The sequence below is a fragment of the Eubalaena glacialis genome, chromosome 15, assembly GCF_028564815.1.
Source record: "Eubalaena glacialis isolate mEubGla1 chromosome 15, mEubGla1.1.hap2.+ XY, whole genome shotgun sequence".
NCBI classification, from domain to species: Eukaryota; Metazoa; Chordata; class Mammalia; order Artiodactyla; family Balaenidae; genus Eubalaena; species Eubalaena glacialis.
Window position 1 is genome coordinate 76,054,053 of NC_083730.1, and position 286,404 is coordinate 76,340,456.

At 49.5% G+C, this 286,404-nt stretch overlaps 3 protein-coding genes across 6 annotated transcripts; all 3 read left to right on the forward strand.

The window, feature by feature from the left end:
* Positions 1 to 9,420: 9,420 nt before the first annotated feature.
* KIAA1671 (KIAA1671 ortholog) lies at positions 9,421 to 195,485 on the forward strand. 3 transcript variants are annotated; one of them, XM_061170488.1, is made up of 13 exons: positions 9,421 to 9,498; positions 62,208 to 62,358; positions 64,106 to 65,719; positions 67,845 to 67,932; positions 72,440 to 75,214; positions 83,721 to 83,846; positions 177,306 to 177,424; positions 180,431 to 180,686; positions 183,579 to 183,753; positions 184,515 to 184,639; positions 186,683 to 186,825; positions 189,033 to 189,115; positions 190,359 to 195,485. In XM_061170488.1, exons 3-12 carry the CDS (start codon positions 64,161 to 64,163, stop codon positions 189,109 to 189,111), a joined length of 5,445 nt encoding a protein of 1,814 aa, XP_061026471.1. In that variant the 5' UTR covers positions 9,421 to 9,498; positions 62,208 to 62,358; positions 64,106 to 64,160; the 3' UTR covers positions 189,112 to 189,115; positions 190,359 to 195,485. The 3 variants fall into 3 exon arrangements, with proteins under 3 accessions (XP_061026471.1, XP_061026472.1, XP_061026473.1); XM_061170489.1 differs by lacking the exon at positions 9,421 to 9,498 and adding an exon at positions 29,998 to 30,088; XM_061170490.1 differs by lacking the exons at positions 9,421 to 9,498; positions 62,208 to 62,358; positions 64,106 to 65,719; ... (1 more) ...; positions 72,440 to 75,214; positions 83,721 to 83,846 and adding an exon at positions 102,419 to 102,653.
* Positions 195,486 to 197,869: 2,384 nt separating this feature from the next.
* Positions 197,870 to 204,527, forward strand: CRYBB3 (crystallin beta B3). 2 transcript variants are annotated; one of them, XM_061169922.1, is made up of 6 exons: positions 197,870 to 197,912; positions 199,269 to 199,363; positions 200,921 to 201,039; positions 202,416 to 202,548; positions 202,879 to 203,021; positions 204,217 to 204,527. In XM_061169922.1, exons 2-6 carry the CDS (start codon positions 199,289 to 199,291, stop codon positions 204,380 to 204,382), a joined length of 636 nt encoding a protein of 211 aa, XP_061025905.1. In that variant the 5' UTR covers positions 197,870 to 197,912; positions 199,269 to 199,288; the 3' UTR covers positions 204,383 to 204,527. The 2 variants fall into 2 exon arrangements, with proteins under 2 accessions (XP_061025905.1, XP_061025904.1); XM_061169921.1 differs by lacking the exons at positions 197,870 to 197,912; positions 199,269 to 199,363 and having other exon boundaries at positions 200,744 to 201,039.
* Positions 204,528 to 216,400: 11,873 nt separating this feature from the next.
* CRYBB2 (crystallin beta B2) lies at positions 216,401 to 225,108 on the forward strand. Its single transcript, XM_061170045.1, has 5 exons — positions 216,401 to 216,454; positions 219,183 to 219,301; positions 221,865 to 221,997; positions 223,131 to 223,273; positions 224,940 to 225,108. Exons 1-5 carry the CDS (start codon positions 216,401 to 216,403, stop codon positions 225,106 to 225,108), a joined length of 618 nt encoding a protein of 205 aa, XP_061026028.1.
* The last annotated feature ends 61,296 nt before the right edge of the window (positions 225,109 to 286,404 follow it).

Genomic DNA, 286,404 nt, shown 5'->3' on the forward strand with positions numbered 1-286,404 from the left:
GAGCACCTTTTCCGAAATCCCACACAGATGCTGTGTTTCTAGCAACCACCCTGCCCATCAGCTATCTCCTCCCAATCCCTGACCATTATTTAATGTGTATCTTTTTGTATGGAGGTATTTTTGCAAAATCAATATTGTTCAGTATATGTGTATTTTTCATGTATGTAAATGGCATTGTTTTATATATTGCTGTTCCACGTGGTGCCACATATGACCCTTGAGGGCTAGTCAGGTGGCACCTGAACCCAGCCTTAAGTGCCAAGAGTTATTTAGTTTTCAATTCTCCTTCAATCCTTCTCTTTGCACCAAGGAGAAAATTTCTGTTGGAGCTAAAGGGTCTTAAACATCTCCCAAGCATCTGTCAATCTCCTCTTTTTAAAAGACAGGGAGCCTTGAGCAAGCAATGGAGTCTAGTGAGATTTTGGGGATGTAGTTGAATTTTCCTTGTATTTGTTGTGGTGTTTTTGTTCTATTTTTTGGCATGATACTGGTTATCCATTTTAAATTAAAATCTATTTTAAGGAGAAAGAGAGTTGATTTCAAGTCCGGTCTTACCAAAATAATAATAGAGGTTGGATGAGGAGGCTGAGGCAGGATGGTGGTTTGCTAATAGCCAACATTGTCACTGATGGTCAGAAGTGAGGCCCAGAAGGGCTGAGGCAGCCTAAGGGTGCCCAGGGTCAAAAGCAGCTGAGCCAGCCAAGGGCACCTACACAGACTTTCCAGGACTTCAACCTTGGGTTTCACTTTGGGACTCTAAGCCCAGCCAGCACTTTAAACGTGGCCGGAATCCTGGGCTTGGCGGCCAGCCAGTCCTTCTACCATTTCCCAGCTGTGTGACCTGGAGCAAGTTACCCCATTGCTCTGGGCCTCAGTTTCTCCATCTGTAAAAGCAGATTCTAAATCCCAGGGGGCATGTAGTGTTGGGTTCAATCACTGAGCAGGATGATGTGGTAGAAAGAAGCACACAAACCATGTTTCCCCCATATGACCTTGGGGAGGTCACCTCGTCTCTCTGGAAATGGGGGTAGGGGTGTTGTGAAGGTTCTAGGGGGTCAGATGCAGGTGTGTTGCAGGGAGAGGAGCTGAGCTAAGCCTGGGAAGGTAGGTCAGGGTAAGGTGGCACAGACATTTTATTCCCAGGATTAGAAAAACCTCATGGCAGCTAGCCAGCAAATGAGACACGGCCCCTTGAGGAAGGGAGGATGGATTTTTGTCCTACGCCAAAATCAGCCTCAACTTTGGGGTTGGCAGGATCCCGAGGGGTGTAATTCCAGCCAGGAAGCTGGGGAGCCCAGAGCTGACTGAGGCCCATGATTTTGCCTCTCTCTGGCTGCCCCAGTGCCTCTCCGGGCATTTCTGACCTTGAAAGAAGTTTTGTTCTCCAGATAATGTGCTCAGTGTCACCTGGGAAAATCACACCAACCGTCCAGGTGCCCAGAAACTTAAATGAGGCATTATAACCCGAAACCACATCCGGCCAGGCTTCAGTTACCTGGAATCCACCTAAGGGAAACTTGAAAGGGATTGAATATTTTCTCCTCCAGCTCAGTGCGTAGCTGTTAATGGCAGTTGGCAATTCCTGAGCACTCATCAAGCCCCATTCTAAACTCTTTCAGTGCCTCATTCAATTTAAGCCTGTGGCCCCTCTATGATAGGGTGGGTAGTACTGTTATCTGAGTTCCCATTTTACAGATGACAAAACGAAGCCTCAGGAAATGAGTGGTGGACTAGGGACTCAAACTCAGGGAATCAGGCTCCTGACTCTGGGACCTAAACCCAAAGTGATATTAAGGAATTAGTTTAAAAGTCAAATACCCCAGCGTTTTTTAGGAGCTACCCAGGGTTAGAATTTGGTCAACCCTCCCACCTGCTCCAGCCAGTGAGCATGGATGGCCAGGGTAGCCATAGTCAGCCATGGCAGGAGGGGAAGAGGGATTTGGGTATTTAGAGGTGGCTGCTAGAGCCTTGGTATGTCCCCACAGCCAAGTGCCTTCCTCATCCTGGTGTCCATGTCCTCATCTGTGAACTGGAAGGAATTGGTCATTCATTCATTCAACTTTTATGTGCCCAGCCCTATGTGACCTTCACAGATACAGTGGTGAACAGAACATAGTGCCTGCCCTCAAGGAGCTTAGGGTTTCGTGGGCAAGGCAGACAAACAGGATGGAAGAATATGGTCCATCATCCATCCATCCAGTCAACAAATATTTATTGAGCATCTACTATGTTCCAAGAACTGTTCTAGGTGCTGGGGATTTAGTAGTGAGGAAAACAGACAAAACCACTGTCCTCATGGAGCTTGCACTCTAGTGGGAGAGAGAGACAATAAGGAAATAATATATAAGATGCTTGATGTAAATAAGTGCCACAGAGGAAAATGAAGCTGGGAAGGGAGATGGTGAGTGACTGGGGGATGGTCAGGAAAGCCCCATGAAAAGGTGACCTTTGAGTAAGAGCTGAGGGAGGAAGCCATGTGGATTTATGGGGGAGGAAATTCCAGGCAGAGGGAGGTGCAGGTGCAAAGGCCCTGTGGTAAGCGTGTACTTGGCATGTTGGCAGAAGCAAAGAGGACCTGGTAACTGGAAGGAATGAGGAAAGGGGGAGAGTGGTGGGCCTTGTAGGCAATGACAGATCTTTGGCTTTTACTTTCTGAGTGAGATGGGGAGTCTGTGGGTGGTCTCGAGCAGAGATGTGACATCACCTGTCCCAGTGTTTTAAAAAGATCACTCTGGCTTCTGCATGGAGGAGAGGCAGAAGGAAGGGCGAGGGAGAAGCAACCAGAGGCAACTTCAGTCGGTCAGGTGAGAGACATCAGTGGATCCGAGAGAGAGGAGAGAGGGTGGGTGGGGGCAGATTCTGGATCTTTGTTGAAGGAAAAAGGCAGGTCCGGCCAACCGGCTTTGCTTATGGATTGGACTTGGAGTGTGAGGGACCAAGAGGAGGCAAGGATGCCTCCAGGGCTTTTGACCTTGGCACCTGGAATGGAGGAGCTGCCCTTACTTGAGATAAGGAAGCTGCAGGAGGGACCGGTTTGTTAGGAGAGGTGGAGATATCTGAGTGTGGTGTAGCCTAAATGAAGTCTGAGATGTGTATTTCGCCAACCCATCGATCAACAGATGCAAACAGACACAGTGTCACACCAAGAGAAAGCCCAGGGCGATGTTGGGGCAGGCACAGAGGAGGGGCACCTGATCCAGCCTGGGTGCCAGGTGACATCCAGGCTGAGATCTGAAGATGGGCAAGTCGGGTTTAGGGGAGGACTTTGACCCGCATCCCTTGTCTCATTCTCCTAGCTGCACAGCCAGGTCAGCCCAACTTCTGGTGCTTTTCCAGCTCCATTACAAGTTGGCTGTGTGAGCTGGTCAAATTATGATGTAATGTAATGGCTCCAAGCCTCTGTTTCCCCATTGCAGTGGACTGAGTGTTCGTGTGCCCCCCAAAATCACATGTTGAAATTCTAACCCCAGTGGTGATGGTATTGAGAGATGGGCATTTGGGAAGTGATGAGGTCATGAGGGTGGACTTATGAATGGCATTCGTGCCCTTATAAAGAGACCCCAGGGAGCACCCTTGCCCCTTCTGCCATGTGAAGACATAGCAAGAAGACAGCCATCTATATACCAGGAAGTGTGCTCTCACTAGACACCAAATCTACCTGATCTTGGAATTCCTAGCCTCCAGAACTGAGAGAAATAAATTTCTGTTGGTTATAAGCCACTTAGTGGCACTAAGTGTGTGGCACTTTGTTATAGCAGCCTGAGTAGACTAAAACACCCACCTGCAGAAGGATGGCCATGTCCTAGACCAGTGGGACTTAACCTTTTGGAGGTGATGAATTCCTTTGAAAATAGGATTTAAAAGCATGGATGCATTCTTCATGCAGACTTACTTGTACACACACACCCACACACACACACACACACACAGTATTGTAATTTCAGGGGCTCATGGACCCTTAAAGCCCATTATGGCTCCTGGACAATACTTTCCTCTCTCCCCATCCTGACCTCACATCCTTCTTCCCTCCAGACTCACCACACTTCAGGTCAAGACCCTCCAACGTGGCCACTTCTTCTCAGGCTCCAGCTTTGACCGTACGTCTGCGACCTCATAACAGGTGTCCTTCCGTTTGAAGGAAACATTCAGGCTGCTGAACAAAGCCCAAGTGTGTGATAAGCTGGCCTGAGGGGTGTGTGTGTGTGTGTGTGTGTGTGTGTATTTTCCTTCCCAGTTCCTTAAATCGACAGGCTTTCACTGGGCTGCTGGGTGGGCTGGGCAAAGAGGGAAAAGCCAGCCCCAAATCAGGATATGGTGAGGGTATGGGGGTTCCTGGGTAGAAGACATGAATAGGGATTAACCGATCTACGATTAAACACCAGGTGTTGAAGTTCTTGCCACTGTGCTCTCTACCTTTCTGCCTTGGTAATTCTAGTTGAGGGATATTTCTCTGGGATCTGGATATCTACCCTGCAGACTGTGAACTTGCGGAGAGTAGGCACTGGATCTGAAAAATCTTTGTCCCCCATATTCAGCATAAAACTTGGCACAGAATAGGCGCTTGTCTTGTCTTTGCGGTAAGTGATGGAAGTACAACTCCAACTGGCTCAATTAGAAACGAGAAATGCATTGGCTTACATAACTGAAAATTCTGTGGGACAGCTTCAGGCACAGCTGGCGCCAGGTGAACAAGCAATGGACCTCTCTTTCTCTCTCCATCTCTCAGCTCCATTTTCCGCTGAGTTAGGTTCGCTCTCAGGCAGATTCTCTCTCACAGTGTTGGCTTCTGGTGCCTCCAGGCTTAGCAACCCCAGAGAAAAGAAAGCTCCTCTTTGCACATAGTTGCTGCCATTGCTGTGATTAACGCTCACTGGACAAGCTTGGGTCCCATCATTGTGGCCAGGGAAATGGGATGCTCTGATTGGCCAGACCTAGGACCTGGGCTCAAGGATTAGGGATTGAGGGCTGGAGAATGGGGATTAGAGTAAGCATGTCATGAGGCTCACCGCACTAGAACTACATGGACTAAAGGTGGGGGATGGGGTGGTTTCTAGGAGGAAAACCAAGGTGCTGCTAGCAGAGGATGGGCCGTGGATGCTGGGAAGGTGAGAACAAGAGGCGTCACTCTGATGCTATAAATGCTGACACGACAAATAAGACACATCAGTTGGTGCTGTCAGAAGCAGGAAGGTTCAGTGACGCCTGAGACCGAGGCTCAAGTCCCAGCTCTGCCACCCACACTCAGTGTGGCCTTGGTCAGGGCATCTCTGCTTTACTGGGCCTCAGTCTTTCCACTGTAAAATGAGAGCCTCTGGAATACACCAGGGTTTTGAAGAGATGATTGCCAGGGTTTTTTTCCCACTCATTCGGTCATGTATTCTTTTTTTTTCTTTCAATCAGTATTTGTGGAAGGGCTTTGGAGTTAGTCTGAACTGGATCTGAATCCCAGTGTGATATCTCTCAGGCTTGATCAATGCACCTTCTCAGGTGTGCTTAGCTGTGTCCTTCCCGGCCACCCAGCGGCACTGGATGCCATCAGCCTCCGCTCACCTGCCCCTGCAGGCGGCCTAGGTCAGTTGCTGCAGCCACTTGGCCAGCTCAGCCTGCGGTGATGAGGCCTGAGTCATGGCTTGGTCTCCCAACGACCCCAGCTGTGGTCCAGTCCGACCTGATTGGATCCTTGGCTGGGGGTTGGGAATAGGGTTCTGCTGCCTCCTCTTCTAGACTCAGGTGAAGCTCTGGGTGTAGAACTGGCTTCCCTCATGGCTGCCTGGAGGTGTAGGCAACACAGCCCAGACATGAGGAGCAGTTGGGCCCAATGGTCACTAATGGCAGACAGGAAAGGGGACGGGCCAGCAGATGAAGTTCTTGCCCTTCATCCCTGCATGTTTCACGTGGCTTCTCCAGAGATGCCCTGAGTGGTGGAACTCCCGGCCGTATTTTCTTGGAAAGCTGTGGCCAACTTAGTAAGACACGTCTTATATTTGCTGTCCCTCCTTCTCAGTCTCACAGTCCCTTTTCCTTAACTCTTGTAAAGCTGGGATTTCATCCCTAATAAGGCATTAGCTTATAAATCTTGCCTCAGGCTCTCTTTTCTAGGGAACCCAGGCTGTGATCCTAGCTGTGTGACCTTGAATGATTTGCTTAACCTCTCTGAGCTTCAGATCACTTACCTGTGAAAAGGAGATAATATAGCATCTCTTATAGGATTGTTGTGGCATTTAATGAGACAGCTCAATAAATTACAGCTTTCATTAGTATCACTACTGTGAATGAGGCATTGGATTGTATCATGTGAAAACATTTATTCAACGTTGAACTCCATGAATATTTATTGGGGGTCAGCTCTGATTCAGGTATTATGCTAGTCTCTGCTCCCAAGGAGCTCACAGTCTAGAAAGTGAGACAGAGAAGTAATTTACAGTGTCATCAGTGTCTAGTTGGGGCTAGAAGACTCAGAAGCTTCGGCATGGGGGTCAGGGATGGTAGTCAGGGATGGCTTCTTGGAGGAGTTGACTTTAAAACTAGGATCTGAAGGACACATAGTTGTTACAGATGATGGAGGGCAAAGTGTTCCAGACAGAGGGCACGGCATGGGCAAAGGCCTGGTGTTGAGAGGGAAACATTTCCAAGAACGTACTGGCTCTCCCCCTCAAGGAGCAGGTAAATTACAGGAGAAACAAAATGAATAAATATACATCGATGAAAATGTGTGAATATGGTCTTTGCCAAGGAGTGTGTGAGTTCTAGAGCTGTCCTGTTCGATACAGTAGCTGTAGCCACGTGTGGTTATTTAAGTTAATTAAAATGAAATAAAATAAAAAATTCAGCTCCTCGGACACAATGGCCAGATTTCAAGTGCTCAGTAGTCATCTGCGGCTGATGTTGGACAGTGCAGATACAGAACATCTCTGTCATTGCGGAAAGTGCTATTGGACAGAGCTGCCAGATCAGGACAAACTTTCTGGAGGAGGGGGCAAACAATGGCAGAGAAGGGGTTCTGGGAAAGTCCCTGGGCGGCACTGTCCTCTCTCCTCAGGAGGAGAAAAGCCAGGGCTGGGAGTGGTGGGTGGGGTGTTGGCTCTGAAAACAATGTACAACCTGACACCTCTTTGGTCAGGGTGTAATCGCTGGGTGTGTGCTGGCTGGCAGCCTCTCACCTGGGAGGGAAGACACAGGAATGCAGACAGAATCAGCTAAGGTGGGGCTGAGCCAGGAAGTCCCGCCCCTTCTGGGGCCAGGAGGACTCTGGGAGTTGTAGTTTGGCACGTCTGGGATTTCCCCTCAAAGCTTGATGTGGGTAGAACTGACACTGGGCATGGGATGGGCATTTCTTGGGGTGTAGAGTTGGGGGTGAGCTGGCTAGGGCTGGGGACACATCTGAGTTTGCGGTTTCTGTGATAGGTGGCAGAAGAAGGACTGTCTTCTCCCTTCCCCTGCTTAAGTTCTGGGATAGAGAGGAGAGGCCAAGATGGAGGACTAAGCTGGATGGGGAGCTGAGAGACATCCAGTTCAACAGAATCCTCAGCCCACACGTTCTGGTTCATTGAGATTTGCCTGGGAGAGACAGGAAGTTCTGATAAGGTTAGGGAGGAGAGATAGCAGAGGGTATCCTATCAGCTGTTGGTCATTCATGCATTTAACCCAATATTTATTAAGCACAGTATTTATTGAGCACTTACTATGTACCAAGCCCTGCTCTAGGCACTAAGAATAAGGAGTGAACTAAAGAGATAAAAGCCCCTGCCTCCAGAAGTTCTAGAGAGGGCAGCAGACGATAAACAGTGATTTGCCTTTGCTCATACAATGTACATGTAATGCAAAAGTCCTGCTTAAAGGTTGATTTTGAGGCATTTTAACTTTCAATCCAACCATTCTCTGTCCCCCACCACGAAGACTCCGCCCTGGGAGTGGTAGACGTATTTAAAAGCCACTCAGTTGGGTCCTACTGATGGCTGTTCTCAAGACATTCAGATACAGGAGATTATTCTAAGATGTAAGACGTTGGGACTTCCCTGGTGGCACAGTGGTTAAGAGTCCACCTGCCAATGCAAGGGACACGGGTTCGATCCCTGGTCCGGGAAGATCCCACATACCGCAGAGCAACTAAGCCTGTGTGCCACAACTACTGAAGCCTGTGCACCTAGAGCCCGTGCTCCGCAACAAGAGAAGCCACCACAATGAGATGCCTGCGCGCAGCAACGAAGACCCAACGCAGCCATGGGCGTCATGGGGCCACTGCCTCACCACTTCTGGGTTCCATCACTGTGGGCAAGTCTCAGGCTGCTGCTTGATAAAATGGTGATACTTACTCCAAAAGTGCAGATTAAAAGAAACAAGAGATATGATGTGTGTATCTCCTGTAACAGGGGTGCCTTCTTACACACACACACAAATTGAGAGAAAGACAGGTAAGAGAGATCCCTGCCAATTCTCCTGAAGTCACACAGCGTGATGTTCTTTTTCCTCTCTTTGACTTTATTGAGGTCTAACTGACATACAATAAATTCATGTATGATTTTAGGTCCTTCAGTTATTAACTCTCCGTACATTTCCTTCCTAAGGAAGGAAGCACGAGTCACAAATACAATTCAATTTATTCGTGCAAATATTGTTTACAATGTCTGTAAGCTCCACGAGAGCCTGTATATTGCCAGATGCTTCACCACTGGGTCCCTGACATCCAGCATACTGCAGGTGCTTAATAAAGACCTATGGAATGAAATGAGTAAAGGAGAGCAAAACAGGCATTTTCCCATTCAGGAGCAGCTTCCTTCGATTCTCTCAACTTGTCCAAAAAGTCTCTATATGCCTCACACCTCAACCCCCACCTCAACACAATGGCAGCAGGCGTGGCATACAGTAGGCACCCCAGCGGAGTGAACAACCTCCTGCCAGGCCCCTGGTCCTGCGGTCCCGGGTGCAATTCCCCTGATTGCCGCGAGGCGGCGCGAGCGCTTCGCGCAGACATCCCCCAGCCCCCACCCCCACAAGCCGGCGCCCGCAGCCCAAGAGATTCAATGGGCGAGGCTCTACCGTGCGCCTCCTGAGTTCCCGGGCTGCATTAGACTCTCGGGGGCGCAGACCCGGCGGCCGGTCGGTGTCCATTGCGGGGGATCCCAGGCAGAGCCGGGAGCTGACCCCGGGAATGCGGGCGGGGATCATGAACAACGTTCTGAGTCCGGCGCGGCGGGGTCGGGGCTCGAGGGCCGGGACCGCTTCCGGGAGGAGTGTCGGGGCAAACTCGCGACCTCTGACCTGTCTGACAGTCCCCCGGCCCTGGCGCCGGCCGAGAGCACGGGTCCGCTGGCAGCGCTCCGCCCCGGGGCCCTCCGCGCAGGCGCCGCCGGCCACGGTTCCCATGGCGACGGGGGGCGCTTCCCCGCCCGAGGCCCCGCCCCCAGCAGGCTAGGCTGCGCTGGGCCGCGGGCGGCGCGGGCAGGTGCCACGGGCTGCGGGCAGGTGGAGGCGCGGCGGGCCGGCGGCGGCGGCTCTAGGGTAGGTTGAGCGGCGGCCGCGGTAGATGGGGGCAGGCCATCCTCCCCCTGTCCCCGGCCTGCGAGGGGGCTGGGGAGGCGGCGGCCGGCGATGGCCGCCAAGTTTCTGCTCGGCTGAGGCCCCGGGAGAAAAGTTGGCAAAGTTGTCCGGGGAAGAGGTGGGGACCCGGTGGATCTCCCGGGGCTTTGGGTCTGCGGGGAGGGGGCATCTCGATTTGGGAGCCGGGAGGTCTGTCTCTCGAGACTTGGGAGTGGATCCCGCGGGAAGATCCCTCACTGGGCAGCCAATGGATCCCACGCCACCCAGTTGAAGACTTGGGAGTCGATCCCAGGAGTGGATTGGGCGCTGGTGGCCTGGGGTCCCATTCGATCCCCAGCCTGGGGGTGACTGTGGACGGTGATTGGAAACTGGGAGCTAGTTGATCCCTCTCCTCTGACCCCCACTGGTCCGAGCCTTGGGAGTGATTCCGAGAGGAGATCTGGTGGCCGGGAGCTGGGGTATCGCTGGAGATCCGTACCCAGCCTGGAACTGCTAAGATCCGGACGTCCGTGCAGGTTGGAGGCCCAGGAGGTGGACACTGGGAAGCGGGGGTGCTGATCGAGGCGGAGCCCGGGGCGAAGGGATCCTGCGGGCACCTGGGGCGGTGGAGAGAACAGCGCGCGGGGCCCCACGGGCTCCGGGGCTCCGGACGCGCCCTCCACGCAGGGCCTGCGCACCCCTCCGCGCGCCTTCTCAGGGCAGAGGCGCCCTGATGGGATTAAGGCTCAATCCCCCTGCTCCCGGTAGGCTCGGGTGGCCCCCACCCCGCTGGCGGCGCTGCCTAGGGCTACAGGCGGGACCCAGGGGAAGGGAAGCGGCCCGTTGACCCCCGAGCCGGGCCCGACCTTTCCACACCCTCCTAGCACACACTCGGCACGGAGCCGCGGCGCCGCGCCCTGAAACCCTGCTTCTCCGCTGGTCGGTAGCCGGTCGGTAGTGGGGCTACCGTGTGACCTCCGCGCGCCGCCTAGGTGGCCAGGGCTTCCTGCCCGCGGGACTGAACTTTCTCCAGACAGGAGCTGCCATTACCTTTCGGAAAGGAAAGGGCTATACCTGTTGCACAAAGAAAGTGCTTTTTCTTTGCAGCTTCTTTGTGACCTTGGACAAAACACTTAACCTCTCTGAGCCCAGGTCTCCCTTTCGGGCAAAATGGAGTGGGGGTGGGGGTCACAGTCCTCCCTCGTCTGGGTGACTGGCAGGATTAATAGGTATAAAAGGTATGAAACAGGTACAGGCTCTGTAAATATTAGTGGGCCCTCGTTCTGTGGTCTCTCCTTTCCCTTGTCTCATCCCCGGCCGCTTCCCCTCGGGTATCTGAAGGAAGGCTCCAGAAACCCAACTTGCTGTCTTTTTAAACTGCAGGATTAGGCAGATATTTAACTTAGTCTTTCTTCCAAAGGGGTTTAATTGCCCCTCTGATCCCCCTTGCAGAGAGAAGCTCTAGGGTTTGGCTAATCAGTAACCAGGGCATTTGGACAAGACTTCTCCCTTGGCCCAGCTTTCCCTTTGCTAATCCATCGAAGCTCCTGGACAAACATGCATTCACCCCCAGACACCGGTGTCTCATCCTTGGGACAGTTCCAGAGGGAGTTGTGCATCCACTAGCCACGGTCCTGGTGGTTTTATGGGGAATCCTTTTTAAAGGATTTGCATGCTTGACAAGGGTGCAATTATCCTAGAGAAGTACAGGGTTTCATTCAGTACAGTGTCTGGACATGTGAGAAGCTCATTCGGTCAACCAGTGTGTGTACTGAGCACCTACTATGTGGCAGACACTAGAAATGGTGGACCCAGGGCAATATAGGATCTGTCCTCCTGGCTTGCGATCTAGCTGTGAGCAATCAGCTTGCCCTGCAGTCCAGTGAGGCAGCTGTACTGATTCTTGATGTTGGGGGTATAACCCTCACCCCAGATTCTGAGTCTGGAGGTGCCCCACCCCCCCTTGGAGGTCCTGGGGGCTGTTTTTTTTTTTTTTTTTAATAAATTTATTTATTTTATTTATTCATTTTTGGCTGCGTTGGGTCTTCGTTGCTGCACGCGGGCTTTCTTCAGTTGCGGCGAGCGGGGGCTACTCTTTGTTGCGGTGTGCGGGCTTCTCGTCACGGTGGCTTCTCTTGTTGTGGAGCACGGGCTCTAGGCGCACGGGCTTCAGTAGTTGTGGCTCGCGGGCTCTAGAGCGCAGGCTCAGTAGTTGTGGCGCATGGACTTAGTTGCTCCGCGGCATGTGGGATCTTCCCGGACCAGGGCTCGAACCCGTGTCCCCTGCATTGGCAGGCGGATTCTTAACCACTGCACCACCAGGAAAGCCCTGGGGGCTGGTTTTTATTCAGAGCTGACCTTGGCAGGAGAATGGAACAGCCCACTATCTGGCCATGAGCCTTTCTCCCCTCTCAGCATCACCAGAATACATCTCTGACCATCTCAGAAAAAGAGCCCCAGAGGAATGTTTTAAATGTGCATTCATTAATTAATTCATTCAACAAATATTTCAAGACACCACGTCAAAGAGGAGGCACACCCTTAAGGGGTAAATTCTTTGTGAAAAGAGGCAGTTGTCCAGAAGGAGAGAGCTGTGATAATGGGAAGAGGGGCTGATGACTTCTGACCTGGAGTGGGGGATGGTGGGCAGGGGGTTTGTTTCTTGGAGATCGTGCCCATGGGGAGAGGATGGCGTTATGCGCTGGAAAGAGGGAACAGAAAGGCCTGGGCACCTGGACGGAGGAGGGAGCATAGGGTGTTGGCTGGAGATCCTGACAGGGACCAGGTCAACCATTCCCAGGGGTTTGGACTTTATACCGGGGCAGTGGGGCACTGTGGGAGTTTCTCTGGGGGAGAGGGATGGAGTCAGATGTGTGTTTTGGGAAGCTTGCCCATCTCTTGGGGAGGCTGGATGGGAGATGGTGTGCCAGGAGGCTGGAGACTGCTCGAAAAATCCAGGTGAGAGGTGATGACGGAACTGCACTTAGATAGAGACAGTGGTCAGTGTTGTGTTTCAAGAGCCACGCAGTTGAAGACCCCTTCCTGGAGGCATGGCAGTCAGTCTGGAGAAGGAAATCCCCAGTGAAGGTGGCCTGAATATTTTAAGTGTCAGTATTTCATTCAATTCAGCAAACCTTCCTGAGCATCTGTTGTCACCTGCCCTGGGAGGGTCATAAACATCTTAGGGGACTTTACCTTGGAACCCTCACCACCTTCCTGTGTGAGGGGGTGGGGCTCATCATTCCCATTTTACAGATTCAGGACTCAGTGTTGTGGCGGTGAGGTCTTTGTCAGCCGCCAGTGGCAGAGCAGGGATTTGAACTTGCTTCCAGTTTGCAAATCGTGGATGTTTGGAGTTAGGGAAGTTGAGTAGAGAAGCCACAAATGTTGGTGAGGTTGGGTCAGGGTGCAGCAGGGGTAAACCCAGGGAGGCTTCCAGGAGGAGGCAGGGATAGAAAGGAGGGAGTCGGCCGGGGAGACTTGGGGGCAAACCCTGGCACTGCCCCTTCCTGGCTGTGGTCTGAGGCCATGGTATTTGGTTTGAGACTCAGTGTCCTCATCTGTAAAATGGGCTCATGATAGGATACGCCCCTCCCTCAAAGGGCTGTTATACAAGTTGAGAGAAGCAGTGCATGGACATTACCAGGCGTAGTGTCTGCACTGGTCTGTGCCCACTAAGTAGTGGGTATGATTATTATAATAGATGTCATCACGGCGTGTCATTTTATATATATATATATATGTATATATACACACACACTATATATATATATACACTATATATATATACACACTATATATATGTATGTATGTGTATATATATATATATATATATACACACACACAATAGTGTTTCAGGCAGGTGGTGCCTGCCTCTCCCAACCTGGTCTGTTTGGTGGGGGGGCGGTGGGGATGTTGGATGACCATGCGTGACACTTGAGCTGAGTCTTAAAGGAGGAGAGGGCAAGGATGAGGACATTGCCGGCAGCAGGAGCAGCACAGGCAAAGGCAGGGCCATTAGGAGAACTGCGTGCTCATTAGTATACCCAGAGTACAGGGTGTGTTGAAGAAATAAAAGTTAGACCATTGGCAACAAAAATTCTCTTTACACCCCCTGCCACTCCCTAAATACCCAAACAGGAAGGCTTTGGCAGGTTTGGGATTGAGAGGAGGGCAGGGGGAAATCTCTGTCCAGGAGTTTCACATTTCTTCCCCCACTCACCCATCCAGATTACAGGAGTGTGACCCCAGACAAGCCATTCCCCTCCTGGGACCTCAGTTTCTTCCTCTGTAAAATGGGAGGATTGGAGAGAATGTAGAGAAAGCACATAACACGTCAGAACAACTGCTTTTCACTGAACCCTTTACATGTGCTGGGTTCTGGGCGAAGCTCTTTTGTTCTTTTTTTATTCTTCACAACAAACACAGGCGATGCCTGCTTTGGGGACCCTTGATTCTGCAGTTTATAAAACTGAGGCTTTGAGGGGTCCTTCTGCCCAAGACCACTACTGAAACTCCTGTCATTTACAAAGAAGCTAACAAACTTTGAATTGAGAGATACACACACATGCACACACAAATTTTTTTTTCCTTCAGTGTGATGGATATTTTATTGAGCATCTTCTGTGGGCAATTCAAAAGAGCCTCTGCCCTTAGGAATTCACTCCACAGAAATCTGGTCAATTGGATGGGAGGAAGGGAGGGGGAAGGCAAAGTGAGACAAATATGGAAATGATTATGGATTGACTTCTGGGAAGCAGTTATCACTGCCACGTTTGCTAATTGCTCAGTTGAATGACCTTTGAAATGTTGTATAGCCTTGTCTCCACTGAGAATATAAAATACATCCCCAAAGGCTGATCTTTGGATATTTACATCACTGAGTCAGAAGAGATACACACACACACACACACTCACACACACACTCACACACACACAGTATAATAATAACATATGTATATTATTGTGAAAATAACATGTAACACACCAAACACTTCAAAGACGGCAAAATGATTTTATGTTAAGTGAAAAGTAAAATCCCACCCAAGACCCCCAATCCCACTCTTCAGATATAATGCAGTCAGCAGTTTCCCTCGACCCTCCAGAAACTTTCCACATACATATGCTCTGTTTACTTCTTTCCAAGCCCTTATCACACTCTGCTATCTTAAGTTGTTGTTGTTGTTGTTGTTTTGTCCACTCTGGAACCAGATGGAAAGAGTTGCATCTTGGTTCTGCCACTTACTGGCTGTGTGACCTTGGGCAGGTGACTTAACCTCTCTGAGCCGCAGTTTCCTCATCGGTAAATGGAGATAATAACAGGTCTTACCTCTGAGGGTTGCTGTGAGGAGGAAATGAAAAGGGACTGGCACATGGTCAGTGCTCGGTGTGTGTTGATTGTTATTATTATTCTTGTGCCTTGTGGTGGTTGTAGTGGAGGTGGTATTGCTTCCTCCCCCTCTAGATGATGCTCCAAGAAGGCAGAAACCCTATTTGTCTTCACTGCTGTTTCCTTAGTAAACAGTTGTGGAATAAAGAAATGAATCAGTATATGTGGACATACGCTTTGAACAACAACAATCATAAGACAAAGAATTTCAAGCAGAAATTAAAAATAGATGTGGACCCATTTTAGACTGTGTTGACTTACTGCACTCTTTTAGAAAACTGAACAATACTTCAATGCATGAAGGTGCTATTAGTTATTGAGCACATGCCCTGTCTAGACAAGCTAGACAATCCTAGGGCATTGAGTGGTTTGTTTTCTTGCTATGACACACAGTGTCACGGTGACATCCCTGCTCGTGTGTCTTTGCATACTTGTTGAAGTTGATGGGAGGACACATTCCAAATGGGGAACAGTTGGGATAAAGGGTGTTTAGAATGTTGATCTCACCTGCTCAGTTTCCCTCCAGAGTGGCTGTACCTCCCTCCAAGGCTGGAAACACGTAGTCCTTTGTGTCAGTCAGGTTTCTCCATGATAATACTGTGTAACAAACATCTCCCAAATCGCAGTGAATTTTTTTTTTGTCTGCATTGGGTATTTGTTGCTGTGCACGGGCTTTCTCTAGTTGCGGCGAGCGGGAGCTACTCTTCGTTGTGGTGCGCGGGCTTCTCGTCATGGTTGCGGAGCACGGGCTCTAGGCGTGTGGGCTTCAGTAATTGTGGCACATGGGCTCAGTAGTTGTGGCTCACGGGCTCTAAAGTGCAGGCTCAGTAGTTGTGGCTCTCGGGCTTAGTTGCTCCACGGTATGTGGGATCTTCCCGGACCAGGGCTCGAACCCGTGTCCACTGTATTGGCAGGCGGATTCTTAACCACTGCGCCACCAGGGAAGTCCCTACATGTGTCATTTTTACAATAATACTATTGTCATTATTACTAGTATCATTATTGTCTATGAAGGTCTGGTGAGGTTGCTTCTGGTCCTTGGAGCACCAGGGCCCTGGGGAAAGGAGTGACTTAGGACCCCTGCTTCCCAGCAAGTGTTTTTCCCCTTCTGCTGTAGCTGGAGGGCTGTCAGTTAATGGATCACTGTTTACATGACTTTCTGTCCCCAAGGCGAGCCTTGACTATCCACTCAGCCCCATTCCAGCCAGGGAGGGGTCTTGGATGCTCTGCGTTTAAGGAATATTCACACCGCCCCATTGTGGAAGCGATCAGCAGGTTTCAGGGAGCCCATGGTTATGAGTATCGGCTAGAGGCCACCTGAGCTAGGTGCAGGGTTAGAAGTCACACTTACTCCTTCATTCTGTGAAAATTTATCCTGTATCTATCACTTGGCAAATCCCGTGCTGGCCATGGGGAAAATGGGATCTGCTTGATGTCAGGGCTGGATTTTTGGAGAAAAGTCGGGTGGCGCCGGCATGGGATACCTGTGTGACCCTGTGTAGGTCGCTTCACCTCTCTGAGCATTTCCCCATCGGTGAAGTGAATCTCAGATGGGCCAAGGTGTCAGTGAAGGTGGGAGAGGACAGCCTTTGACCTGTGTGTACCTGATGGTCTCTGCCCTGGCTCCTGTGCCTTCAGAAGTTTGGGGAGATGACTGAGTCTGCTGTTCCTCCATCTGCTGAGACCTGGCTTTTGAGAACACTAAATGTTATTTAGAGTAAAATAAAATAATAAGTGGGGAGTTTTCATTCTGTCCCAGGCACTGTGCTCATCATTGTTTTATTTGATTCTTATGTCCCCATTTTACAGATGAGAAAACTGAGGCTCAGAGAGGGAGTCCCATGCCCAGGGCCTCTACTAGGAAGGGGGAATGCTGATCCTTGCAGCCTGACTCAGCCCCTGTGCCCTGAATCCCTCCTTTGCTGCCTCCCTGGCAGTAAAGCAGGCCAAGCTAGACAATCCTAGTGTTCCGTCCCATCTGTACTGTCATTTCTGTGTGACTCTGGGCAAGTGACTTGGCCTCTCTGAGCCTCAGTCCTCATCTGCAGAAAGAAGACGCTAGGATTTTCCCTGTGGGGTGGTTGTGGGGTTAGGTGAGGTAACCGTGCACATAGTAGGCACTTTAAAAATGGGAGCCCTGCCCCATAAAAAGATCAGTTTAGTATTCTTAAAAACTGTCTGTAAGTTATGCCAAGGAATGACTTTATGAATCACTATATAAATCTTCCTTGTTTGTAGTAGCAGAAGTAGTCATAGTAGCAGTAATTCAAAATAATAATTAGCGTTGATGGACTGCTTCTTATACTCTAGTTCCTTGTGCATTATTATATCCAATCTTTTCTCGGTGCTAGTGTTGTTCCCATTTTACAGATGAGGAAACTGAGTCCCGGTGTGGTGAACCTCCTTGCCCAGAGCTACCAGCTAGCGGCAGCCCTTCTGTGTGTGAATCTCCTTGGCGGAGACACAGCTGCACTTTCAAAGGCTCCAGGTCAGGGCTGTGGCTCTGTGTTGACGTTTCTTTTTGTTTTGCTTCCTCAGTGAAGAAAGCCCTTTCTGGGTGCCATCCTGTTTACCTGAGACGTGGTGAGGCACCGCTGTGGGAAGGAAGCCCAGGGTGTGCGGGGCCCACCGGCAGTGGGAGGCCAGCGGGCACGTTGGGTACACCGAGGTCACTCCGTGAATTCCCGCCACCCCGCCTGCCCAGACATGGAGCCTGGGCCTTAGTGGGCACAGTGCCTGCCAAGCCCTGCCCAGTGCCCTGGGCTGGGCTGGGGAGTGACTCGTTGGGGAACTCCCAGGGCCCTTTGGCCTGGGAAGCTGCCCAAGTTTGTCTCTCCCTTTCATTTTAGGCCCCAGCCCTGGAAAGCTCATGTCTTTGTTTCTAGAATGGATTACCTGCCTGCCAGGGACTTGCTTGGCACGAGAAGGGGTCCGAGGCCATGGGAGAGAATGCAGAGTATATTAGAATGAGTTCTGGGCCACTAGTCAGGACCCCTGAGTACCCACTTCTCTGCTGTGTGTCCTTGGGTAAGCCCCTTCCCCTCTCTGGGCCTTTTTCACAGGGGGAGGGGCAACTGGATGAGTAGATCCCAGAGCTTCTTATTCCTGCTGCGCTTCTGGGAAGAATCAAAACCAGACCTTTGAAAGGTAGGGCCCAGGAAAAAAACCAAAAAAAAAAACAAAAAAATCCCACCATTTGTTGAAGACCTACTGTGTACCAACTGCCTTGTTAGGGAGGTATTACATCTACGTCTTCTGTCAGTCCTCAGAATGACTTGGACCGGTGGTATTACTAACCCGTTTTACAGATGAGAAAACTGAGCCTCAGAGACCTGAAGCCTTCCTCAAGGTCTCTTAGCTTGAGGCAAGAAGTGGCAGAGGCTGGATCTGAACTCAGGTCTGCCACCTGGAAAACTGCCAACCCCTATGGTAATAACTCAACGCAGTGGGTCCTCCCACCTCCCCATGACCACGTTGAAAATACCATCTCTCCCCTCAGAACTTCCCGGGCAGTGTATCCCTGTCCTCTTTTGGGATAGTTGGTCATTTTCATCTTTGTTATTAATTAAGCACCTATTGTGTACCAGGGCCTGCGCTGGGCCCTGGGTCTCAGAGCTGCCTGGGATATAGCTCCTGCCCTCCCAGAGGGGTCAGATGAGGGGTTACAGGGCAGCGTGCCCAGGGCTGTGATGGCGGGTGTGGGGCCCATGGGGGCACCGGGGTGGGGACCCTGTTCTCCTGGCCCCGCCTCCTGGCAGCCTTGAAGCGAAACCGTTTCCCTTGCCACGCTCAGACTTGGATGAGATGGGAAGCTGTGGCAACCAGCATTCCAGCTCCTTCTTGGAGAGGTGAGGTGTGCCGGGTTACTGTCGGATTTAACTACAGGGAGGAGATGATAAGACGTCCAAGTGTCGCCTTTATCCAGATGCCTTCATCACAGCCCCTCTGCCCTCCTCCTTTTCCTTCATTAAAGGGGGGGATGGGGTGGAGGGGGGCAGCAAAAAGCTCTGGAGGAATTTTTGGAATGCCCAGAATGCTGGCTGACCCAGCAGAGCAAGTGTGAGCCATCTGCCCTGGCTTTAGTGGGCTCGGCTGGGCGACCGCAGGGGCTTTCTGGGTGTCGCCCAGTTCCTGTGCCAAGGCCCGGGTCACCCCCGGGAAGGTGGCTCTTCTGTGGACCGTGGCAGCGGCCCACCGTGATGACACTGCTCGATTGGGAGCCATGCAGCCCTGGGGTCACCTCATGCCTCTGTTTTGTCCCCAGCCACGGGCGTGGCTTCTTCTCTCTGCATGGGTGTCCGTGCCATGGAGCGCGGGTGCTGATGCCCATCTTTCAGCCCGGCCGGGAGCTCCCGGCGAGGTCACGTAGGTGAATGTTGGGGTGAATGGCCAGTTGATGTTCGTGCTGGTCTACTGGGGTGGGTGGTGATGTTAAGTAAAGCCCCCACTGTGCGCATGTATCCTTCTGCAGTACCACAGGGTTTCTATAACCTTTACTATTTACACCTGGCCAGCCCTCCTGCCTTAAGGTGGTGGCAGGAGATAACTGTTCAGTGCTCTAACGGTTGATTCTCAGTTCATTTTCCAAATTAATAATTTTTATTCTCTTTTTATCCTTAGTACAATATGTTTACATCATGCTACAGTACATGTTCATTGTCAAACATTTACAAATACAGATAAACAAAAAGTAGGAGGTAAAACTCATACAATCCCACAATCAAAAGATAACCAGGGCTCATGTTTTGCAGTGTGAGTTTTAGACTTGTGCACAGTACATGTGATGGAGAGATGTCAGCACTGCATTCTGCGGTTTAGAGTGTGGGCTTTATTCTCAGGTGGCTTGAATCCAAATCCTGGCTCTGGAATGTCCTAGCTGTGTGACCTTGGGCAGGTCACTTTCCCTCTCTGAGCCTCAGTTTCTCCTCCGTGAAATAAGGTGGCTGTGAGGATTAAATGAGTCGATGTCTGTGAAGTGCTTAGAGAGATGTCTGGGATACAGCAAATGCTTCATGTTTACGAGCTACCGTTTTACACGTATGCATATTTTTTCTTGTTTTGAGTGCTGCGCCCCTTTCTAGCAGTGCTGTAATCTACAACTGGCAGGTTTGGACATTAGGCTGGGGGACACCCTGACCACCTCCTGGCAGGGCCAGGGCCAGCAGTGGGGGCTGCTGAGAACGGGGGTTGGGCCAGCTGGTTTGGCTGACACAAAGCACTCCGGGCATGCTCACAGGCCGGTCCTGATCTTTATCGCTCAGGGATGCTTCCTGTCCCCAATGAGTCCTGGGCGTTTGTCCAAATTAAAGCCGCTGGCTGGTCCCAGCAGCTGGAGGTGGCCCCTGTAAATGAGCTCACCGAGAACCCTTCTTCTTCCTCCCTTGGCGGCCGCAGTGGCTTCAGAAGGATGGGCTCAGCCACAGCTGGGAAGAGGGACAGGGTCGGCTGGCCACCTCTAAGCAGGTCTGAAAGTAGGAAGTCACCTGGCACCAATGGGGACCCTCAGAGAGAGGGAAGGGGTTTGGGGAGCCATCGGGCAGGACAGTTAATGGAGCCTGGCTTTCAGAAGTGAATTTGGGGTTGGCGACATCCATGGGGGGCAAGCGATGGCGTGCTTTACCAGCTCAGTGACCACGGGCGAGTTAAACAACCTCATCCGCCCTCAGTCTTCTTCTCTGTAAAATGGGGCTAATAGTAGGTCTCACCTTATAGGGTTGTTGTACTATGATATGTAAAGGTCCTAGCACAACTGGACCCATAGTCAGCACCTCCTCCTCCTCCTCATCATCATTTGCACATTTAAAACAACACGGACTGAGCCAGACACTATGCTAAGTGCTTGCTATGCATTATTTCCTAGTCATGAATTGTCGTTGCTGTTATTAACACTGTTGTCCTGCTGTCTGATTCCACACTGCTTGGGAGTATGTTTAACCATGGCTTCACACCTTTGAGCGTGTGATGAAACACTCAGCACACAGTCAGTGATCAATAAAAGGCAACCACAGCGGTTATTATTATTAGGTTTGCTGGCACTACACACAGCTGTTGGACAAGAGGCAGCTCCCTCACCAACCCAACGTCTGTAATTTGGAGCACCTGCCCCGTGAGTGTTCTTCTGGGGCTGACCTTGAAATCCAGGTTTGGGACTTCCCTGGCAGTCCAGTGGTTAAGATTCCGCGCTTCCAATGCAGGGGACTTGGGTTCAATCCCTGGTTGGGGGACCAAGATCCCGCATGCCGCATGGCACAGCCAAAAAAAAAAAGAAAACCAGGTTTTCCTTGTCCATTTCAGTGCCATGCCCCTGCCCCCATCGGCAGTCCTCCTGGCTGTTTATCCACTTCAACTGCTCTGAAGGATGGTCGCCGCATCCTGGGGGTACCCCCGGGATCCTCCAGAGTGAATGTTGTACCCACGACACGGTACATCCCAAACGTCTCTCCCAAATTTGGGCGTGATTAATCTGGCTGTTGTTGTGGAGGATGGTACAAAATTTGCCCCCGGAAACTGTATTTTTAGGGGGTGGATCGTGGACGCAGGGTGTTGGGAGGATAGCTGCTCTTGCGGGCTACTGGCTTGGGCTCTGGCTGCAGTCTTCATCTTCTGCTGGCTTGGAGTATGGGTTGGGGGTTTCCCTCTAACTGTGCTTCCAGAGGCCGACCGATGCTGGGAAATCTTCAGTTCCAGCGTGTGTCTACTGTGAGGGGGCGGGGTAGGCGGCTGGAACAGGCCGGGACCCCAGCTGGGTTTCCCTTCTATCTGAAATCTAAGATCATACTAGAGAAAGATGCTAAGTACTAAATATAATTCTTTGGGTAGTTCTTAGTACCGAAACAAGACAGAATCATTATAGAACACAAGCAAAAAATAAAAATACAAAATAAAAATCAACCAAAATGTTACCACCCAGGCAGATATCACAGTGATAACAACGAAAATAATAAGTTAATGTCTATTGAGCACTTGCTAAATGCTTTACATGCTTTATCTCACTTCACCTACTCAGAAAAAGGTATTTCTGAGAGATTTGAATTCGGGACCCTGTGCTCATGAACGCATGGTAAGAACCACCCAAAAGATCTGATCCCCCATTGATCCTTCCATCGACCCCCTAGGATGTGCCAGACACATGCTAACTCACTTCATTCTTATGGTGACTCAGAGAGGCAGGAACTCTTCTTGTTCCCATTTTCCAGATGAGGAAACTGAGGTCCAGAGAGGTGAAGTCGCTAGCCCATGGTCACTCAGGAGGTGGGATCTGAACCCACGTAGAGCCTCTGTTTTGAGGATTTAATGCATCAACTCTGTGTTTCCCAAACTCCAGTCATTCTTGTATCACCTTGAAAATTTTTCATATTTATGTACCACCTGGGACTGTTCCTCAGTTAACGTTTTTCTTGAACTTGACTCACTTTTTAAAGTAACAGCTTTATTGAAATACAATTCACTTACCATATGATTCATTCATTTAAAGCGTACAATTCAAATTACAGTTAAAAATAGAACTACCATATGATCCAGCAATTCCAGTTCTGGGTATTTATCCAAAGAAAATGAAAACACTATCTTGAAAAGACATCTGCACCCCCGTGTTCATTGCAGCATTATTCATAATTGCTAAGATATGAAAGCAACCTAAGTGTCCATCGATGAATGAATGGATAAAGAAGGTGTGGCATATATATACAATGGAATATTATTCAGCCATAAAAAGGAGTGAAATCTTGCCATTTGTGGCAACATGGGTGGACCTCAAGAGGATTAAGCTAAGTGAAATAAGTCAGATAGAGGAAGACAAATACCAGATGATCTCATTTATATGTGTAATCTAAAAAAAAACCAAACAAACCCAAAACAAAAACAAGACCTCCAGTAGATAGATACAAAGAACAGATTGGTGGTTGCCAAGGGGGGGGGCGGTGGGCCTGGGGGTTGAAATGGGTGATCAAAAGGTACAAACTTGCAGTTATGCAATAAGTCCTGGGGATGTAATGTACAGCATGGTGACTCTAAGTTAATAATATTGTATTGCATATTTGAAAGCTGCTAAGAGAGTAGATCTTAAAAGTTTCATCACAAGAAAAAAACTTTTTGTAATTATGTGTGGAGATGGATGTTAACTAGACTTATTGTGGTGATCATTTTGCAACATATACACTTGAAACTAATATAATGTATGTCAATTATACCTTAATAAAAATTTTTTTAATAAAAAGAATTAAGAAAGTATATAGTTCAGTGGTTTTTAGTATATCCACAATTTTAGGACATTTTTATGACCACAAAAAGAAATTTTGTATTCATTAGCAGTCATTCCCCACTTCCTTCCAATTCCCCCAGCCCCTGGTAACCATTAATCTACTTTCTGTCTCTCGGATTTGCCTATTTTGGATATTTCATATAAGTGGAATCATACTGTATGTAGTTTTTATTCTGGCTTCTTTCACTCAGCATAATGTTTTCAGGGTTCAGCCGTGTTGTCAAGTGTATCAGGACTCCATTCCTTTTTATGGCCGAATAATACTCCATTGTATGGCTCGATGACATTTTGACTCATTTTTTAAAAACTTAAAAATATTAAAAAAGATGTTCAACATGCTGGTTATATTTGATCTAAAGCATGGGGAAATACATCACTTAAAGCCTTTTTTTTTTTACTATAACTGGAGATTTATTATATTCTAATACAGATCATTTATAAATGCAATTTCTTTATTCAAAAGTTCCCTCTCTTTTTATCTGTGTACAATTTGCAAAACTATTCTGAAAGCGGAATATATGTGCACAAGTCTGCAAAGACTGCAAATTCAGAATACGGTAAATGCTTTACAAGTTACTTTCAAAAAACTATCTGCTGTATAACTGATTCACTTTGTTATGAAGCAGAAACTGACACACCATTGTAAAGCAATTATACTCTAATAAAGATGTTAAAAAAATTAAAAAAAAAAACTATCTGCCACAACTGGGCCTTTACAGTGCCTTTTTCTTTTCTTTTCTTTTGATAAAAATATTTCAATGCCAGCCTTCCTTCCGCTGCGTTATCACCGTGGTACATACACACTCCATGCCCTGATGTACTTGGGACCGTACATTGTAAACTCTTAACAGGCCACCCACAAAGTGAGCTGTTTTATCGTGTCGTGTCATTGTTATATTTGGGGGAGGGGGGTGTGATGAGATATTTTCCATTTTGTCCCATGAATGAGAAAAACACAGTCTTCTGCTAGCACAGAGGAGAGATTTAAATTTCAGCGTTGATTGCTCGCATGCTGTACGCTGCCCCCATCCACATATTGGGTTGAACGTATGAAAGTGCCATTTTTGTAGCCCAACAATGGTGGAATATTGTAATTTCATGTGGTACAACCTGAGGATGACCCCACCAGGTCAGCAATATTGGTCCCTGTTTGCAGATGAGAAAACTGAGCCTCAAAAGGGAGGTGACTCAGCAAACACAGCCAGGATGGGCAGAACTGGGAGCCGAAGTCCCTACTCATTTCATATGGCCTCCCTTGGCTATTGCAATGACACTGCTGACTCACCGGCGGTGGATGGGAGCTTTGGCTTATTTTTTCAGCAGCAGGGATGGGTTTCCCTGCACCATCCACGCTCCCCTCCGTTCCGCGTGGGCTGGCCACGTGCCTACTGCATACCCTGCGGGAGGCCGCTGGCTGGGAACCGAACAAGTCTACCCATCTCTGGTCTCCAAGGCCCCTGACAACCTGGTCCTTCCTCTCCCCATCCTGAGCCAGCGACTCGGGGCTCTTGGCCCCGCTGCAGCCGGGAACGCTGAGCCCTGCGCATCCCTCCCTGGAGGACTGGTCCATATTTGGCAACTCCCTGTCTACAGAGCAGGATGGCAGAATCCCCAGGGGCGGGCATTGGATCCGGGCCCTAACCAGGCTGTCTGGATTTTTGTGCCTTTCCTTTGGAAGCCTTCCTTTCTAGGGGAGGGAACAAAAGGGCTCGAGTGCGTGTTTCTCTCAAGGTCACAGAGCCAGCTGGGAGCTGCTGCGCAGGGACAAGGTGTCAGGATTCCTGCCACCTAATTCCTGCTTCTTCCCCCCGACACCCTCCCGGCCCCCTTGAGCCCCCCTGTTGTTGGAGGCACCCGTCCTTGCTGCCCCCCACAGCAGGTGTGAGCTGGCTGGGGGTGCCACACAGCCCTCGAGCTGTCTGGGTGGAGCTCCAGCACCCACTGGCCACCCGCCAGGTGACTTGGGGAGCCCACCGGGCCGGTCACGGCTTGAAGATAGTCCAGCACCCAGCACCCCAGCAGGTGGAGGAATGGGTTTGGCCCTTTCCTCACCCATCCCCCGCATGCTGGGGCCCACCCCCGGCTCAGCCCATGGGCCACCTGCCTCTGGCTGCGCCTGAGTGTGCCGGGCTTTGCAGGAGAAATGCTGCCTCGGTCCTCCCCGCCCCAGGAGGACAAAGCCTTCCAGGGACCCTGCCAGTGGGGAGGGGAAGGGGGAGACAGAGGCCGGGTAACTGGACCAGCAGAGTCACAGCCCAGTGTGGATGACCACGGTTCCACAAAGAGACAGACCCCAGTTCCAGTCTTGCCTCTGGACAAGTCACATCACCTGCCTCTACTTCCGTTTCCTCATCTGCCAAATGGGTGTGATAGGCCTGCTTCAAAGGACTGATAAGGGTTGGGCCTCAGTAAATGGCCATGTAATGGGGGAGGGGGTAGATGGAGCTGAGCAGGCAGGCTCTTGTGTCCAGGAAGCCTGGGCTCAAGTCTTTGGCTTCACCACTTGCTGCTTGTGTGACTCCGGGCAAGTTGAGTCCCCAGCCTCAGTTTCCCTGTCTGTACAATGGGAATGACAGGAGAACCAATTTGAATGTGCTGTTATGAGGATTGATTGAGATGCTACCTGTGAAGTTCTTATTAGCTGGGCATGTCTTTGGAAGCTGTTATTATTATTATTAATATAATAATAATGTTTCCACAGTATCAGCATCGGATGCATCTGAGTGTGTTTATTGGATGACCTTGCAACCTTGGGGCTGTGTTTCTTTGAGAAGGGGGAAACCAAAGGGTGATGGAGGCAGGGGGATGGATGATGTGAACCCTCAGGGGCCCTTCCTGTCCAGAGATTCTGGATAAAATGTTGGTCCAAGGCCAGGGACTCTGTGTTCTGCTGTCTGGGCCCTTGACAAATGGGGTCATTGGCCTTGGTGAGGCGAATCGGTGGATGGTAGGCAGGATCCACCCCCAACTTCCTGCTGGGGTGTGAGTCAGAAACAGAAAGGCCTGAGTGTGTCCGAGTCCCTCTAACCCTGTGGTCACTTGGGGGCACCCACCTTCCCCCCCTTCCCTCCCCCGGGGTTCTGGTGGGGCCCAGGGGTCTGATGTGCTCACAGGTTGTTCTATGGACTGGTTTCTCACCCTTAGATTCGCAGCGGGGTGGGGTGGGAGAGCTGGGGCTGCTGAAGCCCAGAGAGGGCAGGGTCTTTGACCTGTGTCACCCAGCAAGCCGAGGGCAGAGGGCTCTTGACTCTGGGCTCCGGGCAGGGACATTTTATTGCTGAATTGGCCTCTGTCCTCACTGAGTTTAATTTCTCCACTTTCTCACCTGCAGTACATAGTCTTTATTCCTTACTCATAAGTGGCACCTGGTATTAACCAAACCACAAGGCCAAAAATACACTCCCCTGGACCTACATATTTTTCATGTGGGTGTCCTCCAAAAGCTCAGAGGGGGGATGGTAATAACAGCCACCACCATCATATAGCTGTTAACACACTGAACACATGCTGTGAACCAGGCACACTGCTCTGCACTTTATAACGATTAATTCATTTCATCCTCCCAGTGGCCCCATGAGGCAGGGATTGTTATTTTTATACTCATTTTACAGATGTGGTAACTAACGTACAGAAAGGCAAAATAACTTGCCTAAGGCCACCATGGTAGAACTGGGATTTGAACCCAGGCAGCAAAATCTGGCACCAGATTTTAAAAATAAAAATTATATTAAAATCGTGATGAAGTACACATGATGTAAATTTAGCATCTTAACCATTTTTAGGTGTACCGTTCAGCGGCATTAAATATACTACCGTCATCACCATCCATCTCCAGAATTCTTTTCATTTTGCAAAACTGAAACTCTGCACCCATTAAACACTAGCTCCCCATTCCCAGCTTCCCGCATCCCCTGATATCTGTTACTCCACTTTCTGTCTCTGTGAATTTGACTAGTCTAGATACCTTCTGTAAGTGGGCTCATGCAATATTTGTCCTTTTGTGTCTGGCTTATTTCACTGAGCATAATGTCCTCAAGGTTCACCCATGTTGTAGCCTGTGTCGGAATTTCCTTCCTTTTTAAGCCTGAATAATATTCCATTGTGCATAAACACCACACCTTGTTTATCCATTCCTCAGTCGTGTACCTGGACACTTGGGTTACTTCCACATTTTAGCTATTGTGAAGAATGCTGCTATTAACATGGGTGTACAAATATCTCTTTGAGATCCTCCTTTCAATTATTTTAGGTAGTTACCCAGAACTAGGATTGATGGATGGTATGATAATTCTATTTTTAATTATTTGGGGAACCACCACACTGTTTTCCACAGCAGCTGCACCATTTTACATTCCCACCAGCAACGTACAACTGCATCCCACCAACACCTGTTATTTTCTGTTTGTTTTTTTTTAAACACCAGCCATCCTAATAGGTGTGGCTGGCACCTGATTTTTGTGGGAGATTCTTAGAAGCTGTATTTGTGAGGCCTCAGTTCCTGTTAGAATGTCTGCTGCATCATGGGATGCGTTTTCTGGAAATATTTCGGCCTCTCCCACCCGACTGGGAACTTTCTCAGGATGAGCCCCAGGGCTGCCACAGGGGTGCTGGCCTGGGTTAGATGCTGAGGAAACGCTAAAGAACTCAATTCTCACTGACCCAGGGCACACCCTGGCATGTGTCTTTTTTGGGGAGAAACGCTTAAGGCCCGGATCTTATTCTTCCAGGATGTTCTCTGGGCACCGTAGTCCCAGCTTCTGGGTCACTGGGGAGGAAGCAGCGGCTGAATACCTGGCACTTGGCTGTTCAGAAGAAATACCCTCCCACCCCTGGCAGCTTTCGGAAAGTACAGGTGCTGGGACCACCATTTGGAGGCTCATACTCCGTGGGTCTGGGGTGGGGCCCGAGCATCTGTTTTTTTTTTGTTTTTTTTTTAAATTTATTTATTTATTTTATTTTTATTTTTGGCTGTGTTGGGTCTTCGCCTCTGTGCGAGGGCCCTCTCTAGTTGCGGCGAGCGGGGGCCACTCTTCATCGCGGTGCGCGGGCCTCTCACTATCACGGCCTCTCTTGTTGTGGAGCACAGGCTCCAGACGCGCAGGCTCAGCAGTTGTGGCTCATGGGCCCAGTTGCTCCGCGGCATGTGGGATCCTCCCAGACCAGGGCTCGAACCCGTGTCCCCTGCACCGGCAGGCGGACCCTCAACCACTGCACCACCAGGGAAGCCCTCGAGCATCTGTTTTAAAAAAGAAATCTCCCCAGGTGATTCTTACGGGCACCTGGCCCAAGAGGCACGCCCAGATAACATGTCACTCGACTCTGGCTAAAGCTGCGGAATTTACCACAAAAATATCCAAGGGACATGTGTGTGTCTGCGTCTTCGCTAGAGTGAGTGAGTTAATGAAAGAATGATGAATGAATGAGTGCTGAGTTCCCCAAGCTCTGTCATCCCCACACCATCTTCATAATTTTTGCCCCGTCTCTACAGGCATACCTCGGAGATATTGCGAGTTCGGTTCCAGACCACCACAAGAAAGCCAATACGATAAAAAAGCGAGTCACATGAATTTTTGGATTCCCAATGCACACAAAAGTTATGTTTACACTATACTGTAGTCTGTTAAGGGTGCAATAGCATGATGTCGAAAAAGACAATGTACATACCTTAATTAAAAAATACTTTATTGCTCAGAAATGCTGATCATCATCTGAGCCTTCAGCTAATCGTAACCTTTTTGCTGGTGGAGGGTTTGAAATATCGCGAGAGTTACCAAAATATGACACAGACAGGAAGTTAGCAAAGGCTGTTGGGAAATGGCACCTATAGACTTGCGCAACGCAGGGTAGCCACAGACCTTCAATTTGTGAAAAACGTAGTATCTTCGAAGGGCCAAAAAACGAGGTATGCCTGTATACTTTCTATGTTATTAGTCACCTAATACTTTAGAGCCACCCACCTAGGTGTACTTAAAAAATCCATGTAAAAATTGGAAAAGCCAGTATCTCTGGCCATAAACAGAAGTTTACTTTCAAGGTTCAAAGGCAATCAAACCGTGTCAGCAGATTTCAACTAAATTCAGTCATCCCTCGGTATCTGCGGGGGATTGGTCCTAAGAGCCACCCGGGTACCCAAATCCGCGGATGCTTAAGTCCAGTCTAGGACAGGCGGCCTTCCGTATCCGTGGCTTCCTCATCCTCGGATGCAACCAACTGCGGGGGGTAAACACAGTACACGGTGCGCGGTCTGTTGAATCAGTGGATGCGGAAACCGCGGATGCAGAAAGTGCGTAGGCGGAGGCCAGACTGTAAATGCTGCAACCCCCAAGGGTTTTGAGCCAGAGGCCTTGCTCTCTTTAGTAAAAAGTGTAATTAGCTAGTGTTACATAAGTGTTAAGGACAGGCTAGCACCCAGTGGAGATGTTCTCCTGCCTGGAACTACTTTTCCTTCATGAGTCAGTGCTATTTATTGTCCAGCCCTTGGACTATGTGGCCTCCCATGCTTCATAGCTGCAGAGTCAGGCAATGAGGGCATGAGGGAGGAGCCGGGGTGATAGGGAGAGTGGATTCCCGTGGGCGAGGCCCGTGGGCGAGGCCCACGGTCTTGAGTGGCCATCGCCCCGAACTGCCCTGTGGGCGTGGGATTAACCCAGAGCCCAGGGCATCCCTTGCCCCACGGCTGTCCCAGGACTGAAGAGGCTTTTATCTACAGGTTCATTGAGTTGAGACGGGTCCCTGCCAAGGAGGTCAGGTCCTGGGTCGGGCACAGAGCCCAGAGGGCACGGACCTCGTAGCTGGGAGTCAGGAGGGAGAAGAGGCCTGTCCTGCAGGGCTGGAGTCCCTGTGGGGTGGACGTAGGCATCCCGGCTCCTCGGATCACCGGTGTGGAGGCCAGCGGTCTGCCTCTTCCTGGAGTGTGACCTTGGGTGAGTCCCTTGACCTCTCTGAGCTTCCCTTGGTCTCTCTGAGCTTCCCTTGGTGCATCTGGCAAATTAATTCATTTGGAAACTACTATTGGATGCCTGCCGGGGCCAGGCTCTGAGCTGGTTGCCGCAGGAAACCCGGCAGCTGAGACCCCTTCTCCCTGAGAGTTTATGGGCTGGCGGGGAGGCGGACATGGCAGGGAGAGGAAGAGGAGCAGGAGGCTTTGAAGATAGTCTGGGGGAGGTGCTTTAGCTGAGGGGTCGGCTCACATTTTTCTGAGGCTGGTGTAACAAGTAACCACAATCTGTGTTACTGAGAACAACAGAAATGTATTCTCTTACAGTCTGGAGGCTAGAAGTCCAAAATCAAGGTGTCAGCAGGGCCACACTCCCTCAAAGGCTCTAAGGGGAACCCTTTCTTTCTTCTTCCAGTTTCTGGTGGCTTCCGGCAGTCCTTAGTGTTTCTTGGCTTGTGTCTGTATATCTGCATTTTCTTTTCTTATGAGGACACCAGTCATTGGATCAGGGCCCACCCTAATGCAATATGACTTCACTGAGACATCATTATGTCTGCAAAGACCAAATAAAGTCACATTCCAAGATTCCAGATGGACATGAATTTTAGGAGGACACTATTCAACCCACTATGCTGAGGAAGAGCCATTAAAGCTGAGACCTAAACATGTGTGTGTGGTCAGGGAGGGTGGGGAGTTGGGGGGAGGGGGTCATTCAGGCAGAGGGAACAGCATGTGCGAAGGCTTTCCGGTGGGAGGGCAGCTGAGGCGAGTGTGACGGGGGAAGGATAAACAAGGGGAGCTGTCGGGGCTGAGGGCAGAGAGACTGGGGGGCTGCAGCACGGAGCCCCGGAAAAGGGATGGACTTCATCCCAAGTGCCTCTGACGAGTTTAAACGGGGGCATAACGTGATTGGATTCCCTTTTTGGAAAACGGTTATCTTTTTTTTTTCTAATTGAAGTACAGTTGACTTACAACGTTGTGTTAATTTCTGTCGTGCAGCAGAGTGACTCAGTTATGCATATACATACATTCTTTTTTATATTCTTTTTCATTCATGGTTTATCACAGGATATTGAATATAGTTCCCTATTTTGTTTTTTTTTAAAACAAGGTCATTCTAACTGTAGACGGGGAAGGGGCATGGCAGTGACTAACAGTATACATGCTTTAAGGTTTACCCCAGCACATTTGCTTCCCACGAGTGCTTTAATCTTCAGAGCCCTGGCAGGGAGGTAGGGCAGTGCTAATATCCCTTGAGGAAGTGAAGGCCCAGAGAGGGTAAGCAGTTTTCCTAGGATCACACAGCTAGGATGAAGAGCACTCAGGACATTCACCAATGTCTTCTGTCTTGTGAATGCTCAGGCACCTGGAGGTGAAGGTCCTTGGACCTTGAAGGTCCATTTTCAGAGACAGCTGGGATTCCGGGGCAGGGGAAATGCATTGATTTTACACCTGTTGCTGCCTGTGCTGTGTCATTTGCTCAGCCCATGGAAGGTTTAGCTATGCAATGGGGATAAGGTAGCTTTGGCAACTTAGTGTGGCGTTAATTCCCTTATATCTGTGAGCTGCTAGGATCCTCCCCTTCAGAGCAGAGCTCCAGAGGAGAAAAAGCAGGCCAAGGGCAATAAACACTGCCCTGTTCACCAAAGAGCATTTTGGAGGGTTGTGATAAAATCTTGGGCCAAGGCCCAAAGGAAATGGCAGGATAGTTAAGACTGTCCCAGAACCTTTGAGCTGATGTTTCTGTGACATTTGGGGTGTCTATTCACATGGAAAAGAACTCTCTTCTTCTTGAGAAGTAAAAATTCGTATCTATTCAGATGAAACATTCCAAAGTGTGAACATGTTCATTTCACCCATCCTGGGATTGAAAACATAAATTAAGTGCCATCTCCCAGGTATTGAGGATGTTAATATCCTCCTAAGAGACAGGCTTATTTGCTGGATCTGAAATTCCCAGTGTGGTGCAAGGTCATTATTTCCTGCTCCGGTCTCTTGTTTCTTTAGTTCTCTCCTTGTCTTGGTGCTGGGGTCGGGGTGGGGTGGGGTGGGGAGACAGAGGGATTGCTCTGGAATGCCCCCCTTCTGGTGAGGATTTTTCTCCAACTGTGTTTGGAGAGAGCTGTGGGCTGCTCCCTGGGGAGAAAGCTGAGCCAGACACCGCTGACTCCCTCCCCAAGCCTCGCTGCTGGGATGGACTCCTTACCCAGCAAGGTTGAGAGATGCTGTGTGTGTGTGTGTGTGTGTACGTGTTTTATATGTGTGTGTGTGTGTGTGTGGCGGAGAGGAGTTAAACTTGGTTCGGGATCTGAGGGCTGGTTTCCTTCCTCTCCTGGTGAAAGGCCCTGTCGAATGAATCACATCCTCTCTTTAGCGTTCTGGGCCCACGGAATGTCAAGGCCAGCCTGGTGTTGTCAGAGGGACGCCCACCCAGGGGATGTCAGACTCTGGTTTGGGACTCCGTGGAGGGACTTTGGGCCACCCCAAGGGATGATGCCTATAGCTTCCCTTTGAGGCATGTATATTTCATTCATTCATCCATCCATCCATGTGTCCATCCATCCATCTGTCCTTCCACCCATCCACTCATTGCAAATCTGGGTGATGCTCAACCCCTTGCTGGAGACAGGTCCTTGGGTTAATCATCCACCCTTTGTTATTCCAACACCTGCCTCGGCCTGGCCCTATGCAGCCGCCAGGGACTCACCTATGGAAGAGACAGACAAGCTCCCGCACCCTGGTCTGCCAGCTTCTCCTGTAAAGGACTAGATAGTAACTATTTTCAGCTCTTCAGACCATAAGACCCCCATCACAACTGCTGACCGCCAGAGACAATATGTAGCCAAGTGCATGCCGCTGTGCTCCAATCAGATTTTATTCAGGGACACCGAAACGTGGTTTTCCTATAATTTCCATGTGTCACGAAATATTGTTTTTTTGATTTTTTTCCCCAATGGTTTAAAAATGTGAAAACCATCCTTAGCTCACAGGCCCTACAAAAACAGATTTGGCCCATGGGTTTCTAGACAGAATCAAAGTGAGTAAACCAACAGGAAGATCATTTTGGTCGGTGAGAAGGGTGGTACAGAGGATACAGCACTGAGACGGGGGCGCTCCTGTCTGGTGTTCAGGGAAAGCCCCTTTGAAGAAATGACATTTAAGTGGAGAACTGAGTGGAGGGAGAGACAGCCCCTCTTCCAGGCAGTGGGAAGAGCGGGAGCAAAGGTCTGAGGTGTAGGGAGGAGTTGGTGGAGGGGAGGGTGGCACAAGGACAAGGAACAGAAAAGTGTGCATGGCCCAAGCCAAAGGGTGAAGGGGAGAGATGGGTAGTGAGGTCCCAGAGATGAGAGCTCAGCCATCTTAGATTTTGATGAGGACGTTGCACCTTAGGTGTTTCCCCGAGGGATGGGAGAGCTGGGGTATTTATACTCCAGCTCCTGGGGCGTCAACTCCTGGCTACTTCCGGCCGTCTTGCACCCAGGCCCCCAGAGCAGGGGAAAGCCCTTAGGCAGAGACTGCAGGGCTTTTGAAAATTGTGGGAGTGTTCAGGGTTGCAGATAGGACACTGACAGCATCCACTGCACTGGGATTTAGTGCCTTTTTCAAGACCTAGCTCAGGTGTCTCCCCTGCAGGAAGTCTTCTCCACTCCCTCCCCCCACTCCTCCCCCGGCAGCCCCTGGTCCTCCTTCCTCTGATCCCCCTCAGCCCCCAGGTCAACCCCCATCCTAGTGCTTCAGGGCTTGATGCTGTGATTCCTCCTTGGTCTGGGTTGGGGCCACACCTTGTTCCCAGATACAGGGTTTGGAAATACCTGGTGATGATGAGTTCAGGGCAATAAGGCGGGACCCCTGCCCTGGAGCGCTCACAGCCCTGGGGGGAGGCGGACAAGTGACAGGTGGCTATGTTTCAGGGGACGAGGGCTGGGGAGGCTGTGTCTGAAAAGTGGCTGTTTTTTGAGCTCCTCCTGCTCCCAGACCCTGTGCTTCTCACCCCTGGACGATCCCTGGCGTCCCTCTGGGAGTTCCATAAAAATAGCCGTGCCCAGGCTCCACCTGCGGAAATTCTAACTTGGCCCAGGACTGCATCTGGCTATAAGTCTTGATCCAGTCCTTTGGGCTTGGAGTGCCAAACGCCTCTGTATTTGTTTCTTGTGGCTGCTCTAACAAATTATTACAAACCTTAAAGGCTTAAAACAACAGACGTTTATTCTCTTCTGGTTCTGGAATCAGTTTCACTGAGCAGGAGCCGAGGTGTCGGCTCCCTCCAGGGGCTGTTGGGGAGAATCCTTGCCTTTTCCAGCTTCTATAGCCTGCCGCATTCCGAGTTCCCTTCCTGAATCTTCAGAGCCACAGCTGAGCATCGATCGTCAAGTGTTTCTCTGCTGAGACTGTCACATGGCCTTTTCTCTTCCCTAGGCAAATTCTCCCTCTGCCTCCCTTTTTTAAGGACACATGTGATTGCATTTAGGGCCCACCCAGGTGATCTAGGCTGATCCTCCCATCTCAAGATCCTGAACGAAAGTACATCTGCAAAGACCCTTTTTCTATGTACGGTAACAGGGATCCTGCTTCCAGGGCTTAGGACCTGGATATTTTTTGGAGCCATTAATTCAGCATCGTGCTCTTGGTCCTGAGAACGCACCTCCTGAGCCCCCAGCCCGGGCAGGCGCCTCCCCCGACAGCTAATCTTATGGACTCCTGCAAGGTTGGGCTCCTTATTTCTGCTTTCCAAGTGGGGAACCCGAGGCTTGCGGTGGGGAGAGTGATTTTCTGATACCAAGCTTGCATTTGAGTCTGACCTCGCATCCTTTGAGCCCTGAATCGTGTTAGCCTTCATTCCTCGTGCTCCAGGGAGGGGGCAACGACCGAAGTGCTGTAGCTAGAAGGGGTCCTGCTGAGCTCCCTCTGCGGGTCGCAGGATTCCAGAGACTACCGCCTTGGGGCTGGGAGCCTGCTTGTTATGTTTAGGGTGTCTCTGTTCCGACCCCCCTCAGTGGGAAGAATTCCCATTTCTTCTTCACATGATCCTTTGGGGAGAAAGTAACTATTGATGTTAGTTCTTTAAAAATGGGCTTTGGGGTGATTTAACTCACCTGAGGATTGCAGTGGGCGTCAGCCCCAAAGACAGGGGAGGAAAGGGAACTGCTCTGTCCCAGTTGCTGCCCTGGGGCCCTCCGTGCCCATTCGGGCTCTGCATCACTATCCCCATTTCATGGGTGAGGAAACCCAGGCTTGGGCAGGGGGATTGCCGTGTCCAAGGTCATGCAACCAGTAAGTGGTGGAGTCAGGATTTGAACCCAGGTCTCTCTGACTCTGCCCTTTGCACTAGTGGTGAATTACCAGGCCCGGCACGCTCCCTGCTTCTGAGTGGTGGGAGGTTTTTTTTTGCTTTTTTTTTTTTTAAATTTATTGAAGTATAGCTGGTTTACAATGTTGTGCTAATTTCTGTTGTACAGCAAAGTGATTCCATTATACATATATACTTTTTCATATTCTTTTCCATTATGGTTTATCACAGGATATTGAATCTAGTTCCCTGTGCTGTACAGTAGGACCTTGTTGTTTCTCCATCCTATATGTAATAGTTTACACCTGCTAATCCCAAACTCCCAATCCTTCCCTCCCCCACACTTGGCAACCACAAGTCTGTTCTCTGTCTGTGAGTCTGTTTCGTAGATATGTTCATACGTGTCGTATTTTAGATGCCACATACAAGTGATGTCCTATGATATTTGTCTTTCTCTGTCTGACTTACTTCGCTTAGTATGATAATCCCTAGGTCCATCCATGTTACTGCAAATGGCATTATTTCGTTCTTTATTATGGCTGAGTAGTATTCCATCGTATATATATACCACATCTTCTTTATCCATTCATCTGTTGATGGACATTTAGGTTGTTTCCATGTCTTGGCTATTGTAAATAGTGCTGCTGTGAACGTTGGGGTGTATGTATCTTTTTGAATTATAGTTTTGTCTGGGTATATGCCCAGGAGTGGGATTGCTAGATCATATGGCAACTCTATTTTTAGTTTTTTGAGGACCCTCCATACTGTTTTCCATAGTGGCTGCACCAGTTTACATTCATGGTGGGAGTTCTGAATTGAACTTTTTCGGTCCCTTCTGGTTTCCCTGCTTCATGTCGGGAGGGGGTTCACGCTCTTCCTCTCACCCTCACATTCAGTCCTTCAGCCAGTCCCGTCATCTGTTTTTAAAGCCACAGTGTCTCTTCTCTCCGTCCCACTGTCACTGAACCCGCCCAGGCCGCCCTCCTCTCACACCTGGGAGGCAGCAGGGGCCTCCACTCTTGTCCTCGGCAGTTTATTCTCCTCTGGGTGCCCGGAGTGAGCTTCCAGATGCTTCACAGCCCTGCTAAAGCCCACGTCGGAGTGGATTCCCACTCCTTCCCACAGAGGCTCTGCCTGACCCCCCCATCCATCCTGCCCCTCCAGACGACCTCATCCTCCCCCTTCCCACCTGCCTGCCTCTGGCCTTCCTTTTGGAGGCTCTTTCCTGAGCTGTTTGCATGGCAGGCCCCTCCCCTTCCCTTGGGTCTCAGCTCAGATGCCAGTCACCTCCTCAGAGTCCTCCCCATCCCCCCAGGGTAGAGTTGCTCCTCGCCACCTGGACTCTCATCACATAACCCTGCTTTATTGCCTTCGCAGCCCTGGTCGGCTCCTAAACGATTTCATCCTTTCCTTTTGTCTACTGAAAGCTCTACCTTCTAGAGCAGAGCCCTTGACAGTTTGCTTTGAGGCTGCATCCCCCATGCACATAGTCGGTGCTTAGTTAATGGATATTTGTTGAGTGAATTAATGGATATTTGTTGAGTGAACGGTCCTGGTGAGGAGTTCCAGTTTCCAGTGTGGACCTTGCCCGGGCTTTTTGGATGTCCTTGGGCAACTTTCTTCCCCCTCGGGCTCTCCTTGCCGGTGTAACCAAGAAGCTTGGGCTGCGTAGTCTCGAAGATGGAAGACTCTGGCCTTCCAGGCCCCAGGAATTCAGGGCTGGTCAGGGCTCTGGGGGGATGGGCTGGCCCGAGGGAAGATGTGGGAGGAAGGCAGACCCTGAGCCACAGGAAAGGGAGAGTCCCTGGGTGGGGAAGAAACTATTTGGGACGAGTTCATGAGGTTTAACCAGAGCTCACGAGCCCCCCTCTCCACGGCCCCCCAAGAAAACACTGGCTGTTGTCTTAGCTGCTGTGTTGGTGCCGGGAGGGTGTGCGGGGCGAGTGTCCCCCCCGCCGGGACCTCTGCCCAGCAGGCTTTGTTTGAGATTTGAACAGAAAAGAAGGCTATCATCTTTAAAACGCAGCTCCAGAAACCTCTCTGGGCTTTGGGGATCTGGGCAGAAGATGGCAGGGAGCTTTTTTCTCACTCTTTGTTAAACATTAAAAATTTTTTTCTAATGGAACATTATACATGCCAAACACCAGGAAGAAAAAATATCCTCTGGAAGTAAGCCCACCACCATTGGATAATCACCGTGAACTTTTGGCATGGGGATATTTGTATTTTTGAGGGTGCCTTTGTTTTTCCCATAGATTATGCTGCTTACAGTTTTTTTTTCAAAACCCCAGATGTATACAGCTTTGAAGCTTCCTTTTTTTCCACTTAAATCATGCTATTAACTAGTTTCTCCCATTACCCATCTTGGTAAACTTCATTTCGGACAAGTGCATAAAATTTCCAAAGAATACCATAGTCTGTTTAACCAAACCCCAGTCATTGGACATTTAGATTGATTCACATTCCTTGGTCCATCTCTCCAGCCTTGAGTACCTGGTGTTCTCTGGCCCTGGAAAACCCTGTGCTTTTGGTTCCCTGAAAGGATCTCCTGCCTCAGGACCTTTGCACAGGCTGTTCTGCTGCCTCTCCCTCTGTTGTACCTTCCTGGTGTGCCCCCTTTACTTTCCTCACAGTTTGTATGGAAACCTTTCTTGGGTTTCTCTTTGAGTTCTGCTCGGCTCCCCTAACCCCTGACTGTGAGCTGCCTGAGAGCAGGGATGTTGCTGACTCTGGAGGGGTTATGGGGATTGTTAGTTTCATGCCCCCTAGATGTTTATTCTTGAGATGTAAAAATGGGGCCTTGGCTTCCTTTGTGTCTTAACTAGTTGAGTGGCTGGCAGGGTGGGGGGGCGGTGAATAAGTTTTATGATGGAGGTAGGGGATACATTTTTTTAAAATTTTATTTTATTGTTTGGCCGCTCTGCTTGGCATGCAGGACCTTAGTTCCCCGACCAGGGACCGAACCTGCACCCCCTGCAGTGGAAGCGTGGAGTCTTAACCACTGGACCGCCAGGGAGGTCCTAATACATTTTTACTTTAGCCCCCAAAGCATGAGGCAAAGATGAAAATGACCCCCACAGATGCATGACACCCCATCTAGTTCCTCCACTGACATACTCCACGTATGTGGACCCACATGACAATGGCGGTTACCATGGAGATCCACAGGTGTCATTGTCACCACGATAAATAGTAAGAGCTGCTCTTTCTTGAACACTTAGTTTAATTAATTAGTTTAATTCAGTTACTTCTCACAGCCAGCCCCCGAGAGAGGCTCTCATCATCCCCATATTACAGATGAGGAAACTGAGGCTTGGAGAGGTGTTGTAATTTGCCCAGGATCACACAGACTAGAAGTGGCTGAGGCAGTATATAAACCCAGGTGGGGTGGTTCCAGAGTCTGAGCTTCTAACGACAGCCCTGGCCCACCACACACACACACACACACACACACGTGCCAGACGTGAGCACACGCCAGCAGCTGCCCTGGGTGCTGGTATTGGCTTTGGGCTACAGAACCACTGCCTCCAGCCCGGCCCCAGTGTGAACAGGTCACCTCTGGGTGTCAACAGGATGGCCCAGCAGGCGCTGGCTCACACCCTGGCCTTGCCCGTCCTTGAGGGGTGGAGTCATGGTGGCCCCATGGTGACCTGGACTTGCAGGTGGGCAGCTTCAAGGATGCTGGCCTTGGACTCCTGCCGTAGCCTGGACGGCTGGTCTTCCCGCCGCACCTGTGGGAAGGGCCTGGGGCTTGATGGGTGTGCCAGGCCCTTTTGCCCAGCAGGGGAACTGAGGCTCAGGACACACAGCCAAAGTCACAAGCCCCAACCAAAGGCCTCCCCTTGACCGCTCAGCCCCTCTGTCCTGCTGAGGGCCTGGCCCAGGCAGTGCCTGTCACTCAGGCCAGCTTTGGGGACCCACCCTTCCGTATTTTTAAGATTGTCCCCTGTCTTCATTCCTGCCAATCCAGGAGAGGGGTTCAGCCTTTTGGCTCTGAAGTTTGACAAGATGAGTGACCTTGGACTAGGCTTTTAATTTCCTTAAGCTTTAGTTTCCTCCTTTCTTAAGTGGGAAAAATAATGAAACCTGTAGTCATGGGGTAATGGGAGGAATCAAGGAGATAATCTCTATCCAGAGTTTATTTTAGAGCTGGGGACATGCCCAGCAAGCATGGGGTGAATGCTTGTTCTGTGGTTGGGCTTGTTATTTCCACCAGTATGGGGAGGTCCGGGACCTGGGCTTGCCCTGTCCATGCTTGTCCCCTCGCGTCCCCTCCTTCCTCGGCGTGGCCACACCATATCAGCGTTTGCAGACATGGGTCTGGGGACCCCTCCCCCTCCTCTACAGAGCAGGACATGACTCATGCCTGTGCTGGCGGACACCGCCCTTGGCATAACTGACCACGCCCGCAGCTGATCTCCTGAGAGGTTGTCTCTGGGGTTTAGGGATGTAGCCAGCGGGTGGGGGTAGGGGCCAGGGCTTGGACCCTGCCAGAGCTGAGACTGACCCCTAAAGAGCTGGATTCTTTAAGGATGCCCATACCAGGGTCTCTGCCAGGAAACCAGAGTCTTAACTTGCCATGTCGTGGCTGTAGGCTCTGGGCTTTTAGTGGAGGACATGGTCTCAGATGGAGGGAACACACCTACTATGTGCTTGTAAAATCCTGTCTTTGTAATTACCGACTTGTGTGAACATTACATGTGTCCCCTGCCACCCCCAAGCTGGCCCTGTCTTGTTCACAGGTGCATCCCAGCTCCTGGTACGGTGCCTGGCACATAGTAGGAGACCAGTAAAAATGGAGTCAATAAATAAGCAGTGCCAAGCACTTTTACGTCCTTAGCAAACCTCTCAGCTACTTTTGGAACTGGATAGGATCATAAACCCATTCAACAGGTGAGGAGGCTGAGGCTAAGGAAGATAAGGAGCCCAAGTGCACAAAGGCAGGATTTGAGTTCGATTCTGCATGCTGTGAGCTGCTACCTGAAGCTCTCTTCTGACTCAGACCCCCACTTGCCAGGTGCCGATCTCAAAGCAGCTCTCTCTGCCTCTCCCTCTACCTGCCTTGAAGCCAGCAGTTCTCACCTGGAGGATGCTGACATGTGAGACACCCTCCCCTGGGAGTGGGGGACTCAGCGAGGCTCCTGGCAGGCAGGCGGTAACTCCACCCTCTCCCACTCAGGAAAGCAGATCAGGATGCAGGGGAGGCAGGGAGAGGAAGGTGTTTCTGGGAGAACCCCAAGTGCACTCTCATAGGTGGCCTCAGATCTGCTCATTGTCCCTTGTCCAGATTCAGCCCTTGCCACTTTTTGCCACTTCAACCCAGCCAGGTTAGCAGAAATTGCCTTTCCCTCAATGCCCTGAGCTCTTTTCCAACTCTAGACCTCATGGTTTTCCCTTGGCTGGCTCCCTCTGATCCTTTAGGTTATGCAGCTGAAATGTCACCTCCTCCAAGAAGTCTTCCTTGATCACCCAATCCATGGGGCTCAACCATGATTCACTTCACAGACCTCATTCCCTTCACCTCCCTTGTCACATGCTGCCATCCTTGTCCTGGCATGTTGGCTTATCCATTCCCCGTCTTTCCCACTTCCCAACTCTAAACTCTGTGTAAACAGGGACCTCGAGTTTTGAGTTCATCAGTATCTCCCCATCCCTGAACATGGGGCCTGGCACATAGTGGGTCAATAAATCTTTTAAATGATTGGTAAAAGAGCAACTTGAAAACATTTGGCCAGCGCATACGTTGGCACCTCCCACCGTCTTGGTCATCGGTGGGTTGTGGACCATTTCACAACGGGGTATGCCTCACCATCACATCACGAGACCCTAGGGGAGAATGGGTGTTCTGAGCAAGTCCATCTCTTGTGAGTCAGTGATTTTGGGAACAGACGGGTATCTTAGGTTGGGCTCCCCCAGAAGCAGAGCCTGAGTCAGGGGTGCCAGGGCAAGTGATTTATTTGGGTGGTGGGACACCATTAGGCTTTGCTAACAATCAGGATACCTCTGGGGGCAGCTGGGGCATGAAGTGTGCTGGGAACCTCAGGGAGACTATGAAACATGCCTCTAAATTGTCCCACCGGCAGTAGAAAGTTGTCTACCAGTGCCAAGGAGGTTTGGGTGGGGCTCTGACAGCATCTGCTACAGCAGGCAGGCTCTTACTCGGTGGCTGGCATGCACGGCCTGGCAAGCTCTGGCGGGGACCTGCCGGCTCCAGCAGACAGAGGGGGATGGTGGCTCTGGTGAACCCAAGCATGAGCCCAGAGGCTGTGACCAGGGAGAGGTTGGTTACTTGTTCCTGTTTCTGCCCGAGATCTGGGGCTATTTGCACATAGTTGCCACTTTGGGCGTAAAAGGATCTCCGAGCCCAGGGAGGTCGTTTTCTTGGGTTCATCTTCTGAGGAGGAGTTTTATCATAAGCAGAACTCCTGCATACTGAGCGCCTGCTGTATACACTTCCCAAGCCTCTTTGGTTCCTTGTGTTGTTGGAGATGCCGGACGAAGTCTGTCTGTCCCTCCCCCCAGCTCTCCACATCTTTCCTGCGCTTGTACAGAAGGCAACAGGTCTAGCCCCGCAGGCCCCCTCCTCGTCCCAGTCTCTCTAAATGGTTAATAATAGTACTATTGATGAGGACAATCATCGATGTGTGTGGTGCCCACAGGCGTTGTCCGAAGCACTTCGCATGTGTGATCTCCTTTAATCCTCACAAAAGCACATGCAATACCTACCCATGATTCCATTTTATACTTGAGGAAGCCAAGGCTCAAAGAGGTGGAGTTACTTGCCCAAGGTCACACAGCTGGTGAGGTCAAGACAGGACTGGACGCCCAGCTGGTTGACTCTGGAAGTCCACGCTCTGCTCCGTGCTACAGAGGGACACGAACAGGGCGAGGAGGACGGGGGGCTCCTGGCTGCCAATCCTGCATGTTGTCCCCCAAGCATGTCGTCCTCTGTGCTCTTAGTAACTGCTGATTACCCTGGGCAAAATTAAGGTCTGGAAGAACTGAGCGCAGGTGGTTTTTAATCCGAATTTAGGAGATTGTAGTGTTTTCTGTCACCAGATCAGGTAGATTGCCTTTAGGGGAGGGGCTTGAAATGACTCATCAGGGAACAGACCCCTTCTGCCCAGGTGGCTCTTCTCAGAGCCCGTGGTTGGGAGGGGTGGCTCAGGGGAGGGCCCTCTCTGTGCTCGGAGGGATGTTTCTTAGCTTCATTGCTGGTGGCTGAAAGCAAGAAGGTTTTGATGGGGGTCCTTCTGTATATCTTTTAGAGATAAAAGTGAAAGGACTCGGGAGCAGAGGGTAGACCCTCCCCAACACACATGCATGCATGCGCGCGCGCAGACACACACACACACACACACACACATACACACATACACACACACACACACACACACACACACTGTGGACATTGCCTCCCCTTACAGCTGGGCTCCTGGTCCATCCTCAGTCTGTCATTGTCATTCACTTTAGGCTTACCAGTGGGAGGCAGTGCATCGTCCCGGCGTCCAGGCCTGTGGAGACCCTGGAGTCTGTCTTAGGTAGGGTTTGGTTCCCGAGAACGAAGCTTGAGACGGAAAACATTGATTGGATGGGGGAGGGGTGCTCTCAGGAGTGGGGAAGTGAGGGAAAGAGGAGCGGGCAGGGGAAGTGATGTGGTCTCACCCAAGTTTAGCTTCAGCCTGAACCCCTAGGGGGCTCTGGAGCCACAGAATGAATCCTGCCTTGATGCAAGGGTAAGTGGCCTTTTGTATCCCATATATGTTAGTCACTGGCTATGGATGCCCTGGTTGGTAGGGGGTTTGCAGGGAGGGTTGGAGGTCTTGGCCTGTTGGAGGACAGCTCTCCTGGAAAAGTATGTGTCTGTGAACAGACAACCCTCATAGCAGCTGTGGGGAGGGTGCAGCACCAGGGAAGGGGATCTGGTGGAAGGAGAAGGCAACAGTGTCTTCTGGTGGTTCTAGGCTACATTTGTCCCTAATTGGCTGTGTGACCTTAGGCAAGTCACTTACCCTCTCTGGGCCCAGATTTCACCTTCTGTACCTGGAGGGAGTTGCGTAGAATCATCTTGGCCCCATCCCATTTTTAACCTCCATCAAACGACTCATTTTCTCCTTCAAACATTCATTTGTTTCAGCAAATGTTTATTGTGTACCTACTATGTGCCAGGTGACTTGCTAGGCTCTGATGATGAGACAGGGGAGGGAACAGGACAGAGAGGGTCTCAGCCCTCAGGGGGTAAGACAATCAATTCAACAGACTTAAAACAGTAGGATCAGTGTCACAAAGAAGCAGAGAGCTGTGGGGATGAAAGCCTCCCTGGGGTGGGGGCAGAGGTCTGGGAAGGCTTCCTGGAGGAGAAGCATTTCATCAGAGAGCTGTTGCTGCATGAACGCACATGGGTACTGACATCACTCGGGAGAAACAGAAATGACCGGCATTTCCTTGCAGGTCTCTTTCCCATCTGAGGGTGGAATTCTTACAGATCCTGACTCCCTCCAGGTCAAAGCAAACTGAGATCTCCAGGCTGGGTGGAGCTGGGGGAAAGGGAGGGGGCACTTAGTAGGAGATGAGGTCCTGGGGTGGGTGGGAGGCACATCAGGCAGGGCTATGGTGAGGGGCATGGCTTCATTTCATAAGCACCTGGAGGCCACTGGAAGTTTGAGGGCTTGTTTTCTCAGGCATAACTTACAGTAAAGTACACGAATCTTACGTGTAAACTGGACACACGTTTGCGTATGAACACAGCACGTAACCACCACTCATATCAAGATATAGAACATTTCTAGTCCCCTAGAAAGCTTCATTATACCCATCCCAGTCAATACTCCCCAAATTGACCTGCCTTCTATCACCATTGACTAGTTTTGCCTATTTCCTGAACTTCATGTTAGTGCAGTTTTACTGTACGAGTGCTTTTGGGTCCTGCTTGTTTGCTCATCGTAATGTCTATGAATTTATCCACGTGTTTGCATGTTGCAATAGTTTGGTTTTTTTCATTGCTGTATTATATCCCATCATATGAATATGCTGCAATTTATCCAGGCTACCGTGGATGGACACTTAGGTGGTTTCTAGGTTTTGGCTATGACCAATGAAGCTGCTGTGGACATTCGTGTACACGTCTCTTGTGGACCTGAGCACTCATTTCTTTCGGGTAAATACTCAGGAGAGGAATTGCTGGGTCGTAAGTTTGATGCAGGTCAGCTTGAGTAGGTTCTGCCCAACAGTTTTCTAAAGTGTGCCAGTGTAAAAATGGTTCCACTTCCCCCCGGTCAACACGTCAGTCTCTGTTGTTTTGGCCATTGTGGTAGATGTCGGGTAGTATCTCATTGTGATTTTAATTTGTGTTTTCCACATGACCAGTGAAGTTGAGCATCTTTTCATGTGCTTATTGCTCATTGGGAGATTTTTTTCTGTGTGTGTGCAGTGCCCATTCAAGTCTCTTGTCCTTAAAAAAAAAAGCAAACAATAAGCCAGATTGTCTTTTTCGTATTGGTTTAGAGTTCTTTATGTATTCTGGATAGAGTCCTTTGTGAAGTATATATGTCTGTGTGTATACACATGTGCAGATGTATAAATATGATATAATATTTTAAATTATATTTATAAACATAATATAGATGAAATACTATATATCATACCATTTGTATACATAATATTTTATCCCAGTCCATGTCTTGCCTTTTCATTCCTCCATGGTGTCTTCTTTTTATTTATTTATTTATTTATTTATTTTTGGTTGCATTGGGTCTTCATTGCTGCGCACCAGCTTTCTCCAGTTGCCGCCTGCGGGGGCTACTCTTACTTGCGGTGCGCAGGCTTCTCACTGCAGTGGCTTCTCTTGTTGCAGAGCACGGGCTCTAGGCGCGCGGGCTTCAGTAGTTGTGGCACGCAGCCTCAGTAGTTGTGGATCGCCGGCTTTGGAGTTCAGGCTCAGTAGTTGTGGCACTCGGGCTTAGTTGCTCTGCACATGTGGGATCTTCCTGGACCAGGGCTCGAACCCGTGTGTCCTTCATTGGCAGGCAGATTCTTAACCACTGCGCCACCAGGGAAGCCCACCATGGTGTCTTCTGATGAACAGAAGTTTTCCTTCATTTTATTTAAGATCAGTTTTTCCCATGTTTCCTTCTAGAAGCTGTATTGTTTTACCTCACAGGAAGCACTGTGAGGCGAGTGTGAAGATGAGACAGGGAAGGCAAGGAGCTAATATAGGGTGTGTCATGGAGACAGGGCATAATGTGCACCTCAGAGTTTTCCCCCAGAGAGGGAAGGAGCTGGGGTATTGATACACTAGTTGCCATCTGTCTATGGTGGAGGGCTGCGCATGGGGCACTGCCTGACTGGCACTTCTGGCCTGTGCTCCCATGGCCAGAAACCAAGCCAGAGAGTCACAGGCATCTTCAGTAGGCAGCCTTCTGCCTCCCGGGGTGGGTGCTGAGAGTGTAAGGCAGGACACCTGAGGTGTCTGATGCACCCTTCTCGAGAAAGGCTTGGGCTCTCTGACATTCGTACTATATTCAGAAATTTAGTCTGTTTCACTTCGTGCTTTCACGTACCTAGCATTTCTCTTTTAATTTGTTTATTTTATTTATTAATTTTTGGCGGCGTTGGGTCTTCCTTGCTGCGCGCGGGCTTTCTCTAGTTGCGGCGAGCGGGGGCTACTCTTCCTTGCGGTGCGCGGGCTTCTCGTTGTGGTGGCTTCTCTTGTTGCGGAGCACGGGCTCTAGGCGCGTGGGCTTCAGTAGTTGTGGCATGAGGGCTCAGTAGTTGTGGTTTGCGGGCTCTAGAGTGCAGGCTCAGTAGTTGTAGCGCACGGGCTTAGTTGCCCCACGGCATGTGGGATCTTCCCAGACCACGGCTCGAACCCGTGTCCCCTGCATTGGCAGACGGATTCTTAACCACTGTGCCACCAGGGAAGTCCACGTACCTAGCATTTTTAAAACGTTTCTTTTTTTTCTATCATGAGCACATTTATTTGATCAGAAGTCAGCACAGCAAAGGAGTCCAGACGGTGGGCTTCGTGGTCTTGGTGTCTCTGAGCCTCAGTTTCCTCATCTATAAAATGGGAGTAAAATACTACTACCTGCCTCAGAGGTTGCCGGGAGAAGTGAGGCTTTGCCTATAAAGTGTTTCACCTGGAAACTGGCTACACATTCAATAAATAGAAACTGTTTTTGTTGTGATTAATATTGTATAAAATTAAGAAATTATAAATAAGCAAAAAAAAAAAAAAAAGATGAAAATCCCCTGTAGTCTCATCTCCCTCCCACTTAGAGTCACCCTCTCTGAACATTTCTTATATATTCTTCTAACACTTTCTGTAAGCATCCTTGTATTCATATTTATATACCCATCCATATGCATCTATATAAAACAAGAAATGGGATCTTCATGGTCCATATCTTACCTAAACGTTTTACAGTTTAACTTTTACTTATTTATTTGGCCAGGTAATACATTCACGAGGCTCAAAATGCAAAGTTACCGGAGTGCAGACAGTGAGAAATCTCCCTCCCATTTCTGGCCCTCAATTCACCCATTTCCCTGCCTGCCACCGCCAGGGAATGAATTTAAAATTTATTTTTAATTGTATTCCCCCCTGCCACCCCGAAACTCTTTGTAACTGCCTCTATTGGGCAAGGAGCCCCTTATATCCTTGTAAGTGGCAAAGGTTACCCTAGAAATTGAACCATGTTAGCCTCGTGTGTTGATGGTGTAATTCTGGCCCTGTAGATAGAGGTTTTCCTAGCGTTGTATGCCAGTTGATAAAGATGATGGATTTGGGGGTCAAAGGGACACTGGCTGATCTCTCAAACACGTGACACTCCTCAGTTTAAACCACAAGTGCTCTGTGCCCGTAATGAGTGGCTGGAACCTCTGTTAACCAGAACCTTTCATTAACCGAGGCCTCTCCTCTGCCTCCCTCGCCTCTCACCCTGCGTTTAAGGCAGAGAGAGAAAGAGGTCAAAATAAACAGTTCTCGGTGATGCTAAAGGTCATGACTCCGGACAGTGGGTGGATAATTCATGGTTCAGTTAAATAAGGTTGGGCCTGGGGTTGAGGCAGCCAGCCCTGTGGCCCAGGCCTCCTCTGTGTTAAGAAGGCTGAGGTTGAAATTAGAAGATCCAGGGACTGAGTGCCAGCTTGTCCCTTCCCGCCCCTGTGACTCTGAGCCTCAGTTTCACATCTGTATATTGGGAATGTACAGCGCGGTCCAATAGAACTTTCTGCACTGCCCAGTAAGGCACCCAGCCTCCCGTGCCTATTGAGCCCTTCAAATGGGGCTGGTGTGACCAAGGCACTGAATTTAAAATTGTATTTAATTTTAATCAGTTGACATTTAAATTTTAGTAGCTACATGGAAAAGTGTAGTGCCAGGACCTACCTTGTAGGATTTGATACTGTCAAGGTCCAAACAAGCAGGAATGGGGGGGTTAAGAATTTTGGTGGCTCTGGGGGGGCTAACCCAAAGGACTTCACAAAGGCTTGAGCTTTGGGGTTATTTAGGTAGCCATTCAGCTCCGTGCCGCCTCCTCCAGACAGTCCTCCCTTTCCTTTCTCCCCAGCCAACTTAAGCTCTGTATGAGTTTCCTATTGCTGCTGTAACAAATTACCACAGTTTACTGGCTTCAACAATGCAAGTTTATTACCTTATAGTTCTGGAGGTCAGAAGTCTAATGAAGGTTGGCTGGGGTGTGTTCCTTCCAGAGGCTCTAGGGGAGCATCCATTTCCCTGCCTTTTCCAGCTTCCAGAGGCTGCTGCATCCCTTGGCTTGTGGCCCCGCATGGCTCTAATCCCTGTTTCCTTCATCACATTTTCTCTCTCTGACTCTGACCCACTTGCCTCTCTTCCATAAGGAACCTTGTGATGACATCGGGCCCATGCAGCTAATCCAGGATAATTTTCCTATCTCAAGAGACTTCGCTTGGTCACATCTGCAAAGATAACAGAGTCACAAGTTTTGGGGATCAGGACGTGGACATCGTTGGGGGGCATTATTCTGTCTACTCTAAGCTCTTCCTCCCGAGGGCCTCAGTCTCACCTCCCTGCTGTGGTCACTGTCTGTGGCCATGTCTGCAGCCGTGTCTGCCTCCCAGCTAGACTGTGCTTTGAGCACAAGGACGTTCTGCCCCAAAACTTGCCTGAATACCCAGTCTGAGCTGGACAGGTCCCGTGAAGGATAAAATGGCAAAGTGCATACACTGTGGAGTCAAACAGCCTGAATGGAATCCCAGATCTGCTAACTTACTAAGCAGTTGACCTCAGCCAATCACTTTGTCTTTTGAAACCTCAGTTTACCTATCTGTAGAATGGGGATAATAATAGCATCAGCCCCAGAAGGTCATTGAAGAGATTAACAGGGCCCAGCACAGGGGTAGAGGTGGAGGTGGGGGGGGGTTGGCATGGGGAGGGGAGGGGATGCCAGCACTTAACCCAGCAACTGTTGGCTGCTGCGAGGATGAACTGGGTGGGATTGAACTGGGTGGGACTGGGAGGGAGGCTGCCTGAGTTCAAATCCCAGCTCCACCCCGTGGGCAAATTGCTAAACCTCCCTTGGCATCGTTGTCCTCATCCATCAAGTGGGCCTAATCATGTGACCCACCCCAGAAGGTGGATTAAGTGGGGAAATTCATTTAATGTGCCGTCTGGCACAAAATGAGTGCCCAATTAGTGTTAGTGATCTGATGATGGTAATTATTAACACCAAGCTTTCCCAGGGCCCAGCACTTAATAGGTTGGAGGACAAAGTAATTGAATAAACTTGGGATTGTTCATTGGGTTCTCTTTTTGGCAGCCGGGCCAGGTATATTTCTTCAGCTCCACTGAGGCCTGGGTTCTGTGCCAGGAGAGCCTGTCTGTCGTGCCCCGAGGCTGGCAACGCCAGGCCCTGACAGGTTTACAGGGGTGCTGGGAAGCTGGTCCCAGAGGACGAGGAGGAAGAGTCAGTTGGTTGCCTGAAGGGTATCGGAGGCACAGTTACCCTCCTGGGAAAACCAGGAGAGGACATGTCAGCCGTCACTGCAGGTTCATTGCCATGGGCGTAGCCCCGATGAGAACGGCTGGTGGAGGTGGGGTGGGGTGGGGTGGGTGCAGCAGCCGGGGATGGACCTGGGACTGTTTACATCCCTGGGACGCCAGTTCGGTCTTGACCGTCCTTTCAGGCTTTTCTTGCACCTGGCTTTGGGAGGGATGCTCTTTGGTGCCTACATTCTTCGGTGCTTCCCCCTGATTTTAATCAAGGCTTGTGTAGATGACAGGCTGGTATTGGATCGTAGGCCAGCCTTGAGAAAAGTATCCACTTACCCAGTCCCTGAATCACTATCTCTCCCAAATTCCTTCATCAGAGAGCTATTCCTTTAAATCTAGCTAAAAAACTCCCACCAACCCACACATCCCTCCATCAGGCTTGATGTTCTGTTTGTTTATTTGCTCATTTATTTATCATGCATTTGCAGAAACCTACTATGTATGTGCCAAGTATACTGATGGTGTTTTACATGCACCATCTCCTTTAATCCTCGGAATCCTTGAGGTAGGTATCATTGAACTTAATTTACCCATGAAGAAACTGAGCTTTCAGGGGTGAAGTGGCTTGTCAAAAGCACTACTACATTCACTGTGTTTACTTACAAGACATTTGTCCACTTAACCAATTTGTACCCAAACTCCCTGTGTCCGTTAAGAATGCTTTTGCCTTCATGTAACAGAAACCTTAACAATGGCTTAAATAGTACATTGTTATTTTTCACATAACAATAACAACAGCAAAAATCCAGAGGAGAACGGTTCAGTTAGTTTAGTAACTCAGCTATGTCATCAAGGTCTTTTCCATGTCACTATCCTTAAAGTATCACTTGTGATCCCATGGTCCCAAAATGGTTGCCTTGGTTCCAGGCATCACATCTTTGTTCCAGGCAGGAAGATGGGGAGGGAGCACCACAAGATGCATCTGCCTGTTTTTGACTCCAATGCCATGATCTTTCCACTTTACTGGTGAATTCCAGTCACATGGGCTTTTTAAAAAAAAAAAAAATTAAATAATTGATTTATTTTTGGCTGTGTTGGGTCTTCGTTGCTACGTGGAGGCTTTCTTTAGTTGTGGCGAGTGGGGGCTACTCTTCATTGCGGTGCGTGGGCTTCTCATTGCAGTTGCTTCTCTTGTTGCGGAGCACGGGCTCTAGGCGCGTGGACTTCAGTAGTTGTGGCTCACGGGCTTAGTTGCTCCATGGCATGTGGGATCTTCCTGGACCAGGGCTCGAACCCGTGTCCCCTGCCTTGGCAGGCGATTCTTAACCACTGTGCTACCAGGGAAGCCCCTGTCACATGGGCTTTTGCCATTTCTACATAACCCCTGTATCATCATTTTATTTTTAAACTTTCACTTTTCCGAAAGTTAAATAAAATTTTAAAGGAACCGTTACAAACATCTCTACTGTAAATAGCAAACCAGTGTCACTTGTCTTAAATTGAAAACAACAGTAAAATTAAATACAATGAAAATAAAATTATATTTTAAAATCTGCTGCTGCAGCTGATGGTCTGAGCTTGGAGCTGTGTCTTCTTTCTTAAACCTGGGAGATTAGCAGATAGTGTAGGTGTTAAAGTCATGGTGGCACCAAGCAGAGATGGGCTCAGGAACTTCATGAGAAGGCACCCATGAGGATCAGAAAGGAAACAGTTTGCACAGAATGTCATTCACAGAAGCTTCATGCTGTGCCTGGATGTCAAAGCATCCTAAGTGTTACCAAAGACCATCTTGTGTCCCGCATGGGCTGCCTCCCACTGCTGGGGAACCCAGCACTCTCCTATTCTGCCTTCCCCGTGCCAGGCATTGGGTAGGTTCTGGGAAGGGGAACCCAGAGCTGGAGGGGTCTGTGTCCTGGGTGGGCTCAGGAGGGATCTGTAAATCTTGCAGGGGGGAGACTGTCAGGCTTATCTCTGATACAAGGCATGATGATCAGGTAAACAGCCAAAGAAGGTTGGAAGACACTTTGGCTTAGGAAGTCAGCACAGGCTTCCTGGAAGAGGTGTCCCTTAGTCTGCTATAAAAGCATGAGTGGGATTTGGGCAAATGGAAATTGTGCTGTGGGTAAAGGGCTCTCCACGGAGAAGAAATAAGTGAAAAAGATACTCAGGTCGTGAGGTACCTTTGGGAATCTGGGAGTGGAGGCAGGACCTGTAGTACAGATCAGGTTGCTTAGTTTTGGCCTGTGGGTGGGTTGGTGGGGGGGGTCTTGAATACCTTGTCCAAGGCAATGGACAGTGGGAGACATTTATTTTGGAGCTGGGGAGCACATGATCAGACCTTCCCAGGGTTTGAGTTTGAACATAAGGCAGCTCTTGGGCCAAAATAAGCTAATTCCTCCAGAAACCTATCTGTGCTCGGAGGGAATTATTTATTTATTTTTCTGAAATGCAATATGCACCTCTCAGGCTCCCTAAAGAGAGAGCATGTTATACTCAGATTTTTCTGAGTCCAGCATTGATCTGTGTGTCGTGTTGAACTGAGCTCTGATGTTGAATTTCCTCTGCCGTGAACGTCATTTCTGGGGTGGGGCTTCCTTCCTGCCCACCCTTGCAACGCCAGGCTGGACACAGCTTCTGGGCTGGGCCCAGACTCACCTCTCCCTGTGAGCCGTTCTAATTGCCTTTGCAAATCTTACAGTCAAGTGCGTGATGGTCCGGCCATAAATGAGACCCAGTAAAGCTGCCAGTGATGGCACAGTCAGCCCTGGGGCCCTGGTTTATTTCTCATCTTTATTGGGTCTGCCCCAGGGCAGAGGTTAAGAACCCTGGCCTCCTAAGCTTTGACTCAAGTCAGCATGGGATGTGTTTCCCTTAGGTGTGAAGCTCCATTCTGCATATATCCAAAGCTCTGAAAAAAGTGTACACCCTTGGAACCAGCCAGCCCACTTCTAGGCAACATTTACCTTGGGAAAGTCATTGCACGTGGGTGTTCACTGCAGTGTTGGTTTTAATAGTCAGAGATTGGAAACAACCTAAGGATACAATAGTGGAGGATGGATTCGATATAATGATGAGATATCCATGTAACGGGATACTGCAAAGCATGAGAAACAGCTGTAGAGGTTGTGTAGCTATTGATGTGAAAGGTATTTATGACGTATTTTGAAATTAAACAAAACAAAGCAAGTTCCTAAACAGCACGCATGACCTGATTCCATTTTATTTATTTATTTATTTATTTATTTATTTTTGGCTGTGTTGGGTCTTCGTTTCTGTGCGAGGGCTTTCTCTAGTTGTGGCAAGCGGGGGCCACTCTTCATCGCGGTGCGCAGGCCTCTCACTGTTGCGGCCTCTCCTGTTGCGGAGCACAGGCTGCAGACGCGCAGGCTCAGTAATTGTGGCTCACGGGCCCAGCCGCTCCGCGGCATGTGGGATCCTCCCAGACCAGGGCTCGAACCCGTGTCCCCTGCATTGGCAGGCAGATTCTCAACCACTGCGCCACCAGGGAAGCCCTCCATTTTAGTTTTGACAAAAAGTTCCCACTTATATTGGAAATGGCCAGATGGATGGACATCAGAATGCTAGTAATGGCTGTTGGCTCTGGGTGGTGGGATATAGGATTATTAAAAACATTTTGCTCATTTATATTTTTGAATTTTTCTGCAATTACTATGTGGAGAACCTGAAGAGACCTCGTGAAGAGGTAGGTCTCTGCCAGAATAGCGTGAGAGCTTTGGATAATTTAAAGGGGGGATGTCATATCCTTGGGGGAGTCCAGTCTCTCAGGGGACTGAGTTCTCTACAATCTACAGCAGGGGTCACAAACTCTTTCTGTAAAGGGCCAGAGAGTAAATATTTTAGGCTTTCTGGGCCATACGGCCTCTGTGGCAACCACTCCGGTCTGTCTTCATACCTTGGAAGAAGCCATCAATAACATGTAAATTAATGGGTGTGTCTGTCTTCCAATAAAACTTTATTTACAAGAACAGGCAGTGGGCCAGATGTGGCCTACAGAGTGTAGTTTGCCCATCCTTGATCCGGAGAAAAACAAACAAACCCAAAAAAGCTGCTTGATTAATGGTTTTGGTGAGTGCTGTAGCCAGTCCAGAAATAGCACAAATAGTAGGAAGGAACAGGCCAATGAAAGTTGAAAAGGCGGATGTTTAAATAAAGGCATAAAGGCAACTTGTAACATTCTTTCTCCAAATCAGCAGTTGCACCTGGACAAGGGGTATTGGGGTGAGGTAGTTTGGATTATGCTTTGGAGTGTCTAAAATGCCAATTAGCTCACCCGAGGCTCTGAAAAGTCCTGTGGGAAGGACAATAGTTTACACACTGTTGAGCTCGCATTTCCCAAACTCTTTCTATTGATATAAACCACAGGACCCTTTGTGTGGGTGTGAATGTGTACCACCCACATCTTGTGGTATGGGGCCAGTTGGGGAAAAGCCCCCTCAAACTGTTCCTCTGTATTCCAGAGTCTGAAGGGTCAGATGCCCCGAATTCTAATTCATTACAACTTGAAATTGACACAGAAGTCAAGGCTGTACTAATTAAGGCAGTTCTTACAAAATAACACACATTGAGTAGGAAACTTAGCTCTCACTACTTCTGTCAACACTGAATGAGAATTTTATTGAGTCCCCTAACAATCCTTTATTGAGCACCAGTTGTTCAGAAGGAATCCTGGGGGACCAGGGGATGTAGAACATGGATCTCAGAATCTCAGAGAGCTGGGCTCCACAGGGGATGAGCCAGGGGCAGAGAAAAGTTACATAATGTAAACCTGATAAGTCCTGGGGTTGAGCCAAACCACAGTCACAGAATCTGGCAGGGACTTGTCCAAGCTCTCATTGCAAGTTTGTGGAGGAACTGAGACCAAAACTAGGGTGAGAGACATATTGGGTGATTCTATTTCTTTGAAATATCCAGAAATGGCAACTCCTTATAGACAGAAAGCAGAGTAGTGGTTGCCAGAGGCTGGGGGAGGGGAGAAGGGGGAGTGGCTGCTTCTTGGGTATGGGATTTCCTTTGGGGTGATGAAAATGTTTTGGAACTAGATAGTGGCGACGGTTGTACAATACCTTGAATTTACAAAATGACACTGCTTTCACGCTTTGAAATGGTTGAAATTATGAATTTCATGTTATGTGGTTTCTACCACAGTTTAAAAAAAAAAAAAGTAGGATGATGGAATAATTTATTGTCCAAACCCGGGCACTTTTGAGAATGAAAGGGTTCTGTCCCAGGTACACCAGGATCTGTGATCACCTTGACTAAAATCACCCAGTTCTGACTCTCGGACCAGCGTTTTGTACCTTCCAATGTGACTCTGACTCAACAAAAGTGCATGGTTTTTCTAAAGTTGTGCCACTCAGACTTTTCACCAAGATAGCCCCACGTTGCCCCAAGGAGAATAAGTGAACAGGCTCACGCTATATGACTGTGTTTCTCCTGTACCTTTGGGCCTTTTCACATGCTGTTCCCTCTCCTGGCTCCAACCTCCTCCTCTGCTTGGCTGTCTCCTACCAGTCTCAGTTGAGATGTCACCTCTTCCAGGAAGGCATCCCTGACTACTCCTCCTTTGGGCTTTTACAGCCTCATCTTCTGCCCCTATTAGAGCACCCCCCGATTGTAATCAGGAATGGGGTCTCCTTTGCTTCCCATTGCGTTCCTGGTGGGGATGGGGGCAGAGCCCAGAGTGTACCATGAGGGCTTTTTTTTTTTTTTTTTTTTATGAGGGCTTCTAATGGAGATTTGCCTAAAGGACATGGGTCCCCATGAGCTGAGTCACATGGTAATTAGAGCTTAAGCATTAGGTTTCCTTTATATTTGTCTTTAGTTTCTTGTTTTTTTTTTATTGTGGTAAAATATACATAGCATAAAATTTATCATCTTAACTATTTTTAAGTGTGTAGTTCAGCAGCGTTAAGTACATTCACATTGTTACTCAACCATCACCACCATCCATCTCCAGAATTATTTTTATCATTTCATACTAAAACTCTGTACTCATTAAACAATAAAGCCCCATTCCCTCCACCCTCCACCCCCTGGCAACCACCATTCTACTTTCTGTCTCTATGAATTTGACTACTCTAGGTGCCCCATATAAGTGGAATCATCCAGTATTTGTCCTTTTGCGAATGTCTTATTGCACTTAGCATAATGTCCTCCAGGTTCATGCACGTTGTATGTGTCAGAATTTCCTTCCTTTGTAAGGCTGAATAATATTCCATTGTATGGATAGACCACATTTTGTTTATCCATCGATAGACGTTTGAGTGGTGTCCACCTTTTGACTATTGCGAATAATTTTGCTTTGAACACTGAAATTCAAATAAATTTGAAATTTATTAGGATTTTTTTCTCCATTAAGGAAACTACATGCAAAATATACAACATACAAAATATATATACAACATACAGAATATCTTTAAATAACACAACTCCCAGACAGGGACAGGGTGATCTTTGGGGGAGGGGCATTCTGTCTTTGCTTCACTATGTTCTATTTTAAATTAAAAAATTTTTTTTTGCTCCTCTGGATGGAACTCTGAGATGGCAGTGGATGGGGGATGTAGTGGTGCTGAGAGGATGGGAGAAAAGCAGAAAGCAGTACAAATACGAGACTTCAAGCAGATTCTCAGAGCGACTGGGAGGTAAAGACACAGAGAGGGTTTGGTGGAGGTGTGCAAGTATCTGTTTGAGTCCCTACTCTCAGCTCTTTTGGACATACACCTAGGGGTGGTCATATGGTAATTCATTCTTTCTTTCTTTGGTTGCGCCGGGTCTTAGTTGCAGCAGGTGGGCTCCTTAGTTGCAGCTCACGGGCTCCTTAGTTGTGGCATGTGAACTCTTAGTTGCAGCACGCATGTGGGATCTAGTTCCGGGACCAGGGATCAAATCCAGGCCCCCTGCATTGGGAGCGCGGAGTCTTAACCACTGCACCACCAGGGAAGTCCCCGTATGATAATTCTATGTTTAGTTTTTGAGGATCTGCCATACTGCTTTCCTGGGCAGTGCACAAGGGTTCCAAATTTTCTACATCCTCACCAACACTTGTTGTTTCTGGTTTTTTTGATGATAGACACCATAATGGGTGTGAAGTGTCCTTTACATTTGAACATCATAAAAAAGCACTTGTTCTAGTTAAGCCCATGTGGACTTTGGAAGGAATCCTACGGAGGGGAGGGTGGATCGGCATACGTCCTGCTGCCCACGGCAGATCCATTCACTCCTCCAGCTTCAGTTTCCTCACCTGTAAGATGGGCTTCATAATAGGACCTGCTTCTTTTTTTTTTTTTGGCCACGCTGCGCAGCATGAGAGATCTTAGTTCCCCAACCAGGGATTGAACCCTCATGTCCTGCAGTGGAAGCGCAGTCTTAACCACTGGACTGCCTGAGAAGTCCCAGGACCTGCTTCTTTGTATTGTTAAGGGGACGAAATGAGTCATCTTTGTAAGGCACTTAGTACAGTTCCTGGCACACGCTTAGTGCTTAATAAATAATAGTTATCTTTATCCTCAGCTTCTTTTAAAAAAAATTTTATTTATTTATTTATTTGGTTGTGTTGGGTCTTAGGTGCGGCAGGCGGGCTCCTTAGTTGCAGCTTTCAGGCTCCTTAGTTGTGGCTCACTGGCTCCTTAGTTGTGGCATGCATGTGGGATCTAGTTCCCGGACCAGGGATCGAAACTGGGCCCCCTGCATTGGGAGCACGGAGTCTTAACCACTGCACCACCAGGGAAGTCCCTATCCTCAGCTTTTGAAAGCTCTGAAAGTGGGCAGGAAGGGAGCCTTGGTACCTCTACATTTTGAATTGATGGGGAGAACACAGCTCAGAGGGAGACTTCCGGTATTGAGGCCTAAAAAGAAATCTGCACAAACAACATTAATGGAAATAAAAAGGAATCTCAAAGTGAAAGGGAATTTAAAAATATAACAATTCCACCCTTGTCCCTGACACTTTTTCTTTTCACCTGTCCCTTTCCCCTTCCAGACCTTGACCATTTGTGTAAACAATCTTTGCCGTTGTCACAGCCTGGAATACAGAAAATTACCCACCTGCCACCCTCTCTCCAACAGCATTCTCATGAGCTCTTCTCACTTTCCTGCACAGGTCCCCCAGTCCTCACTTTCAAGAGATGCAGAACAGCCCCTTACATGTGGCTGAGAGGCTTTCGCCTTTTGTGGAGAATGTGGATTATTTCTAGGTTTTTGCCATGATAGCCATGGCAGCCATCCTTTTTTAAAATAAATTTATTTATTTATTTTTATTTTTGGCTGCGCTGGGTCTTTGTTGCTGCGCGCAGGTTTTCTCTAGTTGCGGCGTGCGGGGGCTACTCTTCGTTGCGGTGTGTGGGCTTCTCATTGCAGTGGCTTCTCTTGTTGAGGAGCACGGGCTCTAGGCACGCGGGCTTCAGTAGTTGTGGCGCGCGGGCTCAGTAGTTGTGGCTCGTGGGCTCAGTAGTTGTGGCTCGCGGGCTCTAGAGCGCAGGCTCAGTAGTTGTGGCACACAGGCTTAGTGCTCTGCAGCATGTGGGATCTTCCTGGACCAGGGCTCGAACCCGTGTCCCCTGCATTGGCAGGCAGATTCTTAACCACTGTGCCACCAGGGAAGTCCTGCAACCATCTTTTCTGATCACAAACTCAGGCCGTGTGGTGTGAAGGGATTTTTGTGCCACTTGTGGGCAGACTGGGAACTGGAGATCTGGTCTACCCACTGACGTTGCAACTTTTGTGGCATTTCAAATGGCTTCTGAGTCCTGGATTTTTTCAAATAAGAGTTATCACCCTAAGTTCAGGGTGCGTTATTGCTGCACTTGGATGGGGAACACTGCAGGGGGCATCTTCGTGTGTATGGTTTTCTCTTCCTTTAGATTCCTTCCATAGGACACGTTTTTAGACGTGGGATTACTGAGTCAAAAATAAATGAATGTTTTTGGGGTGAGGTATATGGGGGGAAACACTTGATTCATAGAAGATTTCAACTGTAACACTACCCCTCGCTAGCTTGAGATCTGACTCATTCTCCTCATCTGTAGAATGGTGGTAATAAACTGAAAAGCACAAGATTGCTGAGAATATTACATGGGAGAAGGCAGAAGGTGCAGAGTCACTTAGTGTGGTCCCTGAGTCTTGATGGGGTCTCCAAAATTATTAGTGGAAAGTGAATATTGCCAAATTGCTTTTGTAACTTACATTGTCCCTGGGAGCAAATGAGCGTGTCAGTTTTCCCACACCCACGCCTGCATTGGATACTATTATTTTCTTCTCTCAGGGATGCTCTCCCTTGAGGTATTTTTTGCACACTGACTTTATGTCCGGTGCAGCATCAGACCCTGGGGGTACAGCTGCGAACCAGACCCAGGACCCTCCTGGCCTGGAGCTCCCACTCTAGAGGCAGTCACCACATATGGGATCAGTGCTGGGCTAAGGAGAAGCTCTGGAAGTTAGATACCAGAGCAGAGAAGAGGCACCTGAACCCACCCTGGGGCATCAGGGAAGGCTTCCTGGAGGAGGTGGCTGCTTGGAGCTGAGATTAGCCAGGCAGTAGGAAATGGCAGTGTAGAGGTGGGAAGGTGAGGAAAAGCATGATGTGTCTTGTGACCTGTCTGGGGTTCATGTGCTGCAGTAAGTATGTGAGTGAGTGTGAGAGACAGACAGACGATGGAGGGGGAGGTGTCAATCATGAGACTGAAGCTGGAGAGATGAAGAGGATCCAGATCCTGCCAGGCCCCAGGGAAGGAGTTTGATCTTCATTCAGAGGGCAGTGGGGAGGTGTGGGGAGTGACATGGTGGCCCCTGCGTATCAGAGAAACACTCTGGCTGCTGCTAGAACAGATTGGAGAAGACGCCAGCAGAGAAAGTTACTTACCTAACAACATTCTATGCCTCTTGCTTATTTATTTCGTTTATTGTCTTTTCCTATCTTCATGATTGTCAGCTCCGTGGGAACAGGGGTTTCTATATGTTTTGTTCACTGCTGTGTCCCCAGAGCCTGGTACATGGTAGGTGCTCAGTAACTGTGTATTGGAATGAATGAATGAATGAATGAATGAGCTGGGGCCACAGCCATGGGGATGGAGAGGAGAGGATGCATGCACTCCATCGACATTAGACATTGGTCCCCCTCCATCTGGGGCCTGTGGATGGACAATGCACATGCGTTTACCACAGCTCTGCTTTCCTGGGGAGACCTGGGCATGCACTTGGCCCTTCACACGGGGCACCACACAGGGTGGATTTGCAGATTTGGGAGCCCAGGTCACATTCCGGAAGAGGCTGGAAGGTGTCAGGACTGGCTCACGGCCCTCACCAGATTGTGGCATTCCCAGGAAGCGGCACCCAGAGATGGCTGAGTGAATGACTGTGAGCTCCCAGATCGGATTTAGGGGTGTCATTATGAAAGATGGGCAACAGCTGTTCGAATGAATCAACGCCTCTGAATCTGAGAGAGAAGCTACCAAACGGTTGGGTTGTGAATGGAAGGGCTTCTCTTGCCTTGTCCCTGTGAGGTTCTCTCGGATTCCCCGGGAGCCTGTGCGCTCCACGGCTGCACCCCCCAGCACCCGGCACAGAGCCTGGCTTGTAGAAGGAAGGTCAGAGGGATGGGAGGAACGAATGCTCGTGAACGACGCCTGTCTAATTTCAGCGATGATCGGTCTCGGTGACTCAACCCTCAGGAACATGGTTTTCTCTGCATGAAATCGCAGGAAATGGGAATTTCAGACCTTGCAGATCAATTCAGGGAGTTCGAGCCTGTGGACCTGGCAGGTTCAGCAACCGCAGAGGTACACTCACCACTACCCCCACTGCTGCCCCGCATCCTCCGTGTCCTGGTCCACTGCAGCCTCCTGACCTCCCAGATCAGCCTGGCTCCCCGTCTGTCCCCCCATGCCGACCTCCACGGTTATTTGTAGATAAAACCAGACACAGCTCATACCTGGTGTCCCTGCTTTCTCCAGGGAGCTCTTGTTTACCTGGCTCTGGCCATCGTGCTAATATATTTAAAAAGAGCGAGCGAGGCCACCCCAGGAATAAACAGCATCTGTCTTCTGTGTGAGTGGGCTTCTGAAATGTTTTGGAAGAGACTACCATCTCTTAAATTAAGCATAACATATGTGATGCATTTAAAGCAAGAGTTTAAAGCGAAATTTCAGTCGGTTTCCTTGTATTTTACAACAGGTTAAAGGAAAACCTGAGAATCATGGGTTTCTAGGTTTGGGAAAGAGTTCAGAATATTATTTAACCGTCCACTATGGTGGTTTAAAAACTCTTTTTTTTCCCCCCTTTGTTCATTGATTGATTGATTCATTCATTGATTCGTTCATGCAACCATATTTATAGACCAGGCATCTGCCTGACATTTTAAATGGAAACTTGAGAGGGAGCCCAATATAGAAAGGAGATTACAGATAACAGAGACACCGTTCTGGTTAAGAGGGGTGCGGACCAAGAGCCTTTCTCTTGTTTTCCCTTTTTCCTTCCCTGCAATCTGGCTACTGAGATGGGTTCAGAGATCCCAAAGTGGGGGCAACATTTGTGAGCCGTCAGCCCTGATTCAGCAACAGTGCTCTTGGTGGTTCTTCCCAGGAAAAGCTGTATAGAGAAGCTTTCATTCATTCCACCTTTGGGCAGATGAGCCGGTGTGACAGCCTGGGGTTAATGTGGTCACAGCAGGTGTCTGACGGTGGCCTGTCCCAGGCAGTGCAGCAGGTGAAACTGGTGGGGCCTCTCGGCGGGGTCAGCAGGTTGAGCTCCCAGCTGAGCTCTTCGCAGCTGCTTGGTTCTGTCATTCAGTAGCAATTGACCTATGGCCACACCAGAACTTGCCAGAGCCAGAGGAACTAGTTCACCTTGACTGCTTAGTGTCATGAAACTCAGGACTCTGGCACTTATTTAGAATCTTAGAAGGGTGGGGAGCAGGGCCAGGAGAATAGTTCTTCATTCATTTATTTATTCACTCAATAATTATGTGTTCAGTGCTATTATCTGCTAGGCCACTGTGCTAGCTCTTGGGGATTCAGGGTGACTCCTGGGGGCTTCCCATTGATGTGAAATGAAGGATCATGAACTATTAAATGTAGCTGTGTAGCTATGAGGAGTCTGGCCGAGTGTCTGTGGGTCTCTCTGGACATGTAAGAGGGAGATGATACTAGGTTGGAGGGGGGCAGCTGTGTCTGGACTGCAATCTTAGGGGAGGGCCTGCATCTGTGTGTAGCGACAGGGGTATCTCAGAGAACAGGCACAGCACGTGCAAAGGCCCTGAGGAGGCGTGTGAGGACCTCCAAGAGATGCAGTGTCCAAGTACTGCTGAGCAGGAGAACCAGGGGAAATAGCTCCCAAATTAGCCAGCTCTTTGAGTCTTCAGGAGTTACCTCCTCTAAACCGGGGGAGTCTTCCGGGACCACCACTCCCAATTTTAGGCAGTTAATCCTCCTTTTCCTGTGCTCCCATGTCCCCCTTTATAAACCATGATGTTTATTGCCCAGTGTTGTAATCGCGTGTGTGTGTGTATGTGTGTGTGTGTTTCTCACACAAGACTCTGAGTTTCCTGAGTGCAGGGGATATTTCTTATTCATCCTTGTGAACGTGGTAGGTGCTCAATAAACATGTATCAGAGGAACAGGGGAGATTTTTATTGAGCACCTACGGTTTGTACTCAGCACCCTTGATGCCCACGTGTATAGATAAGGCGACAGTACTGAAAAGCTGCTAGGAGCGTGAGTTTTACAAGCTGGCGGAGATGCCAGCAGATGCAGTTGGAGCTCGAAAGCCTTTGCGCCGTCTGTGCACATATCGCCAGAACCCCGGAACTGAGGCTCTCGCCCTATGTCTCCCCAGACCTGCTCGAAACTCAGCCTGCTGGGAAAGCCTCCCCTCCCCCGCCGGCTTCTGCCATGGGAGTGTGCGGACAGCCCCATTGGAGATGAGACACGATACCACTGGCTTTCTCCGGCAGTCACGCGTCCCCAGCCAGGACCTGCTAGCTCGGGTAAGTGGGGCTGGAGTGTCCGGGGCTGGGCAGGGCTCCTGTGGGTTCTGCTAGGGAATTTTCTCTCCATCCTTTGAATCCTGTTCTTGTCCTGTGTCTCATGTCCGGGCTATGTCTGTGTCTCAGAGGTCACGGGAGCTGGCTCTAACGATGAGCAGTCCTGATTTGGGGCAGGACCCTGTGCACCTTAGAACTCCACCCCGAGTCACTGCAGACGGGTTCCTCCCAAGTCTCCGATTTTCCCATTCTCCATTTCTGTGCCTCTCTTCTGCTTCTAACCCCGTCTAGACAGTGTTCCCCGCTTCAGGGAGAAGGAATCTTTTTAGCACCATCGAGTGTGTAAGGAAGAGAAAATATCAAAATCTGTCTGCCTTTCTTTCCTGCAGGCTGCTGAGTGAGTCAGAGCCGGGGGCAGCAGTGTAGCGCCCCAGGAAGGGAAGTGGAGGCTTGCGTTGGACTAAAATGCCTTCTACTTTTAGCCCATCTAGACGGGGGCAGGCTGGGGACAATTTTGTAGGGAAAGAGAGCACTGGAGTGAAGGTGGGGTTAGGGTGGGGGACGAATCAAGAACAGCAACTTGTCTGGCACTTTTTAAGACCAGAAAGGAAGAGGACGTAATTGTTAAAAAGGCAGAGTTGAATGGGTCCAGGACTTGAGATCACGTTTCAGCTGTGTGATGGTTGGCAAGTCAGGCCACCTCTCTGAGCCCTTTCCCTTCATCTTTATAAGGGAGATAAGGATAATCCCTGCTTCTCGGGGTCATTGGAGGATGGATGAGAGAGGAGGGCTCCTGCCTTGAGAGAGCAGAGCTCATGACTGGATGAACAAGGGGTTTGTGCCTGAGCTGCTGCAAAACTGGGGCTGATGATCACACACCCGCCTTTTAGGGTTCTAAAGAGGATGTGATTTGTAAAACAGAGGAAGCACTTGGCTTCCCTGAGGCCTCACTCATGGTAAACTCTCGTCCTTAGCTGTTACTCTTCTTACTGAGACTGTGAAGGCAGCCAGCATAAAATAGGCGTTCAACTGAAAAGAACCCAAAGGCAAAGCAATCACAACAGCAGGTGGAGTGGAAAATGAGGATGGCTTTTTTTTAAGGCTTCTGGAAGGATTGGGGAGGGGAGAGATACGGGACTGTCTGGACGGTTAGAGTTCCAAGGCCAGTGACCAACTTTGTGACCGTTGGGTAGTTGTGTGAGGTGGGGCTTGTCACCTACCCTCTCTGTGCTTGGTTGTGATGAGGCTCAGGATCAGCCTGACGTGGGCAGGCTCTGAAATGGGAAAATACTGCGGGGTGACAGGACTCTCACCAGGGTTTATGCTGGGAGCGTGTGGTGTGAATTTGGAGTCTGACCTGGGTTCGAATCCCAGCTTTGCCTCTTTACTCTCTGAGTGACCTCAGGTCGGTTACTTGGCCTCTCTGAGCTGGTTTCCATACCTGTACAGCAGAGATCAATCCCTTTTCACCCTGAAAGCTGGCCTTGAGATTAGCTGAGTCAGGGAAGTCCAAGAGAATGTTGGCGCCTTTTCTGTATCCTTTGAGCCGGACTGAACTTCAGAGTCGGGCCATTTAGTCCACTGCCCTCTGCCCACAGCTGAGAGGTGAAGGCACTGGCCCAGGCTGGCCCAGTGGTCAGTGGAGAGCTGTCGTCCAGACCCGGGACTCTGGTCTCTTGATCCCCGTCCCCCAAATCCCTCTGCTTCAACCCAGACACTGACTGAATCTTAAATTTCCTATTTTTTTTAGTGGTTGCCTCTCCGTTTCTGATGTTCGTCTTCCCCATGGATCCACAGCCGTAACCATGGTGACGCGGGTGGAGGTCGGCTCCATAAATTCTCTGACAGGAGTGCCAGGCCTGGGCGAGCTCTCCAAGGAGGAGGCTCTGACTCGGACCTACTTCCGCCAGGCTGGCAAGGCCCCCGGGGCCCCCTCAGCGCGGCTCTCGGAAGGAAGAAGCCCCCTCAGGAGCCCAGTCCGCTTGCTCCCTCTGCCGAGACTCGCCCCCAAGCCCTTCTCCAAGGAGAAGGCCGGGGACGTGACCTCCTCGTGGCCCAGCCTGAGCAGGCCGTCTCCTACCGGGGGGCTCTCCCGGGACGTGGCGGCAGAGGGGCTGGGCGAGAAGATGCCCGGCTTGGTGGGGCGGGAGGCGGGGAGTGGGGACGGCCCGAGCAGCTCGTCTCTGGTCTCCAAGGCCGCGCTTCTGCGGCCTAGCTCCAGCACCATGATCCTCTTTGAAACCACCAAAGCCGGGCCTACCCTGGGGAAGGGGGTCGGCCGGGGGGCTCCGGAGGCCGACGCAGGCGTGTCTCAGGGGCCCCCTGCTGCCTCCCGGCCTGAGGTGGCCACCAAGCCCGCCTTGCCGGCCCGAAAGCCTGCGGGGACTCTTCCCCGACCGGCCTCCCTGTCTCAGGACACCAGGCCGGCGGCCACCCAAGAGGAGACAGGCCTAAAGGAGCCTCTGTCAAAGGCCAGCAGCGTGGAGGACGCGGGTAGCCCTGCTCTGGAGCCCAGGCCTCGCCTGAAGAGAAGGCCCATGTCGGCCATTTTCATCGAGTCCATTCAGCCTCAGAAGCCAGCAGGCCCTGGCGGGGCAGCCATGGCGGGGAAGGCGCCCCCCACCCCTCCTGAGAAGACGTGGGTAAGGAGGCCTAGGCCTCTGTCCGTGGACCTCACGGCCAGGTTCGAGAGTAGAGAGGCTTTGGCGAGGAAGGTGGCGGACGAGGCCATAGCAGGATCCACGGCCCAGTGGCGGGGGCCCGAGAGGCCTGACCTGGACCCCAAAGTGGATGGGGAGTGTCTGGTCAAAGCAGAGGCTCCCCTTCACGACCCGGATTCCGACTTCCTGCAGGTGGCCAGGAAGATCCAGGAACGGAAGGAGAAGCTGCTCTGCAAGCAGGCGGAGATGGGCAACCTCAGAACCATGGGGGGCTCGGCCAGGGTCACCCCCACCAATGACCAGAATCTTGGGGAAGAGAAAGCCAAGCTGGATGGGGAGCCGGAGAAGGCACCCAGGGCCCCGCAGTCCCCTTCGCCCAGGCCTGGAAAAGGCCAAGAAGTCGCTGAGGTCAAGAGCAGAGCGGCTGATGGGGAAACCCAGGCAGGGGGAGAGCGGACCCCGAGGGGGGGCGTGAAGAAGCACGTCAGCCTCTTTGGCGAGGAGAGTGCCTCGGCCTTGTCATTGGGATCTTCACCCCCATTAGCCCCCCCTGAGTCCCCACCGGCTGCACCGGAGCAGGGGAAAGCCGGTGTGAGCGTCCAGGAGCGGATCAAAGGCTGGGTCACTGAGAGCTCGGAAGCAAAGCCAGAGATCAGGAAGAAGGTGGTCCAGGCACGGCCGCTGTCAGCGGATTTGACCAAACTGTAAGTGGGAATATCCCACTGGCTTCCCCCAGCCTCCAAGGTCCTCAACCCCTTACCAGAGACCCCTCGGGAAAGGAAACAGCAGGGCGCCAGGCTCCGTGCTGCACGCCTTACGCCCCCTCTCAGTTTACCCACAGCCCCCAGAGGAAGTGGCATTGGCTCCCATTTCTCAGATGAGGAAGCTGAGGTGTGGAGAGGCAGGGCAGCTCCCCTGTGTGTGCTGGCAGCAGGGCTAGGAGCTCCATTTCCTCGTACACTTTTCAGGGGGAAATATTGTGCCCATTTCACAGATGTGGACAGGAAAGGTGAAATACCATGAGGAAGTCGGGAGCCTGGTGCAATTCCAGCTCAGCCTGTCTCCATAGCTAAGCTTTCCTTTCCTAAAGTCCGAGGACACCTAATATATGGCCTAAACCTCTGTGGATGGCCCAAAAAACAAAATCAGATGAGTCACGATAACTTGGGCGGGTAGCTTCGCCCCTTGAGCCTCAGTTTCTTCATCTCCAAAACAGAAATGATGTTAAGACCTGCCTTTAAGGATTAAGGCAAAGACTCAGAGAGATAATGCTGAGAGTCACTCAGCCCAAGGGAGCCCTCAACACGTAGCTCCAAATGATATGATTAATCCTAATGGTTAATGATGATTTTCTAAGCTTGGCCTGGCCTCTGACATCTCTTGCTCCTTTGTTTTTCCACAAGTGGCTTCTCGGCTAGGACAGGGAGATGCCACCGGGTGTTTCTGCCAGCTTGTTAATGACATGCATGCTGCTGACATACTTTGTCAGGGATGGAGCTTCCAGGGGGAGCTCTGGGCAGACTGCCCTTCAGGCCCTGGGAACCCGGGCAGCCAGCTCGGCCAGAGTTAGACCAGTGGCTCTCAGCATTTAGAATAACCTGGAAAAAAAAATACCGATGCCTGGCCCCCACCCCACCCCCTAGAGAATCTGATTCAGCTGGTCTGGGGAGGGGCCCATGTCTTGGTGGCTTTTAAAAGTTTCCCAAGTGATTTTCATGTGCAGTCAGGCTTGTGAACCCCTGAATTCAGAAAACAGAGAAAGGGGGGAATTCCCTGGCTGTCCAGTGGTTAGGACTTGGCGCTTTCACTGCCATGGGCCGGGTTCAATCCCTGGTCTGGGAACTAAGATCCCGCAAGCTGCACAGCATGGCAAAATAATAATAATAAAAATTTTAAAAAACCCAGAAAACAGAGAAAGGGGCATCCATGTCGGGGACCTCACACACCTCCCCTCTCTGCGTCCCCCGCAGTGTCTCAGGTTGTTCCCATCTGACAGGAGGGGAAACCAGGGCTCTGGGCTTAGAAACAACTCATGCACAGCCTCACGCCTCCCAGGAGGCAGACCTTGGACTGCTGCGTGTGGGTCAAGTTTAAGCGGTTTGATTTCTTTCACCTCCCTCTTCTCTGCAGCCCCCAGCCCTGAGCTAATCTTTCAGCGTCCGCTCCAGAGAACTCTTCAGAGATGGAAAAAGTGTAGCTCCAGAACTCCCCTTTCTCCCTCTTCCCCTTTACGGTGGGGAAACAGGCCCAGAGAGGGATAATGACTGGGCCCAGGTCACCCGGAGAGGCAGAGGCAGGCCCGTGCTCCGACACATTCCCTGACTGCCCACTGCCCCCAGTCCCGTGGTCGGTCTGCGGTGGGGCTGCTATTGTGGGGTTACAGCCATTAATTATCCCTCCTGGGGCATCTTCACTCTTCTCTAAACACCCTCATGTAGCTATTAGGGCCTTGGGTAGCCTCTTATCCGCCCTACAAAAGACGATGGGGAGGTGTTAATTATCCCCGTTTTATAGGTGAGGTCACAAGCCTGGCCCAAGCTCCCTCAGTGGGGAGGCAGGAGAGCTGGGACTAGCACCCAGGTCTCTTCACCCAAGCCTGGGGCTCCTGCTGCCCCGATGATGCTGTGTTTAAGGTAGGCTGTCCCCACCGGGCCAGAGAGGTTTGGCAACTGCAAAAGACATGTCCCTTCTCGGAGGAAATTGGGCAGTGTTGCTTTGATAGTCTCAGTGCTGATTTCACCCCTGGGTTCCTGAGCTAGTTACGGGGTGTGGGCTGGAGGGAGCCACAGCTGCCGGCCCCTGTACAAGTAACTTGGATCTCTGTGCCAGGTTTTCAAGTGCAGCTTCAAACAACGAAGTCACATGTGAGAAGTGTTCTGAGCTGAGCAGTGAGCCTCCTAAAGAACCAAGAGAAAAGGTAAGGAGCCACTTGGCGCATCCTTTTTTCCCAGCAGGTAGTTATACTTATTGGAAAAAGGGCTTTTATGATCTCCAGGACCCAGGAAAGAATCAGAAACCTCTCATGAACCGTTAAGACATTTTATTCCCTTAATGTTGGGACTTTTAAAGTCCCTTCTGATATGATGGGCTGTGTGATTCCCCGTTGCAAATATAATCGTCAGGCATTTCTTTTTGTCTGTGCAAATGGGAGGAGGGACATGGCTTTCCTGTGTAAGAATGTCTGCTTTATTAAGAAATTAATAAAGATGTAAAAATGTTAATAGAAACCCCCCTCAATTTTCCCCCATTATGGTCCCTGCTTCTTTCCCCACCCTGATGTGTCACCTAGGAGAAGAAGAAGGAGGAGAATTACCATCAATTAAATTGCTTAAAAAATATTTTCATTTAGTCTGTTTTCTTAAATATTTATTTATTTATTTATGTTGCCTGTGCTGGGTCTTAGCTGTGGCACACGGGATCTTCGTTGCGGCATGCAGACTCTTAGTTGCAGCATGCATGCGGGATCTAGTTCCCCGACCAGGGATCGAACCTGGGTCCCCTGCATTGGGAGCATGGAGTCTTACCCAGTGGACCACCAGGGAAGTCCCTATTTAGTCTGTTTAATAAAAAAAAGCTCATAAAATAACTGCTAGGTATAATGGGTTTGTGGTTGATGCTTTCTGCAGTTTCAATTTTTCTTAAACAGCTTTATTGAGGTATAATTGACATACAGTAAACTGGACATGTTTAAAGCGTATAAGCAGGTGAGCTTTGACATCTTTGTACACCTGTTGAAACTTTCATCGCAATAAAGACAATGGACATTTCCAGCACATGCAAGTTTCTTCTTTGTAATCCCCCAAAGCAACCGCTGATCTGCTTTCAGTTACTATAGATTCATTTGCATCTTCTAGATTTTTATATAAATGGAACCAGTGCTCTTTTTTTGGTCTGGCTTCTTTCACTCAGAATCATTATTTTGAGCTTCATCATGTCGTCATGTGTTTCAAGAGCCCATCCTTTTTTATCGCCGAGTAGTACTCCGTTGTACAGGTAGCCCACAGTTGGCTTATCCATTCACCCCTTGATGGGCATTTGGGTTGTTTCCAGTTTGGGACCATTGCAAATAAAGCTTCTGTGAACATCTGTGGGCAAGGCTCTGTAGGGACATCTATTTTCTTTTCTCTTGGATAAATACCTAGGCGTGGAATGGCTGGATCACATAGTTTTACTTTTTAAGAAAATTATGCAGAGTTTTAAACACCAGAGCTTGGTTCCAAGCCCATTTGAACCCCTCCCATCATAAACCCCTAACAAAGGTGAGCTGGCTCTGAATGACAGTGCCCACCACTCCTGGGGTGGGCTGTTTGCCCTGTTTTTATCCTTGGATCTTGTGAGTCATTTCTTTAAAAATGGTAGAGAGGGACTTCCCTGGCAGTCCAGTGGTTGAGACTCCACACTTCCACTGCGGGGGACACGGGTTCGATCCCTGGTCAGGGAACTAAGATCCCACGTGCCATGTGGCATGGCAAAAAAAAAAAAAAGGTAGAAGGAGGCTCTAATGTAGGTGAAGCCCCCATATTCACATTAAAATATTATAGTGACAATAGCAGCAAGAACAGAAAGGGCTACATGAAGCCAGTGGGGCAAAATGTTGATTGTCATTGAATCCAGGGGATGGGCTGTGGCGAACTGATTATTTTATTCATTTATTTATTATTTTTTTCACTTTTAATGACATTTATTGTTTTTATTCAAGTGAATTTTTTATTTTAATCTGTCATTTCATACGTTTGAAAATTTTCAAAAAAAATGAAGAGTTAATAAAGAAACGCTTGCTTTAAATATCATGAGATTTCATCTCTATAAATGGACTTTTCTTTTGGTGATTTTTTTTATTGGGTAAAATACACATAACATAAAATATACCTTTTAAACTAATTTTTAAGAACAATAAATATATTTTTTAAATTAAAAAAACTTGTGTGTACACACACACACAAGTGCAAGGAGAAAGTTCTGGACAGTTCTTCCAGGATCCACTCCCCACTGATAACACTTGTTATCCAGGAAGGGGCCTGGGATTTGAATATTTGAATGAGGGAACTGAAGGACTTGAGCTTTGTCCATATTGTTTAGATTCCTGTACAACGAAAATGAATTCATATATTACTTCTGCAAAATTTATGAAATGAAACATAAAAATTTAAAATCAATATATTTTTTAAAGTCTTTAACAGCATTCCATCATCTAGAGTAGAGATTAGCAAGCTATGGCCGTGTCTGCACTATAGCTATTTTGTAATAAACAATTCAGTGGCATTAAGTATATTCTCAAGGTTGCACAACTGTCATCACTGTCCCGTTCCAGGATTTTTCATCCCCCCCAAAATGGAAACCCCTTACCCAGTCACTCCTCATCCCCCACCTCCAGCCCCTGGCAACCATGAATCTACTTTCTGTCTCTATAGACTTGCCTATTCTGGATATTCCATGTAAGTGGAATCATATATGTGGCCTTTTGTGTCTGACTTCTTTCACTGTGCATTATGTTTTCAAGGTTCATCCACGTTATAGCGTGTATCAATACTGCATTCTTTTTTATGGATGAATAATATTCCATTGCATGGATATACCACTTTCTGTTTATCCATTCATCCATTGATGGACATTTGAGTTTCCAGCTTTTGGCGATTGTGAATAATGCTGCTGCGGACATTGGTGTACAAGTTTTTGTCTGAACACCTGTTTTCAGTTCTTTTGGGTATATACTCAGGAATGGAATTGGTGGGTCGTATGGTTAAATCTTTGTGTAACTTCTTGAAGTAGACTTTTTTCTAACAGAAAAGAAAAATTTTAAATATGACTAAGCAATAATACATGCATATTATAAAAACCCAACAGAACTAAAATGTGTAGGATTAAAAGATGACGTTCTCATCCTCATTTCTTCTTCCTACCCTCACTCCTTCACTCACAGTTGTTTTTTTTTAATTAATTTATTTTATTTATTTATTTTTGGCTGCGTTGGCTCTTTGTTGCTGTACGCAGGCTTTCTCTAGTTGTGGCGAGCGGGGGCTACTCTTCGTTGCGGTGCACTGGGCTCTCATTGTGGTGGCTTCTCTTGTTGCAGAGCATGGGCTCCAGGCATGCGGGCTTCAGTAGTTGTGGTACGTGGGTTCAGTAGTTGTGGCTCGTGGGCTCAGTAGTTGTGGTGCATGGGCTTTGTTGCTCCACGGCATGTGGGATCTTCCCTGACCAGGGTTTGAACCCGTGTCCCCTGCATTGGCAGGTGGATTCTTCACCACTGCACCACCAGGGAAGCCCTTCACTCCCAGTTTGATTGATATCTTTTCTCCATTGTTTATGTACACACGTACATGTTTATACACATGTACACATGTAGTTTTTTTAAATGATATTTTATTATAAATATATAGTTCCTCATCCTGCTTTTCTTCCACCAGCATGACATTTTGTGTGTTCTTAGACGTTAGGACATTGGGACCCACACCCCCTTCTGTGGATCCAAGTGCCTGTGTGGTATTCAGTTGTTTGAATATTTCAGAATTTATTTAGCCAGTGCCCTTCAGATGGGCATTTAGGTTGTTTCTGTGTTCTTTTGTTTCACAAACAGTGCTGTATGAACTTTCTCGTTCACATAGACTAGTGCACGTGGGCAAAGCAAGAATCCTGGGAGGAAATCGGCCAGATAAAAGGAAATGAGTGTCTTAAAATCATGACCGATATACTGAGTTGCCCAAGAATCATGCCCATTTGTCTTCTCACCAAGTGTCTGAGAGTGGCTGTGTCTGAGAGTGGCCGTTTCACCACATCCTCACCCACACTGGCTATGCTCAGTCTGTAAGATTTTATGGTGTCTCACTGCTGTGATTTTAAAAGCAGCTATTTCAGGGCTTCCCTGGTGGCACAGTGGTTAAGAATCCGCCTGACAATGCAGGGGACACGGGTTCGAGCCTTGGTCAGGGAAGATCCCACATGCCGCGGAGCAACAAGCCCGTGCGCCACAACTATTGAGCCTGCGCTCTAGAGCCCGCGAGCCACAACTACTGAACCCATGTGCCACAACTACTGAAGCCCGCGCGCCTAGAGCCCTGGCTCCGCAACAAGAGAAGCCACCGAAATGAGAAGCCTGCTCACCGCAACGAAGAGTAGCCCCTGCTCGCCGCAACTAGAGACAGCCCGCGCGCAGCGACAAAAAACCCAAGGCAGGCAAAAATAAATAAATAAATAAATAAAAGCAGCTATTTCAATCACCTCATCTCTTTCTTTCCATTTCAAACTGCCCCCCCCAGGTTTTTTTTTGGCTGCACTGCACGGCTTGTGGGATGTTAGTTCCCCGACCAGGGATCGAACCCCAGGCCCTGGCAATGGAAGCCCGGAGTCCTAACCACTGAACCACCAGGGAATTCCCTCCATTTCAAACCCTTTAACTTAAATTGGATTTTTTTTTTTTCCCACAGCAAAAGGAAGGGCATGGTGTGGATGGAGCATCTGTCCCAAGAAGCCCCTGGAAGCCTGCGACGACCTGGGAGAAATCCAGGCAGACAGAGCGGAAAGACAGTTCTGACCAAGTCCCTGGCAGTGGTTGGAGCGAAAGTGTGGTGGGGCCTCTGAGCCCTTCTGCCAGCACCCCGTATGATGACGGAAGCTTCCAGACCGTGTGGGCCACAGTGTTCGAACATCACGTGGAGAAGCACACCGTGGCTGACCCGTCAGGACACTGTCCCGCAGCCATGACCCCCAGGGACACGGCCGATGTCTTGGAGCTCAGATCCATGTTCCTTGGGCCGAGAAGCTCTTTCCCGCAAACCACATACCTGAAGAAAGAGTGGTTGGAAAATCCCGACCCAAAGAAATCTGGGCGAACCGCCTTCTCCAATGGTGAGCCCAAACAGCATCATACGTCTTCCCTCCTGGGAAGATACCCTGTGGGCGAAAAGTGCAGTAATAACCCCTGCCTCAAGCTCTTGGAAAGCCCTCCCGCATCCGAGAGGGTCGAGCCCAGGTATGACATCATGCACGCGGTCGGGGAGCGTGCGCACAGCGAGGCCATCCCCACGGCGCCCGAGGAGAAGGCTGTGACGCTCCGGAGCAGCCAGTCTCGGCCCTTGCTGTCCCAGGAGGTCACCCCTGCCGTGACCCCTGCTGACCCCAAGCGCAGGCTGGAAGGCCAGGTGGGGTCCGTCCAAAGGGCCAGTTTGATCTGGGAAGCTCGAGGGACGCGTGAGGTCAGTGGGCCAAAGCCTGAGTTCCACCGAGAGCTAAAGGACACGTCTGGAGGCAATTGCCTGTCACCCAGATGGACAGGTGGGGTGGCCATGAGCTGGCAGAAAGCCGCCGTGGGGGTCAGTGAAGAGAGAGGCTTGGAACCAAGCCCCGAGGTCACCTCTGCGAGGACCATCCAGGCTGCCATCCAGGAGACCCAGCACCAGGGGATCGAAGGGGCCGGAATAAAGCCAGGGGAAAGGGGTCCCCCCCAGGGGGGCCCTCTGGAGCCTCCTTCCAGGGCTAAGGGCGAGGCCTCTGACTTCCGAGCCCGGCCACAGGCAGACGTGCTGCTGCAGAAGGGGCCCCTCGCCGTGGCTGGCGGCCAGGGTGGAGGGAGGCCGGCCCGGGTGCCGGAGCCCGAAGCCAGGACGCGGAAGGTGAGCCCTAGCGACCAGAGGATGGAGAGGTGGAGGCGGCGGACGTTACCCCACGACGCGAAGTTCGATGAGTTCAGCTTGCTGGCCCCAGAGCACTCTTCCAAGGCAGAGCAGAGACGGACGGGTTATTTGACCTGCACCGCAGGTGCCTTAGGAAAACCCCAACTAGCCCACGGTTGGGAGGAGCCCCAGCAGGGGAACCCGGGCGCGTCACAGGTTCTTTCAGCGGCAAAGCAAGGGTCATCTGTGGAACCCAAGGCGACCTTTTTTGCAGTGACATATCAGATTCCCGACCCTCAAAAAGCAAAGAGTGTTGTTAAGCCTGGGCTCGAAAACTTGATGGAACATTCTAGAAAAATAGCCCCACCTCCATCGCCTCATCTTTTAACATCTACGTTGGTTTCTCTGAACCGTGAAGAGCTGCTGGAGACCATGGGCAGTAAAAACCAGGGTCCAGGCAGAGAGCATGACAGCGCAAACTTTCCAAAGACTCCGAGGCTGGCGTCTCTTGGGGACAGGATTCTGGGTCCTCCCAGCGAGAGAATCTCCGATGCCGACGCTTTATGGGTTCATCGGGGACCGGAAGACAGCATTGGTTTTCACAGCGACTGGAAGGACGGTGGGAACAAGACGTCCCCCCCTGGTGCTCCCAAAACACCTCCGGCTCTCAAAAGTCACCCGAAAGCCACCCATCTCCTGGTCAGAAGGAAGACAGAGGTGGTCAGCGAGACGTTCCCAGGTAAAATCAAGGATGGCTACAGGTCCAGCGTCCTCGACATTGACGCCCTGATGGCCGAGTACCAGAGACAGCTGGCCGCAGGCCCCAGGGAGGCTCAGGAGCTGATGGGGGGTCTGCCTGCAGAGCCCAGGGCCTCAAATCCTGAGAGGCCCGGCCAGCAAGGCGAGGTGGATCGGAGACGGAGGAGCCTGAAGGAGGGCCCTGAAATTGAGGGTCCCCGGAAACAAGCCAGTTTTGCCGAAACAAACCCCAGTTCTACCCCCGGCTCGGGCAAACAACTGGCAGAGACCCCGGGGGCAGCCACGAACACCAAGGTCAGCCCTCCTCTGTGGGCTCTGCCGCACTCAGCTCCTCCTGAGAAATATCCAGGGGCCTCTTCTGGCCCTGCAGGTCCCAGGAAAAAAGGCGTGGGGGTCACTGAGGATGAAAAAAAGGCCTTTATCAGTAAACATCACAGTGCAAAGTGCCAGCATCCCCTGGCTGAGTCAAAGCCCACCACCTCCTGGGAGGATCTGGGCAGTGGGGCCATCATGCCACCCAGGTCGTCCCCCACTGACCAGAAGAAAGGGCCCCCAAGGAAATCCCTCAGGAGGGGAGAGGAGGACAGTGTGACCCAACGGGGCAACCACCCATTGGACTGTGGAAGGTCACTGCTGGATGTCAAGAGGGCCCATTCGGAGAAAGGCCCCCCTCTCAAAATCCGAGAGGGCCTGTCCATCATGCAGGAAGCCAGAGAGAGGAGGCAAGAGCAGCCCAAAGGGAGGCCCAGCCTCCCCAGGGAGAGTTCAGAGGCCAAAGACATCAAGACAGGGCTCTGTCGGCAGGAGTCGGGGAATCGAGACAGTCTAAAGGTGAGTACAAACCATGTTGCAGTTTTGTCAAACGTTGTTAAACATGCAGGCCAGGGGTCTCAAACTCAGAACCCACGTGGGTAGGCCAGGTGAGTATGGAAATGAGTGGAGTCAGGCTGGGTGTGAGATGCTAGGGAGTGGTGGGGCTTGTGGCAAATGGAGAGCCCATGCCTTATCGGAAGGGGGCAACCGCTGTGCAGCCCCGGCTGGTTCTTGACAAGTGAGGAAGGTGGTGTTGAGATGGCAGATCTGATTTATCAAGAGAACTGGAAAGATCCAGATTTTTATCCGTAATCCCCTCCCCCATTATGAAATGAGGACAGAGTACTAAAAAAATGCTGCTTAGTCCAAACAAAACTTGTCTGCTGGCACTATACAGCCCGTGGGCTACCAGTTTTAAACCTCTGGCCTAGAATGATCACGATAGGTATCATTTATTGAGCACCTGCTGTATTCCAGTATGCTGCATCACGTTCATCATTGTATCCCCAGAGTCCAGCATCCTGCTTGATGTTTCGTGAACATTCAAGAAGGGTTTGTTGAATGAGCGAGCTCACATGAGCCTCAGGACAATCCACACGAGAGGGATTGTCATGGTTTGTGTTCCTATAGAAGCAGCCCCCTGCAAGTTGTTTTAGGAGGTGATCCCCAGAGGAGCTGGTGTGGGGAGGAGAAGTGAGTCAGGAAGGGAAGCAGGTGATGAAGGTGTGGGCACCTGAGGCTCGTTCTCACTGGAGACCCCTGGGGAGCAGCACAGGTCACCTCTGGGTGGTCCTGTCCAAGGGGCAGGGGACCTGGAGTATTTGTTTCCTAGTTCCCCTCTGTCCTTGCCTGAGGCTGTGTCTGGGGTTTTTACCATTCAGACTCCTCTAACCTGGCTGGGGCCATGCTCAGTGGTGGAGAGGAAAATCCTCACGCAGCATTGGCATGTACTTGAGTGGTGGGCAGGGCACCCACAACATCCGCTGCAGGTATGCTCACCTTGTTCAGATGGAAAAAACTGAGGCTCAGAGAGCTTCAGTAACTTATCCCAAGTCACAAAGCACCAAGTGGCGTAGCCAGTGTTTGCACCCAGGTCTAGCCTGATACCCGAGCTTTCAGTGGAATGAGAGATCATGAAGGTGGGGAAGAAATCTGAGGCATGGAGTCAGCCCTCGGGAAACTTTTGATCTCTGTGCGGAGGCGGGACATGGTGATTGACGGCCAGGAAAGGATGTGGTGCAGAGTGAGGCGCTGGAGAAGAGGCCCAGGGAGACGTCCCGGAGGAGGCCCTGGCCTGAGCCCACCCTTGAGGGATGGATATGAATTCGGATGGGCTGATTAAGGGAGGTGAGGGCATTCTTGGTAGGAGCACAGCATGGGCAAAGGTTCAGAGGTGGGAAAAAAAACGGCATGCCCTGGGGCCAGTGTGGAAACTGACTATGGGCCCCTCCCTGTCACCCCCCATCCAACCTAGAAAGGGATGTTGTGGAAATTAAGCGATAGGAGAATTCACCTAAGGTTCAGGGCGCGTAAGTGGTGGAAGCAGACTTTGAACCCACGTCTCTTCCAATGACCATATTCAGGCTTGCGTTGGAATCTGCGCTCTGCCGCTCACCGGCTCAGCTGTGTGCAGAGCAGGCACTTGGCCTCCCCGAGCCTCAGTTTCCCCCTCTCCGGAGTTAGGAGTTAACGGGGATTCCTTCCTTGAGGCGCTGCGACCAGGCGGAGAGGAGATAAAGTGCCCAGCATGGGCCGGGCAGGCAGCGGGCTCCGCAGATGCGCCTCCGGGAAGGGTTTCGCCTCCCCCCCGCCCCCCCACCCAGCTCCAGGCTGTTGTTATGGGGAAGCGAGAGAGGGAAGAGGCCGTGGAAATGTGACACTGCATCTGTGTGCCAGCGCCTGGCTGAGGGGCCCGCCGGCAGCAGGAGACTCGGGGCCTCGTGGAGGGGCCACCCCAGCCCAGCCTTGGACGCCCGCCCGGGGTGCCGGGGCCCCAGGAGCGCTCATTGTCAGGGGATCTGTTTTCTCACAAAGGGGACTGGGAAGCCTTGGAACAGCTCCCGTTTCTCTTCTCTGCTGCCCAAAGATCTTTGGTTCTTGACCTTTAAAAAATAAATAAGAGCAAAACAGAAGTAAAAAATGTTGGTTGTTGAAAATTCAAACCTTACAAGAGTGTATAACTTGTATAGAAAAATGTCCCCCCGGACCCCTTTCCTTTCCTGTCCCCCAGATGCAGCCACTGTTACGGTTTTTGATCTCCTTGGAGACTTGCCCACACTCCAGAGTGGCTTACCCATCGTATATGTATTGATTTATAATTGTTGTATTTTTCTTATTGCAAAAGTAGTGAATGCTTGGGCACAATTTAAAATATTATTGAAACATATGGTTTAGGATGGAAAGCTCCCCCAAATGAGGACCCTCTGGTGCACTGGGACCCTCCCCTCCAGGCCTGTTGGTGGTTCTCGGCCATGGGCAGCTTTGCTCCCAGGGCGCATTTGGCCAAGTTTGAGACATTTTTTGTTGTCGTAACCAGGGAAGAGTTTGCTCCTGGCATCTACTGGGTGGAGACCGGGGGTGCTCCACAACATCCTACAGCACAGCCCCCAATACAGAGAATCATGGAGCCCCAAATGTATGTAGATCTGAGGCTGGGGCACCCTGGCCCAGACACAGATAGGTAAATGCATACTGTTCTGTGGAAACATGGCAGCATTCTTCAGAAAATCTCACAACTTGCTTTGTTTTTTCTGTTGTGTATTTAAAATTTTTTTAAATTTTTTTGTAAAATTTTTAAAGATTACTTTCCATTTACAGTTATTACAAAATATTGGCTACATTCCCCATGTTATACAATACATCCTTGAGCCTATTTACACCCAATAGTTTGTACCTCCCCCCCGCCTCACGCTTACGTTGCCCCTTCCCCCAATGCCCCACTGGTAACCATTAGTTTGTTCTCTATATCTGTGAGTCTCCTTCTTTTTTATTATATTCACTAGTTTGTTGTATTTTTTAGATTCCACATATAAGTGATACCATACAGTATGTGTCTTTCTCTCTCTGACTTATTTCACTTAGCATAATGCCCTCCAAATCCATCCATGCTGCTGCAAATGGCAAAATTTCGTTCTTTTTAATGGCCGAGTAATATTCCAGTGTGTGTGTGGTACACACACACACATATACACACACACGCACACCCCATCTTCCTTACCCATTCATCTGTTGATGGACATTTACATTCCATACCTTGGCAATTATAAATAATGCTGCTGTGATCATTGGGGTGCATGGATCTTTCTGAGTTAATGTTTTTGTTTTTTTCAGATATATACCCAGATAACTTGCTTTTAAAACTTTAACAGTAAAAAAAAAGTGCATGTATAATCACCTTATTATTTTTAATGATTGCAAAGTATTTCATTATGTGACTGAGCCCAAGCTTTTCTTATCCAGACTTTTGTGGATGGACATTTGGGTTGATTTGAGTTCTAGGGCTTCATTGAGCATCTTGAGGTGCATCTCTGCTTCCTTGGGTGAAGATTTCTTGATTGACAGCCAATTCTGCTCATGTGCCCCACATGGGGTGTGATTGCAATTAAAGTTATTCCTCCCTCCCTCCCTCCTCTCTTCCCTTCGTTCTCACTCTTTCTTTCTTTTTCACTTAACATTTATCAGAACTTTGTCCCAGGCCCAATTATAGTATTTCATTTCATCAAATGATTTATTTTCGTTTCAGGAGAGAATATTTTCACATGGCTCCAAAAATACTTATAAAGTAAAAATTCCCCCAGACCTCTCATTCTCCATCCTCCCGTTCCTCCTCATCCCGTAATCATATTCTTTTCTGCCCAAATTCTTTTAGAGTTTCTTTCCGAAAATACAAGCAAATGTGAATACGTAAGTCTTGTTTTTCCTTCCCTTTTCCGTAAAAGAGAGCGTTCTCTAAGAGTGGTTGAAACTTTGGTTGCCTATGGGTAAGTCCTAAAAGACAGCAGTCCAGGGGCTTCCCCCCAGACCAATTTGGCTGAAGTCTCTGGGGTGGGGCCTGACTTTGTCAGTTTTAGAAGCTCCCCTGGGGATTCTTGGGTGGAGGGTCAATGCTGAACCCACAGATCTGCTACCTGCCGTTTTTTTGTTTTTTGTTTTTTGTTTTTGTATAAAGCCTCTTCGAGGACTTTTGCATTCAGCCCGCAGACAGCGAGCGTCCTCATTGTTTTTAACTGCTGCATAGTAGAGGTGGATGATATTTCCCACCTTTTACTATTTACAAACCACGTACGTGCAGGTGTATCTGTGGGTTCAGAATGGCGATTGCCCTTCCACGGGGGAAGGGGGCTGTGGTTTTGCAGGACTGCCAGCGTGCCATGCAGTGGAGCTGTACCAGTTCACATCCTCCCCAGTGATGACAGGGCCCCGTCTCCCCTCAGCCTTGCCAGCCGGCTGGGTTATCAAACTTTTGGAGCTCATGCTCCCAATGAGTGCCCTCCATCCTGTCACTTGTGCGTGAGGCCATTTGTATTTCCTTCGTATAACCTGCTGGCTTAAGTTCCGCCACTTTTCTTTTGGAAAAAGAATTCTTCATTAGGAAGATGAACACTTTGTACTTTCATGATTTGACTTCTTCCTGGAAACAGCCCTGGACTGCAAATGGGGCAGACCTGGCATTGGGCAGACCTAGCTTTGTGACTTACCAGCTGTGTGGCTCTGGGCACCTTGCCAGACCTCTCTGAGCCTCAGTTTCCTCACCTGTAGAATGGGAATCCTGCTTGCCTCATGGACTTGCTGGAGATTTATCACAAAGTAACATATAGTCAAGTGCCTGGCCCAGGGCCTGATGTGGAGAAGGTTTGTGGAAGTCAGAGGGATGCACTTAGGGTCAACCTTCATCTCTTCACACATTGCATAAGTGTACGAATCTGGTGTCAGGCCCTGTTCTGGGCACCAGGGTTGCTGGGAGGGCCCAGTCCACTGTATCAGGCTGTGCCGTCCAATACGGCAGCCACTAGCCACGTGTGGTTCTTTCAATTTAAATTAGTTAAAATTAAGTAAGATCCAAAATTCAGTTTCTTCGTCACACTGGACACATCCAAATGCTCAAAAGCCACAAGTGGCCCATGGCCATGGTATTGCTCAGCCCAGATGGAGAACCTCGCCATAATCACAGAGTGTTCTAGCAGACAGCGCTGGTCCAGATGGGCAAGCAGAGTGAGTGAGTGGGATCATTCAGAGAGTGGTAAGTCCTGGGGAGATAGAGTAACCTCCCTGTCTCCCCCTTTCTCTAAGGGGCGGTCTCATGGGAAGGAACTTGACAGATGCCATGTGAGTGATGGGAGCACCCCAGGCAGGCCGGGATCTGCGGGGAAGAGGCAGAAGCAGTGAGTGAAGATGCCCCAGCATGGGGATGAGCTGGTCCTGGGGATGCTGGAGGGACCCCAGTGGGCCCTGGGATGCTGGCCAGAGCTGAGCTGGAGAGGTGAGGAGGGGCCAGAGCGTAAGGGAGCTAGCAAAGGGTTCTGAGCTGCTGCCACCATCTGTGTCTCAGAGAGACCCCTGGCTGCCCTCTGGGTGAGGGTGGAAGCAGGGAGGCCCGTAAGGAGGCTGCCGTGGTCCTCAGACAGGTGACAGGGCTTGCACCAGGGTGGTGGCAGTGGAGGGGTTAGCAGCATTTTTTGAGGAGGTGGTAACAGCTTTACTGAGATATAAATTCATGGCCCATGCAATTCACCCATTTAAAGTGTACAGTTAATTCAGTGGCTTTTAGTATATTCACAGAGTTCTGCAACCATCATCACATTCAATTTTAAAATATCTTCTTCATCCCCCAGAAAGCCCTGTACCCACTGACCAGTCACTTCCTGTTCTCCTAATACCCTCCAGGCCCAGGCAACCATTCATCTACTTTCTGTCTCTATAGATTTGCCTATTCTGGACATTTCATATAAATGAAATCACACGAAGTGGTCCTTTGTGACTGACCTCTTTCACTTAGCATAATGTTTTCAAGGTCCGTCCGTATTGTAGCATATATTAGTAGTTCATTCCTTTTTATGGCCGAATAATATTCTGCAGTATAGATGCACCCCATTTTATTTATCCATTCATTGGTGATGGGCGTTTGGGTTGTTTCCACTCTTCAGCTATTATGGAGGAAGGTGCTTTGAACATTCATGCACAAGTTTTTGTATGCTTTCATTTCTTTGGCTATATACCTGGGAGTGGCATTGCTGGGTTATATGGTAATAACTCCAGGTTTCACCTTCGAGGGGCTGTCAGACTGTTTTCCAAAGCAGCTGCACCATTTTGCATTCCCACCAGCAGTGTATGAGGGTTCTAATTTTTCTGCATCCTAGCCAACATTTGCTATCATCTGTCTTTCTGATTCTAGCCATCCCAGTGAGTGTGAAGTGATATCTCATGGTGTTTTTTTTTTAATTGAGATATAATTGACATGTAATGTTATATCAGTTTCTGATGTACAACATGATGATTCAGTATTTGTATATATTGCAAAATGATCATTGTGGTTTTGATTTGCATTTCCTGTTGAGCATCTTTTAACGTGCTTATTGGCCATTTGTGTACCTTTCTGGAGTAATGTCTATTCAGATCCTTTGTCCATTTTTAAATTCGTTTGTTATTTTATTATTGAGCTGTAATTATTCTTTGTACATTCTGGATACAAGTGCCTTATGAGACATAATGATTTGCAGGAATGTTCTCCCATTCTGTGGGTTGTCTTTTCACTTTTTTAAAATTAATTAATTAATTAATTAACTTCTGGCTGCGTTGGGTCTTGTTGCTGCGCATGGGCTTTCTCTAGTGTGGCGAGCAGGGGCTACCCTTCTTTGCGGTGTGCGGGCTTCTCATTTCGATGGCTTCTCTTCTTGCGGAGCACAGGCTCTTGGCGTGCGGGCTTCAGTAGTTGTGGCACGCGGGCTCAGTAGTTGTGGTGCACAGGCTTTGTTGCTCCGCGGCACGTGGGATCTTCCCGGACCAGGGATCGAACCTGTGTCGGCTGCATTGGCAGGCGGATTCCCAACCACTGCGCCACCAGGGAAGTCCCACTTTTCACTTTCTTAATGGTGCCCTTTGAAGCATCAAAGTCTTTCATTTTGATGTAGTCTAGTTTTCTTTTGTTGCTTGAGCTTCTGGTGTCCTATCTAAGAAACTCTTGCCTAATCCATGAAGGTCATGAAGATATAAGCCTATATTTTCTTCTAAGAGTTTTCTTCTTTTGGCTCTGACGTTTAGGTCTTTGATCTATTTTGAGTCGATTTTCGTATATGATGTGAGGTTTGCAGCATGTTTTCAAGGCAGTGTCAGCTTTGTTGATGGGATGGAGAGAAAGAGGAGACAGAGGGTGACCCGAGGGTCTTGGCCTACCCAGCTGGTGACGGGGACAAGGTGGGGAGGAGCGATTGGAGGGGAGGAATGGAGAGGCCTGTTTTGGGCACATGAGGTCTCAGACCAGCGTGAGCAGTGACTATAGATGGTAAGTGGGCAATGGGATCTGCAAGTCTGGAGTCCCAACACAGAGAGACAGAATCCGGACTCGTCCGTGTGTACACGGGATTTATTTAAGCCATGGGGTGTGATAAGAAACCCCAAGGGAGTGATGTAGAAGAGGAGGCTGCGTGGCTGGCCTGGGTCACACTTTCACATGTCCCTCTGAGATGCAGGGAGCCTGAGAAGGAATAGCCAGGGAGGTCAGAGGAGAACCAGAGAGCCTCATAAGGCATCAAAAAAGAGACTGTGAGGCAAGGGATCAGAAATCCAGCCATGCTCTTCACTCACGCTGTGTGTTCTTAAGCAGATGCCTTCCCTCTCTGGGCAGGGACAGTGTGAGGTATGTAAAATCCACATTCTAGAGTCCCGTGTTTACTGGCTTGTGACTATCCCCTTATATATAAAAATAACAGGATTCATACCAGCACACCTACTCCATTGTATTCATGTACCATTTCTCTGTATATGTGCACATGTGTTTGGATGCATGGAAGGATGTCTAAAATGAGGTCACCAAAAGTTGCCAGTGGCAGTGATGAGGCAGGCTAACATTTACGGAGCGCTCCCCACCTGCCAGGCATGGGGGAGACTAAGATGAAGCCAACCAGGCACCCAGGTCTCACGCACGTCTGCCCCCTGGTGGCAGCACTGAGTCACACGCTTTCCACGGGCTGGTCCATCCCTGAACTGAGGACGATTATTAGGGGTCTTTCCCCACATGGTCAAGGCTCAGAGAGGTTAAGGCACACAGCTGAGGTAACACAGTTACTAAGTGGCTGAGGCTGGGCTGAACCCAGACCTGCTGATCCTACATATTACCCCCGTTCATTGAGGTGGACCACCTGCCATGGGATGGTGCGGGGGGGGGGGGGGGGGGGGGGGGATGGAGCATCTGGCACTTTAATTTTCTTCTTTGCCCTTTTAGGTCAGAATGGCCTCTCTCGGTGTGACATATTCTTCCTGCAAATAGGGAAGCCCCAGTAAAGTCCTTTTCTTGTGTCCTGTGCCTCAGGTGCCACCGGGGAGGGAGGATGCCCTTCAGGACAATGAGCCGCTGCTCCAGCAGGTGATCCCTGTGGCCGCGGGCCCCCGGAGAAGCCACAGCTTCTGCAAGGACAAGAGGAGCGGGCCCTTCGTGGTGAGTGGTGCTGGCGTGGCCAGAGTGGACGTAGTTGGGAATGTCCCAGGCTGGCCCCAGGGCCTGAGGGGGGCAGGGACGGGCAGGTGACTGTCTGGGAGCCTGGTGCTGTCTGGCTGTGCCATGGTTCATGACGTGGAGGATGTTTGGTGGCTCTGCTGGGGAAGCCTTCTCCTCTCGTGGGTTTTTGGCCCCTTGTGGAGGGGTAGCCCCTGCTGCTTGGCGTGGAGCGGTTAGGAGAACACGTGCTGAGGTCTGAGAGCCCTGGGTTCGAATCCCAGCACTGTCTCCTCCTCTCAGCCTCTTTGAGCAATTTTTATTAATTTCTCTGCACCTCAGTTTGTTCACCGGGAGAACAGGGCTGTGATTCCTGCTTCTTTTGCGCCGCTGGGAGGATGGAGTAGGATTGCGTGGGGCCCAGCACATGGTAATTCAGACAGTGATCGATAGTGTGGTGACGACAGGAGGAAGGCGGGGTTAAGCTGCTTCTGGAGCCGGATCGCCTGGGTTCACATCCTAGCTCTGCATGCAGATGGGCGTCCGGCCTCAGTTTCCTCATCTGTAAAATGGGGGTAGTAATAGCATCTACTTCACAGGGCTGATGTGGGGTTCAGATAAGATAATTCGAGAAGTGTTTAGCTTGGTCCCGGGTACACGGTAAACACTTTAATAAGTGTTACATTACCATTATTATTATCGTTGTTGTTGTTGTTATTATTCTTGTTTTCGAGTGTCCTTTTGGCTGTCACTGAGCTCTGTCTTCTCAGCCAGCACTTCCTCCCTCTCAGCCTGTTTCCTCACTTGTGGAAGCAAGTAGGTAAATGAGGTGGCGGGACCCCAGGGGAGCCCCCTTCCCTGGAGCCTCAGTGTCCCCAGCTGGGCTCCAGGGCTTCACCACGTCTGAATTTCCGTGATTTTCTTTTCTGGTTTTTTTTTTTTTTTTCACTTTTGCTCCATGATCCTTGGAGATCTGCTGAGCTCTGCATTTCCTCCTGAAGTCCCTCCCGGGCCCTGGGCCTTGCGTGGGGACATCTGAGATAAGCCTTTTTTAATGAGGCAACACCAGCTCTGTGCCTGAGGTCATTCTGAGTGCAAGGCTGCATGCATTTCAGTGGTTATCTGTGCCCGGTCTCACGTCTCTGAGACGTGGGCTCCTGCAGCATTGAAGCCAGAGGTCCATTCCTTCTAGCTTTATGGCCACGGGCAAGAGACTTCACTTCCCTGAACCTTGGTCTCCTCCTCTGTAAAATGGGTGAAGACGCCGCCCCTGGCAGGCTTCTTGCCGAGACATGATGGGAGAGTTAAAAGGCCTGACTGTGGGGCTGGGGGTGACAGCTCCCATGCAGGGACTCAGACGTCGGCTGAGAAGCCCTGGAAAATTCCTCAAGTGTCCAGATCTCAGCCACCGATTTCTTTCTCACCCTTGTCTCCACTCCCTCTCAGGCACTGACCCAGCTTATCTGATTGTGTGTGTGTGTGTGTATGTTTGTGAGAGAGAGAGAGAGAGAAGACAAAGGCCATGGAGCGAAGAGCATTCAAACCCTGTCTTTTTACAGTCTCTGCTTGCCGGCCCCTCCCCTTTCTCCCTCTGTCACTGAGGAGCCTTTGTCCATGGAGTCGTCAGGTGGCTCCCTCCTTCTGGCCCCCAAGGCCCCTGCCCCATTGCTGCCTGCTTGATCACCTCTACCCCGGAGGTGGACGGGTTGGGGTACTGAGCCTGAGCAAGACAGAGCTGGGGCCCCAGACCTCGGTTCCCTGCTTTCAGGACTGACACCTGCAATTCCAGGTAGTGGCCACCAGGGGGTGGTGGTGTTCAGCTCACTTTCTGATGGCTCCAAAAGCCTGTCTGGGGGGACCTCAGCATTGGGGCTCTGGAGACTGAAAGAAGTAGGTTCAAGTTCTGGCTCTGGCACTCTGTGACCTCAGGCAAGTGGCTTGATGGACCCCACTGAGCCTCAGTTTTTGCTTCTGTAAAATGAGGCTGGTCCCAAGTGGCCTCCAGAGTATTTTTGTGAGCAGTAAATGAGGTCACTCAGCCGTCAGGAAAGTAAATTCCCAGTTAATGCCTTGGCTGCGGGGATCACTGTTCCCGCTTTCCTTTTCCTCTCCTTCTCTTCCACCTCCCTTGCCCCCTCCTCCTCCTCCTCCTCCTCCTAACTCCCCGTCCTCCTGTCGTCTCCCTTTTTCTCTCCTAGTCCAACTCTCTCATTATGAATGGGGAAACTGAGGCCCCGAGAGAGGGCCTGACGTAGGCAGGGCAACCCTGCAGGTGAGGCCTGGGGTCCTGAGCCCTTGGCCCTGCCAGCTGCCCCTACCCCTCTGGAGGTAGGAGGTGGTCAGTCCTGCATTTTATACTCTGTGGTACGTTTGGGGATTCATTCACTAGTGGATAAACGCCATCTACCGTTACTCGTGTCACTGTTTTGATTGATGACTTTGTACTGTTGACTTCCGATTGAGATTCAGGTTCATCTCCCTTTTTTGAGTCTGTGCTCCAGGCCTTGTCAGTCCCCACTCCCCACTCATGTTAGGGAATATGAATCCCATTTTGCAGAGGAGGAAACCAAGTCTCAGAGAGGTTAAGCCACTTGCCCAAGGCCACACAGTCAGCAAGCGGGGAGCTGGAATGCATACTGGGCCTGTTTCACCTCCAGCCTTGGCCCTGGGCCCCTTCTGCCTCAGGCCTGTGCTTTTGGCCTGGGACCACCCTGCCAGCCCCTCTCTCCCCTTGGGCCTGCAGTGCTTGGTGCATCTCTCACAAGGAAACAAGACAGCCAACCAAGCCCCAGGGCTGAGAATATGATATTTGTCCAGCACAGGGTTGGCCACCCTCCGAAGGGTGCCTGGGACCCACTGGGGCTGATGCCCTGCTGATCTGCAGAGCCCCACCCACCTCCAGCTGGTCAGACCCTGAGCATGAGGTCAGACCGGTCCCACCCGGCCGCTTCATAGAGGCGGCAAACGAGTGAGTTTAGCACTCGGGGCCTCTCTTTTTTTCCTCTGTAAAGTGGTGGATTGCAGGAATAACAGTGCCCACCACAGTGCCCACCACAGTGCCCACCACAGTGCTTACTGGGTGTCGTAGATACTAGTTTATCCCCATTTTACAGGTGGGAAAACTGAGGCTCAGAGCCAGTAAGTGCCTCTCTCAAGGTCTGAGTCTACCTCATCGTGTGGTAGGAGGATGGGGCTGAAATGAGATGATGCTTATAAAGCACTGATGGAGAGTAACTGCCTGATAAATGTTACTGTGTTTTGGTTTTGGCTTTTTTAAAATAAATTTATTTATTTATTTTTGGCTGCGTTGGGTCTTTGTTGCTGCACGCGGGCTTTCTCTAGTTGCGGGGAGCGGGGGCTACTCTTCGTTGCGGTGCGCGGGCTTCTCATTGCGGTGGCTTCTCTTGTGGAGCACGGGCTCTAGGGCGCGCAGGCTTCAGTAGTTGTGGCACACAGGCTCAGTAGTTGTGGCTCGTGGGCTCTAGAGTGCAGGCTCAGTAGTTGCGGCGCACGGGCTTAGTTGCTCCGTGGCATGTGGGATCTTCCCGGACCAGGGCTCGAACCCGTGTCCCCCGCTTTGGCAGGCGGATTCTTAACCACTGCGCCACCAGGGAAGTCCCACTGTGTTGTTAATTATGATTTGCTGTCAGCTGTTTTTTTCCTCTACATTCTCTCGAAGAGCTGCTCATGGAACGGGAAGTTGTCCCCTCTCTTAGGAGTTTTTTTTGCCGTTGAGGAAACGGAGGGCAGGGGAGGGGCCGTGTTCTGTCCGGGGTCCCACGGCAGCCGGGCTGGGCTGGGACTGGAGTTCTGAGTCCCTGGCCGGTGCTCTCTGCTCTCCCTGCTCCCCTGCTCCTTTCAGGGCCATCCTTAGGACCTCCGGTCTGTGTGGCAGGTCCTAGTCCTGCGCCCAGCCTCCTCCCTCCCCCATCCAGGGGTGGTGGTGGATGGGCACACCCTCTTTTCCTCGTAAAGTGAGCCTTTGGCTTGCACTCGTGCTGGGATTGTAAAACACGGTGACTCAGTCGTGGACCACGACCTTGGGTCATAGTTCACCCCAGAGGCCCCTCCCGTGACCGTGAAGGCACAGATTCACTGGCTCTGGGGGTTCCCTGCGATGTGGCAGATGGGCCTCTGGTAACCTCAAGAATGTTCTCCCAAATCCCCAAACCCGTCAGTCAGCATTTGGTGGCTCATCTAGTGATGAGTTCACCCCCTCGTGGGCCTACTTTGTGCCAGGCCCTGAGTGAGGGGGCCCTGGAGAGTCTCTCACTCAGTTTCCTGGGGTCCACAGTCCAGGCGGGCCTGGAGGTGGCCCGGGAGGGCGTAGTTAGGTGAAGGCGGGCACTCAGGAAGTAGGGACAACGCATGCAAAGGCATGGAGGTGAGGTGAAGAGAGAGGCGTGTCTGGGGATCAGTGACCAGCCCAGTTGGGCTAAGATGGAACATTTCGGGGGTTCAGTCTTTATTTTGACAAATATTTATCTGCATGTTATGAATAAGACACAGGCAGATAAGAAGGTAAGTAAATAACTGCCATGGGTTCTAACAGCTCCGGTTCACTGAGCCCTTACTGTGTGTGCCAGGCGCCCTGTTGCGTGCTTCACCTGCATTCCCTCATTCAATTTGCTCATGGTTCCAAGTTTCCCCCAAGATTAGGGAGTATATCTCTCCATCTGGGGAGGTCTCACAGAGGAGGGACAATTGTTTTAAGTCTTCAAAGATGAACAAGCGTTTGCCAGATGGGTGTGGTCTGGGAAGAAGTGGTTTGCCCCTGGTGGAGGGAGCAGCTTGGGCCAGGGTTGGAGGGTGTGAAACTGTTCTATTCCTGAGTGTCATGCAGGGTCCAGGAGATGGCCTGGAAGTCATTCCTGGACACCCCTCCAGTGTGTGTTTTAATCCTGAGTTCAGACTTTTCCCACACCTCCTGCTGATGAACCAGTGGTTCTTACTTTTGAGCAGTGGCACACCTCCTGGCAACTCTGTCATCATGCCGTCATCTTTGGACAAGGATCGGCCAGGGCAATCCCTGAAGCTTTGAAAGCATTTGAACCTGATAACTTTATTTTTTTCCTTTTTATGATTTCTCTCTTCTTTTAAAAAAATTTTTATTGGAGTATAGTTGATTTACAATGTTGTGTTAGTTTCAGGTGTACAGAATAGTGAATCAGTTATACATATACATATATCCACTCTGAGCCTGATAACTTTATTATAACGACTGGAGAATGGGAGCACATTGTTTTGAATTCTAATGACAAGAATAGTAATTCTTGTGAATGCGATCAACTTGAGATAAGAGGGAACTCTTGATGTGGCCCCAAAATGGAGACATCAGTGGTCCTGGTTAGAGGTTCTCTTTGAATTTCAGTTGGTTGACTGGGCTGTCAAAAGAGAAGGAAATAAAAGCAAAATGGAAAACCATATATGAACTGCTAGAAAGAACTCATCAAAGATTGTGCTTAAAAAACAAGTTGTACGTAAAGATATGATGGCTTTTTATTTGCTGGGGATGTGAATTCTCCTCCCCATACTGTGTTGCTTGGTGTTCCCACATATGAGGTTGGGCCTGTGTCCACGTCTTGCTGAACTGTACCAGGAACGTGGCTCACTGGCTTAATTGAAAGGCCTAATTTGCCTCACGCAGCAAGATATCTGGAGGTGGGCAGCGGCTGACTTAAGTCAGCACCTCTGAGAGTCTCTTGGGCTTTCCCTCCTGCTTCGTACCTCATGGTCCCAAGGTGGCTGCCACTTTTCCAGCCACTCAGTCCACTTTCAGGTGGGAAGAAGTGGGAAGCCAGAGGTGCCATGTCAGCTGAGTTTGCAAGAAAGCAACAGCTCTCCCTGGAGCACCCTCCCAGAGGGCAGTAATGGGTCACACGGCCACTGCTAGCAGCAAGAGGATCTGGAAAAGTCAGTGTTCCACGCTGGAAGTTGGCCACATTGGAAATGGCCATTGGTCATTCAGATAGCATTGTCGGGAATTCCATGGTGGTCCAGTGGTCGGGACTCCGCACTTCCACTGCAGGGGGCATGGGTTCAATCTCTGGTTGGGGAACTAGGATCCTGCAAGCCGCGTGGTGCAGCCAAAACAACAACGACAACAAAAACCAAATAGCATGGTTTAGTACAGTCTGGCTTCCTTATCAAGGAAGCCTTGGGCCTCCAAACCAGGATACAGGACAAGAGAGAAAATCTACCCAGCATCTGTGTGCTGTGATGTGAGATGTGTGCTGGGCACTGGGCTTCAGGGATTGGAGGACACAATCCCCGCCCTCCATGGCCCCCAGTCTGCTGGGGAGCAGGCCTCAGGGAAGGGAAGGAAGGCTGAGGTGGAAGGAACAGGCCGAGTGGGAGCCGGCCCAGCGGCCAGAGTGAGTCCTTCTGCCTGGGTGAGTCCGGATGATGGGCCAGCTCTAGGAGCGTGATGTGGAGCTGAGTGGTGAGGATCTGGACAGCAAGCTGGGCTCTTAGGAGGCCCAGGAATCCTCTGACAGGTGGCTAATTTCATTTGTTAATTGCTTCTTGTCTTTCACTGTTGAGTCCAAAGGGCTGGAGAAGAATGGAGTAATTTATATCTCAGCTGATTAAAGTTCCTTTCTGGATTAAAACCAGCCAGACCAGAAAGCTTTTGTTTCCTAGGTCTTAAAATGCAAATGACCAGTTGTGCCTGAGATTTTGTATTGGGAGGATTTTGTATTTATTCATTTACCCAGTTCTCTCTCCACCCACTCACTCATCTACCCTCCCAGCCATCTACCTACCCATCCATCCATCCTCTACCCAGTTATTAATTCATGCAAAGCTCTACAGATATAAAGATGAACAAGTTAACTTGTCTTCAAATTGCTCACATTCCTAGACTGTAAACCCAGGATGGTACAAACTAGTTATTTGTTGATTTAGTCACTCACTCATTCATTCAACAGAAATGTATGAGTACCTGCTATGTGTCATGTGCTGTTTTGGGCCCATCAGGTACAGCAGTGAACAAGACGTGTGGTTCCTGCTCCCTGGAACTAATACTCTGGTGTTGGGTGGGACAATGTGGGGTTTTCCAGGAGCTTCGAGGGGGTTAGCTGGGGAGTGGTGGGGATGAGCCCGTTGACTAGACCCAGCTGAGAAGGACCCTCAGGGTTAGAGTAAGGGGCGTGGTGTTCGCCGGCCAGAGGCTTGGAAGAGCCAAGGGAAGTTAGGACCGGGGTTAGAGAAGGTCAGAGGAGCGCCTTGGAGCTTGGGGCGCCCTCTAGTGGCCTTTGCAGAGAAGGGTTGGAGAGGGTAAACTGGAAGCTCGGAGACCGGTTAGGAGGCTGTTGGAACAATTTGGGCAAGACGATTAAAAAAAAAAAAAAATTACTGTGGTTAAATACACATAACGTAAAATTTACCATTTTAACCATTTTAAGCTTACTATACATCTATAATAATGTATGTCATTAGATACATTCTCAGTGTTGTGTAACCATCACCACCATCCATCTTCAGAGCTTTTCTCATCATCCTGAACAGAAAGTCTGTCTGTGCCGTGAAACACTAACTCCCCCCTCCCCGTCTCCCACAGCCCCCGGTAACCTCTACTCTACTTTCTGTCTCTATGAATTTGCCCTTTCTGGGTACTTCATATAAATGGAATCACACAATGTGTATCCTTTTGTGTTTGGCTTGTTTTATTTATTTATTTGTCCATGGTGTAGCACGTGTCAGCACTCCACTCCTTTTTATGGCTGAATAATATTCCCTCGTATGTACAGAACACATTTTGTTTGTCCGTTCTTCTGTGGATGGACACTTGGGTTGTGTCCACCTTTTGACTATTGTGAATAATGCTACTAGGAACATTGGTGTGCAAGTATCTGTCTGAGTCCCTGCTATCCGTTATTTTGAGTCTATACCGGAGAGTGGAATTGCTCAAAAAACTATGGTAATTCTACGTTTAACTTTTTGAGGGTTCACCACAGTGGCTTCACCAATTTACATTGTCACCAGCAATAATGCACAAGGGTTCTAATTTCTCCACATCTTCACCAACACTTGTTATTTTCTGTGTTTTTTAAAAAAATACTGTCCATCCTAATGGGTGTGAAGTGGTATCTCCTTGTGGATTTGATTTGCATTCCCCTAACAACTAATGATATTGAATATCTTTTCTTGTGCTTCTTGGCTAGTTGTGTATCTTCTTTGCCCATTTTTGAATCGGATTGATATGTGTGTATATATATATATATACACACACACACACACACATTTGTATATTCTGGATATTCATCTCTTATCAGATACATGATCTGCAAATACTTTCTCCCAGTCTGTGGATTGTTTTTTCATTCTCTTAGTAGTGTTCTTTGATGCATGAAGGTTTTCAATTTTGATTACATCTAATTTATCTACTACTTTTTCTTTTGTTGCGTAGAAAATAATTTTTAAAATTTGTGTTATAATATGCATACCAAAAACAATTTTGTAGTTGAAGTGTAATATGTATCTTAAGCCAGAGAGCCTGGGTTTGAATCTTAACTCTGCTACTTCTCAGCCATGTGACCTTGTGTGGGTTAATATCTCTGTGCCTCTGTTTCCCCATCTGTAAAAGAGGGATAATAATAGAGCCAACTTGTTAGAAATGAACTGAGTTTAGATGAATTAATGTCAGGAGGCACTGTGAACAGTGGTTGACACCTAGTAGGTGTTTTTTAAGTGTTTGCTGTTATTACCATGACTGTATATCATATATTGAGTTTCTACATGGCAGTCCCTGCGCTGAGTGCTGTACAAACGTTATTCCACTATCCCATTGAATCCTCTCAAACCCCAAGAGGTTGTCCCCATGTTGTAGATGAGGAACCTGAGGCCTGGACCCTTACACTTTGTTGAGTGCCATATCCTGGCCTTTTTCCCCTGAGTGACCCCACTGTATCCTGAGGTGCTAGGAAGATGCCCATTTTAGAGATGCTGAACTTGAGGCTCAGAGAGGGGAGGTGACTGGCCCAAGGGCACACAGCAAAGGAATCGCAACACCTGGATTGATTCTTGGGCTGTGGACTCACCCCTTGCGGCCGGGGAGGGGTGAGGGCGTTTTGCGGGGACAGGGGAGTCCTGTTGGGCTGAATTCTGTTTCAGTTGTGCCACTGGAACTCCCGGGGTTCTGTGGGTTCCCGGGCACCTGCTTCGCTTGCGCAGCCTCCCTACTGGGGCCGGGCGGGCAGCTTGCGGGCGCTGGGAGGAGATCCTGGGACCTGTTCACCTTGTCCACGTGTTAACCCATTCCGTGCCACGGCACACTGCCGCCATTGCATAGGTGAGGAAGCAGAGGCCCAGAGTGCAGAGGATGATCTCGTCCTTTTGTTTCACCTCCTTGAGAAAGTATGTGCCCTTGCGTGAGAATGATGCTAATACTAGAATAATCTTGACTCTCATTTCTTTTTTTTTTTTTTTGTAAGAAAGTAAATCATTAACGAACATACACTTTCAACTGCTAACAGTCACAATTACTTGCTTCAGCTGTACAGGCGATTGAGACACAGCACCCTGGCAGGGTTGCTGGGGCCACACGATTTCTGCTTCCAGGGTGCACACAAGTGCTCTTGTGTATATGTACACACACACACACACACACACACACACACACACCCCTGCGGGAACCCCGAATAAGCCCCACTTGACCCGGATTCTCATCTAACCTTGTTCAGCTGCCACTCTCTGGCTTCGGACACCTCGCTGAGCTTTATTTCCCTCATCTGTGAAATGGGGTGAAGCCCACTCCGTGCCCCTCACAGGCTGTCATGAGTGGATGAGAAAGACATTGGTAAATTGCCAAGTTGGACTTAGTGGTCCAGGGCCCAGGCAGAGTTCAGAGTTCATTCCAGAAACGTTTGCTGAGCACCAACCCCACGCTGGAGAAAAGCCAGGTTCACATCGGTTCCTGGAGGATAAAATCCCATCGCACTCAGGCTCCAGTTCGTGGGCACAAAGGGCCTAAAGGACTGTGTGTGGTTTGGCCCCTGGCCACCCACGTGACCTCTGCTCCCATCACTCAATCTCCACTCACCCCACTCAAGCCACACTGGCCTCCAGAATGTTCCCTTCACACGCGGGCGTGTTTCCACCCAGGGCCTTAGCACACAGGCTGTTTGCTGTCCTCCAGATTCCCTCCTGACTTCCCTCCTCTCAGGGCATCTCCCAGCTCAGTGTCACTGCTCAGCGGGGCCTTCCCTGATGCCACGTCTCTAGAAGGACCCCAGACACCTGTGTCACATGCAGTGTCCCCCCGTCACCCCGTGTCTTCCTCCCCCATCAGAGTGGAGGCTCTGAGAGGCAGGGAACACCCAGCACGGTCCCTGGCACATAGTAGGCATGCAGCGCGAGGGTTTACTCCACTTCTGGTATACTCACAAACTTGTGCATCCATCAAGCAATCAATTTTAGAAGATTTTCATTACCCCCCAAAGAAACCAAGCACCCCTTAGCAGTCAATCCCCGGGCCCCTCCTTGATACAATTTATCGACCTCCTAGGATGTGCCAGGCACCGTGTTCGGTTCATTCTCACGGTGACCCTATGAGGTGGGAACTATTCTTGTTCCCATTTTCCAGTTGGCAAAGCTGGGGCCCAGAGAGGTGAGGTCACTTGCCCACATCATGAAGCCAGGAGGTGGCAGAGCTGGGATTTGAACCCACACGGAGCTTGTGCTTGGAGGATCTAACACACGAATTTGATGTTTCCCAAACCCTAGTCATTCTCATGTATCACTCCGAACATTTTTCATTTTCATGAACCACCTGGACTAATACGTAGTTAATGTTTTTCTTGAACTTGGCTCACTTTTCAAAATGTAACAGCTTTATCAAGATGTAATTCACATGACATACAATTCACTCATTTAAAGGGTAGAATTCAGTGGTTTTTAATATGTGCAGCCATCACCACAGTCACCTCTAGAATGTGTTCCTCACCCAAAAAGAAAGCCGTACCCATTAGCTGCCATCCCCAGTCGGTCCCCAGCCCTAGGCAAACCCTTTCCTGTTTTCTGTCTCTAAGAATTGCCTGTTCTAGGTACCTTGTATAAATGGAATCACACAATATCTGTCCTTTTGGGTCAGTCTTATTTTACTCAGCGTAGTGTTTTCTAGGTCCATCCGGGCCATGGATGGATACGGCGTTCCTTTTTACGGCTAGATAGTACTCTGTCATGTCAACATACCACACTTTGATTATCTGTACTTCGATTGATGGACATTTGGTGTGTTTCCACTTTTTGGCACTCCCCTCATTTTTACAGTCCCCTTGTACCGGTTTCATTTCTTCACTATTCTAACCTCTGTCTGCACTTACTATTTATTTGGTTTCTGATCTCCTGTCTCCCTACCGCAAACAAGAATTGCAGGATTTCCGGGCTCTTGACTCCTTTGTTCAGCGCCATGTTGAATGAATGAGTGAGCAAGTGAGCCAGAGGGTGAGTCAGCAGCTGAGCAGGGAGGACAGATAGGCATGTGCACAGCTAACCGGCCCGGTGAGAGAAACAATGCTCGGACGCCCTTGACTTGGTTGTGGGGAAGCCAGAAGGGCTCGAGGTACAGTGAAACTGGGTCTTGGCAGTGTGTAGAAGTCAGCCAGGTAGAGAGAGGCAGGAAGGGCGACCCAGGCAGAGGGCTGAGCCTGAGCAGTGGCCGGGGGGCTTGACCTCTTTTGCCTGTAAAACAGATTTGTTGTCCTTGCCACACTCCTGGGAGGGGACCCCTGTGCTCGCAGGGTGGCCTTGTCACCGAGCAGAGAGGAGGGCTTGGAGCAACGCGGAGAATTTAGTCAGGGGGGTGGGACAGCGCTCCGAGGACCCCATTCCTTCCATCTCAGAAACCCCCTGACTGGTGATCCCTAAGTGCCGGCCTCAGATAGATGCATTCAGGGCTTCTGAATCCAGATTTGTGGGCGGTGTTCCTCGAGATCCTGTATCAGGGGCTACCCTCAGAAGCCAGGCCAGGCAGGGATGGGAATTTAATGACAAACAGGGTAGAGGGCGGGGGCCCTCCCAGGGTGGTCCTGCCCAGAGTGGCTGGACCGCCCAATGTTCCAGGCAAAACTGATGACGGGGATTTGATCTCATTGTGAAATCTCACTGTCTTTATACATTGGAGAAAAAAAATTTTTTTAACCACACCCAGCCACCTTCAGTTAACACAGACGGTATTGGCAGTCTCGATTCACATATGATCTTGCTGAATCTTTGCCACAGTTCATGGGGAAACAGAGGCTTGGGAAAGTGAGCAGGTGCCACTGGCGGGCTCGGTCCAGGGATGTCAGACTCTTTTGGAAGCCTCCACCTTCAAGGGGCATCAGAAATGCCCTGAGTGTACTCCAGGGGGGGTCTTGCTACAGTTTCTGTCCTCTCCCCCACCCATCCTCCTCCCAGATTAAAAGAAAGCACCAGCTTCCTGATGCAGTGTTCACAAGTGACCACCAGAGGGCAGGATGGGGGCGATCTAAATGCTTTCAACATTTTGCTTTATTAGTAGTTTTTAACCCCTTTTGCACTAGGGCCTTCATTCTAAAACCGAAAAAGCCAAGTCTTCCACGGCCATTTAGATTTTTATTTTAACGCTTGTCACTGATTTTGGAGCATGTGTCACTCAGCTTGAGTCCCCATCAGGTCTCTTGTCAGTTTTGATTTTGCAAGCCAGTCAGGGCTGCTGGGCTGAAGTTGGGACATTCATCTGCAGCCCTCACAGCCCTGGCCACCCCAGTTTGTTTTCACTGCTGTTGTTTCTCTTTTGAATAAATTATTTTTTGGGGAAAAAAAGTTTCCCCGAAGTTTTATTTCTAAAAGAGGTGTGTGTGTGTGTGGGGGGGGGGTTGTATGTGTCCAGGGGGTGGGTAGCCCATAATGAGAGCCCTATGAATATAGAAATGGCATTTCTGACCTAAGAAGATGTATTTCCAGAGATGCTAAATCCTCTACTTGAAGACAGCGTCTCCTGAGAAGAGGAACGTTCGGTCGTATCTCAAGCCTCGGCTCCATGCCACTTCCTCTAAGAAGCCCTCCTGGGTTGCACCCTTTCCTGTGCACTCCAGGCCCTTCAGCCTCCAGTGCCATAATTTATTCCCAGGTGCTTCCCTCCTGTAGACCCTGAGCTCCTAGAGGGCAAGAACCTGGCCTCCCTCAGTCTCACGCGATGTCCCTACCACCTCACACTTCATCCTCAAGGCTTTCAGTGAGCGAGCACTTGAAATCTGCTAGGCACTCTTCTGACCCCACCTCACCTCATCCCCCAGCTTCCCTGTGAGGGAAGAAATTATTATTGTTGCCGTTGTGGTCGTTGTTATCTTTTTCACCGACCTCGTTTTACATCAGAAGGAACCAAGGCACAGAGAGGAGAAGCAGGTTGTCCAGGATGACACCATTTGGCAGGATCAGAGCTGGGATTCGAACCCAGGCCCATCTGAGTGCAAATCCCTGCTCCTGGCAGCTTTGTGCCCCAGCATAGTAGCATCACTGCAGGTACTCAAGCAGGGCTCACTAAGTTAGCAGGGAGGGCTCTCTGGCTGGGGTCTAGGTGCATATGCAGCCCCGCACACGCCTGCCTGGGGCTCTTCCTGCTGCTGCCCCCCACCTCCCTCGGTCCTTTGCAAGCTGCCTCCTCTTCCTCCTGCTCTGGCTTCTCCTCCTCTTTCTTCTTTCTTCTCCTCCTTCTCCAAAAGCTTATTAAGGTAGAATCTACATTCTATAAAATTCACTCGTTTTTTAAGCGTACAATGTAATCATTTTCAGTAAATTTACAAAGTTGCACAACCATCACCACTGCCTAATACCAGAACCTTCTCGTCACCCCATTAAGAAACCCCGTACCCGTTAGGCCCTGGCAGCCACCGACCTACTTCTGTGTCCATCATTTCGCCGTTTCTGGACATTTCCCACCATGAGGTCTTCCCCCCTGGTTTCTCTCCCTGAGCACGGTGGTTTTGGTGCAGCCAGAGTGCTTCCGCCCTTTATGTTGGCCTGGCTCCCTCTCAGTGCTGGTGTCTTCCCTGTCCCTCCCTTCCCTGTCTGCCCCTCCTCACAGTAGAGAGAACCCAGGGGTCAGGCTGGGTGAAAGCGGATGAAAAATGTTCTGGTTTGGTTTTTTTTTCGGGGGTGTGTTTTAAGTGATTTCCAACGTCCTGCAGTTGATAACGCCCTGTGGGTTGGCCGTGCCTTGGTGGGATGGGCTCAGAGTGCCTTGTTTGGGGTAGATAACCCCCTATCCTGCAGGGCTGACCCCAGCTTGGACCCCTCCTTGTTGCCCTGCCATCCAGGGCGGCTGAACTTGATATACCACTAGTCGGTTATGGCCAAGGTGATTTGAGCCCTGACTGAGAGCTCCAGGCTCTGAGCAGTTTATTACACATATTTCTTAATTTCCTCCTCCCAGCGACCCCGTGGGACAGGCACTGTCGTCATCCCTATTTTACATAGAGCTGGGGCACAGAGAGGTTAAACAACCAGCCCGATATCACAAAGCTGTCTAGTGCTGGGACGAAGATTCGAACCCAGGCAGTCTGCCTCCAGCATCCACACCCTTGTCTTGCACCCCGGCTGCCTCTGTGAGACTAGCCATCCCCTCCCTGGGTCTCAATTTCCCCTCCGGACAGTCTTCTGCTCTGTCTGTGCCCTGACCCTTCAGGGGATTGTCAACTCCTGGAAGATGGGGACATGTGTATGGCTTCTGTGGGTCCCTTTTGGTGGCTGAGGAGCCGCCATGCACACAGTAGGTCTGCCTTCTGTGTGTCATGGATTCCCAGATCTAGCTGTGATCTCCTTGTCAGCAGGAGAATTGGGAACCCTCTGCCTTTCAGGAAGCGGTTACAGAGCACCTGAGTGCTGGGCTGTGTGCCAGGCCCTGGGACCTCCTTGCCTGTGGGGAGCTCACAGCCCTGCGGGGAGGACGGGCTCTCATCACGAGAAGCACCTTCATATACTCTAAGAGGAGGCCCAGTGACTCAGGCTTGCTTGCTCAGAGGGCTTCCTGTGGACGTGCTGCTTGCACTGGCCTTGAGCGATGGTTGCATTTCCACAAATAGAAAGGGCATTCCCGGTGGAGGGCCCTGCCTGAGCAAAGGCTGGGAGGCTGAGGGTCCATACACGGTTGAGGAATGGGTGTCACTGTGATGGTACGTGGAGGCTGTACAGCTAAGGGCACTGAAAGACCAGCCAAGGCTGTGGGGTGCAGGGAATGTGGCAGGACCAGTGGCCCATGTCCTCATGCAGGAATGCAGACTCTTGGGCCAGGCCAGCCTGCTTTTCTAGGGACGACGACGGAAATCTGCATTGCTACCCACCGTTCTTCTGATGCTTTTAAGTGTTAGCAACTCGTTCAAATAAAACAAAATAGTGTGCCTACCTCTCCCTGCCCTCCGCCCCCCAAAAAAACCTGACAGAAACAGAGTCACTCCTGGGGGCTACCCGTTTTCATCCCTGTTTTCCTTCGTGAACGCAGATGTTGATTTTTAACAGCCTCCCATCTTTTTTATAGGTGAGAGATTTCTGCTCAAGACTAAGCCCTCTCAGTAGGTCGACATGGTTGCTTGTACGTTCAGTCTTTTCTGGAATGAATGAAGGACCTTAATAAGGATTGCCCGAGGACCTACTGTGGCCGGGTGTCATCTTGGGACGTGGGGAGCCAGGCTGACCAAGGTGGGGGCCCCTGGGGAACTGACCTTTGAGGAGGGATGGAAGGAGGAATCACCGGGATGCAGAGTGTTCCTCCAGAAGAGGCGTCGTGGGGCCCTGTGTCTGGGGGCCACCCTGAGCCTGGGATGGAGGCTGCTGGAGGGGGCAGGTTGGTTAGCTCTTAAGCCAGAGACCCTGGCATGAATAGGAGCGAACTAGGTGGAGAGGAAGGGGAGTGTGTTTGTTTTCCGGGGCTGCCGTAATGAATCACCACGCGCTTTGTGGCTCAGAAACAGTAGATACTTATTCTCTCTCCGTTCTGGAGGCCAGAGCCTGAGGTTAAGGTGTCGGCAGGGCCACGCTCCCTCCAGGGATTCTAGGGGAGGATCCTTCCTTGCCTCTTCCTGCTTTGGGGGCCCGAGGTGTTCTTTAGCTTGTGGCCATACCCCTCCAGTCTCTGCCTCCGTCCTCATGTGGCGTCCTCCCCGGAGGTTGCGTTTTCTCTTCTGGACACTTGCTGGATTTAGGGCCATCCAGGGTAATCCAGAATAATCTCATCTCAAGATCCTTAATTTATTAATAATTACATCTGCAAAGACCTTTTTCCAGATAAAGTCACATTTACAGGTTCTGGGCGGACATACCTTTTGGGGGGGCCACCATCCCACCCACTACAGGGAGGAAGACTTTTTCCGACTGAGGAATAGCATGAGCAAAGGCCCTGCGGTCGCCTGGCGCACCCGATTGGGGTGGGGCAGGTGTGGGGTCAAATGGTAAAAGGTGAGCAGGGGTCTGGGGTGGGAGGGATGGGGAGCCAGGGGAGGCATCCACGGTGTGTGTGGGGTGCCTTTGTCACCACTGTGCATGCAGGTGGTTCCCCTGGCCAGGTGAGAAGGATTCTACAGGGCAGGGTGGGACCAGCCCAGCTGACCAGAAGGCGATAGCCCTGACTAGGTAGGGGTCGCTTTGGGCCTGGAGTGGAGGTGCGGCAGGGGGCCCCCTGCTCCTGGGAGTGTGACCTGGTGACTGTGGCCACCTCCAGGCTGAGAAAGCGGGACTCTGAGGTGGGGGGGGGGGGCGTCTCCATCACTGGTGCCTGGTGTCGGGGCTCAGCTCTGTCTCCACCTGGGACTTGGCAGGTCTGACTTTTTCACTTTTCTTTTTATCCTTAGCACCCCTGCCCTGTCTCCTGTCTTTCTGCCTCCACCCCACCCCCTTCCCTGCTCCCAACCCACTGCCCTGCTCTCTTTGTCTCCTCGCGGTCTCTGACTTTCTTCGGGTTCATCTCTTTTCCTGCCTGTGTGTGTGTCTCCATCCCCCTCAGCGACCAAGCCCCTTCCCCCCATCTCTGTCATCCCCTCTGCCCTTTCCAGCCCATTTCCCTCTTGGTCCATCCCCGTCAGGCCTATGCGAGGCTGAGCAGCTGGCCATCGGCAGCCTCCACGTTCCTGGTGGTGGACGGTTATCCCCTAGGACAGTCAGAGCCAGCTAGGGCCACCTCCCGCTGTTCTGTTAGCCCCCCAGCGAGCAGGACCCCACTTTCCAACTGGACCATCAGCCGGTCAGCCAGAGAGCAGGGGCCAGGCTGTACCTCCACCTGCGCCATCAGCTGGGGCCAGCCCCCAACTGGCTGTCCATTGGGCAGTGAGCGGCGGGGACGCCTCGCCTGCCAGATGTCGGGCGCCGAGTCGGAGGAGCCATGGGCCTGCTTCTGAAGAGCTCTGAAGTTCACGCCGTGGTCTCCTCAGCCGCTGAGCTCAGCTCCCCGCTGGTGTCCTCGGGGGCTTCCTGTCAGCTGCTCTGCCCCGAGTCGGGTTGTGGGCCTGATGTGTACGGTGCACGTGGTCCCTGGGGCCGGGGGTACCTCTGCACCACCCCCTGCCTGGGCTCTCGTGCAGGGCGCTCGCTGTGCGCCAGTCCGGTTCCGGTTCAGACGTGGGCTGACCTGACGTAGGTGGTGTGGAGCTGGGGCTCGGGGGCTGCCCCGCCGCTCACCTCAGCAGCTCCCTTCGCTCTCGAGCCCCAACTTCCTCGTGTGGCCCGTGGAGATGGTAATGTTTCCCCCAGGGAAGCACCGTGAGGACTAAACGAGATGCTCTGGTATTATTCTGCCTCATCCGATGCACAAAACCCTGAAACGCAGGGATACTCCATCCCATTTTACAGAAGAGGTAACTGAGGCTCAGGAAGGTGGGGTGACTTGCCGAGATCACACTCTTTCGAAGGAAGTTCCCAAGAAAGGCCACCTTGGGTCAGCCTTAGGTGTGCTATAATTAGCATTTTTAATTTCTGAAAAGGATGCTCCCCCCGCTGCCACCACCTTCCCCCCACCCCCAGCTGGCAGATGATGACTCTGGGAGCCGGTCTCTCCCTTCCTCAGCATCCCCCGCTCGCACCCTGGGCCTCCCGCCCTCAGGAGTGGACAGAACCCAGGACTGGTTGGCAGGCCTGGGTTCCAGCCTTGGCTCAGTTTCCACCTCTCTGTGTGACCTCGACCAAGTCCCTATCCCTCTCTGGGCCTCCCTTTTCCCCCTCTGTAAAATCGGGACAACCAGGGCCTCCTTCCAGGGCTGCTCAGAAGCTTAACTGAGTCAGAAGGAACTTGACTGAGCTGGGAGGGGCTGTGTGAGCCGATGGGATCCTGAGTTGATTTATTTCCTTTATATGGAAGGATTTGGGATGGGGGGGGCTCCCCCTCAGTGTGTGGTTTTGGGGAGGAACTTGTCCTCACATGACACACTCACACACACGCACACACTCAGTTCTGGGGCTTCATCCTTGCTCTTCCCACCACTCAGCGGAAAACCCCCAGGCCCAGAGCACCCCCAGGAGGGTGCAGGGTCCAGACCACTCAGCTAGATTAGGGAGGGGCCACCCCTGGGCCCGCCCCCCCCGGAAGAGCCACTAGAGATGCTCCAGGCGGGGCTCCGGGACCTGAGCAGCAGCTTCCCCGTGCCCTTGGCAGGGCCATCCTGCCAGTCCCCTGGCCACAAGCCGGCCCCTGAATGATTCATGCCACCTTGAACTTGACTCCTGGCGTGACAAGCCGAGCGGGAAGAGCCGCCCCCTCCAGAGGGCGACTGGAAGCGTGCACAATGCAGGCTGCATAACCCCCAGGCGCCAGAAATGGAGTATTATTACTGCCCCAGCTTGTTGAAGCTCTTGCGGTACCTGTGGGTGAGTGCAGCCGTCCGGACCCGTATCTCCTTTTTCTTCTCCTCCCGAATCCGGCCAGCTTTGCTTCCTGGCTCTGTCTGGTCGGCAGTGTCTCTGTTTTCTTTAAGAAATGGTGGTTTTTTCAAGGAGGAGGGGGTGTTGGGAAAGGGATGGGGTTTGATCTGGGAGGCAGAGGGGGCTCATAGAAGAGGACGGGGTCCTGCCCAGGGTGGGTCAGTGGGCACGGCGGCCACCCCTCCAGTCCTCGGAAAAACAGGAAAAACAAGGGGAGCGTTAGTGATCTTTCCAGAAATCGATATTTCTTTGATTTACAGGACTGTTCTTTATTCTGAAATTACATCCTACTTGCCTTTGCGTGCATGTAAAAATGTCTCATCTTTTATGAGTTGGAAAGAATAGATTTTGTTTTTCTTTCAGTGAACTTACTAAGCAAAAGTAGAAAGTTGGAACCCTCCCATTGCGGCCTCTCCTCTATATAACAGAGAAAAAAAAAAAAACTCCAAACTTTTTTTGGCGAAATGCCAAAAACAGGGAACCCACGTGGAAGTGCTTTGTGGGGTATAAAGTGCTTTTCAAATCTTGTTTTGACTCTGAGATTGACCTGCTGTGTGTCCGCAGGCAAGTTGCTTCCCCTCTCTGGGCCTCTGTTTCCTCATCTGTGAAACTAAGGGGTGGGCAGTAGATGATGGTGGGTTATGTGACATTCATCAGGGCTCCATGAACAGAGGGGCTTAGTGGGGAATCGTCACAGGTGGGTCTCAGAGTTTTCCAGAACATTTGCCACCCGGCTGAGAACGCCCAAGAAAGTAAGACTTGGGAAATATTGTTTTTCCCCCTGCTGAATGTTTGCAAATACTTCAAATGCCGAGTCACCCAGGGAATTTTCCGGAGCTCCTAAAAATACAACTTTAGGAAACATTGTCCTTCAGCCGTTCCCCACCCCAGCCCAAGTCCCCTGCAGCAGTTGAAAAACAGGAGACACCCCCCCAACCCCCGCCGAGTCCTTCTCCTTTGATCACTGACTTTGGATTATTGTTGTCCTGTAAATGTAAGGGAACATTAACTGGTTTATTTTTTGTTAATTACAAAAATAATTTATGGGCATGGTAGAAAACTTGGAAGATATTGAAGAACATGAGAAAGAAAATAAGCAGTCCACAATCATTTGTATTTGGGGATTCTGCTGCCCACTGGAGCCTCATGACCTTGATGTGCTGGACACACAGGCGCTGGGCTTCAGTGTTAGGGAGGCTGTGATATTGTGATTTATAGTAAGAAATACATACTTGGTCTTTGTTCCTGTCTCTGGCACAGGGCTCCTAAAACCCTTGGAGTTTCCAAAGTGATAAAAGTGATAAAAGTGTCTAGATATTCACACATGAGTTTATGTTAATGAGATGACTTTTGGCCTGCACCTAAGTAAGGGTGGGGGCTGGTTGCCAGGGAAACCAACTACATGAGCTCTTCCTCTTTCCCAGGAAGCCACGTCAGATGGAGAGTGACCAGCTAAGCGTCTATTATTGTAAGGGTCCTGATGGGCGGAGGGTAGCCCTCCCCATCCCTGCTGTAGACTCACGTAGCACAGACTATACATTCACCCATCACTCCATCAGCCTGGGCCACTAACTGCTCTCAGTTTTCTGCTCCATGTCACCTCTTCATAATGTTTCAAAATTTTGGGATACTTTTAGATGTACAGAAAAGTGGCAGAGATGGTTGGGGGAGTCCCTGTATATCCTTCACCTAGCTTCCCCTCGTGTTAGCATCTTACTGTAACAACCATAGTATATTGTCCAACGTAAGAAATTAACATTGGTGCAGTACTATTAACTAAACTCTAGGCTTTATTCCAGTGGTTCTCATCCAGGGACGACCTTCAGGGGACACTTGGCAATGTCTGGTGACATTCTTTGATTGTTGCAGCTGGGGCGGGGGGGTGCTGGTGGCATCTTGCAGGTGGAGGCCAGGGATGCTACTAAAGATGGTCCAATGCACAGGGCAGTCTCCCACCCCCCAAACAACCACCACCAACAGTGACCCATTCCCAACAGCAGTCGCACCAAGGCTGAGAAAGCCTGCTTGATTTGGATTTCACCAGATTATCCACCCATGTCCTTTCTCTGTTCCAGGATCCAATATGGGGTCCCACGGCATATTTTGCCTCTAAATTTCATCCATCGCAGTGAACGAATGAGTGTAGAATGTGCACGTCTCACTTCATGTGCCCACTGATAAGGGGAACATCTGCCCACATCTGGAAGCCCTCTGTAAACGTGTTGCTTCGTGACCGCTAACTACCTGCACTTGTCGTCAGCCTTGATTTATCAGCCGTTCTCCCACGGTTGGACACCTGGGTTACTCCCAGGCATTCACTACACGCACAACTTAGTGATCGTCATTCTCAGCCTTAAATCTCTATTCACTTTTCAGGTTCTTTCCTAAGTCAGCTTCTTAGAATTGGGGCCAAGCGTGGGCTGCAGCAGGTTTCTGCAGAGTTGGTCATTTGTCGGTGGGATGTCGGTGGTCTCCTGTTGGTGACCCGAGTCCCCCACGTAGCTGCAGTTCTGTTCTGGGGGCGAGGGGCGCTGCCCCCACCACCAAGCCCAGTCACTGCCCAGCATCAGCTGGGAAGTGGGGGAGGGAGATTAAGTTTCTGCTTTAAATCATTAGTAACTGTAGCTGGTGGCTACCCCTGCCATGGCTGTTTTGAGTTACTTAATCTCCTTTGTTGCCGAGATAACCCAGCCAGATGGTCCCAAGGCTGGTGGCCTTGCTGGGGCACTAGCACCAAGTTGGTTGCTTGTGGTTGTCAATTGCAACAATAATAATAACAACAATGGCCACCGTCACCACCACCATTCCTACTGAGCGCTCCCAGCGTCCGGGGCCCGCGCCTTTCATGGTTATCTCATCCTCACGAGAAACCAGAACCTTATGTGTGGGTCTCATTATTATCCCCATTTTGCAGTTAGGGAACCTGAGGCTCAGAGAGGTTAAGCTGCTCACTGAAGGCCTCCCCAGCTAGGAGGTGTCAGAGCCTGTATCTGAGTACGGGTCTCCCTCTATGACATTTTAGCTACTTCATTGACTCTGATCTTCCTGTTTCTCAGATGGGGAAACTGAGGCCCACGGGTTGAGGCGACTTGCCAGCCTACAGGAAATCCTTCGACCTGAATCAACTTTTGCAAAGTGGGGGATTATAGTGGGATGTTGCACTGGGCCAAGCTGGGCTCTGGAGGGGAGAGCCCTGGCTTAGAATCCCAGCTCCACCAACAGCAAGTCACATTGCCTCGCTGAGCCTCCGTTTCCCCATCTGCACGTGGATTGTGCTGAGGATTAGCTAAGACAAGCGGCATTAGTATCCTTGGCACAGGGCTGGACTCGGAGGAGGCGCTCACCATCTAGATGTTCTTGTTTGGGGGTGGCGGGAGGGCTCTGAGAGAATGGGAGACACCCCCGCCCCCAGACTTTCCCAGGCTCCCCAGAGGCTGCCTGTTCAGCCAGCCCAGAGAGCCTGAGCACTGACTCCTGGCTGGCCACCTTCCTTGACTCCATGTCACCCACGGCCAAGAGGGTTGCCAGAGTGTCACTTCTGACAGCTTCTTCAGGAAGAGGCTGTGTGACGCGGAGACCAAGCCCAGGGGCGGACCCCTGTGCTGTTGGTGGCGGGTCCCTTTCCTGCCCCTTTCAGATGCCTCCTTGCCAGGGTCTGTGGTCCGATGGCTCCGTCTCCGTGCAGTGACAGGGAAACCACTTTGTTTTCCATGGTGGTTGCTGAGCTTCATCTCCCTGCCTTCGACTCCATGGCCAGATTTTTTTTTTTTTTTTTTGGTGGAAAAATGTCCAAATGTCTAAATGTGGTTAGACTGGCCGTTCTCTCCCCAGGGCCTCCTTGTTGCCTGGTTACTCAGCTTCGTCCCTCACTCAGCCTGTCATCACCTCCAGGAATAATAATACCAGTCATGAGACAGTGACGTGCATTCCTCTCTCACCCTCCAAACACTTGCACGTGTGGCATCGCAGTTAATCCTCCCGACAGCCCCGAGAGCTGGGTAGTATTATTTTACAGATGGGAAGCCTGGAGCTCCAGGGGGTTGGGTGCCCACCTGATACGGACCAGCTGGCAAGGGGCAGGGCTGGGGTTTGAACTCGGGAAGTCTGGCACCAAAGCTAATGTGCTTGGTTATGGCATGTGGCTTCCCTCGGGCAGGAAGGATGCCCATCTTCACCCAGCCCCGGGCACGGTGCCCAGCACATAGTAGGTGCTCAGCAGACAGCGTGTGGAAGGCGTGGTGAGGACTGGATGGCTGTGGGCTTTCTTGGGGCGCCCGGCACTCCACACACACCTGTCCACTATTACCATTGCTACTGCTGTTATTTTTACTACCAGCTCCTGCGTCTCAGATCTTGGCGGTCTCACTCTGTGCTAAGGGTCCGGTTTGGCTTTGCAATGTCTGTGGCTGAAATAGGAGAACTGGCTATTTTTGTGCTGTTGGAGCCAGGGCTGAGGCTTGGGCCGCAGGCAGCTTGTGTCATGAGACTCGAGCCCTGGGTGCCTTGTAAACCCAGTTGCAGGGCGGAGAACTGGGGTCTTGGTGTCATAGCCTCCTGGCTTCCAGTCTCCACCGAGCAGCTTGCTAATGGAGTGGAGAGCTTCAGGCAAATCTCCTAACCTCTCAGAAAGTCAGTTTTGCCATCTGTAGAGTGGGAATGATAATAACATCTCCCTCGTGGGAGGTCCTGAGGACTCAGTGAGGCAATGCCAACAAGCCCAGGGCACAGTCGGTCCTGGATAAGTGTTAGCAGCTGATGCCGGTGTAGACAGCTCATGGGTCCTCAATTCAATTCAATTAAACGCCTGTGGCAGGGCCTGCTCTCAGTGTTTGAGATAATCCGTGAACCAGACGGTCAAAGATTCCTGCCTCGGGGACTAACGTTCCAGTGAGGGGTTCAGGCAGTAAACAATGGGCGTGTTACACAGGAACACTGTATAGTATGTCAGGAGTCGGGGTGGCCGGGAAAAGAAGGAAGTAAGGGGGTGAGAAGCTCAGGAGGGCTTGGATGGGTGGGCATGCCCCAAGAAGGTGACACTGGAACCGAGACTTTGGAAGAGGGGAGGGAGTAGGCCCAGGGAGGTTGCGGGAAGAGGCAGCAGCCAGTGCAAAGGCCCTGAGGTCCATGTGTGCACAGGCAGTTCTGTGGAACCAGAAGGAGGCCAGTGTGGCTGCAGCAGAGAGTGAGTGAGGCGATGGGAGTTGTCAAGGTCATGCAGGGCCTGGCAGCCACTCGGAAAACTATGCCTTGTGCTCTGAAGGGGATGGAGCAGTGGAGGGTGTTCGCTTGGAGTGGGAGGGACACAGTCTGACTTGGGTTTTGAACAGACAAAGGCAGAATCAGGGAGACCAGCGAGGAGTCTCTGCAGTTGTCCAGGTGGGAGATGACGGTGCCTCAGACCAGGGAGGTGGTGAGAAGTGGACAGATTCTGGATCTGCTCTGAAGGTCAGGCCACGGGATTCGCTGACGGATTGGGTGTGGGTGAGAGAGTCATACAGACACTAAGGATTTGGGGGCTGACGAAGGGAAGGATGGAGGTGCCGCTGGCGTCCGTTAGGAGAACTGCAGAGGAAGAGGGTCCTGGGGGCAGATCAGGATTTGGCTTTGACTTGTCGAGTTTGAAATGTCTGTTAGACATTCCCCATCCTTTCCCCAGCCTCTCTCTCCCTGTCCGTATAACCGAAGGTAATTCCTGCCCTGCCCGTGTCTGAAGGTTGTTGAGATGCTTTGGTGGGAATTTGAAAGGACCTCCGAGGAGAATGAAAATGCCAAGCCCATGCCGGGAGATTCTTTAGCCCCTGAGATATTTCACGCTGATGGGCTGAAGTGAACAGCGTTCCCTACTCTCAGACAGAGTTGTCTCAGGCTGGCAGCCCTTGCTGTCCCAAAGGAGCTGTTGCTGGGTTTCAGACATTCCAGGGATTAGAGCCATTAGAAGGGACATGCCAGTCCTATGACTGCCAAAAGGAATGATAAATGCAAGGTAGAAGCTCTGGAGGGGTGGGAATGTGGGCAAAACACTTCCGGGAACCAGGAGTCTGGGGTGTAATTGCTGTGTGACCCCGAGGCAATTGCCTGCCCTCTCTGGACCCCAATTTCTCTGTTGGTATAGTGAAGTATTGGGCTGGATTCTCCTTAAGGTTTTTGACTGTGCACAATCTCCTAATTCTAGGGATCCAGTAAAGAATAGAACTTTGGCGTCAGACAGACCTGGGTTCGAATCCAGGCTTCCCTGCAGTGTGACCTTGAGCAGGTGGCTTCCTGTCTCTGAGCCTCAGTTTTCTCACCTGGGGATGAGTAATCCCCCTTTCTCAAATGGGGATTATGTCAGCATCTCATGGTGGAGACCAGTGGGGGGAACACCTGGCACATAATAGGCACTAAATAAACGGGGGCCGTTATCTTTTTACATTCCTTCCCAAGGGAATTATCCAAACTGACTTGATACAAGAAGTGGGCTGGGGGACTCCCTGGAAGAATGATTTCCAGATGGAGACGCTAGAGGGCACTCCTGTTCTAACAAATCACTTGAGCGGCTGCCTTTTTAAAGACGGTACAGGGCTACCCCATTTCCACACCTGAGCGTGTGTAACCCTCTCCAGAGAGGCAGGCGCTCTGATTATCTCCATTTTACAGATGGGGACACCAGGGAAACCTAACTTGTCCTAAGTCGCACAGAGGGGAGGCCTCAGAACTGGGTTTCTAGGGCAGGGTTTTTCCCCGCTGCAGCCCGTGGTCTCTCTCTGCCCCTCAGGTCTCCTGCCGCCTGAGTCCTAAGGCCAGTGAAGGCTAGGGAGTCACAGAAACGGCCTTGCCACCAAGATCAGTCTCGGTGGGATAAGCCAGGCCAAGGCCAGCCCCTGACCTCCAGTTATTTCAGCTGGAAAATCCAATATGAAGAGGGTGGGGTATAGTATGGAGTGTAAACGATGGAGCAGATTTTGCCAAGTTTTGCTAAATCCTAGGATGTTGGTCCTTGCAGAGAATCTGCATCTATTTTTTTGGTAGCAAATCTGGCCTCAGTCCATCAGCAATGGAGGGATGAAAAGCTTGATGCAGACCGGTGCTGCTCTGCCACCCACTCTTGTCCCTGGTGGGCAAACGGATTTTCCAGAGCTGAAAAGGCACGTGGATTTGGGAGTTTCAAACTGAATGAACACATGGTTTCCATCCTCGAGGCAGAACGGGTGAGGGAGGAGGCAGCCTGGGCTAGCGGGACAGCGTCACTGAATCGGGAGCCAGGACGCTGGGCTGCTGGGCTGTGGTCCTGGCCGTGAGACCTTGCTTGTGCTGGTCACTGCCCCTTTCCCGGCCCAGCGTCTTCACCTGTGGGATGCAGTCATCGGCTCGTCTCAAAGTTGGCTTGCTGTGCTGTGCGTGTGTATTGAGTGCCTTTTCTGGGCTGGGCCCCGAGCTGGCTCTTAAAGCTTGAGTAGGACGGGGGGTGGGGGGTGGGGGGGAAGGACATTTAGGTGGCAGGACCAGCATGTGTGGAGGCCTGCAGGTTCTGGAAGCGGTGGGAGGTTTGAGGTGTCTTTGTTTGGAGCCAGAAGAAGACAATGTAAGTGCTTCCTCAAGGGTGGAGTAGTGCATGGATGAGAAGGCTGTCAAGGAATTTGGTCCAAATTAAGAAAACTCTTTGCTTTCTTTTTAAGAAAACCTGATGGGGTTTGTTGTTTGTTTTTTTTTTTTTTTTTATTAAGTTTTACTGGAGTATAGTTGCTTTACAACGTTGTGTTAGTTTCTGCTGTACAGCAAAGTGAGTCATCTGTACATGTATGTATATTTCCTTGTTTTTGGATTTCCTTCCCATTTAGGTCACCACAGAGCACTGAGTAGAGTTCCCTGTGCTATACAGTAGGTTCTCATCAAGGAAAACACAGTGCTTTATGTAGAAATTCTGAGGTAGGGAGGGACAGCTGTTTGCAGATGTATTCTGTTTAATGTCATATTAATATTTTGCATTAAGCCTACTGTATTAATAAAATATAAGCACATTCATGTTAACATCATATTATTTCACAGTTACAATATAAATATGATAATATAGTAATAGGAGATCTTCATGTACCTCTTCCTTTGTGTCAGTGTATGTATTTGCTAGGGCTGCCCTATCAAAATACCAGTCTGGGTGGCTTAAACAACAGAAATTTATTTTCCCACAGTTCTGGAGGCTAGCTGTCCGAGATCAAGGTGTTGGCTGGTTTGGTTTCTCTTGAGGCCTCTCTTCTTGGCTGCAGGAGGGCTGCCTCCTGGTTTGTCCTCACATGGCCTTGCCTCTGTGCACCCCAGGTGTCTGTGTCCAAATTTCCTCCCTGTAAGGACACCAGTCTCATTTTTACTTAATTATCTCTTTAAAGGCCCCATTTCCAAGCCCAGTCTCGTTCTGAGGTACTGGGATTAGGGCTTCAACATATAAATTTTGGGGAAACACAATTCAGCCTATAGCAGCCAGGCAGTAGGCAAAGCACTTCATATTACTTCGTTTTATCCCTCACAACAGTCCTGGGAGAGAGACACTAATATCATCCCCATTTTACAGATGATGAAACCGAGGCTCAGAGAGGTTATGTCACTTGCAGAAGATCACACAGCTGGTTGGCAGAGGAGCTGGGATTTGATCCCATGCTGTCTTGCCTTGGAGCCTGCACTATGTTAGTATATGTTTATAATTTGACTTGAATTCTAGGGAGGCCTTTTGTTTTTAACCTCTCACATTCTATTGAATGTACCCAATATTTCCTCATTGCCTCTCTGTACTCTGCCCTGTCCTTGTTTTAGGCGTAATTGGAAAAGACCCAGAGGGGGAGCGAAGGCCCCTGCCAGACCCCAGTGCTGCCCCAGCTTGCCTGGGCCCTCGCTGGCCTGTTGGCCACCTTCCCAGGAGGGGCGTGCCAGGGGCTGCCTGCTCCCCGCTCTGCCCCCAACCACCCGTGTTTGCCGAGAGCAGCCTGGGGCCCAGTGAAAGCAGCCTTTGTCCTCCAGCCGTTCCTCCCAGAGGGATGACCCTAAGTCCCACCTTGGGAACAAACCAGCAACCTGCCATGTGAGTTCAGGTCAGCACCAGTATCCTGTGGCGTCTCCCAGGCTAAACACGGTGTGGGGAGGGGGCGGCCTTGGCTACGGGGTTGCAAAGTTAGGTGGGATCCAGAAGGCGGCAAAGCACTCCTGTGTCCTGAGCGATGATGCCAGGGGCTCCTGTGTGCACAGAACTTTACAGTTTATAAAGTTGTTCCATGCTTTTCCGGGTTGGTGGAGCCTCCCCGATTGTGCACATCATAAAGTGCAGGGACTCGGAGAGACAGGTAGTAGTTTTTACAAGGAACCACTTCAAAACATTGGGGTGTAAGCCAACCACTATTTACTCTGCTCATAACATTCGGTGGGTCAGGAAATCGGGTAAGGCTCCATGGGGATAGCAGCTCTGTGATATTTGGGGTGTCAGCTGGGATCCCCAAACAGCTGGGGGCTGGAATCATCCAGAGGCCTCTTCACCCACCTATCTGGTGCCTGTGATGACTTGGAGGCCGGACTTTCTGGGATTGTTGTCCAGGCATCTGCTGTAGCTTGGGCTTCCTCACAACATGGAGGCTCAGGGCTCCCAGAGCAAGTGTTGTGGCCAAGAGGGCAGACCTGCATTGCCCTTTATGATGGACGCAGCCTCAGAAGTCACATAGCGTCACTTCTGCTGCTCTCTGTTGAGCGAAGCAGTCACAAGCCCCCCAAGATTCAGGAGGAGAGGACATGGATCCCCACCTGTCAATGGGAGGACAGTCAAGGAATGTGCAGCCATGTTTCAAAGCCGCCACAGCCAGAAATGAAAGTAAAATTACTAGGTAATGTTTATTGAGCACTTACTATATGCCAGGCACTGTGCCAAGGGCTTCCCATGGATGAACCTACGTAAGCCTCCCCACAGCCCCAGGGGTCAGGGGATTCGGAGCCTGATGTTTTCCTGTCAAGCTTTCAACCTGGCCAGACGGAGGAACCCAGGGAGATCGACAAGGCTGCCATTTGTTTGGTGTTGAACATGTCACAGTGGGAAGTTGTGGGCCGGTTTGTTTTTTTTCCCCTTCCTCCTCTAAACTTAGAATATTCCTTGAGTTCTTGAAAATTCTCACTTAGCTGTCTGATTCATCTCCTCCTCACTCACCAATTCTTCACTTTAGTGTTTATTTCAAGCAGTTTCTCTCTCCCTCCCCTATCACCCCTTCTCCACCCTGCGGCTCGTGGGAAGGGGCATAGCAAACTTCCCCGCTGCCGCCTCTCCCCGGGCTTTTGAGGAACCAGGGGGTGGGGCCTCGCGGTCCTGCCTGAGGAACCGAGCCATCACTCGGCCTCCTGTGTGCGCCGGCTTTGCTCTTCCTCCGCGGCCAAGTCTGGGGCTCACTCATCTGCCTCCCAAAGGTCTGATGTACAATAGGTGCCCAATATATGTTTGGTGAACTGAACATGTAGATGATGGAGGAAGGAAGAACGGCTGGCTCTTCAAGGGTGGAGGTTCTCTCCTGTGCACCTCTGCATCCCTGGCACGCAGTAGGCACTCAATAAATGTTCATTGTACCAAATGAAGGAAAGAAGGAATGGGTGGATGAGACTGGGAGCAGCGACTGGGCCTTACGTTTGTATCCTTGTCACGTAATGCAGTGCTGGACGCCCATTCATTCCCTCGGTGAATGAATGAATGATTGACTCCAATGAACTCTCCACCAGGAGGGGATGTGTCTATTCCACATCTGTATCCACAGCCGGGCACACAGCAGGTGCTCAGTAGTGCCTATGGAGCTGAATGAAAGAAAGAGGGAATGAAAAGAATGACTAAGTGAAACTTCCCATTATCAGGGACCTTGCCTTGTTCATCTCTGTCTCTCCAGTTCTCAGCACAGAGTCTTGTATACAGTAGGTGCTCATTCAATGTTGAATTCAGTGAATGAATGAAAAGAGAAACTTCTTGAGGGTAGGGACATGTCTTATTTGTTTCCCCACTTCCTAGAATGGGGCTTGGCACATAGTAGGTGCTCAATAAATGTCTGTTGAACTGAACGCATGGATGAATGAGCGAGTAAGTACGTAAGTGAGACTTTTGGAGCGTAGGGCCTGTGTCTTGTTCATTTCTTTCCTCAAGTCCTAATACCGGGTCAGGCATACAGCAGGTGCTTAGCAAATGCTTCCGCGCTGCCCCGACCTTTGTGGGAGTGTCCGTCCATCCCTGAGAATGGACTGAAAGGGGAAGGCCGACTGGGGGGACCTCGCCCGTCTCGATTAGCCCGCACCCTGCCCGCCGGGCCCCACGGCCGGGACTTCCTGTTGTTCCCGTCTGCACAGGTGAACAGGAAGTCCCCGAAGGCCTGCCCGAGAGCTGCTTCCCATATTTCCTTCATGCCGGGCTGCCCTCGGTGGGACCCAGGCGCCACACCGGGCCCCAGCGCCCGCTGGCCGAGGAACAGCACCCCCCAGGGACCCCACTTCCTGACCACATTAGCGCTTCTATTTTAGGGCCTGCTGAGTTTTTGCACAAGGCAAGTGAAGCCTGGGAGAATGTTCCACTCGGAGCCAGCCCCTAAAATCACCTTGTTCTCATTCTGGCCTGTTAACCCCCTCACAGCTGAGCAGCAGGAACAGAGCAGAGAGTCAAGGCTTTGGGGTCTGAGAGAGCAGGGTTGAAATCTACCTCTGTGGCTTTAAAGTTGAGCCTCAGTTTTCTCATCCGTGAAATGGACTTTATAAATACCCACACCACCACCCCCTCCTGTTTTCCCATCTTGGCCACATGTCGGTTGCTCTTTCAAACTCCCCGTGCTGAGGCTGCCCACTCCCGGAGTTATGATTTCAGTAGATTCCCAGCACTGTGTTTAAAAAACTGTCTGCCCCGCTTGATTCTGAGAGGCAGTGGCTCAGGCTAGGTTCCCTAGAAACAGAGCTTGAGATGGGGATTCATGTGTCCACGATTTAGTGACGGAGAACTAGAGTCGGCCTGATCCCTGGAGGAGTTCTGGAGGGGTGACAGCACCACAAAGTCAGTCCCTGCCTTGGAGAAGCAGGGTGGCTCTTCCTCCACCAGCTGAGGTCCGCTGTTGGAGAAGATAGGGCAGTGAGCAGTGGCAGCCAGCACCCCAGAACCTGGGGGAAGGGGGCCCCAGCCAGTACCGGGGGTCTGGGCGGGACACTAACAGCATCTACTGCTGTCAGGCAGCCTGGAGAGTTATGGACCCAGTGCAGTGAGATGCTGGGTGTGGATTGGCTGGCATGGAGAAGTCGATGCCTACCTAATAAGTAGTAACTTGGTAAAAATGAAGAGCTCTGAAGAAGATAGAAGTGGGTATATGGGTGTAATGATGCCGTTTGTTCCTCCAGCACGTACTGGTTGAGCGTGAGAGGCCAGGCTCTCAGTGGGCGCACAGGTGTGGACCCCACATTCCGTGCCTCCAAGGAGGGGTGACACCCACATAAATGGATACATGGGTAATGGTGCTGTACCTGTGATGTCTCCACACATTGGTGGGGAGGTTAGGCCCATTTTTAGGGGGAGGAAATTTAACACAGATGATGGATGTCTAAACATTCAAAATAGTTTATTTTTCTTTGATTTGAGAAAGTAATACAAAGACACAGTGAACATTTCCAATAGTGCAAAATAGCATAGCGTTCTACAGAAAAATGTGTCTCCCTGCTACCGCCAACCTGCAGTCCCACCCTGCTAGAAATTGGTGACAGTTTCATGCATCTCCTTGCAGAAATACTCTCTGCATACATAAGACTCTCTGTGCATGTATCTGTATTTCCTGTGTATATACACATATTTTTTAACACCATTCAGACCTTGCCATACATAGTGTTCTATGCCCTGATTTTTCTTTTTTTCATAATGATGAGACCTTTCCCTCTCAGCACAGTAGGTCTATCTCATTCATTCTGATGGCTTTATATTTTTCCTCTCACCGTATTTATTGAACCAGTCCCCTCCCGATGGATATGTAGGTTATTTCCAGTTTTGTGCACCGTAAACAACACTGCAGCGAACATCCTTGTGCAAACATCTTGGTGCCCTTGTGTGTTGCATCTGCAGGGGAAATGCCTAGCCATGGACTTGCCAGGTCATTTGAAGGTTGAATAGGGTTTTCCAGGTGGGCTGGGGCTGGCAGGAGTGGGAGTGAGGGGGAAGGGGAAGTGTTCAGGTATGAAGAACAGCATGAGGACATACAGGAGCTGACAGCTGAGAGCAGGGTGGCCTGCCTCCATCACAAATGTGGTCTGGGTTCCAGCCTGATGTTCAGATGCCACATCATCTGCCAGAGTTTCACTCCAGCTCTGAGAATGTGGGGTTATAGGTGGCTCTTATGAGGGGTCTGACACCATGTAAGGCACTGTTTCTGTCTTCTCCTTGGGTTCACATGGCACATCATCAAATAATATTGTTATCACAGTTTTATCACGGGCTCAGAGAGGTGCAGTGACTTGCCCAGGGTCACACAGCTAATGAATGACAGATCTACATGATCCCATAGGTCAGTCCTTCCACATATACCATGTTGCTCCCTGCTCTTCCTTGCTAGGAATTCCTTGCCAGGAATGCTCTTTCATTGGATGTCTATCCTGTTGGACCACAGCCTCCATGAGGGCAGGGATCTTCATCTGTCTCATCCCCTGCTGTGTCCCCACAGTCCAGCACAGGGCCTGGCACACAGCAGGCATGCAATGAATGTTTGTTGAATGACCAAGTGAACTAGTGAAGTTCCGGTCCATTCCATTACAAGCAAAACTTTTATTTGCTTGTAACAGTATTTATGATGATGATGATCTGGTTCCTCTTCTCAGAAATAGACTCACATTTTTTAAAGAAATGAAACATCTTTCTTTGCAAACCAGTTTATCTCGTAGGAATCTGACATTTTGCATTTTTTTCTTCTGGGAGCCAAACAAGGATGTCTATTCTGTAGAATGTCACGAGAGAAAAGAATCTGAACATTTCCTTTTGGAAATTACTGCATAAAAAGTTAAAGCGAGATGGAACTGTACTTGAAGATTTCAGTTGCCAAGGCTACCTGATAACACAGCGAATAGTGTTCTTACATATGGTCTCCACTAGACCTTCAACCGCTGTATCTCAGTTACAGAATTTTGGCTTTTAAGTGCGTTTAATGCAGTGAGGCTTTGAGAGGAGAGTCTTGCTGCTGGGTGTCCGCTGGCTGAAGTGCTTTAACCAGCAAGTATTTTTTTGAGCCTCTCCTGGGCCCCATCCTTCGGGGCTTGTCTTCATCACCATCCTGCGGGTGCTGGAACTACCACCTCCACTTCAGAGATGAGTACACTGAGCCCCATAGAGTTTTGTATGGTGTATATGTGTGTCCATTCACTATTTATTTGTTCGTTCATTTATTCATTTGTTTATTCTCTCAACGACTATTTATTGAACCCCTTCTCTGTGTCAGACACTGGTGTAGGCACTGAGCATCCCTGCCCCAGCAGAGTGTGTGTTCCAGTGGGAGAGACAGATAATATATACGAAAAGTAAATACTGATAAATGTATGAAACAGTAGAACAGGATGATGTGGCAGATAGAGGCTGGGAGGAGGTGTGGCTGTAAAGGCCCCAAAAGGGATGTGGCTTTTGAGCAGAGATCTGAAAGAAGGAGCCCACCATGTGGGGATCTGGGGGAAGAGTGTTTCAGGCGGTGGGAACAGCACATGCAAAGGCCCTGAGGCCGGAACCAGCTTGGAGGGGTTGAGGCCAATAGTGGGGTCAATATGGCCGGCCTGGTATTGAGCAGGGGGGTAGGGGGAGGCAGGTGGGGGCCTGGAGGGCCAGGGCAGAGCGTTTGGAGTTTGCTCTGGTCTTAGTGGAGAGCTGAGGGCATGCTTTTGGTGGCGGCTGATGGGATAGGTTGGAGATGGGGGCTGGGATCTGGTGCTGAGGAGGGATGTCGGGGTCAGGGTGGGGATGGGGATGGAGAAATGATCTGGTTCTGGCTGTAGTTTGGGGAGGGAAGAGGGTGGGGAGGAAAGGGACCGTGGAAGGTTTCCAGTTTTCAGGCCAGGACAGCGAGGTGAGTGGAGGAACTTGTGTGGAGAAGGCAGATTTGGGGCCAGGCATCAAGAGTTTCCTCCTGGTGTCTTTGAGGCACATTTGAGGCACCATTAGATTTCCAAGCAGGGAGAGAAGTGGGATTGAAGGAGGTTTCCCTTTGGCTTTTGAAGATGAGTGATGTCGAGGCTTTCCTGATGGGCCTGGTCCAGCGGAGGGGGAGACTCGGGTGCTGCTGGGGACAGAGGGGTGGTCAGCTGCAGGGGTGATGCCCTAGAGTTGGTGAGTGGGGTAAGAGCAGGGGCTGGCCTGGCAGCTGGAGGGAGGCAAGGTGGGCTCCCAGATGCGGGGGCCAGAGGGGGTGGGCTCACTCTCCTCTGATTGCTTTGATTTCTTTCAGTGAAGGGAGAGGGACTTACCAATTGGTGGAAAGAGAGAACTGATTGTGCTTTGGACGCAGGCTCCTGGGTTGAAATCCAGCCATTCGTCCCCCAGTAAGTTGCTGAGCACGAACATTCACTGAGCACTTCCTACGTGCTAAGTGATCCCTCCACAGAGGTCACTATTATTATCCCCATTTACAGATGGACGAGGAAACAGAGGCTCAGAGAGGTGCAGCAGCTTGCCCAAAGTCACACAGCTCTTTGGCAGACAGGCCAGGTTTTGATGCTGTACAACCTGGGAACCAGGTCTAAGGCTCAGGTTTCTCATATTTCAAGTGGAGACAAGACCACAAGGGGCTGTTGGCAGAGCATCAGTGACCTAAAAGATACGATGGCACCTGCCCCGCACCGAACGCCGTGCTCAGCCCACGGCAGGTGCGTGAGTGATGACCACCCCGTCCTGGCCTGTTTGTGTTCACTGGGTCTCCAGTAAGTGCCACTTGCTGCTGGCATCTCGAGGCTGCACAGCATTTTCATTGCTTCCAGGAGTCCTTCTGCCAAGGGATCTCATTAAGTCCATTTTGAAATGAGAACACTTGGCAGGGGAAGAGAAGGTAGTTAGCATATTTATTATTCAAATCTGAAATAACTTGTCTGGTAAGAATGGAGAGGCACTGGGATCTGGCCTGAAACCCCGCCCTCTTCTCCCCCTGCCCTCGGAGGGTGCAGGGCCTGAGGGAGGAAGGCCGGGTTTCTGCCAGCCTGCTGGCAATTAGCCTGTCCCCGGGATCCAGTCTGATGCGGGAGGAGGCTCCGAAGCTGCAGAGCCAGACCTGTTCCCGGCCTGCTGCAGATGGTGGTTGGAGAGCCGAGCTGGGAATGCTTCCTGTTCTTTCTGGGATGCGTGAAAAAACAAAGTCTAGGGCTTCCAGGGAATTCCGTCTCGTGTGTGCCCTGGGTCTCATTAGATGGGAAGAGACCTGGCACCCCAGACAGCAGCTCTGGCACCTGGGAAGTCCCAGAAGAGCTGTGGGTGCTCAGCACAGCCCACAGGGTCCTTGAGGCTGGACGAATTAAGGCCACTTGTCCCCGAGCTGTCCCCAAGGGCTGCCTCTGGGGCCTTGTTTGCCAAGTTAGGAACGTTTCAGAGACCTGGTTTCTTGTCCTCGGCTGTATTATGGAGCAGGCAGAGCTGAACATCACCTTCACCCAAGACACATGAGGTCTGGTGTGGGGCCTCTGGCTTCTCAGGCTCCCACCTTCCCTCTTCCCCTGCTTTTCTGCTGGTCCCATTCGGCCAAGACTCACCCACCCGTCCCTTACCCTCAGGGCTCCACTTATTGTAAGAGCCACCACTGTTATTTTGTATGTGTGACAGCTTTGTTGAGATATAATTGACGTACAATACAACATACATATTTAAAGTGTGTAATTTGATGAGTTTTGACATACGTGTATTCCCAAGGAACCACCATTACGATGAAAAGAATGAACACATCCTTCACCCCTAAGAATTTCCTCGTGCCCCTCTGTGATCCATCCCTTCCTCCCTGCCCTCATGCAACCACTGATCTACTCTCTATCACTATAGATTAGTTTGCATTTTCTAGACTTTTATGTAAATGGAATTGGACACCACACGCTCTTCTTCATCTGGTTTCTTTCACTCTGCGTAATTGTTTGAGATTCGTCCGTGGCGTAGTGGGTGTCGGCGGCTCATTCCTTTTTATCACTCGGGACCGTTCCACTGCACGGATGTACCGGTGTGTGTATCCATTCATCTGTTGACAGACATTTGGGTTGATTCCACTTTTTGGCTCACGTGAGTAAAGCTTCTCTGAACATTCTTGGTCAAGGCTCTGTGTGGACACGTGATTTCATTTCTCTCGGGTAAACACCTAGGAGTGGAGTGGCTGGATCATGTGGTAGGTGGATGTTAAACTTTTTAAGAAGCTGCCAAACTGTTTTCCAGTGTGGCTGTACCATTTTGCATCTCATCCCCCGAGAGTTTCAGTTGCCCTGCATCCTCACCAGCACTTGGTACACCGCTATCATTTTATCAGTGAAGATGCTTTTGAAGATGCTGAAAGTAGCAAAAGAACCCCCCCACCCCCAATAAAGATGGGTCAAACCATAAGGATGTGTATTACTTCACATAATTCACCTGATGGTAGAGGGGATGTAGTGCAGAGTTCATCACACTGTGGCCTGTGAGCTAAGAATGAGTTTTACATTTTTAAAAGATTATTTTAAAAAAAATCCCCCAAACCAAAAAATATGTGACAGAGACCACACGTGGCTGGCAAAACCTAAAATATTTACTATCTGGCCCTTTAAAAAAGTTTGCCACATCCTGGATTAGTGGATCAACCCAGATTCTTTCCATTTTTCTACGCTCTCTTCAGCATCTTGTCCCCTCGTGGTCCCAAAATGACTGCCACAGTTCCAGCCATTCCTGGGAGACTTGACAATATCCAGCTAAGGAAGAGGGGGTGTATTGGGAGGAAGACTTCTCCCTGAGTATACCCAGCAGACTTCCCCACAAAATCTCATTGGCCAGGATTTGGTCCCATCCCCATGCTATTGCTGCAAGAGAGTGTGGGAAGTTAGTAGCCAGCATTTTCAAGGCTTGGCCAGGAAAGAAGAATGCTGTTCATGGCTGTATTTTTCTGTGCCAGTTCTTTGATTAGTTTCCTGGTGCCCGATTGTCTTGAGTGAGTTTGAGCTGGTTATGAGGACCCTGTATGTCCCTGGCCTTGGTTCCTTCATCTGAGATTTGATGTCTCCTTTAAGGGCTGATGAGAACTGAATGAGATTTATGTAAAGTGCCTAAAGCGTTGCACATAGTCGGTGCTGGAGGACAGTGTGGTATAATGGTCGCCCAGGGTCCTTGCTGTGTGACCTTGGCCAAGTAGCTTGCCTTCTCTAAGCCTTACTTCTCTTGTCTGTAAAATGGGTATAAGATGGTCCCCCTCCTTACAGGGTGATGCTGAAGAGTCTATGAATTATCTGATTCAAAGTGCTCAGCCTGGGCCTGGCATGTGGTTAGGCCTTGATAAACATTAGCTGTGCACCAGGCCTCAGGATGGGCCCTGGAGATACAGAAGGGAATTGAAACAGCACTGACCTTCCAGTATCTGCAGCCAGTGGGCAGAGGGGTGTGGAAATTAGCCCTTTTATTTATGGTTAAGAGAACGCTGTGATGGGGAAGTTCAGGGGTTGGGGAGCCCAGAGGAGACACTGAGCTGAGTGGGAAGGGTAGCAGGGAAGGCTTCCTGGAGGTGGGGGCATCAGTGTGAAGTCTTTAAGGGTGGGTAGGAAGAGGAGGAGAGGAGAGGAGAGGAGAGGATGGGACTGCAGTACAAATGTTATAGTGTTTCTCCCCTCCCCTCCCCTCCCCTCCCTCTTATATGCATCCCCTGCCACTTCTCCTCCCCTCCTCGCCCCTTCTTTCTCTTCTTCACTTCATTCATTCATTCAGCAAACACTTACTGAGAGCCTCCAGTGTGCTAGGCACAGGGACAATAGCAGATATTAAGACATCCAAGGTTTCTGCTCTCACGAGCCTTGGTTAGAGAGATCACATTACATAAACGATCAGGAAAACACCCGGTAGTATAACAGAATGTGTGAAGGAAAGGGTGCTAAGATAGAGAGGGTCTGGCAGCTCCTTTGTGTTGGGTGGTTGGGAGGGAGAGTCTCTGAGGAGCTAAGATTCAGAAATGAGAAGCATCATGGTGTGCGGGCTACAGTCAGTTTGGGGCTGCTGGGCGGTACCTTTCCCGGCAGGAGGCAGCTGGGTGGAGGGAGCTGGGGGTCTCACCTTCATTGCCCTGGCGACGGGAGGGTTCCAGACAGCGGTGAGTCCAGGTTGGCCAAGGTCCAGGACTCTGCCAGAATATGCCTCGTGCCTACCAGGTGGGTACTGTGGGGGCCTATGGGGCGACACACTTTTGTCAAAATGCCAAGGCTGCCTGGCCGGCCCCCTTCCTGCCCTCCTGCCCAGCACAGCGTGGCTCCTGGAACAGTGTGGGCAGTGCAGAGGAGGGGCTCTCTACAAGCCGAGAAACAATGCACAAGATAATAGACCTCTAGCCGGGTCGGGAGAAAGCCGTGCCTGTGTGGAGGCCTCAGCCAGCAGGGACCGAGTGGGGACCATTACTCACAGCAGCTCTGAGATGAGAGGAGGGTGGCCGAGGGCTGGCGAGCTGGGCAATGGGAATGATAGAGGTGGGCCTGGGAGGCCAGAGGCGCCGGCTCCCCAGTGCCCACTGTCCCCTTGCCCACCAAGCCACAGCTCAGAGCACAGGCCTCCAAGCCAGACTTCACCACTAAGTGACTGTGCAGCCTTCAGCCTCTGCTCTCGCTGCCTCAGCGTCCTCATCTGTATAATGGGGATAGTTGTTCTGCTCTCACGAGATAGAACACACATCACATAACCTTCAGCACCACCTGGGAAGGAGGGGACCATTTTTATCCCATTTTAAAGACAAGGAAGGAGGGGCTCAGAGAAGGCAAGCCACTTGCCCAGGGTCACAAGTGAGGAGTCAGTCATGGGAGACCTGCCCTTAACCATGTGTGTGTGGGGATGACATGAGATGGCGTAGGGCCTGGCCCGTCGTTGGTGCTTACGAAATATTAACCGCGTCCTAGCAGTGTTTGAATAGATGTTGATTTGGCGTTTGGGAGAACATTTTTCTTCAAAAGTTTGTTCTCAAAATGTGAGCACTCCAGCAGCAGACAGCCCCATGGGAATCTGACGCCATCCCACCTACCTTTGCCAGGGGCCTACTTTGTGCACCTTTACCTGGGAGGCAGGTGTCACGATTTCCATTTGTGAGATGAGGCACCACAGGCAAAAGGAGGCCACGTGAGTGCCCCAGGCCACACGGTGTTTGAGTCTGCCTGGGACAGGTGGCCTTTGAGAGGAGGCAGCTGGGGTTTTGAGTTGGGCTCCCCGGCCTCCCAGAGAGGAGGGGAGCGCTGCCTGGGGACCCCCAGTAATTGGGGGCAGAGCCTGGTGGCCTCAAGCCTGGGTCAGTGGGCCCAGGGCCCACCCTCTCCTCTCCGTTCAGCCGGGGCAGGTGGGATACAGGGGGCTCTCCAAGGCCACCCAGACCTGGGGGTCCTTGGAGCTGCCGAGGCGGCTAAGGCCATCTCGGAAAACCTTGTGCCCATCACAGTCAGGCTTCACTTGGGGTTCACGGCCACCCGAGTCTGAGGAAGTGAAGCAGAGAGGAAGAAAGAGGAGCAGGGGTAAGGCCCTTTATCCTGCCACCACCTCTTCTGCACCCCAAATCCAGCCCTGTTCTGCCATGAACCGGGGTGCTCACAGAGGCAGGGTAGCCCGGTGTTTAGGAGCCCCGGCTTTGAGCTCAGCCTGACCTGGGCTTAAGCCATGCTCTGCACGCAGCAGCCATGTGACTCGGGCTAGGGTCTTCCTCATTCGGTGTCTCGGTGTCCTCATCTGTACAGCGGGGATTACAACCCTTCTGGCTTATGCAGGTCAGGGAGGTGATGGCGCGCACAGTAGGCCCTCGGCGACTAAGAGCTACTCCAGTTTGTTATCATCCTTACTGCAAAGCCCAAATAAAACCACTCTGGGGGCCAGAGATGGGGTCCCCAGCACCTGGCACAGCGCTTGGCACATGGTAGGTCCTCATTCAAATGCTTGTTGAAGTCAGAAGGGAGGAGGGAGGGAGCAGGGAAAGGAAGCCTTCTCATTCCTCCAGCCTTTTATTATCCTCGCGGAGAGCCTTCAAATCTTAGGGTGTTGCTTAGGGGGCACTTAGCCCAGGATAGCAGGCTCACTGCTCAGGGATAAATTTCCTAGGGGACATCATGAATCCCTTGTCCCAGTTCTAATTCTTGTTCCCCAAGAACATCTTGCTCTCTTTCACTAACTGATCCAAAAATGTGGAATTTCAGCTGCTCTGGTGGAAAGAGACGTGTTGTCCAACCCCAGGCAACGCGACCAGACAAAGACCCCATTAGGGTCCCCTTCTCCTTCCCAGAAAGCCCGAGGAGCGGGTGGCAGCGGTCCAGAAACCACTGCCCCAGAGCCACTGGGCAGCCAGCAGCGTGAATCAGGCGGGGCCCTCAGCCCAGCCTGCTTCCATTTTTGAGAAGGCCAGGGCCTGCAGCTTTATTAGACGCCTAGGTCTTCAAAGAGGGGCTGTAATTACAGACTGGTCTTGCCACGCCAGGCGTGGCCACACAGCGGGCTCTCCCCAGTGTGGAAAATGCTACTTTCCACTTGAGCTCAGGGTGGGGCCTGATAAAGCAGGGAGATGAGTTCCTGGCTGTTTCTAGAAAGATTTCCTTTCCAGATGGTTTTTTTTTCCCCCCTCCCCTTCCAAGGTTAATTAAGGGCATCTTAGGTCATTAAAATGACTGTTTGAATAAGAGTGTGATAAATGAACACAAGGAAATAGTCTTGGGCTTGGTTTATAAATAATCTGGGATTGACTTGTCAGATCAAGTTATTTCTGTTTTTTTTGTTGTTGTTGTTCTCATATCAGAATTCTTTTCCCTGTTGCCTTGGAAACAAGCCTAGGGAGAGGGATGCTGGGAGTTGTATGACTGGGATTCAAACCTCAGTGATTCCCTCATTTCACACGGTGGGCACGTCGACTGCCTGCTGAGTGCCGGATGCTGAGATTCAAGGGTGAACAGGACACATACCTGCTGCCCCTGGGCTCAGAGTCCAGTGGGGAGACTGATGGGTAAATTGAGCTACAGTTCAGATTGTTAATGATGCTTGGGGGTCATACGGCAAAGTGGGAGCCCAGAGGTGACCACCCCTCGCCGGGGGGCATGAAGAATCAGGGGAGGCTTCTTGGAAGAGGGAGTACCCTAAGCTGAGCTGTGAAGGACAATAGATGCTGACCAGATGAGGAACGGGTAGAATGGTGTCCTAGCCAGAGGGAACAGCATGTGCAAAGGGCTGAACAAAAGGCAGCAGAGCACATCCCAGAGACCTTGTCAAAGTCCAGCTCGTGAGTGACTCCTATGGAAGATCATGGCGCCTGACATAGATTTATTGTGGGTCTGGGACAGCCATCTGCCTGGGCCTGGTTCTTCAATGAAATGAGAAGTTTGGCTGTTGGTCAGCTCTCCAAAACCTTTGCTGGGAGAGAAAACAGGTTTAAGCTGGGTCGACAAGTCAGCCCTTCCCACATATGGTCCCTGGAATTAGTCTCTAGGCCAGTTGTCAAGAAAGGAAACTGATTTACAACCAGACAAGTCCTTCTGCAGGCATTTCCTGACCCAAGGAGGTCTGAAGACAACCAGAGAAGTGTGTGGTATAGTTACTGCCCTCGTGCATGGGGCTTGGGACAGAGTTGGCTATTTTAAGGGGTCTTAGAGGTGTGGATAGAGTCTGGCTTCTGCCCTAGAAGGAGGAGGGCTTTGGAATCAGACAGGTCTGGGTTCAAGTCCCAGAACCCCACTTGCCAGCTCAGTGACCTTGAGCAAATACCTTCAGCTCTTTAAAACCTCACTGCCCTTCTCTGCAAAATGGGGATAATTAATAACAGGACTCACCCTGTAGGGTTGTTGTGAGGGTTATGTGAGGTGAGGTGTATGGGTGACCAGTTCCCGGCACACAGCAAATCCTCAATTAATGGTTATTATTATTTCTACCACACCACCTCCTTATTAATATAACATTAGTATATTTCGAGGCCCAGGATGCCTACTTCTGGAATGTCCAATCTTTTGGGAAGCAGGATGTGCAGAGAGTCATGTAATTGAGACCTCCTGGGGGAGATTTGGAAAAGACTGAAGTTGCTGAAGGTGGTCTTGGGGTGCGGGGACGTCCAATAGAGGTGGAGAACAGGGGAAGGCAGCTCTAGGCAGGGATACGGGGGATACAGCATGTGAAAAAGCCCAGAGGCAAGACTGAATACGGCCATGCCCAGTGGCCTTTGCACATGCCATTCAGCCTTCTTGGAATACTCCTATTCATCTTTTAAGACCCTACCCAGATTTCCTTCTTCCAGTTACAGCAAATGATCCTCAATAAATGATCATCTTCCCTTTGCTCTTCTTTCCTCAACTTCCTACTTTCTTGGTTGGGTTTCACCTCCCCCACTTACATTCCCATCATAGTGTGTTATTCACTAGTCTGTTATAGCCCTTGGTACTTGTACTGCAAGTGTTCGTTTTTTTTCTGGCTTTTTTTTCCACCTGAGGGATTCTCTAGAGTGTTCATGTTTGTATCAGATTTGGGGGAGAAAATGCTACAGCCTCAGATTTGAGGTGGCCTGTTGGGACACCCTCTCCCCTTAATGGCTGAGATCAGATAGCTATCCCGAGCTCTTCAGGGACTATAGGTCCCTTCAGGGTCAGCACGGAGCTCACACAAAGTAACGGCATAGGGAACATTTGTTGAATGAATGAATGACCGCATTCTGATTTCTGTGACGGCACACACTTGTCTGGAAATGGTGACCTCTGGGCCCCACCTCATACTGTGGATAAAATTCCCCTTTATTTCCTGGATCACAGCAGCTTCTCCAGAGTATTTTGGATTAATTATGTAAGGAGATGGCTTTCTTTCCTTTTTGATGCCCAGCAACATCCCAAGAGTTTCCTGGAGAGAACAGAAGAGTTTGCAAAAAAAGTCCTCTGGCAGGGAAAGCGCTCAGGCTGCCCCAGTTTTCAGAGAGTGACGCTTTTTATAGTCACACTTTCAGACCACATTGTACCTAAGGGGAGCCGGGAGCGGGGAGCAGGCAAGCAATCTGGCTTTCCAGCTCCCTTCTGCACCCATCTCCCCCGTTGTGGAAGGAGGTGGGGCCTTGTGATCCCGCCTGCTGCTTGGTCTCCTCTGCTTTTCCCGACACTTGTCTTCCATCCAGGCTGATTTGCCAAAGGCCAGTCCTCCTCTACCTTGTCCAAGGTGCGAGGCTGGGGGTTGCACACTCTACCACTTAATAGCTGTGTGACCTTAGGCTGCTCATTGAATCCCTCTGCCTCAGTTTTTCCATCTGCAAAATGGGAGTAATAATCCTAGTACAAACCTCATTTCATTGTTGGGAGGAGCAGACAATGTAATACAATGCCTGGCACACACAGTAAGTGGTTCCAACAGCATCAGTGACAATGATGACTTTGATGATTTCATCTCTGAAAATCAGAGAGGTTCAGTAACTTTCTCAAGGCCACACAGCTGATAAGAGCCAGAGGCAGGTCTACAAACCCTTAACCATGAAGCTATATTGATTTAGCATATCCTGGGCTGGAGCTAGGGTGAGGTGACTGAGGCACACATCTAGGGCCCAAAATTTAAGAGAGCACCAAAATAATGGGTTATCAAAATAAATAACTTTTAATGCAGTAGTTTTTAAAAATCAAAATTAATTCAGAAATCCATGGTGAACAAACTGTTGACATTATACATAAAGACAGGATCAGTGTCACTGATTTTTTCTTTTGCCTCTGACTTCAGTATGGGTCGGCACAGCACTGAACGAGTCTCTTTCTGTTGGACGATAAGGTTTTTACGAATTTTTCACAGATATAACTGTGATGAACACCCCTGTATAGCAAAATGTTTGTATAGATCATTCTCATTTCCAGACAGATTGCTGGGTGTGGAATTGGATCATGAAATGCAGGATCAAAAGGCAGGCGCATCCTCCCATCCCAACCTTTTATTATGAAAAATTTCAAATATACAGAAAAATTGTACAGGACATACACATATACCTACCAGATAGATTCTATAATTGCTCACATTTTGCTATATTTGCCTTAGAAAAATCGAGCCATCCATCCATTCCTTAGTGTATACTTTCTTTTTTTTTTTTTGCTGCATTTCAAAATAAGTTATAGATATCAGTACACTTCAGCATGTGTGTCATTAACTGGCCATTGTTTTTAAGAATTTTGATCTTCAATGTTAAATTCCCTTCAGGAAATAATATACCAATCTCCATTTCCATCTGTGGGTAAATGTATCTCTTTTACCACAGCCTGACCAACACTGGGTATTATCACTTTAAAGGTGTTGTAGGTGCTGCTTTGATGTAACGTTTTTCCTCCGGAAGGTTCTCAGTAAATTTTTCCCACCTCTGTGTCCAGATGGTCTGTTAAAAAGTTGCGTCCCTTTCCAGATCTTTAGGTATTTCTGGTGTGGCTTTTCTGGGGTTAGATGGGGAGGACTCAGCTCTTTCTCATGACTGCTCCCACCCTGGAAGTTCCTGGCCCTCTGGGCAAGTGGCCCGCCCACTGCAGGAGGCTGGCTACGGACCAGGTGAGGAAAGTGGGCAAACCTTGGTGGCCAGAAGCCCTGGGACCCTGAAGGCTGTATGGGGTGGTGGGTGGGGCCAGACACATGTATGGAGGTAGGATCTGGGGCCCTGTGCACATTTTTCTCATTTGCATCATGGGGTGCAGGCTGCTACAAGAGCCCCTTGTCCCCCGCCCCTCTCTCCTCATTCTGCTCCAGCCCTTGGTTTCCCAATGGCCCAGGCACTATCCTGCCTCTGGGCATTTGAATCTCTTGTGATTTCTGTGGGTCAGGAATTTGGGAGCAGCTTGGCTGGATGGCTCGGGCTCAGGGTCTCCCATGAGGCTGCAGGTGAGGGCCACAGTCATCCAAGGGTTTGCCTGGCGATGTGGGATCTGCTTCCAAAATGGCTCACTCACACGGCTGGAAGTGGGTGCTGCCTGTTGGCTGGGGGCCTCAGACTCTCTCCACGTGGGTCTCTCCACAGGGCTGCTTGAGTGCCTTCACAACATGGCGGCTGGTAGGACCCAGCTTTGGAAATCACACACTGTCACTCCTGCCTTATCTCTTGGGCACACAGACCAACTCGGACTCATTGTGAGAGGGGACCACTCTGGGGTGTGAATAACAGGGGTCAGGGATCCCTGGAGACCATCTTGGGGGCCGCCTACCACCCTGGAAGAACTTGGCAGGTGACGTCACCTCCCTGGGCCTCAGTCTCCTCCTGTCAAATGGGTTCATGTGAGGATTCATGAGTTAATTCCTATGAACACTTAGAATGGCATTGGACACTCAGTCACACTCTCAGTAAATATTAGCCACCGTTATAGTGTCCTACTGGACTGGGAGCCCTCAAGGGCAGGGACGTCCTCAGTCTCTGTATCCAGTGCCTGGCCCGGGGAGGGCAGTCTCTGAATGTTTACGTGAATGAGTGAAAGAATGAATGAGCAAACGAACATCTGTAAGGACTGGGAATCCAGAGAAGAAGGAGATCTGCGTCAGCTGCATTGTCAGAGACACCTCCGTGAAAAACTTTCTCACGTAAAGCCCTTTGATCGGTGTCTAGGGATCAAATATTTGTTCAAAACTGAGATGACGTGGGTGGGGGAAAGCGCTGGGGATGCAGTCAGACTGATCAAAGTTTCACTCTTGGACTCGGCGTTTGAACGATAAATATTTACTGAGCTCCAACTCTGCACCATGTGCCGTGTCAGACCCGGAAAATGGGGCAGGGGCGGGGATGAAACAGCCCAGACCCATGCTCTGGTGGTACCCTTGCTGTGTGACCTTGGGCAAGTGAATCTACGTTTCTGAGTCTGCATCTCCTCATCTGTAACACAGAGGGTGGATCCCTGCTGGAAGGAGAAAGCTCCTTCCACAAGTGTGCCTCCCCTTAGGATCTGGCTGCTGCTCACCCTTCCAGACAAGCACCCCCTCCAGTCTCAGATGCTGCTGCCTCCCATTTCGCACCTCGCCCCCCAGCCACTACAGCTCCACAAGGGTTAAAGCCCAGGAGCTCATGTGACCCAGTATAAACCATGAATCATTCCTGTTCATCCCTGTGCCGCGCCTGCCCACCCAGGATGGGGCAGATGCTGTGCCCCAGGGTTGCCATGGCAACTCTGCCTGTACTGAAATACAGCCTGGCCCAGTTCCTTCCTTGGGGGACCTCGGGGGCTGTTTCACCTGGCTGGGTGCTGCCTTTTAGGGAGGAGGGAGAGAAGGCTGGAAAGGTGAGAGAGAGAGAGGATGAGAGGATGAGAGAGAGACAGGAGCTTAGGGAGGAACAAGTGGAAAATAAGACACAGGGGGAGGAAGGAGAGGCTGAGAAACTGACAGAGAAATGGACCGCCAGAGGGAGACAGACTGACTGCCGGCCAGAGGTCCCCAGACGCTCGCTGCCTGTCACCCTAGAGGCAGTTTCCCAACTGTTCAGCCTTCGCCGGGCCGCCTGATCTCCGACATACGTGCACACAGGCGCCCGCGTGCACGCACGTGCAGCCGCATCTCCCCGTGCGCCCGCGGTCAGGGCACAGGGCGGATAGGCTGCCGGACACGTGCAGTCACCGTCAGCCCCGCGGGACGGTGAGCGAGTTGGGGCTTGGAGAGGAAGAACAAATGGGGGCGGACGTCAGCTCCCTGGGTGGCCGCCTCCCCGAGGCCCCTCCGGCATTCCTGGGCAGCGAAGCCCCTCGCTGAGAACGGGGGCTGATGTCATCCTGGGCTGCCGAGCCAGGGGACCCGGGGCCCTGGTGGCTGCCTCCGGAAATGAGCTAGCTGCCCGCCGGCCCACAGGTTTGGAACCCCCGGCCGGAGGACAGGAAACCTGCGTGGGCCAGGTGAGCAGGGCCCCGCCGCCGCCGCGGGTGCCCGGGGGGTGCCGCCTACCTGGGGGAAAGTGAGGACCCAGGTGCCTGAGGGTGCCCGGAGGCCACCGCCTTTTCCTCCCCCACCTCGCGGGGACCGTCACGCCCTGGAGCCGGCGCGGCAGCCCAGTTCCTCAAAGCTCCTCGTCACCCAAGCCAGCCGGCCAGCCGGTGAACGCTGGGAACTGGATCTTGGAGCTGCCAGCGTGTTTACTCACAACTCCGGGGGGCGGACTCGCAGCCTGACCCTGAACTGCCTCCGATTCGGAGCGAGCCCCGCGGATGCCGCCGGCTGCTGGCTCAGCGATGTTTATCTGCTCTCGGGCCGGCTGAAGAGGGCTGCTGGCTTTCCTCTCCAGGCAGCCCAGGACTCCCGGCGGCGCACAGCAGGGAGAGGGGAGAGGACCCCGGCGTTTCACCGCTTTCCTGCCTCCCCACCTCCCGGCCCCATGGATTACCTGGGAGACAAACTCACGGTGGCCCAAACCCACATGACCCAGTGGATGGGGACCGTCCGGAGGTCCTTCCAGGAGGCCCTCAACTTAGTGACCAGCACGGTGGGCCCCGAGCGGGCGAGTGGGGAGCCCTCCGGCCGGACCCCCTTCAAGCGCACCTCGTCCTTCCGACACCTCGCCTCCCGCAGCCGGGAATCTTTACGCCGCTTCTCTGCGCGAAGCCAACAGAGATTTTCTTCCCTGAGGAAAAGGCAGCCGGACTCGGAGCCCCCAGATCTTGTAAGCTTATTATGTTTTTTAAAATATTAAAACAACAGTGAGAACTCCTCCCCTCCAGTGCTGCCCCTCCCCCACTCCAGGGAGGTGGTGGGGTTCCCATAGATCCAACCGGGGAGGTTGCCTCTTCCAGAATAATTGTCCGTCTAGCCCGACCCTGTCCTGCTCCCGCGCCTGGGAAAGAGGCGTGTGGTGGCAGTCCCCCTGACAGTGGACTTGCTCGCTCCCCCAAAGCGGTCAGGACATTTATACCTGATTCAACGTCTATGTGGACGGGGCTGGCACATGAGTCCGGCAGGCTTTGCCGGTTGATTTATCTGCAAGTGCCGACACTCCAGCCCGACGCAAATGCTTCCTATTTTGGGGGAGGATTAGTTGGCACCTGCTTCATCTCCTCACACCCTCCAGGGTGACCAAGTGTCCATGTCATATTTGTGAGGAGTTGTGACTTCTGTGGTCTTATAGTCGAGCAAAATTGCGAGGTCTCATCTGATTACCCGAGGTGGTGGGCAGATTTGCCCACTGACAAGTGAACCTTGGTGTGAATGAGCCAGGACAGGGGACCTTAATCTGGGTCCTGAGATTCCACCATCTCTCACTCAGGCAAGCTTGATGGGGCTTGGGGACCAGGGTGGAATGACATCTAATGATTGAAAACGCGACTTGCATCCAGGTTTTTTCTCAAGGACCTTACTAATGATTTGAAGAGGTGGAACTGAGCCCAGACAGGGAAAGGTACCTGCCTGGGGTAGCACAGTGAGTGAGTGGCAAAGCAAGTGCCGGAATCCCCAGCTTTGAACCCCACTCAGGGCTCTTTCCAGCCAAGCTTCCAGTAAAAAGATTTCTCCAGACCTTCCTGATAACTTCAGGGAAGCCCATATCACTGACCCTCAAAGAGAGGGCCTGGTGTTTTCACATAGGAGACATCTGCCACCTGACTATGTGACCCAGTTCGCAGGAGACTAAAGATGGGTGAAGGGCTAAGCCAGCTCCTTCCCTGGGTTCAGCCTTGTGATGAGTCCCGATGGTCATTTTGGGACCCAGCATTTAGGTATGGAGCCGAGGGGTGCACCAGGCTCTGAGCCAGCCCTCTGTGCACGCGAGGTCGCTGAGATCTCACACCTGCCCTCAAGGTGCAGGATCCCGGCATCCCCTCGGCTGGCCCAGAGAGGTGTGGTGATTCTCCCAGGGTCACACGGCAACCAGAGCAGTCAGGTGCTAACATGTGCCTCATTAATATGACATCTCCTTCCCTTCTGGGTCTGTGCTGCTCTGTGGCCCTGGACGAATCAGTGGGGCCTGAATTTATGAGACAGATCCCCCACCCCAACCTTTGGAAGGGGTGACTTAGCCCAGGGAGAGAAAGCCTCTCGTTCATTCTTTCTGTCCCTCTGTCTCTGTCTCTGTGTGTGCCTCTCTCTGTCTCTCTTCTCTTTCACTCTTGTTCCCTCTCTGGAAATTCATTTAAGAGTGTGGGGCTTGGTAACATTCAGTTCTCCTGCCCTGTGACCCTAGGCATCGGCCCGAGTCCCCGCAGGCCTCATTGCCCTGCTCCCCCGCTTGGTGAATGAATGAATGAATGGAGATGGACCTTGCAGGGTCTTTGTCTCCTCTGTTCACTGTTGCCTTGCAGTGCCTCCATCAATGCTAATGCGTGCTGGATGAATCTGGGCTGAATTAATCTGGTACCTTCCCATTTAGCATTTGGCATCTACCAGCTGGCATTGGGGTTGAAAGCTTGAATCAAACTCGGCCACATCCTGGCGAAGGGACCTTGACCCGTTCTCAAGCCTCAGTTTCCTCCTCTGTCAACTGGGGAGAACTCAGGATCATCAGGAGGTTGAAATGGGTACCCATCACAGGACTGGGCACATAATAGGTGTGCATTTGTAGCTGCTTTCTGTCTGTCAGGTGCCATGATGTCCTGACTCCTCGGGATGAGGGCAGAGTTGGGATGGAGACACAAGCTGTTTTGCAGAGGGCCTGGGTTTGACTCCTGGCTCTGCCACTTCCCAGCTGTGCAACCTTGGGTGGACTGTTCCCCTCTCTGTGCCTCAGTTTCCTCATCTGTGAAATGGGGGATTATCCTCATTTCCCATTTACATTTCCCATCGTTATCACTTAAGGGCAGTGACCTGCCACCAGTAGACGCATGATGCCCATGGCCATGGTACGTGGGCCTTAAAAGTTAGCTACTGCAACAACCAAAACCTTTTCTCCCAAACCATCCCTTCAAAGATCCCCAGCGAACTGGAAAATGCACACATTCCCCTTTCACTCAGGGACTTCGCTTAAATATTTGTTCTATGGGAGGAGGAAACTTTTTAAAGCCACCGACAATTAAGAGTTCAGGGCCACCTGCAGGAGCCATAGCTGGGGCTGGGAAGGGGACGGGGGGGGGGGGGGATTTCACTCTTTGGGACTTGAACTCTTACTCGATTTACCTAAAGAATCCGTTCTGTTCCAAATCCTGCCTCAGGCTCCTATTTACTCAGAGCTGAGTAGAAGAATCTCTGGCAGGCAGAAAGTGACCCTCAAAGGCGTGCCCCAAAACATTTTTCTAAAGGCAGCCTTGAAATAATTTGCTAATGGCTTGCCTGGGCGTCTGCCGAATAAAAGGGGGAAGAAGGGAAATAATCGCATTGTCTCTGAGCGACAAAGGCAGGAAGAGGCATGTCTGTGCTGCAGCCCAGAGTGAGCCTGAGAACAAGCCCAGCAAGCGAGGTGGACTGCAAGTAGAGGCCAGGCAGAAAATTCCAGAACCCAGGCACAATGGCAGTGCCACAGAGGCCAACGGCTGGAGTGAAAGTGGGAAGCGGGGTTCTCCAGGGCCGAGGGCTGTTCTGCAGAGAGGGCTTTGGAATTGGACCGACTCGGGGTCAAGGCTCAGCTCCTCCATGTGCTGGCCGAGTGACCTTGGGCAAGTGGACCCACCTCTTTCAGCCTCAGCATCCTCATCTGTAAAGTGGGGGTTCGCCTGGGGCTTGTCAGGTGGGTGGTCCAGTGGGACGGACTAAAAACCAGCACAGCCCTGGCGCCTGTTAAGCACCCGCATACAGGAAGGGCTTAACGAGTGTGGGTGCAGGTGCCGTGATGTGAGTCCCACCTCACCAAATGGCCAGACTGGTGCCTTTTGCAAAGCAAAATAAGAACCTGGCCAACCTTTTGTGGGCATTGACTGTGTGCCAGGCCCCCGTAAGCATGAGGTGTGTATTATTTGTGTCCCTTCATTCACTCACTCACATTTTCGTCCCACCAGTGTTTATCGAGCACCTACTAGGGTGCCAACACTGAATGAAACAGACACAGCTCTCGCCTTTATAGAGTTGCCTTCAAGGGGACAGAACATAAAACACGTCAGCACGTAAATATGTCAAGTAGGGGCTGAAAACGAGGGAACCGTCTTAAAAGATCAAGGGCTTGTATGTAACACCAAACTCTTTTGTTGTTGTTGTTGTTAATATTTGTTTATTTGGCTGCGCCGGGTCTTAGTTGCGACACACGGGATCTTCGTTGCCACGTGCGGGATCTTTGTTGCGGCATGCATACTCTTAGTTGCGGCATGCAAACTCTTAGTTGCGGCATGCGAACTCTTAGTTACGGCGTGCGGGAATCTTTTAGTTGCGTCATGCAGGCTCTTAGTTGCGGCATGCATGCGGGATCTAGTTCCCTGACCAAGGGTCGAACCCGGGCCCCGTGCATTGGGTGCGCGGAGTCTTAACCACTGTGCCACCAGGGAAGTCCTGACACCAAACTCTTGCCTATGTCAGTTTTCCAGTCTCACCACCGTTGGTACCGAGGGCCCAGTCATTCTTTGGGGGGCAGAGAGCTGTCCCCATGTATGTATATAGGATCATCCCTGGCCTCTCCCAACTTGATGCCAGTAGCGCCCCCAAGCATGATGACCAAAAATGTCCCCAGACATTGCCAGGTGTCTCCAGGGGGCAAAACCACCACCCCCTCCCCCTCCTCCGGTTGAGAAGACTGCTGTACGTAATTTGGTTGGGGGACTATAATTGTATTTGGAGTATCCTCCCACTGACCTGAGCTGGGGAGGAAGGGCAGGCACCTCCTGCTTGCCAGGAGTTTGTCGCATCGAATCCGCACAGCTGCCCCTGAGGGACATGGAGTGTAGCCCCCATATTTCATGGATGAGAAATCAGAAACACAGAGAGGTGAAGTCACAGGCCTGGGGCCACACAGCTGGGATCGGTGAGGCTGGAACCCCAACACCCCAACATGGGTCGGCTGCGCTGGGCCCAAGGCGGCCCCTGGCCCCGGGGATTCACTGCTTAAGCACCAGTGCCCTGTGCTGGGTGGGTTCAATCCTGAGTGGGAGTATTTGGTTCTGCGTCAGTTATGGCGAAATGGATGCATAAATATTCAGCAGGGCTCAGCGTCTTCCCCCTGCCGTGAGCATACACACACACACACACACACACACACACACACACACACACACCCCTTTTTTTAGCAAGTAGGAGAGAATTAGAAAGGAAAAGGATGCCTGTGACTCTCACCATCAGAAGCCCCGATTTCTGTCAATACCTCCTCCACGTTGACTGCCTCTTTAGGCTGCCACGATAAATGACCACACACACTGGCGGCCAAAAACAACGGAAATTTGGAGTCCGAAAGTTCAAAATCAAGGTGTTGTCAGGCCACACTCCCCTTCTAGGGCTCTAGGGGAGGATCCTTCCTGCCTTTTCCGGCTTCTGATGGCTCCAGGCATTCCTTGGCTTGTGGCCACATTGCTCCAATCTCTGCCTCTGTCTCCACGCGGCTTCTCTTCTGTCTCTTATAAGGACACTTGTCATTGGATTTAGGACCCTCCAGGTCATCCATCCTGAGCTCATCTGGAGATCCTTAACTTCTTTAACATCTGCAAAGACCTTTTTTCCAAGTCAAGTCCCATTCACAGGTGCCAGGGGTTAGGATGTGGACATATCTCTTTGGAGGCCACAATTCAGCTCACTCACTGCTTCTACTCTGGCCTCTTGCCCTCCAGGCCATTCTTCACCCAGCAACCCAAGGGGTCAAGTTGTTGCCCTGCCTCACCCAGACTTAGGAAGCCTCAGCTTCTTACCATGGCCCGCAAGGCCCTGTGGGATCTGGCCCTGCTTCCCTCCTGACCGCAGCTCTCACCGCTCTCCTCCGAGCTCATTCACTCCTGCCACTCTGACCTCCTGCTCTTCTTCAGTCACGGCATGCTCCTTCCGACCCTGGGCCTTTGCTCTCACAGTTCCCTGTGTTTGGAATGCTCTTCCCTCTCTCTTCACCTCTACAGAGTGGCTTCCTGACAGCTGAGGCTGGGGCGAATCCCCACCGTGTTTCCCTCCACCCTGTGCCCTGTAAATGTCCTCCTGATACTTATCTCAGTCTGAACTTGCTTCATTTCACTTGTTTATTCTGTCTCCTCCACTAGAATGAAAGGCCTGCGAGGGCTGGGGTTTGGGTCGGCCTGGCTCACCTCGGTATCGCCCATGCCTAGAAGAGCGTCCTGCACATCTAGCCGCTGACGTCATGTCTGCCTTCCTGAAATCCACTCTCCTTTATCCCTGTGTCTGCCTTGTGGCACCATCTCCATATCACAGATGGGTAAACTGAGGCCCAGAGAGGATCAGTGATCTAGCCTTGGTACCCACCTTCTCGGAGTTGACACCAAGATTCCAGCCCAGGGTGGTCGGGGGGTTCTTTCCTTATAGAGGTCCAGGTGGGAAAATCTGAGATATAATGGGGATAGAAACTATTATTCATTCATTAAGAATTTTTTGTCCATTATCTCTTCTTTGCCAGATGGAGGACAAGATAGACAGGGTCTCTGCCCTCTCAGGGCTCACAGGAACAGGGAGACACAGTAAACAAATAAGTCAGCTAATAAGTGAACAAGATACTCTCTGGTATGTGTCAGGGCTCTGAGGAAAAATGTCACAGGGTATGGGGACTGGTGGGAGTGTGATTTAGGAAGAGAGGTCAGAGAAGTTTTCTCAGGAGGTGATGTTTTAAGCAGAGACATGACTGAAGGGAATGGGCCTTAAGTTTTGGAGGAGGAACATCCTGGCAGAGGGAAAGGCAGGTGCAAAGGCCCTGAGGCATGTTTGAGGAGCAGCAGGGAGGCCAGGGTGGCTGTATCAGAGCAAGTAAGTTGGGAGAAGGTAGAAGATGAGCAGTTGGGGGCCAGGTCGTGCAGGGCCTGGGGGCTCTGGTAAGGATGCGAGATTTTAGAACCATAAGGTTACGAGCAAGGGAGCAGTAACGAGAGCAGAGTAACCATTGCCGCTGTTAATTATTGAGTGTCTACTCTGTGCCAGGCACAGGTTGTCACGTTTCTCCCGGAGACCTGGGCTTCAGGGGAGTAGGGTCCAGCTGCTACCACCCCCTCCTCCATCTCCTGGCACCTGTGCCGATGCTGCCCACCACTGCTGGTCCAGAGTCCTGCCAGGTGCCCTGGCCTCAGGCCCCGCCCCTTAGGGCATGGAACTGGGGTGCTGGACTTCAGCGCAGCCCCCGAGCCCAGCGCCCAGTGACTGCACCTCTGCTCCGGTGTGGATGGGCAGGCAGGATGGGCCGACCGCAGCCAACTCCAGGTCTGCTCTTCACCCTGCAGGCAGCAGAATGATGTCACCCAGAGAACAATGGCCCCTTCACAGGTCCAGACGGGGCGAAAGGCTGGGCCCAGAACCGGTGCTTCTGGGAGAGACCTGGAGTGACGCGCAGAGCAGGACAAAGGCTTGGCTGCTCCACCGGGCTCTGTTTGTGTGAAATTATGTTGAGCTCCCCGCCCCTCCCCCCACACTAAAAAAAGGGGGATGCGCTCACAATACATGGAGAGTACAGAAAACCCGAACAAGAGCAGAATCCACCCATGATTTTAAGGTCCATGGAAACCACTCTTGGCATTCGAATGCATTTCCTTCCTGTCTTTTTTCCTCCCTTTCTCAAGCAAAATCGCCCACCTTCTGTCTCTATCCTTGGAAAACATGTGCCGGTTTTATGTGTCTTTAGTAAAGACTGTTGTGAATGCCCAGGCCACACTCCACAGTGCACACACTCCTTTGTTTATTCACCCCTCTGCCTGGGTATTCGGGTCGCTCCCCATTTGGGGCAATCAGGAAGGACTCTGCAGGGGTGGCCCTAGGTGGGCACGTCCTTATTCGGATTTCTGAGAGGTCAGCGAGGTTAAAAGAAGCTCCTCTTCATCTCTGTGACCCCACGGCCCCTCTGTTACTCTCACTTTCTCTCCCTCTTTCAGCGTTTTCAAATCTCAGATGTTTTGTTCAGACAAAATGCCTCTGGCTTTCCTCATCAGGAAGTCAGAAATTTCAGGAAGGAAATCTGGGTCGGTACATATCACAGGGAATGTTATATTTTTGGATTTCATGAAGAATGGGGTCTCTGCAAGGAGTCACCGAGATAATTCCTTACGAGTGGGAAGGATGTATTGGGTCAGTTACAGTGGGCCACTGGTGAATGTTTAACATGAGCCAGGTCTTTAGGGGTAAAGCCCTGATTTGTATGCAGCATTTGCCTATTCCTCTGGTGTAAATACTCCCACCAGGGCCCACTGCAAGCTACCAACTAGCCGTCAGTGAGCATGGAGCTGGGAAAAGATGTGCGGTACACCATTAGTATACACAGTAGTCCCCCATTATGTGCGGGGGATACGTTCCAAACCCCCAGTGGATGCCTGAAACCCCGAATAGTACAATACCCTATATACACTATGCTTTTCTATACATACGTTCCTATGATTAAGTTTAATTTATAAATTAAATTAAACTTTTAGGTACTGTAAGAGATTAACAATAACTAATAACAAAGTAGAACAATGATAACAACGTACTCTAATAACAGTTATGTGAATGTGGTTTCTCTCTCTCTTTCTCAAAATATCTAATTGTACTGTACTCACCTTTCTTCTTCCGGTGATGATGTGAGATGGTAAAATGCCTACATGATGAGATGAAGTGAGCAGGATGACGTAGGCAGTGTCACGGACAGTTGGGCTGCCATTGATCTGACGATACGTCAGAAGGAGGGTCGTCCGCTTTGGGTTATCCTGGATCATTGAGCCATGACGATGGTAATGGATGGATGTCGGGAGCAGATGAATCCAGTGGTTGGGGGTCCAGGAGGGACAGCGTGAGATTTCATCACACTACTCAGAAAGGCGTGCAATTTAAAACTTATGAATTGCTTATTTCTGGAATTTTCCATTTAATGTTTTTGGGCTGAGGTTGACCGTGGGTAACTGAAACCATGGAACGTGAAACGGCAGATAAGGGGGGGGGAACTAGGGTATAGTATGTTCATTGTACAGATTCAATGTACATAAGTGACCTCAAGACCATAGATAATAGTAAACCATAGTAATTAGGAAGTGATAAGGTTTGACTACTCCTTACCTTTGCTTTTAATAGGGTTTATTCAATCGTTAGTTTGTATCATTAATTTTTCGTAATGGCTGTGTTTAGCAACTGGCTCAGAACTGACTCCTGAAAATTTCACAGTTGTGTCTATACCACTGTTGGTAAAGAGAGTAAGTCATGGAGTCTCAGAGCTGTGGGTTTGAATCCTGGTTCTGCCTCTCACTTGCTGTGGGACTTTGGGGAGGCAACTGAGTCTCTTTACGCCTCCGTTCCCTCTTCTGTAAAATGAGGCCCACAATATTAGTCGACTCCGCAGCTGTGCTGGAGATTACACTGAGGTAACGCACACAGAACACTGAGCACAGTGCCCAGTGCACAGGCACGTAGTAGGGTCTCAGTGAATGTTTTCTGTCCTCCTCCTCCTTATCATCGTTTAGTGTTTAACAGTTGGCAAAGCACATTCAGACACTGGCAGGCAGCCTCCAAGTTGGCCCCCAGAGCTTCTTGCCCTTCAGTATTCACACAAAGCCTGCTCGCACCCCACGTCGGGGTGGTCTGTGTGACCAGGAGAATGCAGCAGAAGTGGTGGTGTCACACCTGAGATCCGGTTATACTGAAGGTGGCTGTCACTTCCCTCCTGGTCACTCTTTCCCTTTCTCGGAGCTTTCCCTCTGGGGGAGCCAGCTGCCTTGTCTCGAGGACACTTGGGCAGCCCTGTGGAGAGGCCCACGTGGCACAGACTGAAACCCGCCAGCAGCTGCGTGAGTGAGCTTGGCAGTGTTTCCTACAACCTGCAGAGGAGACTGCACCCCCAGCTGGGAGCTTGACTCCAACCTCATGGCATCCTCAGCCAGAACCATTCGGCCAAGCCCCTGCTGGACCCTGACTACCAGAAACTGGGAGAGGCAGTGTTTGTTGTTTCAGCTACGAAGGCTTGGGGCTATTTGTTATGCAGCAGTAGATAACCAGTATACGTTCCTTCTCATTCATACCTACCACAACAGACAGTCTGATGGTGGCCAAGGAGTGTTACTTAATCCCTCATCTCACAGATGAGTAAACTGAGGTGGGAAGAGCTCAAGGGACCTGCCCGAGATCTGTGATGCAGTAGCCCTTGGTGTTCCCCATGGATACTTTTCTCGTCTTGGGGGCTCTTGCTCGTAAGGGAGGCTGCTTGGCCAGTGTGGGCTCAGGGTCCCGGGGGCTTTTGAGCAACACATCCTTTCAGGAGTTGGCCAGACTCTCCCGGCGTGGGAGGGAATCCATTTCTTGGATCCTAAGTGCTCATCACTCCGTTTAACTCATCAAACATTCATCATAAAGGTTGGGCCATAAACAGCCGCGAATTCTCCACATGGATTTGAGAGCAGGGAATACAAGAGTGGTTTTTCTCCTGCATCAATTTCTAGACCCGAGGAGCCCTCTCCAACTGTCCTGCTCCCTCAAAAGGCAGATCCTAAAACATAAATTATCACCAAGAGTTAAAAAACTGCAAAGTGTGTGGATGTTTACTTTTGTTTTTTAAACATAGATTTGGCATCCTTGTCTGTCCTTTCTTGATTAAGGGGAAAAAAAGTGGGGAGATGCAGGTAGAATTAGGTCAGTCCAGTTAAGAGCTTGGCTCTCCCTTTGGACAGATCTGAGTTTGAATCCCAGCCTTGCCACTAATTAGCTGTGGGACCTTGGGCAGGAGACTTTACTTTCGTGAGACTCAGTTTCCCTGTGAAGTTCTTAGCACAGTGCCCGGAGCCTAAAAAGTGCATAATAAAACTTAGCTGCTATTATTCTTCTTATAACATTGATATATTAGTCAGCTTAGGGTATGTCATATTGCAGTAACAAACTGCCAACTCTCAACTCTTTTTTAAAATTAATTAATTTTTTATTGAAGTATAGTTGATTTACAATGTTGTGTTAGTATCAGGTGTACAGCAAAGTGATTCAGTTATACATGTATGTGTGTGTGTATATATATATATATACACATATACATATATATATATAAATTCTTTTTTTTAAGATTCTTTTCCGTATAGGTTATTACAAGATATTGAATAGAGTTCCCTGTGCTGTACGGTAGGTCCCAACTCTCAACTCCTAACACAAAACTTTTCTTTATTTTTCAATCTGAATTTTTTTGAAGTATTGCTTTTTTCCCCAGTTTTACCGAGATGTAATTGACATATAACATTGTGTTAGTTTAAAGTGTACATGATGATTTGACATGTGTAGAAACTGCGAAATGATCACCACAATGAGTTTAATTAACACCCATCACCTCACATAGTTACGCATTGTTTTTCTCATGATGAAAACTTCTAAGATCTGTTCTCTTAGCAACTTTCAAATACACAGCACAGTATGGTTAACTATGGTCGCCTTGCTGTACATTACGTCCCCAGGATTTATTTATCTTATACCTGGAAGCTTGTATCTTTTCACCCCCTTTATCCATCCCCCTCAATTCCACCCCCCAAATGTTTATTTCTTGCTCACACAAAGTCCACTGCCGGCCCCTTGGCTTTCTGCAGCTGCCGTCTCTCCAGGCTGTTTGAATCTTGTAGCGAGGCCATCTGGGAAAATGTGACTTCTGTTTAGCAGCATCAGAGGGAAAAAGCTTGAGAGTCACACCAAGGCAGAGGCTGTCTTGTCCCATTTCCCAGGTGGGGAAATGAAGGCATAAAGGGTGACACGTCTTGAGCACTTACCCCGTGCCAGCCACTGAGCAAAACAAATGCCTTATCACATCCTTGCAGAAACCCCACGGGGGGTCGTATTATTTTTGGTATCCCTGATTCACAAAGGATAAAACCTAGACCCAGGGGTAGGACGTGACCTCGCTCACAGCCTGGACCCCAGCCCAGGTCTGCCGATGCCTCATTTCTTGTCCCTCAGTGGACTTCGAGACCCGCGTACCTGTGCTGAGAGACGCCCCGGTACTGAGCCGGGTTTAACACCACAGCGACACTGACACTTGGGGCTGGATCCTTCTTTGTGATGGGGGGCTGTCCCGCGCTTCGTAGGAGATTGAGCAGCATCCGTGGCCTCCAGCCAGTCCTTCCAGACTTTGCCAAATGCCCCTTGGGGGCAAAATCGCCCGCGGTTGAGAACCACTAATGTGTATGGTGAGAGTCACGAGCTATGAGCTGAGGTCCCTGCGAGGCCCTGCGTAACCAAGTGGCCTTAACTCTGAGTGAAGCCAAAACATTAGTAGTCGGGCTTTGGAATTTCCTAACTTTTAGGTAAAATACCCTTTGACTCCTGGTGTCATTTGGGGCAAGTCTTTCCACAGTGATAAGCACTTTTCTTCAGCTGCGAAGTGGAGCAGATGAAGTCTGCTGGCGGAGTTGTTGGGAGAGTGAGTCGAGATGCTGGTTGGGTGCCCTGGCACGGCACTAGCACACAGTCAGTGCTTTATGGTCCTTCTAGTTATGACCTGTCACATGGGGTTGGGGGCTGGTGCACATTTCCTAGCAACCGAAGATACTTCTCCCGGTCTGTTGAATTTCCAATCCTGTGTCTTCAGGCTCTACATCCAAATATTTGCCTTCTGCCAAAGCCAGACATTATCCGGCAGCCCACACTCCTGTCACTCACCAGCTTGATTTCTAGAAACGGCCCTTCCCCGGGCACACCTATAATTTAACATCTGTAATCCCTCGATTAGTAGTTAGCAGTCCGTTCTATTCTTCTCGGTAATTGCCTTCTGCCCTGGGGAGGGTGAGGGATGGATGTGGGGGCCGTGTTGAGGCAGCTGCCGCCCTCACCCACTGCAGACATCTCAGCAGGAAGTGCCTGGAAGGTTCTGGAACCCCTGGCGCTGGGTTTGAAGAGTGTACCAAGGTAGCCGCCCTGGTGGATGATGGGAAACCGAGCTTCAGTATCCGTAAAAAGTTTTTCATGAGCCCTGGGAGCAAGTGTAAACAGGCCGCTGAGGGGCAGGGCGCTGATGTGGAGTTCCTCTTCCTGGAGAGGCTCCTGGGCCTTGATTGCCAGAGCATCTAGATTGTTCCGGTCCACTCCTTCCATGTTACAGCTGGGGAAGCCAAGGCCCAGAGAGGGAAAGAGACCTACACAAAGTCACACGGCAAGTCGGTGACAGACCCAATATGGGAGCTTGGGGTTTCTAAATTCAAAGTTGGGGCAGTCAGAGGTCGTGCAGTTCTCAACCCTGATAGCCTTCAGAGTGGAGCAGCAGATGTTTATTGAGCTCCTGCTGTTTGCAAAGCTCTGCAGTCCGCTGTGCGAGGCGCTGAGGATAACGAGATGCAGTTCCCACCTGGGAGAAGTGCATATAGCAGCTGCACAGCCTCGAACCAGCCTCTTGTCTGCAGCCCTGGCGGTGGGCCTCACTTTCCCTCTCTGTACATGGAGGCTCCGGTGTGACCTTTTCAGGCCTCCCCGGTGGAATCAGCCTGGATTCAAATCCCTGCTCCTCTGTGTGCTGGCGTGTGACTTTCAGCCAGACTTTGAGGAAGCCTCACTTTCCACATCCGCAAGAAGGGGATGGGAATTCCACGCGGTGATGAGGGTAAAGCGCTCAGCAGAGTGCCTGGCCCGTGGTGAGCCCTCGGTAGCTAGTAGCTGGTAATCGTGATGGCTTCACTCTACCTGGCCTCGCTCTCCAACCACCCGGGGCTGCTCCCGGCTCTGCGAGAACCTTCCCTCCTCCCCATCTGTGCGCCAGCAAGGATGGAGCAGGGGCACGGACTCCGCTCTCTGCTGGCGGTTTGAAAAGGTTAAGCCTCTCCTTCAAACTGCGCCGTTTTCTGTCCAGAACGACCCTCCACCCGCAGGTGTTCTGGTTGTCAGGAGAAGGACAGAGCAGAGCAGGTGGGCCTGGCCTGCAGTGACAGAGCCAGCGGCTCCCAGCCTCCTTTGCTTCCACTCAGCTTCCGCCCCCTCCTCGCAGGACACACCCCACGAGCCCTCCCCACCTCCGCCCCCGAGTTGCTCCCTGGTGATGAAAGCATATCAGGGTCATTAACAGCCACAGCTAATTAGGAAAGAAGAGACAACACAGAGTTAAATAAGGGACCTTCTGAGATGTGGCTGAGGGCAGAACAGTTGGAGATCCTTCATATATATTTTTCCCTTTCTCATGAATAAATACAAGCCCTTTTGGGGGAGGGACTGAAAATAAGAATGGAGGCCGGCAGACCTCTGCTTAATGAGCTTCCTAATCTTTTCATGTAATGGGGAGCCCTGTGGATTTTCAACAACTCGGTGCCATCGGTGGAAACGTAAGCCTTCCAGGTTTCTGAGCTGCACTGTGCCCTTCAGTGACATCTGAGCCCCGAGGCAGGGGAGTGGAGGAAGCAGCACGGGTGGTTCGAATCCTTGTGCTGCCAGTTCCCATATCTGGGACCTTGGCCAAGGGCCTTGACCTCTTTGAGCAGTGGTGTCCTTGAGTGCAAAAGGGAGCTAACACTGTGAGAACTGAACTCAAACTTCGGTGGGCGCCTTGGATACTGGTTCAGTAAGTAGAATCCCAGGTGGAGGTCTTCTGGGTCTTAGGTAGGCCTCAGAATCTGCCTGCATTTCAAGAGCCCCAGGTAGAGACGGTCACGCGGGCACCACCCTTGGAGAAACAGTTCCTTAAAGCAGTTCCCTCAGTCCGCAAATATTTATCGAGCACCTACTGTGTGCCAGGCATAGTCGGAGGCCCTAGGGATCCATCAGGGAACAGTATGTTGTTACTGAAGGGCCGGCTGTGTATTTGCTCTAGTGAACCTCTTGTGGTTGGATGAATGAATGAATGAACGAAAGAATGAATGGCTGCCTGAGTTGTTAATATTGTTCTGATCATAGATGTGTCTTTGCAGCTTCTTCCAAATTCTTTCTAGCCATTCTTGCTAGATCACAAAGCAATACTGAGATGTATTTGCCCTTTCACGTCCTCAGAGCCCAGCAGTACACCTGGCACATTTGTGACACTCAGTGAGTATCTGATGGATGGGTGAATGAATGAATGAATGAATGGACACATGCATGAATGAACTCTAAGCTCCTGGGTACCCACCAGCCAGATTAGTTGGGTGGATGACTAGGGCTCAGTGGAGCTATGTTTTCTTGCTAAGAGCAATGGTCTGGAGAGGCTCCAGGTTGTAAATCGGAGTTCCACATTCAAGGTGTATCCATGGGGTCATGGCCGTTCTCTCCGAGGACCACAGAAGCCCCGGGGCCTATGGCGGTCAAGTCTCAAGAACTTGAGGGTCAGTCCATGTCTTGACCAGCCAGAGAAAGTCCAGCTTTGTTCTCACTACTACAGTTTGTACCCTGCTTTTCTGCGCCCACTCCCTAAGCCGTCTTTCTGGACCCCAAGGTTCTCACTGCTACGCTGTGCTCACAGGTCTCGGTTTACTCGGCTCTGCGGAGCTGGAGTCGGGCAGCCTTCCAGAGAGCTAAACCGGAGTCCTTTCTGAATTCCTAGGGCGTGTTGCCAAAGGAAGGCTCCTGAAGCCTCCTCGGGAGTTAGTTGGGACTCCATCCTCTGCTCATTTATTGAGCCAACTTGTATTAAGGACCTGCTGTGTGCCAGGCACGGTGCTGGGTTCACGGACCTGACTTGACTTCACCCTCAGGGTCACCCAAGGGTGTAAGCCAGAAGGGAGGGCACACTTAGTGCCCCGGGCCCTTGCATGCTGAGGCTGGAGCTTCTCCCTACTACTTCTGTGCACTTTTCGTCCCACGAGCTGAGCTGCCGAGGTGCTTTATTATGTCTCTCCCCCGAGAACAGAAGTGCTGTGAGGACAGGGGGCTCTCTCTGTTTTGCTGAGTCAGAAAGAGCTAGTTAGTGACAAAAAGCAGACTCTGGAGCCTGACACATCTGTTCGAATCCCAGCTTTGCAGCCTACTAGCAGTGTGTATAGGCAGGTTACTCTGTGCCTCGGTTTCCTTATCTCTAAAATGGGGATAGGGACTTCCGTGGTGGCTCAGTGGTTAAGAGTCCGCCTGCCAGTGCAGGGGACATTGGTTCGTGCCCTGGTCTGGGAAGATCCCACATGCCGCGGGACAACTAAGCCCATGCATCACAACTGAGCCTGCGCTCTAGAGCCCGCGAGCCACAACTACTGAGCCCGCGTGCCACAACTACTGAAGCCTGCGCGCCTAGAGCCCGTGCTCCACAACAAGAGAAGCCACCGCAGTGAGGAGCCCGTGCACCGCAACGAAGAGTAGCCCCCGCTCGCCGCAACTAGAGAAAGCCCGCGCACAGCAACAAAGACCCAATGCAGCCAAAAATAAATAAATAAATAAATACATTAAAAAAAAAATGGGGATAATGATAGTACTTCATAGGGTTGTTGTGAAGAATACATCAGTTGACATATGTAAAGCACCTAGGACAGTGCCTGGCATGTAGTTGGCTCTAAAAAGTTCTTAGTATGGATATTAACATTATTATATTTGCAGCTATAAGAATATTATAAATAAATACACAGAATATCATAAATATTTTGAGGGATGATTTACATACAGCAAAATGCATATATCTTAAGCACAAAACTTGATGAGTTTTGACAAATGCACACACCCATGTAACCCACAACTCTATCAAGATCTAGAACATTCTCACTCCCCCTCAGAAATTCCTTCATGCCCCTTCCTGTCAGTCCTCCTTACCTGGAACTTAATAACACTTCTTGAATGAATGAATCAATGAATGGAGATCCATTGGGTTTGATCCCAAACCTCTTATGCCGATCGTACTTGTAACCATAGCTGCATAACTTGATTAGCTGTTAGGTAAATGTAGAAATAGGAGTGCAAAAAGGAAGTGAGTTGTCATACTATGAAAACTTAAACTCATTGAAAAGATTCCATAAAGGTGAACTGCTAAAAAAAGAATGACTGTCCTGTCGGGGCGGAGGAGACTGTGAAAAACTGGGGTGAGAAATCCAGGCGTCTAAGTGGATTCTCCATCCCAGGATGCCCAAGTGTCTGGGCCTCCACTCAGAGCCCAGGCACCTCCCTGGCCCTGCAGCACCGGGGACCCATCCCCCTGGGCTCAGAGCCCCTCTCCCCACTGCCCTCCAAACCTGTCCCTCCCGGGGAAACCGAGAAGCTTAGCACCCCAGACCTGCGAATATGGGAGGGGGAGGAGCTTCCAGAGCATATTCTGCTAGGGGTTTTCACGGGGGTGGAGGGACCAGAAGGAGAGAGGTGGATTCCAGGGCCCCAGCCCTCACACCTTACCCACCACATCCCAAACCCGCTTGCTCCCCTATCTTTGTAATATACTGGGCTTCTGTGATTTGGCTTCTAGAGATTTTTCTAAAGCTAACAAAGGAAAAGGAAAGTGGAAAGCGGGTGCTGCGGTGCCAGCCACTGCCCTCAATCAGAGACGAGGGGACATTCAAACAGGGCTAGTGCCTTGCCAGTGACATACAGCGACCCCATGACAGGGGCTGTTCCAAGTCTGGCTTCCGACTCCCAGTCCTGAGTCTTTCCCCGTGGTCCCGGCTGGGTGTTGTCCAGCCCTGGAAAGCTGAGTCCAGGGGGCACCTGCCTACAGCCCATGTGATGCCCTTTTTGGGATCTTAGATACACAGGTGCCCAGCAGGTAAGGGTACCTGGAACCTTGTCAGCCCGCAGGGAGTGCCTGGTCCCCTGGCCTGCTTCTAAGGGGAGCTGCTGTGGTTCGGGTCTTTGGTTCGGCTTTCCTCCCTCCAGGGCCTGGCAAGCAGCACAGGGGCTGCTCCTTCCCTCCAGGGAGAGGTGGCGATGAGGTCACCTCCACGCCCCTGTGCTGCGTGGCTGGTCAGGTGAAGGGGCCGTTGGCACCTGCTCGGGCTGATGTCACCCTGGGAAGCCATTCAGTGCCGAGGGCCGTCTCCAGCCTTGGCCGCCTGCCCGCCCTGTTGCCTGTGTCCTGTTTTGTTTGTTATGTGGGGCGGGCTCAGGGAGGGCCCGGGGTTCTGGGAGACACAGTCTTCTCCCTGCTCTCTGAGGCCAGGGTGGCGCCATCCCTTTTCTTTTGGAGGCACCCCAGGCTGTGGGGCAGACTGGTTTCAGGTTCAAATCCCAGCTCTGCCACCTCCAGGCTGGGTGGCGGTGGGCAGGTTGCTTTGCCCCTGTGCCTCTGAGCCTTCCCCTCTGAAAAGGGGTGATGGGGCATCACCTCACCGGGGTTGATCTAAGGATGACCGAGGATGCGTGTGGATCTGCTCTGCGCGGTGCCTGCCCTCGGGAGCGCCTGTGAGCTGGTGTTCCAATGGTGGGGATGGTGACGGCTGTCCCTCTTGTGTGGGACGTGGTTACGAACGCCGTTCGCGTTATTCCCAGAGCTGATTTAAGTCAAGCTTTTCAAAACAAAGCAAAACAAAACCCAAGACACACTTGCTCCCTTTTGGACCCCCACTTGTTTTAAATCAATGTACTTAACAAGACACAAATCATCTGTAAGCAGGATTTGGGTCGTTTCCAAAACCTTCCTTCACTCTGGCAAAGCTCTCAGCCTCCCAATTTGCAAACCATTGTTAGAGAACCACAGTTCTCAAAAAATGCAGGTACCCAGGGCCCTGCCTCTTGAGAGTCTGACATAATTGGTCTGGGATGCTGTCCAGGATACTGGAGTTTCCACAGCTCCCCAGGTGATCCCAAGGTGCCACCAGGGCTGGGACCCACTGGGTCAGGCAGCATAACAGAAAGAACACAGGCTTCAGAGTAAGAATGACCCAGGATCAAACCCCAGACCTGCCACTTAGCTTCTGGGCAACTGTGGGCAACTGCCTACATGTCCCGGAGCCTCAGTTTCCTTATTTGTTAATGTTTCTAGAGGCTGCTGGGAGGGACCTGAGGTGGATATGAATGGTACCTCTCATGAGGTTGACGAGTCAAAGGATGGACATTCCACAGACGTGTTTCCTGGAAATCAGGGCAGGGCAGGGACCCTAGACCCTTGTCCAGCCAGCCATCCCCACCTTGTCAACACCGGGGACCCCCATTACTGGCTTCCCCCCTTCAGTTTTATGGTCTGGGAGTTTCCCAGAATTCTTTGTTGCTACACTGGACTTGATTCGTGTTCCATGCATAAAGATTACCAGAGACAATTCATTTAAGAATCACTTGGTTGAATAATGTTTCTAATGCAGGACTTTTCAGAGCCTTTAATTATGCAAATATGCATTAGGAACCTCCAGAGATGGTCGTTGGCTTCCCGTACGTCTGAGCTCTCTCCATCGAGAGAAGCGCTGTAGATCTGTTCCCTGACTCGAGTGGGAGAAGGTCACGGCAGGGAATGGACACACCAATTGTCGGAAGTCCGCTTTCAGAAATGCTAAATCGGGTTAGGGAAACGTGCCTCCAATTGGGAGAATTGGGTAGCATGCGTTGAGTACAGAATTCACAAAGAGTTTCTCTGGGTTGGTATCTTGCATAACATACTTTGGGAAACACGCCCAGTCCTTTTTTCCCCCCCTCTGGAATTACATACATAGGCTTCCATTAAAAGACTCTGTTCTCCAAACTGCCTTTATAGAGTCAACATTAATTCATTCCCTCCTCGATTTTTATTGGGCAGAGAGGAAGGTACATGCATCGATGTGTCCATCACTGCCATCTGGGCATTGATGGGACAGTCCTAAGAGGCCCTGAGATTCCAGAAGAGGATCTCTGTCCGGCCAGGGCCCTTTGTTCAGAGAAGGGGGCTGAGAGGCCCAGAGGTAGAAATGACGTGGCCAAGGTCAATCCAGAACTGCGCCCAGACCCGGGTTTCTTTTTGTTTGTTTGTTTGTTTGTTTTTTAACATCTTTATTGGAATATAATTGCTTTACAATGTTGTGTTAGTTTCTGCTGTATAACAAAGTGAATCAGCTATGTGTATACATATATCCTCATATCCCCTCCCTCTTGCGTCTCCCTTCCACCCTCCCTATCCCACCCCTCTAGGTGGTCACAAAGCACCAGCTGATCTCCCTGTGCTATGCAGCTGCTTCCCACTAGAGAATGGACTTCAGACCCAGGTTTCTTGCTGTGCTCTGTCGTGGCTGAGTACCTCGCATGCTGTTTTTACAGCCTGAGCCTGGTTGGCCTCCAATTATTATTGAAATGAGTGGAGGTTTCCGGGAACAGAGCAAATCCATAGAGTTTAATTAATGAATATGCCAGAGGGCTTGGCATCTGGATTCCTGTGTTTACCACAAGTTCGGCTGGCAGGCATTTCCTACTGCGAGGGGCAGGGTGGAGCCCATCTCCCTGCCCACCCCTGCCCTCCTGGTGGAGATTGAGAGAAGAGAGAGAGAGAGAGAGAGAGGGAGAGAGAAGCTGAAATCTGATTCCCCCACCCCCTTCACAGCCCAGTTCCTGCAGAAGCTTTTCCGTATTGTTTTCAGAAGCACCGGCATTTTGTTTTTAGCATTCTTTATCAGTTTGTCGAAACGAAATCGTCCCTCAGAGACCCTGGAAATAGAACGAAGTGTCTGTGACGCCGGCAGACCTAAGCAGAAGTTGTGCTGTCAGTTCTGCCAACCAGCACCTTAAACCAGACCCGGGTCCTATGGTGACCAGTAAAGCCGAGATAACCTCGGTGTCCTGAGCTCAGAGGGGGAGGCCCCTGAGGATTGCAGCTGAGCCAGCCAGGATCTCATATCCAATGGTCACGGGGCTCAGAGTCCGACAGCCCTGAGTCTAAATCCCAGATCTGCCACTTGTCAGTTCTGTGTCCTGGGGCAAACTCCCTAATGTCTCTGAATCTCAATGTCTTCTTAGCTAAGATGGGAATAATAATTGTATACACACACACACACACACACACACACGCACATATACACAGATGTACTGTAAAGACTAAAGGAGCCAATACAGGCGGAGCACTCAGCACAATGTCTCATAGTAAACACTCTATAAATGTTAGCAATTATCTTAATCATCGTTATATACATTCCATTTTAGAGGTGTGACAGCCGGGTCCTGGAGAGATCCATCGACTTGCCAAAGGGTTGGCCTCACATCACGATTAGATGTATGTCTGTGACAGTGCCCGCAGGCCCTGCCACATCCTTTATACTCACAAAGATTTGAGGGATCTCAGGCACTTGGGGCTGTTCTTTCGAATGTCTTTCATCGCTTGGACCCCGTGCGCCGCTTCTAGTAGCAGGAGCTGCTTGTTTTTCCCTCTGCCTTCACACTTTCGAAATTGCCTTCCCACTCTTGCAGTCTAGAGAATTGAAGCCAGACGTATGACTAATCAACGCCTCTTAAGTGGGGACATAGGACCTTTTAGATGTCATTAAAATGGCAGCCACCAAAAGACGAAGGTGCTTCTGCCCCTCACTTGGCCGCCTGATGGGCGGCAGCTCCAGAGATGGACGAGGAGGGCATTTCCTTCTGGGCCATCCTCCTGGGCCCTGCCTCTTCCAGCTCCTGGGAGAGCTACAAACAGCCACGCTGATGGCAGCTGACTTTCCCTGAGCGCTGTGTGCCAGGCACTGTTCCAAGGGCTTCACGTGCTTTGATGCTTTTAATCGTCACAAACATCCTGCGAGGTAGGTGGTGTTATCCCACTTTACAGTTTTGGGAACTGAGGCTCAGGGAGCTGAAATGACCTGCTCAAGGTCACACAGCTGGGAGGACACAGTCGGCATTGGACATAGGCCTTTGGACTGGAGCCTGTGAGCATAACCTTGATGCTATCCCAGAACTGTAACCTCTGCAGTTAACTTGAGCTCTGAGTTGGAAACCGCCCTTGTCCTATTTCGAGGAGGATGAGGGGAGGGAGCTGATATTCCTTATGTAGCTACTCTGGACTTTATGTGCCAGATGGTATGAGCCCTATACATATATCTCTCATTTCATTCTTTTTTTATATACTCCCTCCTCTCTCTTCTCTCTCTGCCTCTCTCTGCCTCTCTCTCACACACACACACAAACATGCACACAATTAGCATTATGGTCCCTCCTTTTTCAGTGAAGAAATCAAGCCTCAGAGACCTCATGGGGCTTCCCCAGATCACACAGCCAGTGAACATCAAGCTTCGAACCCAGGTCTGGGTGCTTCTGAGCCCATACTTTTTTCCACATTGAGCCAGATTGTGGCGTTCCTGATCCTGTCCCCACAGAGGAGCAGGAATAATGTGAATCCGGAGCTTGGCATCATAGAAATAGCCCAAGACCAGAAGTCAGGAAGCCAGGAACTTAGTCCTGGTTCTAGCAGGACCCTGCTGTGGGGCTGCAGAAAAATCCTGCCCCTGCTTTTGCCTCCATTATGCCATTTATACCACAAGGGGTTGGTCTCGCTGGTTTTTAAGCCTCCTTCACGTGCCAACATTTCATGTGTATTCTGATTATAGCAAAAGGTGCCTGGATGTGTATCGTGGAGAAGACGAAGCTCAGGGCAGACCTTTGAGAGTGTCCCTGAAGTGGGGGAATGAAGCACCTCTGTTCTGCATGGGTCTCAAGGTTTTTACTTAACAACAAAAGAGAAACTTTTCCCCAGTAGCCGAATAGACAGGTCCCATCACTGGGATATACTTCATGAAGCTGTAGACATTAGGGAATCTGAAGTGGTGAGCCTCCTGTCTCTGGAGGAAATCAAGCAAAGGCTGGGTGCTCTAGACATGAGGTAGAACTAGAATGACCTCTCAAATACTTTTCAGCTCTGTAATCTGGTGATTCTGATAAAAGATAACCAGCTGGTGAGCCTAGAGCAGGGTACCAAATAGGTCTCTGCCCACTAACTAACTCTAAACGATGCAGTGGCTGCCTGGGGTGCTGTGTTGGAGATTCTCAGGGCTTGTCCGGGCTCAGTTCTATAATTGATTATTAATGTCTGCCATGGGCAAGTAAGGGAGTGTTACTGACTTTCTCCTTTTCACTCTTTTCTAAAGAGTAATGCTTTCTGTTTCCAACACGAACTTTTTACTGTATTTTTGAAAATCTGGGGACAGGAGGGCATGGTTGTCAGCAGCCATCCACTCCCACACCCAGAGTTCTCTGTTCTACGTTACCAGGCCCGTGGGGTCTGTCTGTAAAGGTCAGAGGCTTTAGGAAAACGTCATGGACTCATGGAATGGTTGCTATTCACCTTGGTTTCCTTCAGGCTGGGAGAATTTGGCAGTAGCCAGTAATTGAGGTTAACAGAAACCGATAATAAACAAGAACACTTGAGATTAATCTCTTCTGTTTCTTGGGACGGCACCATCGTATACCTGCCTAATTTTCAAAGCTTATTACTGAGTAATCGGTGAATCGGACCTGTGCTGGGGAATCAAGACAGGCAAAGCCCGTTTTCCTGTAAGTCTCTTTTTCTCTTTCTGCTCAATTACTGTTGTTAGCCATTATGTCCTCATCAAGTGATTTCTTTTCAAAGCAAAATAAAAGTTGCGCATCCCTTCCTGGGAGAATTTTTCCTCCTGCCAGGACCTGCGTATAGCTGGGAAAGTTTCCAGCAAGCAAACAATTCACAGTGCGGGGGGTCGGGGGGGACCCACAGAGATTAAGCCACTTATGCCTAAGGTCACACAGCCAAAAAGCAGTAGAGCTGGGCCTGTCTGCCTTAAAGGCACCTGCTCTTAAATATGTCAAGTGAATGTCTATCCTGCAGTAGATGTTCAGTACACGATGGTTTAGTTTTCTTGTCCTTGTCTCAAAAGTTGTTCGTCTCTGTATCTGTCAGGATAGGTTAGGTTATTCTGCAGTAACAAACAAACCCCCCAAAGTTCAACAGCGTAAAACAGAAAAATAGGTTTCTTTCTTGAGTGCTCCACATGTCCACTGACACTGGCTATGTCTCTGTTTCACGTCATTGTCGCTCCGAGGCCCAGGTTGATGGAGCAGCTTGCCAGGGACATGACCAACCACAGGGAAAGAGGTAGGGCCATCATTGAGGGAAAGAGAATGTGGCAGTCATCACTGGCTCTTAAAGGTTCTGCCTGGAAATAAATGACATCACTTCTGCTCACACTTCATTGGCTAGGGCAAATAACATGATCACACCTGTACTCAAGAGGGAGTATAATTTTTCTGCAGGGAGAGGCAGTAGATATGTATGCCTCATAATACAGTCTGCCTGCCACAGTCTCTGCATGATCTCTGTGGGTTCGTTTGTAGAAATGAGTTTGCGCAGTCTCATATTTTTCCTTTCCTATAGCACGAGCCACCCTTTTGGATCAATTCTGTCCGTGTTGCTTGGATTTATTAAGAAGCCCCAAGTTGAACATATACCCATTTTCCAGTACAGCACAATTCCTGATTCTGACATCTCCATTTATTTATTCATCTGTTGGTTTCATCCTAGAGGTGGACTGCCAACCTGCAATGGTGAAAGAAACCTTCAAATATAAGTCTTTCAAGGGAATTCAGAGTTCTTTAAAGAAATGCAGGACTGTGTCCCTCCAACCCACAGAAGTATTGCCAAGCGGGTTACTACACATGGGCAGCACTTAAATCGAGTGCCTACTGTGTGCCAGACACTTCTGTGCCTACATCAGAGTGGTCTGTGGTTACAAGCTGCCTCAGGAGGGTTCCAGAGAACTCAGGGAGGTGGCCTGTCTTTGGGGGCTTGGGAATTCCACCCCCTGCCTGTTCTTCACTTTGAAGGAAAGGGACAGCCAGCTTCAGTGGTTGAGCAGAGAAAAGCGCCAGATAGTTACACCCCCTCCACCAGCCCCTGACTGAGAAGCAGGAGGAAGAATTAATACGGGGTCTAGGCACAGTCTTAAGGGGTCTCCTGAGCATCTGTGTTCATCTCTTCTCAGTTGGGAATGCTGGGGATCCTGCTCTGAAGGTACTTATAAAAGGAACGCCCATTGCCTGTGGTGCTCAGAGAGGCAATTACATAGTAAGAAGGGGGAGCCTAGGCGCTCTTGATGTGGCTTGCCTGGGAGGGCCGCAGGAAGACGGGGACTTGGCGGTCTGCAGCCGCCAGTCTTGCTCCCGCGAGGAGGGGTCCCAATCAGAATCAGCCGGTCGGGGCTAGGCATCTCCCCACATTTATTGTATTTAAAGAGATGGTCCATCAAAGTGGATTTCCATTTTCCAACTTCCTGAACCTGAGTTCCAGTGGTTCTGATTTAGAACACGAGTTCCTGGGTCTGCCTGGCAACTGCCAAGGTCTGGAGTTCAGTAGACGTGAATTGGAACGCTGGCTCCACTATGTATGTAAGCCCCTCTCCCTCTCCAAACCTCAGTCCCCCCCGCCATACCCCCAACTTTAAATGAGGCAGTGGATGGTCCTTGCCTTATAGGGGCAGAAGAAGGGGAAAATGCAATGGGGGTGAGTCACGTGGCAGCACCCCCCTAAGCTGGGAAACATCACAAATGTGGTGGGTGTTTGTTCAAGATTAAGAATTAATGAGCTGCAAATTCCTCCATCAAGCATTTCTGCGGGCAGACCTTTAACATCTACGGTACCCCGTAATTCCACACTCAAGTCCCGGGGGGCGGGGGGTGGGATGTGCACTGTAGCGACAGCCTCTGGTTGCCTAGCATTGGGAAACCCATCCCAGTTGATATTCTAATTTGTCAGAACGTTTCAGCCACTGCAGTGGTTCCGATGTCCAGTTACACGAGAAGGAAAAAATTAGCAGCGTGCACAAACCTGTCCACAAGTTGTAGAATCCAACCTCTTCCCAGGGGCTTTTCAAGCCAAAAGCGAGACTGGTTCTTTCCCTGTAGGGGGCGAGTGAGCCCCATGGGTTTACAGCTCTGTCCCCCTGAACCAGCACCACTGCCATCTTGGCCTGTGGGTCCGGCTTTGAAATGGTGTTTGGGGCTGAGACCGGCGGGATATTGTCTGCGGCTCTCAGTCCATCTGGGCTCCCTTTAAACCAGGCGGGTAAAGCCCAGGGAGCTCCAGGGAGCTGCTTTGACTCCCACCTGACAATTTAATCCCCACTCACTGCTGGTCACTTTCATTCTAGGGGTTTACACACACATCTGGCTCGGCCGACGCTCCTTTGCAGGGGCCATGTCCTCCCTGGTAAATATAACGATGCCTGGCCCCCGGCTCTCCACCTGGCCCAGTTCAACAAATGACATTCCCCGTATACCCACCCTCGCAGGCCACTGGACAAACTCCTAGAGCAGTTCTAAGGTTTGGCAAAACTGAGTGTGGACTTTGGGCTGGGACGCTTTTCAGAGTCATGTGTTCTCTGGTGCAAGGAAACTCAAACTCGCCAAAGCTAAGACAAATACTTGTATGGTCTTCCACAATAGCTGAGTGAAGTACGGTTACTGTCCCCATTGTACAGATCGGGAAACTGAGGCCCAGTGAGGCCAAGGGACTGACCCAGGGCCCTACTGCCAGGCAGGGGCAGAGCAGGGCTTGGAACCCACGCTTGTCTACACAAAGGGTTCCCACTCGAAACCTCCTTCTTTCCCTGGGAAACCCCGCGCAAGCCCCATTCGCTGTTAGTTAACCCAGACCTTGCCAGGGTCCCCGCGTGGCTAATATTAGGACTTGATGATGTTACAGTGCAAGAATGGAGAAGGAACAAGGGGTGTGTCCCCCACGGGAGGCTTGTGGCCCTTTTGCTCTCACAGTGTTTGACTAACCTCCTTTTAATCCCCCTTGGCCATGCACACCTGGGAATCCTTTCTCTTTAGGGACCGTGAGTGGATCCCAGTGGTCCCCAGAGCCACCTGACAGCCATGGGGCCCACCTGAGGCCTGGGTCCCCGGTGTGGGTTCCCTAATTATTGCTGGAAACCATCCCTCGCCTGTCAACATGCTATAAATAGGAAGCTGGAGGAAGAATTGAAAAAAACGCCACTGGCTCTTTTCCCCAGTGTGGGTGGGTTGAGTTAAAAAACCATCAGGCCGCCGGCATCATCACAGTGTTGGAAAGCCTGAGGGGGTGGAGGGTGGCCGCCGCGGCTGAAACTCAGAGGTGGCCCAGGACTCGGCCACGTCCTCTTCTGTTTTCATTCTCATTGGCAGCGCGGGCTGCAGAATTGGATTCTGAAGCTGAGAGTCCTCCAGTGACCTGCCCCTTGGGCAGTGACAATGACTGTGATTTCCCCAAGGCCACAGTGTAGCCCAGCCTGACCGTGACCCTGCTGACATGTTCCAGGGGGATTGGGAGGGACTGGTCCTGGCGACGCCCTGACCTTCCTCCAGGAGGGAAGCGGCAGAAACAGCCTCCAGCCTCTCGTTTGAACACCACCTCCACCCGTGGTGTCACCTGCCCAGGCCACTTCCCCCTCTGGGCCTCGGATTCCTGGACCCTAGGTGAGGTCCCAGACAGCTCCAGTGCTCTCGGTGGAAAACTCAGGCAGGAGAACAGAGTCACCTTTTGCCAGTGGTGTGCGTGAGAGTGTGCACGGGTGCATATGCAACTCTGGTTATAAATTGTGTATTAAAAAAACCCCGGTGGAGGGGGGAAGGTTACCTGTGCAGAAAGTGAACTTCACATTGGTCGGAAGGTCCTTTGCAGGTAGGACCATCTCAGCAGTGTTTGGTAGAATCTAATACTAGTACAGTATAGACAGTAATGTATAAAAAGTTCTAGTAGTCACAACCAGGCATGGGCTCAGAGAGGTGAATCGAGTTACCCAGGGTCACACAGCTGGTATGACGCACAGCCAGGACCAGAACCCAGGTCTGTCTGACCTCAGATCCACCGTGACGCTTGGACTCCCACATCACGTGGCTTTTCTAAGATGAGTTGCTCAGATAGATCCCTTGCCTGCACTTCTTTTGTGGCAAGAGGGGGGGCCAAAAAAAAATCACTCTGCTTTTCCCAGACTTCCCCCAGGCCTCACCAACAGATCACTGAAATGTTATTTATCATGAAAACATCTGGGAACAATAGCAGTTCCCAGGGCCAAGCTTGTGCTGTTGGCTGTTAAAACGCTGTTTAGAATTAAAGTGGAGGCGAGGAAGGTGTAACCCAGGAGGCTGAGTTGATGGGTTGATGCCGGGCTGCCTGGGTTTGACTCCCATGGGTCTCTGGGCAGGTCACTTCGCTTTGAACCTGTTTCCCACATCTGGAAGATGAGATCCTGACCATGGGTAATGTGCTCCCCTCTCCCAATGGGAGCAGAATATCGGAAGCCCCCCAATTTGTTTTTCACATCTGGAGATGACATTTATGAATGCCCCCAGCGTGGGTCTCCATGTGGTCAGTCGGTGCCCAATCAGTGTTTAAAAATAAAATACAAGAGAACAAAGTGCAGTGGGGTCTGTTGGGGAACCAAGGAGCTGGATGCACCAGGCGGACCTCAGCCCTGGCCGCCTGCTGCCTCCCTCCCACCTGGAGTGTCCAGACCAGCCCAGGCCTCCGATTATCTTGGCCTTGCTGCCCCACGGGGGTGAAGGAAACGCCTAACACTCTGTGTGCTTAATTTGCGTTTTTATTTGGGCAGCTGGAGGTTTAAGAGTGGGCAGAGGAAATGCTAGACTTAGAATGCGACTGGGGAAATGGGAGAGGGAGAGTGGGGTGCTTCAGCCCAGGCTCCTAAGTCAGCTCACCAGGTACCAGAAAACACCGTCTGCGGTGGCGGCAGCACTTGTAACAACAGCTGCCTCGTCCTCTGCACTGGCCCATTCCTCCTCCTGGATATCTGCCTGGCCGCCGTCGCCTCCTGCAGGTCTTTGCTCAAACGTCTCAAAAGAGACACTTGCCCTGATGGCCTGTTTAACATTGCAGCCCCCCCGCCACACCCCCAGCACTCCTCAGCCCCTGCCCGGCTTTATTTTTCTCCACGACACGAATCACCTCGCAGCGTAGTCTGTAGTGCAGTCTGTTCTGTATTCTGTCTCTTTCCCCCCCTAGGATGTCAGCTCCCCCAGGGGAGGGACTTATCTGCTGTTCAAGGTGTCTGCGCATGGCCGGTGCTCAGGTGAATGACAGGAGGGAGGGAGGGCTTCCTGTGTCCCTGGGCCTTTGCACTTACTATCGTGTGTAATCTTTAACTGCCTGGAGAGGTGGGTTCTATAGTCCCCATTTTTATAGATGAGGGCATTGGAACTTGGTTGCATAGTAATTTAGTGCCTAGGTGCCTTCTTTATATCATCCACACTCTTGGGGCTTGGTCCTTCCCTCCCTCCTTCCCTCTCTCCCCTTGCTCTCTTTTTCCCTCCCTCCATCCCTCCCGACTTCCTCAAAGCACCTGTATTGTGCTGGGCACTGGGTCTGGCCCTGGGAAGAGGGAGGTAAACCCAATTTGATCCCAGCCCTCAGCGGCACGAGTCTTGGGGTGGGGTGGTCAGAGCTGACACAAGCCCCTGCCGCCCAGGGTCCTAAGTGCTCTAGGAGAGTTATGAGTCAGAACTGCTTGCTCCCCTGTGCTCCCCTGTGGAGATCTGGGTCTTAAAGGTAGAGTAGGAGCTCCTCAGCAGACCAGGCAGGGACAGGCATTCCAGGCAACACAGCATTGCTCGTGACAGAACCACACGTGGTCCAGTCTCCCTAGGCAAGGAGGAGCGGCCAGCAAGGGGCCTGGAAGGTGTCCTGGGGGCTGCAGGTGCCCAGCCAAGGAGCTTGGACTTTATCCAGCGGGCACTGGGCCAGGAGAGATGTCAGCCCAGGAGCCTCCAGGAGCCTCCAGCTCGCCTGGCTTTTGCCGCTGGGAGCCTGGTAAAGGGAGGGAACGATGGGGGATGCTCAGCTGAGGTTTCTGCCCCGCCCAGGATTCTCCGTCCTGTCCTTCGTCTCCACTGCATCTCACTCCCCTAATTGCTCCGGGTTTCCCCTCCAGAGAATAACGTTTACAGCCAAGGCCTCATTTCCCGGAAGCCGAGGATAGTCATTGCAAGAATTCTTACAGTTCCTATAAATCCCGCCAGCTCCTCTAAAGGAGTGTCGACCTGGGTGGTGGCACTACGGTGATCTGTACCAGGAATTCCGAAACACTTAATTCCTAAAAGCCCCTTGTATCATCCTCTTCAGCTCTGTGTCTCCTGCTGGTTTCAGAGCCAGAGAGGTGATTCTGACTTACGAGCATCATAGCAATTGCAGTCCTTTCCCGGGTACCTACCACTCACCCAGCCCTTCACACAGAACATTAGCCCATGCAGTGCTGGCGTCAGTGATGGACACTGGAGTGGTTCTCTGCTGTTACGGAAGCCCAGAGAGGTGAAGCAACTTACCCAGGGCCACACAGCTTCTAAGAGCCTGGGAAACAGGACTGGAGCCTGGGTCTGTCTGCCCCAAGGCACCTGTCAACCCGGCATCCCTCTTCCCTGAATCCCTGCATGGTCTGTAGCTAACATCCCAGCCCCTGCCTCTCTCCTCTCACTTCTGACTTGATGCCCAAGGAATAAATACTGGGCTCCTTGAAGCTTCCTTGTCACTTCACATCCTATTCCTTTACCTTAACCGCCCCTCTCCTTCCCCTGGCTAATTCCAGCTCCTCCTTAAAGACTCAAGAGTCAGTGCCTCTAGGAAGCCTTCCTGATCTCCCCCAGGCCCTTCCTCTGGCTGCAACCATTCCAGCCCATTGCCCTTCCCGCTCCCTGTTGAAATGATCTGCTTACACGTCCACTTCCCCAACTTGATTTTAAGCTGCCCCCGGGCAGATATCTGAGGTGCCTCAGCATCGTTAGCAGAGAGCTGGCATACAGCAGGCACTGAATAAGTGCTTGTTGTCCTGGGCAAGCTCCAGGCAACCTCTGAGCCCCCTTTCTGTTGGAAAGTCCCAGATCCTGCGGCTTGTGCGATGGACATGTTTCTTTCTCCGCCTTTCCCCTTTTGGGTGGTGGCGTTGTATAGGAAGGGCTGGATAGGGCACCACCAGTTGGCCCAAGAGGGTGGCCGCTCCCTGCCTGGCAGCAGAACCCCTGGATGATGTTCTGACCCAGTGATGCAACCCCAGTGATGGCCCCTATTTTACAGAGGGGGAAACTGAGGCCCCATGAGACTCACCTGAGGTCACACAGCTCATTAGAGGCACGGCCAGGGACCCGAGGTCTGACTGAGCCCGGGCCCCTTCTCTGTGCTGAGCGGAGGAGGTGGGTGGGAGTCCAGGGCAGGCCCAGCAGGACTGGGCAGTAGACATTCTCAGGCTGTTCTCACCCTCCCTTTCTCGAAGGCCCCATCTGTCTGCTCCTCTGTCCCCAGATACTCTCATGTTAACACCAAGGCTGGGAAACAGGAAGGACCCTGCCCTGCCGGCGGCAGTTAAATCCCCGGGTGGGGACAAGTCTGCGTCTGTAGGAGACTAAGCACCAGCTCTCACCACGACAGAGAGAAGGTGAAAAGGGGCTGAGCAGCATTCCGCCCCCTCCCCCTGGGCCAGACAGCCATAGTGCTTGCCTGCCTGGGTGTGTTCTGGGTCCTTCTCCTATTTAAAAAAAACTACACAAAACATGCTCACTGTAGAGAAATGAGATCATAGACAAGAAAGAAGAAAACAATTACTTGATACACCACCCCTAGAAATATTCTTTATAACATGTCTATATCCTTTAAGATTTTTTTGCATATATGTGCAAAATGTATATATATATATGAATATGATATATACACACACATATATAACTATATTCATATTTTGCCTATGTGCAACATATATGCAAAATATATAGATAGATATATAATATATGTGCATATGTATATAAATAATCTTTTGCATATATTTGCATATACATGCTATATATATGTATACATATATCCATGCAAATATATATATGCAATATATATATACATATTTTTGCAGATAGGTCAACAAAATGGAATTATACTGCAGGAATGCTTTTGTACCTAGTTCTCTTACATTTTCTCTTCTAGGACTAACTTCTCATGTCATGAACATGGACCTGCAGCCTCATTTTCAGTGGCTGTACTATATTCCATTTTTCCAGTTATGCCCACTTTATTTAGTCAGGCCCAGATTGATTTTTGGACACGTAGGTTGTTCCCAGTCTTTTTGCCTTGTAAATAATGCTGCAGTAAACATCACTGGACATTCATCTTCACGCACCTGCATAACCAGAATAACTTTAAGAAGCCGGGTAACTGGGACGGAGGCAAAGAGCTCTTGCAGCACACTGATTAAATCCCTCTGGTGTCAGCTAGACCTCGGTGTGAGCACACGTGCGCGCACACAGGCAAGTTGCTTAATTCCCCTGAGCCTCCGTTCTCTCCTGTATAAAACGGAGCAGCAGATATGCAACCCTTATCCATCGTTCTGAAATCCACAAAGCTCTCCTTTGTAGCAAAACCACCCTGTACCAATGTACTGACATGAGGTTATTAATAGTATTTACACACGGTGTGACTATTCATACATTTTGCTGCAGAAATATTAATACGTTTGCTTGTGGGGTGTTGCACTACACCAGTGTTTATCCACTTTTTTGGGTATTTTTTTCATTATCATCCCCCAAAGGCCCTTTTAAAATTTTTTCTTAATTACCGTTCCAGGAAATTTTAATATCATAGTTAATATTGTACATCTGTATGTGTACTGTATGCATATATCTGTGCCAAGGTTCCCCCCACCAAGAACCAATTTTCACCCCCTTAGGGACAGTATCATTCCTGTAGAGAATGCATGACCTAGACCAGTAATTCTCAACCAGGCACGACTTTGCCTCCCAGGGACATTTGGCAATGTCTGGAGACAGTTTGGGTTGTCACAGCTCTGGGTTCGGGCATCGGTCGGTACAGACCAGGAAGGCTGCTAGCCTCCTCCAGCGCACAGCGACGGCCCCCCTGCAACGGGCCAGAGTTCTAAGGTTGGCAGACCCTCCTCTAGACCCCACTGGGGGTTCCTCCCAATATACAGTATGTGCACTCGCCTGTTGCCTTTCTAAAATCTGAATTAGAATGCGTCTGGTCCCTGGGTTAGGGGTCGGGGCCGGCGGAGCTGTAACACTAAAACCTACTTCACAGGTCGGTGGGAGGACCTTTTGGGGGCCGATGCAGTAAAGTGCATTTCTTGGCACCTGGCCGTGGTCCATCTCACCCAGGATGAGCCAAAGTGCCCGAGTGCCGGACGTCCAGGGTCCCGCGCCTGGATGCTGTCTCCACATTGAGAAATACACATTTGGGAGCCTTTCAAAATCACTAGGTTTGCCTTCCAAGTCCCGTTAAGTGGGTGCTGGCCCCAAGGATGCCCAGGGCTTTTCCAGCATGCCTGAAAGCTTGCATGGGCACCAGCTCCTTGCAAATGGATCTGTTATTTTGTTTGTGGGCTTTGACCAAGGTGCAGTGTCTGTTTGAACGTGCCTCTGGGCTTGGCCAGCAGCCAGTGGTAAGCTGGCCTGGAGCGGTGCATGGGGACCAGCCCCCGAATCCTGGAGCTCGAGACGGAGGCTTCCGAGCGCTCTCACCCACTTGTGACCCAGTGAGCCACGTGATGAGCAAACGGCACCCTGAAGCAGGCAGTTCCGCTCTGACTTGGGTGCTGCTAAGAGTTGGCCAAAGAGACACCATCCACCGGGCATTTTCCAGGGCCTCTCTGGTTTCCCGAGGGCTGGACTGGGAAGCAGAGGTGGATCAAGTTGTGAGTTAGAACAGGCGGCGCCCTGGACCCTGGGCAGGGTCTTTGAACAAAACCACAGACTGGGCTGGGCACCAGAAGGAAACGGGGCCCTTGGCTCTGTTCCAGGCGATGGAATGTCAGCCCAACTGGTTTTCCTCCTTCACTGGAGCTGGGCACTCATAAACAAGGGAGCTGCCAGGCCCATCAACAGCAGAGAGGTCCCGGGCTCGGCCCCTGCCCCTGCCCTGCCCCCACTCCAGGGGAAGAGACGCCCCATCCGTGCTCCGTGCCATCTCTGCAGACCAGCCCCTTATCCTCACGGTGGGTCCTTAAGCCTCTCCTGCAGGGCTGCTCGGCAGGGTGGATGGGATGGGTCTGTCCAGTCCCCAACATAGCCCGCTGTTAGTAAAGATGGTATTTCGCTTCACCTTTCCCCAGGCTGTTTTGTCACCTGCACTGCCTTCTCCATTCTCCCCCACCAGTTCAATCTGACCCACTTTTCAAGGCCTGGGCCATGTCACATGCCCTCTGTCACCCGCCACTCCTGAGCCCCTGTGTGCACTCTCCTCCCCTTCTGTCTGGCGCCCCGAAGTACTTTGGGTACCTGGGATAGGAAATTATTAATCATGGGGCCCAAGATGACCAAGAGGGTGATCTAAGGTGGAATTGTCTGCCCCTTGTTCCTAGTAAACTTTCTGTAACAGCTTTGACATCTCCATATCAGCACTTAAAATTCTACTTCATTGTTTTTGATGGCAGCACGGATTCCCTTGCAGGGATAAACCTGTTTACAGATGCCCTTATGGAAAGACAACTGGGTTGTGTTTGCTGTTAACCAAAAACCAAATGCCGCTGCTGTGAGCATCTTTGGGTGTGTGAGTTGATGTATGTATGTATTCGTGTGTGTATTTTATGTTATCTGTGTTTATTATGTATGTGTTGTCTGTGCAATGTGTATTATGTGTGATTGTGTGTGTTCTGTATATGTATTTGTGTATATATATATATATGTGTATGTGTGTATGTGTTTGCATTTGTGTGTATGTATGTGTTTTTGTGTATTTTTTTGGTGTACATGTATTTGTGTATATATTTGCATATGTGTATATTGGTGTGTATGCATCTGTGTGTGTGTGTGTGTGTGTGTGCGTGCGCATCTCTCTGGGTGAATCACCGGAAGCAGGGGTAATGGAGCAGTGCTGTAAGATTGTAATGTGCCTACAGATCGCGGAGGAGGTGGTGGGTGTGTCCTGCCCAGGAGAGATGCTGGAGGATTTGGGATCCTGAGGCAATGGACAGACGCACCGGCTCCCCGCCTCCTCCCCGGGTTCACACTTACGTCAAGGCTGCAATTCTGTCGCCTGACAAGTTGAGCCATCGCCTGAAATAAACATGAGAGCGATGTTTTGACATGTGATGTTTTAAAAAAAAAAAAAAACACAGAGTCAAATTTGGCTGAGACTGTTTTAAGAATCCCTCCAGGAGGAACCAAGTCAGGGTGGATGGGAGCAGATCCCACGAAGAGGAGATGCTAGGAAACATGAAAGAATTATATATTTACATAGAATCGTACATTTTAACGTTTATTTTTAAAAACTACCAACAGCAAATGTTACAAAATACAAAAAGAGGTAGAATTTTAAAACTATGTCTCCCTCTCTCCCCCTCCCCCTGTCACTCGGTTCCCCTCCCAGAGGTAAGTGTGATGACAGTTTTCCTATGTCCTTCTCACATATTCTATGCATTTTCAAATATTTACGTATATATTTTTCCTCGCTCCACCTGTTGCTTCCAGCCTTGCCTTATTCACTTGACAGTGTATCTTGGAAGTCACTCCATATCAGGCACATACATCTTTCCTCATTCCTTTCAACAATTAAAGAGTATCCCATGCTATGGTTGTTCTGTAATTTTAAAATATAAAAATACATTTTAAAAAAACAAAATTCCCTTTTATCTTGGCTCATCTTAACCTTAGAACTGTAGACCTTTTATTAATAGAACTTTAGACTTAAAAGGAAATTGAATTTGTCTGTATAAAAGTATCTCAGGACTTTTAGAATGTTCTATGCCCCTTCCCCTCCCCCTGCACGAAGGTTCCTGGTTATCGGGGGGGGATTGTCCTCCTTCCCTGGATCAGTCTCTCCTGTTTTGCACCTTAAAAAATTATCACAGTCGCCAGTCCGCTTTCACTGTTTGTCAGCATGCTGAACATGATGTTTTAGAAAAGAGATTGGTTTTTTAAAATGTAACAAAAATTAAAATTTAAGGGCATATATGAAAATAGACAGTCCTGGGATATATCAAAAGTCTTTAAGTAGACAGTAATATCGTTCAAAGACATGAGAGAGGGGTCCGGGGATCATCTGTGGATCATTCATTCACTCATTCATTCATACACTGATTCATTCATTCACTGATTCATTCATTCATTCATTCACTCACTCATTCATGCATCCATCCATTGTCAGTTGCTCCCCTGACCACCGTGGCTGTCTCTTAACTTGGTGCCAGGGTTTGAAGGTGAACAGACCCCAGTGCCTGCCCTCAGGGAGCTCACAGCCTGGAGGAGACCGTCAAACAAACAGCAAGCACAGTCCAGCACAATAAGCTGTATGATGAGCTGAGCACAGGGGGACTTTATGGGGTCCCAAGGGGAGGCCCAGTCCCGCTGCCGATGGAGGCAGTCAGGAGAGGCTTCTTGGAGGAGCTGATGCCTGAGCTGTGTTTCAGGGACGCATTCCAGGCAGACTTGGGCCAGCACTGGCCAGCGGCTGATGGACTATACCAAGAAGTCTCCCAGAGGGGCGTTTCCTGGGTGCAGTGACAGCAGGAGTTGGTGGAATGGGGCATAACTGGCCATAGACTTGGAGCCGCCTGTGTTTGAATCGGGTCCCTTCACTCACTCCTGAGGCCCCGGGCGAGTCGCTTCACCTCCCTGTGCCTCGGTCTTCTCATCCGGACACTGGGGAGAATTCACAGTTCCTGCCTCTTAGGGCTGTCGGGAGGACTAATGTCGGCAGCCTGGCACGCAGGAAGAGCCGTGTCAAGGTCCCTTCTTGTTGCACCTGTCCATCTGCGAAATGGGCGTGTGAAAGCATCTGCTCTGGGACTTACGCTAGACGGTGCACATAAGAAATCTGACTTGGTGCCAGGTGTGCAGTGGGTGCTCCTTACACGTTCCTGGTTATGACTACTTTTATTGCCTCTTCGCCCACCTCCGACACCCAGAGCACAGGGTGCCTGCCGGGTTTCTGGAGTCTGGGAGACCCCGCCTCCGAGGCCAACGAGAGCCTGGGCCCCCCAGCCCAGCTGTCCTTTCTGTTTATAGACTTGGAGGTGGAGGCCGTCGGGAGAGCCAGGAAGCCCCCCCGACCACAGAGCCCTGTGGGGCACCCCCTGCTGGAACCAGGCACACCTCCTGAGGACCAGCTGCCAACGTGTGTTCCCGTCACTTTAGGTGACACACTTGCCCCCTAGAGTCAGCATGTCTCTGCCGGAGCTGTCATTTTGCAGCCTGCATACCCGGCTTGGCCCCGCAGGAGGGCAGGTGTGCTGGGGTCAGTTCACTCCATGATGGAGGGGAGCAGCTGGCTGATGTCCGGGTCAGGAGAGATGTTGAGGGATCTGGTTAAGGCAGCCCCTTTGCTCTCAGCTGAATGACAGGGCTGTCAGGCCTCCTTGTTAGAGTGTTCGTTTAAATGATGTGCTTCTGGGAACTAAGCAGTGGACATCATCATCATCATCATCATCTCAACTGGAATCTATTTGGCACTTACCGTATGCTGGGCGTGTGCAGCTCTCACCATATGTCTTACAAAATCCCCCCAACTCCCCTAAGCACCCTCCCCATCCCCATTTTGCAGATGGGAAAATTGAGGTTTTGAGAGGTTTGCTCATAGCTACCAAAAGGCAGAGCTGGATTTGCCCTGGTCTGCCCCATCTCAGAGCCTTCCCCACCTCCAACTCATCAGAGCCCCGGGGTAGGTTCATTTCCCATCTGCAACCTAAAAGTTCGTGCTTTCCGTTGCTAATCACCAGGCACTGCTAGCTTCTCCATAGAGTGTTTATGAAAACTGATTTTATTCAAGGCGTGAACAGCATCATTTCATCATCAGTCAGGTGGGGAAACCCAGCAAGGGTGTGAACAATCCAAACAGGCACTCCTTTAAAGGGGAAGAAACCAATGCCTCTTCACCAGGAAACAGCTGACAGCTCACACAGGCCGGCTTGGTGAGCTCCGGACTTTAGCCACCAGGCAGAGGTGAGCCATCGAGTGGCAGAGGGCCCCTGAGACCTGCCATCCCTAGCCACTAAGTCACCAAGAGAGGAAACCGAGGCTCAGAGAGGTGGGGGCTTTGCTCAAGGTCATCCAGAGAGGGAGCCAGCGCTGAGCCTGGCACCTTTGCTCACCACGATGGGTCAGGGGATCCAGTCCAGGAACAGGTGTGTTCCTGTGGGGGGAGCCGCAGCACCACCGCCCAGGTGGGCCGGTTCAGCCCCGTCACTGAGGCCCAGCACGTGTCCGGCACTCTCTCCCTGTGCCCATCTCCGTGTGCCTCCCAGTCCCGGTTGTGTTTTCTCCGTCTGTCTTGCTCTCTGTCTTACCTGTGCCCCCATCCAAGCCACCACAGTGTGCCACACAAAGCCACACTTGGCTATACCTGACTACACCTGGCCACACCTGGCCAGACTGCACTGTTGTTCCCAGAGCCCATTGAGAGGGGTCAGAAACTGGTGTCCCACCAACCTTCCCCGGGAAGCACCATGCCCTGCCGTGGGGCAGGGGCAGGGGCACAAGGCCTGGCTTACGTTGCCACCTGAGGTGACACTGTGGACTCCCAGAAGCCCATCAACTGTGCCGACGCCTCCTGGCTGGGACACAAGTCCACAGGGAGGGGACACCGTGCGGGTTTTTGCTGACAGCACTGGGAGAGCGTTCTAGGGCTCTGTCCTGCCCTGTTCCTGTCCGTTTCCTTCTGGCCTGACTGCCTTACCTTGTTCTCCCTTCTCTCCTTTTTGTTTTTTCATTCCTCCCCACCTTCCCTCTTTCCTCCCTTCCTCCCTCCTTCTTTCCTATTCAGTGAGCACTTAACTCTGTGCCAGGAGCTGTAACTAAGCTCCGAGAATCCAATGGTGATGAGACGCAGCTCTCCCCTTTTGGAGGTTGTGTGTACTGGGAGGAACAGGCATCCAAGGAACCATCCAAGTGCTGAGAACCCCCAGCCGAGGCCAGGGCTCGGAGGGACAGGACAAGGACCTAGACTCGGGCGGGAATCTGCTCGGAGGGGCCACCACGCACTCTGCGGTGTGAAGGAGGCCGCCCTTAGCCAGGCGAACAGCTGTGCTGTGAAGGTGCACGGGGTGTTTGGGCGTCACTGTGGCTGCAGCACAGAGGAGGGAGTGAGGGTGAGAAGAGGTGGCCAGGAGAGTGGGCGCTGGACATCCAGGCCCTGCGGGCCACGGTGGGACAGACAGTGCTCTTAAGAGCCTGGAGCAGGGGGTACAGGGTGGATGGGAGACACACTGGGGGACTCGGCCCATCCTTGGCCTGCTGCCCCCCTCCTCCCCTCTCTGGGCCTGAGGCCCCACCCTGGGTGCAGCTAGGGAATGCACTGTGGTAACCAGGCACAGGCCAGGGGATCAGGACACCTGGATTCGAGGCATGGCCAGACATCCTTTCCCCTCTCTGGCCCTCAATTTTCCCATCAGTGAGATGGTCATTGAAGGCCCTACAAAGCTCTCCACGTCAAGCCAGAGCGTGGAGAATGCAGCAGTTTGGGGGAGTATTTTGCGCTTGGGTGTCAAGCAAACCAAGTTCAAATTGCAGCTCCACCACTTTTTAACTGTGCCACCTTGGGTGTGTCAGGTCCCCTATCTGGGCCTCAGTCTCCTCCCCTGTAAAATGGGTCCATTACGGTTCCTACCACATAGCGTTGTTTGGGAGCATTAGATGGCAAAGTGAAAGGTCATGATAATCACCAGCGCTCACAGTAATGTTAGCCCTTGATATTATTGTTAGTATTATTGCTCAGCTGTTGTGCAAGTCTGATCTGGGCACAAGGCAGGGAGGTGCCACCAGGCCCCAGGGGCACTGGGACAGAGCCAGCGTCACCCCAGCCTGGGTCCCATGACACCAGAGCACCCTGCACAGCTGAGAGTGTCCAGTTGCAGAGGGGGGAGGGGGACGCACATCTTGAATTGCCCCGTCAGCCGCAGGCCACCGAACACCGTCCTGACTCAGGCTTCTTTCCCAGGCGGATGTGTCAGACACCCCAAAATACACGCAAGCATAATATTTTCTCTTTTCCTCACTCCTTCCCTAATGACACGGCCTTTTCTGGGTAAGGAGCTCACACCTACTCAGTGCAGAAAAGTTATTTTCAGAAACGTATTCCTCCAGCAAATATTTATTCAACAAGTACTCCAGGCCTGGCATGGTTCTAAGCACTGGGGTGCAGCAGTGGATGAAGGGGTCCCCATTTTCATGCAGCTGACAGTCTAAAGGGTATAGATCAGGGATCAGCCAACTGCCCGTGGGCCAAATCCAGCTAGCCACCTGTTTTGTAAATAAAGTTTTATTGGAACACAGACATTGTGCTGCTGACATGGTAACAACAGGAAAGCTGAAGTTGGGACAGAGACCCCATGGCCCACAAAGCCCAAAATATTTATTATCTGGCCCTTTATAGAAAGAGTTTGCTGGGCTCTGATAGAGATTAAGAAATGAAGAGCCCCCTTCTGATTTGTTTTTAATTCGTGATGTCTACTATATGATAGTGTTGGAGGAATGATTTAATTAATTTTATTTAATTTTATTATCTGATGATATTGGGATTAAAAAAATCACAAGTGTGGATGCTAACTAAAATCATCATCAATAACACAAAGACGGCCCGTTTCCTCACCACATACGGTGCCACTGGTATCAGTTTTCTGTGGAAACTTCTGGAGATTTCCTTTGCTTATTCTCACATGCATTTACATATTTGTTTTTACAAAGCTGGTATCAACACATGTGCTGTTTTGTTACCTTTTTTTAAAAAATAATATTTGCTAGTATAAGGCAGACATCTTTCTGTGACAGTAAATATTCTTTCTGAGCATCATTTTCTTTGGCTGTGTTTATTCCATCATGTGGATATATCATATTGTATTTCACCGATCCCCATCTTACTGGATATTTAGGACAATTCCAGTGTTTTGCAATGTTATGTCCAATATTTTGCAATCTTTGCTCTCCTGCAGGGAAACGTCTGTGTTCATAGGTCTTGGTGAGCATGTCTAATGATTTTCTTGAGATAAATTTCTGGAACTAAAATTGCAGAGTCGAGGGTATGCACGTTTTAAATTTCAGGACATGTGTTGCCACTTGTTTAAACACAACCCTCAAAGGCGTCTGTTAGGCTGGTCTCCCCAGCCTGGGTGTTAGAAAACTGTCCATTATAGGTCCTGGGCTGCGGCAGTCGTGTTTGCCTGCAAGACGAGGGCCTAGAATTTTCACCTACCACCAGCTTGGGGCTTGGTGAGCTAGCCTGAACAAGTGGTTTTTAAACCCGCCAAGTTCTCGAGGCTTTTTTAGAGCATTTTAAAGTGCATTTCCTCATCTGAGCCTCTTGAAACATCCTGGACAAGGTGGGGGGCTGGAAGGAGCCCAGAAAACTGGGTTCCAGGCCCCCCAGCTCTGCCTCTCACTCCCCGTGAGCAATCCCTGCCTCTGAGTTTATCATCTGAAAAATTTTATCATCTAAAAAGGGCCAGCTGAATGGACTCAAGGGTCCTTGGAGATCTAAATGTTAAGATTCGCAACTTACCTGGTGGTCCGGTGGTTAAGACTTCGCCTTCCAGTGTGGGGGGTGCAGGTTTGATCCCTGGTCAGGGAGCTAAGATCCCACATGCCTCATGGCCAAAAAACCAAAAAACATAACACGGAAGCAAAATTGTAACAAATTCAATAAAGACTTTAAAAAATGGTCCACATAAAAAAAAAATCTTAAAAAAAAATAAATGTTAAGATGTGATGACTTGGTGTGACAAATGACAGCTGAAATTTGGATTGTGGCTGGTTGATATCCATCGGGGGTGCATGTCAAAAAAAAAAGACCTGCCCATGACCCAAATGCGGGACTAATTTGGACACGTGTGCTCCTCAGACAACGCTTCTCTTTATCCATCATGTATTTTCAGACCACCTTGTAGATACCTACTCATCCGCAGACAGTGAGGGCTTTTATAGCAGCCCGAAAGGCAGAACTGATTTGGAAGAACACTCTGCCTTAAAGCTAACTTAAAAACCTGACTTTCAGAAAGTTTCAGAAGAGTTTTGGGCCCTTTCTGTGGTTGATCTTGAGGCCTCGTAGCCCTGGGAGTGAAGATCAAGCCTTGTTGATCTGAAGTGCCACCGGGGTCTGCTACAGTAACGAGACATGAATAATTTGCACTGTGCACAAGGTTACCAGGATACTAGTGGGAGAAAGTACTGACAAACAGCTTGATTTCTTAAGCCTCATTTGCAAGATCAATTCCCTTAGATGATCCTAACCCCTGGAGTACTCCAGATTTGGGGGCTCTGTGTTAAAACATAGTGACTGAGATGGCATTCAACCAAATACTTAACATCTGCGTTGTCCAGACATTGAGGTACAGAGAGGTTAAGTAACTTGCCCGAGGTCACACAGCCTGAATACAGGATCTATGTGATGGAGCCTGGATTTAAATCCAGGCATCTGGCTCCAGAAATAGTACTCATCCAAGGGAGACTGAAAAAAAACAGGTAAATTATAATGAATATAATTTGGGAAGTTCTACAGCAGTGCTCTTCAGTAGAAACTTTCTGCCATGATGGAAATGTCCTGTATCTTGTGCTGTTCAATATGGTAGCCACACGTGGCTATGGAGCCCTTGAAATATAGCTAGAGCCGCTGAGGAACTGGATTCTTTGTATTTTTAACATCTTAATTAAATGAAATTTAAATAGCCACACGTGGCTAGCGGCTATCATATTGGACAGCACAGATGTAGAGACTTGAGGTCTAGGGAATGGTGGGAGCTGGCTCCTGAGTCAGCCGTGGGTGAGGGGAGTTCAGGGAAGGCTTCCTGGAGGAAGAGCCAGCAAAGCTGGAATCTGAACGACAGCCAGGTGGTGGTGGCTGCTCCAGCTGGTCTGGAGGTGAGGGATAGCCAACTGAGGAACGTGAGAGGAGGAAAGTGGGCTGGAGCTGCCAATGGGAGGGGCTGGGAGGGCCTGGGGATGGGGGAGGGGCAGGGGATGGTGGGGAAAGAGCCCCACTAATGAAAGTCCCACAAGCCATCCTTATGGTGTTTGGACTTGACCCTGGGGAACTACTGAAGGGTTTTGAGCAGAGACCCTGCAGGCTTAGATTTCAGCTTTGGAAAGTGTAATGGGAAGAGAATATATGGGGGCGGGGGGGAGCAGAGGTGAGGGAGGCAGGGAGACCCCAGAGCTGGCCAAAGTCTCCCTGATGGAGACTTTGAAGGGCTTGGGGATTGATCCGACATGGGGATGAGAGTGACAGAGGAGTCAGGGATGCTGCTCTCCGGAATCCTGAGTCTGGCTTTAGGCAGTGGAGGGAGAAGACCTCCATCCCTGCCTGCGGGGATTACAGATCCCTGAGTGTGAATCTTAAACCTCTGCGGGAGGGCCCACAAATGGGGATGCATAGAAGCCAGTGTATTTTGCTGAGCACCATTTATTCCCCCCACACCCTGCCGCCCAGAGCCTTCCAAAGGAGGTCAGGAAACATTCCCCTGCCTCCTGCCCTGATTCCACCCCTTAGCATCCTTCGGAACTTGCCATGCTGATTTCCAGAGGCCCCACCTGCAGATCCCTTCCTCCATCACTCAGCACCGAAAGATCCCCATCTCTTGGGGGTTTTGAGGGCCCGAGAAGAATCACACTTTGCCAAGAGTCCGTCCACCTGCCTGACTCTGGGGAGGGCCGTGAACCTGATTCTGATCGCATCAGCTCCTGTGTCCTGAGCACCTATATGCCAGGCACTGAGCTTAACACGTTCCAGGGCTTATCTCCCTGAAGCCTCAAAACAACCCTTGTTTTTCCACTGAGGAAACTGAGGCTTGGATGGGCGGAGTCCCTTGGCCAGACCACCCAGCTGGGGCGGAGCAGAGACAGCAACCTCTCCCCGCCCCAACCCTGAGTTGTAAGCTGTCCCTGAGCAGTCACCTTTCTGCCTTAATGTGAGCTTGGCACACACGGGGCACAGACCTAGCATCCACCTTGCAGCCATCTGCAAGCTTCTGGGGACAAGGATGTTGAGTCCACCAGAGGCAGCCCCTCAGGCCCCGACCTCTGGCCTCCGAATCCGACCCATGTGGTGGGTTAAGTTAGGGAATGGCTGATTCTGTGACAACTTTGAAAGCAATAAGCAGCTGGGAGCACGCTCAGATGACCACTTCCATTCCTGGGTCCCAGGGGGAACTCTCTTAAGGGTGCTGGGCGTCTGACCATGTCAGGTGACCTTTCAAGGCAAAAACATCCAAGTTTCCCCACCTGGGGACTGACTGAATCCCTCAGGCGTGCTAACAGCCACCCTCGCATGCTGCTGTGGGCTTGCAGTTTGGGTGGACTGTTCCAAGGCTGGCTTGTATGTGCTACCCCTCCACCCTGCGATTCTCTGCCTAGGCAGTTCTCCTGTGGGAGTCATCAGAGATGTGTCACTTCAGCCCCAAGGATGTTCATCGTATTGTTGATTATAATGGTGAACAGCAACCTAAATGCCATGGCACTTGGGGATCGATTAAAGGAACAATGCTGTGTCCGGGCAGCAGAATATTCTTCAGCCGTTAACGATGGTGCTCTAAGTGAGTTGACCCAGACGAAATTCTGGGCAGGATTATGGCAGAATATGGTCACTGGCTGATGGGTGACTTTTAAATATTATTTTTTGTGCTTTTCTGTAATTTTGACATGTTTTGCAACAAGCATTTGTGATTTTGGTAACGAGGAAAGGGAATCTACAGGCAGCGAAATGAGGGTGTGTGAGTGTGGTTGTTTACCAGGGTGACTGCGAGGTTTATCCTGATTCCTTGGGGTCCTTGCACATACCTCACCCATAGCATCCCCTCATGGGGTACGCAAGTGTCCCCAAAAGGTGAGAGAAAGAGAATGATGAAGGAGATGGGCATTTATTGGGTGTTTCCTGGATGTCAGGTCCTGCCCTTGGAGCTATCATGTGGGTCTTCTCATTGGCATCTTTCCACGTCCCTGTGCCCCAGAGAGGGAGACAAAAGCCCTGAGGTCACACAGCAGAGCTTTTTCCCGAGGCGCCTGCTCACCCTGCAGGACCACACATGTTTGCTCTGCTAAGGATGGCTCCGTGGAAGCTGTGAAGAGGCGTGCTCCCCACTGGGAGGAAGATAAGCTACTGCAGGGCAGTCTGCCCACCGCCACTAAGCACCTACTGGGTGCCAGGCAGGCTCTGGGTGGGGAACAAAGGTGATGGAGTGTCCGATCTTAAAGGCTGCCTCGGCTGAGTTACAGAATCTGTGTAGTGACCCCCACCCCTGGTTCCCAAGTGCCTAGCACGTGGTAGGTGCTCAGTAGATGCCTGTTGCATAAATAACTTATATGGCAAACTTCACCTGGCACAAAAATGAGTCCAGAGTAGGCAGGGAGAGTGCAGGGGAAGGCAAGATCACTGTGGGTTGTTGCAATGGCTTGGGGTGGGAGGGATGGATAGGAAGGGGGAAAGGTACAAGCAAAGCCACAGAGGCTGGAAGGTAAGGCTTGTGTGGGATGCAGTGAGTAGGTCTCGGTGGGTGGGATGGGGCATCTGTTTGGGGCAGGGGCAGGAGATGGGACTGGACAGGAAACTTGGGGCTCAATTCCAAGGGGTGTTGGATCTCAGCAGGAGGGCAGTAGGGAGCCGTGGAAGGTTTCTGAGCAGGAGATGCGTGCTCCAAAGCGCATTCCAGCAGAACGTGCCTCCTGACCCCAAATGGAACACAAGGAGTGAGAGGCTCCTGTTGGTGTTTCTGGAATTGGGGGCCAAGTTGTTCTCACCCCCTCGCCCCGTGACCCCCAACTCTCTCCATATTCCTCATACAAGCCATCAAGAGATGGTGACTGGGAACATCCTTCAAAGCTCAGAAGCCAAGGCCATTTGAATTGCTATTGTGCCAATGGCCACCCAAGGGGCTGGAGTTTTGGTTTTGCCTTGAACATTCCAGCTGCTCCCCAATCAATAACACAGAGGCCCAAGTGTCAGCCAGTTCATCAGTCAGTCACCAGGGACGGGCTTTTAATTTGTCGAGTGAACAAGTTAGGGAGGCCAGCACTTTGATGGAGATCTATGGGCTTCCCAGCATGTGCCAGGTACCAGGTTGGGCCCTTTGGCCAGTGCTGTGGTTAGCAGGACCCTCTCCCTAGGGCCCAGGCTGAGGGCAGAGACCAGTCACCGAGCAGGTGGTGACAGAACCGGGGATCCGGGCTGCGTGGGGCACAGTGGTTGCCAGTTTGGACTTGCAGTCCAAGCCCCCTGCCCGAGTTTGAGTCCCACCTCATCATTTACTGGCTGTTTGATGGAGGGCATGTCACTTCACCTCTCTAAGCCTCAGTGTTCTCGTCTGTAGAATGGGGATTGTAATGAGCTCCACCTCATGGGATTGCCATGGGACTGCAGCTCAGCGAGGTGATATGCAGACAGCTTGATCAACACCGGGGACAAGTTAAATGCTCCACGAAGGCTGTGCTGGTGATGCTGGTGGTGGAAGCATGGCGACCGTGGGAACATGGTGGCGGGGGATGGATGGGGGAGCACCGTAACCAGACTGATAAGTCCTGGGAGCAGTGAGGATGGAGAGTAGTTTGGCCAGGGGTAGGGTGGTACCCACACAGGGCGCGGGAGGGTGACCCCTTCATGTCAGTTTGCCTGGCTTTGGCACCCGTCATCCTGCATCCTGCGATGTCTTGGGCAAACCCGGATGGTAGGTCACCCTTGTGCCCAGCGCAGACGTTTGGACCCGCTTCCAAGAGCGGTAGGGAGCTGAGGTGGGTTCGAGCAGGGGGCGATGCGGTGTGAGTTACCAGCTGGGACCAGGTTCTGAGCATTTTCCCTGATAGAAACCTCTGGCTTGTTCTTGCAGGATCAGCTGAAGCAGTGTTTCTCCAGGCGGACCCCCGAGGCCAAGGACACTGACACCCTCGTGCAGGAAGCCGACAGCCAGTATGGGACGTGGCTGGACCAGCACCGGAGCGGGGAGAGGTAGGGCGCGCGGGGCGGGGCCTCCGGGCGGGAGTCCGGGTGGCCCATCTGCCTCCTGATTTCTCTGTTACTAAGTAGGACCTGTTTTGTCTGTAACTGTAAGAGCAAACCATTTCTTTTTATAAAACAGAAATTTAGAATGTACAAAAAACTTATTTTAAAATGATATATGAAATATCCAGAATAGGCAAATCCATAGAGACAGAAAGTAGATTTGTGGTTGCCAGGGGCTGGGGGGAGGGGGGATGGGAAGTGACTGCTTTACAGGGGCCAGATTTCCTTCTGGGGAGATGAAGATGTTCTAGAACCAGAGAGTGGTGATAGTTGCACAACACTGTGAATGCACTACTGGTAGATTTCATGTTACGTGTGTTTCACTACCATACAAAAAAATTAACAAAGAAAATGAAAATCGCCTCTAATCCCAGCACACAGATATAACCTTCATTAATGTTTTTTGTTGTCTTTCTAGACTTTTTTCTGTATGTATATGGTGTGTTTACAAATATAGGAGCATATTACAGATACTGCTTTATAAGCTATGTCAGCATTTAGTATCACCGCTGTTAGAGGCTTGTAGGGCCCCTCAGGTGTCAGCCTGGCTGGGAAGGAATATTATTATGACTGTGGCAGAAGCCTGAAGGTTACTGAGCATCGCCTGGATTCAGGAGGCAGGCAGGTCTGAATTCCAGCTTCACTCCAGCTGGCTGTGAGGTCCTGGGTAAATTAGTTATATTTGCCAGATTTCACGCTCCTTCTCCATAGAAAGGGAATGACGCTCATAAAAAGAGCCAAGATGTGTTGAGCGGACGGGCCGAGCACTGTTGTAAGCACTGAAACATAACATTTAATCCTATCGCCCCATCTTGCAGAAGCAAAGACTGAGGCACATGGGGTTGTCAGGAGGGTAACCTGCGCAGCAGTTGGCATATTTCCCGGCACTTAGTAGGAGCTTGATACATTGCACCTGTTCATTGTTTTAAAAATGCAATTTTTCTTCTCGCCCTTGGCGGGGGGGATAGAACACAGCAGCGGCTTCGTGGACACCGGGGGTGGGCTTGCCGTGTTCTCAGCTCACCCTTCCCACCGGCGGGCCACAGGATCGCACGGGGTTTTGAAGTCAGGGAGACCTGGGTCCACCCCGGCATGGCCACTTACCAGCTGTGTCACTGTGTGACTCAGTTTCCTCGTCTGTGGGTTTCACGCCCAGGGATATGGTGTGTCCGTGGGTGAGCTGGACTCAGACCCAGGTCTCCCATCTCCTTCCCCTGCCCCCCACCCGTCAGGAGCGGCCACACCCCTCTGCTGGTTTATGTCCCATAGCTGGCATTGGTACTAAAGCTGGGTGGAGGTTGATGGAATTGGAAGTGGGTAAGAAAAAGGGAAGCACAGGTTCCTTCCAGTACCCACGAAGGCTTTCTGTTTTCTTTCCTAACCTGTGATATGTGTTAATCAGTGAGCGAGTCTGGAAGCCTGGGTGTCCTGGTTTTGCGGTCGCTGTGTGACCCTGGGAGGCCCCTTCTCCCTCTGGGACCTGGCATCTCCCCTGTGTCCTGGGGTCGCCCCCTCCTGTCTCCCGGAGGCACTGCAGCTCCTCCTCCGAGAAAGGGCCCAGGAGCTGCTGTGCTCCCAGCCCTGAGCAGCAGCGCCACCTGCAGCCTCCGCAGTGGTATTTCCCTCATTTTTTGTGGATTTGCCTCAGTCGCACCCCACACCCAAACATCCTGCCTATTCCAAGGAATAAGTTCTTCCCCGAGCTGACGAAAAGCATGGCTGTGCTCCTGCAGTGAAACACCAGTACACCTGGGTTGCAGGTTCTGCCCAAGGGTGCAGCTCAGGGGTGTTTCAGGGCAGACCCTCCTATCAGCGAGGTGGTGTCTGGTGTGCCCGTCCCCCCTTCCTTAGGGTAAGGCTTTCCTGTGCTCTTGGCTTTGGGGTCTTTTCAAGGGGGGAGCAGGGAGCCTATTTAATTTAATGGCTTGATTTATTGATATATTTTCTATCTTGTGTGGTTCCAATTATCCAAGTGGTACTTGGAATACATTATGGGCAGAAATTCCAGGAGGAGAGGGTCATGGACCTGGATTCTGGGGTCAGGTCTGTCCCTTTGGGCAGGCTACTTCACGTCTCTGTGCCTCGGTTTCCTCATCTTTAGCGAGGTTAGTATTTAATTTCCTGAGGTTAATCCTACCTCCTAGGGTTGTGGACGTTGCAGGATTATAGGGTAATCATTGTAGGATTGTGAAGAGGATGGAACGATACAGTTTTTAGCACAGGGCCTGGCACATAGTAAGTGCTCCGTAAATCTTTAGTGAGTGAGTGAGTGAATGAATGAGTGGATGGGTGAATGAATGGATGGATGAAACAGTGCAGGAGATTCCCCACCTCCTGCTCTTCCACTGGTGACTGCCGGTGATTATTTGGTCTACATCAGCGCTGTGCAACAGAAATACAATGCAAGCTGCAAACTCGAGACACACATGCAGTTTTAGTGTTCCAGTAGCCACATCAGTAAAAAAGAAACAGGCAGAATTAATTTTAACAGTATGTTCTATTGAGCCCAATAGACCCGAAATACTATCATTTTAACATCACTATAAAGTTATTAACGCGGTATTTTACGTTCGTTTTTTTTTCACTCGAAGTGCTGGGAATCAGTGTGTACTGATTGTACTCAGGGCCCAGCTCAGCGCTCACTTGCCGCATTGCAAGGGCCCAATGGCCCACATGTGACCAGTGGCTCCCATATTGGACGGCGCAGGGTTAGAGGGTCTTGAATGGGACATTCTGCACCCATTCTGCACCTGTTCAGGTATTCTAGCGGCACCATGGACAGCACCTGGCTGGGCCCAGAGTGGTTCTCCTAACTGGGATGTTCTGTCTCTTGTTTCCCGGCATATAAAGCACACCCCACACCCTACCTTCTGCCCCTTCCCTTCCTTGAAATTCAGGTCTCTGAAACAACCTGCCCGACCAGGCCTCCCTCCCTTCCTTCCATTCTCATAGCTTGGCCCCCGAGTCCCCATCCCCGGACAGCAGTGCCACGTCGGCTCAGAAGCAGCCCCCCAGCAGCCGCGTGTCCTCCGTGTCCTCCCAAACGGAGGCCACCTCTGCTGGGGACCAGCATGACTGCTCCAAGGACCAGCAGAGCACCAGCGTGGACCGATCCAGCACGGATCTGGAATCCACTGACGGGATGGAGGGGCCGCCCCCACCGGACGCCTGCCCCGCAAAGAGGGTGGACGACTTCTCCTTTATCCATGTAAGTCAGTCGTTGGGAGCACATGCTGGAAACAGTCATTTCTTCTTAAAGGGATGTTCTGGCATCTCCTGATGAATTACCCCTTTCCCTGGTAGAATCTGTGTGCCAGGGCCCCCTGTGGTGGGTGCAGAGGGCACAGTCTGAGATGGGACTGAGGTCTACATGAGGCTTGTACCTGCCACACACCAGCTGTGTGTCTTGGGGCAACTGTCTTCACCTCTCTGAACCTCGGCTTCCTTATCCACCTGTAACCAGTACAGTGGGCTCCACAGCTCTGAATGCAATCACATGTGTACAAATTAAAACTGAGCTGAGCCCTCACCTGTTAGGTGAACAGGCCATCCGGCCTCTCACGCCTGGCGGGTGGGAGGTGTCTGCCTGAGGTCTGCAAATCTAGGCGTGCAGCCTGGACTTCGCTCAGACCGATTCTGCTGGGGGTTCTTACCAAGGTCTTGCCAAGTGGGACCATGTCCCTGGAGCCAGGGAATCTAAGTCTGTCTGTAAAGGGGACCCTCCTCAGGCGTGGGCAGCCCTCAGAACTCAGCTCTTCTGGGGCCCACGGAGAGCCACCCCACAGGATGCTAGCCACCCAGGTCCAACTGCCTCCTATCCAGCCCCTTCTAGACCTGCAGGGGTCAGGCAGATTGTCCTTTTCAATCCTTGAGACACAGGGGTCTTATTATTCTCCTTCCCTGACAATAAGGCTGCCTGCCCACCCTCCTGAGGATGCAACATCTAAATGATGCAAAATCCAAAATGGACCCTGTCTCCTCAGTGAAGCCTCACGTCCACACTCTTAGAGATGGCTACACAGGTGCCCCCAGAGAAGGACCATCACTGCTTTGGGTGTGGGGCTTCCTTTAGGGCCTCAAATGGGATTCTTCTTCCTAAATATGGTCAAGGTCTCTCTCTGGCATCTCTAAATAAGGGCAGAAATGGGGAAAGGCACACACTCAGTCTCCATTGGGGCACCCCACTATATAAACAGGCACAGGGTGCAGATTGTCAGGATTTAGTTAGGTGATTTATTCAGTTATTCATCCAACAGACATTTATTGAGCTCCAGCTATGTCCCAAGCATTGCTCCAGCTTACATGCCCATACGATGTCACTGTGCCATAGCATAATTCTCCTGATTTACCTTCTGGAACGCCAAGCCCAAGAGGCAAAACCCCTGCCCCATTTTTATTTTATTTTATTTTTTTTAACTTATCCTTTCACATAACCAGAGACAACACTATTTTTTTTTTTTTAACATTTTTAAAAAAAATTTTGGCCACACTGAGCAGCTTGCAGGATCTCAGTTCCCCGACAGGGACCGAAGCTGGGCCATGACAGTGAAAGCGCCAAACCCTAACCACTAGACCACCAGGAACTCCCTCATTTTTGCTGATTAGGGAACAGAAGTGGCCACTGAGTGATTGAAATGCCAGTGTCCCTAAGCACAGGTCCAGCCAATTATTTAACACCGAGGTCTCCCACAGGCAGTGTTTGGAGGCTGAAAGGGGAGGCGAGACACTAGGGAAGGAATCAGCTTCTCCACCAGCCTGAGGCTGCAAGGGTGGCCCTGGGGAACGGAACCACGCCCCCTTCAGCAGCCCCTGCGTTGCTGTGGCTCCCTCCCACTTTCTCTGAGTCTGAGAAACCCGCTCTATTTAGTAGCGACCGGAGATATATGCTCTCCTCTTGAGGATGGCGGACCCTTTATGATTTCCATCTCTCCCCCACTTCCACCAGCCCCACACAAATCCCCCCACTGGACAGCATCGCAGCCAGTTTGGGAAACAGCTGTGCAGATATCAGCCCCCTCCTCCCACCCCCAATGGGGTGTCTGTCACTTACCAACTCTGGGAAATGAGTCACTGAAATTAGCTCATCATCGCTAACTTAAAAGGCCCTGGGTGACAGAATTTCTCCAAAGTGGACTTGAGAGGAAGAATCCAACATTTCATGCCAGGACCTGAGCTAGCCAGGAAGAGAGAAGCCCATTGTAGGAATAGCTCTCGGCTATGAGCCTGGGTCAGGTGCTGCTGGAACCAGGACTTTCCATGCCTGGGCTCCCTGAATTCTCTCAATCACCCTAGCAAGGGGATACTATTATCATTCCGTTTTTACAAATAGGGACACCCAAGCTCAGAGAGGGTAAGTCCCCTGCTCTGAGGTCACACAGCTGGCATTTGAACTGAGCGGGATTTGAAGCCCAAGCTCCGAGCTCTTCACCACTATCTCCTTGGAGATCACTGAGCCAGAGGCTGCCCCAACTTCTTGCTGGGCCTGCCCAGGTGGTCTGCCCCCAGCCCTTTCAGCACAAAAGGTGGTGATGTTGGAAACCATCACTGACCCTCCACCCGCCTCTGCTCAGAGTGTGATGCTTGAAAACAAATGCCTGGTACTTAGTAGGTTGCTCCACCGGCTCCCACCTGCACCCTGAATTATTGTGGGTAGAGGAAGGACCACACTGAGAACCTCTCAGCTCGTCGACCCTGTGTGGAATAAGGTTGTTGTAAGGATTTAGTTAGATGATGTGTTCAGTTATTCATTCAACAAACAAACAAACATGTATTGAGCTCCTGTTAGGTACTGCTCTAGCTTACCTGCTCAGATGATGTCACCAGGAGGGGAAAGCCATTTCCATTATGTGCCCACTGTGTTCCAGGCACTGTGTGGGGCACTCAAGGTTTATTTGATTCTTGGAATCAGCCTACATGCTATATTTCACAGAGAAAGTAGGTTTAGAGTGTTACATTCCTATTGAAATGCGGAAATGCTGGCCCAAGTACCACCTAAATAGCATTGTGTATCGACGCAGCTATGCACACCTCCCTTGGGTGATGCCCCCATTTAATGTTTCCCATGCTTTTTTTCCCCTCTTCTTCTCTGCCACTCCCACAGCAAACCTCAGTCCTCGACTCAAGTGCCCTAAAGACCCGGGTGCAGCTCAGCAAGAGAAGCCGCCGCCGGGCTCCCATCTCCCACTCCCTCCGGCGCAGCCGAGTCAACGAGTTGGAGAGCAGGTTTCCTTTGGAGGAGGAGGCCAACAGCACGTGGATGTTCAAGGACTCCACAGGTATGCCCCCTCTCCTCCACAGGTAGCACATTGGATAGCAGGAAGTATTTAGGTTAAACCCTGGAAGAGCTTTCTGACTTTGAAGGCTGTGGGATATTAGAACACAATAACATAGGAAACTGTGGTTTCTTATTACACCAAGCTTATTAGAAACTAGGTAAAACATTTTTTTGAGGATGATATATTAATTGGGGCTCCACAGGTTGCAAGGAACTGAGACAACTTAATAGGATTTCACTATTTATGCTGTTATCCTTATTAAATTCACCCTTATCCTCTCTTCAGGTTTGTTTGCTGGTCTTTTTCTAGATTCTCAAGTTGAAAGATCAGTTCATTTATTGTCAGTCTTTTTGGGTTTCTAATAAATTATTTAAGGCTATGCATTTTCCTCTAAGGACTTCTTTGGCCACATTCCATGTCAAACCTTGAGCTGAATCCTAAAGAACAGATAGGAATTAGCCAGGGGAGGGTATTCCAGATGGAAATATCAACAGGATCAAAGGGGCAGAGGTGTGGAAAGAACATTCCATGGGTGTGGCGGGGGCAGGGGCGGGTCGTCTCTCTAAGCGGTTCAGTGTTTCCCAAGCCAGAAATAGCAGGAATCAAGCTAGAAAGGCAGGGCCAGTTCGTGGAGAGTTGTGATTCCTTGCTACGGAGTTAGACTTGATCTGTAGATGGAGAGCCATGGAAGAGTTTTAAGGAGAAGCAAAATCTCAGAATGGAGGCTGCCGGTGACTTCAGTACCCTTTTCTTTGCAACAGAGGAGAAATCCCCCAGGAAGGAAGAGTCAGATGAGGAGGAGAAGACACCCAGAGCTGAGAGGACGCCCAGCAGCCGACCCCAGAGGATGCCCGTGTTTCCAGGCATGGACCCGGCAGCGCTGAAGGTACCAGACTTCATGCCCAGAGCTATGCTTACCTGTGGCAGCAAAACAGACAGGCCCATGTTTCTCACCCTCCTCCCTCCTTCCTTCCCTCTCGCCTTCCTTGCATCCCTCCCTTCCTCCCTTCCTGTCTTCCTCCCTCTCTGTCTAATTTTTGAAATAGTTGAAGATTCATGAGAAGTTGCAAAACTAGTATGAGAGACTTCCCGTGTACCCCTCCTCACCCAGCTTCCCCCAGTGCTAAAGCATCCCATGGCCATGGTACATTATCAAGACCAGGACATCGGCCTTGGCCCGGTGCTATGAACAATACTACTGATTTATTTGGATTTCTCCAGTAATCCTGTGTTTCTGAATCTCCGCTTTCTTTCTCCAGCCCCCACACCTGCTGCTCAGTTTAGTCTTCCAGCTAAGCCTCCATGTGCTCATCTGTAAAAGGGGTTAAAAGTCCACCTTGGGCATCAGGCCCAGTGCTGGATGTCTGGGAAACAGGAGTGAACTAGCCCAGGCTTCTGTTCTTGAGGAATCTGGTGTGCTAGGGGTGGGAGGCACATAAAATGATTATTTTGATTCCAAACAATGTGAGAAGTCAGCATTGGAACCACATTAATCTGTCTTAAATAGCACCGCAATCCCAGTTGGACTGTGGAATCCTGAGGGCAGGGCTGGGCTGTCTCCCCACCCTCAGCTCCACCGAGCATCTCACAGGTCCTGGGAGGCAGCGGTACTTAATGCAAGCGAGAGAGGGGCCTCTTTTATGCCCAGGCACCATGTGCTTGCAAACTCGTTTTATGTCCCCAGCAACCCTGAAAAAGGTAGCTCTTTACTCCCATTTTACTGAAGAAGAAATAAAGACAAAGAAGCCTAGGTTGTTTGTGGAATTTCTCAACCCCACACTCCGTGTGGCCAGGGAGCCTCCTGTTAGGGGCTGTGAACTTGCCACTCCTTCAGTAGATGGCAGCTTTGCTTTTCATGTCATTTCTGGCAAGAATAAAAAGTTGATAAACAGCGGATGCATACTTGCCCCTGTAATTCATTTTACAGGCCTTCAAAACATGAATGTCTTGCAGCAACTGTCCTGGGCCAGAGGTTTTCTGACTTCTTTTTTGAAGCATCGGAACAAAGGCTGCCTTACAGGGCAGCCTAACACAGGGGGCAGAGAAAGGCCCTGCTTACAGGAGGGAGCAGAGGCCCTAGGGAGGCTGCCGGGCTTTTTCTCGAAAGAGCCCTGGAGTTGGAATTGGGCAGACCTAGGACGAATCCTAGTTGTTGAAAACCATGTGACTTTGGGCCAACTGCTCAACCTTTGACCTTTAGGCTACTCCTCTATAAAATAGAGAAAGCCAGTCTCCACCCTGGAAACGTGTGTCATATAACTTACGCCTGGTGGAGTCCAGACGCTGGATGCCCAGCGCACAGAAGCTGCAGGGCCGACGATGGTGATGACCACTATTGCTGGGGGCTCCGCCAGCACTGACTTGGAGATAGATGCCACCTGCCACCATCATACCCCCCCGCAGCCCCCAAAGGAATTCTGGGCACACCATTCCAAGTCATCCCATTCCCTGCGTGCCCTCCAAAAATGGTGGGAATCCACCCTGCCTTTTCCCTGTGCAAATCTGATAGTCAGAAACCTCACTTACTCATATTCACAGGAGCAAAGAGCTTAAAAGAGCTGGACCTCAGCTGTAAGATGCATCTCTTGTCTCCATCTCGGGGTTCTCAGGAAACTAAAGGAGATGGAGCATCCTGTGATGAGGACACCACACATGGTGGCTTTTCAGCCAAAGATAATGTGATTGTGTGGATTTTTCATGGTTGTTTGATCCCAGTGGTCAAGGGTGGCCTCTTGGACTACAAGCCTGACCTCTGATTTTTCTTGGCCTCCACGGTCAGGCAGCATCTCCCCCACCCCTGAGTCTGCTGTCTGAGTCCGTTCAGATGCTGGGAGCCCTGCTGTCTCCATGCAGTGACAGTGCCGTAGGATGGGACCCTTCCCCAGACCAAGGGCAGGTTACAGACTCCACCCCTGTCTTCTCTCCCCAGGCTCAGCTGCACAAGAGGCCAGAGATGGACAGTCCCAGCGATACCCCCAGCTGGGCCCCCCAGCCCAAGACCCCCAAGTCCCCCTTCCAGCCTGGGGTGCTGGGCAGTCGCGTGCTGCCCTCCAGCGTGGAGAAGGACGAGAGGTGAGAGTGTTGCTAACACATAAAAGTTAGGGATTATTCATGATATGGTTATTGTAATAGAAAAGCTATGATGGAGCAGGGGTTGGCCAACTACAGCCCACAGGTCCAATTCAGCCCACTGTCTGTGTTTGTAAATAAAGTTTTATTGGCACACAACCATCATTTAAGGATTGTCTGCGACTGCTTTCCTGATGCAACTGCAGACCTGACACATTGACACAGACACCCTATAACCTGCAAAGTCAAAAATACTTACTATCTGACCCCGGTGATAGAGGAAGGCAGGAGAAGAGTTCAGAACCCAGACTTGAGGAGGAAGGGTGTGGAAAAGGCTTCCAAGAGGAGGGGATGCCCGAGCTGGGTCATGGCAGACAAAAGAGGTGGCCGAAGTCACAGCACATGCAAAGGTCCAGAGGCCTGGTAGAACTGGGCGCTGTAGGCTGTGCATGTTATTGGAGCACAGAGTGGGCCGTGGGAAGCAGGAAAGCAAGAGGATGAGAGGGAGAGACAGGCTGAGGCAGAGATGGTACCTCTCTTGCTCTGCGGATGCCAGAATTGCTCTGGAGTCAGCTGAGGGCACCAGTGTTTCTCCAGGGCTGGAGGGACCCCCAGACCAGGAGGCCTGGTTTTGAGCCTCCACCATCAGGCAAGCCTTGCTTGGGGTACTCAGACCCCTGTCTGCCCAGGGGACCTCTCCTTCCTCGCAGACCCCCACCCCACCCCCAGCCAGGTCAGCAATGTCCCTGAGCCCTCCAGGACTGTGGAGTCGGGAGCTTTCTCTGAGATCAACAGAAGTCAGGTCTTGTGTGTACATGTGTTTGATTATAAAAGTAGTACATGCTCACCTTAGAAATTGTAGAAAATATAAAATGAATATAAAGCAGGGAAGAAAATCACCCACGATCTGATACCCCGCCCCCCGCCGCCCCCCCGCCAGAAGACTACCATAGTGACGTTTGGGCCTTTCTCCTTCCATTCTTTTTAAATGTAGTCGAGATTACAACATACAATATACATAGCTTCTTTTCCAGTTACATGTTTCATGTGACGATTCTCCCATAGCCATTAAAGTCTTCATAAGTATGATTTCTTTTTCTTTAAAAAATTTTCAGATGTTTTTGTTTGACTTCATTGTTCTTGTTAAAATGATGTGTTCTCATTACAAGCCATTCTGAGAAACAGAGAAAAATACGTAAAGAAGAAAGTAAAAAATAAGACACTCGAAAATGTTATCATTTGGATGGTGATGACTCAAGTGTATTCACTTTGAGAAAATTCATTGAGCTGTGCGCTTGTGATCTGAGTGATTTCTGGATGTGTGTTCTTCAATTTTAAAAAAAGTTAAAACAAATCGTACCTCCCCCAAATAATTATTGTTATTATTCAGTAAACATAAGATCTATCTATCTATCTATCTATCTATCTATCTATCTATCTATCTATCTATGTCTTACAGGCATTGTTTTAGTCAGGGTTCTCCAAAGAAACATAACAATAGTATGTATACACAGGGAGAGAGAGAGAGAGAGAAGGATTTATTTTAAGGAATTGGTTTTCACGATTGTGGACACTGACAAGTCCAAATTCTGCAGGGTAGACAGGCAGGCTGGAGACCTGGGGAGGAGCTGGTGTTGCAGTTCAAGTGCCAAAGGCAGTATCTTGGCAGAATCCCCTCTTCTTCTGGGGAGGTTGGTCTTTTTCAATTAAGGCCTTCGACTGATTGGATGAGGCCCACCCATGTTATGGAGGGTAATCTGCTTTATTCAGAGACAACTGGTTTAAATATTAATCTCATCTAAAAAATAAAATAAAATACCTTCACAGAAATAGCTAGTATAATGTTTGACCAAACAGCTGGGCACTGTGGCCTAGCCAAGTTGACACACAGAATTAACCCTTATGAGCATGTACCTGGGTAGAGAGATGGAAGGATGAATGGATATTTGGGTGGCAAATGGATGGATGGAAATAATGTAAGCATGACTTTCTGCTGCAGATTATTTCACAGAATGGATGTACCATGATTTATCTAACATTCTTCATTTTGGAGCACTTTGGTTAATTCCTGTTTCAATCACGTCGACATGGGCATCTTTGCTGCCTGCGAATGTGGCTCAGCCCCCACCCACACGCGGCAGGAGAATTGGGTCCCTCAGGGAGTCCTCGGTCAGGCTCACACTTGACTCCCACTGCCTTTGCGGTTTCAGATCGGAAGAGCCCTCTCCCCAGTGGCTAAAGGAGCTGAAATCCAAGAAGAGGCAAAGCTTGTATGAAAATCAAGCTTGAGCAGGTATGAGGGGCTCTGGAGGGGAGACCCGGACAGAGCCTCCAATCCGAGGAGCAGGGAACTTGGGCCGGGAGGCAAAGGCTCAGAGACTTGGGATGCTGTGCCCTGGAAAAGAGAAGGGAAAACGTGGTTGAGGGTGTTTTGGGTTCCCGTAAAGAGGATGGCAATGATCTGCTTCTCCTTAGCGAAAAAAAAACACAGTTGGACGGCCTGGGGTGGGTAGAAAGGGCATGGACTCTGGTCTCATGCCCTTGGCCAGCCCTTCTCACTGCATCTCAGGCCCCCTTTATAAATTGAACAGGCAGGACAGCTTAATCTGAAATGTCCCCAATTTCTACATTCCTATACAACCTGTATAATTAAAAATTAATTTGAAAAAAAAGAAAGAAATTAAAAAATCGAACGATTAGATATGCCCTAGTGTGGGCCTCAAGTGATTTAACTTCTTGAACTTTAGTTTGCCCATCTGTAAAATGGGGTAGCAGCGCCCGTGTTGCTGAGCGGTCCAGAGGGCTCCCTGAGAATGGACCGGAAGTCCTTGGGGGAGGAACACATGGCTCTTGCTCCGTCAGAGTCAACGCTGCTCTGAGCAGCACAGGAGACCCACCACCCCTTCTCCACAAACCTGAAATCCAGAAAGCTCGCAAAACAAAGCATCTCCATCCCTTATTTAGTGACAAAACCTGACCTGCATGGATAAAATACTATTTAGACTCTGTTTTCCCCATTTTATATGAATATCCATACATAATACTGCAAGCATATTATGTGCTTAATTATGGGGGTGTTGCATAATGTACGTATGTATTATATGTTACATAATATTTACATATAAGCATATATATGTCTGTATATATGTATCTAATAAACTCAAAATTTCTAAATTCCCCAATAAATCTATGCTCTAGGATTTCGGATAAGGGATCAGAGCCTGTGTTTATTTGGTGCTCAGTGCTGCACCCGCGATATCTCAGTTAAGCTTCCGGCCATCCATTTGAGGACACCGATGCTGGCACCCTGACCTGACCCTAAATTTCACGTTCATTCCATCATATCCAGCCGCCCGCCGCCTTCCCCATCCCACCCGTCAAAATAATTTAAAAAAAAAAAAGTCGTCTTTCCTGGCCTGTAGCTTGTGGGGTGGCCGTCTTGGGGAGCACCAGAAAAGTGTTTAGGGCTCGATGATGGGGAGAAATGGCGTCTCACTTTCCCCCTGCTGACACCAGGACTGTCCCTTCCTCTCCAGACAGGGGGCACTGCCACGTCTAATGAACAAGCCTTAACTGTCAGTACCCGAAGACGAGGTCCCGCTACTGCCGTTGCTTCCTGCACACACCTGGGCCCTTCCGGTCGGTTGGTCTGTCAGGTGGAGAAGGCTGCCCAGTGCCCCCCCCTCACCACAGGCTCTCCCGGACGGATCGGGGCAGGAAGGCTCACCCTCCACGAGCACGTGCTCCGTCTCCCCAGACAGCACTTCAGGCTGGGAAAGAAGCCAGGCGGCCCAGAAATGTCCATGCCGGTGGTTTGGTTTTGTTTTGTTTAATGTAAAAATGTGCATTTCTACCCATTTTAAACCCCTGCAGCAGCTCCAGGAACATGGATGTAAGGCTGGACCGTCTCCCCTGGGTTCTGAGTCGTGAAAGCGCCTCTTCCCCCCGACCCCCACCCAGGGCTGGTCTTTTTTGAAAGGACATTTCCAAGGAAGATGAAACCACACATTTCCTGCTGTAACTGTGGTCCCAGCAGTACCACCGGGTTGGGGGCTTTGATTGCTCCTTTGGCGAATTCTTTCTCCCTCTCGAAGAATCAGCAGTTCTGATCTTTAAACACACCTACCCTCATTCTTTCAAGTGTATTTATCCTCCCAGTGGGGCTGTGTGCAGAGCTTGCCTGTTCCATTGTACATCACGTTTTGTTTGCTTTAGAAGGTGAAAAAGCAATAATCCAGCCAACTTTCTTTGAATTTTGATATGTATATATGTTTTTATGTTAAAGAACAGGAGGAGAGGCGTGTGAATAGTTTGCTTGAAGTATCCAATCATCTCAGGTTATCTTATCCCTACCCCAAGCTTTTTAAAAATTCTAATTGTCACCCTGGTGTACATTTTCCTGGTTCCTATTCATTCGAGCTCTGATTTCTGTAGGGTGACCTTTGTCCCTTGGCCTCAAGGTTCAAAAAACTGCAGCCCAAATGGCAGTGCCTTTCCCTCCCAAACATCAAACCCACCCAAGAGGCTTTTTCTTCAAAGTCCCTTTCTGAACACGACCTGAGCTGCTGGCATAAAAGATCCATTCCCAGTTGGTCTCAGGACAAACGATGAATGAGGGGTCCTTTTTGTTTCTTCTCACCTCTTCTTTCTACCCAACCTCCCCCCAATTCTACCTGACCAGGTGCTTTTTCTAGGTCCAAATGCAGGAAGGGAGGGTCTTGCTGAAAGCCCTTCTCTGGAGGGGAGTCCCCCCGACCCCCAGCCCAGGAACTCTGGACAGACTTGCTAGACGCTAGGTAACCAAGTATAGACTTGCCTTGCCTCTTTTTTTCTTGGCAACTCTAAGCTCATTCCCAGGAATCTCCAAGACCTCTGGGGTCTCCAGTCATGTCTACTCTGTCATTTTTTTTGGAAATCCTCCACACCAGCCTCCTCCACCTCTTAAGCCCAAGGCTCCAGCAGTCATCCCAGAGATAGCCGACCCACCGCCATGTCTGGAGTTGCCATAAACTTTGTGCCAACCTTGCCTGGGAGATGCCCATGTGTGAGAGAGTTGCTTGGGCAGTTCACAGGGCAGCCTGTGATTGCTGAGGGGCACTGGGGCTGAGCTTCTTAATGGATCTTTGCTCAGCAATGGACTTCCCAAGAGGTGAAAGTCTCTCCTAATAAATCCGTTCTTTGCAAATGGTGTCAAAACCTGCTTCCCTTCTCCCTGGCCACCCCTCCTTCAGTCTCTATTTGTCTCCTCAGATCTTCTTCCTCCCTTATCTCCCTTTACCACCTCTTCCCTCTCTTGGGTATGGCAGGATGGAGACCAATCCCGTCTCTGCAGGTTAAGACAAACACCCGGGCCCGAGAGGGGTTGTGGTTCAGCACCATGGACAGTGACCGAGGTGGGGGTGAGAGGCCCTCCCTCCCTGAGTCCTGTTGGCTGAGCTTCGGCTACTGGATGGGCGGTTGTTGGAGCCCGTCACCCGGGCAACCTTGTGCATCTGGAAACCTCATGCATGTGTGTCTGGAGATTTGGTCCTGCTTGATCATAGTTTGTATTCTCTTCATTCCCTGAGTTTGCGGTCAGTCCGTTCTCTCTGGCCATTTGGGGATTTAATCCTTTCAGGAACTGCTTCAGTTGATTTTTCTTTCTTACTCTTTAAAGATCCAGTTCATGTTTTATTTCAATTTGGCTGTAGCGTCCAGGTCAGTAGGTCCTCTTTAAAAGACACTCCTAGTGTGCTTTGACCCTGATGTCTTTTCTCGGCTGCTGGCTTTCTTTGCCTTTCTCGAGGTGGGACGGCCCCTTGGTACCATCTGAGGCTGTAGGAAGCGACTTGCGCTGTTCAGTCAGTATAGTGCTACTCACCATGCAGAACTCTCAGTTTTGAATTAGTCACGTTTCATCCCACGCATACCCAACAGGAAAGCAAAACACTTGAAAACAAGATTGACCTGGAGGTCTTCTACCTAACCTCCCACACCTGGATTGGAACTAAAAATCCATGTAATTCCTTGGTGATGAGGACATACAGAGTCCACCCCTTGAAACTGACTACAGCAGCCTCATCCCTTCACCGTTGAGCAGACAGTCACAGTGGGTCAGGAGCAGCCTACTCAGTGCAGGCTCCCGTGACCCCTGGCTCCCGCTATGATCAGTACAATGAAGTTTGCAGCAACTGATGCTTCAAGCCTTCGCGGATAGCCAGGCAAATGGGTTATTTATTTCTCCTCTTTCTAAACCAGGTGAGCTCTTGGGGGCTAAGCAAGGGGTTGTATGCTAGTTTCTTGAGTTTGCCTGGAGCCACCTTTGGAAATCTGTCTCCTTTTAAACTAACTTAATATGCCTTAATCATTTGTATGCAATCAGGTCACCCGCCCTCATCCAGCCCTCCTCCCCTGGGCCTTTGGCTTTCTTTAAATGAGAGTTTTATACAGAATGCATCAAAAATAAGATGGATAGGTAGGTGATTTTTTAAAGTATCCTCACTCTCACTCTCTCTCTCCCCCTCCATCCCCCCACACCCCCTTTGCACATCAGCATTTTGAGAGCTGGTCTTTTGATAAGTCCATATCTTTCTCCCCTCCAGTAGATCCCCTTCTTCATGGTCTCTTGCCTAATGTAACAGAAGCCTTTGGCCTGTAAAATTCCATGGCAAGGCCTCAAAAATCAGTGTTGTGGAGAATCTCTCAGTACCACCAGAGAAACTCCAATGGAAGAGAAGCCTCACTAAACTCCAGTGGAGTTTAGGATGTTGGGGGCTTTGAGTGATGCTGCCCTGACGGCCTCATGTTGTCTGGGATTCGGGGAAAGGACAATCAGATGGGGAGGTTTTGCAGGGGACAAGCAAAGTCATGTGCTTTCAGACGAATGTGTTTTCCCTTGTGCTTCCCAGGAAGAAATGAGGCCAACTCTAGGTATCGGAATAGAGGTGAGCCTGAGGTCTTCAACCTTAGAGGCTGTGCAGGGGATTTGGAAAAACCTTAGGCATGATTTCCCTGAAGGAGACCTCAGCTGCTCCCACCTGGCGCTGACAGCTGCCTTGTCCATTTACATTTTTCATCACGATACCCCCAGACTGCCCCAGGAGCTAGGTGTCATTACAAAGCTAAAAACCCACAGATGTGTCATTGGATCACCTCCAAAACAAAATGCTTGCTTAAAGGTGACGTGGGCCTGCATGGAAGACAGCGTCCCACCCAAGGAGAGGACTCTCAAGCCAGCCGCTCCCTCTCTCCTCCTCCATCCCTGTGGTCCCTCCCACACAGCCCTGTCCCTTAATACAGGAAGCTAGATGATGGTTGTCTTTGTGTAAACTAGCATTTCAGGGTGAGGTCTGCAGGGAGGTGGGAGAAAAGCTCTATCCACCGGGAATTGCGCCCCCTCCAATTTATGCCGTGGCGAGTCACTACAGTAATGGAGAATCCTTCTATAGCCTCCGACTGTGCCTTTCCTCCTCCAACGTGATAAAACAGGAAAGCAAAAAAAAGAGCCCCATGGCATCGTGATTCCATGGGGTAGGAGGGAGCCACTTAAGGGAGAGCGGACCTGCCCCACGTTGGAAGGGGGTCCACCTTGGGCCCCACCCCCTTTGGGAGTGATGGATCTGAGCCCTGTGCTGAGAAGCTGCCAGGAGTTACCCTGTTGGAATTCTGGGCAAGTCGAGGGTCTGGAAACAGAATCGCATAGAAAACCAGTAGGCATGAATGTGCTGGGTCTTGGTCTGTATCTCCTTTGGCCCCCATCACCCCTCTAGAGATTTCTTTCTTTTGTCTAGGTTGGTTCCTGCAGGGAGGGGGCCAGAAAGCCAGGTTCCTGGAAAGTCAGCCTGAGATTTCCAGCAAGGTAACCTCTCAGCCGCTCCCTGTTGCCCTCCCAGAATCTCCTTAAACAGTCAGCCTCACACCTGGCACCACACCATCTCCTCCCATGAATCAGCCTGGCACTGTTTTAACAATCTCCAGTGGCGTCACGCCTGCTAAAAAAAAAAAAACGTGATGCCGTTGTCTAAAGAATGATCTCATTCCACATAGCCTTATAGATCCTGTAAATACGGGGCTCATAAAAGTCATCTGTTGTGTTACTGAAGATATTTTGTACTGTGTCGTTTCCTAAATCATACCAACATCCTACAAGTCCTGCACTTCCCAGACGATTATGATCCTCAAAATGCTTTGTAAGATGGAGGGGGGAGTGGAAATATATATACGTACGCTATGTATTTTCCTAACCTTTCTTCTGGGTCCCTTCCTCCGATATTTGAGTCACGATCGAAAAGGAACTCAAGTCCTGTGTGCAGGAAAGTTGAAGCGTCCGGCCAGTTGGTGTCCTTGCAGTTGCCTTATGAATTCACAGGCTCCAGGAGTTCTGAACAGAAGGTGGTCGACCGGCACTTTATCCAGTCCCAGAAATGATCTCTAATCGTGTGACTGAGAATTCATCTAGAAAAACCTATATTTTTAACATCAAAACAAATGGGGCTTCCCGGACCTCACAGAGTATTGGATGTCTACCAGTACTTTTCTATTTTGTAACTGTAAAGAGGTTTCATACGCACAGCAGAGCAGTTGGGAATCTGGTCGACTGCCCTAAAACAAAATGACCTTTGCATGTACAAAGACGTTGCATTCAGACTCTGAAAACAGCAAATAAAGCTTTGACGCGAGCTGCACTGGAGACGTCAGCGTGTCGGTGTGTGAATGAATGGACTCCCCCATGCATGCATGCCTGTCCCCAGCTGAGTCAGTCTCTCCGCTGTGCCGAGCTGGGGGGCCAGACAGCGGGAGGGCGCAGCAGGGGTCCTGGGAAAGGGGGCCGATGGAGACAAAGCAGGATCTCCATTCGACGTGGGGTTGGGTCCTCATTCGGCCTCCTCCTGGCTGTGGGGTATCTCTGAACCCTCACGGTTCTGCAGAATGGCGGTGGTGACAGCGATAACAGTGGGCAAAAGTTAAAGGCAGTGGCTCTCAGCTGGGTGGATTGTGTCCCCCGCACGACATCTGGCAATGACAGGAGATGTTGTTTTAGTTATCACAAGGAGGGAAGGGAGATGCTACTGGCATCTAGTGGGTGGAGGCCAGGGTTGCCGCTCAGCATTGTACACTGTGCAGGACAGCCCTCCCACCCCATCGCACGGAATGATCTGGCCCCAAATGGCAATAGGGCCAAGATTGAGAACTCTAGGTTAAAGAAATGTGGCCCAGGAAATCTGGGCATATAGTAGGTCTTCAGGATCCTAAAGGAACTGATGGGGGTTGGGGAGTCAGGCCTGATAGGCTGTCGCACCTCTGTCTTCCCCCTTATATCCGCAGCAGGTGGCGGCTGCATCCCAGGTTAAGGGGTTGAGACCAACTCTGCTTTCCATGAGCACCAGAAGGAAGCAGCCTCTTGGTTTGAACTGTCAACAGTAGGCAGGATCCTCAGTGATTACAAGCTAGAAGGTAACGCTGTGCTGAGTGTTTTGCTTTCGTGATCTCTCAGTGGCTCGAGGAGAGAGAAGCTTCTCCATTTACAGATGAGGAGACTGTGATTCTGACCTTCATTCACTCACCCAAGGTCACACAAGTCCACCTGTTTCCAGAGCCCAGCTGTCACCCACATCTCCAGGGACGCAAGGAGGTTGGGTTTTATGCTGACTTGAGAATGTTAGCTAAAAACAACAACAAAAGAAAACCCTCTTGGTTAACAATTTACCCCTTTGCCCTCATTATTTTATTCATTCAGCAATCATTAAATACAGGTTCCCCTCCACCATCCGAAAGTAGAGCGTTCCTCTGAAACCTTTCCTAAGCCGCAATGGCATAAATTGAAGAAGCAATTACCTGAGGACACATCTTGCTCACAGATGCACAGAAGAAATGGAGATAAAGCACAGATGCTCTCAGACACAGTTCAAAGCTCTGGCCGCTTGATGCTGAGATACTGAGTGTGGTTCCCACGGAAGGCACTTGGTGGCACCACTCGCTGCTTGGGGCTCACCTCGCCACTGTCATGGCTCGTTATAAAATGAACACCGAACGTGATTTTTGTTTTTCACCCTTTTTTTGTAAAAGCAAAAATTCTCTGGATTTCTTTCCGTTAAAAAAACAGGTACTAATGTAGGTCTTTCATAAAAGCAAAGTAGCTTAAGGCAAACTTTCGAAAAGCCAGGAAATTCTGTAGCTATCACAGGCAAAATTATACTTTGTTAGGCACACACACAAAATGCATGGATCTTTTTTTTTTTTTTAGTCATAAATAAAGGGACTATCATGATCATCTTTATTTCTATTTAGGCTAAGAGCTGGGCCCTGGAGGAGGCCAACCCCTTTTCCTCCTCTCTGCTGTGTGACGCTGGGTGAGTGACTCCACATCTCTGAACTGTTTCCTCCTCTATAAGGTGGAGATCATAATTCCTCCCCTAAAGAGGGCTGCGTGAGGATTGAACATACTGCTCATGAAGCTGGCCCAGTGCCGTGCACATAGTAGGTCTTCAATAAACGGTCACTGTTATTCGTCAATGTATAACGAAATGTATAACGAAAATGAATCTTTGTATAACGAATCTTCTGTATAACGAAAATGAATCTTTGTTGGGTCTGTTACCACATCTCGTGGAAATGTTTGGATGGATTTACACCCACCTTGGAGGGTATGTTCAGGGTGATCTGACTTAAAATTTAGGCCACGTGGCACATGGGAAAATTGAGAGATTCTGGGACCCCTCACTTTAAGAACTGGAGCAATGCCAAGGATGTCATGCACCCCAATAGGAAGATGGTGGAGCTGAGAAGCCAAAGGAAGGAAGTTGAGGACACTGAGATCTTTACACCCCGATGCCCCCTGCCTGGTGCTGCCGGGCTTCCCACAAAGCTGATGCAGTCCGTCTGCCCCCAGGAAGTCATCAGAGGCCACGGCTGAGGGCCTCCCTGGGCCTGCTATTGGGGTGAAGTGGCCCGCACAGAATCAGGTGGACAGCGCGCTGCCTCAGCAAGCCAGGATGTGCTGGGCTGTCAGAAAACGCCCATAAATAGGACGGCCCCTGCAGAAGCAGACTGAGTCTGCAGACGGCATCGGCCCTTCTGTTCTTCTCAAGGCGGCTGCAACAGGTCCATTCTGGGTACGCGGGGAGAGAGGCAGGCCCGGACCTCGGTGGTCTCCGGGGGGCGTGCACAGCTGGCCCCCTGCACCAACCGGGGATCCACGTGAGGGCTGGAGCCGAGAGGGAGGACGCAGGGCGGCCACCAAGCCAGCTGGTGTCTGAGGGGGTGGGCGGGGCCGAGCCCTTGGCTGGGAGCTTAGGGCAGGGGGCCTACAAAGACTGAGCACCGCTGAGGAGGGGGAATGGGCAGACGGGGGGGCTGCCACATCTGCTGAGAATCCTTCGTGAGCTGGACCTCCATGAGCTGGACCAGGCCCTGTTTTCTGCTGAGGCTGGACACAGGCAGACAGACAGCCCGCAGGCTACGCATCCCTGGGCCTGTGTCCTGAGTATATGGGCCACGCAGCCCATCTACTTCCAGGAACGTGGGGTGTAGCTGAGGTGCCTTCTGGGCCACTGTGGATGTCTGAAATGGGCATGTGTGTGTGCAAGAGAGGGGCTGTGTTTGTGCGACGGGTGGGAAGTGACTGTGTACAGTGGCCACGGGAGCTTGTGTGTGTGTGTGTGTGTGTGTGTGCGCACCTGTGCATGTGCTGATAAGCAGGAGAACAGTCCTATGTGTCTGTGTGTGCGGCATCAAGAGAATCCTTCCACGTGACTAATGCAGGCCCAGTGGTGTGTGGCACGTCCCTAGGGATGAAGGGGAGCTGTCTGTCTGTCTGTTTGTGTCTGTGTCTCTTTAAGTGGCTGGAACAAAGTAAGTGCTCCATAAATGCATATGAAATGAATAAGTGAATGCAGAGAAACTGGACTGGAGCCGGTGTCCCAGGACCTGGTCCGGCATCATGCTTTCTCTAGATGTCTGTCTGTCTGTCCATCTCCCACCAGTCTGTGGTCTCCTCTTCCTCTCCATCACCCAGCACAGGGCCAGGCAGCAACTGGGTTCTCACAGAATCTTTGGCAAGTGAAGGAGTCAGTGAACAAAAGACTATACTGCTTGGGGTGCAGAGGCAGGAGAGATTCCTGTAGAGGAAACCCCGGCAACGCCCACCCTCTGAGCAGGGTCTGGAGGTGCTGTGTCCGCACAGAGCTCCGGGTGTGGGGGAAGGGCACGCGCTTTGGAGCCCAGTCCCAGCCCCAGCTCACTGGGCCTCGGGATTGCCCTCTGTAAAATGGGGATCCTGACTGTCCCGGTCCCTGTGGTCCATAGTGGATGCCAAGGGGATGTTTGCTGAATGACTGAATGACCACATGTAGGTTGTGAGCAATGACCACATCTTGGAGGCAGCCAAGTTCTGTAGCTCAGGCTCGACTCCAATCACGTCAACACCTGGTTTCGCCCAGGTGCACCTGGTGACTCTTTTGCCTTTGAAGCCACAGGTGTTCCTGGGGCGATGGCGGAGCAGCACAGCGCGCCGGAACAGGCTGCCGCCGGCAAGGGCCACGGAGGTCTCGGGGGCGGCTACAAGGTACCGGGCAGGGAGGGGGTCCCGGGGGCTCTGGGTCCAGGGCTGCTCTTGGTCCTCGGGGTCAGCCTCCTGGCCAGGCAGCCTCTCTCCAGAAAGGAGCCGCAGCCCTTCCGGCCAGCTTGGACCACGAGCACATCTCCCCGGCCTGTGATAAATTCACTTCATGGTTCTGCCCCATCTTTCCTCTTCTGTGTCCTTGTCTGCAAAATGGAACTGGTCACGCGCACCCTGCCAGTCTCAATGCGGGTTTCGGGAGACACGGCGCTGACTCTCCTGCCTGACCTTGGTCCAGTCCCTGGCCCTCTCTGGAACTCAACAGCCCCATCTTTAAAATGGGGATGGTACCCACACTTCTCAGTGTGAGAGCTCAATGCATGTGCCATTACCATGGCCAGCTAACGGAGGAATCTGAGAGCTGGGATTTGTTGGCTCTGTCATTTTTTTTTTTTTTTTTTTTTTTTTTTTAGTTTTTGGCCGTGCTGCGTGGCATGTGGGATCTTAGTTCCTTGACCAGGGATCGAACCCGCGCCCCCTGCATTGGAAGCGCGGAGTCTTAACCACTGGACCGCCAGGGAAGTCCCGGCTCTGTCCTTTCTAAGCTATCCCGGGGGCTTTAATTTGAGATGGGGTCCGGGAATGAATTGACTAAGGAGATAACTGGGGGCTTTAACCAGAAGGGTGCACACCGGGAGGGGAAGAGCAGCAAAGAGGCCTGCCTGGCTCTGGGCCTGGTTCGTGGGTGAATCAGCCTTGCCCTGTGGACCCCCAGCTTTCCCCTGGGGAGAGCTGCCCAGAGGCAGCCGCCCACCAGAGAAGAGGGTATCACTGCCGGCCCTTCCTGGCTCCTTTTGGCATTTGGCTTTCCCCTGACCACGCCAGTGCTCGGGAGAAAAGAGCCAGCTGGCTTATTGAATCCATGCCTCCACTTAACTTGCTGTGCAGCCCAGGACGCTTTCTGAGCCTCCCTTGACCCTTGTATAAAATGACCAGAGCCAATGTTCGCCAGGGACCTGCTACAAAGACAGTTTGTGCTTCTAGGCGGGTGAAAGAGGCAAAACCTTCCTCTGCCTTTGCAACCACTTCCTCTGGGGTATAGGGACAGGTGAAGTTCAACTGTTGCAAACTGGAGTTTTATTTGTCCTGAGCAAGACTTTTTAAATGGAGAAATTTCACATTAAGGAAATTACAGATTTCTGGCTTCTCTTGAAAAGTTTAGAAGGGGGCCCGCAGTCCCTCCTAACCACAGAGGCTTCATTTCCCTACAGTTATCCCTCTGGTTATTTTGGTCATTTTGCTTTACTTGATTTTGCACTGCCTCCGGCCAGATACCAGAATTGCAGTCCCTGGATTAATGGGGGGTTCCTGGAGGTGTTCCCCACCATGGCCACCAGGGGGCAGGGCAGACCTGTGGCGGTGCTGGCTTCAGGCCTGTACCAGGCAGAGCTGAGGGAGCGGATGGCAGTACCTCCCTCCAAGGCCCTAAAGAGGACCTGGCAGGACACAGGCTGGGGCTGGGAACCCTGCCCCGGTGGGATGCTCAGGAGGCTGCCCTTCCAGGTGATCGTGTACGAAATGGAGAACTTCCAGGGCAAGCGGTGCGAGCTCTCGGCCGAGTGCCCCAACCTGACAGAAAGCCTGCTGGAGAAGGTGGGCTCCATCCAAGTGGAGTCGGGGCCGTGAGTACCTGCACCCCGAGCCCCTCCTCACAGCCCTGAGCCCTCTGGAAGTCGGGAGGTCCAGGATCAAGCTCTAGATCTGCTGTGGGGCCTTAGGCAACTCCCTTCCCATCTCTGGCCTCAGTTTTCCCACCTGTAAGATAAGAACATTGAACTGTGATTTTCTTGGAATCCTTCTAACTCTCCATCTCTGAGGTCAGTAGCAGGGCGCTGTGGAGAGAGAACAGAGGAAGGCACCCAGCACCTAACTCAGTGCCTACTAGTGGGATTTAACAGTTTTAATAGTTTTAATAATGATGATAATATCTAAATTTTAATGTGCTTTATATATATCACTGAATCCCTCTTGACAGATGAAGAAACTGAGGCCAAAGTGGTCATGTGTCCTGTCCACGTCCACGTGGCAAGCAGGAGTCCCAGCTGGACCCTGAATGCTTCAGGTGGAAAGTCCAGGCTCTGGTACTACCCACTTGGGTGATCCTGGGCAAGGTGCTTCACCCTCTTGGCCTCTGTTTTCTCATCTGTCAAATGGGATAATAAAGGTACATACTTCAGAGAGAGTTTTTGTGAAAACGAATGGACGGATGCACATAAATAATTACAATATAATAGTCATGATAGCACTAACAATATAATAGTAAGAAGAAGAAAAATAAGAGGAGGAGGGGGAGGGGCAGCAGGAGGAGGAAGAGAAGGAGGAGAAGGAGGAGATGTCTATGGAATACTTACTGTGTGCCAGACATTGCATTTAAAATGTTTCTGAGAGACTTCCCTGGTGGTGCAGTGGTTAAGAATCCGCCTGCCAATGCAGGGGACACGGGTTCGATCTCTGGTCCAGGAGGATCCCACATGCCGCGGAGCAACTAAGCCCGTGCACCACAACTACCGAGCCTGCTCTCTAGAGCCCGTGAGCCACAACTATGGAGCCCGCGCTCCTAGAGCCCTTTCTCCGCAACAAGAGAAGCCACCGCAGTGAGAAGCCCGCACACCGCAGTGAAGAGTAGCCCCCGCTCGCCGCAACTAGAGAAAGCCCGCACGCAGCAACGAAGACCCAACGCAGCCAAAAAAAAAAAAAAAAAAAAAATTTAAATAAATAAAAATAAAATAAAGAATAAAATAAAATGTTTCTGAGCAGCCTACACAGAGGCTGCACGTAAAATAGATTCTCAGTACTCTTCCCCAGGATGGTTTTCTGACTCAGAGTCTCAACTCCCAGTATGTTCTAGCAGCTCCCTCAATACCAGGACCAGGGGTCAGTAGTAGCGTTGGAGGGAAGGTGCAGGGTCAGAAGTCAGCAGCTCTTGGGCACCCCCCTCACTAGTCCTGGGTCCTCCCCGAGGGCAGCAGAGGTGACCCAGGCCTCTTTCCTCCCGCAGGTGGCTGGCATTTGAGCGCAGGGCCTTCCGCGGGGAGCAGTATGTGCTGGAGAAGGGGGATTATCCTCGCTGGGACGCGTGGTCCAACAGCCACCGCAGTGACAGCCTCCTGTCCCTCCGGCCTCTGCAAATCGTGAGTATAGCGCCCAGAAGCAGGACATGCCTGGAGCTCGTGCGGCAATCTCCTTTCACGAGCTCAGCCGAGGGCTGGGCTGGCATTCTACATGAATAATTCTGATCTCCTGCCACCCTCTCTGTGCCTTGGTGTCCCTATCTGCTAAATGACGGAGTTTTTAACCAGACCTGAAAGGCCCCTCTTGGTCTCACGGCTCTCTGGCTCTAAAATTCCTAAGGAGACCAGCTCTGGGGGTGGGCGTTATTTGACTTAATTCTTTCCTGGAGCCTCCCTGCTCCCTGTTCTGGGCATGGGAGCAGCCGGTTCACCCCGTGGTCTTGCCCCCAGGATGGTCCGGATCACAAGCTGCATCTCTTTGAGAACCCAGCTTTCGGCGGCCGCAAGATGGAGATAGTGGACGATGACGTGCCCAGCCTCTGGGCTCACGGCTTCCAGGACCGTGTGGCGAGCATCCGGGCCATCAACGGGACGTAAGGGACCTGATCCCACTCCTGCCCCTGCCCTGTCCTCCAGTTAGCATGCCTCTGGCTCCACACAGAATCTTTGTTCACAATTGCCTACACAGCTGACGTTTCCTGCTCCTTCAGGTCTGGAGGCCCTTCACTCAAGTCAGTGTGTCTACACCAACCTTGCTCAAAGCCCCATTCAAGATCTCCCATGATGCGAATGTCCAATTGCTTGCATTCCTGTACCGTTGGATATCCAGGAAGCCTTGACTTATAGACAGTTTTATCTTTTTTTTTTAACCAAGTGAAATCTGTCCCCCTTACCTGTCTCCATCAAAGTCTTCACTCCTTTTCTGAACATCCCTAGGCCCTTGAACTCAGATATTTTTTTCCTTTTCACAATCCTTGTCCTTACCAGGGAACCCAGCCTGTATGTGGGTGTGGCTTGAGTAGTACATAGGAGAGCAGGTTCATCACCGCCCTCCTTCTAGGCTTGATGTCTCTGTTAATGCAATCTTAGGATCACCATCCCTTTGTCCAGGTGACTATCTCACTTGCAGGCTTGTGATCTGGGGTTGGGCCTTGAAAGGTGCCACCTCTACCTGATAATAATGTATTCAACAACTTTTTACTAAGCTATCACCTATGGTCAGGGTATGGGGGCAACAAGAACTATACAATTCCTCCCTCAAGAATTTCACAGTCTTATAGGGAGACAGACAAGGAAATAGTATTCACAATTCGTTGTGATCAGAATTGTGATGGGGGATGTACAGGGGCTCTGAGGGTCCTGATGAGGCACTTGATTCAGCCTGGGGATGTCAGGAAGGGCTTTCTGGAGGAGGAGATATCTGAATTGATATGTAAAGGATACTAATGAAAGAGGAGATGAAATAAGGTTGAGGCAAGGACAAGCATTCCAGGCAGAAGGAACAGCATGTGTAAAGGCTCAGAGACAGGCAGGTTCAGGGAGAATAGAATAAGACAGGCTGGAGTGTGGGGTATAAAGAGGGAATGAGAGATGAGGCTAGAGATGCTGCGTGAAGAATCCTGTGGGCAGGACTAGGAGTTTGAGTTCATCCCGAGGGCACTGGGGAGCCAGGGAGGGATTTAGGCAGGTGGAGAGCATGATCAAACGCTGGTTTTAAAAGACTCCGTCTGGCTGGAGGCAAGAGCTTAGACACTGACCATCCTCACCGCGACCTTGGTCTCCCTGCAGGTGGGTTGGTTATGAGTTCCCTGGCTACCGCGGCCGCCAGTACGTGTTTGAGCGGGGTGAGTACCGCCACTGGAACGAGTGGGACGCCAACCAGCCACAGCTGCAGTCTGTGCGCCGCATCCGCGACCAGAAGTGGCACAAGCGGGGCTGCTTCCTCAGCAGCTGAAGGGCGCCCAGGCCCCAGTGGCCCAGGCCCGCCCTGGGGGGCAGCAAGGGCAAGAAGAGGCGGCTCCAGGGCCGGGGTGAGGGCCTGTCTGGCCACCCTCCCCCAGAATCTGCTCAATAAAGCCTGGGGCCGGTCCCCCACCTGCCATGTTCCTCTGTGTCACTTTTTGAGGGGGCTGGGCCCCAGGTAGAGCCCAGGGGAGGGGCAGGATGAAGGAGGCTGGGGCTTGAGGGTTCTGAGAGCCCCAAGGGAGGGCTGTGAGCTGTTCTCCCACTCGAGGCTCTGGTCCTTATCAGGCAGAACCACACGCGCATCCTGCCCTGATTTTGTGTCTGTCTGTCTGTGTCTCCATCTGTCAGTCCATCCATCCATCCATCCTTCTAGTCTTCCTTCCATATTTCTATGTTTTCTTCTGTCCATTGATTTATCCATCCCTCCTTCTACCCACCCATCTTTCTACCCATTCTTTCAATTCTTCCTCCTATCCTCCCATCAACCCATCCATCCATCCCTCCATCCATCCATCTTACGTCCCTCCCTCCATCCACCCGTCCCTCCATCCCTCCACCCATCCCTCCATCCCTCCCTCCCTCCCTCCATCCATCCATCCATCCATCCATCCACCCATCCATCCATCCACCCATCCACCCGTCCATCCATCCATCCATCCATCCACCCATCCATCCATCCATCCATCCATCCATCCACCCATCCATCCATCCATCCATCCATCCATCCATCCATCCCTCCATCCATCCATCTTACATCCCTCCCTCCATCCACCCATCCCTCCATCCCTCCCTCCCTCCCTCCATCCATCCATCCATCCATCCATCCATCTACCCATCCATCCCTCCCATCCATCCATCCTTGCCTCAATCCTTTCACCCATTAATCCATCCATCCTTCCTTTCTCCCATCCACCTGTCCATCATTCCCCCTCCATCTCTCTGTCAGTCTCTATTTTCACTAACTTATTCAACAAATTCCAGGCCCTGTTCAAGGCCTGAGGTCACAGCAGTGAACAAAGCAAAGTCCCACCCACACAGAGCTCACCTTCTATGAGAGAGACAGAACATAAATGAACAGGTAAAGTTTGAATATCATGCCAGGAGGTGGGAAGGGCTAAGGACAAGGAAGCAGGATACAAGGATGCAGAGTGATGGGGTCGCGGTCAGAGAACTCTGAGGAGGTGACATTTGAGCTCAGACTTGAATGACCCATGAGAACATTCCAGGCAGAGGAAGACCAGGCTTGAAGTTCATAGGCTGGAGTGCGGCTGAGTGATGGAGACACAGCAAGGAGGGTTAAGTAAGAGATGGGGAGGGGGTCAGAGAGGGCGTATGGTCAGCATTTAAGACTCCACAGACTCTGGGAAACTTTGACTCTTCTCCGGGGGGCGGGAGCCACGGAGAGTTTGAACGAGGCGAGACATGGTCTGTCTTTGGGTTTAATAGGAGCGCTCTGGCTGTGGCACAGAGCAGAGACGGTGGGACCAAGGGGGAAGCAGGGAGACCGGTTGGGAGGCTCCTGCAGAGATCCGGGTGAGCCGTGATGATACGGTGCCCCCGACCCGCTCTCTTCCACGCATCGGTGACTGTCCCCCTGCCCAGAGATCTTCTGCAGCCTCGGCTCAAGGGCTGAGCCCCCATCCCACCCGCCACCCCTGACCATCACTGCTCTGAGCCTCAGTGGCTTCCTACAGCCCAAGGCGGGACACCGTGGCCGCGCACGTGAGTCTCCTCTGCCGCCCGCTCCCCGCCTCCCTCCCCGCCTCCCTCCCCGCCATGGGAATAGGAGGGACTGTCCCGTCTGACAGTCAGGTGACAGCTGGCCTCCCGGGACCACCCCTCCCACCTCCAGGAGCCAATTCCGACCTTGCTCCCCTGTTGCCCCTGCAGCCCGTCCCAGCCTCCTGCAGCCTCCCCACGGCTAAAGGCCGCTGGTATGGGGGAGGCCCGGGGGGGCCCCAGGAAGACATTAAAAAAAATGGGGCGATTTTCAGTTACTTCAGCCTGTGTGCTTAAAAAAATATGCACAGCTGAGAAATCACCTCGAATTATTCTTACATTGGTGTGTAGGGGAGAGCTGGGGTGGGTGAGGGCACTCAGCAAGGAGGCAGGTGGAAGGCAGGGGTTGACTCCCTGGAAGTGGGGACGGCAGCACCTACCCTTCCTCACCCCTTCCTCCCACCAGGACCCACTCCTTCCTCCCTCTCACAGAGAGAGGCCTTGTTATGCTTTATCCATCAGTGCTTACTGAGCAACAGACCCAGTGCTAGGGCTTTTTATTCATCATCATCTTGTTGAATCCTAACGAAGACCTTGGAAGGCACAGTTATTAATCCTATTTAACAGATGAGGAAACTGAGGCTCAGAGAGGCCGTATCACCTTCCCAGGGCCACACAGACAGGAAGTGGTAGAGCCGAGGTTTGAACCCTGTATTTTGATGCTAGAACATCTGTTTCTGAGCCCTGCACACTCTGATGTATCCATCAGGGGTAGAGAGACATCACAGAAAAGGAAACAACAGCAGTTGCCACAGCAACAATTTTAACAAGAATAATAGTAGCCACTGCTCTCCAGCCCCTACTGTCACCGAGCCCACTACTGCTTTATAGAATCAGCTCTCATCTGTGATGGGTGATAATGACCTCCATTTGCAGAGAGGGATACTGAAGCCCAGGGTGCTGAAGTAAATTGTCCCAAGTGCCACCACATTTAAGTGGTGGGACCAGAACTCAAGTTCATGTCCATCTCCAAAGCTCAGGTCGCCCTGCCCACCAGCTGTTGATGCTGTAGTTGAAGCCTTCTCTGCTGCTGCAGCTGCTGTCTGTGAAGGTGGCTGCTGTTTATTGAGCACCTGCTGTGTTCTAGGTTTGGGGCAAGAGGTGTCCATGCCTGGTCTCAGTTTACACCAGGAAGGCCCCTGGCAGGCTCCAGGGTCATGGGTCAGTGGAGGCAAGGAGGCCAACGCAGTACTGGGGACAGTGCCCCCTCCCTCCCTCCCTCGGGCCAGACTTGGTCCCAGGCACTGCAGCTGGGTTAACTCTACAGGTGGGGTTCAGCTGGACCCCCATATTCAGGACAGACCCTGTCCAAAGCCTTAAACCCATAATAACCATCTGTGTCAAGGAGAGCTTGCTCTCTGCAAGTATTCCCATGCATTATCCCATGCAACCCCACTAAAGGCCTCGGAAGCACAGAGAGGGGCAGCCGACTCCGAAGGTCACACAGCCAGGGAGCAGCAGAGCTGAGATTTGACCCCAGGCCTGCATCACCCCAAAAGGCTGCTCTTAACTCCAACCTAGACTTAAATTCCATCTAACACGGGGGCAGAGCCTGAGAGGGACAGTGAAGCAAGGGCATCCCTCAGTGACAAAAGGTCAAGGTTCAGGGCCAGGAAGTCACTTTACTTAATTGAGAGGCTTTGTAGACTAATGGTTAGAGGCAGTACGCCTGAGATGGGCTTTTTTTTTTTTTTAACATCTTTATTGGAGTATAATTGCTTTACAATGGTGTATTAGTTTCTGCTTTATAACAAAGTGAATCAGCTATACATATACATATATCCCCATATCTCTTCCCTCTTGCGTCTCCCTCTGAGATGGGCTTTTGATCCACATCACCCAGGTTTCTTTCCAGGCTCCACCACTTACTGTGTGCCTTTGGGCAAGTCACTTAACCTCTCTGTGCCTCCATCACCTCATCTGTAACATGAAGTTAATAACACTATCTATCTAGGTTGTTTTGAGTATTAGCGTAAGATTAATTGGCAGAAAGGGATGAGAACAACAGATAAACAAAGTGTGGGCTCTAGAAATATTCATCCTCCTCCTCATCATCATTAAAAATGATGACCCTAGATATGGGCTCCGTGGCCGTATGAAGCAGAGAGACTTGCCAGTAACTTGCCAGTTACTCAGTAATGGGGGGTCATCCTAAGGATGCCAGTGCAAGCAAGAAAATAAGAAACCTAGGCTCCGTGGCCAGGCTTGGGGAGTCCAAGCTGTGACAAGGCTTCACAGGGAGAATGGGACCCGGGGGTGAGCAGGGCTCATGGAGACAGGACTGTAGCCCAAGGACTCCTGGGAGCTGGGCGGCGGACTCTGTGGGCATCCTCCTAGGGGTCCACCATTAGCGAGCCTCAGCAAATGCATCCCCCCCACCTGCTTCTCCTGGGGTCCTCCTGCCACTTCCTGCTGCCAGCTGCCCCCTCTCCCCAGCCTTCACCCTGGATGTCTTTTATCTGCCCCTGGATGGTAGCAGATGCTATGTATTTTCCCATACCCCTTAGAACCTGAAATGGTGGTGTGTGAGGGCCACTTCCAGCTGCCAGCATCTGCATGCTTGTGTGCCGGGGGGCAGCTGGTATTCTGGGGAATTAATGCCTACTAGGAGCAGCCCTCATCCAATAGCTAACAGGAATTAGTGTATAAATACCCCAGCTCCCTACCCTCGGGTGGGAACTTGACCAAGCATTCCTCCCCATTTTGGAAAGAATCATGGCACCTGTGACGATGTTGCCTGCAGTGTTTGCATCACCAATAAATCACCTCTGGGCCAGTCCACATGTCTGGCTGTATTATGTTCAAGAAGATTCTTCATGGGCATATGAAAACATCAAACACACATTCAGTTCAATATTAACTTCTTATCCAAACTTGTCTACTATAAGTAGCACAAATACCTAACTCCTTGTTTACATCATTCTGGTATAACTGTGTCCAAACCTTTATCTATTGAAGTACATATTATTACACATTTTATTTTATTTATTCTTATATATTATAGTTAGGACATTTTATTATGAATTTATTCTGAAAGTATGTACATAGGTGAGTTATAGTTTCAATTTTATTTCAGGAAAGGACTGTCACACAATAATTGTCATGAGAAGGGAGTGTCAGTGCTGAAAGAGGGGACAAGTTCTCGACTTGGTGGCCTCCAAGGCTCCTTGTAGCTCTGGCTCCTTTGTATCTAAGTATCAAACTGTGTTTGGGGACACCAAGGCCTGTACTCTTTGTAACATCAAGAAGGTGATTTCAACTAAAAATAGAGTTACCATATGATTCAGCAATCCCACTTCTGGGCATATATCCCAACAAAACTCTAATCCAGAAAGATACATGCATCCCTATGTTCATAGCAGCACTATTCACAATAGCCAAGGCATGGAAACAACCTAAATGTCCATTGACAGATGAATGGATAAAGAAGATGTGGTACATATATGCAATGGAGTACTACTCAGCCATAAAAAAACCCCGAAACAATGCCATTTGCAGCAACAGGGATGCAATTAGAGATTATCATACTAAGTGAAGTCAGAAAGAGAAAGACAAATACCATATATCACTTATATGTGGAATCCAAAATATGACACAAATGAACCTATCTGTGAAACAGAAAGACTCACGGACATAGAGAACAGACTTGTGGTTGCCAAGGGGGAGGAGGTTGGGGGAGGGATGGATTGGGAGTTTAGGACTAGCAGATGCAAACTATTATATATAGAATGGATAAACAACAAGGTCCTACTGTATAGCACAGAGAACTATATTCAGTATCCTATGATAAACCATAATGGAAAAGAATATTTAAAAAAAGAATGTATATATGTATAACTGAATCACTTTGCTGTAAAGCAGAAATTAACACAACATAGTAAATCACCTATACTTCAATAAAAAAAAAATCTTAAAAAAAGAAGAAGGTGATTTCAGACTTTTAGCTTCCAGAACTATGAGACAATACATTTCTGGAAGTCTTTTTGTGACATTATTTTTATTGTGGTAAAATAATCATAACATAAAATCTACCATTTTAACCACTTTTAAGTATACAGTTCAGTGGCATTAAATACATTTACATTCTTGTGCAATCATCACCACCATCCATTTCCAGAAGTGTTTTTCATCTGGCCAGACTGAAACTCTGTACTCATTAAATCATAATTCCCCTGTCCCCCCTCCCTCCAGACCCTGGCAACCACTATTCTACTTTCTGTCTCTAAATTTAGCTGCACTAAGAATCTCATATAAGTGGAATCATACAGTATTTGTCCTCTTGTGTCTGGCTTCTGTCACTTAGCATAATGTCTTCAAGTTTCATTCAGGTTGTAGCCTGTGTCAGAATTTCCTTCCCTTTTAAGGCTGAATGATATTCCATTGCAAGGATAGAACACATTTTGTTGACCCATTCATCTGTCAGTGAACATTTGGGCTGTTTCCACTTTTTGGCCATTGTGAGTAATGCTGCTATGAACATAGGTGTACAGATACCTGGAGTGCCTGGTATATTCCCAGAAGTAGAATTGCTGGATCATGTGAGAATTCTATGCTTAATTTTTTCAGGAACCGCCGTAATATTTCCCATAGCGGCTGTACCATTTCATCCCCAAATTCTGTTGTTTCAAGCCACTAGTTTTGGGCCCTTGGTTACGGCAGTCCCTACTACGTGTTAGGCACTGGGCTTTGGGGTGCCTATATGATGGTGTATGATCAGGCCACTCAAGGTGGCTGTTCTCTTGTTCTCTGTACGTCCCCTGCTGGACCAGCCCCTGCTTCACCTGCACCTGCTCACGTGACCGTACCTGCCCCCCCCCCCAGCCCCCAGCTAGTGATTGTCCTAATCCTTAGCCCAGAGCGGCTCCATCTGCTAGTTTATTAAAGGGAAACACCTGCCCTTGTGGTGCTCATTAACCTGAGGGCCGTGAGGGGCGTGCCCAAGCTGCTGGTTTCCCTGGTAACTGATGAGCCCCCGTGAAGTCAGTTCCCCGTATAAATGGCAGCCTCCCTCCCCCCAGCCCGCAGTGGTGGGGGGTGCCGCCATGCTCTGCTCACCAGCTGCTGCGCATGGCGGGGTGTCGCCCCAGGACCCTTTGCTTCGGACGTGTAAGGTCCCCTGTCCAGTGACCGTTGATGTATCAGGCTCAAGGCTGGGCAATTACAAGGCTCACAGGCCGGCGGGTGCAGCCCAACAGTTGGCCGGCCAACCAGGAGGCCGAGGAAACTCCCGTGAGCGCCGAGCTGTCGGGAAGTAAGGACGGGGAACGGAAGGCTGCGGGGGGGTGATCCCGAGGTGGCCGTCCACTAGCACGCGGGGCCCTGTGGCGGCTGGCCACCACCAGAGCTGCCTTTCTCTTCCTTACATTGAGGATGCCCTGTTCAACTCAGAGTCTCTTTCCAGTTTAGAAGTAGCAGCTCCACCCTCGGGGTTCATCTGACTGCTCGGGGATGGCTGGTGAATACGGAGGAAACACAAGGTCCTGGATTATCCATCAGATACTTGGGTGTTATCTGGACGGGGAAGACAAGCCTACCCCCGAAACAGCACCCTTACGCAATTACAGACACAGGCTTTAGGGATATTAACTCAGGGACAGCCTTGTGAATTGGACGTGGCCAGTTACCCAGAGGGGTTTGGTTAGGGTCTGTGGCAATGGCAAAATAATAAGAGAACCCTTGGGTTTCTGGTCCCAGCTATGGGAGGGGGCAGAGCAACGACATAGGGGGATGGGACCACAGCTACGTGCCGTCTACAACGCGTCACCACAGGTGGGAGCTGACCCAAGTCATCGAGCATCACAGCCACTATTCAGGGTCTGGAACAGCTGTGCATGACCTACAGGACCCCCGTGGACATGGATAGCCACCAAGGACCATGAAGTCCAGGGATGGGCTGATAAAAATGCCATACACTCGCTTTTCCACCTGCCTTGCTACCCCACCACTGCTGGGCTATGAAGGGACCACTTAAACGATTGAGAGGGGAGCTTGCTCTCAACACGTGGACCAGGAGGCTGACTTGAGCCCTGCGAGATATCACTGAGCATCCCAGGAGCATCGTCCCAGCGCCTACGCCGTGTTAACCTAGAGGCAACTAGTCAACACCACCCGAGCTCAGCTGTTGACACCGAGGGACCAAAGGACCGTTGCCAACCACCTCTCAGGACAACAACTCACTTTTGGCCTTGACACAGGATCTACCCTCAGGGAACACGTTATAAAGTGGCCTGGGACTGGCAGGTAAGTCCCGGTGGTTTGTGTTTGCTGCTTCGTGGGGAATAGCATTAGAAAGGGGCTTACAGATTTCCCCTGTCTTCTCCCCAACAGCACCTAAGGCCGCTAAGGTAATTAACCTGGGCCCCTACTGGAGAAAGGCACCATTATATTAACCCTGTGGCCTGTTGTGAAACTTCCTCTCTGGTATTTGGCACTGGCTGTGGGGCCCGAGGGTGGACAGCTGGTGTGGTCTTGCAGGCGGGGCAGAAACCACAGGCGGGGTGGGGTTGTCTCAGTGCTCTTACTGTTTGTATTTCACTTAATGGTCATGATATTCCCTGTCTAGTGCCTGTTGAACACCTTACGTTTCTTCCCTAGTCTGAGGGGAGGGACTCTGTTCTCAGACTGGGCGACAATGGGGACCTCCCTGCGAGATGAGTCTGATTGCTGATTGCCGTGGTGGTCCTCCGCTGGACTTACATGAAAAATTGACCCGATACGCACCTGGCTTACCTGTGATGCTCCTTAGCTGCTGGTGTCTAGATTGCATTTGTGGTGTTTGGTTGCGGTGCACCCCGGCCTGACCCCAGGGATATCGGGGAAGTGGGGTGGACCAGGATTGCAAGGGTTGTGCAGGGGAGGTAGGGGTGGAGAGTAGGCTCAGGCCCCTCAAGGTGGCTGTTCTCTTGCTCTGTGTCCATCCCCTGCTCGGCCAGCCCCTGCTTCACTCACATGACTACCCAGTCCTCTTCATTGTAGGGCTTCATTAGTCCCTGGTTATTGATGAGCCCACCTGACGTCAATTCCCCCCTATAAAGGGCAGCCTCCTTCTTCCCTGAGTAGCTGGAGATTTCTGCCATGTCTGGGCAGCCATCAGCTGCACATGGTGAGGTGTCGCTCCAGAACCATTTATGTCCAATATCCTCTGTCCAATGAACCACTGATGTCTCTGTCGCTGTCTCTGGGCTCTTTCTTTGGTCTCAAGGCTGGGAAACTACAAGGCTCACAGGCTTGCAGGTGCAGCCCAACAGGTGGTAAACCCGGCAGACAATGGCCCTTCCCTCGTGATGCTTATCTTCTATTTGGAATGACAGCAGATAAATGAGTAACATGATGTCAGGTGGTGAGAAGTGCTACAGAGAGACACAGCATGCCCAGGGGGCTGGGGGGTGTGTGTGTGTGTGTGTGTTGGGGGCATGGAAGGCGGGGGCGAGCAAGTCCCCTCACTCAAACCCAGTTTCCAAACCCCCATGCTGTCCCCTCTCTCCTGCCTGACCTTGGATTCAGTCAGGACACAGACTGTCTACAGGAGGACATGCAAACTGGAAGGATGCCAAGTTAAGGCCAAATGCCCATGAGGCAGCGATGAGGCCGGCAGGAGGGATGTGAGAGGTTTCTCCACACCACGGGGCCCAAGGATCCTAAGGGCACCCCGCTGAGGAACAGTGAGTGCTGGGACAGTCAGGGGCCTTCAGGATGAAGATCCCACTCCTCAGCCCTGCAAGATCAGGCCTCTTCCCACCTTGGCCGCCCAGCCCAGGCCCTGCCCCATCACAGGCCACCCTGTAGCTGCATTAACCTGTTTGCAGGTCTTCTCAAAATACCGCGACAGTGCCTTGTACCTGGTCCCCTTCTCTTTGGAACCCTCCTCCCAACCCGGCTTCCCAGGCGAATTTCTTCTCATCGCTGAGGACTTTGACTCTTCCCAGGAGCCTTCCTGGATGGTCCAGGCTGGGGTAGGTCCCCTCCCTGACACTACCCCCTAGAGCAGAGCTTGGCGCCAAGTGCATGCCTGATCAATATTTGTTGAATGCACGGATGGATGGATGGATGCTGGACCCTGCCAAACCACCTTCCTGTCCTTGTTTTTTTTTCACCAGGGCCACTGAAATTTGCCTCTGTCTGCCTCCCCCAGGGCTCAGCTGACCACATCAGTGAACCCAGCATGCCCCTGGTCCTGGCAGCTGGACGGCTGATGCATGCAAAGCGGGCATCTCCTTGCTCAACCGCCTGACCACCCTGGCGCGGCCGAATCTGAAAGCTGATGACATTATTTTGCAGAGACACAATGTCTGTGGGCATTTGCTGACCTGGGCTTTGGTGCGGGCTTAATCCAGCATTCTCGCCCCGCTTTCCGCAGGGACGCAGCGGTCACCCGCCTTGGCACCGGCACTGCTGGGGAAGGTATAAATGCCACCTCCCGCCAGCCGGCTTCACGGGCACTCTCGGGCTGGTGTCACTGGTAAGAATGCCTCTCTTGCTTGTCTTGCCTTTTTCTCTCATCCTCCTCCCTGCTGGAAAGTGTGGGAGACCTGGGTTCAAATCCAGAGGCTGTCACTTTCTGACAGGGTGACTTGGGGCAAAGACCTCAAGGTGCTGAGCCTCGGTTTTCTTTTCTGTTAAATGGGGAGGGGGTCATAAAACCTCCTTTGCTGTGGGGCTCAGAGGTACATAGGTGAGCGGTCTAGCGCAGTGCCTGGCACAGTGTGTATTTTGGTGGTGCTCCTTATTAGTATTAAACAGTCCATCAGCATCCTCGTTTCGCCAGTGGAGGAGCATATAACTGAGGGTGTGCAAGTGGAAGGAGTAAAACCACGGAAGGTTCAGCTTCATTTCTAGGGCGGTGAGTCAGCTCTCTCCATATCCACAAACACTCCCAGGCACCGGCTCTGTGTCCCGCCTTGGGACAGCTAGGAAGCAGACCCCCTCTCGGGGCGCTCCCAGTAACAGGTGACTCCAAAGGCACTCAAACTGGGTGGAAAGGACCCTAATAATGCCATAATTGCTGCCGTGTACTGAGCACTGAGTGGGTTCCGGGACGGTGGCCGAGTGCTTGAGGTTTTCTGTGTTATATGATTGGATCATCACAACCTGTTCATAGCTATGACCAGGCACCATCCTGTCCCCATTTTACAGAACAGGAAATTGAGGCACAGAGGGGATGACCTTCCCAGGGCCTTGATGCTGGTAAGCAGCGGAGGAAGCACCTGAGCTGAACCACCTGAGCTTAATCTTTAGTCTGAGGATGCTGCTGGGGCTGTAATGTGGGATCTTGGGCACAGTGACAGACCCAGAGGGCTGGTTTCTTAGGGGAGAAGGGCAGGTTTGGCTCCCAAGCTGCTTAGTTGAATGTCCTCTTTTTGGGGAACATCCTGGCCTGGCCTCTGGTGTGGAAGGAGCTTCTGTAAGCCGGATGTTATCTCTGGAGAAGGAGACAGGTTTCCCCTCTACACTGGGAAAACACAGGCTACGTTCTCTGCCCATCCTGTGGGAAGGGAGAAGAAACTGACACTCTTCCAGAATTTTCTGACGTTCTTGGCTGCTGCTGGTCACAGTGCCTGAACTTCCATAACACTCGTGTCGTTGCTTTCTTGTGGCAGGAGTTCCATAACACACTTGTGTACTATTTGGGTGGTGGAGGGGAGGATAAGACCAACGGTGGAAAGGAGCATTCTGGGTACTGGATGGGGGGGGGCCAGAAGTCAAGGAGGAAGTTGGGGATGAGGGGCGGGGGTCCAGGGGACTCTGTGAGATGGCAGATTGGGAGCTAAAACCCGGACAAGCACAGCCAGTGTGTGGGGTTTGTCTGCCCACATTATATTCTTTGAATCAAGAAATTTCTGCATAATATCAATCGATGCATAAGAAATTTATGCATAATAGCATCAATTATCTGTGACCAAGTGAGTCCCCACTCACACTCTAGTTTCTCACTTTATTTTTTAGTAGACCTCATTTCTCTGTCCCCCCTCGGAGCCGGCCTGGACACAAAGAAGCGAAGCTAAGGATGGACGTTCAGGCAGCCGCTGGCCGTCCCCACTGCCCTAGGACAACCTGAAATCAGGGAGACAAAAAAACAGGACGTGGGGCTGGAGTGATGTGGCCCCGGGACACGCCGCCACCACCACCCCTGTCCCCCCCAGTGAGGGAACCGAGGGCCCAGAGAAAGGTCCTCACTGCTGCTTCCCCCATGCCTTGCCTTCCAGGTCATTCCTGCACCGGACAGCCCACCATGGCCTCAGACCACCAGACCCAAGCGGGCAAACCTCAGCCCCTCAACCCCAAGGTGGGTACCACGTGGGAGGAAGGGGTGGCGAGAACGGTGCCTCTCCCAGACTCGGTTTCCCTCCTGTAAAGTGGGGTTGGTGTCTTCCTTTCTGGGGCTCCCCCTCTCTGGGCCACAGTATCCCTAACTTGCACACTGGAGGGGGTGCTGATTCAGAAGGCCCCTCCCCAGCCCACGACTAGCATCCTTCTGGCTTTGGAGACTTAATTTTCTCTGCCTTACCCTTTACCCCATTGCCCAGGGTGGGTACTCAAAGCCGAGGCAGACCCTCAGTCCAGTCTGAGAGGGGGCTTGTGAATGGGAGGTGGGGTGGGATTCCTGACTCCACACTTGCTGTGTGACCTTGGCCAGTCACTTGACCTTTCTGAGCCTCAGGTCCCTCCTTCAAAAACTGGGGAGTGTTGGACTCATGGCATAAGGTAATTGTGAAGAGGCAAAGAAAGCAGGCTCAGCCTAATGCTTGTCCCCCTAACGCCAGCCTTCTTTGTTTTTTCCTCCTAAGGGCGGTGGGATCTTATCCCAATGTCAGGGGCTTGTCACACTGAATCTGCCCTCAAACTTCTACCAGCAACAGTCCACCAGGCTGCCCTCCTGTTTCCCTCTGCCTCAGAGGCCCCAGGCGTAGATTTCATCCTGGAACTGCCTTTTTGTCTGATTTGGGCCCCCAACCCAGCTCACCCCAATTCTGTCCCTGAAGAGGCTTACTTTCTAGAAGAAAGACAATACATAAACTAATAAATACATAACTTCAAGGAGTGGAAAGTGTTAGGAAGAAACAAGAGTGGGTTCTTTAGGGTCAGGGTGGACGAGGAACATGTTAGCTAAGGTGGTCAGGGAGGACTTCTCTGAGGAGGTGACATTGAGCAGAGCCCCCAGCCAAGTGAGGAAGTAGTGAAAATTGGGGAGTTGGGGGTAGGGGGAGAACATTCTTGGCAACGGGCACAGTGAGTGCAAAGGCCCAGGGGTTGGAGTGAGATGGGTGAGTTTGAGCAGCAAGAAGCCCAGTGTGATACGGCTTGGAGCAGCGCTGTCCAATCGATTTCAAATGGGAGCCACTTATGGACTTTAGCGCTTCCTAGTAGCCATGTTAACAAAGTAAAAAGAAACAGGGGAAATTAATTTTCATATATTTTATTAAGCCCAATATATCCTAATGTACAGTCAGTAGAAAAATTATTAGAGACCTATTTTACATTCTTTTTTTCATACTGTATCTTCAACATCTGATGTGTATTTGATACCCATAGCACATTTTAATTCAGATTAATTGCACATGTTCAATAGACATCTAGTAGTTGCTGAATTGGACAGTGCAGGTTGAAAGGATTAGGTAATACGGAAATTTTTAGCGTCCATTTGTTGATACATACAACAACAATGATAGTACTGAGCTCCTGGGCTCTGAGGCCTTTCAGATGCACGGGGAGGCTGACCTGCCTTGCCCTCCTTGCCCCTGTAAGCCCTTGTCTCCCCGGCCAGCGTCATAATCCACTAGCCCCTGACTCCCAGGTTCTTGATTCTTCTCAATAAGCCTGCAGAATAGGCATGATTCCCCATTTTACAGATGGGGCAGCTGAGGCTCAGAGCAATCACGTGGTTTCCTCAGGTTGCACAGCTGGATGCCACAGAGGCGACATAGGAGCCCAGTTCTCCTGACCCATCTGTGGTCTTGTCAGTGATCATAAAGGCTGAACTGAGCCCATGGAATTTGACTCTGAACCTTGCTGGGCCTCCCTCCCCTGGCTTTGTCCGGTTAATCCCCGGCCTGGGAGAGAGGGGCGTGTTTACCCAGCCAGTGCTGACCGCATGGATTGTGCAGCTGCCCCTCCTGGAGGCCCACTTCCCTGAACCCCGCCCCCCTTCATCCAGAGGCAGTCCCCTGGGGGAAGTGTGGCTGGAAAACGTCTGCCCCCAAGTTCTGTCTGGAATCCTGAAAGGAGGCAGCTGCCCCCCTCCCCCACCTCTTAGCACTTGGCTGTGAGGCCGTAAGCAGCCCTTTCATTTTGCTGATCTTCACTTTTCCTGATGGGGATCCTGCCGGCCCTTCCTTGGGCTGCTGAGAGGCAGGTGAGGCAAGGGGAGTGAAGTCCTCTTAAGAAGTATCCGGAGGATAGCCTGCAAAACCTGTGGGGGCTTAAGAAAAGGGCACAGGTATGCGTAGTCTTATGGGTGAAATGGGGGTGAAGGGTGGATATGGCAGCACTGGTCCAGCTCTAATGGGGGCAGGAGAAGCTTAAGCAGCATGGTCTAGCATCTTGCTACTCCTACTCTGGTCCACAGACCAGTGGTATCAAAATGCTGCTCTACAGGAAACAGCATCAGACAAGCTTGGGCTCTAATTTCAGTTCTGCCGCTTACCCACTTGGGATCCTTAGCATGTCCCTTAATATAATTATGCCTCCCACACCCAGAGCAAATATGGTGTGCTTACCATTACACTCCTCTGAATCCTTCCAACAACCCCATGATGTAGGTTCTGTCTTTATTTCCCATTTTACAGATGGGGAAACCGAGGCTCAGACAGGTGAAATACTGGCTCAGGGTCTCGCAGCTGGTAACTGGAGCCAAGACTGTCAGACTTTATATTTGGTTCGTGATTCCCAAGTGTGGAACCCTTCAGCATCCTTCAAGGCTCTCTGAGTCCCCTCCCTACACCCACTCACCCCCACTGCCCTGTTCTCCCTCCTCCCCATCATGACGGGGGTCTGACTCTCTCCTCCTGTTGCAGATCATCATCTTTGAGCAGGAAAACTTCCAGGGCCACTCACATGAGCTCAGTGGGCCCTGCCCCAACCTGAAGGAGACTGGCGTGGAGAAGGCAGGCTCTGTCCTGGTGCAGGCTGGACCGTAAGTACCTGGGGTGCCTCACTTGGTCAGGGGTTGCCAGAGTGAGGCAGTCAGGCTGTGGAACGAGCTGGAGGGATCCACTCTCACTGAGCTCCTAGACTGTGCAATCAGGAGACCAGGATTTGGGGTCTTGGCAGCCTGTGGAGAGAGCTTGTGGTTTGAGGTCAGACAGAGCTGGGTTTCAAATCCTGGTTCCACCACTTCTGTGCTGTGTGACGTTAGACCAGGAACTTCTCTCTCTGCGCCTCGGTTTTCTCCTCTGTAGGATGAGGATAACCATGTCCTCCTGAGGATGATGGGATGGAGCTCATATGAAAAGCCTGACACCAAGGTCATCCACTTCCTTGAGGCAGGGAGACAGACACAGTGACTCCCGTGGACCTTTTTAGAGCTGCCAATCTCTGGCTCTGGGAGTGTCCTCACTCTCCTGGGAGGTTTAAAGCTGGATGTCCCAGCTCTGCAACCACCCCTCCCTTCCCAGGTCCTGGTGATACTTGGTTTTCGCAGATATGCTGACACATTTGGGGGCCAGCAGGCTTGGGACCCCTGGCCCAAGAGAGAAGGGGAGGTGGCTGATCAGGTCTGACTCTGCTGCGCTCAGGTGACATAGTTGAGCACAGCCTGCAGGGGCCTTTCCTTGTGGTTCCCTGACTGTTCCTTCTCTCCAAGAGCCTCCGGAATCAGGGGTGGCCACCAGTGACCCCCAACCAACAGGTCAGTGAGTCTAGTGTGGGTCCTGGATGACCCGCACCACACCTAAAGGTTCACCGGGAATTCTGCAGTGTGTGATGACCCTAATTGAATCAGAGTCTGCTGGTGTGCAGAACACAGCCAGAGGAATGGCCCTGCCCAGCCCCACTTAGCTGATGCGCTCAGAGCATCAGTGTGCCTGAGAGCATGCCTTCCTGGACGGCTGAAGTTTTGACAATGAAGCACCACATCTGATTTTTCAGTTGTCTTTTTTTTTAGTATTTGGATGGAAGAATTTCTCAAATAGACCTTACATTCCTCCTCTGCTTTCTTTTAAAAAATATAACTTTGATAGTTTTATTAATTATTGTTTATTGTTTAAAATTAAGGAGCAATGGTTTAGTGCAAAAAAGCCATACGACTCTAATCTTACCACTCAGAGTAACCATTAAGATTTTCATATAAACTTATATTTTTCTCTGTATATATTTCATCAAATATATATTAGATATATACTTAATCAAAAGTCAGATCATGCTTTACATACTGTTTTATAACTCATTTTGAAAACTTTTATCTCAAATTCTCTCCATGTCATTAAGTAGCATTTTATGTCAGTGCTTTTCAAAGAGATTTTTGGAGGTAAATCTGTGTCAGAATCACAGAAGGTGGGGAGGCTTTGAAGTGCAGATTCTTGGGTCCCAGCCCTGCCCCATTGAATCAAACTCTTGGGCCTGGAGCCCAGGAATCTGCATTTCACAAACTCACCACCTTGTGATATTTCTGCCCAGTTAAGTTTGAGAACCCGTGTCCTACTTCATTGTTTTTCATGCCTTTGTATCATTTCATTACGGGATATGACATAATTTACTCAACCAGGCCCTGCCCATTGGATGTGTAAGTTGTTTTGATTATTTGATATTATAAACGACACCGTGATGAACATCGTTACCCATGTTATCTGTGAGCTCTTTGACAACTGTTTTCTAAGGACACGTTGCCTAAAGCTGAATTGCCAGATCAAGAGGGCATCCTCTTCTAAAAGCAGCAAGAAACACCATCTCCCCTTCCGTTAAGGACTTAGATTACTGTTCCAAAGTTGTCACTGTGCCAGGCTGAACTGTCTGCCTCTGCGATGAACGCCCCAGAATGCCAGGCGTCATGAAGTCGGTGCCACCTTTTTCTTATTGTCCCCTTTCCTCTATTAGCCATGCCTCACCGGCAGGTAATCCTTCCCTTTAAGGATTTTCTCTTCTACTGTGAATCTAAGACTGTTAGAGTTTTGTGTAGCGTAGGAGTCCAGAGACCACCATCAAGAACCAAAGAGGAAAGAGACCCAGAGAGAAGGGGTTGGTATGAACAAGGTACGTGAGCTTTAGATACAGGGATATTCTGGAGTCTGTTCTGGGTAGTAAAAGCTGATTGGGCACATTTCTTCCCAACTCCATGTTCACTGATGTCACACTGAGAGCTTGACACTGGCCACGGTGGGAGTATTTACACCATGGAAATTAGCTAACGCTACAAACAGGATTTGTTTTGTTTTTCAGAGCTGGCTATTGATTTACCAGCATACCATTGGCCTTAGGACATGGGTTCTATACATCTGTATTTGTTGCTAGGCCATCTTTTAGACTTCCTCCTCATTTCTTGGTTATGTTCCAGATGATTGAAGTCAGCACCCTGCTGGGTTCTGGATAACTGAGGTGACACTGCTCTTGGATTTGCTGTGCTTGGAGTTAAATGAGGCTGCTACTCATTTGGATCAGCTGGGCAACTGTGAGCTCTGGGGCCCAAACAAGTAGCCAGGGTCCCACCAGAGGAAGCCTGGAGTGAGCCTGACCTGCCCTCTCTCTCTCTGTCTCCACTGCAGCTGGGTGGGCTATGAGCAAGCCAACTGCAAAGGGGAGCAGTTTGTGTTTGAGAAGGGCGAGTACCCCCGCTGGGACTCATGGACCAGCAGTCGGAGGACAGACTCCCTCAGCTCCCTGAGGCCCATCAAAGTGGTAAGCCCCCGACCCTCATCTTCTTCCTCTCTTTGCCTCCTTGGAGCCAGCAGTCTGGGGACCAGGAAGGAGCCTTCACCTCTGGCATCGTGCCCCTTCTGACTGGCGGGGGACTTCCTGGCTGTGTGACCTCGCATAAGTCACTTCACTTCCCTGAGCCTCAGTTTCCTCACCTGTAAGATGGGGATATTAGTATCTACTGTCCTGAGATAACCAGCAGGCTTAGCCTGAGAATTGCCACATCGTATGACTTCAGGGGCTTCATTCAAGATGCTCCAGGGGGCGCTGTTCACATTCTATTCTATGTGGATGGTGCTATCCAGGGCTGTGTGATTTCTATCACAAAGCAATCGTTCCATAAATGATTGCCACCATAAATATTCAAAGAAATTCTGGGTTTCGGGGTGGAGGAGAAGGCAGTTTAGCTCTTGTTCACAATTCATGCCAGTGTAACCTTTCAGAGCTTCTCTGATCCTGATTACTAGTATGTGAACTCTCTGGAGGGCAAAGGGCCCAGCGATGCTCAGTTATACTCCCAAACCTCCCCAGCCCAGTCTAGTTCTCCCCAGAACTAGATGGAAAATCGGAGAACATTGGACTTGGCATTCCACAGACCTGGGTTCCTCTGCTGGCTCTGGCGCTCCCGGCTGTGTGACCTTGACCAAGTCACTTTACCTCTCTAAGCCTCAGTTTTCTTATCCACCAAACAGCATAAAAGTAGTTTAAAGGATGAAAGGAGATGACTAAGAAAAATGTCACAGGAGCAGGAGGCTGGGAAGATATGTGGAGATGAAGGAAAGCCAAAATATTTCAAGTGTCTACTAGAGGCACGATAAGCCTATGTGTGTGTGTGTATGTATCATGGCTGTCATTTATTTTTAAAAAGGGGAGTTGAGGCGTTGGGAGGGAAAATGCCATTTCAGAATCAAATATTCCCCGAAGTGTAGAATCTGGACTGTCTGTTACGTGAAAATAGCCCAGTAGGATCTTAATGAACAAACACTGTTGGATGCCGTTGCCATAGACACTCACGTGGTGGGGGTCTTGGGCCAGAGGGCTGCAGGTGGAGCCTGCTGGTCCCAACTCCAGGGACCCCTCACCCACACTCGCTTTCCCCCACTCCCTGTCCACAGGACAGCCAGGAGCATAAGATCATCCTCTATGAGAACCCCAACTTCACAGGGAAGAAGATGGAGGTGATAGACGATGATGTGCCCAGCTTCCACGCCCACGGCTACCAGGAGAAGGTGTCTTCTGTGCGGGTGCAGAGTGGCACGTGAGTGCACACCCAGCCCTGGCTCGCCCTGCCCCAGGGGCCCAGACCCTGGGCTGCTAAGTCCTGCTCTGTCCTGAACTCTGGGAATCTTGTACATTCCTGACCTCAGTCTTCTCATTGGAAAATGGGCGTTGAAATCATCAGCCTACACATGGCTTTCGGCCCCTGAAGTTCCATCCTGATCTGCCTTTTGGGCAACACCCTACCTCTGGAGGAGAGAAACCTTGGCCTTAACCTCAGGCCCAAAGAGCAGGACAGTAAATGGTGGGGGGGGGGGCAGGGTAAGGCAGAGGTGGGGAGGGTGTGGGGGGAGCAGAAGCTGGGAATGAGTTGAGTGGTCTTAACAGAGCTGGGAGAGGCAGGAAGCCCAGCCCGTGCTGGCCTTTGACGGCCTGAGTTCCTGAGATTGGAAATAGGAGGGATCCTTCTCCACCAAATTAAACTTCGGTACATAAACCTCAACCATCAGCATTGGGGAATTTCTCAATGTGAAAAATTTGGATTCCGTGGGGAGTCTGACGATGGGCTTTGGGCAGTGGCGTGCTGGAGCCGGCTTGTACCAGCTTGCAAAAGCTGACTGTTAACTTTTCAGAATGTATGTGAGCTGGTTATTTAATCATTGGTAACTTGAAATGAGCCATCATGAAGTATTTACACCTCAGAAATTGGAAAATGTTACAAATCAAGACTTTTTTTTTTTCTCCCCCAAGAGTGCTAGTTTACCAACACTGGCTTTCTGGGACTTGTCACACTCTTAGAGCGTGCAAAGTTCTGTATTCATGTTCCCCTCCATTTACTCGTTTATTCATTCGTTGATTCAATTTGTCGAGTGACGTCATATGCCAGGCACCGTGTTAAGTGATCAGTTAAGTCAAGGTAGGTTAAACAGACCTGGCCTCTGCCTTGTGTAGCTAGCAGTCTGGTTGGGGACAACTGTTAATAGTTTAGGAATCTGCACGAATCTGGCCTCCTTCCCCAAGGAAGGCACTCTTGAGCTGAGATCTCAAGAAAGTAGGAATTATAGAGGTAGAGAGAAGGAAGGACATCCCAGACAGTGAGAACAGCACATGCAAAGGTCCTGTGGTGGGAGGAGCCTGGTGAGTCTGATGGGCTCTACAAGGGACGGAGTGGCTGTGCTGCAGAGATATAGGGGCCCAAGTCTGAGAAGCAGAGCTAGAGGTGTCCACAGGGGCTGGATGGGCAGGTCCATGTGGGCCAGGACTGTGTGATGCTTTCTGGGGAGAAGACTGTAATGGTCATCAGGTACTCAGAGTGAGTGACCCCTAAATGGTGATGGCTTCAAAGGGTGGAGGGATCATGGAGGGCTCCTGGGACCTAGCCTGCTGTCCTTTGGCCTTGCCAGGGGTTGGGTTAAGAGGCCTGTCTTCTTCTAAGCTTAAGTGAGCTTGAGATCACCCCTTCCTCTGAACCCAGTGTCAGGCCTTCAGTTAAAAGTTGCTTCTGGAGGTAGTGAGCTCCCCATCAAGGGAAGGAAGAAAGCAGAGGCTGGTCCCAGGAAGAGTGGGGGTGTTCCTGCTCGACACCCAGTTAGTGTGAAATGATTGAAAGGCCCCACCCTTCCTAGTGGCTAAACAATTCTCCCCCTCTCTCTCCATCTGCATCTCCTGTCTCCCCACGTCCCCTCTTCCCACCTCTGGCCCTGCAGGTGGGTCGGCTACCAGTACCCCGGCTACCGCGGGCTGCAGTACCTGCTGGAGAAGGGTGATTACAAGGACAGCGGCGACTTCGGGGCCCCCCAGCCCCAGGTGCAGTCCGTGCGCCGCATCCGTGACATGCAGTGGCACCAACGAGGCACCTTCCACCCCTCCAACTAGTGCCTCCCATTTCTTCCTTCCCAGGGGCCTGGTCAGCTGCCCAGGATCCCACCAGACATCCTGGCGAGTGAATAAAGTGTGACTTGCAACTTGTCCACGGCAGTGTCTTTTATCCCCCATGGGAGCCAGGGTGCTGCGTGCACTTATCCCCGTGCGAGCCAGGGTGCTGTGTGTAGTGTGTGTGTGCACGCGTGCACTTGTATGAAAGAGACACAGAAAGAAGAGAGAACCAGAAAGTGACTGGGTGAGGGGTGGGCAACCTCTTCGAGAATTTTCAGCTCTGCAGCTGCTTAGCTGTGTGATCTTGGGCACATTGTCCAACCTCTCTGAGCCTCCACTTCTTCACCTGACTTACAACCCTCTTTACCCCATGAGTGGCTGGCTTGGCTGACCTCTCAGTCCTTCTTGTGTGGTTGCTGAGCAGTCACTCAAGGGCATGTGATGGATGCTCCAGCCCTTAAAAATGTACCCACTGCCTGCCATTCCCACAGAATTGCCTTATCACCTTGAACCTGGGAGTTTTCTTAGATCTGCCCAGCAGAGCCCCAAACCCTGCAACCCCCACTCCATCCCGGAGAGAGGTCACAATGACCTGTTTGTAGGTTTGTGTGTTCCTTGGTTCCTTTGTTCACAACTTGATTGGGGTTGTCACTTGGTATAGCAGCTGGGGGCTGGGTTCCTGCATCCAACTGGCCTGGATCCTAATGGCTGTTCTGGAGGCTTGGCCAGTGATGGGGCCTCAGAACCTTAATGCCTCCACTTGGAAAAATAGGGAAAAAATAGTGCCTCCCTAACAGGGTTACAGCAAGGATGTCATGAGATAGCCCAGGTGTTCTCTATATAAATGTTAATCACTGGTTGGTTTTCTGTGGTGCAAATATCCCCTCCCAGAGAGCAGCTTCTTTTTACTTTGTCTTTGGTATCTTTTGATGCAGTAGTTTTAAATTTTGATCTGGTTTAGCATCAGTCTGTTCCTTTATGGTTTGTATCTGCCGTGTCTTCTTTAAGAAATTCTCACCCCACTTCTCACAAATATGTTCTCCAGATTTTTTTTCCTAAAAATTTTAAAGTTTTGCTTTTCCCACTTAAATTCTCAGTCCTCCTGGAGTTGATTTTTCTGTATAGTGTGTGCCAGGGACCTAATTTCTTTTTTCTCTTTTTTTCCACTTTGAACCACCGTTGTCCTGGGGTAATGAGAAATCTATTTCCCCCACTGTGGTGCGAAGTTGCCTCTGTGTCCCATAGTAGATTGACACATATGTGTGGGGTCTGTTTATGGGCTCTTTTTTTTTTTCTGTTCCTTTAGTCTATCTGTGTATCTCTGTACTCTTACCATATTATGTTAATAGCCATTGCTGCGTAATAAATCTTGCAGTGCCCTACATCATTCTTCTTCAAGGACGTTTTAGATAGGCTTGCCCCTTTATATCTCCATATAAAATCATTTTCTCAAATCTAGAAAAATGGGAAACCATATTGAATGAGCTAAAGAGATTAAAATGGTTACCATGAAGGTGGGAACTAATCAGTGCTTAACAAATTTTGCCAGCTTTGATTTGTTCCTTCATTCTTCAGCCAACACTCACTGAGTACCTGTCTTGTTCCTGGAATGGACAGAGTAGGGGATACAAAGGAGGTAAGACAAAGCCCCTGCCCCCAGGAAGATTCTACTCTGGGGGGATCGTAATAGCTTAAGAGTAGAACCTTGATGATGATTATGAGTTGAATTATACCCCCCTCAAAATTCATATGTTGAAGTCCTAACCCCCAATACCTGAGAATTTGACTTTATTTGGAAATAGGGTCATTGCTGAGTCAATCAGTTAAATTTATTTGAGGTCATACTGGAGTAGGGTGGGTCCCTAATTCAATATGATCGGTGCCCCTATGAAAAGGGGAAATTTGGAGACAGACACACACGCAGGGAGAACACCGCGTGAAGATGCAGGCAGAGATCAGAGTGATGCAGCAGATGCCATGAAACACCAAAGATTGCCAGGAAGCCACCAGAGGCCAAGAGTCATGGAACAGATTCTCCCTCATATGCCCCCAGAAGGAGCCAACCCAGCTGACACCTTGACCTTGGACTGCTAGCATACAGAATCACAAGAGAATAAATTCCCATTGTTTATGCCATTCTGCTTGTGGTATTTTGCTCTGGCAGCCCTAGGACACTAATACAGAGATGGTAAGATGAAGGGGCCAGAGACACCAAGGGAAGGCAGGAGTTACTGCCCAGGACATCAGGGTAGACTTCCCCCAAAGTGGGGGTGTTCAAAGAAGAGCTGGCACTTTCCAGGTGAATCTTGGGGAGAACAATCTTGGTGAAGGAAACAGAGCATGCAAACTTAGGGAAGCAAGAAAGAGCAGGGTATGTTCTAGTATTTCAGGTACAGCAGGTACTTCGGGGCCTGGAAGCTTCAGAGGGTTTGCTAAACACAAGGTCCCGAGAGACTGGAGAAGGATGATGATGATGGTGGTGGTGATGGTGTTGTGATGGTAATGAGGATGATGACAATGGTGGTGACTGAAGGTGATGGGGATGATGATGACGGTGATAGTCTTGTTGATAACGATGATGATGATGATGATGGTGGTGGTGGTGATGGTGTTGTGATGGTAATGAGGATGATGACAATGGTGTTAATGGTGAAGGTGATGGTGATGATGATGATGGTGATGGTCTTGTTGATAATGATGATGATGATGATGTGTGTTTGTGGTAGGTGGCACCAAGAGGGTTTCCAGTTATCTATTTGAACATGTCAAACTCCCCCAAACTTAGTGGTACAACTACAGCCATCATTTATTTGGATAACACACATGTAATCTGGGCAGGACCCAGTGGGGCAGCTCATCTCTCTCCAAACAGAGTCACCTAGGGTGGCTCGAAGGCTGGGGTGAGTCACATGGCTGGGAGTTGTACTGGCTGTTGACTGGGACCTTCAGCTATGGCTCTCAGATCAGACACCCCCAACACGTGCATGCCCCGTGCAGCTGCTTGCCTCTCCCACAGCCTGGTGGCTGGGTTCTCAGAGCAAGTGTCCCAAGAGAAAGGTGAAAGCTGCCTGGTATTTTAATAACTTAGCCTTAGAAGTCACATGGCATCACTTCCTCCCTGCTCCATTGGCAGAGGGGTCCCTTAGGCAGACCCAGGTTCAAGGGGAGGAGACAAAAACCCCACCAGTCAATGAGAGGAAGGTCAACGTATGGGATGAGGTATATTATGGTGTCTGTCTTTACCAAATGCAATCTGCCCGTTGGGGAAGGGAGGCACCAGGAACGGGCTTTCACAAGGCAGGGAAGAGGGCTGGGTTTACATGGCCAGGACACGCTCTGTCTCTCAGAACTCATCCTGCTCAGTAAAGGAACAGGCTGGACCTGAAAGCTGGTTGGGGTCACTGCACCTCCCCCTACATCTCTCTGTGTTTCTTATTTGTGTGTGTGTGTTCCTCTGTCTCTCTCCCTTTATCTCTCGCTATCTTCTGTCTCTCTTGGGACCTGTCTTTATTTCTGCCGGTATCTCTGCCTCTTTCTGCATCTTTCTGTCTCTATTTAACTCTCCCTCTGCCTCTCCATCTCTGCTTTTCTCTCTTTGTCTCTAGCTCCCCATTAATTCCCTATCTTTCCCCTTCATCTTACTCCCTCCCTCTCTAGGCGTCATGGGTGGGCTGTGGTCTGCCTCCCTCTCCCCGCCCCCAGCGTGGGCTGCTCTCTTTTTTTCTCTGGCCTCCACAGAATGAAAGCCATTCTCCCTTTCAGCCACCAGGTGTCAGCAAAGCCTCATCCTCAGGGCTCCTGCCTGCAGGGCTCTGATTGGTCGCAGCCACAGCCGGGCAGCCACAGGTTGTTGCAGGTCCGATGATTTCCTCACTCTCTGACCTACAGCAGCCCGTGTATTACTTCCATTTTGCAGATGAGCAGCTGAGCCTCACAGAGTGCGGAATGACTTGCCCAAGGCCACGCTGGGAGAAAGCGGAAAAGCTGAGGTCGGAGCCCAGGGTTCTATCTGAGCCGCGGTCATCAGCCTCTCTGGCTGCCCTTGAATCCCCACACTCCAAACCCTCCACCACCCACTCTGGGGGCCCCTTTCCCGGCTGCCCGTGCTCGCTGTGCAGCCCTGCGCCCATTCTGGTCTCTCTCTGGTGCTGGGCGGGTGGAAGGTCAGGGGATGCCCTTTGACGCTCCCAGTCCTGGAGATGCTGATGGGCGGAGTGCCCTAACCTTGGCTTTAAAAATAAGGAGCCTAAAATAGCCCTTCCTGCGCCTTCTCCTCGCTGGGGACTTTGATGCTGGCTGGCTGTGCTGGGCTGCCGGGTCCCAGTGTCCGGTGTCCCCTCTGGACAGGCTCTGCAGGGAACATGGGCTGGAAGACAGTTCCACCTCAGAGCCACTGTCCAACACGGCAGCATGCTCCCCTCTTGAGGACGGAGTTGATTGGCGGTGGACTTGGGCACCAGGAAGCTTTGGCAGAGCTGCCCTGAGGGAGATGCTTGAAAGGGAACAGGTATGTGATTTCCCTGTGTTGGTCTCCTGAATTTCCATCACCCTTTGACCTCTTGAATTTCTGTTAAATCCACCCACTTCTCACCAATCCCTCATCCAAGCCTGCATCCTCTCCTGTTCACACAATCCCAGCAACCTCCTCACAGGTCCCTCCGCACTCCCTCTGCCCCTACAGTCCCTTCTCCACACAGCAGTCAGAGGGAATCTTCTCAAAATGCAAATCCAATCATGACACCTTCCTGCTTAAACCTGCCACGGCTCCCCATCACCCTTGGGATAAAGACCCTAATCATTGACTCACAAGACCTTTGAGGGCTAGTCCTGGCCTTGTCTCTCCAGCCTCCTACTACATAAATACACTTTTTTTCCCCGTCCCTTGTACTCATCAAGTCACAGGGCCTCCCAGTTTCCCTAATTAGCCCTCACGCAGCCTTCAGATCTCAGCCCAGTGTTTTCCCTGTCTTCACAGGTGAGGCCAATCCCCTGATGACATACGATTTTCTGCTCTGCTCACCTGTCTTCTGAAGGCCTAAGCACACATGTGGTTGTACATTTCTTTGTCTGATTCCTTAATTCATTTCCATTCCCTCCTAGACTGAAGTCTCTATGAGGGCAGGGACAAGGTCTAATTTTGCATTCTATGTATCCAAGAGCCCACACGTAGTTGAGGCTTGACAGATATTGAATGAATGAATGAATGAGTGGGTGGGTGGGTGGTCCAACCCAGAGATCAGCGGTGACTGACAGGACAACCTCCTTAGAATCAATCCTGTCCAAGTAAAGACTGTCTGTCTAAGGAAGATCAGGCAGCAGCATGGAAAGCTCCTCTTGCTGCCTGGGCTTGTGTGGATCCCTCCTACCCCTCCTCCTTGAATTGGTGACCATCCCCCATGAGTCCTTCCAGAGCGCAGACTCCGGAATCCATCACAGGGCAAGATGTGAACCCTGACTCTTCACAGCTGTGTGGCCTTAACCAATTGAGCTGTAACCTTCTCATCTGAAAACAGGGTGCGTGAGGCTTATTCAGCGTCAAGTCCTTCCAAGTGATGAGTCCAGAGCCCGGTGCCTAGCTGCTAAGGAACAAAGGTAACTTTTCTCTTTTAAACTTTCAATGCTTCCTCCTACTCCGGTGCCATCCCAGGCGTCTCGGTCTAGAGAGTATAAGGAAAAGTATCCAATCAATGCCTTCAGTCTAGGGCAGGGCTCTTAACCTCAGCTCTCCTGATAGGTTGTGGGTCCCAGGACTGACTGTCCTGTGCATTGTGAGATGTTTAGCAGCATTGCTGGCCTCTGTCCGCTAGATGTCAGTAACACCCTCGAGTTGTAACTCCAAACAGCCAGATAGCTCCTGGGGGCGAAATCACCCCAGGCTGAGAACTAGGGATTCTAGTATTAGGGACTCATCCTGCGGGAGGGGGGTAAGTATATTTTTAAAGATGATAGTGGATGGGGTCACAAAGGGTAGGACTTGGGGCAGGGCTGCAGACAGGGAGAAGAGCCATTAGGACAAATTGTGACAGTAGGTGTTTTCTCCATGCCACACGTGAGATAGATTCAGATAAACTGTCAAGAGCTGGAAAGGGGCCAAGTCTCCCACCTCACAGATGGGAAAACTGAGGTCCGGAGGCAAGGGCTTTGTTACCGGCAAGCAGAGAGGCTTAGGCGCCTAAAATACACACACATAAATGTCTAGGCATTTAATATGTACATATATATTGGATACATATTTGACATATATTGTATATAGCAACTCTATTGAAAGCAGACATGGAGTCACGAGCAGGAAAGGCATTTTAGACGTTTCCTCTGTGTACCATGTGTGGACACCTGTGCACGTGCATGCACACACGCTCACACACACAAAAGTGCAGCCCAAACTTCTTGTTTCTTTTTGGTAATTCTGGGAAGAGAAAGTGGAAGGAATTTGGGGTGCATTTGCTGCCTGTGGTCTTTTGGTCTTGAAGCCCTTGGGGGGGAGGAGAGAAAGAAGGGGGGACAGGGCAGGAGGTGCAGATGAAACAGGTATCAGAGGGACATCTGTAGGCTAAATAAGAGGACAGTGCTATTTTTTCCTTTTGCTTTCTCAAACTGTTTTGGTGGCAGTAATTTGGTTTTGAATGAGAAGGGCTGAAGTTTGCCTTCAATTTTACAAGCACACCACCACGACAGGAGGAAATTATGAAGGGGAAGTAGGGAATGACCTGTCTTCTAACTTTTTGACGCCGCCCTTCAGACTTTTCCTGGGTGGCCCTGGCGGGCCCTGGGGGGTTTTGAGCAAGGGACTGACACAGTCCCTGGATTGGCATTGGAGAGCACACCCTCTGGCTGGTGTGTGGAGCTGGGGAAGGTGGGGAGCGGCTGGAAGCCCTTTTCTTTGGACTGACAAGAGGGGGCAGCAGCCTGCCCTGTTCGGGTGGGGTAAAGCATGGGGTGAAACTTCAGGGCACCCACTCCTTGCAAGGGGCACTTGGGCACCCTGCCGTCTACTCACAGTGTTCCCTGTGGTCCAGGCCATTATACTTTTCAAAGCACGTTTGTTTATTTCTTGCTTCCGACATTTCTTTTGTAAGAAGTAAAACGTTACCAGTATTGTGCAGTGTGCCCTCCTGAATCCATAACCTTTCCCTCCCTTGCCTTAAGGTAACCACTTGTATGTTTCTTTTTTTACTTTCACTTCCTATGTGAATATCTATAAACAATGCGTAGTATTGTTTCTAGACTTTCCATAAGCATTATACTCAATGTATCCTTTCGTAACTTGAACTTGCCTCTTAATATCATGCTTCTGAGACTTATTCATGTTGTAACATGTAGTAGATTTAGATCATGCATCTTAACTGGCGGTGGGGGGGTGTTTCATGGTACAGACATAATGCAAGTTAATAATCCCGTCCAGTATTGATGGACTTTGATGTTCCTCCTGGTTGGGTGTTACTATAAACTAAGCTGCGTTCGCAGCGTACTTTAACCCCTCTTGGAGTGGCCCTCTGGCTGTTGGTGCTGAGAGTAAGAACCCTGCAACTGAGCCTAAATAACCCTTGTTTCCTCATTCACAAAAATAAAGATCACAGCAGTACCTACCTTCCTGGGGTGTTGTGAGGATTGATTTAATAATGTTGGTGAAGCACTTAGAGCAGGGTAGTGCCATGCAAGTGTTTGATAGAATTTATGCTGTTATAACTTGAGCTTAGGACAAAGTGTGAATGGAGTTATGTAACAGCCTTCTCTTCCAGGCTGTGTGACTTTGGACAAGTCATTCAACCTCCCTGGGTCTTTCCTTCATCATCTGTAAAACAGGGTGTCGTAAAGATTACGTGAGGTGATGGGTGCCATATCGTAGACACTCTGCAAAGATCCCCTTTTCTTTCCTCACTTCTGTTTCCTCACCCTTGAGAGGTTCTTCGGGCACATGTTATTATCCTCTTGGACAGATAAGGAGACTGAGGCTCAGAGAGGTAGAGAAACTTTCTGCAGATCGCACAGCATGTCAGGATGAATGGACTTTATCCAGGCAATGCCCCTGGGTTGGGTCCCCCGGCTGTTGTGGTAGACCTCCAGGCCCCTCCTGCCTCCTCCCCAGATCCCATGACACCCCTGCACCATCCCACCCCCAGCCTAGACCTGAAGCTTGGCCACCCTCTGTGTTCTTGCCACCCGGTGGAACTGATACAAACAGTCCTCCACATGGCCCCTCAGAAACAGCCGCCAAAAGCTCCCATATCGTGGCAACCACGGAATCAAAACAAGCTCTTAAGAAAAGATTGTACAGGACAGGGAGGTAGAAAGCCCACCCCGCAAACCAGCCCCCCCTCTGTTGATTCCCACCGCTGGGCTTTCATCCTGCAGAGCTGACTTGGTTTGCGTTGTATCTTCAGTTAAAGGAATTCCCCCCGTGTTGTTTCCGTTTAGCTGACTAGGGCTGGGAGCCAAGAAGGGGGGTTTAAAATACACAAAAGGGAACAGCACAGCGGAGAAGAACCATCAGAGAGTGGGTGCCCTGGGGGCGGCAGAGCCGAGTGGGCGCTATGCCACGTCTGGGCCCTCCCTGGCTTCGTCTTGGTCCTGAAGTCACTGGGGGCAGAATGGTGACACCTCAGCCCCTTGTGCGTGCCCACTGATCAGCCCTTAGTTGGCTCCTTTTGGAATTTCATCCCAAGTCCCAAAACATAAAGCTGGGAAGGCCCTGGAAGACCATCTGATCCAGTGGTTTCCTTTTTTTTTTTTTAAGCAAAGAAATTGTTTTCTGGATAACCTAGCATAAGTCATGCCAATAGGCAAAGCAGATAAGAGCTTGTTGGGGTGGAAGGGGCGGGGCTGGAATTCTGCCCTTTTCGGGGCTCCCTCCCCCCAAGGGAGCCCTTTAGCATCTGCATCCAATGTCAGTGCCCTAAGAGCATACAGGACAAACCCAGCCCCTTCATTTACAGAAGAAGAAACTAATATTATGATGGACAGTAATTATTAGCTAACTACTATCTTTTTTAATTGAAGTATAGTTGATTTACAATGTTGCGTTAGTTTCAGGTATACAGCAAAGTGATTCAGTTCCATATATATGTGTGTATATATATATATATATATATATATATACACACACATATATATATATACACACATATATATATATATGTGTGTATATATATATATATATTCTTTTTCAGATTCTTTTCCCTTATAGGTTATTACAAAATATTGAGCTAGGACAAAGAGGTGGCCTGGTGTGGAGGGAAGCTCACAGGGTGTGCAGGGTTGGAGCTCTGGGTCCAAGATGTGCATCAGGCATTTGTCCTGGCTGTTGTGTAAGAGAATGATGGTGAGTGGCCGGTGAGCATGCGGGGAGGAGGAAGGAAGCCTTGAGATCACGCTGGGGAGATCACACTTGGAACTAGGGAGCTACAGCAGATGCTTGAGCTAGAGAGTCAAATCCTACCCTTGGCTACACTTGAGTGTTGGGACAACAGGCCCAGAGTATTTTGTTAACAGTAATCACAGCTGTGCTAGCCACTGCTCTAAGCATTTTATAGGCACGATTTTCATCATCACAAAACCTCCTTCTTGGAGGTGGCATTAGCGTCCCACTTTACAGATGAGGTTACTGAGGCTCGAGGAGTGAAGTGATTTGCCCAAGGCCACACACCTGGTGAGTAGTGAACCTGACATTTGAACCCAAGACTGGCTGATTCCCACGCCACATACTTATATCAGTTAAGTACAGCGACTGAAATTCTATGTAACAGACGACCACAAAATCTCAGTGCCATGGAACAATAAGTGTTTATTTAGCTCACGTGTCTAATGTGTGTGGTTGAGCCAGGCTGGGCTCAGCTGGGTAGTCTATCCTGCTCCACGAGTCTCTCATTCTCTCCTGGGGTCACTGGGCTGGCTTGGACACATTCCTCTCCTGGCAATGGCAGGACCACAAGAAGACAAGCAGGAACATGCACAGCCTCCTGGGACCCAGGCTCAGAACCAGTGCACGGTCCCTCCTGCCTCATTTTATTCATCCAAGCAAGTCACAAGATCAAGCCCAGGAACTGCAAGGTCCCTGGGGAAGAGTTGGAATATATGGAGAGGGGAAGAACTGGGGCCAATATTGTGCATTACAACAGTGCCTATGCTGGTGAAAAATGTATCCACACACTCTCTGACACTCTTTTCCAAAGGTGGAGCCCTTGAGTGTGGGCTGGGCTTCCTGACTTCCTTCTAATGAACAGAGCAAGTTGGAAGTGACAGTGTGTCCCTTCCAAGGCCAGGACACTGGGACTCCCTCCTTGCCCTTTGGAGGATCATCACTCTGGGGAAGCCAGCCGCCATATTGTGAGGATACTCAAGCAGCCTTGTGGAGAGACCCACATGGTAAGGACCTGGGGACTCCAGCCAGCAGCTGTGGGAGTGAGTCTTCCTGGAAGCAGGTCCTCCGGCCCCAGTCAAGCCTTCAGATGACTACAGCCTACTGACATCCTGATGGCAACTTCTTGAGAGACCCTGAATTAGAACCATCCGGCTAAGGTACTCCTGAATTCCCGATCCACAGAAACTATGACACAACAAGTGTTTTTATTGTTTTAAGCTTCCAAGTTCTGGAGCATTTCAGTATGCAGCAACAGAAAACTAATGCAATGCCTAATCATTATGCCAGCCTGTTGCTGCCATTTCAAATGAGGCTTCGATGGAAGCTGTTTTGTCTGCTGCCCGGAGGACCAGCAAAATCCCAACAATTTACCAAGATTAAGAAACCAAAAATACTCATGGTAAACTGTGGTTGTTAAGAAACATCTGTTCTTGAGATGCCCAAATTGGGCTGTTCTCAAAGGGAATGAAAATGTATCAGAGGATGGGGATGGCTGTGAGGGGACTGATGCTAACCCTTTGGCAGACTCAGCTTGTCACTCAGGTCCCTCCTTGGAGCTGAGGCAGGGAGAAGAATCCGAACAAAGGTCTGATGGAGCTGCTGTAGCAAGGCACTGAAGGCTCCATCCAGCTGCGAGGGAGGTACTCACACTTATCACATCCTACTGTGTGCCAGGTACAAGGTGGGCACTGCAAACCCTGTATGTGAGGAACAAGGGTTGGGGTATTAGAAGACTTTGGCTTCATGACGTGGACTAACGAGTGAGAGGCAGTATGGACTTGCGGTTAAGAGCCCATGGACAGGCCTGCATTTGAATCCCAGCAATGATGCTTGCTAACCCTGGGGCTTGTAAGAGGCCAGTCGCTTAAATACTCTGAGCCAGTTTCCTCATCTGTAAAATGGGCATAATAACTGTGCCTACTTGACCACTAGTTGTGGTCTGCCCAGCTTTGCTTTGTAGGACTCCTCCCATACTCCATGTGTTCTGTCCATCCTGGTGCCCTGCCGCTGTAGCGCATCCCCTTGGCCACAGTGATTGGTTCAGGAATAGACATATGACCCAAGCGAGGTCAATCAGATGGCTGTAGGGAGATGTTCTTTCTTTCTTAAAGTGGTAAGTTTAGAAGGACAGGAGCGTGGGTTGTCAGTGTCAACCATAACATGTACCATGTGAAGAAATCTTGTCTAAGACCTGGGAAGAGATGAAAGAGCCTCATGACATTGTTTAAGCTCCTGGATCCAGCTGCACCTGAGGCCTACACAGAATTTTTTCCAGATGTTTACATTAATCAAATTTCTCTAGAGAAACAGAACCAATAAATACACACACACACACACACACACACACACACACACACACACACACCCCATTGGTTTTGATATATCTAACTATAGATACGGATATAGATATAGATAGAAATTTATTATAAGGAATTAGCTCATACAATTATGGAAGCTGAGCAGTCTCAAGATATGTAGTCAGCAAGCTGGAGACCAGAAGAGCTGATGGTGTAAGTTCCAGTCCAAAAGCCAGTAGACATAAGACCCAAGAAGAGCTGATGTTTTAGTTTGAGTCCAAAGGCAGAAGACCAATGTCCCAGTTCAAGACAATCAGGTGGGCGGTGTTCCCTCTTACTTACGGGAGGGTCAGCCTTTTTGTTCTATTTCAGGCCTTCAAGTGATTGGATAAGAGCCACCCACATCAGGGAGGGCAATCTGCTTTACTCAGTCTACTGAGTTAAATGTTAATCCCACTCTCACAGACACACTCGGAAGAATGTTTGATGAAATATTCTGGCACCCTGTGGCCCAGTCCAGTTGGCACATAAAATGAACCATCATGGTGGCTGAGTTATAACGTCATCGAATGCCTTCCCCTGTTTGTTTTAAACCCATTCGAGTCGATAGGACTTGCTTGCAATCAAGAATCCTGACTGATAGAAGTTCTTGTTTAATAGGGATATTTTAAAAATGAATGAGCTCTTGCACAGTCCCTGAGAGATAGTAAGCACACAAAAATAGCAATCAAATCATTGATGCCTGTTGTAGAGAAGCTTCAAAGGAGCAGGATTTTCCATTTTGTCCCCACTTCTTCCCACAATCCTGAGGTCAGAAAATGGGCTGGCATTTCTCCTACTTTCTCTTCACCACATCCTCTCTTTAGAGTTGGCCCATTGGTCCTGAGTAGGTGGAACAGACCCTCTACCCCATGGGAAGACTCCATATTCTAAGTCGTCTGGCACAATAATTGATAAACTAAAAGATGAAGAACATGGAAAAATCCTTCCTCGAGGCTATGGTCTGGGACACCATCTCATTTTGAATGTCAAAAGCTGAACATCACCTCTGTCTTTCTCTTTTCATTTTCTGAAATAAATTCTAATCTCCCCCCAGACTAATGGATGCCTTGGGCTGTACAGATCCAAAGCTATACTCAGGGAAATAAATTGAAAAGTACATTAAAAACTTTTAAACTAGTTATCCCTGTAACATATCTTTCTAAGAATGGTGGATATATTGTTTTTGGCCACCAGCATCCTTTCCTTGATGGACCCATGCCTCCCTCACTTCCTATGGTACCTGGAGGCTATTAATCACAGTCTTGCACCCTCTGCACCACGGGGGAGAGCATATCATGGGGCTGAGCCAATCCTAACACCATGGCCACGTCCTCTTGGACCCAGCAGTTGGTCCTGAGGTGGACATGTGATTGAAGCAGAGCCAATCCAAATCCTTCTTTGGGTTCTTATATCCATGATGAGAGAGAGGCAGAGATAGAAAGAGACAGGAGCGGGGCGGGGGACGGCGGGTGGAGAGAGACAGAGGAAGAGAATGCGAGCGCCTTTCCTTTTGGACTGCAAGCCATAGGGAAGAGGCTTGGGGCTGCCTGTGGCCATTCTTCTTGGCTTGAAGAGAGGTCAACACACAGAGGGGAGAAGAGATATGGAGAGAGAATTGAGTGCCAGATACATGGGAGGATATCACCTGAGCCCCTGGATCTAACTGTGCCTGAAGCAAGCTAAAAATTCCCCCTTTCCCTTAAACCTGTTTCAGTTGAAACAATGATCTATTTCTCCCTCCTTCAATTCACTTTAAAAATGGTGAAGGAAACTGCAGACATGCTTCTCGTAAAGAGCTCCAGCTTGGGCCACCCTCTCGTAGTTTGGAAGTCTGCCCTGCCCCCCAAGTGCAGACATTGGAGTCAGAAGACTGAGATGTGAGCCCCAAATACCAACTCTCTGAGCCTCAGTTTCTTCCTCTGTAAACTGTAGATAATAGTACCTACCTCCTCGGGCAGTAAGAGGCTTAGATAAGATCACGGTTGTCAAATGTGCATCTCGGGGCCTGGCACAGAGAAGTGCCCCACCTGCAGGAGCGCCCATCCTCCAGAATGCCAGTGTGCTGCTCCCTCCCCTGCCTGACCCAGTTTTTCATCCAAATTTGGCCACAGGCCCAGGCCCTGGCCTATTTTAGGCACACCTCTTTTTGTTGCAGGAAAAAGAGACCCACGCAAGTTACCTTAAAACAGGGGGTTTATTGTGGAGACAAATGGGGACAGGAATGTGGAGGGTGTGGAGGCAGGAAAACCCTTCGGACTGGAACCGTTTTGATGTGGAATCTCTTTTCTTTGCGCCTTTAAAAGGAATCGTGCTACCTGCCCTGTCCTTACAGGAAGGACCCCTTCCCAAGCCTGGGTATAAACAAACCCAGGGAGGCTGGTGACTATCGTTGTCCAAAGCTAAGACTCCTTAGCACTCTTGTGGAGGGAATGGACTTTTTTAGTTGCTCATAATTTGGATTCAGATTTTAACAGCTCTCAGGACCAGCAGGGCTATTTTGAGAGAGGACATGGACAGGGATTTTGGAGTGAAGTACAGAGTGACTGTCATTTATCATCCAAACCAAGACGCTTTGAGAATGAAAGGTAGCACCACAGTAATTACACAGGGCTGCAGACATAAACCAAGACTGCAAGCAAGCTAGGACGTACGGTTGCCCTGAGAGCGCAGAGGTCTGGGAAGGAAGGGACTGAAAAAGGCAGGTGCCCAGGATGCAAAGAGGTCTGGGAATGCGGCTGCTGCCCAGGAAGTGACAGATTCATGAGTCCAGGGCTGGATGGCTAGGAAGGCAGCCCTCGGGTCCCCAGGGACCATGTTGTAGCGCCTGCCCTGATGGTGTTCACACTCATGGAACTTTGCTCCATCAGCCCACAGCCCCCCAGAGGGAGACCCAGACCCTAAGATGCTTGAAACCCATAGGAGGTCTCTGTACAGGTGATGGAGAGAAACTCCCCACTCAGATAAGTGGAGGCGGGAAGATGGATGGAGCATGTGTCCCCTCTCCCTGCGACCTGGCTCAGTGTAAGTAGCTTCTTCTGTGACACGTGGAGTTTTCCGTATCATATCTGTGCACTCAGAACTCAGTGCACGCGAGGAGCTTCCCCACTTCTTCCAGTTCTCTGATTTCTGATGACTGTGCCTCTCCCTGACTCTTTCCCTTGTCTTCCTGACTGACCTCTAGCCTGGACCTTTGGCAGTGAAATCACCCCTTGTCTCAAATCTTAGCAACCTTGAAACAACACTTTTCCGCTCCCCAGGAAGGACCAGAAGCTTCTCACCTTCAGGGGATTTCAGGCCCCTCCATGTATGTACGTGGTAGTTCTTCTCATCCCTCTTATTATCCCCCCCAATTTATGTGCCCCAGGGGCCCCCCTTACTCGTACTCATTCATTCTCTGGACTTTCAATGACTCCATCCCCTGGATGGAGCATGCGACCTAAGCTAAGCCAATTAGCACGTCCTGTCTCCCTGGCCACTGATTGGTCTAGGTATGCGCCCAATCAGAATTTGTTACATGACTTGAGGTCCTGAGAAGAGCCTGGGCCATCTTTTCTGATGCTCTTGGAGGGGATGAAGAATGGAATGCAGAACAGCCAACACTGTCCTTGGTGAAGGATCTACACATGGAGCCAACCCCAAGGAAGTAGAGCTAAGCGGAGAGAGAGAAACTGGATCCTGGTGACATCATTTGAGCCCCTAGATCAAGCCATACCTGAAGGTCTGCCTCCGGGCTGTTCAAACACAGGCACCAATAAATTCCCTTTTCTCAGGTCAGGTTTTCTGCTACCTGCAATTGACAGAACTCTAACTGCAGGTTGAGTCCCAGGGTCCAGAGGATGCTCAGATCAATGGTAAAGGGCTAAATAAATTATGCAGTTGCTCATATGAAGTTCTGAGCCCTGCCCTCCCATAGTGAGAATTTCCAGGCTCCAGTTAAAGCTATTAGTCCTTGTCTTCCTAGCCACTGACCCATACTCTCTTACAGAAGAGGCTCTTGGCAATATTGTGAAATAGGTCAAGATTGTTTCTAAAGCCCCAGTGTTCCACCTGACCACCCTCTGAGGGTCTACAGCACCTATTTCATGAATATGTGCCCCCCCCAGAATTTAATGGTCCCACATCACCCCTCAAGGTCCCCAATCCCAATGTTGTCTTGAAGACCTCCTGACTTCCCTGTGCTTTTCCTGCACTGTACTCCCCTCACCCTGGGATGCAGCCATTCTGGAGTCTTCCCTGGTCTGTGACTTTTTCCCACATCAGGAACTTTGCAGATGCTGGTTCCTGTGCCTGGAATTCCCTTTTCTATTTCTTTACCAAGTTTTCTTCTATTCATCCTTGACGTCTCAGCTGAAATGTCACTTCCCCAGGGAGTCCTCCTCGGCCTTTAATCTAGGTCAAGCCGGCCCGTTTTACATTCCCGTGGCACCTTGTACTTTTTCTCTTGTAACTGTACCTTCATGCTTAGTCACTCCCCAGGGCCTATCTTGAGATCTGGTACAAGGTAGGTTTTCAAAAACATCTGGATGGGTGAGTTCAACAGGCGCCGAGCCCCTCAGCAGCGGGGAGCAGGGGTCCAGAGAGAGAGGCAGGACCTGCTCAGGGTCGCACAGCCAGCCTGTGGCAGTGTGGACACTTGAAGCAGGACGGCGGTCAGATGCTCTGAGGAGCCCCGGTAACGGCCACCCCTCCTTTGTTGCGAGTGCCAGCTCTGTTTACATCCCCAAAGACCTTTTCTGAGATTCCGTGGCTGCAGGCCATGTGCTGATGGCCATGGAGGGCTGGAGCTCAGCAGGAGATGTGGCTGGACTGGAGCCTGGCGGAGACGAGCTGGGTTAATGTTTATCCTGATCCCAGAGACATGAGTCATCAGACCAAGAGCAGGTGCAAAGAGGGTGACTGTGCGGGGAGACCCCATGTGCTTCGGCCTTGATATGGCTACGAGGCCCAGGACAAATGGGGGCAGAAGGCCCTGGGTGCAGACATTTCCCATCATGATGCTCTGCCGTGACCAGGGGACACACTGGGGTTCCAGTCCGAGCTCTGCCACTTGCCAGCTGTGTGACCGTGGGCAAGACACCTTACCCTCTGAGTCTCCGCTTGCCATTCTGTGAAACAGGAATGTTCATAGAAACAACCTCAGAAAGCAGTAATGAGAATTAAATTAGAAAATAATCATCCTGTGCTTACAGCAGCGCCTGACCCAGTAGAAGCATTCAAATTGCATCCCCTGGGCGTGCCTACCCGATAAAGCAGTTCTACTATTTATTGCTTTGTTTACTTTGTTATTGTCTAAATCCCGCTCTGGACTGTGAACTCCGTGAAGGCAGAGTTCACCAGTGAATTTCTGGCATGGTGCTGAGCACATAGAAGGCACTCAATAAATATTGAATGGATGGATGGGTGAATGGGTAGATGGGTGAATGGATGGATGGATGGATGAATGGATAGATAGGTGGGTGGATGGATGGATGGATGGATGGATGGATGAATGGATGGATGGATGGAATGGTATCAATGGATGAATTTCTAGAATGAATGTAAGCTTTGTAAGTTTCTGTAGACCTATGACTCATCTGCTCATGTCCCAGATTCTCCTCCCTGCCTCATCCTGGTGTCCATGGCACAAGTTGCTGGGAGTGTAAAGAACAATAGAATAAGCATACAAGACTCTTCTTGTGGGTATTATTTTTAGTTTCCATGCTGCAGAGGTCAGAGTGTCAAAAACAAAGAAAAGTCTTTTCTCTCTCAAGGAAAGAATTGGTCACATCTGCGTGGGCAGCAGGTAGAGGTGGGTTTGTTTGGTTTAACAGCTATTTGACTCAGACCTCTTGCCAGCGGGAGCGGGTGACCTTTCCTCCAAGCTCTGGGCCGTGAGCCAAGCCGGGGAGGGCAGTTCCCTTCGTTCTCGAACACTGTCAATGCAGCTATGTCCTGCTGAGATTCAGTTCCCACTGACTGCCCTGTTGCCACCACGAGTGCATCTGAGAGCTCGGCAGAAATAAGAGTTCCATGGGGCTGGGGCAAGGACAGGAGTGGGGAGGGGACCACATACCAGCCATCTACCTCATATTATGTTAACTCTTTGGGGTAGACCAATATAATAATAACCCCCAAAGGGGCCCGTCTCTCTGGGTTCACACTCCTTTGCAATGTGCTATTGTTGTTCTTCTCAGGACATATAGTCTATCTCTCCACCCTCTTGAACCTGTGACTTGCTTTGGCCAACAGGATGTGGCACTAGTGATGCTGTGTGCCTTTGAGGCTAGGTCTTACGGGGCGCTGCAGTTTCTCTTGCCCTCTGGGAACGTTGAGACCACTAGGCTGTGTGGACTCACCTACCAGTGGATGAGATGCCACATGGACGAACTCAGAGGTGACCCATTAGACAGACAGCATCAACTACCAGACATTGCATGGGGCCATCTCGGACCCTCCAGCCTGGCTTAACACCCCGACCGAATGCAGCCGTGTGAATGAGACCAGGCAAAACTGGAAGAGGAAAAGCAGAAGCAATTCAGAGAATCATGAGACACAAGATATTGTTTTCAGGTACAATTTGGCGTGGTTTCTGTGGCAACGGAGGCTAATGAAATGCTGCTGTAACAAATAGTCCCAAATTTCGATGGCTCAAACTATGAAGATTTGTTTCTCACTTGCATCCCAGTCTGCTGTGGGCGGGAGCCCCTTTCCTTGCAGTCATTCAGAAACCCAGATGTCTTCTACACTATAGCTCTGCCAGATTCTAAGGTGCTGCCACTGAATCGCTGGCCAATGGGGAAAGAGAAAGCATGGAGGTGGCATGAGAGGTTTAGGGGCCAGTAGCTTATGTCACTTCTGACCCTAATCCATTGGCCAGAACTCAGTTTTATGGTCATCCCAATGGCAGGAATAGGGAAATGGAGTAGCAAACACTAGCCAGTCCCAGCCCCTCTGTGCCAGGCTATGGGCTCAGTGCCTTGAACTCAGCATCTCATGAAATGCTCACAGCCCCACTTTGGGGTGGGGCTCTTCAATACTCACCCCCAGTTCTGCATGGCCCTCCAACTTGAGCCAGTGAGGAAAAAGACAGATATCGTTTCTGCTGTCGTGGAGCTTTCATTCTAGCAGGGAAAGTTGGTCAGCAAATAAGGAGACTAATACATAAGTAATTTCAGAGAGTGATACATTCTTAGAAACGTATCAGAGTGAAAGTTTAGAGCGAGAGGTGCTATTTTGGAAAGGGTGGGCAAGGGACCCCTCTCCAAGGAGGTGACTAAGACCCTGCTGTGGAGGCTATTAGTTGCCTATTATCCACCCTCCCTTCTACCTGAGTAATAGTCCCACTCTAGTGCTGGGTTCAGCCATATTCTTGGCTATTTAAGCATGTTTCCTAGCCTTCCTTGCAGACAAATTGTGTGATGAGGTGTAAGTAAAAGTTGTTAGATGGAGCTTCCAGGAAAGTTCTTTAAAAGAAACAAACTTGACTAGGAGGTGAGAATAGTTTTGCCATTTCCTTTTTCTTCCCTATGATGCAGATGTGATGTCCGGCGCTACAGCAGCTATTATGGACTATGAGATGAAATGTTAAGAATGATAGAACAGAAAGACATAGGAGCCTTGTGTGAAGAAGCTTTATCAGCTATGAATAGGATGGACTGAGAGGTTTCTGCAAAGAACTGAAGAACCCACTTTCAAGAGCCAGCTCTTCCCTTTTAGGCCTTCTGATCTAGATCTAGGTTCTGTGACCCTAACTGCCCTCAGCCCCATCTTCTTTCACTGCCAGTTGGGCAGATTTATCCTCCTCTTGCTGTCTTAACACACTGCTGTACGACCCTCCCTGTAGCAGCACTTGAGGAACTGCCCTCCCTGGACCCTTGCATGGGACATCTAAGCCAGTGTGAGCTCAGCCCCTTGCAACTAGTAATGGGTTGATCCAGGTGAAGCCAGGTTAAAAACAAATGCAAGGTGATGATAGTCAGTAAGACTGTATCATATACTTGAAAGTTGCTCAGAGAGTAGATCCTAAATGTTCTCACCACAAAAACGAAACGGTAATTATGTGACCTGATGCAGGTGTTTGCTAACACTATGGCAGTCATCATTTTGCAATATATAAATGTATCAAATCAATATGTTGTACACTTTAAAATTATACAACATTATGTGTCAATTATATCTCAATAAAGCTGGGGAGGGGGGGAACCAGTGCAAAGACTCATTAAGCGGAAAACCTCTCACTAGTGGCCAGGGTGATACAGAAGCTGAGAGAGGAGATTTGCTGCTAGGCAACCAGGCTGCATGTTGTGGGAGCTGGGGGTAGTGTTGTGCATTTGTGCCAGTGCCCAGGATCTGTCACTCAGATCCCTCTGCCTCCACATTGTGCTGCTACCCTGAATCGACCCATTTAACTCCCTCCGCCCACGATCCCTACACTCCCCCAAATTGTGGAGCCTCAGGAATCACCCCAATTTACCCAATCCTAGGAATTTTCCTCTGAGCCAACCATGACCCTCAGACTGAGTAACCACAGATTACACAGCTCAGGAAGAGATCAGACACAGGTATGTAGAATAGATTTGTGCAGTTCACAGAAGATTCTTTTTGAATTCCTCCAAAGCCCGCGATACGTACAAAGGAACCTGGAGTCCACCCATCTCTGGACCTTTGCCTGTGTTGTTCCTTCAGCCAAGAATAATCTTCCCCCAGCTTTGGGCATGACTGGCTCTTTCTTCCCCTTCAGCTCTCAGGTTCAATGTCACCTCTTTAAGAAATAAAAACACATTCACACAAAAACTTGTTCTCAGCAGCACTATTCATAATGGCCAAAAAGTGGAAACAACCCAACTACCCATCAACTGATGAAGGGTTAAATGAAATGTACTGTATCCATACAATGGAATATTATTTGACAAGAAAAAGGGATGACATACTGACACATGCAACAATGTGGATGAGACTTGAAAACGTTATGAAGAAATCATTCACAGAAGACCACATATGGTATGATTCCACCCATAATAAATGTCTAGAATAAGCAAATCCATAGAGACAGAAAGTAGCTTAGTGGTTGCTGGTGGGTAGGGGAAAAGAAAGAATGGGGAGTGACTGCTAATAAGTATAAGATTTATTTTGGGGGTGATGAAATATTCCAAAATTTGATTGTGCTGATGGTTGCACAACCTTGCAAATATGTTTAAACCCCCTGAATTGTACACTTTGAAAGAGTGAATGTTGTGGTATGTTAATTATATCTCAATATATCTGTTTAACAAAAAGTCACCTCCTCAAAGAGGTCCTCCGTGATTCCTCTCTCTGAAGGTGGTGTCCCTTGATTGTTTTCTAACTCCACCCCCTTAATTCAGTCCCTCATCCCATTGGCCACCACCTGAGATTATGTGGTCTGTTTACATGTATATTGCATGTGTGTGAGCATGTGTGTGTGTGGTTCTCTCTCTGTAGGAGCAGGCTCTGAGAGAACGGGGCCATGTCTGCCCCATCAGAGCTGTGTCCCCAGTGCTTACACAGGGTTGTTTGTTGATTGAGTATTCGTTGATTGATGGGGGAATCTTAGCATGCTAGAGCCGCAAGGGAACGGAGTGCTTATCCAATCCTCCTTGTTTTCAGATGCGGAGGCTAAACCCTGGGGGAGGGGCTCCTTCAACGTCCTAGCTTTCCATGGCTGTGTTTCAGTTTTCCCCCAGCTGTCTTCCAAAGATTTGGAAGTCCCTCAAACCCCTGCCCATGTGGAATAGACAGACTGTTCTCAACTTAGCCATTAAATGACAGAGATAAATGATGTTGAGGGTCCCGGTTGAGTTAATAGACACGCACGGACTTCTATGGCGATAGATGGTGTGTGGCCTTATTCTCTATAAATGCCATCCGTGTCACAGCTAGGGCACGGCCACCGCCAAGCTGCTGTCAGATGCTGCCACGGGGAACGGGGGCTTCGGCCAACTCAGCTCCCGCCGTGGGAGCTGGGTGACAGGGTACAGTAGCCAGACCATGCCCCATCACAGCAAATCGCTCCTCAGTGAGCCAGCTGGCCCCCAGCCCGAGGAGCAGTGGGGTCCTTTGTGCCTTGAAGTAATTAATTATGCCATATGGCAAGGAAACACAACAAGATTTATAGCAGAGTCAGTGACAGATGGCCCTGAGAGAAAAACACAGATCTGTACAGAGATGCAGAGATGTCGAAACGCTGGCCCCAGACCGTGGGAGATGGGGTGTGTGCGTGTGTGTGCGCGCGCGCGCACGCCTACCAGGGGAGGGAAAGGACATTTGGCTGGGAGCTGAGGCTCTGCCACTTTTTAGAGACTGTCCGTCAGAAAGCAAATACTTTATTCCCCTGTGGAATTTTTTTAATTTACCCCCCTCCCCGTGTAGGGGAAGACTGGGGCTTTGGCTGCCAGGGTGTCTGTGTGGGAAGAGGGAGAAATGCGAATGGAGAGATAGAGGAAAGTGGGAAAATCCTGGAGAGGATGGGGTTCTTCTTCCATGGGTCCCCTTCCGGCTTCAGCACTCCGAGTCTCTTCTGCATTTTGATCTGAGGAGTGATCCACCCCCACCCACTGCCCCATCAGCATCTTAAACTCAGCAGGTCCCAAACAGAACTCATCCTCTTTCCCTCACCCGGCTCCTACTCTGCCCTCTTCTCCACCCAGCTTCCCAAGTCCTCCTTCTAGAACACCAGTCTCCCCAGGTCACCCTCCTGCTTAATACCCTCCCCCAGCCTCTTCCCAGGGCCCCAGGGATAAAGTTGACCTTCTCTGTAGGGCACCCAAGTCCCTCCACAATCCCTAGCCCCTGGATTCATCTCCCACCATTCCTCTGAACTAGACATCCTATTTCAAGTCTCTGTGCCTTTGTCGATGCTGTTCCCTCTCTCCGGAATGCCTTTCCCTGCCATGCTTGCCCAGATAAATTCTCATTCATACCAGCCCACACATTTCTTCTTCTGTGGCCCCTTCTCTGATCGACTTGAACAGAGTTCATCACATTCTCCTTTGTGCCACCACTCCGTTTTGAGCACTGCTCATTCATGGTGTTTATCACGTGGTTTTTACATGTGACTCCCCTGCTAGATTTGAGGATCCCTGCTTATTATTTCCTTATCTCTGAACATAACACAACACCTGGTACCTAGGAGGTACCTTTAGGCTCTCCCCAGTTGTGGGTCCTCCATAATAAATATTTCCACACTAGAAAGATAAAAGAGTAGATAAGGTTTTAACTCTGGGGCTAGGGATGGTAGTCAAAGGAAGAATCTAATGGAATTTCTTCCTCAGTGTTGGCTGTGGAATGATCACATTAATGTCCCACTTATTGCCTCCCTGTACCCACATCCTTTGTAATTAGACTTAGAAGTCCCCCAACAAGAGGTGGAGTTTAATTTCCCATTCCTTGAATCTGGGCTGTCCTCGTGACTTACTTTGACCAGTAGAATGTGGCAGAAGTGCTGGTGCACACATTCTGACCCCAGACCTCAAGACACCTTACAGGCTTCCTCTCATTCTCCTGGAACCCTCCCAGCTGTCATGTGAATAAGCTAGCCTGCTAGAGGATGAGACATATGTGGAGCAGAGATGCAACATCCCAGTGGAAGCCATTCCAGACCAGCCAATCTAGCCAATCAGCTACACTTGTTCTGAGACTTTGACTTGGGGGGACAGTTTGTTACACAGTAATAACTAACACATTCTCCAGCATGAGCAAAGACACATTATGTTGTTACTAGTAAACTGTGAACCTTGTCTGGGAAGAAATTTAGAATGTGGCAGTAGGGCTAGGGCTTTTAATTTTGTTGCTGGTAAAAGAGAAGGGGATATATATATATATATATATATATATATATATATAGAGAGAGAGAGAGAGAGAGAGAGAGAGAGAGAGAAAGAGAGAGAGAGAGAGAGAGAGAGAGAGAGAGAGAGAGAGAGAACAAGAAACAGAGGGCACAGCCCTTACTGATCTTGCCATCCCACCAAGTGATGGGTCTATGGATTAGCCAGAACTCTAAACCCTAAGTTGTCCAGTGTTTCTCAAACTGAGTTTCACAGGGCATTCATCCTAAGGGATGTTAGTAGATGTTACTAGGAGAAAAAGGGAAGATATTTTGGTCAAATGTGTTCGGAAAACACTGGTTTAATGAAAGCTACACAGGCTCCTTGATTGAATGCTCTGCTGGTACCTTTTAAAAATCTCATTGTATGTTGTAAGGGTGAGGAGGAGGACTTTAGTGCCCAGTGTCTTCCGGGCAGATTTGACTTCTTTTCCACTAGAGTTCTACAGGATACACTTTGAGAAAAGCTGAACTGGTATAAGCACCTCTCTGGTGTGTAGGACCAAGCTATGGCTTTCTTGAAAAGTGATCAGTCAACCTTGACCCAGAGCTAGGAAATATCTATTTAGACAACTGGTAGGATTTTCATCTCCGTATCAATAGCTGGATTCCCTAAGCTTACATCCTTTGGGCCTGCAGAACATATGTAATCTTTTCTCACAAGTGTCTGCCCTTCCCAGCTCTGAAGATGATGACCATGTCTCCCTGATATCCAGGTCCCAACTTCTCTCCTTTAAACAAAACTGTGCGTGTTTCTTCAACCACATCTCACAAGGCTGGTTTTAAGCTCCCTTCATCTGCCTGCATACTCTCTTTTTACTGTCCATTATGATTTAAGGAGAACCAGAACAAAATTCAGTACGCATCATCACCTCCCTCATTTAGACCTTATACTTCTGTTAACGTGGCCTTAAAAAGCTTTAGCTTTCACGTCCATGACAATGCACTCTTGACTTGCATTGAGCTTGTTCTGAACAAAACCCCTTATATTTAAGTTAGAGGAGCTTTTGCAAAATCCATCTTGTACTTGTGCAATTTTTAAGACCTAAGAATAAAGCTTTATATTTATCCCTTATAAATGTCATCTTCTAAGATTTGCCTCTTAACTTCTGTTTGGATCCTGATTCTGAAATCCTTCATATTTTTCAGTCTCTTATAGAACTCTGCCTACATCACACAGTTTAGCACATGACCTTTGAAGTGGTCTAATAATAGCACCACGATTTTTCTCTTGGAAACCCCCTTCCTCACCCCTCATATAAGAATTTCGGGAGGAGTTGACCCCACCACCATCCCAGGAGGAGCACGTGACCAAGGTCTGGCCAATCAGAGTATGGTACCTCTCCCCATCACTGATGGGTTAATGGTTGGACACATGATGAACACCAGCAAGAACTAATTCCTCACCTTAGGCTGGAGGGACTGGGAAAGGGGAGGGAAATGCCTCATTTTCCACCAGCTGTTGCCAGCTGTCTGGTCATCACACAGGGGACCTATCTGAAGGTGAAGCCAATACAGAGGGAGCTTGGAAGAGAAACAAAAATAGGGAGTCAGGACCTCATGACATCATTTGACCAGTGAATGCACAGTGCAGGTGGTACAACCCCCCATCCCCCAGGAGGAGTTGGGAAAGTCATCCAGTGTTGTTGGTTGTCTCAAAGATATGGACCAACTGGAACTCTTTGGAAAGCAGTCTGGCACTTTTTATTAAGGCTGAACACATACACTTATGCTATGATCTAGCAATTCCATTTCAATGTATATACCTGACAAAATGCCTACATATGTTCATCAAAGACCTGTTCAGGAATGTTCACAGCAGCTTTATTCTCTAATAGCCAAAAAAAACCCCAGAAACAAATCATATGTCCCTCAGTAATAGACTGGGTCATACAATTGTGGTGTTTTCATACAATGGAATACTATACAAACATAAGGATAAGAAAAAAACAGTTTCATATGCAATATACATGAATCTCACAAACATTTTCTCTGGTTGCTCTCAAATATTTCTTTGTCCTTAGTTTTCAGAAATTTAATTATGATGTGTCTTTGGTTTGCTCAACTTCTTGAATCTGTATGTCTATGTGTTTTGACAAATGTGGGAAGTTTTGGCTATTATTTCTTTGAGTATGTTTTCAAACTTGCCCTCTTTCTCCTCTCCTCCAGGACTCTGATGACACAAATATTAGATATTTTGTTATCATTCCATAGGTCACAGAATCTCTATTTCTTCCAGTCTATTTTCTCTTTGTTGTTGTTTAGATCATTTCTATCATGCTATATTTCAGTTCGCTGATTTTTTCCCTCTATCCCGCCATTCTGCTGTTAACCAATCCACTGAGGTTTTTACTTCAGTTATTCTACTTTTCAGTTTCTAAAATTTCCATCTGTTTTCTGTTTATATTTTCTATTTCTTTGCCGAGATGTCCTATTTCTTTGCTGAGGATTTCTATTTTTTCACTTGTTCCAAGCATGATCATAATTGCTCATTGAAGCCTTTTCATCATGGTTTCTTTAAAATCATTGTGAGATAATTCTAACATCTCTCTCGTCTTGGTGTTGACATCTATGGATTTTTTTTTTCATTCAGTTTGAGATCTTTCTGGCTCTTGTGATGACAAGTGATTTTTGATTAGAACCTGGACATTTTTATATTATGTTATGCAACTGAATCTTATTTAAACCTTCGGTTTTAGTTGGCTTTTTCTGACCCTGTTCTGGCAGGACAAATGGTAGGGATGCCACCTAGTCGCTGCCAAAGATGGGGGAAGTCCAGATTTCCCACCATTGACCCCCAAGGAGAGTAGGGTTCTTACAGCTACTAGGTGGGGAGTTCTGGCTCCCGTTATGGTCTCCGCTAACACTGAGGTGGGGGATGGCCACATTATCACTGGGCAATGACGAAATTCCCGGCTCTTCATTAGGCTTCCGCTGACGTCACTGCCATGGGGAGTGGGCAGTACTCTTCAATACTGCCAAGCGGAAGTGGAAATCCAGGGAGGGGCTCATTGCAGGTTGGTGGGATGAAAGTCCTGGCTTCTTACTTGGATCTCTCCGATACCATCGCAGCTGGTGTGTTCGGGTGCCTTGTGAAGCTTCATGAAGGTAGAAGTCTACACTCCCCCCTGGTCTTTGCTAGTGTGGGTGTGGGTGAGGCTACCGCTGTTTCTGTGTTTGTATACAGTAGAGTGATTATTGCTTATAAGTCTTCTGTCCTATGCCTCTTTCCTGGTCCTTTGCCTACAAAGAGCTGGCTTTTGTTAGGGGTTTTTTTCGGTCTGTACTTATTGCTGTTTTGGGGTTGCCAAATTCGTCAGCTCCAACTCTGGGATATTACGAGGCCAGGAGAAACCTCAGGCTGTTACCAACCCAGAACCTTGGACTCTTCCATCAATGGAAATTGATAAGAGGCCAGATGAGAGATTCAGGCAAGGCTTTATTGGGGCCCATACTGCAGCACAAGGGAGAGGGAATAAGAAACAGGTGCCCTTGCTCGCTCCCCGAGGAGGGCAGGCTGGTTCCTTAAATGGGGAGAGGGCGGGGGCCGAGCGGTGGGTGGAGCAGGAGGGGTGGCTTAGGTGGTCTGCCCACCCCCTTGGCCGTGCCGTGTGCAGGGATCATGCGTAGTACCTGCTTTTGCGCCTCAGAAAGGCAGTTGGTTTGTGGCCTTTTTGTATCTTATTGTTCCTAATTACCCCAACTGCGCATGCGTGGAGTTATTTTTAGTTACTTAGAGTTTCTTTGTATTGTTATTCCAGGAGACATTTGTCCAGGTGCAAGCACTCCAGTAAAGGTCTCAGCTATCTCAAGGCTACTCCCTGATGTCCTTCCCCAAGTGCTGAGGTCCCTAGCCAGTCTTCCTTCTTCTCTCTACCTTTCAGAGTCTTCTTATGTTTGTTTTACATATAACAGCCAGGGTTTCTAGTTGTACTTGGTGGGAGATATCGGAAAAAGTACGTCTCTTTCATTTTCCCAGAAGCGGAAGTCTTAGTTTCCATTGTTTTAAAATAGGAAAATTAGAATGCATTACATGTCAACCCCAAATCCCCAACCAATTTCCTAAAATGTAACTAAAACACAGTAAAATTGTGTTAGAAGACTGACAAGCTCTCATTTAGGATGTTAAACACCTACTACATCATCACATAATATCACTGCAGTAAACAATTACTTTGTTCAGTGACTGCCTGGGGTAGGGTGGGGGGAGGAATAGACTGCAAAGAGGCACAAGGAAATTTGGGGATTCGTGGCGCGTCTTTAATTTGATTGTGGCAATGGTTTCCCAGGTGTATACACCCGTCAAAAATTAGTGAATTGCATACTTTAAAAGGATACAAACTATTGTATGTTAATTACATTTCAACAAAGGTGCTAGAAAAGAAAATGAACAATGGTTTTGTATGTTGTGGCTTCTCTTAGCAGTTGTGACATAAACTTGCATACTTTTTGTTGCCATTGGACGTACTTCTCAAACCAATCTGAATGTTCCAACAATTGTATTTAGAGTGTAGCATCGGAAGTGTTCTGTACAGCATTTTGTTTAAAATTTTGCATTGAACTTTAGAGACATACATACAATTTTTTTCCTATATAAACATCAGCATACATTGAGAGATATATATGTTCCATGAAGTTTGAGTATGAAAAACTAAGAGGCATTCTATTGGGAAATGATAATTCAGAACTTTCTGTGGGATATGCATGTATGTATGAACATACCTATGTAGCCATTATGTTAAATATAAAGAAAAACTGTTGACAACATTGGGCTAAATTTTGTCTCATCTCTTAAAAGTAGAAGCTTTTGGTTACTTCATTACGTCGTCCAGCGGAGTTGTGTGTGAACATTTATACGCTGACGTGTATTTTTATTACAAATATCTTTTTTCTCTCCTTTATATTACAGACAGGGCACGATATTGGATTTCTATTAAACTATGTGATAGGTGGATTATATTATCTGTGAATTTTATGTCAGAATTGTAAAGGCAGCATGACAAATCATTTGTTATCAAAAGATGTTGGCTTAATAGTGTTGATAATCCCCGATCGAACCAGACCTAAAGATGTATTATCCCAAGCTCTTAACCACCACACTGACAGTTTAAAATTAAAATGGACTCTTGGGGCTTCCCTGGTGGCGCAGTGGTTAAGAATCCTCCTGCCAGTGCAAGGGACACGGGTTTGAGCCCTGGCCTGGGAAGATCCCACACGCCGCGGAGCAACTAAGCCCGTGCGACACAACTACTGAGCCTGCGCTCTAGAGCCCGCGAGCCACAACTACTGAAGCCCGCATGCCACAACTACTGAAGCCCACGCGCCTAGAGCCCGTTCGTCACAACAAGAGAAGCCACGACAATGAGAAGCCACAACAATGAGAAGCCCGTGCACCGCAACGAAGAGTAGCCCCCGCTCGCCGCAACTAGAGAAAGCCCGCGCGCAGCAACGAAGACCCAATGCAGCCAAAGATAAATAAATAAATAAATTTATTAAAAAATAAAATAAAATGGACTCTTGAATTTTATGGGCCAAGGAATGCATTTGGAAAAGCTGATTTAGTTGGTATTTCTTTCTCCACTGGGAGCACCTGACTCATACAACTATAGAAGGTTCCTTCTGATTGCTTTTTGTTCCCATGGTCTGTCTTCTCTCACGGTCAAGGCTGTGAGCTTTTTGAAAGGAAAGGTTGCATCTTTTCCTGCTTATGTCTTCCGCACCTTGTAGCAGAGGAGTGGGTGTGGTGAGAATTGAAGTTTGTTGGCCTCTTATGTGTCCAGGGTCTGGGTACAGCCACACCCATAACATATGCTGTGCCCACCTGCGCCAGGGATTGTGCTGCGTGCTTCACAGATATCACCTTGCTGAACACGCTTTGTTTTTTTCAGTTGAAGTATAGTCGATTTACAATGTTGTGTTAGATTCTGGTGTACAGCAAAGTGAATCAAGTAGATAGATACAGACATTCTTTTTCATATTCTTTTTCATTATAGGTTATTGCAAGATATTCTTTTTCATATTCTTTTTCATTATAGGTTATTACAAGATATTCTTTTTCATATTCTTTTTCATTATAGGTTATTACTATATTACATTATAGTTCCCTGTGCTGTACAGTAGGACCTTGTTGTTTATCTGTTTTACATATAGTAAACCCCTAATCTATCCTTCCCCTCCCTTTTCCCTTTGGTAACCATAAGTTTGTTTTCTATGTCCGTGAGTCTGTTTCCGTTTTGAAGATAAATCCATTTGTATCATATTTTAAATTCCACATATAAGGGATATCATATGATATTTGTCTTTCTCTTTCTGACTTACTTCACTAAGTATGATAATCTCTAGGTCCGTCCATGTTTCTGCACATGGCATTATTTCATTCTTTTTTATGGCCGAGTAATATTCCATTGTGTGTGTGTGTGTGTGTGTGTGTGTGTGTATCTCACATCTTTTTTATCCATTCATCACTCATGGGCACTTAGGTTGCTTCCATGTCTTGGCTATTGTGAATAGTGCTGCTATGAACATTGGGGTGCATGTATCTTTTCAAATTAGAGTTTTCTCCATATATATGCCCCAGGAGTGGGATTGCTGGATCATATGGTAGCTCTATTTTTAGTTTTTTAAGGAACCTCTATACTGTTCTCCATAATGGCTGCACCTTACTGAAAACTCTTGACAACTGTGCCATATAAGTAGTATTATTCTGGTCTTGTAGACATGGGAAAGGCACACTGAGAAAAAGCTTGTGCAAAGTTGTCCAGGCAAGGAGCAAGGTGCGGGATTCTGCAGCCCATGTGAAGGGGGCGTTATTCTCCCTGGAGTGCAAACAGTGACACTGACAGGGAGGCAGTGCAGCATAGTAATCAGGAGGATGGGCAAGTCATTTCACCTTTCTGAACCTCAGTTTCCCCACCTGTAAAATGGATTAATAATAGTAGCTTCATTGTAGAGTGGTTATAAGGATTTAATGAAATGATGTATGTCAATCACTTCATGGCACTTGTGTTTACTGGACATAAATAAATGTTAATTTCCTCCCTCTGTTCCTTCCCAGTGGGAAATTTCGCTCAATTGTGGCTCAATAAATGGCCTTGGAGATGTCACTTAGACCCAGGTATATCTAATCCTTAAATCAAAAACATATGATCTTTTTAAAAAAACCCTCAAATTGTACCCCTCCCCCCATAAACATGTGTGATGAATATCCCTCCTGGGCACTACAATGTGCATGAAATTTCCATTTTTAAGTGGATGTTTCTTATTTTTTTGTTCTCAAAGTTCCTTCGGTTGTAACAATCTGATACTAAGACACAGTTCTTAAACAGTCCGCAAGAGACCGTGGGGGAGAAAATATTCTGTCCCTGAGGAGGAAAGAAGATGGCCCCAGCTCCATCCTGATGGTACTCACAGCTGTACCTGCTTTTAACTTGGGTTTGAATCCCAATTCCTCCACTTACTAACTAGGTGAGCTTAGCCAACTTACGAACTAGGTGGCCACCTCCTTGACCTCAGTTTCTCCATCTGTAAAATGAGAATCTTGATGGTATACTTCCTGTGAGACTGACATCACCTAAAGTAAGGGACATGCCAGGCGCCGGGAAACGTGAACTGGCAAGAGGTAGGGAGTGGAAAGTGCTCACCACCTGAGGTTGGGATAGAAATAGCAGTTTAAGAGATGGTCTGCTTTCCGAGACCACACCTGGCTCTGTGCCCAGATGCCACCCTCCGCTGACACAGCCCCTCCCGGGTTCCCTAAGCCTTGCCAGCCCTGCAGTTTCCTCACCTTTCAGGCGCCAACCAAAACCTCAACAGATGACATTCCTGGGCGTGTGCTACCCTATACTCTGTGGACGCTCAGTGTATTTCTCCAGGGCGGTTGTAGGTTTCCGGCAGCACTGGGGAGTGCAGGTCTCCTGGTTCTGGATCACTCACTGCCCTGCATGCTGTAGATGCTCAATAAATGTCATTTCCCAGGGGACTCATTAGGTGGTGAGATGAGTTATAAGAATGTTAACAATGGTTATTACAATAATGATCCAATAATAGTTCATTACCAAGACCCAGGTACTGCACTGGGTTCTGTCTACAGCTGAGCTCTGGGGTAGGCACCGTGGATATAAATTCCACCTGGCAAAAAAAGAAACCGAAGCCCAGAGAAGTCATAGAGCTAATGAGATGGGAATTTGATCCAAGTTCTCAACTGCTGTGTTGACCTGAGCCTCTTAGATTGACCATTAAAAATGAAAAGAAATAAAATTCTGACTATAAAGGCAATGCATTTTCACTAAAACCTTGAAAATCACGAAAAGAACATACCTTTTTAAAAAAAATTTTTATTGGAGTATAGTTGATTTACAATGTTGTGTTAGTTTCAGGTGTACAGCAAAGTGAATCATATATATATATATTTCCACTCTTTTTAAGATTCCTTTCCCATATAGGTCATTACAGAGTATTGGGTAGAGTTCCCTGTGCTATACATTAGGTCCTTACTAGTTATCTATTTTATATACAGTAGTGTGTATATGTCTACAAAAAAAAGGAACATATCTTTCCAATATATATATGCTATATAATTAGAACAATTAAATATAGCACATATAAATATATATATAACATATATATCATGCACATATATTTATATGTGTCGTATAATAAAGAATTTGGCTGGTTCTCGTCCACAGTTCCGGAGAGAGATAGAGCCTCTAAACTCGTGGAATTTCCCAAGTGATAGGACTGTCTTTGTTAATCCTGGGAGGCCCCAGGAGCAGCCTGAGTTTATGCTAATGAGGACTCAAGATTGGCCCCTAGATAGTTTCAGCGGGGTGCCTGGCCAGGCTGGAAGGGCCAACCACATGATTAGAGGGTTGAGGCTTTGAGCCAGGTGAGATCAGACTGATGATTCAATCAATCATGCCTACATAACAAAACCCCAGTGAAAACTCGGGGCGCAGAGGCTGGGGTGAGCTTCCTGGTTGGTGAACCCATCAGTGTGCCCTCAGGCCTCATTTTACCGTAACCAACTCTCCCTAAAGGTCCTGTCTCCAAACACGGTCACATTCTGAGGTTCTGGGGGTTAGGGCTTCAATATATGAATTTGCGGGGGGCACAATTGGCCCATAACATTGTATATGTGTCTTCATTTGACTGGTCCAGATTTGTATCCTTTATGATAAGACTGTAATCATAAGTATAGCACTTTCCTGAGTTCTAGTGAGTTGTTCTAGTGAATTATTGCATTTGAGGGAGGTAGGGGGGACCCCCACCCTTGTAGTCAGTTGGTCAGAAATGCAGTGGCCTGGGAACCCCTAACTTTGCAGCTGCCATCTGAAGTCAGGATAGTATTGTTGGGGCTGTGACTTTAGTCCGTGGAGTCTGCACTAACTCTGGGCACTGCAATATATATCATCCATCCATCCATCCATCCATCCATCCATCCATCCATCCATCTATCTCATCCACCCATTCATTCATCCATCCCCCCATCCTTCCATCTATCCATCCCATCCACCCATCCATTCCATCATCCTACATCCTTTCCATCATCCTACAAACATCCTACAAAAAAAAGTGCTTGCAGTGCTCTCCTCCAAACTAGAGAAGCTGGTCTCCTCACTGTCTTCACCTCCAGACCTCTCTTTACTTCGCTCAGTACCTGGACCATCCTACCCATCCCCTGTGCTTACCTCCTGGCTCCATCCTCTAGAGAGGTTCAGCTTCGGTCTGTTGAGTGAACCCCGCCTGAAGAAAGTCTCACTGTCTTGGTGAAGGCGAGCCTGTGGGAGGATGAACAGACCTGGTCCAAGTGCATCACATGAGTAACACAGGGAGGTGAGTGTAACAAGAGCCAGATGCCTAAGGAAGAGTGGAGCACGCAGGGCTAGGAAGGGTCAGAGAAGGGTTTGCAAAGGAAACCACATGAGGGCTGGGGCTTGGGGGGGTGAATAGACATTCTCCGAATTGATAGGTGAGGGTGGTCTCTCCAGGCAAAAGGAACAGCATGTGCAAAGGCATAAAGCATCATCTTCTGGGTCAGTGTACATGCCCACAGAATCGCAAAATTTTAAAGGGGCAGTTAAGAGACCATTCAGCCCAATGCTTCTATTTTATAGATGCTAAGGCTCAGAGAATGGAAGTTATTTATCTAAGGATGCATAGAAAATTTCCTCAGAGGGATGCCCTGCTCTCCTATTCCCTTGCTGAATCACCTGGGGAGCTTATTATACGTCCCTAAGATCCAAGGCTTAAGCCCAGTGGTGCTGATTGTATTAACTCATCAGGACAGCCACCAAGGTAAGAACTATTATCATGTTTATTTCACATAAGAGGAGACTGAAGCATAGAGACGTTAAGTAACTTGTCCTAGGCTGCACAGCAAGTGAGTGGTATAGCTGGGATTCAAACCCATCCAGAAGCTTCAAAGCCCACGTTCTTAACCACTGCACTGTGCTGCCCAGCTCACCAGCTCATTTAACTGTCAAGGCATATTGTCCTCACTCTGCAACAAGGTTCCAGAAGCACAGAGAGGTTAAGTAATGCCCTATTCTGCACAGCAAATAAGTGGTGTATATCTGGGATCCAAACCCAGGCTATCTGATGGTACTGACAAAGAAAGGATGCACCAAAACCCAAAAGGACAGACAGTACAGCCATTGCTGGGAGGGGGGACTGAGGAGGAGGAGAAGCCCTTCCAATTCCTTCCACACTACCCAAGAAGACCCTTCTCCAATCCCTGTGTAGCCCTGGGTTACGTGGGTTACGGACGCAAATACATCTGCCCTTTCTCACTCCCCTCCCTATCAATTCACAAATCACCATTTGAATTCTGCTCTCCTTGAAAGGAGCAGGTCATCCTGGCAATCAGAAATCCTGCCAGCTGGACTCTGTTCAAGTCCAGTTGCGTCTCCCTGACGGGGCAGAACCCATCCATCTGTGTTGAAATACTCAGCCAATAACAGCCAAGGGGATGCCGCCAGCACGGGAAAATGGATTGTTCCCAGATTGGCTTGTTTGGCCTCCAACTCAGGATAAAATATGAGCAGTGACGTCAAACAAATGAAGTCTCAGTGGGTCATTTCACATCCTCCTCGGGGGCCTTGCCGCCTACCAAGGGTCCTTGGAGCTGTTAGTTCACCACCTCTGGGCCAAAAACAACATAAATTGTGTATTCACAAATTCCTAAAAATATTACCTAATGGTCTTGAAAAAAAATTAATGTTCTGTGACACGTGAATATCATTTTCCTGATTGAGGTGTTGAATATAGATTCTGTGTATTTATTTATATAGACACCAACCCAGCCTGAGGCATACCATTTTTAATTTTTCACATCTGGCCAAAACATCAACTGAGTTGTTTATATCTATTTCACAGAGGTGGAGAAAAATTTCTTTCCACTGGGGTGATAAATGGGTAATTTATAAGCCCCAGTGGAAAGAAATTTTTCCACTGTATGCTATGGGAGTTCCAAGCCCCCTTCTTGGAACTCCCATAGCATATTCAATCTGGACCCCTTAAAGTTTAAGGCTTAAATAAACATTTGCATTCTAAGAGACAGGGAGGGACAGGGGATACTCATTCAGCTGAAGTCCCAGAACCTGAGGTTCCATTGAGAATGGGGAGGATTTTCGAGTACATCTGAGTGTCTTATTATTTTTGGGGTCCCTGGTCTCTTGAGAATTAGCTGAAAGGTATATATACCCTCTCTCAAAAGTGGACACACAGTATAAAGATGGACACACAATTTAGGGTATATAATTTTAGGTGTTTTAGTCAGCTATTGCTGCAGTGTTGCTACATAACAAATCATCCCTACACTCAATGGCTGACAACAAGCACTTATTTTTCTTGCTCATGTGGTTGGTTGGCATGTATACGGGCCGGCTTGGGTGTTTTGGTTTCAGAGTATGGGTTGCCTGTGCTTGGCTCTAGGCCTTGGGAAAGTTCAGCTCTGCTCCATGTGTCTGATTCTGGACCTCAGGCTGAAGGGGCAGCTGCTTTGTGAAACAAGTTCTTTTTTCTCAATTGAAGTATAGTTGATTTATAATGTTGTGTTAGTTTCAGGTGTACAGCAAAGTGATTCAGTTATGTGTACAGCAAAGTGATTCAGTTATATATAGTTTTTCATATTATTTTCCATTAAGGTTTATTACAGGATATTGAATATAGTTCTCTGTGCTATGCAATAGGACATTGTTGATTATCCATCTATACATAATAGTTTGCATCTGCTAATCCCAAACTCCCAATACTTCCCTCCCACCCACCCCCACCTCCGGCAACCACAAGTCTGTTCTCTATGTCTGTGAAACACGTTCTTTTCATGGTGACGGTATAGAAGCCTGAGAGACAAGCCACACTACACAAACATGGTTCGAGGTTCTATCACCCCATCTGCTCACATTCCATTGGCCAGAATCAAATGGTCTAACTCATAGAGGCAGAAAAGTATACACTGCCCCAAAGGGGAGAGGAAGGGGAGTGAACATATGTTGACCAGTACTTCAGTTTATAATATTATCGGCAGGTCATAGACCCTTGGAGAGCTGCTCATGGATCACAGTTTAAGAACTGGATTGCAACTTCAGTCTTGTTTGGTGATTCTCAAGCCTCAGCAAATGTAGAAACCATCTGGTTCAAAATGCAGAAATGTAGAAATCTGGTTCAAAATACAGATCTGAGGCTATCCTCCCTTAAAGATTTTGATTCAGTGAATCCAGGTGGGGCCCAGGAATCTGCATTTTAAATAGTCACTCCTGGGGTGATGTTGATGGTCTAGGGTCCATACTTAGAGAATCACTGGCTAAGTGGGCTCAGGGCTCAGAGAGATGGGTGCCAATCCCAGCTCCACCCTAGCTTTGAGCTTGGGTGAGTGGCTTTGCTTTTTGGGGTCTCTGTTTTCTCCACTGAGAAATGGAGCTAACCTCTCATAGGGTTGTTGGGAGGATTCAGAGATGAGGCTTGTAATAGAACTAGACCAGGCCTGGAACATATTAAACCAAGAAGTGTTAGTTTGCTGCTGCTTCATCATCATCATCATCATCATCATCATCATCATCATCATCATCATCTGGTTTCTCCCAGCTCTGATAGTCTGTGATTCTACCCCACCTTACACTGTTGTTTGGCTATAAGTCTTATCTCCTCTGACTATTACACTCCTTTAATTCTTTTCCTGAATACCCATGGTGGGAACATTTTTGCTTCTGGGCCAGTTGTATGTCCAAGTTTAATTTTACCCACCCCATCAGGCAAGGTGTTCTGGACTTCCAGTGGCAAGTCAGAGATGAATTCCTCCCCACTCCCCACCCCCATTTAGAACCAAGTAGACCATAGCCTCTGAATGCTTAAGGATTTAGAGTGGCTTAAGATCTGTGAACAATGGCTGGCCAACATGGCAAAGGGAAACAGTGAAAGATCATTATTTACCCTGATGCTCACAGCTCAAACCTTGGTGTATCCTTTTCATTTTCTGACTTGATCTCTTTTTTTTTTTTAATCAATTTATTTATTTATTTATTTATTTTTGGCTGTGTTGGGTCTTCGTTTCTGTGCAAGGGCTTTCTCCAGTTGCAGCGAGCGGGGGCTACTCTTCATCGCGGTGCATGGGCCTCTCACTGTCGCGGCCTCTCTTGTTGCGGAGCACAGGCTCCAGACGCGCAGGCTCAGTAGTTGTGGCTCACAGGCCTAGCCGCTCCGCGGCATGTGGGATCTTCCCAGACCGGGGCACGAACCCGTGTCCCCTGCATTGGCAGGCGGATTCCTAACCACTGCGCCACCAGGGAAGCCCTGACTTGATCTCTTATTTCTAGATGTCTGTATGTCTCCCTTGCTGCTGGTTTTTCCTTTGCCTCTGCTTGTGTTTCTCTCTCTCTTTCTCATTGCCTTTCTCTCTTCTATGTGCCCTGCTCTCCTTAACATTCTCTGCCCCCACTTCTTCCCCCATCAGTGGTATGTCTGATGCCTGATCCACAGTGAATGTTTGATAAATGTCCGAAGGAAGGGATGAATGAATGAAAGAAAAGCCTTCTCCCATCTGAAATCCAGTTTCCCGCCCTTGAACGGCAGCCTGTTCCGCTGCTGGACTCCTTCTCCCGGAGAATGAAGCATTGATCAGCTGAGTAAGCAGCAACAGCATCCCCTTCAAAATCAGCCCAGGATCTGATCCAATCCCTTGCCTTTTACAAATGCCATCTACTGCCAGAATAACTGTTCCCCAGCTTGCTTTTCCTCCACAGCTGAAGTTTTCTTGCCTGAGCTGAGTCTTTATCCAAATTTTGAACCCCTTTTCCTTTTATCTACCCACCTATCAAAAATGCCACTTGCGGGATTTCCCTGGCGGCCCAGTGGTTGAGACTCCGCGCTTCCACTGCAGGAGGCGCGGGTTTGATCCGCATCAGGGAACTAAGATCCCACGTGTGGCGTGGCCAAACAAACAAAAAAACCCACAAAAATGCCACTCGCCAGCCACCCCTGCCCTCCAGTCCGGCTAAAGCCTTCACATGCCCCGCTGTCTCCATTACTTTCCACTGGTTCTTCCTGCTCTCCTGCCCCTTGGCATTTCCTGTCCAGGGGTCAGCAAACCTTTTCCGTAAAGGTTTAAAGATAGTAAAAAGTTCAGGCTTTCCGGGCCTTGGGTCTCTAACTACTCAGTTCTGCTGCTGTGGCAGGAAAATGGCCATAGACGTAAATGATGCCCATGGCTCTGTTCCCATAAAAACTTATTTGCAAAAACAGGAGGTGAGGGCCCAACTTGGCCCACGGGCCATAGCTTGCCAAGCCTGGGTTGGTTGAGTCTATAGCCTATTTAGGCTTGGAGTAAAACTCTAGCTCTGCCACTTTCTAGCTCTGTGACCTTGGTCCAGTCAATCATCTACTGAACCTCAGTTAATCCACTGTGAAACGGGGTTGGGCAGATTCGTGGATGAATACTTGTAGGTGCTTCACATGGAGTCTGGTAAATAATGACTCAGTAAATGCTACTTGTTACCTACAGTTTGACTCCTACATATTGATCTGACCAATCTGATCAACTACTATATGCAGACGCTGCTTTCCATAGAGATTTAGATGGTTAGGACTGAGAGGATCATAGAGATCACCTAGTCCAGAGGATGAAAACTGACCATGAGGATTCTTTTTCACTTATCAGCTGTGTGACTCTGGGCAAGTTACTGAACATCTCTGTGCCTCAGTTTCCACATTTGCAAAATGGGGATGGGACTTATAGGAGTGTGATGAGAAATGCATGAGTTAATACATGTAAAGTGTTTAGGATAGTGCCTGGAATAAGAGTTCAATCGTAATAATAATAATAATAATAATTATTTACATTATCATTGATATTGTTTCCAGTTTTCTTTTAGGTGGGGCATGCAGGTGGTTTCCCTGAGTTTTGTTTTTTTTTTTAATTTCCAGCCATTATCTTTTTATTTTTTTATTTTTTTTATTTCTGGCTGTGTTGGGTCTTCGTTTCTGTGCGAGGGCTTTCTCTAGTTGCGGCGAGCGGGGGCCACTCTTCGTCGCAGTGCGCGGGCCTCTCACTGTCGCAGCCTCTCTTGTTGCGGAGCACAGGCTCCAGATGCGCAGGCTCAGTAGTTGTGGCTCACGGGCCCAGTTGCTCCGCAGCATGTGGGATCTTCCCAGACCAGGGCTCGAACCCATGTTCCCTGCATTGGCAGGCAGATTCTCAAGCACTGCGCCACCAGGGAAGCCCCTCCCTGAGTTCTTAGTTCAGCTCTCTGAACTCATTTACTTTACCTGCCTTGCCTCTGAAGTTACTAGAGTTTTCCACCCCTGGTTATGCCTGTCCCCCATATTTCATAGGCAGGAAGTCTGAGGTCTAGACCAGAATGGAAGTGACTTGGCTACATCCCCACAGCAAATCCAGGACCAAACTCATGTAGACTCCTGATTTTTAATCTCTCACTGTAGGCTGCACACAGCTCTTCTCAGGCTCCAGCTACACACCTTTCAAGCTGAAATCCTCCTCTTTGAATATTTCCATGCTGGTTACCAAGGAGCTAGAGACCGCTTCTCTCTGACCCAAAGGCTGAAAGCTGCCAGTGAGGCCTCAAGCCACATTAACTGGGAGAGAATCTAGGTGATGTGGATTTCTACCCACAGGTACTTAATTAGTGCTCACCGAGCTTAATGGCTTATAATTTAAGGGGTGGGAAATCCAGCTAAAGAAAAATTCATGTTGCTCAATTGCATTTCCTGTGAAGGGTCCAGAGAGACCCTTCTAGAGAGAGCCTGATTTATTACTGAACTCTTTCCACCAGAAAGTCATTGAATGTCGGCCGTAGATGAAAAGTCAATCAGGTGTGGAGTGAGAAGGGCATCCTTGTGGTTACAGGAAAACCAATAAGGTCAGCTTGATTCAATCTTGAATAAGTGGCAGAGGCATGAGTTACCTTAACATTACAGGAACCATTTTTTAAAAATCACTGTTCTGCAAAAATACCCCAAAGTTAGCAGAAGGAAAGTAATCATAAAGATCAGATCAGAAATAAATGAAAAAGAAATGAAGGAAACGATAGCAAAGATCAATAAAACTAAAGCCTGTTTCTTTGAGAAGATAAACAGAATTGATAAACCATAAGCCAGACTCATCAAGAAAAAAAGGGAGAAGACTCAAATCAATAGAATTAGAAATGAAAAAGGAGAAGTAACAACTGACACTGCAGAAATACAAAGGATCATGAGAGATTACTACAAGCAACTATATGCCAATAAAATGGACAACCTGGAAGAAATGGACAAATTCTTAGAAATGCACAACCTTCCGAGACTGAACCAGGAAGAAATAGAAAATACGAACAGACCAATCACAAGCACTGAAATTGAAACTGTGATTTAAAATCTTCCACCAAACAAAAGCCCAGGACCAGATGGCTTCACAGGCGAATTCTATCAAACATTTAGAGAAGAGCTAACACCTATCCTTCTCAAACTCTTCCAAAATATAGCAGAGGGAGGAACACTCCCAAACTCATTCTACGAGGCCACCATCACCCTGATACCAAAACCAGGCAAAGATGTCACAAAGAAAGAAAACTACAGGCCAATATCACTGATGAACATAGATGCAAAAATCCTCAACAAAATACTAGCAAACAGAATCCAAGAGCACATTAAAAGGATCATACACCATGATCAAGTGGGGTTTATCCCAGGAATGCAAGGATTCTTCAATATACTCAAATCAATCAATGTGATACACCATATTAACAAATTGAAGGAGAAAAACCATATGATCATCTCAATAGATGCAGAGAAAGCTTTTGACAAAATTCAACATCCATTTATGATAAAAGCCCTGCAGAAAGTAGGCCTAGAGGGAACTTTCCTCAACATAATAAAGGCCATATATGACAAACCCACAGCCAACATCGTCCTCAATGGTGAAAAACTGAAACCATTTCCACTAAGATCAGGAAAAAGACAAGGTTGCCCACTCTCACCACTGTTATTCAACATAGTTTTGGAAGTGTTAGCCACAGCAATCAGAGAAGAAAAAGAAATAAAAGGAATCCAAATTGGAAAAGAAGAAGTAAAGCTGTCACTGTTTGCAGATGACATGATACTATACATAGAGAATCCTAAAGATGCTACCAGAAAACTGCTAGAGCTAATCAGTGAATTTGGTAAAGTAGCAGGATACGAAATTAATGCACAGAAATCTCTTGCATTCCTATACACTAATGATGAAAAATCTGAAAGTGAAATTAAGAAAACACTCCCATTTACATTGCAACAAAAAGAATAAAATATCTAGGAATAAACCTACCTAAGGAGACAGAAGACCTGTATGCAGAAAATTATAAAACATTGATAAAAGAAATTAAAGATGATACAAACAGATGGAGAGATGTACCATGTTCTTGGATTGGAAGAATCAACATTGTGAAAAAGACTTTACTACCCAAAGCAATCTACAGATTCAATGCAATCCCTATCAAACTACCACTGGCATTTTTCATAGAACTAGAACAAAAAATTTCACAATTTGTATAGAAACACAAAAGACCCCAAATAGCCAAAGCAATCTTGAAAAAGAAAAACGGAGCTGGAGGAATCAGGCTCCCTGACTTCAGACTATACTACAAAGCTACAGTAATCAAGACAGTATGGTACTGGCACAAAAACAGAAACATAGATCAATGGAACAGGATAGAAAGCCCAGAGATAAACCCACGCACATATGGTCACCTTATCTTTGATAAAGGAGGCAAGAATATACAGTGGAGAAAAGACAGCCTCTTCAATAAGTGGTGCTGGGAAAACTGGACAGGTACATGTAAAAGAATGAAATTAGAACACTCCCTAACACCATACAGAAAAATAAACTCAAAATGGATTAAAGACCTAAATGTAAGGCCAGACACTATCAAACTCTTAGAGGAAAACATAGGCAGAACACTGTATGACATAAATCACAGCAAGATCCTTTTTGACCCACCTCCTAGAGAAATGGAAATAAAAACAAAAATAAGCAAATGGGACCAAATAAAACTTAAAAGCTTTTGCACAGCAAAGGAAACCATAAACAAGACGAAAAGACAACCCTCAGAATGGGAGAAAATATTTGCAAATGAAGCAGCTGACAAAGGATTAATCTCCAAGATTTACAAGCAACTCGTGCAGCTCAATATCAAGAAAACAAACAACCCAATCCAAAAATGGGCAGAAGACCTAAATAGACATTTCTCCAAAGAAGATATACAGATTGCCAACAAACATATGAAAGAACGCTCCACATCATTAATCATTAGAGAAATGCAAATCAAAACTACAGTGAGATATCATCTCACACCAGTCAGAATGGCCATCATCAAAAAATCTACAAATGATAAATGCTGGAGAGGGTGTGGAGAAAAGGGAACCCTCTTGCACTGTTGGTGGGAATGTAAATTGATACAGCCACTATGGAGAACAGTATGGAGGTTCCTTAAAAAACTAAAAATAGAACTACCATACAACCCAGCAATCCCACTACTGGGCATATACCCTGAGAAAACCATAATCAAAAAGATTCATGTACCACAATGTTCACTGCAGCTCTATTTACAATAGCCAGGATGTGGAAGCAACCTAAGTGTCCATCAACAGATGAATGGATAAAGAAGATGTGGCACATATATACAATGGACTATTACTCAGCCATAAAAAGAAACGAAATTGAGTTATTTGTAGTGAGGTGGATGGACCTAGAGTCTGTCATACAGAGTGAAGTAAGTCAGAAAGAGAAAAACAAATACCATATGCTAACACATATATATGGAATCTAAAAAACAACCCAAAAAAATGGTCATGAAGAACCTAGGGGCAAGACGGGAATAAAGACACAGACCTACTAGAGAATGGACTTGAGGTTATGGGGAGGAGGAAGGGTAAGCTGGGACAAAGTGAGAGAGTGGCATGGACATATATACACTACCAAACGTAAAATAGATAGCTAGTGGGAAGCAGCCGCATAGCACAGGGAGATCAGCTTGGTGCTTTGTGACCACCTAGAGGGATGGGATAGGGAGGGTGGGAGGGAGGGAGATGCAAGAGGGAAGAGATATGGGGATATATGTATATGTATAACTGATTCACTTTGTTATAAAGCAGAAAGTAACACACCATTGTAAAGCGATTATACTCCGATAAAGATGTTAAAAAAAAAATCACTGTTCTGGGCACTCAATTTATCTCAATAAGCGGATGTTGCTTTTATACGAAACATCTTGGATAATGGACCTCATCATTTGTTTCTGCTGGGTTGCTTTCACAGACCCAGTTGAAAGTTATTCCCTCTTGGGGAAGGAGAAAGAAGGAAAGTCTTTGGAGAGATACAGTATTAATGAACGGAGGAGGTGGTGTGTTTGCAGGAAATTGCATATATGCCCCCTGAATTAGCTTATGTAGAACCTTCATCATAGCAATGCCCATGATGGAAAGACAGGGTTACCTTTGGTCAAATAGCATGGAAATGTCCTCCAGTTGGCTCATGACATGTCCATCCAACACCTTAGCCCAGTAGTAAATTTATGATGTTATTGGTCTTCAACACCCAAAGCAAGCCCCTTAAATTGACATTTGGTAAATGTTCCAAATAATTTGGCTCTAAGTTCACGTAATGCAAAGCCGCCAGGAGAGAGGAATGGAAAAAATGGGGTCCAGGCCAAATCTATATTGACAGTATGAGCTGAAAAACCTTAAGGGGAATTGAGAACATCATAGGATTTTTGTTGGACAGAGGAAGAGCTAGCATCTCTACTAGCCTGAATCCCTCCATCTCCAAAGTACCTTTCAGAGCTATGACCAGCTATACTTATGGTTTCTTACCATGTTTGGCTTTCCAAACTCAGAGAGGCAAGTGTGGTGACAGGAGTTTGGATTTAGTCAGTCCTGGGTTGGAAAATAAGCTTCATCTCCTAATTGCTGGGTGACATTGAGCAAGTTACTAAATCTCTTTGAGCCTCAGAGTTTGTCACATGGTTGTAAGGACCAGAAAAGATAGATAGTCTACATGAAGTGCCTAGCATACACTAAGTGCTCAGTAAATGTTGGCCCCCTTCCAGTGGTGTGCTGGTAAATGTTTAGCAACAAAATTCTGATTTAGCATTTGCCAATTTCCATGGTGTAAGTACTTCCATCATGGCCCATTCCAGGCTATTGCCATGAGGTCACAGAATTTGGAATTGGGAAGATATGAGCACAGATGGTTCCCGGAAGTTGGTACAAGCTGATTCCAGTACACCACTGATTCCTTCTTTCTTCTTTACTGTCTCTCTTTTCCCCTCTTCCACGGAATCCTAGATTCAAATTCAGTGAGGAACTCATTTGTGTTAAACGCTCTTATTAAATAGATGGGGAAACGGAGTCCCTGGGTTCAGGGTCACACAGACGATGGGTGGCAAAGCTGGGACTAAGATGGAAGCCTGCCAACTCCCAGTTCTGGGCACTTTCCACACCATACTGCTCTTGGGATTTACCGTGGGGCTGCCGTTCCAAGCAAAATGACCTCATAATGAGATTTTTGGGTGATTGCTAAAATCAGATTCTTTGAACCAGGATCTGATAGGGTCAGCCTTTCTTTTTTGTTTGTTTTGTTTTAATTGAAGTATAGTTGATTTACAAAGTTGTGTTAATTTCTGCTGTACAGCAAAGTGATTCAGTTATACATATATAGACATTCTTTTTCATATTCTTTTCCATATGGTTTGGTTTGTTATAGGATATTGAATATAGTTCCCTGTGCTATACAGTAGGTCCTTGTTGCTTATCCATCCTCTATATAATAGTTTGCATCTGCTAACCCTGAAGTCCCAATTCTTCCCTACCCCACCCCCCTGCCCCTTGGCAACCACAAGTCTGTTCTCTATGCCTGTGAGTCTGTTTCTGTTTTGTAGATAAGTCCTTTTGTGTTATATTTTAGATTTCACATATAAGTGATATCATATGGTCCACAAATATTAATTGAACACCTACTGCATGCCAGTCTCTGGGCTGGGCCCCAGAACTGAACTGATACCTTAGGCTTGGGGGGATGCTAATGGTTTCATCTTCTGTCTCATTCAGCATGTGGCTGTGTGGTCCTTAAAAAATGGCCCCAAGTCCTGGCTGGAGCCTTGGTCCTCGTTCCAGCCTTGGTGATGAGTGTTAACTACCTGGCTGGGCCTCCATTTCTTCTTCGGTCATTTAGAGAGACTCATGCGTGCTCTGATTACATCAAAGATCAGTCTTGAGGCTCAAATGATTCCCAGAACATAAAATCAGGCTATGGCTGGAATGGACTTTAGTGTCTATCCAACCCAACCTTCATTTGTCAGTCGAGGCCCAGAGAGGGTAAGTGATGAGCACAAGATCACACAGCTAGGACTGGAAGTCAAGCCTGGTGATGCTTTCCAGCATAAGAGGTTGAAGGTTTCTAGAAAGTTTAAAAGGTTGTGTAAGTAGATGCCAGGATAAATTCCTGTTCCTACAATGAGTGGAGTCCCCAAATTGCTAGGTGCAGAAAATTCGGGCTTGTATCTTTAGCAAATTCAGGTAGAATTTGGCTGAGTGAAATTTGGAGATAAAAGTGATAAAGCAGAGGTAGGTGTTCTCAGTCTGTCTCTCTCTATGTATCTGTTTGTTTATTTATTTATTCATTTATATTTAACTTGGTTTTATTTTTGATGCTACTCTATATGATTTGGCCAAATTAATAATCTCTTTATTTCCCCATATTTGAGCAGGTGCAGAGAGAGAAAAAAAGTGCTGCCAGTGGTCCGTCCCCCTCCCCCTGTCCCCAATCCCCCAGTTCTGGGAACCCTGATAGTCTTCACTAGTGGGGCCGCAGGAAAGGAGGGGAGATGAGACAGATATGGCCAGACGGCTGGCAACGCCTGGCTCAGGGATCTCCAAGGAGGACCTTGTGACCAGCCAGTGGGCAGCTTAGGGTGGTGGTGATGTCCAGAGGGATGAGATTCAGACCCAGAAGTTCAAATTCTAGTACTTCTGTAAAGTGGGGAGCATCCTGTGTTGGCCTCATAGGGGTGTTGAGAGAATTAAATGAGATCATACATGAAACATGCTTAGCACTGGTGGGGCCATATTGTGAGGATTTAAAATGACTGGTTCAGGTCCTTAAGCTAATCCAACCCACTCGGTTTACATGCCCGGAAGCTGCATGGAGAGGCATCAAGACCTCTGGGGGTTGGTGAGCCTGTACCTGTAGAGTCCCTGAATATTCACGGATAATGAAGGGGCTTGAAGAAGGCACTGTGGTCATTTCATCAGGGCAAGAGGTCCTGCTCTGTGGTCCTCGCGTCCAGCCCCTTACCATCCATCCATCCTTACTGGTTCTGCAACCCCTTTCCCACTACACCAGGGGAATGAGTAAAGGCCCTTAACTGTGAGAGAGGCAGCTTGGAGGAGGCGGCGGCTGGGAATCAGAGGCATAGGGCTTTGGCCGTCACACAGTGAGTGGTATAAAAAAGATGGCAGGCTCCACTTCTGGGTATCTGCCCCAAAGAATTGAATGCAGGGTCTCAAAGAGATATTTGCACACCCATGTTCATAACAGCATTATTCACAACAGCCAAAGTGTGAAAGCATCCCAAGTGTCCATCAACAGATCAATGGATGAGTTAAGTGAGGTATATAACACCATGGAATATTATTCAGCCTTAAAAAGGAAGGAAATTCTGCTGCATGTCACAACACGGATGAACCTCGAGGACATTACATTAAGTGTAATAAGCCAGTCACAAAAAGACAAATACTGCATGATTCCACTTACATGAGGTACCTAGAATATGTAGTCAAATTCATAGAGACAGAAAGTAGAAAGGTGTTGCCAGGGGCTGGGGTGGGGGATGGGGAGTTATTGTTTAGTGGGGACAGAATTTCAGATTTGCAGGATGAGGGTTCTGGAGATTGGTTGCACACCAATGTGAATTCATTTAACACTACTGAAATGATTAAGACGGTAAATTTTATGTTGTATTTTACCACAATTCAAAAAGATGCTCTAGAATGAGAAGGTGACAGATGACTAAGGACACCAGTGCAGAACTGGGGTTTTGAGTGTGGGTCAGACCACCTGGGTTCCTATCCCAGCTCCATCGCCTTCTTGCTGAGTGACCTTGGGCAAGTTGCTTGACCTCTCTGGGCCTGTTTCCTCCTCTGTAAATTACCTAGATAACAATAGCACCTACCTTACAGGGTGGTTGTGAGAATGATATGACATAATCCACGAAACATGCTTAGCACAGAGCCTGAAATATTTATTCTTCATTCAGCAGATATTCACTGAGCTCTTACTATGTGCCAGTGCTGTTTGTTCCAAGTGCTAGGGATCCAACAGGGAACAAAACCACTCAAAAGTCCTTGCCTTTGTAGAGTTTATGCATCCATATGCATTGGCCTGGGTGACCCAGAAAGCTGAGTCCGAGGCGAAAGTGTATGTGCTGCTGCTTTATAAGAGGATGCAATCCCAGAGAAAAGATGAACAAGGCAGGGAAGAAAGGAGAGACAGCACAGGGTGGGTACTTAACTGGGCACCTCTTCGTGTCAAGCACTATTGGCTGCTCCATCTCATGGAACCATCTTGGTTGGTTTAGAACCATCCAACTGAGCAGAGGAACGGGGAGAAATTGGTGCATCAACTCGCTACCCAGACTGGTCAAAGTTTCCCAGCAAAGGGCAATAATTAAAAATCCAAATTGGTCATGAACGGATGCTGAGTGAGTCCACTGCTCTCAAGTCTCAGGTCCAGCAAAGAGGAGAGCCAGGGCTTTGGGGCCATCGCTGTGTGAAGGTGGTCAGAGCCCAGGCACAGCTCATCACTCCATGGGGGCTAGAATGGAGCCAGCAGTCAAGGGTCCCCAAAACAGCAGAGACCAAAGATCTGTGGTGGTGCCTGAGAGGTGTCAGGTGCAAATTATGGAATGCAGGTGCCTAGATCTGTACATGTCTAAGTATATATTATAATTAAAAATCAGGGAATTCCTTGGTGGTCCAGTGGTTAGGACTCCGCCCTTTCACTGCTAAGGGCCTGGGTTCAAACCCTGGTTGGGGAACTAAGAACCCGCAAGCTGCAGGGTGTGGCCAAAAAAAAAAAAAGAATCAGATGTCTCCAACATCTTTCAGACAAACAGGCTTCTGTTGATACTTCTACCTAGAAGGATTTTCATATAGAAAATTAAGACTTTTATTAGCAGCATCGGAACCTGAATATGTCGATCGAAGGAAGCTTTCCTCTATAAAATGCAAAGTATGCCAGCAATTCCAACACAGTAACCTATTCATGGGTTTGAAATTCATGAGTTTTAGAGAGGAGAACATATTTTACTTAACACCAGCAAATGATGATCTCTGACAGTATCAGATGTCCTCAACCTTGATCTTTGCTGGACGATGATCTGAGTCTGTGGCAGGTTTTGTCTGGCTTTGGTTCTTTTTGGATCAGACACCCATGCTCACACACTGGCTTAGTCCACTTGGGGTGCCATAAAAAAAAATACCATAGACAGACCTTAAGCAATGGGAACTTATTTCTCACAGTTACTGGAGGTTGGGAAGTCCAAGATCAAGGTGCTAGCCAGCACCTTTAGTTTTAGTTCCCTGAGGAGGGCTCTCTTCCTGGCTTGAAGGTGACCACCTTCTCTCTGTGTCCTCACATGATGGAGACAGAGCTCTGGTCTCTCCTCCCCCTCCTATAAGGCCACTAACCCCATTACAGGGGTCCCACCCTCATGACCTCACCTAAACCCAATAATCACCACCTCCAAATAACACCACATTGGGGTTAGGGCTTCAACAAATGAATTTTGAGAGGATACAAACCTTCAGTCTGTAACACACACCCTGTAGTATATGCCCATGAAATAAATATATTGGGTGTCTGTTGTGTGTGTCTTCAAATATAGGGGTCCAGTCCTCTGAGCATCCAGACCAGTTCTTTGAATGATCCAAGCCATTCCTGCTTCAGAGTTTTTCAAGAAGGCAATGCAAAATGCAGATTCTCAGGCCACACTCCAGGGTTAGGGTCTCTGGGATGGGCCTAGGAATCTGCATTTTAACCAGTTCTTCCCCCCTCTACCTGCCTGCCCAGAGGATTCCAGTAGTTTTCAAATCTTGAGAATAGCTTCCCTAAGCTTCTGCATCCTCTGGAGATTTTTGGAGCCTGATTTAAAACTGATGTTTCCATAATGATCATGAAAACTAGAGCTGTGTGATAGGACAAAAGCTGAGCGGGATGTGCTTGCTTTCTTCTTTTTTTTTTAAACCTGTATTGAATTATAATTGACAAACAAAACTGTAAGATATTTACAGCACACATCATGATTTGATAGGTGTATATATGCATTGTGAACAATTCCTCCCATCTAGTTAATTAACACATCCATCACCTCCCATATTTTTATTTCATTTTATTTTTTATTTTAGTGAGAACACTTAAGTTCTACTCTCTTAGCAAATTTCAGTTACACAATGTAGTATTACCGACTGTAGTCACCATGTTTTACATTAGATCTTCAGACCTTATTCATTTTATAGCTGAAAATTTGTACCCTTTTACCAACCTCTCCCTATTCCACGTCCCCACACCCCAGGCCCTGGCAAACACTTTTCTACTCTCTGTTTCTATGCATTTGACATTTTTTTAGATAAGTGATACCATGCAGTATTTGTCTTTCTCTGTCTGACTTCTTTTATAATACTTAGCATAATGCTGTCAAAGTCCATCCATGTTGTCACAAATGGCAGGATTTCCTTCTTTCTCATGGGTGAATAATATTCCATTGCGTATCTATTCCACTGTGTATCTCGTTTCTTTAGCCATTCATCCATTGATGTACACTTAGGTTGGTTCCATAGCTTGGCTATTGTGGATAATGCTGCAATTATCATGGGAGAACAGATATCTCTTCAAGATGCTGTTTTCATTTCTGGAATGTGCCTTCTGACAGCAGCAGTAGCTGTGGAACACGGATTTAATGAGCTACCATTTCAGGGAGTGGAGGAAGAGTGGGAAACGGGGAAGATAATCCAGGTGGACCAGGATTTTTTAAAAATTGGATTTCTGTTTGAAAAGGGGAGGGAGAGAGACATCGCTTCCCTGAAAACTCAAGTCCATTTAATCAAATACACGACTCCCAGTGTCCTCATATCTGGCAACAGCTTACTGTCCCTTCTTGTAGATGCTGCTGCCCATTTGTGATATAGGGTTGATCCAACTCTTCTGGAAGGAACTGTTTAATCGTTTAATATCACTATTATTCATTATTGTTATTAATAATTTGGTATGAATATTCTAATACCTCAAGTGCCGCAATCACTTGTTGAACCCTTTGGCTCCGGTTTCCCTTTTAAAAATTAATTTTTATAACAGTGCTAGGCAGATGCCAACTTCAGATTTGAGTGTCTCTTGGACTTAAATGTCTGTGGTTCTATAAATTCTTGTCAAAGAGTGGATGTGTAGGACACGTGACCCTTAGATTTTCTTATGTGAACTATGGAAAATGGCACATTTTGTGGTATCGGACTCCACTTAGCTGGAAGGACAGAGCAGGAGTCAAGGCCAATTACTTATCATCATCATCATCATCATCATCATCACTATTGCATTTATGGAGCATTTACTACGTGCCAGGCACTGAACCAAGCCTTGCCCATCACCGTAGCATTTGGTCCTCACAGCCATTCCATGGCGTGTGTGTTCATATTACCCCCATCTTGCAGATGAGGAAACCAAGACCCAGGAAGGTCAAGTAAATTACCCAAGGTCTTCAGCTGGTGTGTGGCAGAGCCAGTGTACAGAATCAGGCGGTCCACCTCCAGAGCCCAAATCCCTAACCACTGGGCTTCCTGTCTGAAAAAAGAAGCAGAAGTTACAAGGCGGCTAGATGTATGTTGTTAAGCGTGTGTCCAACACCAAGGCCGTTTGTTTCTAAATCATGTTCAAATCCCCAAACAGCTTTTTGATAGTGTTTGGAGTCCCTGATTAAAAATATCGAGCAAAGTTGTGAATACAACCATGCTCGCTGGAGAAGTAGCAAAGTAGTTTACTGTTGCATTGGAGGATGAAAGGCCAAAGCAAAAGGCAATTTTTCTTGTTATTTTTAAAATTATCATTATTATTATTTTTGCGAAGGTGTATGGAGGGACAAGAGCGCTGCTAGGTGTATCCCCGCCGCCACCTAGAAAGGCACTTTTTAAATCCCAAAGAAAATCTCTGCTCAGAGAGACGTCTCTTAGCATCCATGCCTCTCCTTCCTGAAGGCACGGGGTGATGTGATTTCAAGGATATTGACTCTACCCCCAGTGCATGGTCGTCATGTCATTCAGGGGACAGTGGCTCCACTCCTAGTTCCAGAGGTAAGCCCCCCACCACACCCCGCCCCAACCAGCCTAAGACAATCAGATAATCCCACTGTCTAGAATGGTGGTTGCTGGGAAGGTGGGGGTGTGGGAGATGGGGAGATGTTGGTCCTAGGATACAGACACTCAGTTATAAGGTTAACAAGTTCCAGAGATCTAGGGTCCAGCATGGTGACTATAGCTAACAATAATGTACTTTATACTTGAAAGATGCTCTGAGAGTCCAGCTTTAATGTTCTCACCATGACAAAAACAAAATGGTAATTATACAAGGTGAAGGGTGTGTTAACTAACGTTATTGTGGTAAACATTTCACAGTATCTATGTATTTCAAATCATCACATTGTACACCTTAAATTTACACGATGTTACATGTCAATTATATCTCCACAAACCTATAAAAAAATTTTTAAATTTTTAAAAAGAAAATTCTCTTGCACACGCTTGTTTCAGAGATGGTCACACAAACCCAGCCTAAGCCAGTGAGAACATAGTAGTTCCGTTGGCCATGGCGATTGGTTCAGAGGTGGGCATGCAACCCAAATGGGTTCAATTAGAGTGAAGCCCAGAATTTTGTTTGGTGCTTGTGATGTAGAAACCCTCTCTACTTCAGGAAGATATGAGGTATGGAACTGTTCCGTTTTGTCACTATGATAAAAGTGAGTCTGAAAACTAAACCATCAAGTGGAAGAAGGCAGAATCAAGACAATTGCAGAGAAATGGAGTCAGCACCCTGACCAAGCTGTTCCTGAAACCAGTCTTGACCATTTTCATTTATATGAATCAACAACTCTCTTTTGTTCACCACGTCATTTTATGCTAGGATTCTGTTGCTTGCAACTAAAAGCATGCTAGCTGGTACATCGAGCATCATGCCTGTGGTTTAAATATGAGCAGGTCCTAATGGGGAGCCCTGCTTTCATTGTGAGCCCATATTTAAGCCAACTCAGCACTTAGGTTCAATATTAAAAAACCAACCAGCCAAGGTCTAACTGCAGACTATGTTAATGAGAAATGAATATTTCATTCAAATTGTTATGGGAGTTCTGGGGAAGGAATTTATGTGACGCGTGAAAAAGCAAAACCTTAAGATTCTTCATCATTCATCCCCATAGGACCTCAGTGCTGAAGACCCTTATTTCATCTTTCCTCTTCCTCCTCTCCCTACAGCTCCTCCCATCTCCTTAGTAATTCCACTCTCATCCTACATGGATGTTCTGCACTCTGCAAAGAAAACAAATAAAACAACAGTAATAAAAAACAGCCATCATCTGCCCCTCCATTCTGTTCCCAACCCCAGCCCAAGGAACTCATTGAAGTATCTGCCTGACAAAACCAAGGCTCTTCCTAGAGGGTAATTCAGCTGTTGAGAAACTGTACTTCTGTATTTTTAGCTACTGTGTTCTAGAAACACACAAGGAATGCTCTTCTGCTGTCCTCTCATCTTTGCAGCCATTCCCACGAGAAAGAGGACAAATTATTACCTCCTTAAGTAAAACCTGAGCTTTGCCAAGCTCCAATTCCCTCCCTTAGGGAGTTTGGAGGAGAGAAATCACAGTGGTGTCTGAACGTGATGGACTTACCTTCTGGGATGGGGGGGATGTAATAATAAGGATCCAGCAGCGATGCTTTTCTATACAACCTCAGCCAGTGAAAAATGAGTCTTTTGCATTCCAGCACCTGATATCAGTGTTTCAAAAATGTCATTTGGGCATAAATCTGTGGACAAGACTATTGCCGTATTTCTGAAGAAATCCTGATATATTTATGGAATCCTGTCAAGGAAGCTCCACTGCACTTCTTTTCTCTAGTTGCTGGATAGAAGGTGAAAACATTCTTGACAAAACTGGAAATCACAGTATGTATTGGGGATAAATAATACAGCAGGGTGAGATGCAGAACCCTTGTTGTTTTACACCCAAGGATCATTCTAACTTTCTGTGAAAGAAGCACAAAGGACCAACCTTCTTGCTTGGAAAATAATGGCATGCATTTCATGGTTAAATTGTAATGATGAGGATCATTGGGAATTCTGGGTAATTAATATAGGAGTTTTATAGCCACAGTGATGGGCTAAGAAACCATCTTCTTCCTCCCTCCAAGCTTCTCCTCTCTGTCCCCCAAAAGATCTTCCCTGATGGATTTTTATAACCATTTAAAACTATCTCAGGGTTCAGACTCTTTCAAATTGGACAACATTCTCCAGTACAAACACATTCATGTTTACCCTTTAAGTGATTCATGAATAAAGAAGTTTCTATTGCTTCTCACCGGGTACCAGGCATAGTGCCAGATGCTGTGGGCGTCAAGGTGAGTGAGATGTAGGCGCTCACATCCTATTATAAGAAGTGGGTATATAGGTTTCTTTTCTTGTGATGTCTTTGTCTAGCTTTGGTATCTGGGTAACACTGGCCTCATAGAATGAATTAGGAAGCATTCCCTCCTCTTCTGTTTGTTAGAAGAGTTTGAGAAGGTATTAATTCTTCTTTAAATGTTTGCTAGAATTCACCAGTGAAATCATCTGGTCCCTGGCTTTTCTTTGTTGAGAGGTTTTTTGTTTTTTAACTTTTATTGGAGTATAGTTGATTTACACTGTTGTGTGAGTTTCTGCCATACAGCAAAGTGAATCAGTTATACATATACATATATCTACTCTTTTCTAGATTCTTTTCCCAAATAGGTCATTACAGAGTATTGAGTAGAGTTCCCTGTGCTATACAGTAGGTCCTTATTAGTTATCTCTTTTATATACAGTAGTGTGTACATGTCAATCCCAATCTCCAAATTTATCCCTCCCACCCCTTTCCCCCTGGTAACCATAAGTTTGTTTTCTACATCTGTGTGTTGAGAGGGTTTTGATGACTGATTTACTCTCTTACCTTGTTATGGGTCTATTCAAATATTCTGTTTCTTCTTGAGTTAGTTTTGGTAGTTTGTGTGTTTCTAGGAATTTGTCCATTTCATATAGGTTATCTAATTTGTTGGTTTACAGTTGTTCACAGTAAGAGATAAGTATATGACCCCTTCCTCGATATGGAGGATAAATACTAAAATAAAGCTTGACAACAGTGTAACAGAAGCATGGAGGAGGGATGGATTAGTTTGGATTTGGAGATGGGGAGATGAGAAATATTCATGAGAGAGGTGACTCAGACTAACTGGATGCTGTAGGATGAATAGGAGTTGGTTAGGTGGAGATGTGGGGAAGGACATTCCAGGTAGGGAAACAGTATGAGCAAAGGTAGAGAGGAGTAAAAATCCATGGGGTAGGAAGAGCATAGAGTGGCTTCCGTGGACCAGCAAAAAATGAGTTTGGGACAAGTTCATGAAAGGTGTTTATACCATGCTAAGGATTTTTGGATTTTGTCCCTTGATTGGTGGGAAGCCATTAACAAATTTTAAGCAGAAGTTTAAGACTATGGGCTTTGCGATTTTTCTGCAAAGATTGTTTTGGTGGCTGTATTGAGGGTGGTTGGAGAGGAGGGGCTGGGGGCCGGGGGACTGGGTTGCTGCTACCATCTATCCATCATGAAAGATGCTGGCAGAGGAATGAGGCGAGTTAGGAAGGAGAAGGAGGCTAGATCCCTGAGACCTTGAGCTGTGGAATCAGTAAGACAGAGAGGCAACTAGCGATGGGAGAAGAGAGAGGGATGTGGTCAATGTCAATGATGCGGTAAAGTCTTCCAGCCGGCTTGTGCCAGTCCTACAGGACAACGAGCGTCACTCTTGCATGCTTCGTACGTTCTGTTTGTGTGTCTATGAAAGGAAGTTACAGACACGGCTGGGTTTGTGTTGTCACATTAATTATAAAAGCTTTAAGGGAAAAAAATCCCAAAGGGAATAAAGGTTTTCTGGAAAGCATTCTTGTCTAAAGGAAGCTGCATGCAAATGGAAAAACCTTGACATTTAGTTGATTTCAGTAATCGTGATGACATTGTGTTTTCATTCAGGCTGTGCAATCGGGCTTTAAAACCGTGGAAAATTGACACACAGGGCCTTGTTAGGGGAAACAAAAATGCTTCCAAGTTGCAGGGTTGAATATTTTTCTTTTCATAGGAAAAAAAAATACCCCATCATTTCCAACAGTCTGAATGACACTTAGAATTATTTCTTTCTTTTAGTAGATATAATCTAAGATTTTCCAGATAATAGAAAGCAGCTGGAGAAGAGTGGATGACACATTTAAAATTACTAGTATCTTGGGCTTCCCTGCTGGTGCAGTGGTTAAGAATCTGCCTGCCAATGCAGGGGACACGGGTTCAAGCCCTAGTCCAGGAAGATTCTACATGCCACCGAGCAACAAAGCCCGTGCGCCACAACCAGTGCGCTAGAGCCCGCAAGCCACGACTACTGTGCCCACGCACCACAACTACTGAAGCCCGTGCGCCTAGAGCCCGTGCTCCGCAACAAGAGGAGCCACCGCAATGAGAAGCCCGTGCACCACAACGAAGAGTAGCCCCTGCTTGCCACAACTAGAGAAAGTCTGTGAGCAGCAACGAAGACCCAGTGCAGCCAAAAATAAATTAAAAAAAAAAAAAAAGTAGGATTTTCCTGATTTATTTTTCTTACTTGAAGAGGAATAATGATGACCTTAGACATAGTGGATTGTTTGCTGCATCCCCACAGCTTAGGCATGTGACCTTCTTTACATCTTTCCCCCCTCCTGTGGTGATCACATTTGATGAGGAAGTTGAAATGCTAGGAAGTTAAATGACTTTCCCAGGGTCACCCAACTACAGTAAATGTGACGCAAAGTGACTAAGATCTATGCTTATGCTTCCTCCTTTATCCTCCAGGGATGCCCGTGGTTTATTATTTTTTAAATATATTTTTAATTTGAGGATACAGTTAGATTTACAAACTGTGAAGACAGTGCACAGAATTCTAATATACCCCTCAGTTTCCCCTATTATTAACATTAATGATATCTTCTGTTAGAATGGTAAATTTGCCCTAAGTAATGAGCCAATACTGATACATTATTATTAACTGAAGTTCATACGTTATTCAGAATCCCTTAATTTTTACCAAATGTCCTTTTCTTCTTCTAGGATCCCATCCAGGATGAATCCTGCGTTCTGTTTACTTGTGTCTCCTCAGGCTCTTCTTGGCTGTGCGTTTTTCAGACTTTCTTTGTTTCTGATGACCTCAATGTCGAAGAGTCCTGGTCAGGTGTTTTGTGGAATGCTCCTCAGTTGGGACTTGTCTGTTGTTTTTCTCGCGATGAGCTGGGGTAATGGGTTTTTAGGAGAGGGACCATGGAGATAAAATGTCATTCCCATCACATCCTACCAAGGATACCTACAACATGCCTTAACTTTGGTCACCTGGCTGAGGTGGTGTTGGTTAGATTCTCCACGACCAAGTTACTCTCTCCCCCGACCCCGCCCCTTCCTTGGAGGGAAGGCACTCTGCCCAGCCCTCACTTAGGGCGGGTGGGTTATGGTCCATCTCCTTGAGGGTAGGGTAGCTATATACACTTTGGGGAATTCTTCTGTGGACACATGGATATTTTATACTTTGGGTTATAATCCAATATTCCTGTATTTATTTTGTAGCTCAGATTGTTCCAGCGATGGCCTCTGGGAGCTCTTGCAGTCGGCTGCTGTGTTCCTTTGAGACGCCCCCATCGTCTAGTGTGTGTTGTTTATGCTTGAGCACTGTCTTACTTTCTGGCACTGTCCGAGCCTCCAGACTCACCTTATAGATTTCCTACCCCAGTCCGAGAACAGCCATTTCTCCAGAGATCCCTGGTTCCTCTACTGGAGAATGGCATTAGAAATCAAGAGCTGAGGGCCAGATGCTGGTTCTGGTATTTTGGTGATGGGTGTCCCCTTTTTACCTGAAAGTCAGACCTTTTCTCCAATTATTTTCTTTTGTTCAGAATGGGAGACTTTTGTCGGTAGCTCCTCTCAGCTCTTGGTGTCTGAACGCCTTCCAGCTCCATTTTTACCTTTCTTGGCTCCTCTGTAAGCAAAACGGCTTGGCGACTTCTAGGCATGAATGCTGCATGGTTCTGGGCAGGGGGGAGGCTGCTTTCCGTCTCAAATGCCAGCACCTTCTGGCCAGTGCATGGCTCTGGATTCAGGCCACAAGAGATGAAGTTAACCATGGCTCCGGAATTCCATCCCCTGGTCATGTGTGATCACTCAGAGCATGTTATCTTCAGCAGAGTCTGCAGCATTTCTCCCGACATGTGCCTGACACCTCTGTGCCTGCTCACAGCATTCTCTTACCATCTTCCTACCTCACATTGTCTTCAAGGGACCATAACCTAGGAAGCTGCGGTGTCCGCTGCAAGCTAGAGAAACCCTGCCATATTGGCTTATTGCTGCATGACAAACAAGCACAACAGTTCGGTGGCATGCAAAAAGAAGCACTTCTTTATTTTTATTGAAGTATAGTTAATTTACAATGTTGTGTTAGTTTCAAGTGTACAACAAAGTGATTCATATATGTATATACACATATATATTCTTTTTCAGATTCTTTCTCATTATAGGTTATTATAAGATATTGGGTATAGTTCCCTGTACTATATAGTAGGTCCTTGTTGTTTATTTATTTTATATATAGTAGTGTGTATATGTTAATCCCAAACTCCTAATTTATCTCCCCTAACCCTCTTCCCACTATCCCCTTTGGCAGCCATAAGTTTGTTTTCTATGTCTGTGAGTCTATTTCCATTTTGTAAATAAGTCATTTGTATCACTTGTTTTTAGACAAGTAGCTGTTTTTATTGAATACAGAAGCTCCTTGAAAACTCTGTGGACTCCGGGGCTCTCCTGCAAGTCCTTTCATTCCCAACGTGCTGGAGGCAAGCACACGTCCCCCGTAACTCCCTCCCATTTCTCCTCGGGGATTTGGGTAGGAGAGTAGGGAGGAGAGGAGTGGGCATGTGTATCATTTTTTCAGATTCCACATATAAGTGATATCATATAATATTTGCTTTTCTCTGACTTCTCTTAGTATGATAATCTCTAAGTCCATCCATGTTGCTGCAAATGGCATTGTTTCATTCTTTTTTATGGCTGAATAGTATTCCACTGTGTGTGTGTGTGTGTGTGTGTATGTGTGTGTGTGTGTGTGTGTGTGTATCTCACATCGACTTTATCCATTCATCTGTCAATGGACATTTATGTTGCTTGTATGTCTTGGCTATTATAAATAGTGCTGCTATGAACATTGGGGTGTATGTATCTTTTCAAATTAGAGTTTTGTCCAGGTTTATGCCCAGGAGTGGGATTGCTGGATCATGTGGTAACTCTATTTTTAGTTTTTTAGGGAACCTCTCTACTGTTCTCCATAGTGGCTGCACCAATTTACATTCCCACCAACATTGTAGGAGGGTTTCTTTTTCTCCATACTCTCTCCAGCATTTATTATTTGTAGACTTTTAATGATGGCCATTCTGATTGGTGTGAGGTGGTACCTAGTGGTAGTTTTGATTTGCATTTCTCTAATAACTAGTGATATTGAGCATCTTTTCATGTGCCTGTTGGCCATCTGTATGTCTTCTTTGGAGAAATGTCTATTTAGGTCTTCTGCCCATTTTTTGATTGGGTTGTTTGTAAAAAGAAGCACTTCTGTAGCTCATGGGTTTCCAGGTTGGTTGGGGTTGGTTGATGGAGGTGGGCTTGGCTGGTTGGCTCTGCTGATCTCGGCTGGACTTACACTTGGTGGCTGGGCTGGCCATCAAGACTGGGCAATCTAAGGGAGGATCAGCTGGGGTGGTTCTGTTCCATGTATCTCTCATTCTTTCTCTGGTACCAATGCCCTAGCCCACCATGTTCTTCCAGTGGCAATAGCAGAAACACAAAAGGACAGCAAAAACTGAGCGGTCCTTTGAGGTCTAGACTCAGAACCAGCACTTAGTCACCTCTGCCTCATTCTATTGGCCAAAGCAAGTCACTTGGCCTCATTTGATGTCAAAAAGTGGGGAAAAAGTCTCAAAATCTCTATCCTTTTAGTGGACAGGGGATAGGGAGTGAATATTTCTGAATAGTAATCTACCACATTTCACTATGCACTTCCTCTCATGGATTAGTTATAAAAATATCAAATGAAGGTTATTTCTGAGGTCTCTAAATTTTTTTTACAATGAGCACGTGGAAGAAATGGCAAAGATTCCAGAAGCTGTGATCAATGACATACTGTTGGAAAGGTGCTGTGGTCACTGATATCCATGTTCCCCTCCTCTACCTGAGAACCCAGTAGACTACATTTCCCAGCAATCCTGCATCCAGATAGGACCATGTGACTAGTTCTAGCCAGTGGCATGAGACCAAAACTGTCATGTGTTACTTCTGGGCAAAGGCAGTTAAGGCTAGGTGTGCCTAGCCTTCTCTAGGCTAGAAGACTAAAGACCTTCTCTGTGTGCTCTTTCTTTCCTCATCTGCTCACTGGATGTAGGAAATCCAATGAAGGTCTCCAAGGCCCTCAGGCATGGGGGAGCTATCAGATGCAGGAAGCCTGGGTCCCTGAATGACTGTGTGGAGCAGAGTGCCCTCCAGCCCACACTATTTTGGACCATTTTGACACAGTGTCATTATGTTAAGTCACTGAGATTTGGATATGTTTGTTATAGCTGTTAGCATATCATGACTAATAAAATCCCCCTTCCTGATGGCCACTAGTAGTACTTGCTGAAGATGACTCCTTTGAGTTAACTCAGTAAACTATAACTTCTATAATATCAGTATTTATGTATGTGAGTGTTCATCTTTGATAAGTGATCTAAAGGTCTATCTCAGCCATCCACCACCCAACTTTGGCAACATGACCCTCATTTTTGCCTTAGGGGAATATTCCTTCTCTAATCTTAACTGGTGTGCTTCTGGAAAAGGTGACTTCAGCCCTTGGGTTCTTCCTGGGTGGAGCACATGACCTGGGCTAAGCCAATGAGGTCTTTGCATTCCCTTAGCTACAGCGATTGGTGCAGGGGTGGGTGCATGACCTAAGCTGGTCTAAATTTAATCTCAGGATCTTAGCAGGGCAAGTGGAAATAAAGACTGCCTTTCTTTCAGCAGGCATTAACAAAAAAGATTATAACCATAGGAGATTCAGGTGGTCATCCTGTAATTAAAAGAGAGCCAACCTTAGCTGAAAGCATACACTATGGATAGTAGAATAGAACAATAAAAAGAGCAGGTCCTTGGCACCATTGTCAAGCAGCTGGATCCAGCCTTGCTTGTAGCTGACATACTGTTGAACTTTTCAGTCAAACAAAGGTCAATAAGTAGCTTTTATGGGCTTCCCTGGTGGCGCAGTGGTTAAGAATCCGCCTGCCAATGCAGGGGACACGGGTTCGAGCCCTGGTCCGGGAAGATCCCATATGCCGCGGAGCAACTAAGCCCGTGTGCCACAACTGCTGAGCCTGCGCTCTAGGGCCCGTGAGCCACAACTACTGAGCCCGCATGCCACAACTACTGAAGCCCGTGTGCCACAACTACTGAAGCCCACGCACCTAGAGCCCGTGCTTCGCAACAAGAGAAGCCACTGCTATGAGAAGCCCGCGCACCGCAACAAAGAGTAGCCCCCGCTCGTCGCAACCAGAGAAAGCCTGCGCGCAGCAACGAAGACCCAACGCAGCCAAAAATAAATAAATTAAATAAATTAAATAAATAAATAAATAAATAGCTTTTATGGTTTAAGCCAGTTAGTTGATTTTCATTCGTCATACCCAACTATTCTCATTGGATTCAGCATTTATCACGTTTATAGTCAAATGAAAAATTTTAATCAGAAAATGTAAAATATTAAATGACATTAAAATAGATGATCTCTAGAGACTACTTCTAGTTCTAAAATTCAGAGCTTATGAATCCAAGTATGAATTCCTAGCACTTAAAGTATTTATAGTAATCTATACATAGAAATATCTTGATAACCAAAGACAGTCTAATTATTTGAAGACTTCA

Bases quoted from the DNA above. Each gene is read 5' to 3' on its own strand.
- KIAA1671 (XM_061170488.1), top strand. From the start codon at position 64,161: ATGGTGACGCGGGTGGAGGTCGGCTCCATAAATTCTCTGACAGGAGTG. The intron at 180,687-183,578 runs GTAAGTCAGTCG...CCACTCCCACAG, and splicing joins ACGACTTCTCCTTTATCCAT to CAAACCTCAGTCCTCGACTC. The intron at 186,826-189,032 runs GTGAGAGTGTTG...TTGCGGTTTCAG, and splicing joins AGCGTGGAGAAGGACGAGAG to ATCGGAAGAGCCCTCTCCCC.
- CRYBB3 (XM_061169921.1), top strand. From the start codon at position 200,744: ATGGCCACCAGGGGGCAGGGCAGACCTGTGGCGGTGCTGGCTTCAGGC. The intron at 201,040-202,415 runs GTGAGTACCTGC...TTCCTCCCGCAG, and splicing joins ATCCAAGTGGAGTCGGGGCC to GTGGCTGGCATTTGAGCGCA. The intron at 202,549-202,878 runs GTGAGTATAGCG...TCTTGCCCCCAG, and splicing joins CCCTCCGGCCTCTGCAAATC to GATGGTCCGGATCACAAGCT.
- CRYBB2 (XM_061170045.1), top strand. From the start codon at position 216,401: ATGGCCTCAGACCACCAGACCCAAGCGGGCAAACCTCAGCCCCTCAAC. The intron at 216,455-219,182 runs GTGGGTACCACG...CTCCTGTTGCAG, and splicing joins CTCAGCCCCTCAACCCCAAG to ATCATCATCTTTGAGCAGGA. The intron at 221,998-223,130 runs GTAAGCCCCCGA...CCCTGTCCACAG, and splicing joins CCCTGAGGCCCATCAAAGTG to GACAGCCAGGAGCATAAGAT.